This window comes from Salmo salar, chromosome ssa14, assembly GCF_905237065.1.
Source record: "Salmo salar chromosome ssa14, Ssal_v3.1, whole genome shotgun sequence".
In the NCBI taxonomy this organism is placed as follows: Eukaryota; Metazoa; Chordata; class Actinopteri; order Salmoniformes; family Salmonidae; genus Salmo; species Salmo salar.
The window spans coordinates 14,751,269-15,014,688 of NC_059455.1; the positions used below are offsets into that span (position 1 = coordinate 14,751,269).

Consider the following 263,420-nt stretch of genomic DNA (forward strand, 5'->3'; position numbering starts at 1 on the left):
TCCGTTGCCCTTCGGGTCCTTCATCCAGGCACCTTCCTTCCGGCCGTAGGTATTATGGGTCACTGGGTCAGAGATAGTGGCCAGAGTGTCTTTGCACAGGCCTGTTAGTAAACATACAGAGATAAAAACAACATATGTACTTTCCTCAAGTATTTAAAGATCGAACAAACACTATTTTCAACCAGAAAAGAGTATCAAATTAAAATGTGACTTTGGAAAATCAAATACCCCATCAACCAAAGGTATTTTTTTACCAGGGACTTTAGGGGTCGCCGAGGGAACCTCTGAGTGGCCCTCTGTCCAGCTGATGTGATGCTTGGGTCTGGGCGCACTAGTCACCTTGCTGGTCGGAGTTGTGGTGCTGTTGACATTTTGCAGTGCAGTGGTTGGAGATGTGGTCAAAACAGACAAGGTTTCAAGTTTTCTAGTGGTCGCTGGTTGAGTGGTGGTTGTGGTAGTCGCTGGTTGAGTGGTGGTTGTGGTAGTCGCTGGTTGAGTGGTAGTCGCTGGTTGAGTGGTGGTTGTGGTAGTCGGTGGTTGAGTGGTGGTTGTGGTAGTCGCTGGTTGAGTGGTGGTTGTGGTAGTCGCTGGTTGAATGGTGGTTGTGGTGGTCGCAACCGTTGTGTTAGTGTTTGTTTGAATGGTGGTGGTGGTCGGGATGGAAACAGTGGTCGATGGTGTCCCGGTAGCTCCAGGGACAGATGTAATGGGATTCCTTTGGGGACTAGGGGCTGTTTTGGGGGTGTCAGTGGCCTGGTCTTCTGGGTTCTCCTTCCTGTCTTGGGATGCAGGTGTTGGGGGGCCTGCCACAGGTCTGGGCTGGGTGGGTCTCAGTAGCTGGTCATCGATGAGCAGGTCTATGGAACCATCACCGCTCAGGGCTTCCTCTGCTGCTGGTGGTGAATGAGCAGCACAAAGGGTTAAGAAGCATCTACACCAATATACTCAATAAGCCTCTCCAATGTCCTATTAAAAACCCAGAACAAAACATGTCTATAGGCATAGCCCCAATGTAGAGACCCCCCCCCAAACAAAGAAGCCTTCAACACCAAAATCAATGGGAAGATTTGCTGCATGTTCTGAACTAGATGGACTACTGCTATGTTAGTTATTCTAGTATTATGTCCAGTATATACATTTACTTACTGAGCTCTTCAGCGGCCCCATCGTCCACTGTGTTGGCCTTGTAGAAGGTCACCCCTCTGATGACCATGCCGTTGGGCCCCACCTTGCCTTTCAGGGGCCACTGGGGCTCCTCCCTGTCCTCTGGCTGGCTCCTCTTCAGCATGGGCCTGGTGGCCCCCTGGCCCTTGGCCCCCACATAGCGCTCCTCGTACTTCTTCTTTAGGAGGATCCAATCACAAAGGACCAAATCACGTGTTATCGTAAAGCTTTTAGTGAGACAACTGTACTATACATGTTGAACTGTAACTACACAATCAATTCTTAGCAACCATTTGTTTGTTGCATGGCAGTAAAGGTTTCTGTTTCTGATTCTTCATTGTAATACTAGGCTACAGAACCAAATGCTATGGTTTTGATCGCATTGGTTTTGTGAAAATGAATGCAGTCGAGGTTCAAAGTAAGACAATCATTTTAAGTCATTGTTTTCTGGGCTGTCTGGAAACTGTTGTAGTCAAGAACCCAAACTAGTTTGGATCTCGCCACTGTATTAAAGACGCTGCCAGGCTACTGGCTAACTTAATCCCTCGCCATCGTTTCCACTCTAAATCTGGAGTGACTGACAGCCTTGGTTACCTCTGTGTTAGCATAGTGTGTGTGTGCGCGTTACCTCTGTGTTAGTATAGGCTGCAGCCGTATCCTTCTGCAGGGACGGCTCCAGCTCAGTTAGACGTTTTCTCTTTTCCATCCTCTGCTGTGCTCTTCTCTCCTTCTCTCTCTCATTCTCCTCACTAGAGCGGCTCCTCACACTCACTTTCTCCTTCTCCGTGTGGTTACGAGAAAAGGTCTGGACACCGACAGAGGCAAAGCAAAAGGGTGTGAAACCAGTACCACAACCACAGACTTTAGGTTATATAAGCTATGACTGTGAAATGCGTATGAGTGTCAGTAGACAAACCTTTTCTATATTGTCAACCCTGTTGAGAAGTTTAGTTGTAACTGAGTGTAACTTTAACAGATCCATCCCGTAAAACGCTCCCTCCAGTAACTCCATTATTGTTGAGAGCTGTAAAAGCAAGATCACAGTAGTCAGAATCATCACAGTACATCTTTCCATGTTATTTTAGTTGTAAAGTCTTACTGTCATGTATGCTGTATTCAATAACTGCTTATGATGTGGACATTTCCATCAGATCAAGTGCAGTTTGAGGAAATATTCCCACTGGAAAGGGGACATGGGGTAACTCCTTGTTTGATAAAGATAATACACAGACGGGGGTTGTTTTAATAAGAAGGAACCAGTGTGGTGTTGTTTCCCCTCAGAGAGATGCAGGCGCTTGTGTATTACCTTGATGTCATCTTTCCCCGCCTCCTGCAGCTTCTTGAACCTGTAATCTCCCTCGCAGGGATTCAGAGCAGAGGGCGGGGCTATACATGCACACTTTTTACAATTGGGCCCCGAAGTCACAGTCTCCACAGTGTAAAAGTCTTCAGCCTTTGCTGCACCCTCCTCTATCCGCCTGCAGGCACTTCTGCTCAGGGGTCTGACAATACATTTACAGCGACAGTCAGAGCCTTCCGACAGCGTTTTCACTTTGTCATAATCCCCCAGCAGCTACGATGGAGAAGAGATGGGTAGAGCATGGGTAGTCCACCAATGAAGGAGCACAGCATTACACAATTCACACAGACACATGCATTGGTGCAATTACTTATAGGATATAAGTAACTATTTAAATGGATTACTTATATGGAACAACACAGCATATTCATGAGAATGCATACATTTAGTCCTACATAGGAAAAACGACCATCTCATCTCAGATACCAAATACTCTATGCACATTGCACATTGAAAATGGTTTAATGACTAAGAATCAACTAATGTAGAAAAAAATACAGTTTTTTTTTAACCACTTACAAAGTAACTACCAAGCAGACCGGGAACATTCGCAGGACATTAGCTAACATTCCGATAAAGTTCCAGTTAGGATTTTATCTAACATTAGGATGAAAACATCCCAAAAACATTCAAATTATGTTTTTGATAACAAAATGTTTTTTTCCTTCCCAGAATTTAAAAAAAAACGAAATTTCTTTGGAATGTTGTGCACAACATCTGTAACAACCACCGCAGAACATTCCCCTAAGGTTCTTATTAGGTTTCCAGGTAATGTATTAACAAAATGGGTTCTGGGAATGTTCTTGCAACATCAGGCAAATTATTTATACAAACATTGTATAATCATCAGCACAACTGGACTATTTTTGTGTTATAAGTTTTGGGGCAACCTAATGAATGTTCTGGGAACGTTCACAGAACCAATTTTGGTTTGCTGGGTAAAACAACCACCTTCAATTTATCGCATTGAAGATGATTTATGGTTCATAGCAAAACGCCAATACTGACTATAATGGCAATGCTCTGTGTGCTTGTGTAATTACGCATGACAAGTGCTCAACATAATTGTTAAACTTTTCCCAGGCCATTAGTCATAGACGATGAAGTATCAATTATTAATATTCTCTACTCAAAAGTTATGAATTAAAACGCTTGAGAAAATGCCATTTTCTTCCTCACCCCTGTGATTAACTGTCGCGCCTGGCTTTGTATAGGTAGGCTATGCGTAAAACTAGCCTGTCAATCCGAACAAATCCAGAGCGAGGTCGTAAATACCTGAGTTAAAACGTTCTCCTGGTTGTCCATCTCATCATCCAGAAGTGGTCCCTCGGTCTGTTCTAGTTGCTCTTTAATTCCATCATGAACATCTGTCAAAGAGTTCTCCATCTCATCGATGGATGCGACTGGTGCCCAAGTGAGGGCGATGGCGCACCACAACAGGAGCAATAGCTGCATCCTAGACATCATCATCTAAATTACCTGGTGCCCAATTGAGACGTTGCCAATCAAAAATGTATGCCTTTGAATCGATCTGCAGCGAATTCTAAAAGAAATCAACTAGTTTGAAATATCCACATTTTCTAAGAAAATGTCCATGGTTAAAGAAAATGTCAGTGACCTTTCAATAGAAATGAATCCGAAATTAATTTTGAATCCTCTCAGGTGAAAAGCATTGTGTTGCCTTCGCTGTAAGTGATAGGTATGATCCCTGTTGATAGTTGGAGGTGAATGAACATAGTTGGTTATGCATAGGTGGGAAGGACTTGACCATATTGGATACAGGGTGGAGTCTGTCCCACAGATTGGATGTGAAACAATAATGTTACAAGGGATGTTCTTTCTTTTAAATTTTATACCCACGTCTAAATTGTAGCCTAAATGCCTCTTTTGGTCCATTGGGAAATGTTTGAGTGAATTCATTTAAATTCCTGGCTAGTAGGCTATTATTATAGGTGATTTTATTTTATGGACCGCAAACTAACTCATCACATACGTTGCTGCCTAGTCACTTTAGCCCTACATTTGTTTTTGTCATTTAGCAGACTCTCTTATCCAGCGCGACTTACAGGAGCAGTTAGGGTTAAGTGCCTTGGTCAAAGGCACATAATCAGATGTTTAACCTAGTCGGCTTGCAGATTCAAACCTGCGACCTTTGTTACTGGCCCAACGCTCTTAACCGCTAGGCTACCTGCCGCCCTACCTATATGAACATATCTCCCGAAATGTCCTCATGCCCCTGCACACTGACTCGGTTTAGCCAAGTTATCATTACTCATTGTGTATCTATTCCTCCTATTATTATTTGTTTATTATTTTAATATTTTTCTCTCTGCATTGTTGGAAAGTAAGCCTTTCACTGTTAGTCTACACATGTTGTTTATGAAGCATGTGACGTATAACATTTTATTCGATTTTGATTTGAAATCATAAAAGCTCATAAATCTGACCTACTTTGAGAATAAGCTATTTGTGTTAGAAATAAAGGGAAAATGTGTGAGGGTAAGCCTTACCCGACGGCGAACCTTACGCGATAGCGCCATCTAGGGGATCATTTCTGTCAGCATAGTTTTATGTGATGGAAATGATTCTACCAACATTCCAGCAATGTGGGAATTAAGATAAATTAGTATTATTCTTCATATATTCTTTAGTGAATAGCCATAATACAGGGTGTATTTCATAACAATCCCAATATTGTATGTTTTACTTGCAACAGACTTTTGATTCTCTTGTTTTGGGTTAATGAACTCTTGTTTCTCAAATTATATTATGTCAGGGGCCAGAAACAGTCATGTATTTTCATGTCATTTCATCTCACCTTTGCTCCAACTAAGACACTTTATTCTGTGTTCTAGTTCTAAAAGTGTATCTTAAAACTAGAATAGAACAGCCTGGTCTAGCCATAACATATAGTAGTAAACAAAAATCCGGGACACTCAAATTAGTATGGTATGTTACGTTTGGTATGGTTAGATAAGACATAGGGTTACTTAAAGCAAAAGCCAACATATAATGCAAACGTCTAGCAACCCAAAGGTTGTGTGTTTGAATCTCATCACGGACCATTTTTGCTAATTAGCAACTTTGCAACTAGTTAGTACTTTTATAGCTACTTTGCAACTACTTAGCATGTTAGCTAACCCTTCCCCTAACCCTAGCCCTAACCTTAACCCTTTAACCTACCTCCTAACCCTAACATCACTGAGCCTCTCACATTGAACAACCGTCTTTCCTGTAGTTTTTTCTCTTGCCAACGTAGTTGTGCGCACACTAAACAATGTGGCACAGACAGGGGTCACACACTACAAGATTCTTCATTTGATCGTGAGGATTCTCAATACCACGCAGTCTCGCGAAAACAATGATGTGATGACGTGATTCGATTGGTAACGTAGCTAGAACGAGCTGTGGCTCAAAGCAGCCTCAAACGTTTTCAGTCAGACATTCACGCTTGCCATACAGAGTTGAAATATCTAGCCAATACATTTTTGATTGAATAACATTGCTTGTGAACTTCAGAGCTGTATTGATTTGACACTTTGGCTATGGTTAAAAAGTACACTTGCATATTAGTAGTAGTCATCGCTCTTGCTCGATGGTCTACACATTCTGGGTGATGCAATACAACGTCATCATCTTTGGCTTCTTCTCTGGCGAGCTCTCATTGGCTACTGCTGATCACCGTTCTCAACTTGTTGTTGCACATCTCACACTACAAGAGCATTGCACATTTTCTGCAGATAAAATCAAACATTTTAAAATATTGGAACGTCTGGGATGGCTCAAAGACGGGATCGATAGCCTTCAGATTGTGTCTCTACGGCCACGCGCCCGAGTAGGCAATGACATTGGGGATTTTGTCTCCAATCTCAAAAACTTGTCTGGGACAGCTAAATCGGGGCCAAAGTCGTGTAGTGTACGCCCGGCTTAACCCTAACCTTAACCCTAACCTTAAACCCTAACCTTAAACCCTAACCCAACTCCTAGCCAAGCTAACGTTAGCCACAACAAATTGAAATTCGTAACATACTGTATCATATGTATTGCAAATTCGTAATGTATTATACGAATTGTAATTCGTAACATATCATACGAATTACATTTTGCAACATATCATACGAAATGGAGGATTGACATCCACAAACGAATACATGCCATACCAACCGTAACATATCATACTAATATGAGTGTCCTGGATTTTCATTTACTATGCTACGGCTAGCCAGGTTGTCCAGGTTGAATACAAAGATTCAACAGTATGTGCACTTAAAAACATATAAAACTACTCTCTCAAACTACTCAAACCACTTACAATGACCTCATCACCCTCTGAAAATGGCGCCAACAGACACGGTCACCCTGTTTCTAGCTCCTAACCAACTTTGCAGTATGCCGTTTTTGGGGGGGGTGTTATTTCTTACATTATTTGTTCCGAACGTTTCTTATATTATTACCTACAGCCGGAAATAACTTTTGGATATTAGAATGCCGGTCACACACCAGAAATTCAAGCAGAAATTTGACTTACCTGATCTGGATCCTTTGTTTGAACTTCCTGAGGCAGCTCTAGTCATCCCAGGTTCTGCGCCAAAAAAACTGTCACCAGAGAAGAGGTCGAAGGAGTGGGGCCCTAGTCAGACTCAGGCATACCATCCACCGTTTATTACTCGCTAATGTTCAGTCCCTGGACAATAAAGTAGACAAGCTCAGGGCAAGGATCTCCTTCCAGAGAGACATCAGGGACTGCACCATATGTTTTATGGAATCATGGATCTCTCCGGATATATTGTTCTCTGTCCATCGCGTAGACAGGAAGACAGAACTGTCCAGAAAAAAGAAAGGTGGATTGTGTGGTGATTGTGGTAATGTACAGGAACTCAAGTCCATTTGATCTCCCAATCTGGAATACCTCACCATCAAATGTCGACCGCATTACCTCCCAAGATAATTTTTTCGGTCATCATTATATTCCCCTCCAAGCTGACACCGCAACAGCTCTCAAGGAACTACACTGGACTGTGCGCAAACTGGAAACCGCATATCCTGAGGCCGCATTTATTGAAGCTGTGGAATTTAGTAAAGGAAATCGGAGAAAAACGCTATAGAAATTCTATGTTGGTCAGACTAAATTCAATGTTGGTCAGACTAATTGTAATCAATGCTTCAAGATTGTTTTGATCACACGGACTGGGAAATGTTTTGGGTCGCCTCTGAGAATAGCATTGACGTATACACTGACTCGGTGACGGGGTTCATCAGGAAGTGCATAGAGGATGTTGTTCCCATTGTGATGATTAGAACTTATCCAAACCTAGGTAGCATTCACGCGCAAAACTGGTCTTCACGGATCCACCTGTACCCAAATACCGAAGACCCGATCTGGGACCTGAGCGGGTCCGGATCCAGAATTCTAAATAATGTCATGGGTCGGGGTCGGATCTGATATGATTATCACGGGTCTCGGGTATGTGTAATTGTAACTGACTTGTCCGGAAGGACCCACTGTCACGTCCTGACCATAGTAAGATGTTATTTTCTGTGGTAGAGTAGGTCAGGGCGTGACAGGCGGTGTTTTGTGTTTTTCTATGTTTTCTATTTCTATGTTCTTAGGTTCTAGTTTTTGTATTTCTATGTTGGTTTGTTTGGGATGATCTCCAATTGGAGACAGCTGGTCCTCGTTGTCTCTAATTGGATATCATACTTAAGTAGGGGTTTTTCTTCCTGGGTTTTGTGGGTGATTATTTTTGAGTAGTGTTTGTTTCTCCTCTGCGTCACGGTTTGTTGTTTTGTCTATTTCAGTTATTTGATGTATTGCATAGTTTCCCCAGTATAAATAAAATGTGGAACTACACACACGCTGCACCTTGGTCCTCTCCTTATGACAACTGTCACACCCACATTTTTTCACATTTTGTTACATTACAGACTTATTCTAAAATGGATTACATAAAAACTATTCCTCATCAATCTAATCACAATACCCCATAATGACAAATCGAAAAGTTTTTTTTAATATTTGCAAATTTATATAAAACCCCCCGGAAATATCACGTTTACAGAACTATTCAGACCCTTTATTCAATACTTTGTTGAAGCACCTTTCCTGACTAGTCTCCCAGTCACTGCCGCTGAAAAACATCCCCACAGCATGATGCTACCACCACCATGCTTCACCGTAGGGATGGTGCCAGGTTTCCTCCAGATGTGACGCTTGGCCTTCAGGCATTGTACATTTGTACATTTTGTTGAATATGTCTGTTACCCAAAATAAGTGAAATTCAATATATCTTGAAAACTTGATTGTTGACATGCAAAACATTTTGGGACTATATCAACACTGGCCTAATGAAGCAAATACCAAAAGGTCGTTTTTAGGTAGAGTTTTCCATTTATAATGTTTACATAATTTAAATGTATTCTAGCCATTGAACACTGGTCACTTTAATAATCTTGACATATTGTCTCACCCACGTTATATGTCTGTATTAACTGTATTATACTGATGTCTCATCCTATATAACTACTGCACACACCTTTTTTAATTTTTTTGAGGCATTTTTACCCCCTTTTTCACCCCAATTTCATGATTTCGATCTTGTCTCATCGTTGCGACTCTACCTAAAAACGATCTTTTGGTTTTTGTTTCATTAGGCCAGTGTTGATATAGTCCCAACAGGCTCGAGAGAGGCGAAAATTGAGTCATGCGTCCTCAGAAACATGACCCGCCAGCCGCACATGTTAAAACCCACTCGCTTAACCCGTTGCACCAATGTGTCGGAGAAAACACCGTTCAACTGACAGGCACCCAGCCCGCCACAAGGTGTCGCTAGAGCGCATTGAGCCAAGTAAATTTCTGTACGAGACCAATAAACTTTGATTTGATTTGAAGTATAGTTCTCGTGGTTGAGTAATACCTGATTGATAATTCCCCGTGCTATGGAATGTGCATATGTCAGTGTTTATTTAACTGTGAGAGGTGCAGATCCGTGTTGCTTGGCACCCCTCATTCAAAGCTATTAGAACAACAGTCTATTGTGTAGGTACAGAGCCCTCCAGCAGTATGTGGCAGCTCGGGAGGCTGACGTTGTTGCTTTGACACACACCTACAACTATGCCACAGCCGCTAGAGGTCCTCTTTAATGGGTACCTGTGTGTGAGTGAAATCACAGATCCTTTTTGTTTCAAAGGTACCTGTAATATTATGGAGACGTGCCAGGGAGTGCAGATACTGATCTGAGGGATACTATTTTCTTTTATCATTGGGGTTGGGGAACTTTGAAGAAAAGTAGGAAATGAACTGTGTATAAGTCAGCATAGGAGGTTAGAGTTGTTTGTCGGGTATAACGTCTTATTGATTTACCTCTTTCCTTTTAGAAGTAATAAAAAAGTAATGTCATGGGAAGATTTTTTTAGAGATTTTGAATCTGATAACAGACACAGATTGGAGAGTTTGTGGTATCTAATAATGGTCAGCCGAACACATGTCCAAAGATTTGTTTTAGGACTGTTTTAAATTTGATACAGTTCCCTTTCCTCCCTCAACAACTTTGAACATTATAGATTACTTTTAAGTAATATATTCTGCATGGTATTCCATATGATGTGTTCAGTGAACCTCACGTATAGTGAATTCCTAAAAGAGGGATTCTGACAGGAACGTTTTTTTGGGTGAAACGTCTGAACATGCCTCTCCAGTCAAACCTCTATATTTACGGTAACACAAGAACAAGCTTGCATTATTCTAGGTGGTATACTATTGTCTGGTTGGAGTTCACGTGGGATGGTGCAACCATGGGAAAGATATTCAGCAGATTAGCTAAAGGGGAAATCTCCTGCAATCTGTACCTTAAAGAGACCTCATCAAAGCCCTCCATAAATATTACATTGGCCTCTATGTAATACCTTCTGTGGGGGAGTATTAAATAATTCACATACAGTGATAACCTTAACTAATACAAAACATACAAATAAGTCCCCCTTGTCTTCTCTTGTGTTTTCAACTCCCTCTTCTTACATCGCTCCATATGGAACAGCTTATACACATTGATGGAAACATGGAGAGATTTGGCCAGAAAACCAAGTGAAACATAGCTGCAGGCTTTATTTCCAGTTGTTGGGGCTGGGTTTGATTTCCATAAGACTTATTTAGTAGAATATACAATTTTCATAGATTTTTCGGCTTTAAGTGGAACAGTTGTCAATCAAAGTCCGTAACCATGTTTCCTGAGGAAGACAAAGGCAACATTCTTCTAGAACTGAGAGAATGAATGCGAGTTTAAGTTTGTGTAATCAATTAAATAATGTAAACAGTATAATATATATTTGAGACAAAATAAACTTCATGGCGTATTCATTCAAACATGCTTTCTCACAGCATGGGAATAATAATATTTTGCCTTCGCTGTCTAACTCTAACCACTTTTGACTGGCATTAGAAAAGTTGGTCTTGTACAGTATATCCTATGCATTGTTCACTCATTGCCAGAAACATTGTGTCTGTGTTTATAGGATTTGTAAGACATTATTTTCTTGAAAAGACCAGGACAAAGAGGATATGCTCTCCAGGAAACGTAATGTTGCTTGCATAACCCCGGCTCTCTGACATTATAAGTGAAATATTTCTCTGTAGGATTCCCCAGAATCTCTAAGTAGCTCGAAGAACCAATCATACACGTCTGTCGCCCGGCCTCTGGTCATTCTCGAGCATGCCAAAGGTCCTCACACTCTTGCGAGTGGAGGAATGTGGTGAGATATCTCACTCATATCAGAGAACCAAGGTTACGCAAGTAACCTTACGTTCTCTTTCAATTATTTGTTTCTATATCTCACTGTGGGTTATGGGTAACTCCCATATCGCGCATGCTCTCTGAAGCCAGGTGGTCTCGCATATCAACCCTCAGAGGCCCCAATGAAGGTGCAGTGACATCTAACCGGTAGAACACAATATAAGTGGGGATGCCGAACAAGCCGCGTCGCAAATCTCCTGTAAGGAGATGCCCTTGAACAGTGCCCAAGATGTAGCCATACCTCTGGTGGAGTGAGCCCTCAGGCCCTCGTCAACGGCTGTAACCCCTTGCTATTATAGGCCAATATAAGAGCTTCCACAATACAATGTGACAACCGTTGACGAGAGAGGGGCCTCCCCGGATGATGCTGGGCCAATTGTGCGCCGCCCTATGAGACTCCCAATCACGGCCGGTTGTGATACAGCCTGGAATCGAACCATGGTCTGCATTGACGCCTCTAGCACTGACCACACGCCTTAGACCAAAGCGGCACTCGGGAGCCAAATTGATAGACATGGCAAACAATGCACACATTGAAGTTATAAACAATGAATACCCACAAAATGGCGGGACAGAGCGCATTCTGGAGAGAGACGTGCCTTGTGCATCTGAGCCACAATCCCCATATTCTTGGACCGTGGCATCCCTGCAGCCTCCTCAATTATTAGTCCACTGAGACAGGTGCAAAAAACCCTGAAAAAACATTAAATCTAATTTTATTTGTTACATGCGCTGAATACAACAGGTACCATGAAATGCTTACTTACAAGCCTTTAATCAACACTGCAGTTTTAAGAAAATAGAGTTAAGAAAATGTTTACTAAATAAACAAAAGTAAAAAAATGTAAAAGTAACACTATAAAACAACAATAATGAGGCAATATACAGGGGCTACCGGTACAGGTTAGTCGATGTAATTTGTACATGTATGTAGATGTAAATTGACTATGCATAGATAATAAACAGCGATTAGCAGCAGTGTAAAAACAAAGGGGATAGTACAAATAGTTTGGGTGGCCATTTGATTAATTGTTCAGCAGTCTTATGGCTTGGGGGTAGAAGCTGTTAAGGAACCTTTCGGACCTAGACCTGGTGCTCTGGTACCGTTTGCCGTGCGGTAGCAGAGAGAACAGTCTATGACTTGGGTCTGGAGTCTTTGACAATTTTTGGGGGCCTTCCTCTGACACCGCCTAGTATATAGTTCCTGGATGGCAGGAAGCATGGCCCTCTGTAGCGCCTTACGGTTGAATGCCGAGCAGTTGCCATACCAGGCTGTGATGCAACCAGTCAGGATCCTCTCGATGGTGCAGCTGTAGAACGTTTTGAGGATCTGGGGACACATGCCAAATCTTTTCAGTCTCCTGAGGGGGAAAAGACATTGTAGTGCCCACTTCACAACTTTCTTGGTGTGTTTGGACCATGATAGTTTGTTGGTGATGTGGACACCAAGGAACTTGAAACTCTCGACCTGCTCCACTACAGCTCCGTTGATGTGAATGGGGGCGTGTTCGGCCCTCCTTTTCCTGTAGTCCACAATCATCTCCTTTGTCTTCCTCGTGTTGAGGGAGAGGTTGTTGTCCTGGCAGTGACCTCCTCCCTATAGGCTGTCTCATCGTTGTCGGTGATCAGGCCTACCACCGCTGTGTAGTAAGTAAACTTAACGATGATGTTGGAGTCGTGCTTGGCCACGCAGTCGTGGGTGAACAGGGAGAACAGGAGGGGCCTAAGTACGCACCCCTGAGGGGCCCCCGTGTTGAGGATCAGCGTGGCAGATGTGTTGTTGCCTACCCTTTCAGGTGTCTGGTGTGCCTTAAAAAATGTAATCTATTTGTGAGTGCTTGACAAAAAAAATTATGTTTCAATACAGACCCCTTTTGTCATACAATATTCCAGACCTTATGAAAGTTGCACAGTATACCCTTAATCTTGTAATAAATCAAATCAAGTCCTCCATAACTTGACATTTCTGCCATCCATTGTGACATTGTTGAGGAGAAAGGAGCAATCAACCTTCCAATTAATGGCAATGCATTTCTATAAATGCTATGGTTACACAGTTTCTTCTTATAACAGTCTGCAATATCAACATTTCCAAGCAAACAAAAACAGGGAAAAAGGAGAATCTGTAGACATGCTGAGATAAAATAACATACTCTTTGCCAGAATTCAGCCAGCCTTCACAAGATCATAACATAGGTAAATACAGTATGTCCCCTTTTGTGTTTTACAACTCCAGCAGAGGAATTACATTTCTGAGTGTGGCATATAGTATGTTCTATGGATGGTCTTAAACTGACGTAATGTATGTCTGTGATTATATGAACATGAATGGGCATTAAAACATATCTGTATCCATTCATCATCATCAATAGTGTCTCCCAGGTCTTGCTCATATTTTTGTTTGACATGTTTTGTGTCATGGGGAAAAGCCTCTATCAACCCTTGATACAGTTTGGAAATCAAGTTTTGAGGTTTGTCAAACTGCCTTAAAATTGTTTCAATCTTTGAAACTTCTGGCTTGTCCAGTGTGTCACACCCTGATCTGTTTCACCTGTCTTTGTGCTTGTCTCCACCCCATTATCCCCTGTGTATTTATACCTGCGTTTTCGGTTTGTCTGTTGCCAGTTCGTCTTGTCCCGTTTTGTCCTACCAGCGTGTTCCCGTGTTTCCTGTGCGCTAGTTTCTGTTTTCCTAGTCTTCCCAGTTCTGACCTTTCTGCCTGTCCTAACCCTGATCCTGCCTGCCGTCCTGTACCTGCTTCTGATTTGGATTACGACTATTTGCCTGCGTTGACTTACCTTTTGCTTGCCCCTTGTTCAATAATTAACTCTGAGACTCGTACTATCCTTCTCCTGTGTCTGCATCTGGGTCTTAGTCTGAGCCTTCATACAGTGTTTGTTGCACAGAGAGAATAAAGTGTTGCATCTGAAAAAGTTATACTCAGCAGTCACAGACAGGTCTTCCCTGGCTGTCTGGCCCTGCTGAGACCTCTGTCACCATCTGATCCTGCTAAGACATGATGACCATAGTGTTGTGTACTGACTGTGCACCATGACAGTGAAGGCTGTAGAGCTGTTTATACCGTGTCATTGAGAAGTAGGGAATTACCTAGGGAAATTGACAGATCAATAACGTTACAATGCTATACTGACTCCAATAAAAACTCACATTGCACTGTAAAAAAACCCGTTAAAATATCGGTCTTCAATTGTTTGGCAGCTGTTTTCATCATTTGATTCAGGTCTAGTGTGATTGAGGCAGAAATAATAGCTAAAGTTAGTGAGCTAGCTAACGTTAGCCAACTTTTGGCTAGCAGTAATGGTAGCTACATCAACTGGCGAAAACTAGCCAAGTTAATTTACTTCTGTTGAAACGGGACAAAACATAGGATACAAAACATTTCCATACACACATCTGTTAGATACTTTTATCTGACAGATACTGTAGCTAGAACTGAACTGACTGTGGTAGCTATTTGCTAGCTAAGGTTAGCTAGCTGGTTCATTCACTTCAGATGGAACTTCAGTCGAGAGGGGATGAAACATTTGCTAACGTTACATGTCAGTTACACTACTAGCTCGGCACTTGGGATAAATACTTTTTTTTTGCTAAGTCAAACAGCAGTTACCTTGCCAGCTACATCAGTCAAATAAAGTGTAGCCAGTTTCTGCTCTGCTTGCTTTTACAACTCGGAGAAAAGGCAGACACACAGACAACACACAGACAATAGTTGCCTCTGTTCACACGCTCTGTGGTGTCCACTTGGTTTGGTCCTAAATCCAGCCGGCTGAAACCGCCTAACAGCCTACCCGACCGCTCTGAGGCGTCCACATTGTCCTAAAGCACACAGTTGTCCCTTTTTGTATCAGAGTGCAATGATAAAAGTGGGGGGGACAGAAATGTAATTTCTGGATGTGGGAGGGTCATGTCCCTCCCATCCCCAGTGAAAGTTGCACCCCTGCAAGTAGCTATCACAAAGAAACATTGTCAGCAATTCAAGGTAATTTATGTGCGCAATGCAGAGTTGTGGGGTCCACACTCCGTTTATTGCATTCCCCTCGTGAACTGGGGAACTGCTGCATATACCCTGACTCTGTTTGCAAGAGAAGTGTCATACTTTCCCTAGTTAAAAGAATTTCATGTTAGCAGGCAATATTAACTAAATATGCAGGTTTAAAAAGATATACTTGTGTATTGATTTTAAGAAAGGCATTGATGTTTATGGTTGGAGCAACGTGCACCTAAGCGATTATATGCAACGCAGGACAGGCTAGATAAACTAGTAATATCATCAACCATGTGTAGTTAACTAGTGATTATGATTGATTGATTGTTTTTTATAAGATAAGTTTAATGCTAGCTAGCAACTTACCTTGGCTTCTTACTGCGTTCGCGTAACCTCGTGGAGTGCAATGTAAAGCAGGTGGTTAGAGCGTTGGACTAGTTAACCGTAAGGTTGCAAGATTGAATCCCTGAGCTGACAAGGTAAAAATCTGTCGTTCTGCCCCTGAACAAGGTAGTTAACCCACCGTTCCTAGGCCGTCATTGAAAATAAGAATGTGTTCTTAACTGACTTGCCTAGTTAAATAAAGGTTAAAAAAAAATTACCCCAAAAATATACATTTCTAAGAAATTCGGCCAAATCGGCATCCAAAAATACCGATTTCCGATTGTTATGAAAACTTGAAATCGGCCTTAATTAATCGGCCATTCCGATTAATCGGTCGACCTCTAGTTTCAACTGTTCTGCCTACGGCTAGGGAACCCTGACCTGTTCACCGGACATGCTACCTTGTCCCGGACCTGCTGTTTTCGACTCTCTCTCTCTCTCTCTCTCTACCGCACCTGCTGTCTCGAACTCTGAATGCTCGGCTATGAAAAGCCAACTGACATTTACTCCTGAGGTACTGACCTGTTGCAACCTTTACAACCACTGTGATTATTATTTGACCCTGCTGATCATTTATGAACATTTGAACATCTTGAAGAACAATCTGGCCTTAAATGGCCATGTACTCTTATCCCCACCCGGAACAGCCAGAAGAGGACTGGCCACCCCTCAGAGCCTGTTTCCTCTCTACGTTTCTTCCTAGGTTCCTGCCTTTCTTGGGAGTTTTTCCTAGCCACCGTGCTTCTACATCTGCATTGCTTGCTGTCTGGGGTTCTAGGCTGGGTTTCTGTATAGCACTTTGTGACATCTGCTGATGTAAAAAGGGCTTTATAAATACCTTTGATTGAGATCACCTTTATCTGACGATTGAGGTGATGTCGTGTACACAGACGTTGGGCAAACACCCCAACGCTGGAAGTCTTTCATCCTCATTAGGCCGAGAGGTACTAATGAGACGGTGGACGCCATCAACCCCAGCATTCAGAGGCACGTCTTGAACGAATGGAACAGAAAAGTATTCATAGGCTGTGCCTTGAAAAGTAAACCTGCTGGCAGGATGCTTATGTGAAAAGAAGCATCCTGCAGATTGACTGAGGTATCGCCTCAACGAATAGAGCGAGACAGCATTGAACGTAAACATACGGAACGTGAACTTCTTCAGAAAGCTGTCGAGGACACGTAGGTCCGGAATGGGGCAAACCCATCCCACTTTTTGGGGAAGCAGGATGTACCAAGAGTAGAAAACGAGGTGGCTCTCTGCCGCTGGTATCGCCCCGATAGCCCCTTTGCTTAATAGAAAGGAGATTTCCTGCTCTAGCATGCCTAGTGCCTAGTCGCCAATTGCTACTGATTTCAGAACAAACTGCAGTCTGTACTAAAGATTGACACGGGAGTGAAAATTCCTTCCTGTCTCGTCTTGTCCTGTAATTTATTACCCTGTATAGACCTGATCCTGCAACAGTTCTATAACCGTGGAACTTTCGTGACCCTTCCCGATAAAAATCACTCCCATCCCGTGCTCATTTCTGAACGAAGAAATATAGGCTGTTGTGTTTGTTTAGGGGTATTGCAATATGCGACTGTGATATGTGTTTGTCTTACCTATTTTAGTTAAATGCATTGACTGAAGGCCTAAATTGCTCTAGATAAGAGTGTATTCTAAATTACCTAAATGTATATTGATTAAGGCTGAAGGATGAGGACAGAGACCCCAGCAGGATGGCCTGCACATAACACCACCGGCATAAATCTGTAGCCTATACAGTGAGGGAAAAAAGTATTTGATCCCCTGCTGATTTTGTACGTTTGCCCACTGACAAAGAAATGATCAGTCTATAAATTTAATGGTAGGTTTATTTGAACAGTGAGAGACAGAATAACAACAACAAAAATCCAGAAAAACACATGTCAAAAATGTTATAAATTGATTTGCATTTTAATGAGGAAATAAGTATTTGACCCCCTCTCAATCAGAAAGATTTCTGGCTCTCAGGTGTCTTTTATACAGGTAACGAGCTGAGATTAAGAGCACACTCTTAAAGGGAGTGCTCCTAATCTCATCTTGTTACCTGTATAAAAGACACCTGTCCACAGAAGCAATCAATCAATCAGATTCCAAACTCTCCACCGTGGCCAAGACCAAAGAGCTCTCCAAGGATGTCAGGGACAAGATCGTAGACCTACACAAGGCTGGAATGGGCTACAAGCCCACCGCCAAACAGCTTGGTGAGAAGGTGACAACAGTTGGTGCGATTATTCGCAAATGGAAGAAACACAAAAGAACTGTCAATCACCCTCGGCCTGGGGCTCCATGCAAGATCTCACCTCGTGGAGTTGCAATGATCATGAGAACGGTGAGGAAACAGCCCAAAACTACACGGGAGGATCTTGTCAATGATCTCAAGGCAGCTGGGACCATAGTCACCAAGAAAACAATTGGTAACACACTACGCCGTGAAGGACTGAAATCCTGATGATTCAGAGGACAACTGGGTGAAAGTGTTGTGGTCAGATGAGACCAAAATGGAGCTCTTGGCATCAACTCAACTCGCCGTGTTTAGAGGAGGAGGAATGCTGCCTATGACCCCAAGAACACCATCCCCACCATCAAACATGGAGGTGGAAACATTATGCTTTGGGGGCGTTTTTCTGCTAAGGGGACAGGACAACTTCACCGCATCAAAGGGACGATGGACGGGGCCATGTACAGTCAAATCTTGGGTGAGAACCTCTTTCCCTCAGCCAGGGCATTGAAAATGGGTCGTGGATGGGTATTCCAGCATGACAATGGCCAATGCAACAAAGGAGTGTCTCAAGAAGAAGCATATTAAGGTCCTGGAGTGGCCTAGCCAGTCTCCAGACCTTAATCCCATAGAAAATCTGTGGAGGGAGCTGAAGGTTCGAGTTGCCAAACGTCAGCCTCGAAACCTTAATGACTTGGAGAAGATCTGCAAAGAGGAGTGGGACAAAATCCCTCCTGAGATGTGTGCAAACCTGGTGGCCAACTACAAGAAACGTCTGACCTCTGTGATTGCCTACAAGGGCGTTGCCACCAAGTACTAAGTCATGTTTTGCAGAGGGGTCAAATACTTATTTCCCTCATTAAAATGCAAATAATTTTATAACATTTATGACATGCGTCTTTCTGGATTATTTTTTTTGTTATTCTGTTCAAATAAACCTAGCATTACAATTATAGACTGATCATTTCTTTGTCAGTGGGCAAACATACAAAATCAGCAGGGGATCAAATACTTTTTTCCCTCATGTAGCTGAGCACTGCGCACATATAAACATTTACAGCACACTAACATTTACAACATGAACATAAAAAGCTACATAATAACCTGAGTGGCAGTACTGCGTAAGTCAATCTATTTTTATTTCACTCTTCACTTCAGATGTCACGGGTTTAGTTAGATACGCGAACAATTGGGCTTGACGGTAAAGTAAGTAGAACAGCTATGACGCTTCAGGCCGCTTGTCCCGCTCTCCAGTTGGTAGTGTCTTTGATTAAACCGCTACATTTTTTACAAGCCATGTACTACTGGAACGAGGCATGAGAGTGGAATGAGGCATTTTATTTTGAATTGATTTTTTAAAAAGAAACTATATTAGGCCTAGCCTACACAGTTGTTGTTTTTATGAAATGCTCCACACATGACATATTATCGCCCCAGAAACTCAGTTCCTAACTATTCCTGTAATGCCCGTTTCTGTAGACTGTTGATCCTGTCCCGTCCTGTCCCAAACTTGACTGTAGAGCATCATTCTCATTCCTGACAGAATCCTGCGGGGTCCGCAAGACCAGCAGGAGTCCTGTTCCCGTGTCAACCTCTAGTCTGTATCCCTTCGTAACTGTGGACCAGACCCAGGGCTGGACTGTGCATGCCCGCCAATTCCCTGCTCTGGTGGCAAGTAACCCACAGGTTGGTAGACTCTCGCTCACCAGTGGTGCCAGAGCTCCTTCTGGTGGCGATGGAGCGAGTCTCCTTTTCACTGCATTGCTCTGCGAAGGACCGTTTTCCCCACCGTCGGCCCCTCTTTGGGCTTCTGAACTGTGGTGTTGATGCCCACTGCATTGCTGGGGGCTTCCCGTGGAAAGCCTTGGTGCCAGCAAATTGGCCTCTTCCTACCACAAAGCTGTGGCTTGTGGAGGGGTAGGCCAGGTAGCCACAATTCCTGGGTCTACGTAGCAGGCAGAAGTTGAAGGCTTCCCTTTCCTTCTTTCAATTATTATGCATCTCTAGCATCAAATTGGCCTGGTATGACAGCAGTAGGGACATAACTTTCAACACACAGACCTTTTGGTAGATGGATGTGAAGAAATGGTCAGTCTTACCAGGGAGGAAGTGCCTGTTAGTGACGGAACTGGGGTTGAGGTGGTTAGCCAGTGACGGCTTGACCACCGGTGGCTTGCTGAGGCCCAGCTCCTCAATGTCCTTGACATTCATGCTTGCAATAAGTCTGATGTTGCCGGTCAAGGGTTTGTCCCAATTGCGCTTGGCTTCCACCATGAAAGCTGGGATAGCTGGGCAGAGATGCATGCCTGGGAGAGGGGAGTTTCCTTCTGTCCTACCAGTCCCTCTCTGGGTTCAGGCCACTCAATGCTGAGTGTGGTCGCTGCCCGTTTGAAGACATCACTGGCCAAATATCTGTCATCCTCTACCGATACCCCGCTAAGGGCAGAAGAGGGCCTAGAGGTAACGACTTGCGCTTCCTTGTCCTCTTCCTCCTCCGCTGATGACGAGGTCCCTTTCCCCCTCCTCCGGGGCCAAGCCCTGGAAAAGTGGGTGAAGGTCCTTGGGATAGCCATCCATGTCGTCGACCCATGAGGGCTTGGTCTGTGAGGTAGTCTCCCCGCTCGAAGGCAGTGTGTGAGACGAACCACATTGGGCTGCTCTGTGCACTCTCCGATGGATGGTGTTAGCAGCAAAATCCTTACAATGGATGCATGACCGGGGGTCGTTGAATGCTGCTTCCATGTGTTCGAGACTCAGGCAGACGACACACAGTGGGTGTGTGTCCTTTCCTGATATGGTTGCCCTGTATGGACATGGATGTACTGGGGCCGGAGCCTTGCTAAGTACCTCTAGCACTGAGCTAGCAGACTCCATGGCTCCAAATAACAGCTAATCTGAGAACAAAGTGAAAAGCCACAATACCCTCACATACCCCTCAATTCGAGCACTGGTTTTAAGCCCTTCACTCACTGACACTAAGATATTTGAGGAGTGCATAGTGACTGACGGAATTGGTTGACAAAATCTATGGATACTAGACTATAATTTAGTGTGTCAAACAGGTAGACTGACCTCTTATTTCTTGAATAGGAAGAAATAGGCTCCAACACAAAGCCCTCTTGTTGTGAATAGCCCAAAGTCCTATTAAAATGAAGACTGTTTAAATGAATTAGGACTTCTCAAATTAGCCAACTTTCAGCACCCATGCACTGTCCATCTCTGCGGCTGCTGCTTCATATTAATGTAAAGTTATGTAAATTACTCAAATATGTCTTATTGTGAGGTCAATAACTCTGATAAATAGATTCATTAAGGGCAACTAAACATATGTTTTTTATTAAAATAAATTATAGCAGTAGCAAGCTTACCTCCGGTCCTCCTTCTCATCTCCGCGCGCTCTCCCTCTCAAACTGAACAGGACATCAGTCCCCTCCATGATGTTTAAAAAAAAAATGATTTAACCTTTATTTAACTAGGCAAGTCAGTTAAGAACAAATTCTTATTTCAAATGACGGCCTACCCCGGCCAAACCTGGACGACGCTGGGCCAGTTGTGCGCCGCCCAGGGGCGGAAATCCCGGGGGGGACGGGGGAGACACGACCCCCCCATCCTGGGAAAAATATGATTTGTCCCCCCCAATATATCACTGAAACATAACTATGTAATTTAAATAATATTAATAATACGCAATAACAGCAATTGTGCTGATTATAGACACTTAATAGCGCGTTTTTAAGTTTCAAAAGATTGCGACCCCCCCCCACCCTTTGCCTCACAATGGTTTGATCCACTGCCAGTTCCTTAGTTGGCAAGGCAACAGAGGGGTCGTGTCTACTGTCTGAAAGGCACTCAATGAACGTAACTGACGTAAGGTTAATCCAGTCAATCGCGCACACACACTAGCTGAATATGCAGAGCTAGCGCGCAAATATTAACTATTAAGCTAGCTAGTACGTATTCCATTTATGTGGCGTCGTCAAAGATGGAATCTTTGCTATCGTCAATTTATTCCAAGATCAGCATGCAGATGATGTAAGTTAGTGCTTCAAAGTCCCTGTGATAAGGTTAGTGATAAACTGAAGTCCAAACTGAACAGAACTACACTCTCTTCTACCATTGTCTTAAATATATTTAATGGTCTCGTTGCAAAAGCTAAATTGTCGCAAGGGAACTTTTATTTATTTATTTTATTTCACCTTTATTTAACCCGGGTAGCAAAGATTATAGCAAACACCACTGAAACTGAATTGGTGCTCGCTAGCTTTGCAAATTCAGCTATTGTTGGAAGCCAGCCAATATGAAACAAACTATTAAAATTACAAAAGGTTGCAGCATATGTTGTGTAAATGGTGAACTCATACAGCTGTCAACTCTTGACATTTTAATCCGTTTCACATTTGCTAGCTACCTTTTAGATCGAAGCCCAAATAGAATGATAGAAGATGATAGAAGCCCATCTCCTACTGTAAATAACCTACACACTGTGTGTGTGTGTGTAGCCAGCCAGGTAGAAAAATGGCAGAAAAATAAAAGACGGACATCAGAGTATTTTTCAATACACCAAAACGCATAGTAAGAACCCTAGTAGCCTGATATCTCAAAGACTAGTTGATAAAATTTTCATAAGAAAGAAATGAAATTCTAATGGAAATGTTTCACAATGATGTCATTAGGCAGAGCAGGCAACAGATGGCACACAGACAGCAGAGTTGGGGACAGATATGCAGGGACAGACTGGCAGAGACAGGGAGTCTCAGGTAAGTTTGTTGAGTCTTTGTTTGGCAACATTATGAAAGGTTCTACCATTTTTTCACTTGTAAAATAGGAACATAATTGGAAAATGCCATGGATACCCCCACTCTCAACTTAAACTGGTGACTGAACTAAGATTTGTTAAAGGCAATGGTATTGCGGTTGTGATTAGTTGTGTTGTTTTGGGTACCGGTAGTTAGGAGTATGGCAAACACCTTATTTCTTTGGTTCCTCAATATACATTTACCATATTACAATGTAGGCTGTGTTACAGCACTACTTTTGGTGTCCCCCTCAGGAATTGCTCTTGAGAAAATGTCATGTAATTGTCCCCTCCAAAGTTGATATCAGATTTTCGCCCCTGGCGCCGCCCAATGGGACTCCCAATCACGACCGGATGTGAAACAGTCTGGATGTAGGCTACGCGTGTCCATGCCCATCATGAAACGAGAGATGAGAACCTCTGTGAATACCCGTAAACTTCGTATTTAGAAGTTATTTTCCTGTAACAATTGCTTGTTTCCCATTTGTTAAACCCAAATCCTTCTGTAGGCTACCCTTACCCTAGGCCTACTATAATGAAGGCTGGTTTAACAGCAATGCTTTTTTTTTATCCTGCCGATTTTATGACCTCATTACATTTTATATTCATTTATTGTTGTTGTTGGGAAAAAAACAAACAGATTGCTTGTTTTTCGTTCAATTTTATTCAAACCAAACTTAGAATAAGTCACACTGTCCTGGTTATATGGTGAAAACGTCCATGATGTACATGCAATTCAACTTCTGGAGAAGTGTAAATGCGTTCTGTATGATGGTTCCAATATGTATACAAAACATTATATTTAGGAGCACTCTAAAGGTGAGTGGACATTCTCCCTTTTTCTTTAAATTGGATCTTTGTTCAGCTACTGTGAAAAGTTTGGATGTGCTTAAAACCCTCCATAGTCTGCGTTGTTTTAATACCCTATTATATGCCCGCAGGGAGTAATTATTGTGCCTGTAAGTGTATTTAGACATAGGCTATTTACAACAAGTTGTTGTTTTGTTTCAAATTCTATTTGAATTATTTGCTTTCTTTTTAGGCCTTTCAATAATGAATTGTATTTTTCTAATTGACAACGTTTGGCATGTCCATGCTCAGCCATAATGTCATTTACAGTAGGCCTAGCCCCTATATCAGCGCAAATGCTATGTATATATTTCAACATTGAAGCCATGCAATTACTTAGAACAATGTGGACTGCAAACAGGTTCAAGTTAAGATATTTAGCAAAGATGGGATGGGTCTAGATTTTGTTATTTCATCTCTGTAAGCGCTTAAACAAACTATAATGGACTAACATTGGAATTGGAGTTGATTCAAATGCAATACATAAAAGACAGTAAACACACAACTTGAAGCAACCACATATTTAGCCATGGAGAACGTTCTGATTGGCCAGTGAGGGGCCAAGCCTGACACACCCACAATTGGTTTATTCATCAAAACCCAGCCCTTTTGTGCCACCAGCACTGCACCGATAATTTTTGGTTGTGAAAATAGCAAAAATATTTGTTACACACCCCCAAACCCATAGCGCTACCTACCGCCAGCGCGTAGATTTACCATTGTGTTAGGTTTGTTAAGCAATTACAAATGACATGACCCTCCCCTGGACTACATTTTAAAAATACTAAAACCTCTCCCTGACTGAAATTGAAATATCATGACCCTCCCCCATTTTCCTCCGGGTAACAATTGTGTAAATTTCGGTCACTCCCTTATGCATAAGGGGACATGAGATGTGAGTTCAACTACCCTACTACCTCCCCATTCTGTGTTACATCATAACACCATAGGTCTTCCCCCTTTTTATACTATCAATAGTTGTTTCTCTACACCCTATAAATATAGGCAAATCGATGTGAAAATGTTCTCTCTTGTTTATGGTTCCAAAACACTCTCTCTTGTTTATGGTCCCAACTCTCTCTCTCTCTCTCTGGCTCTTTCACGCACAGACACAGACACACAGGAGAACTATCCCACTACCCCTGGTGGAGGTAGTCACTATTGAAAGAGCCAGAAGTGGGTTTTAGATTTAGGGTACAAGGTTCTGCAAGTCTACAACGTCAATCAAAGCCAGCTTGACCAACCCCCTTTTCCCTTCGGGCCAGCAGGTTGTAAAGCCATTAAAGAAAGCATCAAGGATTTTCTTCCCAATAGACCTCTTAGTGCGAGCCTCCCTTTCAAGCTGTGGTTAAGGTTGGGGGGGCGAGGTCTCCTTGTTCCTAAATGAACCATGTACTGTTTTTGGAGCGCAAGATTCGGTATTATTCTTATTCACAGCGCTGTCTTCCTATTCGGAACTTTTGAGAGAGCATCCACCAGCAACATTAAGGTAAATCGCATACTTTTCATTCAAAAATTGTTTAAAAAAAAATCTTATCCATAAAGCCGTGCGCTTCAAACATCCTTGTTCTCAACGCAAATGTCTACTCTTGTATGCCGGTATTTGTGTGAAAGCGTTCAAATGGCAAGAGATTACGCTGTTTTCTAGACTAGCCTACTAACCCATGCTTGCCTGCAACAATTTCAATTCATTCGGTACTGTAGGCTATTAGTGAAGTCTAGGTTTTGCGCCTTCTTTTCCGCTATCCGTTTCATGCCGAACTCCTTTTGTAGACTACGCTTTAAGATCAAAGCCCCAGCTGGAGTCTTTATTTCTGCCTGCCTGGCATTTCCGAAGCTGTTGAAGTAGCTGCACATTTATTAGAGAGCTTCGTGGTCCACTGGACTAAAACTAATGAGGGGCAGGGGCGGAAGACGAGGAAGGATACGGTACTGGATTGTACTTGAGTTCAAACTGAAGGGAGGTCATCTGGAGACGTTTGACATGGGATATTACAAGAGGATCCTATGGGCTAACATAGTAGCCGCGGCTAGTTTACCTCAAACCAACATCAAGGGAACTATGTTATAACACAGCTTCTGGAAGAAAAAAGAAAAAAGTTACGGGAACATTTTACAGACATGCTTCAAACCCGTCTACCTACGTGAAAACAGCGTTTTTGAACGATATGGTTTTCCATTTCCAAGGGTTCGTGTCCATTATTGATGTATGAGCAACAACTCAGGCTCTTGAATCATCCACATGGCATCCACCTGACCGGTGCTCGGTGGCGGCAGCAGCTGACCCGCTTAACTCCAGTAACATTGTAATACAACTGTCCCATGCACAATTATCCCCCCTCTCCCACCGGACGCCGTTCGCCGCCGCCGCCTCCCAAAGTATACTCATTTGTACTTCCCGGGAGGTCCATTGTTTGAGAACCTGGTGCATTAAAACGTGAAAAAGTAAATAGTCTATTTAGATTCCTAGATATCCAGAGGGCATTCAGAAAAACATATGGGGCTTGCGCATTCTTGTTTGGACAAGCATCTAGTCCCCCTAGTTGAGTTACAGAACTGTCAAGTCTTTTAGGATTTTTGCTCATGTTTGTGATTTTAGCATTACCAGTTCTTGTATTCAAATTTGTGGTGATGTAAAATGAGCGTGTTGTGAAATCTATATGGCTGTCATATAGACTATAGGCCAGCAAAACATGCAAACACAAGTCTTCCCAAAATTATAAAACACAAATTATAGGCAACCTAAAAATACCTAAAAAAAATGGCTGCAAATCATTCAAAATGTGCAGATGAATATAGGTTCTATAACCACAGTTTCTACTCTTGAGAACTACTGAGTGTGAAACATTAATCATTGGGAAGAAATCCTAGGCCCTAGAACAGTGTGGCCAGCCATGGCAGTGTCTGTGTGCTGTTAATGCACTCTAATGGTCAGGTTTAGAGGGCTACGATTAACCTGAAGTCTAGACAACAGGAGTCGGCTTCAGTTACTCACAGACAGTCACTGGCCCTTTCATCTAGCACTCGTTTTAGCAGCCCTCAATCCTCCCTCTGTCTCCATTCCCCCTCCCTCCTTCCATCTCTCCCCTCCTCCTCCCTCCAGTCTCTCATCCACCTCTCTAACTCATCAAGAGCACAGTAATGCTCTTAAAAGTCTTGGCCTGTCTCTACCTCTGTAAAGAAAAGATATTCATAGCCAACCACCAGCTCTGTTTTGAATTTTAGGCTCTTTCTTTCTCTCTCTCTCTCTCCTTCCCCCTCTCTCTCCCTCCTAAATGGATTACAGGTTTTGGTTAGGTTTCTGCTTTCCTTTAAGTCACAGAAGTAAACTGTATTACCCCTGCATCTTTCACCACTTGGAATACACTCTGAAAGTCTATAGGTTTTAAGGCATACCCCAGGAGGTAGCAGCAGCCTTTTTGGACTCTGCTTCAGCCAGTGTATCCAAACACGTGTTAACAGGTTCGTCCGGTGGAAAGTGTACCATAGCACCATAAGTGGTCGCAATGTGTTCACTGAATGGTTTAGGGAAACACTCCCCAGTGGGTGCTTATTCATGCAGGGAGGACACACTTCAGGAGGAAGCATAGCAAAGTCAATCATGTTACCGCGTTGCTTGCTGCCCTTACTCTTACATACAGACAGAACACTCACAATGGGAATCTTGTGCGAATGCCACCTAAAGTGATTTTCGGTCTTTTCGTTTTCCGTACCCGCTCGGGTTTAATGGAACAGTCCAGCCAGCTGCTGCTGCCAATTGCAGTCTGCACAGCAACCCTACTGTTAGAGCTACAGGGCTGTTCCCAATACGTATAGGAAACAACACAACTGTCCCTTATGCCTTCCTTATGGAGAGAGAGAAGAAGAGACAAAACAGTTCTGGACAACCTAAACTACATCGAGGCGGACATGCACACGCAACAAGCACCCACGCGCGCACACACACACAGGTGCATACTGTACATACAGTGTAATACACATGTAAAATACTCTGTCTCTGCCAGGACAGTAGTGACGGGAGGGAGGAGGTCCAGCGGCAGAGCCGGCACAGCCAGAGGCACCAGAGCCGGGGGCAGCAGCCCGACGAGGTGGCCCAGTGGTGGGGAGAGTGGAGCAGCTGGTCCACCTGCTCCAGGACCTGTGGAGGAGGGGTGCGCTCTCAGGAACGACACTGTCTGCAGCAGAGGTAAAGATACACCATCACTGACCTGACGAAGATCCAGTCTTGGATTGAAACGTTGCCTAACAAAAAGGTATGTGCTGGAGCAATCGTGTGTGTGCGGGCCGTGCATTATTTCTACAACCAGTTTTTCCTGGTCAGGAAATAAAGGCAAAACTTGGGAACCTAACTAACCATCACTTCTCTGAAGCTGCCACTGCCTGCTATAGTTTTTAGGGAGCAGCGAGCCAACCCAATGCTAGAATTAACTAGGCCAGTGGGACCAAGGAGTCAGGCTGCTAATCATTATGGCTACTCAAATTGGTTAAAAAAAAAGGTTTGAAAAGTTAGCTTGCCAACTCATTAATGTTGTTTGTGGAATACTCTCCTGGAGGAAAATTAGACCCAACACTTACATTTGTTTTTGGGTTATAACACACTGTATGAGATTTCTGTAAGAGTGACAATATTTCCCACAACAGTTCTACCATACTCCAAACGCTCATTCAGGAAGCCTAGAAATTGAGGTTCAACCATCACAGAGTCAACCAATCAAGACTTATAAAACGCTTCCTGTTTCCTGCTGTCACAAACTGTTATGACACGCTTTACACCATTACACTTATGACAGCCTAATGTAGGCATTACAACACACACTTACTTCCAAGTGTTCCGGAAATGTCTCCCAGCAGTGGTCTGACCAGGACTGACAGGCTGCAGTGCTGCTAACACACAAACACACACACACAGACACACACACACAGTTTGACCCTGAACTGAACCCACTTCTCATACTGGGGGGGTGTCAGTCCTCATCAGCGGGTTTGACTCCAGAGTTCATTTAAACGGCTGGTAATTGGGGGCTCAATGACCTCCGGTCTGGAGTGTCCACGTTCAAACCTGCCTGACGGCCCCTGCTGTTGGTGTGTGTGTGACATAACATGCACTATAACATATAACATGTATATGTGTTTTGTTTGGGGAGTAATCAAGCAATCATGCTGATGGATTGGTTTGAGAACTGCGTTTGTTCACTGGAAGGTGGATTGGGGTTTTCATTAACTTGACAGTTATGTGGATTAACAGTTTCTAGGGAGACAAATACAAAATGTCATATTTCCATATGGCTTAGATTGTAGTGTAGGTTTTGACCCCGCCGGTTTTCCTTTGAGAGAATAGGAGGTCGAGAGAGAGAGAGAGAGAGAGAGAGAGAGAGAGAAAGAGAGGGAACGAAAGAAAGAGACAGAGAGAGCGTGAAAAAGAGATGTTTCCCCGCCTGACAAATAACCTCCGGGGCACCCTCTTGCGGCCCGAGGAATGTCCTGTGGAATGAACATCAATCCCGGCGGTCAACGGTTCCACATGACACGGGCCAGTCTGGCCGGAGTAACAGCCATATTTATAAAAGGGCTTTTAGTCAGGCGCTGGGCCATTTAGGGGGAGATTCCTCCCCAGATAAGCACCAGGGTTTGACTTTGAGCTGTTCCACCTGGCGCCCATTAACACTCCCCCTGTGTGGTGTGGGGGTTTGGGGAGGGTGAGGGGGTGGGGGAGAGAGAGAGAGAGAGAGAGAGAGAAAGAGGCAGATGTGAGTAAAGAGAGAGAGAGGGGAAAGGAGAGAGAGAGAGGGTGGGGGTGGGCGGGTGAATAAAGACAAAGAGAGAGACAGGGAGAGAGAGAGGGGAAGAGAACAAGGGAACGAAAGAGGGGAGATGGAAAGGGTGTGTTAGAGAGAGAATGAGAGAGAGGGAGAGAAGAGGAGACCCACATCTGGAGGGGAGGAGTGGAAGGAGTGTTGGGGAAAGCTCTGAAAAAGCCTGGGAACGTTCAACATCTGGAGTCTAGGTGGGGCTCAGACTGTGAGAGCTAGATGTGTCTATCTCATGTTAGAAAAGTAGGCTAAACATGAAGGGCTGACTCCTTAAAGCGATCACCACAGTGGAGATACCAGAGTAACTCCCCTTTTTTCTTCCATGTACCTAATGTATAACCTGAGCTTATCGGGAACGTTTGAGGCCACTTCCACTTTACAAATCTTACGGAGTACACTGTAAGACCCTTAACAAGGTTCAAATTGCGGTATCTTTATTGTAATATCACATTGTGTCTGCTCATGCCAGATAAGTATGTGTAAAACCCTTTCTCTCCAGACTCACTGCCACACAGAACATCAACAGCTCCTTCTGTGTCGGATCTCCGAAGCAGTATCAGCTATGTCCACTTCAGGTATGCTTTTACACCAGCACCATGCATTGGATTTTCTCCTCTCATTTTGGGAGTATCAACTGAGTCTCAACAACACTTGTTGCTAGGCATCTATTAGCGTATGCACCATTGCCCTACCAATTTCTAATGGATTACGTTTACATTAATTCAGCACCCCTTTAAAGGGGCAATCTGCAGTTGCATACTCTTTGGACTTTATATATACTAATTGATTCTTGAAGAATATACAGGTAGCTTATAACTTCCAGATGAGCTAAGTATAACTGTCGTACCCTATCGGAACCCAAAATATATGCTTGTTTTACTCCAATGTTTGGAAACATTATATATGTAAACAAACCCTCTATAGCCTCCAAATATGCTCAAAACTGTCATTTTGATATCTTGGATGGTCAGTCCTTGCATCAATAGCTCAGTCTACTGTATGCATTTAAGATTGTTTACATTTCTCCAGGCCCATCCCTCAGCTTTTTACCAAAACAGAGGCAGGGTGGCCCGTTGTTATTGTTTTCAACTGCGGACTGCCCTGTTAAAGGGGAATATGAGCTTTAGACTGAAGATGTTTCAGTGTCACGTTCCAAAAAACATGCCTTGCCTACACTACTCCCGTTTGTTTCTGAGACTTGGTTTACTCTTGTCTCATCCTGCTGTTCTCGTCTTTCTCCCCAGCCCTGCGTCAGTACCAGTGTTAGCTTTAAGCAGCAGCAGTGCTCCCAGTTCAACGCCAAAGCCTTCGGCAGGAGACACTATGAGTGGGTGCCCCTCTATCCAGGTAAGCAATGCATTAGTCATAGATGGTTTTCGTCCTCTAAAATGCTATTTTGCTAGGTCCCAATTATTTCTCCTTCCTATAGAAGTGTGCGGTTGTTCACCTTTACTGATTCAAAAAGGAAATGACTGGTATAAGAAATTTGGTGAAGACTCCCACTAGCTCATGCCTCCACCAATCCTATGCTTTTAGATTTGTGGGAAGTAATGAACATGTGCATACTTCAGGAGAAAGAAGCTATTACTGGGACGCACCTTCTATTTCTCCCTCTCTCCTTCTTCCTTTCTCTCTCAAGCTTTTGCCTAGTTGCATTTGTTTGATGTTCATTTTTTTCCCTCATGATTGCTCCTTCATTTCTCTTTGTCTTTCATTCTTTTATGTCTGCCTCGCTTGACTCTTGCCTGCCAGAATCAGGAAACGAGTACCTTTCCATAGAACGTCTTGCATCATGCTTTAAGGCCCCAGTCCAAGGCTTATGTCATCTTTAAACTCAGACTATTATGTCTCGGTTTCTAGGTAAATGACATATAGGCATGACAAATAAAAACATTCTCATTCATATCTAATCGCATTTGGGTGAATTTCCAAATCCTTTTCTAATCAAATCTCCGTTCTAGACAATAACCTCAGGGACTGGCTTTTGTAGCTAGCGTTTAAACAGCCTTAACGAACATAAGAGTATCTGAACATTTCTTTAAGTTGTTCTCTTGTCACTTCCTGTCCCAGATGACTACATCAGTATCTCCAACAAGCCGTGTGACCTTCAGTGCACCAGCACCACAGGGGAGAGGCAGCTGCTGGTCCCGGCCCACGACGGAACCTACTGCCGGGACGGCATCTACCAGGGCGTCTGCATCGAGGGCCAGTGTCAGGTGCGCCACAGGGATCGGTATTAGGACCATAATTTTTTCCCCCGTGATCAACCGCTTGAGTCTCTTTTGGTTCAAAGCATCTGCCAAGCAATGTCAATCAATGCCCTTTGGACCTATGGTCTGTAATGAGTTGTTGCCAGGAGATTTTTTAAACCTGATTAGCCACTTGAGTCTCGTTTAGTTCAAAGCATCTGCCAAACAATATACCTAGTTTTTCCTGGTCAGGTCACAGGGTTAGGAAAAAGGATCCCAAACTCATGAGGACTTTCTTCTCTTCTCTCCCCTGGCTGCCCTGTACTACAGACGGTGGGTTGTGACGGGAAGCTTTACTCCAGTAAAACGGTAGATACGTGCGGCGTGTGCGGCGGGAATGGCAGCTCCTGCTACAGAGTGTCTGGATCTCACCGGAAAGGGAGCACACAGTTAGGTATATCTTAAGTAGTATCAAGAGGTTATACAGCATATCCTACTTTTTTTTTAAGTGCCCTTCTAAACATCTATAAAATCAAAAAGTCCTAACCTCCATGTCACAGTGTGCCTGGAAATAAAGGCACAACTAAAGTGGGTGATCTTGTTTTTTTCCCTTTGGATCAGGTTATGTGTTTATCACCAACATTCCTGTTGGTGCCACCGACATCCAGATCATTGAGAGACGGAAAACCGAGAATATACTGGGTAAGATTCAGAACATGTTGTATTGAATTTTATTGGGATACAGTAACTAGAAATTGTGAAACTTAACAAGCAGAACAACCGTCATAGTTACCAGAATGAAGAAATATGAGCTGTTGTTGATTTCCGTGCGATTACCATAGGCCCTATCCAATCAAAACTTGTGTCTGGGTTCGTGGAATAAATCTAAAACAAAATTCATTTAGCGAGAAAGTTGTTACAGCTGTTGTCCATAAGATCTTATTGCTTTCCTCCAGCCCTATCCGATGAAGCAGGACACTTCTTTTTCAATGGGAACACAGTTATCGACAATCCCCGTAACTTCCGTGTTGCTGGCACAGTCTTCAAGTACAGGAGACCTGCTAACCTCTTATCAGATGGATTTGAGTACATCATCGCCCAAGGACCCACTGACCAGGGGCTAAACGTCATGGTAGGTATTTAGGTATGTACTGTCTGTAGGTAACTAGGGCATGTTTCCCAGTGATTCCTAAAAATAGACAATTGACATGTTGGCTTTGTTGTAATGTGATTGAAAGGCCTCTTACCCTTTTATACAAGTACTACAACCTGAACGGAAAGATGCCCCACATCACATATGAGTACACCGTACCTCGCACCCCAGAAGCCCGCACAACAACCCCAGTAGCCTCACCTCCAGAGGAGGTCCAGATACGAGCACTGTCCGTTGTTGAACCAGCGGTCCCAGAACCATGGCCCCCGGTGGCCCCAGATACAATAGCCAACGCCACTGAACTCTCCTTGAATGATAATGAGATTGAGGCCAGCGAGGATTATGGGAAGCTGGGAAACCACAGTGGTGTCCTGGTCCCGGACGAGCCCCCAGATGTAGACCATGACCTGGATCATGACCATGAAGGTCTTGTGTGGGAACTACAGGCTCCTCTCAACCTCAGTCAACCTCCAGCCATGCTGGTGTTCAGACCAGCCAGTGAGATCTACCACAACAACCTGGAGAATAAGCTAGGAGACCAGGGACATCCTGCACCTGCTAACTACAGTGAGTCTGAGTAGGAAGTTGATATCTGGGCTGTGTATCCACTGGACTATTTTACAGAGAGTTTTAACTTTCAAATGTACATACATTGTTGTATCTGTAACGAACAAGGACATTGGCCTGTAGTCTGTCACTTTTAGTTGGGAAGGTTTTTCGAAGTATATTATTGCGGGATATCAGCAAACAGTTTTGATGCCCTTTTGTAGTGGGAATGTTCTATAGAATTTTTAATGAGATTTGAAATAATTTCTATGAATTTTACAATATTTTACAAGGGACAGACTCCAACTTGATCGATGGTGACTCTCCCGGTCCCAACGGCACCCACCGACCATCCAAGCCCCTCCACAGGAGCCTGTTCCTGGACCTGGTCTCTGAGCCAGGAGGCTTCAGACAACCCTGCCAGGATGGCTCCAACCTCTGCCCTCTCCTGGAACTCAACACCAGCTCCTCACTGGACAACAGCCTGGCCCAGCTGGATATCTACCCAGGCAGCCTCAACCTCCACGAGGCCACGGCTGAGGACAGCGCCCCCTATGGACTCCTTTTCGAACCAGAGCCCAACGGGACAGAGAGTTCCAACCTCGTCAACCTCCACCAGGTAGAGCCGGTACAGGCCCCCGACACAGAGAGGTGAGCTGCCTTAGTGGAGGGGTGGGGGGAGACTTTGGGGGTTGGGCGTGAGGAGGGTCTGCCGCATTATATGTGCTTTAGTTTGTTGTTATTTATTGTCCCTTTGCATTTTTATATTGAATTACCATGATGTGCTTTTCCCCCAACGGTACCTAGCTTTATATTAAGTAGATACATTGCTAGGTTCAATTTGGTTCAATTCAGACGTTCAATCACCTTTCTCCCTCTCCCTCGATCTCTTCCTCCCATTCTCCGGTTTTGTCCTTCTTCCTCCCTCTCTCTCCCCATGCGTTCCAGCAGCAATGAGTTTGAGGTGGGATTGCTCGACCGTGACATCAGCCTTGCTGACATGTACAGATGGAAGGTATCTGCGTATGCACCCTGCAGCTCAACATGTACCACAGGTGCAGCTACCAGCCACACCACACACACACAGTGTACACAGACACACAGACACACACACACACACACACATTGTACACACACTTTATACACATATTCTCACACACGTTACACAAACATAGCCACCCACCAGTACTGGCAAATCACTTAGTGTCTCTTCTCTCCACGTTGATCATACCTCTCACTAAATATACTTCAGTCTCATTAACCAACTTAACGTAAAGGATACGTGTTCACTGGGATATTTTGTTTAACCCCGACTGTTCAACAGCTGTGTGAGTTTCGGTATTATATTGGTCATGGTAGTCTACGTTTCCTTGCCAGGTATCAGCACGTCCTACGCCCTGTGTGTCCGGTATGACGGCTCTGAGGTGGATGAGACTTACTGTGACGCCGTGACCAGACCAGAACCCACACATGAGTTCTGCACCGGGAAGGAGTGTCCACCCAGGTTGGATAACCCATACGCTCAGTTTCACTGCAACATCAGATTGGGCTCCTCCTAGACCCGTAAATAGTATTCTGAATTGTATTCCGTTGGCTAGGACCTGATGGTTTCAGAATAATGACTGGGTTTGTAGCTCCTTTGAAGCGATATGCCTGTTGGCATTCAGTCTGCCATTCCCTTCACACAAATAATAACTGTTCTCCAGTACAATTGTGACCGACTGGAGTTTGAACCTGGTTGCCCTGCATGCCATAAGATTGCGTTAGCCAGCGGAGCTAAAGCCGTATACTAACCGTTATACTTGGGCTGACTGGGTCTTCACCCTAGGTGGGAGACCAGTCGGTGGAGTGAGTGTTCGAGGACGTGCGGCGAGGGCTTCCAGTTCCGCACGGTGCGCTGCTGGAAGATGATGGCTCCAGGCTTCGACAGCTCTGTGTATGACGAGCTGTGTGTGGCTGCAGAGCTGCAGAAACCAATGGTGCGCAAGGCCTGCAAGAGCAAAGGCTGTGGCCCACAGTGGGAAGTCTCTGACTGGTCTGAGGTGTGTGTTTTTAAAAAATGGTGTATCTGTCAAGGAATCTTTAAGATAGAAGTGGATCTTCAAGTATGTGTTCTGGGTAACAGTAGTAACCATGTGAAGTTGTAAAATGTTAGCTATCATACTTCATCGCTGGATCACGGGAGGTAGCCTAGTGGTTAGAGCGTTGGGCCAGTAACCGAAAGGTTGCTAGATCGAATCCCCGAGCTGACGAGGTAAAAATCTGTCGTTCTGCCCCCGAACAAGGCAGTTAACCCACTGTTCCTAGGCCGTCATTGTAAGTAAGAATTTGTTCTTAACTGACTTGCCTAGTTAAAAAAAAACAATAAAAACCACTCGAGTGAAGGATTATAATAGTGAGTGCTCTCTGAGCACTGATGGAGGGCAACGTGGTCGTTTCTCTCTTCCAGTGTTCCGCTCGGTGTGGGGGACGGGGTTTGAGGAGTCGGGAGGTGCGCTGCTCCATGGAGACGCGCCTGTGTAACGAATCCTCGCGGCCACTCAGTGAGAAGGAGTGTGAGGGACCACCCTGCGACCGCAGGTGGACTGTTTCGGACTGGGGCCCTGTGAGTTAACCACCCTCAGCTGCACCAAAGGTCTTAGCCTAGGCACAGCTAACGCCCAGGGGTTTTCCCCAGGCGTGTTCACGTGGTCAGGAAGAACCTCCTATACAGGTTCATCAACTACTCTCAGATCGTCATGTTCTTAGGCCTTAGCAGCAATATGGGCTGAAAAAAAAGAATCTTGATATTGTATTTTGATAATATATCATTGATAGGAAATCAACACAGCTCCTCTTGATCTTGAATACGCTCTCCCTCCTTGTCCCTTTGTTTCCCTCCCTCTATTTTCCCTGTCATCACGTATTGTCTCTCTCATACATCTTCTTACTCTTCCTTACTGTCCCTCCCTCACTCTCTCTCTCTCTCTCTCTCTCTCTCTCTCTTCCCCTTCCTCCCCACCCCTGGCTGTCTGTGTACTCTCTAAGTGTTCAGGGGCCTGTGGCGAGGGCAGGATGACGCGCTACGTGGCGTGCAAGAACAGCAACGGCAACGTGATCTCTGACGGCCAGTGCGACCTGGACCTCAAGCCCCTGGCCGTGTACCCCTGTGGGGACAAGAACTGCCCCGCGCACTGGGTGGAACAGGAGTGGGAACAGGTGAGTGTGCTGTAGCTTTACGGAGAAGAAAGACTCGCCTAGCAGGGCGGTCACAACAGCCTCTCAGTACAAGTCAGATCTTTTATTTGAGAGTTCACTGAGTTCAGCTTCAGTCGTTTCTATTTTCATTTCCATTTCATTCAATACGCTTAACAAACATTGCCGTAGCGGCGTTAAACAAACATTGTCATGGTAATAACGCAACAAACAAGTCCAGGCCTTACAGCAAGGACAAAACTTCATTAAATAAAAAAGGCCATGAAAAAAATGCATGAGGGACTACCGATGACTGGTTTTGGGCGTAACAGTCTTCCTTTCTTACCTGCATGTACCGCTGTTTGAAATGCATGATCCACAAAGGAAGTACATGTAAGATGACACAGAAGTCTCTGGCTGTGGCTGTGACAATCTTCCTCTCCTCCCTCCCTGTGTGCCACCAGTGTAACACCACCTGTGGGCGGGGGGTGAAAACGCGGCAGGTGGTGTGTTCAGGCCTGGAGGACGGCGTGTTCAAGGAGTTCCACGGGCAGATGTGTGACTCCGCCCTCAAACCCGAGGAGAGCTCCGCCTGCTTCGAGAGGCCCTGCTCCAAGTGGTTCACCACTTCCTGGTCTCAGGTACATGTCGTTAGAGCAATCCAACCGCTGTCACTGTTACTCACTTACTTAGGACCATCAGTGACTCCTCTCCATCGCACTCTGTCGAGGGCAGTCTCCTCTAGCTCATTCCACTGTTATTTAGACCATTCTATCAGTATTTAAGTCATAGTTTAGTAGTAGATGGGAAAGAATAACTGCAGGGTTTGTTTTGATGCTCTCACTCTCTCCCTTCTCAAACACAATACAAAATGTGGACGCTTGTCACTTTTTGTTCCTGTGTGTGAGTAATGTCATTGCTTTTCTTCTCCTCCCATCACAGTGCAGTAAGACATGTGGCAGCGGGGTGCACGTTCGGGAGGTGAAGTGCTACCAGGGGGAGGAGCTAGGCCACAGCTGTGATTCCGCCCTCAAACCTGAGGCCGGGCAGACGTGTGAGGTGCAGGCCTGTCCCACAGAGGCCCCAGGTAGGAAGAACGCTGTCTGTCTGCTTAACTGTCTGTCTGTCAAAATGGCCACTGTAATATTGTCCCCCCCCTCTTCTCCCCCAGTTGAAGAGGTGTGTCAGGACAAGGCTACGGCCAACTGTGCCCTGGTGCTGAAGGTGAAGCTGTGTACACACTGGTACTACAGGAAGGCCTGCTGCCAGTCCTGTAAGAGCAAGGCCCCGTAAGGGCCAGGGGCCACAGGCCAGGGGCCCGCACTCACAATGGCCCCCCACAGAATGTGAAGACAGTCCCCATACAGGACACCTTGCACTGTGCCCTGGACTCTTTTCCTTTAGATTGTAGACTTGTCCTATAGCCTGGTTCCAGAAGTTATATGGCCTGTAGCCAACTCTGACTTGTTTTCATGCCAAAGCTACGGGTAACTGCCAAAATAATGGAAACGCCAACGTAAAGTGTCTTAATAGGGCCTTAGGCCACCACGAGCCACCAGAACAGCTTCCATGCACCTTGGCATAGATTCTACAAGTGTCTGGAACTCTATCAGAGGGATGCGACACCATTCTTCCATGAGAAATTCCATAATTTGGTGTTTTGTTGATGGTGGTGGAAAACGCTGTCTCGGGCGGCGCTCCAGAATCTCCCATAAGTGTTCAATTGGGTTGAGTTCTGGTGACTGAGACGGCCACGGCGTATGCTTTACATCGTTTTCATGCTCATCAAACCATTTAGTGACCACTCGTGCCCTGTGGATGGAGGCAATGTCATCCACTCCCATCTGGGTAGAAATTATTCACCATAGGTTGAAGGTGATCACCATAGGTTGGCGTTTACCTTGCCCTCTAAGGGGTTGAGTGGACATAAACCATGCCAGGAAAATGCACCCCACACCATAACAGAGCCACCAGAACCCTCATTTACTCAAGTGTTTCCATTATTTTGGCAGTTACCTGTACACGTTTGGAATGATAAGAAAGGAACGTTGCAGAGAGGGGTTCCCTAAAGCACATACAGATGAGACCAGGCTAGAATTGTCCCCCAATCTCTCCTTCCTCCCTAACCATTACCAGAACCTCATGCCTATCCTCACCCCTAACCCAAGACCTTCCACCCCCTCCACCTCTCTACCCCCTTTTCCCCCAAGCCCAAAACCCTGGGAGCCAGACCAACTCCCACCAAAGGTGCTATAAAACCCTGGGTGTCGGGCGCAAACCGCTCAGTAACCGCTCAGTAACACTACAACCCCCCCCCCCAAAGGCAGCTCCTGTTACGTGACTGTATATCGCGCTGGATCCACAGCTCCACGGTCAGGAGAGACCAACCGGTCCGACCGTCCAACCGTGGCTCGACCACTCAGTGCACGGTCTCTCCACCTCTTCTGCTGTAATTGTTCTAAATGTGTACTGTATGTCTCCAGCTGTTTTAGGAAGACCGAAAAATAAAAGCCAAGCTGTTTTGGAAGTTCCACGGTTGTTTTCTTGTTGTTGAGTTTACACCGCTTTACCAGGCTACTATAGTACATTCCCTCGGACTTTTCCACAACACATATAGCGCCATAGTAAGAGAACCTAATGGTTAGAGGTAATACAATAAACGTTGGTGGCCACAGAAGAACTACGGAATCTGGAAAGACGTTCATGATATAATGGCTTCAGATGATCGCATCGTTCAGGCTTTCAAGCACAGACGGAAATGTTAAGGCTTTACAACTTAGACAACCCTGTCCTTTTTTTTCTTGACCGTCGTGTTGAGTTGGAGATGACGGGAAACAATTAAAAAAATAAAAAAATAAAGTAATGACCACTCGTTTTGGCAAGTACACGGGATTAGTGTTTCATGATGTCATGCGTAATCTGAGCGCAGTTCAACCCCACTTTGAGGACGTTGTTAGCACGTGGGGGGCAAGAGTTTAGCAATGGCCTGCTTTTGTCCATTCAGTGTGAAGTTAACCCCTTCACTTCCTCTTTTTTTTTTTTTTATGCCGCCACCTGAATTTCATCATTTGATTTGAAAAGAGGTACTACTCGCATGGCTAAAGTCTCTCCCCTCGCTCTATTACTACCATCGTCATTGAAACTCACTCAACAGTTTCGGTATAGCACTTGGATCCAGCACCCGCTGTATGACCGGGAGTTTCTGTCTGTTCTTTTTCTGTTCAATTAGTCTGTATTTAAATTGTCTTGAATTATCTCGGTAGGTTACCGAGAGTGAATTTGTCTGTAGGCAAAAATTAGAAGAAGATAGACATAATGATAAAGTAGGGCCTATTACATTTTTGTCATTTAGCAGACACTCTTATCCAGAGCGACTTACAGCAGTGAATGCATACATTTCTTTTTTCCCGTACCGGTCCCCCATGGGAATCAAACCCACAACCCTGGCATTGCAAACACCATGCTCTACCAACTGAGCCACACTGGACTATTACAGAACAGTTCTTTCTGAATCGTGCCTTATCGTATGTCAGAGGTATGTCATTTGCAGTAGTCTTGTTTTGCATTTCGTAATGGTTTGGTGACACCTTATATGCTGTATGTATGGTAAATCAACAATTTTCACTGCATTTTGTACATGAGAAATACTACCAATTGTCTGTTGTATTTCTGTGATACAGTCTCCCTTTGATAGCTGTTTTTTAGATGCATCCACACGTTCTACTCATTATCTTGATATCTGCCTTCATGGAGGGAGCCCTGTCGTTCCCCAATGGCTCTGTGGTCCCCCCTGTACACAGTCTTAGCCAGCAGCGCCTCCTACAGGCCAAGGGCCAATCTCACAGGTCAGAGGGGATCAGCCCAGGGGCCTGGTCAGAGGGGATGGAAAAATTGGGTTATTATTTTACCGTCAATGGACGGGGGAGAAAGGTGACTCTAGTCCTCATAACACTAGGGTTATCATATGCAGCCAATCATCAGTTTGGAAAATATAGTTCAACCTCGGATAAAGTGGAGGTAAACCACGTAGTAAGCTAGTGTATGGCAGTGTGCAGTTGATAGTTACATAGCAATTACTGTTGTGTTACTGGTCATGGAAGATTTGTCTAAGAATAAGTACATAATGTTGATAGCTTGTTCATCTTGGTTGAAAGGGTCGATTTCAATTTGCTTGCTTTGCATGCTTTGTCTTTCTTAGCCTCTCACTCGTACTCTCGCCATTCTTTATGGTCATAGGTCAAGTGTTTAGGATTGGGCATGACTCCTGTTTGAGACTGCCCAGGTCACCGCTCCACTCCTCACCTTTTCCCCACAGTTACTATGGAGGCTGTTGGGAATTCCAGGGTTTCCTGTTACAGGCCTGGGAGATGGGAGGACTAGTTGCATTGGGGCACAACAACGTCAACCAGCGGAGGCTCCTCAGAGGAGGACGGTGAGGACCATGCTACTCAGTGAATTTCATACCAATAAAAATAGTGACAAATTTAAAAAGTTATCCTTTTTAGATAAAACTATAATGAATTTATTAATGTCACCAAATAACTGATTATTTGGTGACACCCTCTAGGGTAGAATCCAGTGGTGGTCAGTGTCGTTTAAGATGAGGGAGCACGATTTATTTTTAATGAGCATGGCCTTATTTCTACTACACCATATTGGATGACTGTCATTCATATTCCATTCACCCAGTTCAATGTAACAGTGATAGGTTTAGGCTACTACATGATACAACATTTTTTCCTATACCCATCATGAGGTTGCTACAACCTAGCCTATGAATACAAGTTTATAACGTACAGTGAGGGAAAAAAGTATTTGATCCCCTGCTGATTTTGTACATTTGCCCACTGACAAAGAAATAATCAGTCTATAATTTTAATGGTAGGTTTATTTGAACAGTGAGAGACAGAATAACAACAAAAAAAATCCAGAAAAACGCATGTCAAAAATGTTATAAAATGATTTGCATTTTAATGAGGGAAATAAGTATTTGACAACCTCTGCAAAACATGACTTAGTACTTGGTGGCAAAACCCTTGTTGGCAATCACAGAGGTCAGACGTTTCTTGTAGTTGGCCACCAGGTTTGCACACATCTCAGGAGGGATTTTGTCCCACTCCTCTTTGCAGATCTTCTCCAAGTCATTAAGGTTTCGAGGCTGACGTTTGGCAACTCGAACCTTCAGCTCCCTCCACAGATTTTCTATGGGATTAAGGTCTGGAGACTGGCTAGGCCACTCCAGGACCTTAATGTGCTTCTTCTTGAGCCACACCTTTGTTGCCTTGGCCGTGTGTTTTGGGTCATTGTCATGCTGGAATACCCATCCACGACCCATTTTCAATGCCCTGGCTGAGGGAAGGAGGTTCTCACCCAAGATTTGACGGTACATGGCCCCGTCCATCGTCCCTTTGATGCGGTGAAGTTGTCCTGTCCCTTTATCAGAAAAACACCCCCAAAGCATAATGTTTCCACCTCCATGTTTGACGGTGGGGATGGTGTTCTTGGGGTCATAGGCAGCATTCCTCCTCCTCCAAACACGGCGAGTTGAGTTGATGTCAAGAGCTCCATTTTGGTCTCATCTGACCACAACACTTTCACCCAGTTGTCCTCTGAATCATTCAGATGTTCATTGGCAAACTTCAGACGGGCATGTATATGTGCTTTCTTGAGCAGGGGGACCTTGCGGGCGCTGCAGGATTTCAGTCCTTCACAGTGTAGTGTGTTACCAATTGTTTTCTTGGTGACTATGGTCCCAGCTGCCTTGAGATCATTGACAAGATCCTCCCGTGTAGTTCTGGGCTGATTCCTCGCCGTTCTCATGATCATTGCAACTCCACGAGGTGAGATCTTGCATGGAGCCCCAGGCCGAGGGAGATTGACAGTTCTTTTGTGTTTCTTCCATTTGTGAATAATCGCACCAACTGTTGTCACCTTCTCACCAAGCTGCTTGGCGATGGTCTTGTAGCCCATTCCAGCCTTGTGTAGGTCTACAATCTTGTCCCTGACATCCTTGGAGAGCTCTTTGGTCTTGGCCATGGTGGAGAGTTTGGAATATGATTGATTGCTTCTGTGGACAGGTGTCTTTTATACAGGTAACAAGTTGAGATTAGGAGCACTCCCTTTAAGAGTCTTTCTTTCTGATTGAGAGGGGGTCAAATACTTATTTCCCTCATTAAAATGCAAATAATTTCATAACATTTTTGACATGCGTTTTTCTGGATTTTTTTGTTGTTATTCTGTCTCTCACTGTTCAAATAAACCTACCATTAAAATTATAGACTGATCATTTCTTTGTCAGTGGGCAAACGGACAAAATCAGCAGGGGATCAAATACTTTTTTCCCTCACTGTAGGTGCACACAGGTCGAGAGACAAATTTGAGGTGACTCATGGACAGACAGTGACATTCAATGCCGCCTTGCACACTCTTGCTTACATCTAGCTGATATAAGGTGTAATCATTAGTCCAACAGTTGCAAACTAGAGTTTCTATTGGACAAATTCAAGTATGTTTATCCCGGTTTTGTTATGTTTGCTTCCGTTTAAGAAACCTTTTTCAACAAAATCGGCAGAATGAATACGCACAGTTCAATTTCATAGAAGCCACGTTGTATTCCTTCTCGCATCCTTGCGCTCTCCTCCTCTCACCTCTTCCCTTTGCTTGTGGACTTCAATGCACAACACATCAGCTGTATGTGACCAGGCAAAAAATCATTCCAAGCCAAACCGCTACACACAGCCTACATCGTTGTCACCATATTAGCTAAAGCTAAAGTAACATCATAGTCAACATAGTTAATAGAAGTAAACCCGCTACAATCATGCAGTAACGTTACAGTAGTAAGCAGTTACACCGGTGGGCCCCGGGGGCAATAATTGAGTGATACCAAAATCTTACCTCGACTTGGAAGAGTTCTAGTGTTGTGTTGGAAAGTCACATCCAGCTAGCTAACATAGCATCCCTGTCTGAGCAGGGTATTTCACTAGGCTAAACTAGTTAGCTGCATTTGCTAGTTAAGAAAGTGAAACTGAAAGTGAAAAAACTGACACTCTCTCTCTCTCTCTCCATTTGTCTCTTGTTTGTCCTTCATTTTTGAAGAAATACATTTGTTAAAAACTGTTCTACTCACCACAATTTACCACAATTTATACACTGCAGTGCTAGCTAGCTGTAGCTTATGCTTTCGTAAGAACCATGAGCCTCCTAGGTTTTGTATTAAAGTCAACGTATCCAGAGGAGGACGGAAGCTAGCTGTCATCAGGCTACACCATGGTGCTACCCTACAGAGTGCTGTTGAGGCTACTGTAGACCTTCTTTGCAAAAGAGTGTGTTTTAATCAGTTATTTGGTGATGTGATTATATTTAGTATCGTTTTATCTTTTAAGGATACATTTTATTATGTTTTACCATTTCAATTTTTATGAAATTCATTGAGGAGGATGGACCTTCCCTTCCTCCTCTGAGGAGCCTCCACTTGAGCACCATGGTGTAGCTGGAGGACAGCTATTTTCCATTCTATTCTTGACTTCAATGCAAAACCTAGGAGGCTCATGGTTCTCACCCCGGTCCATATACTTACACAGTATTTATGTATGACTTCCGGAGGACGTCCCCCAACCTATCAGAGCACTTGGAGTACGAACTAACATCTTGTCCATCCAAAGGATCAGCGAATGAATCTAGTACTGAAAGCAGAAGCTACAGATAGCTAGCACTGCAGTGCATAAAGTGTGGTGGGTAGTTCACTCGGAGAGAAAGACAATTCAACAGTTGAGAGCGTGTAGATGCGAGAAGGAATTATACGAGAATGAACAAAGAGTTGATGCTGTATGTGGCTGCTATGAAAGTGAACTGTGTGTGCGGGTGATCAGGGATGTATTTTCTACTGCACCGCCTGGTACGGCAACTGCACAAGCCCGCAACCGCAGGGCTTTCCAGAGGGTGGTGCGGTCTGCCCAACGTAACACCGGGGGCACACTGCCAGCCCTCCAGGACACCTACAGCACCCGATGTCACAGGAAGGCCTATAAGATCATCAAGGACATCAACCAACGGAGCCACGGTCTGTTCAACCCGCTATCATCCAGAAGGCGAGGTCAGTACAGGTGCATCAAACCTGTGACCAAGAGACTGAAAAACATCTTCTGTCTCAAGGCCATCACTAGCCAGCTACCACCCGGTTACTCAACTCTGCCCTATATACAGTAACTTTTTCCACACTTTGTAACTCTACAGTCTTATTCTACAATGGATTAAATAGTTTTTCCCCCTCATCAATCTACAGTACACACAATACCCCATAATTACAAATCAAAAACTGTTTTTTTGAAATATTTGCAAACATATTAAAAATAAAAACGGAAATATCACATTTACAGAAGTATTCAGACCCTTTACTCAGTACTTTGTTGAAGCATGTTTGGCAGCGATTACAGCCTCGAGTCGTCTTGGGTATGACGCTACAAGCTTGGCACACCTGTATTTGAGGAGTTTCTCACATTCTTCTCTGCAGATCCTCTCAAACTCTGTCAGGTTGGACAGCTATTTTCCGGTCTCTTCAAAGATGTTCGATCAGGTTCAAGTCCAGGCTCTGGCTGGGCCACTCAAGGACATTCAGAGACTTGACCCGAAGCCATTCCTGTGTTGTCTTGGCTGTGTGCTTAGGGTCGCTGTCCTATTGGAAGGAGAACCTCTGCCCCAGCCTGAGGTCCTGAGCGCTCTGGAGCAGGTTTTCATCAAGTATCTCTCTGTACTTTGCTCCGTTCATCTTTCCCTCGATCCTGGCTAGTCTCCCAGTCCCTGCCGCTGAAAAACATCCCCACAGCATGATGCTGCCACCACCATGCTTCACCATAGGGATGGTGCCAGGTTTCCTCCAGACGTGACGCTTGGCATTCAGGCCAAAGAGTTCAATCTTGGTTTCATCAGACAGCAGAATCTTGTTTCTCATGGTCTGAGAGTCTTTAGGTGCCTTTTGGCAAACTCCAAGCGTGCTGTCATGTTCCTTTTACTGAGGAGTGGCTTCCGTCTGGTCACTCTAGCATAAAGGCCTGATTTGTGGAGTGCTGCAGAGATGGTTCTGGAATGTTCTCCCATCTCTGCAGAGAAACTCTTGGGGACCTTTAAATATGTAGAAATGTTTTGGTACCCTTCCCCAGATCTGTGCCACGACACAATCCTGTCTCGGAGCTCTATGAACAATTCCTTTGACCTCATTGCTTGGTTTTTGCTCTGATATGCACTGTCAACTGTGGGACCTTAAATAATAGGTGTGTGCTTTTCCAAATCATGTCCAATCAATTGAATTTACCACAGGTGGACTCCAAGTTGTAGAAACATCTCAAGGATGATCAATGGAAACAGGATGCACCTGAGCTCAATTTCGAGTCTCCTAGCAAAGGGTCTGAATACTTATGTAAATAAGGTATTTCTGTTTAAAAAAAATATATACATTTACAAACATTTCTAAAAACCTGTTTTCGTTTTGTCATTATGGGATATTGTGTGTAGATTGTTTAGGATTCTTTTTTTTAATCCATTTTAAAATAAGGCTGTAACGTAACAAAATATGGAAACCGGGAAGGGGTCTGAATACTTTCCAAATGCACTGTAGTTTTAAATTTAGGCCAAAAAATGAATGTCTTTGTCGTGTTGTCTTGCAGTATTACTTACCAGCCTTGTTGCAAACAGAATGGATGATTTGAAGTGGATTTTTTAAATACAGGCTTCCTTCTTTTCACTTTGTCACACAGGCCAGTAATGAGTGAATGCAACATTCTTGATCCTCTGTATTTTCAAATATTGTGGTGGCAGCATCATTCTATGGGTATGCTTGTCACTGGGAGGGACTAGGAAGTTTGTCAGGATCAAAATAAATATGAAAAGAGCAAAGCCCAGCTTAAAAGTTAGATTAAACCTGGCCTGTCTTCTGAATACCTAACCCTGGGGATACAGCTTTATTTTTTCAGCAGTACAATTACACACATTTTAATGCCTAAGACACACCATAATGGCAAAAGGTGTTAAGTGATACTGAATGGTCCAGTGTCAGTCCTTAAGAGATATGCAATCAATATTAATTTGGAACAATTCCCCCCAAAATTATTTCACTTTGAAAATGTGGAGTAGGTATGTCATTTTTATTGTTTCTTTTTCTCTTTTCAGGTGTTCTCTACCTGTGTCTTGTCAGTGTTCGGGATTCCCATGATATCTCTCTGTCTTCAATTGATCCTAAAGAACAGGACTAGGGACAGTTATTATACTGTAATAAGCGTTCTTGACATAAGTTTATAAATTGGAAAAATTGTAAAATCTACTGCGGTCTTTGAACCAGGTTTCTCTTGAAATTTGTACTAATAAAAAAAAAGTAGATTACATTTCAATAAATAAAGGTTTTACTGTGTCTAACACAACCTAGAGGGCTAACTGGGAGCTAGTGTACAGGCTACTCAGTCAGTAAAACTATTGTTTTTCTTCACCTCAACACAGACATGAAGACAGACACAGAATAGGTCAGGCTGCAGACTGTTTATATACCGTTCAGTACCATGACAACACTATGTAGACTAGACACACTAAAAGCTAGACGCATGCTGACCAACAAAATGAGGCATCAGATTCACAAGGAGAGATGCATCACATTTAGAGAGGGTCATAGATACAGTGAGGGAAAAAAGTATTTGATCCCCTGCTGATTTTGTACGTTTGCCCACTGACAAAGAAATGATCAGTCTATAATTGTAATGGTAGGTTTATTTGAACAGTGAGAGACAGAATAACAACAAAAAAATCCAGAAAAACGCATGTCAAAAATGTTATAAAATGATTTGCATTTTAATGAGGGAAATAAGTATTTGACCCCTCTGCAAAACATGACTTAGTACTTGGTGGCAAAACCCTTGTTGGCAATCACAGAGGTCAGATGTTTCTTGTAGTTGGCCACCAGGTTTGCACACATCTCAGGAGGGATTTTGTCCCACTCCTCTTTGCAGATCTTCTCCAAGTCATTAAGGTTTCGAGGCTGACGTTTGGAAACTCAAACCTTCAGCTCCCTCCACAGATTTTCTATGGGATTAAGGTCTGGAGACTGGCTAGTATCACTGTGACTCCAGGACCTTAATGTGCTTCTTCTTGAGCCACTCCTTTGTTGCCTTGGCTGTGTGTTTTGTGTCATTGTCATGCTGGAATACCCCTCCACGACCCATTTTCAATGCCCTGGCTGAGGTAAGGAGGTTCTCACCCAAGATTTGACAGTACAAGGCCCCGTCCATCATCCCTTTGATGCGGTGAAGTTGTCCTGTCCCCTTAGCAGAAAAACACCCCCAAAGCATAATGTTTCCACCTCCATGTTTGACGGTGGGGATGGTGTTCTTGGGGTCATAGGCAGCATTCCTCCTCCTCCAAACACGGCGAGTTGAGTTGATGCCAAAGAGCTCCACTTTGGTCTCATCTGACCACAACACTTTCACCCAGTTGTCCTCTGAATCGTTCAGATGTTCATTGGCAAACTTCATACGGGCATGTATATGTGCTTTCTTGAGCAGGGGGACCTTGCGGGCGCTGCAGGATTTCAGTCCTTCACGGCGTAGTGTGTTACCAATTGTTTTCTTGGTGACTATGGTCCCAGCTGCCTTGAGATCATTGACAAGATCCTCCCGTGTAGTTCTGGGCTGATTTCTCACCGTTCTCATGATCATTGCAACTTCACGAGGTGAGATCTTGCATGGAGCCCCAGGCCGAGGGAGATTGACAGTTCTTTGGTGTTTCTTCCATTTGTGAATAATCGCACCAACTGTTGTCACCTTCTCACCAAGCTGCTTGGCGATGGTCTTGTAGCCCATTCCAGCCTTGTGTAGGTCTACAATCTTGTCCCTGACATCCTTGGAGAGCTCTTTGGTCTTGGCCATGGTGGAGAGTTTGGAATCTGATTGATTGCTTCTGTGGACAGGTGTCTTTTATACAGGTAACAAGCTGAGATTAGGAGCACTCCCTTTAAGAGTGTGCTACTGATCTCAGCTCGTTACCTGTATAAAAGACACCTAAAAGACACCAGAAATCTTTCTGATTGAGAGGGGGTCAAATACTTATTGCCCTCATTAAAAAGCAAATCAATTTATAACATTTTTGACATGCATTTTTCTGGATTTTTTTGTTGTTATTCTGTCTCTCACTGTCTCACTTTCTCCCATTAAAATCATAGACTGATCATTTCTTTTGTCAGTGGGCAAACGTACAAAATCAGCAGGGGATCAAATACTTTTTCCCCTCACCGTAGAAGATCAACTCTACAAGGTTTCAGTCACAGTGATACGTTTCTAGTTAGGGATCTAAACTCCAGTAAAAGGCATGGAAGCACACGACAATGGATCAGCACTTGACACATTTCATAGTACAGTACATTTTGATAGTCTTTAAAAGGATCACCAGTGACAGGTTAGCAGCTAAGGCGACAAGATGAACGTTTATCTACCTAGGAGGTAATCTGGTTTCAAAACAGTCGGTCTTCCATCCCTTAGAATACATCACTTTGTCTTTAATACTTCATCTTTAAGTGCGATAACGTTAGCTCATATCTACTGTAACATATACCTTGACAACACTAAGTCAGGTGTCAAATGAGGCTGTGAACTACAATTTCCCAATGCCCTCCACAACAAACTGCAAGTGCTGGTGTTCACATGTTCACTAGGCATTAGCCTGCTGTGTACTTGAGATCCCAGTAGGGTTAGTCCAGAGGGTGTACATGAGGTCCAAAACAAGACAACAAAGACCACACTATGAATGTGAAATAAAACAATGCCGGACTACAAGAGGTCATGAGATCATGGGGCGAGTCTCCACCCTCAGGAAGTGAGATCATAGGGCGGCTCTCCGCCCACAGGAATTGAGGTGTTGTTACATGTCGTGGAGGACTTCCAGCACCGTGGAGATGGACCAGGCCTGGGATTCGCAGCTGAAGGGGCAATTCTGTCCGTTTTCATTGGTCAGCTCTGGCAGACCCTTCCAACTAGACCTGGGGGGTTAGAAGAGACATGGATGGGTGTTCAAATAGTGTGCGTAAATGTGTGTGTGTGTGACTGTGTGCATTTACCTCTCCAGGTGGACATAATGCTGAGAGAGAATGCTCTTCACCAGGTACACTGTCTGGTCATAGGTCTCCTTCCCAAGCTTCTTGGCAAAATAGAGCTTTGCTCGAAGGAAGTACCCAATTGGCCACAGCCACTCCTAAAAAACAAACACGTCATTAAAGCCAACAGATCAATTCAATACAACTTTATTTATCCGCTCAGGAGCATTGCCATAAGAAGGTGAACAAGAACTCCTCATTTAAGGTGTGGTACAACTCCAATCCTGAGTGAGGCACACTTACCGGTCCTTGGTGGTAGTTGAAGCCTCTGGCCACGTTGTAGTTATCGTTGTCCAGGGCGTTGTCATAGACACCACAGTACACCATATCACTGGGGGAGAAATAAACGTGATGTCAGTAGTATACAAGCCAAGAAAATATATATAGAAAATGAATCAGTAAATGAAGAGGAGCCAGGAGCTTTTCCTGACAATATGACCTGAATAGGAAAAACTTGGCCCTACTAATAATGACTAATAGCTGTAGGTATCTTACTCTGGATCCAAGGTCTTCATTCCCAGAGGTCCTAGCAGCTTCTTCTCAGCGATCTCCAGGGCCTTCCAGGCTCTCTCCACCGTGAACAATTCAGGAGCCTCAGGGACAAAATAGAGAAAATACTCAACTCCTTAATACCTCGCAAACTCCACCCCAGTTCTTTAGATTTATATACACCCAAGGGGTAGTCAAGAAAACAATGATTTATATATACACTAGATAAATTACAGGGGGCGCTGTATTGAAGCCACTGCGCCGCCATCTTGGCACTCCCCCACCATTGTAAAAAAACTTATTGGAAGCTATGGAAATGCATTTATTCATGTCTACATTTGTTTTGCCATGTTTATTCTACGCCAAATAAAAATGTGATTCACATAAAATATAAATTGAAATATTTTATCATTTTTGAGTATCACTTCATTTTTTCAAGCATGGTGGTGGCTGCATTATGTTATTGGTATGCTTGACATTGGCAAGGACTAGGGAGTTTTTTTTAGGATAAAACTAAACGGAATAGAGCTAAGCTACCCGCACTGCATGGTCGAAGTGGGAGAAGAAGAGAAGCTCACTCCTAGTCTGTCAAAACTTCCAAACGGTCTAAACCAGGTATTCCCAAACTTGGGTACAATGTCGTCGGGATGCGGCAAAAAAAAAATGTGATTCATATTTTAAAATGATATATATTTCATTTTCAAACCGTCCATTTATATTTTCCAACCTTGCTATACATTTGGGTGAGGTTTTTTTCTTTCTCGCCTGAATAACCTCGTTTCACTGGCAAAAATAAAATGAAACCATCTAGTGTTCAGCGAAATAACAACACAATGTCAAATACAGGTAGCCTAGTCAAATAATTAACATCCAATCACATTAACCGTTACTCTCTCGCGGGAATTCCACTAACGGTCCGTATGTAGCCAAACAGTAAGGCCGCATCCATAGAGACACATACCAGCTCTAACTGCTAGTACTGCTACTACCAGCAGTACTACACCTGCACCTGTCGACGACCCAAGTTGTTCTGCTTCCACGAGCACATCCAATGCTAGCGTCAGTAATTCTACATTTGTTGTTATCCCAGCTAGCATGGACACTGACAGTTGTGAATCTGATGCAGCCGAAGAGCTACTGCCCCCTTACCCGGGAAAGCACCGAACAACAGACAGGGACGTTGGACCATCGAAGAGGTGCAGATATGATGAGAACTACATTGATTTGAGGTTCACTTATATTGGGAGTAGTGCCTTTCCTCAGCCACAGTGTGTTATATGTGCAAAAGTACTATTTCACAAATCAATGAAACCTTCACTCTTGCGCAGACATTTAGAAACAAAACATGCCAATTTGAAAAATAAGCCACAGGAGTTTTTTGAGCGAGAATTAAGATGACTTTCGAGTAGTAAGACATGTATAAAAGTAACAGATACCATTAATAACAAGGGGCTAGAAGCGTCTTATATGGTGAGCTACCAAGCTACCAAGTGAGCTACCAGGCAAGCCTGTCCTAGCCACTATTGTGGAGGACTTAATTCTTCCTGCTGCCACGGATATGGCTGGGACAATGCTGGGGGGAAAGGCCAAAAAAACTATGCAGACAATGACTTCATCAAACAACAAGACGATGCATAAGTGACATGTCAGGAGATGTTTTGAAACAGGAGATGTTTTGAAACAATTACTGCTTAACATACAAGCCAGTGAATTCTATGCGTTACAGCTGGATGAGTCAACAGACGTGGTCGGCCTGGCACAGCTCCTGGTATATGTCCGTTACGGTTATGGGGGGTCAATTAAGGAAGACATCCTCTTCTGCAAACCACTGGAAACCAGGACAACAGCAGAGGATATTTTTTTAATACTGGACAGCTTTGTGACATCAAATGGACTTTGGTGGTCAAGATGTGTTCATATCTGTACTGATGGCGCAAAAGCCATGAAAGGGAGACATAGTGGAGTGGTAACGCGTGTGCAAGCAGTTGCTCCCGACACCACTTGGGTACACTGCAGCATCCACCGAGAGGCTCTTGCTGCCAAGGGAATGCCTGACAGGTTGAAAGACGTTTTGGACACAACAGTGAAAATGGGTAACTTTGTTAAAGAAAGGCCCCTGAACTCTTGTGTATTTTCTGCATTATGTAATGAGATGGGCAGCAACCATGTAACGCTTTTACAACATACAGAAGTGTGCTGGTTATCTGTTTTTTCTTGCCTGAATGATCAGAATCTAGGATTACAGGGACTCTCCACAACTATATTCAATGTGCGGGACAAAATTGAGGCTATGTGTCACGGGTGTCGTTGGGTAGAGATGACCAAAACGCAGCAGGAATGTGGATGCTCATCTTGAATATTTATTAAACACAGAGAGCACGGAAAAAATAACAAAACGAAGAACGACAAAAGACAGTTTAACAGGCTATACTCACAACAGCAGTGCTAAAGACAACTACCCACAAAATCCCCAGGTGAAAACAAGCATCTAATATATGACTCCCAATCAGGAACAACGACGTACAGCTGTTCCTGATCGGGAGCCACACAAACCACACAGAAATAGACAGGCTAGAAAACCAACACTAGAACATATACTCAAACCCCAGACTACATAAACCAAACACCCCTTTAATAACACACACAACCCCAACCATACAAAACAAATACCCTTCTGCCACGTCCTGACCAAATTATAATACAATTACTCCCTCTGCTGGTCAGGACGTGACACTATGATTAACCTGTTTAGGATAGGGGGCAGTATTGACACGGCTGGATAAAAAACGTACCCGATTTAATCTGGTTACCACTCCTACCCAGTAACTACAATATGCATATACTTATTACATATGGATAGAAAACACCCTAAAGTTTCTAAAACTGTTTGAATGGTGTCTGTGAGTATAACAGAACTCATTTGGCAGGCAAAAACCTGACAAGTTTTCAGGCAGGAAGTGGCCTGTCTGACAAGGTGTCGTTCTTCTTGTCTCTGTTTATTGAAGAGTGAGGATCTTAGCTGTCCCGTGACACTTCCTACGGCTGCCATAGGGTCTCAGAAGGCGGCAAAAAGCTGAATCGTGGCTTTGCAGGCTCTGGCTGAAACAAAGTAGCGCGTTTGGGTAGTGGCTGGTTACAGTACTGTGAGACTCAGGCGCGTGTCCGCGTTGACCGAAAGCTTTGTTTACTTTCCTCAGTTTAGCTAAATGGACATTCCCGGTCGGAATATTATCGCTTTTTTACGAGAAAAATTGCATAAAAATGGATTTTAAACAGCGGTTGACATGCCTCGAAGTACGGTAATGGAATATTTAGATTTTTTTTGTCACGAATTGCGCCATGCGCACGACCCTGATTTACCATTTCAGATAGTGTCTGGGACGCTTACGAACAAAACGCCGCTATTCGGATATAACGATGGATTATTTTGGACCAAACCAACATTTGTTATTGAAGTAGCAGTCCTGGGAGTGCATTCTGACGAAGACAACAAAAGGTAATCAAACTTTTATAATAGTAAATATGATTATGGTGAGTGCTAAACTTGCCGGGTGTCTAAATAGCTAGCCCGTGATGCCTGGGCTATGTACTTAGAATATTGCAAAATGTGCTTTCACCAAAAAGCTATTTTAAAATCGGACATATCGAGTGCATAGAGGAGGTCTGTATCTATAATTCTTAAAATAATTGTTATGCTTTTTGTGAACGTTTATCGTGAGTAATTTAGTAAAATGTTAGCGAATTCCTCCGGAAGTTTGCGGGGGTATGCTAGTTCTGAACGTCACATGCTAATGTAAAAAGCTGGTTTTTGATATAAATATGAACTTGATTGAACAAAACATGCATGTATTGTATAACATAATGTCCTAGGGTTGTCATCTGATGAAGATCATCAAAGGTTAGTACTGCATTTAGCTGTCTTCTGGGTTTATGTGACATTATATGCTAGCTTGAAAAATGGGTGTCTGATTATTTCTGGCTTGGTACTCTGCTGACATAATCTAATGTTTTGCTTTCGTTGTAAAGCCTTTTTGAAATCGGACAGTGTGGTTAGATTAACGAGAGTCTTGTCTTTAAATAGCTGTAAAATAGTCATATGTTTGAGAAATTGAAGTAATAGGATTTTTAAGGTTTTGAAAATCGCGCCACAGGCTTCAAGTGGCTGTTACGTAGGTATAAGAGCTCTTTGTCACTTCCCACGAGCCGGGTTGTGACAAAAACTCACACTCATTCTTATGTTTAATTAATGTATCATATAGTGTGTGTGTGTGTGTGTGTGGCAGGCTTACAATGATGGCAAAAAACTACATTTAAGAGTGCGCTGACCCTGGTGCTAGAGGGGGTACACAGCTGTAAGTTGAATGTTCGAAGGTGTATGGGACTATAAAAAGTTTGGGAACCACTGCTGTAGATCATTGCAAGAAAAGGGCTAAGGACCAGTCTTGGGGTCAATTCCATTTCAATCAGTCGATTCTGGAAGTAAACTGAAATTCCAATGACAAAAAAACAGGAAACCGGGCATGAGCTGATGCCACTCTGATAGCAACTCACCACCACCATGGCGATGCAAAAGTTGGGCCTGAGCTGGTAGTCACACCAGGGACTGGAGGCTCCGTGGCTGTCCTTGTAAATGCCTCTCTTGTGGACCAGGTCGGGGTGCTTCTCGTCGGGGTCATTCTCGTCGTGGGACACATAGAAGTTCTTCTCAAAGTTGACCTGGATCTTATGGTTCCAATCCTCATAGGACACCTTCAACTCCTTACCTGCCAGGGGAAACAATCATAGAATAACAATGTTTTCATAATGTCTAATTAAAGAAAGGGAAGTCGGGTACGCGTGTGTGTGTGCTTGTGCCCAGGCAGCACTCACCGTCCCTGTGTATTTTCATGGAGCTGTGTGGGAACAGGCCCTTCTTATGGAGCTCCACCAGCCAGCGCACCACAGACTTACTGAGGCCCACCATCTCCACCGCTGACCCATCTCTGGAGACACACAACCAGGGACATGAGTCAAATCAGATCAAATGAAACATGAATTCATTGTACATTTACAATAGCTTAATATTTGAAGAATACTACGTTTGCCTCACAGTTTGGTTTACATTGTGTTTTATTGTATTGTTTTGTATTCTATTCTATTATATTGGTGGTCTATGATGACAAAGGTCTTACCTGGGTGTGGCGGGCATGCCCTTGTTGCGAGCTTTGTCACTCTCTCCCATTTTGTCCATCCACGTTCCGCAGTTGAAACGGTTGCCGCCGTACACAAAGCCAGTATAACGATTCACTTTGGCCACGACATTGAAGCCTGGGAGCAAGGAGAATAATAATATACCATGTTTGCTGAAATAAGACACCAGGACAATGTTCACCATAAGAAAAAACATAACAACCAACTAGAGCTACTTTAGGGAATAACCGGGGCCCAGAAGGTAACGTAACCAGGAAAAACTCCTGGTCCTACTTATTAACTCAAAGTGTGACGGCAAGCGGAGGTGACCGTGGCAGACTCACCCTCGTCCTTCATGTGCATGTCGATATTTGGTCCGGCGTTGCGCTCTCTGAAGTCGATACCCTGCATGTGACGTGTCATGGCCTCATGGATGACATCACAAAGGGGCTGTGTGAAGGAGAACTGAAACACACGAGGATGACGTTAGACTGTACCCCTGCTTGATGTCCTGTAGGTATTTGTGTGGACATGTGTGGATTTATGCACAATGTGTGTGGGTAATATGTGCGCATGTGAGAGTGTGTGAGAGAGAGAGAGATGGGAGAGTGTGTAAGTGAATGTATTTATTAGGGATCCCCATTAGCTCTCCCTCTTCCTGGGGTCAAAACACATTAAGGCACTTACATTACACATAAAACAAAAGATAAAACAGTACATCATATAACATTATTACACCACTACATATCTACAATACAAAACGTATAATACCACCATACAACAATATTACAATGTACGTGTGTGTGTGTAGATTGTGCTTATGCATATGTGTGTGGGTGTATATACTGTATGTGTACATGTGGGAGAGTGTGTGAGAGAGAAAGATGAAGCGTGTGTGTCTGGGTGTGCATTTATGTGTTAATGTATGTGTGTGTGTGTGTGTGAGTCTAGGTGTGTGTGGGTGTTTACATGTGTGTGTCTACGTGTGTGAGTGTGGGTGTCTACATGTGTGTGTGAGGGTGTCTACATGTGTGAGTAGGTGTCTACATGTGTGTGTATATATGTGTGTGTGTGGGTGTGTACATGTGTGTGTGTGGGTGTCTACCTGTGCGTGTGTGTGTGGGTGTCTACATGTGTGTGGGTGTCTACACGTGTGTGTGTGGGTGTCTACACGTGTGTGTGTGTGTGTGTGTGTGGGTGTCTACACGTGTGTGTGGGTGTCGGCATGTGTGTGTGTGTGGGTGTCTACATTTGTGTGTGGGTGGGTGTCTACATGTGTGTGGGTGTCGGCATGTGTGTGTGGGTGTCTGCATGTGTGTGTGTGGGTGGGTGTCTACATGTGTGTGTGTGGGTGGGTGTCTACATGTGTGAGTAGGTGTCTACATGTGTGTGTCTATATATGTGTGTGTGTGGGTGTGTACATGTCTGTGTGTGTGGGTGTCTACATGTGCGTGTGTGTGTGGGTGCCTACATGTGGGTGTGTACGTGTGTGTGTGGGTGTCTACACGTGTGTGTGGGTGTCTACACGTGTGTGTGGGTGTCTACACGTGTGTGTGTGTGGGTGTCTACACGTGTGTGTGGGTGTCGGCATGTGTGTGTGTGTGGGTGTCTACATTTGTGTGTGGGTGGGTGTCTACATGTGTGTGGGTGTCGGCATGTGTGTGTGGGTGTCGGCATGTGTGTGTGTGGGTGTCTGCATGTGTGTGTGTGTGGGTGGGTGTCTACATGTGTGTGGGTGTCTACACGTGTGTGTCTACATGTGTGAGTGTGGGTGTCTACGTGTGTGTGTGTGGGTGTCTACGTGTGTGTGTGTGGGGGTGTCTACGTGTGTGTGTGTGGGGGTGTCTACGTGTGTGTGTGGGGGTGTCTACGTGTGTGTGTGTGTGTGGGTGTCTACACGTGTGTGTGTGTGTGGGTGTCTACACGTGTGTGTGTGTGTGGGTGTCTACACGTGTGTGTGTGTGGGTGTCTACACGTGTGTGTGTGTGTGGGTGTCTAAACGTGTGTGTGTGTGTGGGTGTCTACACGTGTGTGTGTGTGTGTGTGGGTGTCTACAGTGTGTGTGTGTGTGTGTGTCTACGTGTGTGTGTGTGTGTGTGGGTGTCTACGTGTGTGTGGGTGTCTACGTGTGTGTGTGTGTGTGTCTACACGTGTGTGTGGGTGTCTACACGTGTGTGTGGGTGTCTACACGTGTGTGTGTGTGGGTGTCTACACGTGTGTGTGTGGGTGTCTACGTGTGTGTGTGTGGGTGTCTACACGTGTGTGTGGGTGTCTACACGTGTGTGTGGGTGTCTACACGTGTGTGTGGGTGTCTACGTGTGTGTGGGTGTCTACACGTGTGTGGGTGTCTACACGTGTGTGGGTGTGGGTGGGTGTCTACACGTGTGTGGGTGTGGGTGGGTGTCTACACGTGTGTGGGTGTCTACATGTGTGAGTGGGTGTCTACACGTGCGAGTGGGTGTCTACACATGTGTGTCGGTGTCTACACGTGTGTCGGTGTCTAAATGTGTGTGTCGGTGTCTACACGTGTGTGTCGGTGTCTAAATGTGTGTGTGTGTCTACATGTGTGTGTGTGGGTGTCTACATGTGTGAGTGTGGGGGTGTCTACATGTGTGAGTGTGGGGGTGTCTACATGTGTGAGTGGGTGTCTACATGTGTGAGTGTGGGTGTCTACATGTGTGAGTGTGGGTGTCTACATGTGTGTGTGTGTGTGTGGGTGTCTACACGTGTGTGTGTGGGTGTCTACACGTGTGTGTGTGGGTGTCTACATGTGTGTGTGTGTGGGTGTCTACACGTGTGTGTGTGTGGACATGTGTGTGTGTGTGGGTGTCTACACGTGTGTGTGTGTGTGTGTGTGGGTGTCTACACGTGTGTGTGTGTGTGTGTGGGTGTCTACACGTGTGTGTGTGTGGGTGTCTACACGTGTGTGTGTGTGGGTGTCTACGTGTGTGTGTGTGTGTGTGGGTGTCTACGTGTGTGTGTGTGTGTGTGTGTGTGTGTGTGTGTGTGTGTGGGTGTCTACGTGTGTGTGGGTGTCTACGTGTGTGTGTGTGTGTCTACACGTGTGTGTGGGTGTCTACATGTGTGTGTGGGTGTCTACACGTGTGTGTGTGTGGGTGTCTACGTGTGTGTGTGTGGGTGTCTACACGTGTGTGTGGGTGTCTACACGTGTGTGTGGGTGTCTACACGTGTGTGTGGGTGTCTAAACGTGTGTGTGGGTGTCTACGTGTGTGTGGGTGTCTACGTGTGTGTGGGTGTCTACACGTGTGTGGGTGTCTACACGTGTGTGGGTGTGGGTGGGTGTCTACACGTGTGTGGGTGTCTACATGTGTGTGTGTGTGTGTGTGTGTGTGGGGGGGGTGGGTGTCTACACGTGTGTGTGTGGGTGTCTACATGTGTGAGTGGGTGTCTACACGTGCGAGTGGGTGTCTACACATGTGTGTCGGTGTCTACACGTGTGTCGGTGTCTAAATGTGTGTGTGAGTGGGTGTCTACATGTGTGTGTGTGGGGGTGTCTACATGTGTTTGTCTACATGTGTGTGGGTGTCTACATGTGTGTGTGTGTTGGGTGTCTACATGTGTGTGTGTCTGGGTGTCTACATGTGTGTGTGTCTGGGTGTCTACATGTGTGTGTGTCTGGGTGTCTACACGTGTGTGTGTCTGGGTGTCTACACGTGTGTGTGTCTGGGTGTCTACACATGTGTGTGTGTGTGGGTGTCTACATGTGCGAGTGGGTGTCTACACATGCGAGTGGGTGTCTACACGTGTGTGTCGGTGTCTACACGTGTGTGTCGGTGTCTAAATGTGTGTGTGTGTCTACATGTGTGTGTGTGGGTGTCTACATGTGTGAGTGTGGGGGTGTCTACATGTGTGAGTGTGGGGGTGTCTACATGTGTGAGTGGGTGTCTACATGTGTGAGTGTGGGTGTCTACATGTGTGAGTGTGGGTGTCTACATGTGTGAGTGGGTGTCTACACGTGTGTGTGTATGTATACATGTGTACATATGGGCGTGTGAGAGAGAGAGAGATTAAGAAAATGTGTGTGTACTGTATGTGCATTGCTGTGACCTACCGGAGTGCCAGGGGCGTGGGGCTCGGAGTCGTCATGGGGGTACATCCTGACCACGGGGGAGTGGAGGATGGCAGTGCCCTCGGGCACCAGGGTACAGTAGTCTTGGATGCACTGCAGCCACCACCACACTGCGTCACGGCAGTTGTAGCGAGCACCGATGCCCTCGCCCAACAGGTTGGGGATAAGACCGTGTCTCAGGGTGCCTGCAAACGCCAGGATGATGTTTCTGTTCATGAAAATAAACATTGAATTAACATATACAATTGTATGAAATGATACCTAAGAAGTTCCATTTGGATACTAGTGCAGTACAGGGCACAGTCACCTAGCCTCCAGGTGACGACCAGTGACCAGCATGAGTCCACGCAGAGCGATAAAGGTGTCACGGCCCCAGCAGCGGAAGATTCCAGAGGAGAAGTGAGGCAGACCTGTGAAACAGGACGGTAGAGATGAATAAAGGAAGCAGATGTTCGAACACAGCTGAAATTCAAACACCAATTCTCAAATGGTACAGAGATACAAATAGGACTTTATCAGCTGATAGCCACTGAACTGGTCATGAACTGAAGCTTAAAGCGTCGTTTCAGTAAAATACCAAGCGGCAATGATAGGTTGTTTTGATGATTACCAGGAGACTTCTAAACACCAGTTATTTGGCTACTCAATGTAGTCCAGCATGATGATTATTATAATTCGTTTCCAGAATATCAACAGAAAAATATGATGAGTTATTTGGGTGGCGCCCCACCAGTTTACAGTAGTAGAATAGACGAATAGACACGAGTTGTTGCTAGGCAGACCTGCGGCCAGGGAGACGCAGCACTGCTCCTTCTTGCCGGTGTCCTTGTTGAGGCGGTAGGGGACGCCGGGTAGCGCCAGCGACAAGGGGGGCAGAGCCGGGAAACTGCCAACACCACACATCTGGACCGAGCCCAGAGCCAGCAGTTTGACAAAGGTGGAGCCGTTCTGGACAAAACTGAACAAGAGAGAAACACAGAGAAAAACATGGTTTTACATGAAAACTATTGTGCAGAAAAACACATAAGTTGCAAAAAGAATGTAAATAAGGTTTTCGGCACATCCTTAAAGGTGCAGGGCCTTTTTAACACGAAATACTACATCTAATTTAAGTATCTTCCAATTGTTCTATTGCATCATTTTCTGACTGTATGTTGAGTGTGTGGATAACATTTATAGGGTTGTTTCTGTGGGGACATACCTGGACATCTGGTTGAAGGTGGTGTCCAGGGCCGTGGTGTAGGCTCCCACTAGGATGGCGTCAAAGTAGCAGGGGATGAGGTAGCGAGGGATGTGCTTCAGATAGTGGAACATCCCTTTGAGCCACTTCCCCACCTGGAAACATGTCGGACAACACATGCTATATGGAAAACACCAACCTTGAAAATGACGACCATGGAAAATGGTAACAGTGAGTGAATCCTCATCTTACTGCTGTTAGATTTAAAACTCAGGTCTTGGACCTTAGATGGGCAGAGTTGTAGGATGGATTTCCTTCTATTTGGCATCATTATTGTCAAGTTCATCAGACCGTCTTGGCAGTATACCTTGTCATAACGAATCAAGAGGGATTCATTAGGTTTGAATTACTGTCACTCAAACCGTGCTCACCTCTCCTAGAGCGCCACCACGGGACACCAGCCTGTTGCTGACGTAGTCAATCATCCAGTCCCCCTGTCTCAGGTTGTCACACACCGGGTGGCCCAGGTCGTTCTTGGGACGAATGTCCGCCATCACTGACATCAAACCTGTATCAAAACAATGAATCAGATTTTTAATGTCTATGTCAAGTTTCATTCAACAATATTCTCATGTGTACAGATGCTCGTACGCACAGATCTAGGTTCAGCTTACCAACCCAAATCCTAACCTTAACCATGGGGGGTGGAAAGATATCTGACCCATTATCAGTGGTTAGGGGCAACTTCCACAATGTGCGCTGACCAGGGTTGGGATCAATTCACTTTCAAAATCAGTCAATTCAGGAAGTAGACCGCAAAATTCTCATTTCGATTTCAATTTACACTGAATTGACTGAATTAAAATGGGAATTGACCCCAACCCTGGTGCTGACTGGACCCCCCCTCTGTATGTACTGTACCTTGCAGGCCACCGTACTTGAAGCTAGTCCAGGAGGGGATGTTGTAGCAGCCTCCTCCTTCCTCCTGCTCCTCAGAGTCACAGCGGAACAGCAGCATGTTCATGTCGGCCAGGGTCAGCTTGGACATGATCCTGCATGGGGATAGAGGACAGGGTCAGTTTGGACATGATCCTGCATGGGGATAGAGGACAGGGTCAGCTTGGACATGATCCTGCATGGGGATAGAGGACAGGGTCAGCTTGGACATGATCCTGCATGGGGATAGAGGACAGGGTCAGCTTGGACATGATCCTGCATGGGGATAGAGGACAGGGTCAGCTTGGACATGATCCTGCATGTGGATAGAGGACAGGGTCAGCTTGGACATGATCCTGCATGGGGATAGAGGACAGGGTCAGCTTGGACATGATCCTGCATGGGGATAGAGGACAGGGTCAGCTTGGACATGATCCTGCATGGGGATAGAGGACAGGGTCAGCTTGGACATGATCCTGCATGGGGATAGAGGACAGGGTCAGCTTGGACATGATCCTGCATGGGGATAGAGGACAGGGTCAGCTTGGACATGATCCTGCATGGGGATAGAGGACAGGGTCAGCTTGGACATGATCCTGCATGGGGATAGAGGACAGGGTCAGCTTGGACATGATCCTGCATGGGGATAGAGGACAGGGTCAGCTTGGACATGATCCTGCATGGGGATAGAGGACAGGGTCAGCTTGGACATGATCCTGCATGGGGATAGAGGACAGGGTCAGCTTGGACATGATCCTGCATGGGGATAGAGGACAGGGTCAGCTTGGACATGATCCTGCATGGGGATAGAGGACAGGGTCAGCTTGGACATGATCCTGCATGGGGATAGAGGACAGGGTCAGCTTGGACATGATCCTGCATGGGGATAGAGGACAGGGTCAGCTTGGACATGATCCTGCATGGGGATAGAGGACAGGGTCAGCTTGGACATGATCCTGCATGGGGATAGAGGACAGGGTCAGTTTGGACATGATCCTGCATGGGGATAGAGGACAGGGTCAGCTTGGACATGATCCTGCATGGGGATAGAGGACAGGGTCAGCTTGGACATGATCCTGCATGGGGATAGAGGACAGGGTCAGCTTGGACATGATCCTGCATGGGGATAGAGGACAGGGTCAGCTTGGACATGATCCTGCATGGGGATAGAGGACAGGGTCAGCTTGGACATGATCCTGCATGGGGATAGAGGACAGGGTCAGCTTGGACATGATCCTGCATGGGGATAGAGGACAGGGTCAGCTTGGACATGATCCTGCATGGGGATAGAGGACAGGGTCAGCTTGGACATGATCCTGCATGGGGATAGAGGACAGGGTCAGCTTGGACATGATCCTGCATGGGGATAGAGGACAGGGTCACGTAACATTACAACACACATTCACCTTAATGGGCACAGCTGGAGACTACAGACTCCCACTGAGCAGTGTGTTGATCAGTGTGTTGATCAATTCCTCACTATACAAATATATGACCATCATTAAAAAAACATACAGATGTAGGATTTTAATTTGAGCAAGTTTGCTACAGCAGGAAAATAATCCTGCAGCAGCAGGACATGTCAATTATTATGCGGATTATAATTAATGGACATTTTTGGTACGGGTTGACACATTTTTCGTGAGGGAAAATCAAGTCTGAAATTTCAAAGTGGAAATTACAAACTTCAGAAGCCTTTTTAAACTTCAAATACAATACAGGTTTTTAATTCCCTGCATTGCAGGAAAGTTCCCCTGCAACAGGATGATCAAATTAAGATACAACATCTGTACTATACATTTTCAGCACTTTTCCAATAGACATGGTGTGCGTGCAAAATGGTGTGTTTGCAAAGCAGCTGTGTGTGTGTGTGTGTGTGTGTGTGTGTGTGTGTGTGTGTGTGTGTAGCGGTACATTTGTGTGCATGTGTGTGTGTGTGTGTGTGTGGGTGCGTGTGTGTGCAAGCGTGTCTTTGTGCGATGTATACTCACTGTGCCAGGGGTGTCTCCAGTATGGTTGGTGTGTGCTGGTCGGGCAGACTGCCAAGCTTGTACTTTGGGCTGAATTGGATCAGGTGATGTCTGATGACTCCCACCAGCTCTTGGGCCCTGGGATCCAGACTCACCCTGATGAGGGAAACACAGACACATCTCAGAGGGAAACATATTGCCTGGTCCCAGATCTGTTTGTGCCATATGCCTGACATGAACATAGAAGTTGTCAAGACAGCATAAACAGATCTGGGACCAGGCTAGGAGACATACAGTCTGCAATGCTGAAGAGATTTCTCGGCCAAAAGGTTTCTTCCTTCAAGACGGATTTGAACCAGCGATTTTACAGTCCAACACTCTACCAACTGAGCTATCGAATGGGTGAAGAGTTAACAGTATTACCTGTGAGCTGTGAGTAGACAATATGAGGCCAAACTGGCCAAAGAACATCCCCACCCCTCACTAACATTTGTGTGTGTTTTACAGCAGACTTTCAAATTCTATTCAATGTGTGGGTATATTGGGCTGCTCATCATGACCTCTAACCTGAAGGCGATGACGCTGCCGGGGGTGAGGCGTTCGAAGACGATCTCCTGGACAAACTCACTGCTGCCCTTAGATGTCACGCCTGCATGTTTCACAACGCCACTGTCCTTCAGCTGGGGTGACAGGGGACACAAAAGACCATTGTTGAATCAAGTTTCAATACCACACAAAACAGTATCAAGGTCCACAATGGGGTATTGAGAGGAGAGTTGAGGACAATTCTGAATTGGCTTTTGCTGGTCTATATCAATTATGTATGTAAACACTGGATTGCTGATGCTAAGTATTGACCAGTGAGACGCTTTGAAGTCACCGGTTGGCGTTATTGGCACTCCCCAGAAGAAGCAGAACTCCATAAGAGTGAATGGAATTCTACAGCATTGAAATCAAATGTTTTAAGGACAAAATTACATGTATTTAAGTATTTTGTTGTTGTAGTAGTGGGGACAGTAAAATTAGAACTTGTACTTTTTATATACAAAAAAATTATGCTTTAAGGAAAATGTTTGTATATATATATATCTTTTCATTTGACATGTTAATGTTTAGCTAACATAATTTAATACAAAAATATGCATTAAGGCATCTGTAATAGAATAAACATGGCAAAAACAAAATGTAGACGTAAATAAAGATGGGGGCAGCAGGTAACCTAGTGGTTAGAGTGTTGGGCCAGTAATCGAAAGGATGCTGGATCGAATCCCCGAGCTGACAAGGTAAAAATCTGTCGTTCTGCCCCTGAACAAGGCAGTTAACCCACTGTTCCCCGGTAGGCTGTCATTGTAAATAAGAATTAGTTCTTAACTGACTTGTCTAGTTAAAATTTTAAAAAACTATTTCTATAGCTCCCAAAATCACTTTTTTTTTTACAACGGAGGAGTAGCAAGATGGTGGTGATTTTTTGTCTTCAAAAAAGCAGCACCTGTTAGTCATATAGTGTAAATCGTTGCAAAAACATGCCATTAATCATTACCAAATGTTTTACTTTAACTAAAAAGCAAAAAGTACATTTAGAGAAGCAGATAACACTGAGTAAATAGCTATGGAAACTAAATGGCATTCAATAGAAACTCACAAACAAGCCAGACAGAATACAGACACAATACCAGCTTGTGAAACGTAACCGGATGCCGCTGAAGCAGCTTGTTTTTCAAGACCCAGTCTGAGAATGGATTTGTTTTGTTTGAGAGGAAAGACTTTACATCTCAAGCCCATTGTGACAGGGGGCCTAAACAACTGTAATTACCCACGTTCCCCGGCGTCACCTTACCTGGATGTGCTCCTTAATCTCCACAGTGTACTCCGGCATGCCGTTAATGTACTTCTCACATTTCTTGTAGGTGCCGGCTTGCCTGTCGATGACACGCGCCTCAAGAACCACCTCATCAATTTTACCTGAAGACGGAGAGAGATTAAGTTGATTGTGTTAAAATAGTAGGTCCTGCATCCAGGTCAGTAGTGTTCTCAAGTCATCTCCTGTGCCTCTCTTGCCATTTGTTCCAACAATACTGGTTAGGAACTGATCCCTGACCAAGATGTCTGCCATTATCAGCACATTCTAAAGTTACGAAGATGAATGACATAGGCCACTCTAGTATTATTGTATTTCTATGGATGGTCGTGTCCTGTTTATGGTAACAGTGAAGCATCATACCAGGGATGAACATGGGTGGAACCTCCTTCCTATACTGGTGGTGTTTGGGATTGTGGAAGGCAGTGCGACACACGGCGACCACAGACTGGTGTGTGCTGGGACAGTGACGTGTCACCGCCACAACGTCCTCGTCCACCTGGTCCACGTACACCTAGGAAGGGAACAGAGGAAATAACAAGCACTGTTACACATAACTCTTATCATGCAAATACATGTATACATTCACCAAGGTTATTATAGAAAAAGGAAACTAAAAATAATCATGAAAAGACTATTTAGTAAACCGAAATAAAATAACAAACGTGTCTTTTGGGAGGCATTTCTATTTTGTTTTTATATTATTTAGTTTCAGTGTTGGGGACAAAAAGTAACCTGTGTGTGGGAGGCTAACAGCCATTTATGTGTTGGATAGTTTCTGTTTTTGGGGATGTCACTTCAAGCTACTGTGGGGCAGTAATACATAAGGTGATGAGTTATGTGATTGGTTAGATTAGGTTTAAAGTAGGGCTGTGACGGTCGTGGCATTTTGGATGATGGTAATTGGCCAGCCAAATGACCGAGCTCAATGTAAATACCGTTCGAATAGCAAAAAAGACAGACATTTTATCCTCTCCTTCACTCCTGACTGCATGTGCTGCCATAGAAATATAATGAATAGAACGAGCATCCCCATTTTCATTTTATTTAACTAGGCAAGTCAGTTAAGAACAAATTATTATTTATAATGACGGCCTACCCCGGCCAAACCCTAACGACGCTGGGCCAATTGTGCGCCGCCCTATGGGACTACCAATCCCGGTCGGTTGTGATATAGCCTGGAATTGAACCAGGGTCTGTAGTGACGCCTCGAGCACTGAGATTCAGTGCCTTAGACTGCTGAGCCACTCGGGAGCCTGATACATTCAAGTCAATGAAGGCATAATGGGTGGACTGGTGGCCATTGCGAGTGTACCCATAGTAGCAAAGTCTTGCATCGCGCTCATCTCAATGGGTGCGTTTCTCTGCTCAGACGTTGCGGACACCTGACCGATCTTACAACACCCAGACGGGTGTTTTACGTACCTTTTAACCACATCATGGTCACGTTACCCTGCTCAGACATTGCATGCATCAACCAATGGTTGCGTGCCATGTCATTGACCGTGCAGTCGGACACCAGACTGCTATAACATAAAGTGGTTAACTGATACGTAAAATACTTATTTGGGAGTTGTAAGATCTGGCATGCATTAGAAATGTCTGAGCAGAGGAACACGACTGACATGTTATAGCAATTTTGTTCCCGACTGCACAGTCGATGACGTGGCACAAAACCATTTACTGATGCATGCACCGACTAAGCAGGGGAACGCGATCAACATCTGCGGTGCCATTCATGACAATGTCATCTCGCTGAGTCACCACACTAGATTCAGAAGCCTGACAACCCAATTAGAGAAAAAAAAAGCTAGAAACCCCCATTCGATTTTTGTTTGCTAATTATTTAATTTCAGTTTACTAACTCGTTTTTTCATGATTAGTTTTCATTTCAGTTTTCGTTTACTCCTCCACACACCCACCTGGTTAAAGCCCTTGGAGGCCAGATCCTGGTGCATTTTGTTGAGGGCCAGCTTGCCGGCGATAATACCCGTCTTCAGGTTGACCTCACCGGGGGACGAGGCCTTGGCGTCAGGGTTCCACTTGGGGTAGAAACGCTCCTCCTTCACCACTGAGATCTACAGGCAGACACGCAGAGGAGATGGTTACTAAACAGCTTAGTCATTCATTCTCCATGGCTATTTACTGTACAATACTACTATAGTACCTACTATCATTCTAAACTTTCCTTTGGCTTTATACTTAAAGGGAAACTTCACCATTTTTCATCTCCAGCACCACCCCAACATCAACATTATGTGAAAATGGTGCGTTTCTATGTTTTGTAGTAAAAAAAGATAGAGGAAGGTAAGTGTTTCCAACAACATCATCGGTGTGCATTGTGTGATTTTGACCAATTGTGAGTAAGGTATTGCTTAATAATTGTCTACTAATTGGTTAACGATGTCATTGTCAACACTTTCTCTATTTTTTTACTGCAAAATATAGAAACACACCATTTTCACATACTGGAGATGATGAATATGAAGATGACATTTTTCGAAATGACCCTTTAAAGTGATTTGAGATATATATGGTGATGCTATAGTGGTGTATATGCAATTAACATATGCAAATATCAAGACAAAAGTCATTATACTCTCATGACAGAGAAAAGGTGTGAGTGTGTATGTGTGTTTGCGTGTGTCTGTGTGTTACCTGGTGGGGGACCATCTCATCATATCCCCTGGTGCTGCCAGAGCAACAGCAGGCCATTGAGACGATGGCAGAGCTGGGGAGCGAGTCGTATGCAGAGCGGAGCTGGAACATAGACAACAACGAACGGAATTGACACAACCAGGTTTGTGGAGCTCTCCTTTTTTTTTCTTTTACTGGGGGGGGGGCAATGTTCCCGTTTTAGTGAACAGGGAGACAGCTCCCCCTGTCTCACTGGAGTTTCATATAGCACTGGATTTGAACCCAAAGTTCATACTGAAATCAACCAGGTTCTGAACAGTGTGAAGCCCCTATATCGTTTAACAATATGTTTCAATGTACATACTAGCATATCACTTAGAATGCACGGCCAGTATATTTGCTTCATTCTAGGTAGTATGCTAGCTAGTCTGCATACTGAAACATTGCCTAGATATGTTTTACAGCAATGAACTAGCAATGGCCACTATAATGCTGTGCTGTACCCGAATAGTGAAATTCATGAATAGGCTACCTAAATAGGGCACTAAAGAATAAGGTACCTGGATGGGGCACTCGTTGTCGTGGGTGACATCCAGGAACATGGCGTGGGCGATGCTGGGCACCAAGGGCCGGAGGCTGGGCTGGACAAAGGCTCCGACGGGCTCCCCTCCGTACCTGTACACCAGCCTGCCCTCCTCGTGACTGTCCCCTGCACTCATTGCCTCTGGAGGGACCAGGTAGAGGGAAAGAGAGGTGAAGAAGGGATGTACAGTTATCCCACTGTATTACTTTGTCGTCTTTTCAAACACATACGATGCCAACATGCAGGACTCGAGAATGCCCGTTTATGCCATTTTTCCTTCAAAGATGCAGTGATGCATTAACCTGGTCTCAGATCTGTTTGTGGTGTCTCACAAACTCCTATGGTCATTCATGACAACGACCAAAGGAGTTGGCAAGGCTGACCAAACCAGATCTGGGACCAGACTAGCGGTGTGTAGTCCTACCTCTGATGAGTGAGGTAATGCCTAGCTTATTTACAAAGACATTGTCCAGGTCCTCGCTGCCCGTGAACAGCTCAGCCACCACATACAGACTGGGCATCGCCACACGAGCCACGTCCAACATGTACTACATGTCCACATCCACAGGCCAGTCAACAAGGGGTTAAATCACAGAGAGAGGGTGGAAAGAGGGGAAGGAGGGGGTATAGGGTTAGATTGAGGGAGGGAGGGAGGGAGAGAAAGGATGGATGAGGGATAAGGAAGACGAAGTAGAAATGCAGGGCGGCGGCAAAGCTAAACAGGAGAGGAGGTTAGTATGGAGGAGTGATGGATGGGGGAGGAGTCAAAGTGCAAAAGAAAACATGCCAAAACCCAAAACAGAGACCAAACAAAGAGACAGAAAATGAGAAGAGGACCGACAAAGGGTTGAGGAAAACAACCAATTATAAAGGTCAAAAGGTCAATGAGGTGTTTAGACCAGGAAGTAAACGACAGGTGATATGTTTAATGCAAAAATGTTAATCAGACAGAGCAATAGTATGTGAAGTATCAGGAATGATGAATGAAGGGTTGTAAATGGGAGTAAGAGATGTAGTGAGAGAGACATGCAGAAAGAGACAAAAACAGAGATTTAGTGTCATGCCAAAGCAAAACATGTTTGGTAACACTTTATTTTACAGTCCTAATATGGTACTTGGCGTTTACTCAAAAATGATGTGGTAACCAACGATACTTTCTGGTACTTACATTGAAGAAACGGGTAACAGATTATACAAAAATGTAATTATGACGTGGTTTAAATACACATTTTCAATGTTAGTCAGTAAACACCAGATATGTCAAATAAAGTGTAACCTAGGGTTTAACCCCCACCACTCCAGTGCTTTGTCTACTACATGTTAACATCCGGGTACCTCTGACAAGACTGGTTATCCCCAGGCGGTTAACAAACACATTATCAATGAGCTCGCTGCCTGTAAAGAGCTCCGCGATCACATACAGGTTGGGCCTGACCGCCCTGGCTGCTGCCAGCATGTGCTACGGAAGGAGAGTGGTTTCAGTAATGACATTGTTTCGTCCCTTTACAGCAAATGATCACTAACTTTATTCATACATCAAGTGTATCAATTGTTACCTTGGAGGATACTTACATGCAGTAACGCTGTGTTTCATAGAGAGGGGTATGGTATGGGCTACACGGATTGTAATAACAAACTAAAATGGCTCAGACTGAATGGAATGTACCTCAGCCACGTGCAGGGGGGTGGAGTGACAGTTGTCCAGGCGGACTCCCGCGAAGTGCTTGGCTGTGATCTCTGTGTACTTCTGCATGTGGGCCCACAGGTAGGGGCAGTCGTCGGGCTTGTCGCCATAGCGAAGCTTGACGCTGTCGCCCCAGCAGATCAGCTCTCTCCTGATGTACACGTTGGAGCCTGGAAAGACGAAGAGGCATTCGTTTCTTGACGTTCTCAGGGACTGGGTCTTTAGTAACACTGGGAATGATATTTACATAACACTGGCTCCCCCTTGTGGAATGATTAGGTTACCACTGGAATGGCATTGCTATTTCCAGCTTTAAAAAAAAAAGTATTTAAACTTTATTAAACTAGGCAAGTCAGTTAATAACAAATTCTTATTTACAATGATGGCCTACCCAGGCCAAACCCTAATCACGCTGGGCCAATTGTGAGCCGACTCTATGGGACTCCCAATCACGGCCGGTTGTGATACAGCCCAGGATCGAACCAGGGTCTGTATCGACGCCTCTAGGAACTGAGATGCAGTGCCTTAGACCGCTGCGCCACTTGGGAGCCTCCCCGAGTGACTCTCTGAAGTCTAAACTAAGCATTCTATATCACTTAGGCTACACATGGTAAGATAGCAGTTGAGAGTGACTGGATCATGCATCTCCAGACTGTTTGGGTGCCAATGACCCATAGAGACACACTGATCTTTGCCCTGATGAAATAAGTGAGTGTAAGGTATTATCATCTTCCTTAGCTGAAAGCACATATTGTAAGTTGATCTGGATAAGAGCATCTTTTTAAATGATTATAATGTCAAAACAAATTTACTAAGCACCAACATCCTCAGAGCTGGGGCACAGTGGATAAGTCAGTCAAAGACTGCCAGAAGTGGAGATACTTTTGTTGCTGCCCTAAGTGCCAGTCGCGTACAATTTGTGAGAAGTGAATGAATGTCAAATAAAAAGTGCAAACCAGGCTCAGCAAAGTTTCTAAGAGGGTCGTCTCCCATCACCCAGCCGTTGTGAGCCAGGAAGTGACAGGCCTTGTCTGGCTGGTCCATCATCTTCAGGTCATCCTCCAGGCTCGTCTCCTCGAACGGAAAGGTAAAGTATCTGTCAACACACACACACATTTATTGACTTGGAACCATAATGAAACGTGAAAACAATGGATTGTATTTGCATGTGCATTACTGCTTCGGCCCTGAGGAGGGAACTCCTGTTGAAATAAGTTTAGCATGATAAAGTTAATCTGCCTCTTCAACATTACAGTCATAATACTGTCGACCTTGTTTCTAAAGCAGTTTTTTATATTAATGTGAGTGAAATAAACTAGGTCATGAAACATTTTAACATCTACATACAGTCAGCACACAGCCTACCTCAGTGGCATTCAAACTTTTTCAGCGAGGACCCCATATTTTCAGCCAGAATTTGGCTATATATATATATATATATATATATATATTTATATTTTTTTTAACAACCCCACTGCAGTTCCCCCGACCCGACCACTGGCCTACCTGGGAACAATAGGGTCTTTCCTGGTGACGGGGCCCAGTTTGGGTCCATGGTCAGCAAGGCGCTCATAAACTACATTTCCCACAATGCAGTTAGTGGCCTGAGTAGGAAAAACGAAGCAGAACAAAGAATTGTAAAATGGATGGACTACATTATCCAGACATGCATATGGAGCATACCAAAGCTACTGATGTGTGGGGGGGGGGGGTACCTACCTTCTCCTGGTGGTGTATCATCTGCTGGTACTGTTCTTTATTGATCTCCTCAAGTCTCCCCCACAGCCTGTTACAGGCCTCCAGAATGGCTTGTGTACTGTGGCTGGACAGGGAAAGGATTGACATGTGCAGAATGAGACTTGGTTTAAGATTTGGGGGTTGATTCAGAATCCACTCAATGAACTGATGTAAAGTCAGGATCATCAACGTTGTCAATCCAAGTAACTAGAGTCTGAGGTGTCAAACATAAGGCCCGCAGTCCGGATCCGGCCCGCGAGCCTAATCAACGCGGTGGTTTGAGTAAAACCCTTTTTCGTTGTTTTTTTTCTCTTTCTTTTGAAATGACTAAAACTAAATGGAAACTGAGTAGACATGATAATGGACCTACATTTATACAGTCTCTTCACTCTGTCCAGCTTGTTAACAATCACCCTAATAAAAGCTAGACAGTCAAGGAGCACTGAAAATTCAAAAAACTATAGCTACAGGACTGTTTTCTGCACATTTTGACAGCAAGGAAATATTTGAAAAACATTGTGCGGCCCTCCGTACCTCGTTGAAGACTAAATGTGTCCCATGGGGCAAAATAGGTTTGACACTGCTGAACTAGACAGCACACACACTTATAAAGTACCAAACACACATCAGGGTTGGGGTCAATTGCAAACTGAAGCATTGAGGAAATTGGAATTTCAATGTACTTACCTGTGAGGCACAAAGGTCTCCAGGGCAGAGTCCATGTCCACTTCGTTTCCGAAGCGTCTGAACTTGGGGTCTTGAATGATCTTCAGTCCCTGTTTACCCCCGGTCTTCTTCTGGTCTGGATTCTCTCCTGATTACAACCACATAATACCACAATCCATTCAATTAATGAATCAATACCAACACACATCATTTCTCTGATTGACAAGGGTGGTGGATTTGGTAGCATGTACTGTAGCTGCCAAAATTCATCTTCAAATAAAAATTGGATGATGATAAATTCAACAACAAAAAAATCCCATTGACGTGCTTTTCTTTTTTATTGACTCCTTTTGTTTCACATCAGACATGGACAAACTCTCATTGAGGTGGAGGTAGGTGCCTGTTTGACTGTGACTTGGATCTACTTCTCGTGCGAATCCATACACGGTCACTGTTTGGACAGGTGGAGTTCATGAGAAGGGGAGACGGATACTCTTTCGCACAACCCTCTGGCATTAGGGGTTTATAACACAGAGGTGTATTCATTAGTGCACGCCGGAAAACTTTTTGCAACGAAAGCGAGAGTTTCTTATTGGACAAGTCCCTCCCTGTTTCGGCCTCTTTGCTTCTGTTTGGTTCTTTCCGAATACACCCTAGTTATTATAATGAACAGCAGATGTCATGAACAGAAAGACAGAACAGTACAGTAGAGCGCTCAGTTGAATGCTCTCACCATCTACGAGCAGGTCCCTGAACTCCTCCACAGCGCTTTCGATTCTGACCTGGAAGAACTCCCACAGCTTGATCTTGGGGAAGACCTGCCCCCACAGAACATCGCGGATTGCCTGAGAGAGAGAAAAATATGCAGAAACGGTTCAAGGTTCAGCTCTTCACAAACGGAGCTCACAATTTCATCAAGACAAACCTAATAAGGTGATATGTGTAAGGCCCTGAGTTTTTCCTGACCACATCATGGCATGACCAGGAAAAACTCTGGACCCAGAGGGTTACAAAATTCCATAAACTTTCCTTAAGTTCCCGGTTTGAGGATTTTCAGAAAAAATTGAATTTTAGGAAGGTTTCTGGGAATGTTGCAACCCTAGCTGTGAAAGTGACCTTTAGACACTCACATTCAGGTGCCCCTCATTCTGGACCTGGGCGGGAAGGCCGTTAGCAGCGTACTTGGCATCAGCCATGTTGCAGGTCATGTGCCATATGGCCCGGTCCAGGACCCAGGCTGGCCTCAGGTGGGGGGAGTTGACCAGGTTGTAGCCACACTCAGGGTACTCCTTGATCCATGGGCTGTTGGCGGCTGCACATGGAAGGGGACAATGCAAGAGTTACCACACAGACATCCTAAATGTTATGGAGGACATTGAGGCCTTTTGCCAAGGAATATTACAGTGGTTAATACAGAGGTCAATGAAGGTTAATGGACTCTCCCTAAGCAGACACTCCCTGATGATGTAAAAGCTAACCTTCTGTCAGTGGTAGGATAATCGTTGGGCATATGACTAAAATGGCCGTTGTACAGTGTACAGTGAGTCTACACACCCCTTGCACAGTCTTCACATTTTGCTGCCTTAAAATTAAATATATATTTTTTAATTATTTAACCTTTATTTAAGTAGGCAAGTCAGTTAAGAACAAATTCTTATTTACAATGACGGCCAAATGTGCGCTGCCCTATGGGACTCCCAATCACAACCAGATGTGATTCAGCCTGGATTCGAACCAGGAACTGTAGTGCACTGAGATACAGTGCCTTAGACTGCTGCGGGACTCGGGAGCCCCAAAAAAGGGGATTCATTTCATTTTTTTCCTACAAATGTACACAACCTACTCCACATTTTCAAAGTGTAAAAAAGTATAGAAATGTTTCCAAATTAATTAAAAAAAATGTAAAATTGTCTTGATTGCGTATGTCTTCACACCCCAGAGTTAATACTTGTTCGAAGCACCTTTGGAGGCCATTACAGCTGTGAATAATATTGAATAAGATTCGAGCCAGGGTTGTGAGTACGAAAAGCATTCTAACCATAGTGTGTGCCTGCTTATGATATGAGCACATATGACAGAAAAGGGGAAATCTAACAAAGGTAACTATTACTTATTTCGTAATGTTACATTAAGTAACAGCAGAGCACACCCATTGGTTCACCATGAGCTGCACTGATCACAGAGCAGACCAGTAGCCAGCCCAGGTTGGGTGTCAGCTAGCACATGGCCTTTAAGCTGCCATGGAGATAAGGTTTCTCTGACCATCCAACCTTTTACAATACTGGGCCTGGGCCAGAGAATTCAGTTTTCAAGCCTTTATGCTCTCCAAGCCTTATCTAGGTTTTTTTTTTAAGCAGGCTAACTACACTGCACTATAATAAATGACCCTCATTAGATAAACTTGCAAACCAAAAAGGGTAAGTAACTGCACTAAACAGGAACAAGTAGACAATAGAAAAACAACTCAACTACCTCCATACAAGCACTGCACTCAAGAACTGAGGACAAAATAAACCAATTCTGAACCAATGGCAATGAGTCCCTTTGACGCAGGTTCTATTCAAAACACATCTAATCAATTAGAGAATTAGTCAATGATTTCATTCTCCCTTTTTAGTTTAGCATGCTAGTCACAAAGACTCCACATAGTGTCTGCCTGAACTGCTATGCAACAGCTTGACTTCAGAGCTGCACACAGTGGCTAGGTTGAAGTTCATCCATAACTAAGTTGTGCAGAATTATCTAGGGAGGGTATTTTTAACATGGCACTCATCTTTAAAGCTCGCACTAGATCCTAGGACAATTTTTTTGCGACTGTGGCCTTTCAATAGTGGCCTTTCCATAGTCTATATTCAGTCAGAGGCATGCAGTATGCACACACCCATTGTGATATTAGGAGTTCTGCTATGGCAACTTAGTCAACACATGACACTATACAGATAACACCCCTCCCCCCAAATAATCATTCTCCTACATTCCCTAGAGTGGGAGTTTATAAATGTTGTACATGTAGAGGGTTCTTAGGGGTGACTACTAAACTATGAATTGTGAGACCTGTCTGGCTCGCTGACAAACCCTGGTTATTTTTCCCTGAACTAACTGCTCTTTACATATGGCCACATTGTAACAGACTGCTGTAATCTACTGGGCAGCTAGTCGTTCAACCAAGGAGAGGGAGACGCACACCCATGTTCACGCCCCATCCCACCACCACACACACACACACACACACACACACACACGTCCATGCTCTCCCGCAAACACACACGTAAAGCCCCTCCCCCGACACACCTGTGTGATTGTAGACCACATCAGTGATACAGATCATGTTCCACTCTTTCTTCAGTTTCTGCACCAGCTCTCCCACATCTGTCCAGGTGTAGTTCTTTCCCGGTGGCGAAAACTCTGGGTTCAGGCTTAGTTGGTCAGCTAGGGAGTAGCAGGACCGAGATTTACCGAGCGTCTGCAGAGGCGTAAAGTGGATCATGTTGTAGCCTGGGAAACAAACAATGTAATAAATGAGTACTATAAGAAATAACATGTTATAAGATATTATAAGACATATTCGAAGAAATTAGCTGAATGTTCTTTATTCACATACATGCTTAGTTTCATACAAACGACACAGGGAATACTGTCTATCACACGGCATCATTTATGTTACTTCTGTCACTTACTAGATGTATGCATTTCGTAACCCGCCAGCAAGTTGATGATTAACCTAGCCCTCTTTCAAGAATGGGATATTGCAGAATGACAAGGTGAAATGTAGTGTAAACATTGGCTTGGGACCTTGAACTACACTGCTGTCCATACGTGACCTAAGAAATTAGACTAACCCTGTTCATTGTGATTACATGGGATTCAAAATTCCAGGTGAGACAATGCACTAAAATAGTATTCTTCGCTCTTGATCCTGGAAGACCGCCGTGTGTGCAGGCATTACACACCTGACCCACCTAATTTAGTTGATGACTAGTTGATCAATTGAATCGGGTATTAAAGTCTGGGGTTGGAACAATTAAAGACCTACACAGACTAGCCTTCAAAAGGACACTACAGGTAAAGGCAGGCTTGCATAAGGATGGACCCCTGTCCCCTGCTCTCTCACCGGACTCCTTAGCCACCCTCAGTCTGTCTGGCCAGTCATCCAGGTGTCCGAGGCATTTGGACAAGTAGGTCTGGATGGTGATACAATCCAGATGGACGTGGTGGTTGTCAGCTCCGGCACGCAGCACTGGGTCCACCACCACGTAGCCACCGCCTGACTTCTCCTCGCAGCTGGGGGGGTGAAAACATGTTGAATATTTAGTTAAAACATGAAGCTCCAACGAGTTGCCTAGTGATGTCCTGTCTCGTATAGAAATGGAATGTGAATACTACATGTAGTCTGTATCACAATAGTGTCTCACCCGTGACCAAAGTTGTATTGGTACGATCCAGCGATCTGTAGGTCTAGGGTGCAGAACTTGTCAGAGTCGTCCTCTCTTCCCGTGGGGTTGTGCCAGTCCAGGGCCCGGAAGGTGTGACGGTCAAAGTGTTCCCCTGGGGCGGGGTAGTTAGTCTGCACATGCACATGTTTCCCCTGGAGAGTAGGGCCCAGACGGAACTGGAGCTCAAAGCCTTAGAAGAAACATATGGTACAAACAAGGCCTGAGGATACAATACATCTATATGATACATTCCTCTGCTTAAATCGCTCCAGTATTTAGCTTCATCTGTGGAAACCACCCCTTAAAGTCTAGTTGCCACCAGGCCTGTTTTGAAACCCAGACCATAACACTCCAACCCTGTTGCCACTGTTAAGGGGATAGAAGCATGTCTTTAGTAGTTACACGATGCCTGCTAGCGAGAATTCAACGGTAGCCTACCATGTTGCAACTCTTTACGAACGGGTTAGACTATTAGTTAACAGATAGATATAGGAATAACAAATTAGTGCGTTTACATGCACACTAGTCATTTTATATTAAACTGATTATGGCAGTAGGCCGAGTATGGCATTAGTCATGTAAACACCTTACTCTGCTTATCTTAAATCGGTGTAAGGGCATAACCGACGTAAACATACGCTGATTAAAACACATGGTTTTCTGAGCAAACTTTCAAATTATTAGGACATGTCAACACCTTAAATCAGATTACATTAAAATCAGATCCAACAACAATATCAAGGGCCTAGAAATCCGTGGCTTAAAAACAAAGGTGTCATTGTACACTGATGATTCATGTTTTCTTTTAAAATCACAATTAGAATCCCTCCACAGCCTTATAGAGGATCTAGATACTTTTCGAACCTCTCTGGATTACAACCAAATTATGATAAGTTTACTTACTATATTACGTATTGGATCACATTAAGTCTTTAGTCAATATCCCAGTATACCTATTTGCTTATGGGCTTGCTTACACCTAATGGCTTGTTTTGTAAATTATATGAGCAAAATATATGCCATTTTATTTGGAAGGGCAAGCCAGACAAAATAAAACGGGCCTATTTATAATCAACATAACTTTAGAGGGCAGAAATGATTAAATATTAAAGCATTAAACATCTCACTTTAAGGCTTCAGTCAAACAAAAAGTTATACTTGGCCTTTTTCCCTTTATTCAGATTACAACCTCTCACTTTCAGTTATTTGAAAAGGAAACAATCTTCAAAATATCGCTATTTTTAAAATAAGCCATATAAAGTTGGTTGCAATTTCAGTTGAATCAATCAGAAAAAGACAGAATACCATATTACAACAAATTATATGATTAAACTCAAATATACTAATTGATGAAAAAAACTATATTTTGGGAATAAAAAATAAAAAAGGTATGATCTTTGTAAATTATATCATAAATAGGACTGGTGGAGTGATATCACATATGCAGCTAATAAAAATATATGGAAATGTTTGCTTTACTCAGAATTACAACCAACTAATTGCAGTATTTCCACAAAAATGGAAGAGGCAAGTGGAAGGGGGAGAAAGTAAGGAACTTGTCTGTCCGACCTGCATTAAAGACCAAAACTGGCTAAAGAAAATTGTGATTAATAAAAAAAGTATAGAAGTTCCATTTAAGGACCAAAAATTGACAGCTGTGCCACAAACTCAGCAAAAAAACGTCCTCTCACTGTCAACTGTGTTTATGTTTCAGCAAACTTAACATGTGTAAATATTTGTATGAACATAACAAGATTCAACAACTGAGACATAAACTGAACAAGTTCCACAGACATGTGACTAACAGAAATTTATAACGTGTCCCTGAACAAAGGGGAGGTCAAAATCAAAAGTAACAGTCAGTATCTGGTGTGGCCACCAGCTGCATTAAGTACTGCAGTGCATCTCCTCCTCATGGACTGCACCAGATTTGCCAGTTCTTGCTGTGAGATGTTACCCCACTCTTCCACCAAGGCACCTGCAAGTTCCCGGACATTACTGGGGGGAATGGCCCTAGTCCTCACCCTCCGATCCAACAGGTCCCAGACATGCTCAATGGGATTGAGATCCGGGCTCTTGGCTGGCCATGGCAGAACACTGACACTCCTGTCTTGCAGGAAATCACGCACAGAACGAGCAATATGGCTGGTGGCATTGTCATGCTGGAGGGTCATGTCAGGATGAGCCTGCAGGAAGGGTACCACATGAGGGAGGAGGATGTCTTCCCTGTAATGCACAGCATTGAGATTGCCTGCAATGACAACAAGCTCAGTCCGATGATGCTGTGTCACACCGCCCCAGACCATGACGGACCCTCCACCTCGATCCCACTCCAGAGTACAGGCCTCATTCCTTCGATGATAAACGCGAATCTGACCATCATCCCGGGTGAGACAAAACCATGACTTGTCAGTGAAGAGCACTCTTTGCCAGTCCTGTCTGTTTCAGCGAAGGTGGGTTTGTGCCCATAGGCGACGTTGTTGTCGGTGATGTCTGGTGAGGACCTGCCTTAGAACAGGGCTACAAGCCCTCAGTCCAGCCTCCCTCAGCCTATTGCGGACAGTCTGAGAACTGATGGAGGAATTGTGCGTTCCTGGTGTAACTCAGGCAGTTGCTGTTGCCATCCTGTACCTGTCCCGCAGGTGTGATGTTCGGATGTACCGATCCTGTGCAGGTGTTGTTACATGTGGTCTGCCACTGTAAGGACGATCAGCTGTCCGTCCTGTCTCCCTGTAGCGCTATCTTAGGCGTCTCACAGTACGGACATTGCAATTTATTGCCCTGGCCACATCTGCAATCCTCATGCCTCCTTGCAGCATGCCTAAGGCACGTTCACGCAGATGAGCAGGGACCCTGGGCATCTTTCTTTTTGTGTTTTTCAGAGTCAGTAGAAAGGCCTCTTTAGTGTCCTAAGTTTTCATAACTGTGACCTTAATTGCCTACCGTCTGTAAGCTGTTAGTGTCTTAACGACCGTTCCACAGGTGCATGTTCATTCACTGTTTATGGTATATTGAACAAGCAGGGGAAACAGTGTTTAAACCCTTTACAATGAAGATCTGTGAAGTTATTTGGATTTTTACTAATTACCTTTGAAAGACAGGGTCCTGAAAAATGGACGTTTCTGATATTGCTGAGCTTAGATTGCAGTTGGGAAGAGATTTTCGATTCCATGGCACATGGCTTATGAACTGATTCACAAAACAGCTCTGGATTCAAAACTTAAGAGTTTTTCCATTGCAATTATTATATCAAATTCTTGAAACCAATAGAATGTTATATACAGTACCAGTCAAAAGTTTGGACACACCTACTCATTCAAGGTTTTTTAAATAATTTTTACTATTTTCTACATTGTAGAATAATAGTGAAGACATCAAAACTATGAAATAACACATATGGAATTATGTAGAAACAAAAAAGTGTTCAACAAATCAAAATATATTTTATTTTTGAGATTATTCAAAGTAGCCACCTTTTGCCTTGATGACAGCATTGCACACTCTTGGCATTCTCTCAACCAGCTTCATGAGGTAGTCACCTGGAATGCATTTCAATTAACAGCAGTGCCTTGTTAAAGTTAATTTGTGGAATTTCTTTCCTTCTTTATGCGTTTGAGGCAATCAGTTGTGTTGGGACAAGGTAGGGGTAGAACACAGAAGATAGCCCTATTTGGTAAAAGACTAAGTCCATATTATGGCAAGAACAGCTCAAATAAGCAAAGAGAAACCACAGTCCATCATTAATTTAAGACATGAAGGTCAGTCAATCCAGAAAATTTCAAGAAATGTGAAAGTTTCTCTAAGTGCAGTCGCGTGTGTGGTTCCCACCATGAAGCATGGAGGAGGAGGTGTAATGTGTGGGGGTGATTTGCTGGTGACACCGTCAGTGATTTATTTAGAATTCAAGGCACACTTAACCAGCATGTCTACCACAGCATTCTGTAGCAATACACCATCCCATCTGGTTTGCCGTGGGACTATCTTTTTTTTCAACAGGACAATGACCCAACACACCTCCAGTCTGTGTAAGGGTTATTTGACCAAGAAGGAGAGTGATGGAGTGCTGCATCAGATGACTTGGCCTCCACTATCGCCCGACCTTAACCCAATTGAGATGGTTTGGGATGAGAAGGACCACAGAGTGAAGGGAAAAAAACGAAATAAGACTGTTGGAAAAACATTCCAGTTGAAGTTGGTTGAGAGAATGCCAAGAGTGTGCAAAGCTGTCATCAAGGCAAAGGGTGGCTACTTTGAAAAATCTCAAATATAAAAACGTGTTCAACACTTTATTGTTTACTACATGATTCCATATGTGTTATTTCATAGTTTTGATGTCTTCACTATTATTTTACAATGTAGAAAATAGTAAAAAATAAAGAAAAACCTTGAATGAGTAGGTGTGTCTAAACTTTTGACTGGTACTGTATATATTTACTAAAAAAGTATGGGAGATTGGAAATTATGCAGACAATTACATTGACGGAAGACACAATCTCTCTGCAATATTAAAGCTGATCTACCTCCCCCAAAAGTTGAAATAAATAAAACAGGTAGCCTGATTTCAGATGTGTCCATGAAAAAATAATTATTACAAAAACAGTTATTTCTGCAAAGCATGTAAACATTTAAATCAAACTATTACAGAGCATTTGGAAAGTATTCAGACCCCTTCCCCTTTTCCACATTTTGCTACATTACAGCCTTATTCTAAAATGGATTCAATAAAAAATGTTCCTCATCAATCTACACACAATACCCATGATGACAAAGCGAAAACAGGTTTAGAAATGTTTGCAAATCTATTAAAAAGAAAAAACAGAAATAACTTATTTACAGAAGTATTCAGACTCTTTGATAGGAGAGCTCAGCTGCATCCTGTTTCCATTGATCATCCTTGAGATGTTTCTACAACTTGATTGGAGTCCACCTGTGCTAAATTCAATTGAATGGACATGATTTAGAAAGGCACACGCCTGTCTATATAAGGTCCCACAGTTGACAGTGCATGTCAGAGCAAAAACCAAGCCATGAGGTCGAAGGAATTGTCCGTAGAGCTCCAACAGAGGATTGTGTCGAGGCACAGATCAGGGGAAGGGTACCAAAGGAATTCTGCAGCATTGAAGGTCCCCAAGAACACAGTGGCCTCCATCCTTCTTAAATGGAAGAAGTTTGGAACCACCAAGACTCATCCTAGAGCTGGCCGCCCGGCCAAACTGAGAAATCGGGGGAGAAGGGCCTTGGTCAGGGAGATGACAAAGAACCCGATTGTCACTCTGACAGAGCTCCAGAGTTCCTCTATGGAGATGGGAGAACCTTCCAGAAGGCCATCCATCTCTGCAGCACTCTACCAATCCGACCTTTACGGAGCAAAGAACAGAGAGATCCTTGATGAAAACCTGCTCCAGAGTGCTCAGGACCTCAGACTGGAGCGAAGGTTCACCTTCCAACAGGACAATAACCCTAAGCACACAGACAAGACAATGCAGGAGTGGCTTCGGAACAAGTCTCTGAATGTCCTTGAGTGGCCCTGCCAGAGCCCGGACTTGAACCCGATCGAACATCTCTGGAGACCGGAAAATAGCTGTGCAGCGACGCTCCCCATCCAACCTGACAGAGCTTGAGCGTATCTGCAGAGAGGACTGGGAGAAACTCCCCAAATACAGGTGTGCCAAGTTTGTGGCGTCATACCCAAGAAGACTCGAGGCTGTAATCTCTGCCAAATATGCTTCAACAAAGTACTGAGTAAAGGGTCTGAATACTTATGTAAATGTGATATTTCAGTTTTGAATAAATTAGCAAAAACCTCTAAAAACGTGTTTTTGCTTTGTCATTAGGGTGTATTGTGTGTAGATTGATGAGGGAAAAAAACTATGTAATCCATTTTAGAATAAGGCTGTAATGTAACAAAATGTAGAAAAAGTCAAGGGGTCTGAATACTTTTGGAATTCACTGTACATTAATCTGACTATTCACAATAATCATATTATAGTGTGCATGTAACTAAATGAATTCTTTCTGATATCTGAAAATAGGTTCCGCTAATAAGCTCAGCAGCAGCTGCCTTATCAAGTGTGGTTGAGCCTGCACGGTTGCTCAACTGGGAGATTCTGAGTGATACTGGATCTCTACTTGTTCAATCCGGTTTTTGCTGTGCATCTGTAGCTGTGGTTTATGAAAAGAATCGACAATGAAAGAGGTTATTCAAATCCTCTAAACTAGAATCTTTTCTTAAAGAAGCAAACTATGTTGGATATATCTCATAATAGTCCCACATTACCAGATATCACACAGAATTAAAACGACTGAATGGCTGGGACGTGGCTATTTGACACAATGTATAGTGTGAGTGCTATCTAGAAAACGTAGCTGGATTTCGTATAATGGAAATCTTGGGTGAACAAAAGGTGTCTGAATCCATGCAATAATTTGGACTATAATAAACTAAATGACAACTCCCACATCACAACAAAACAACAACAAAAGAACAAAATGTAGAAACAACTGCAACGCAACAAGACTAGGACATGTATACATGTCCGCCTGCACCCACACTCCCCTATCCCCATGTTCTAGCTACAGAAATAGCACACTGGCAAATATTTCTACCAGTATCATATTTAAATACCACTTAAAATACCACGTTATTCTCATTCTCAATAAGTCAATCCCATGGTAGCCTAAGTCATGCATAAACGGGAAATAATGTCCAGGTACCTTGGTCCAGGCGGAAGAGTGTCCTTCCCAGCTGTTCCATGTCTCTGAGGACCAGGACTCTGACTTGTTTCGCCTGGAGGGACATTTTGACTTTCCCTATATAGGACGCCCTTTACTGTACAGGGGATGATGCTTTGGAATTTTAGTTCTCGAGACCCCCTTGTGGGAAAAAAAAAGAGTCATGTGTCACCAGCCATCAGCCCATGTTTCCAAATATATTCATATTGAAATTTGACTCACATCTTTCTCTCTCCTCATAAGCCACATATATTTATGTACATTCAACAACATTTTAATTTCTGTTGTACAGTCTGAGGCCAGTCTATTCCCCAGAATATGCATGGCTACATCACAACCAGTTGAAAATTGAAGCAATTAACTTAAGTTCTATTCCAGCTGTCTAAAAATAGTTACATTTTAGCAGCAGCCTATTACAGTTTGTAACATAATATTGTTGACACATTGTGACAGCTCACATGATGTGGTTGAAATTGGACTAGTGGATCAAGTGCTTAAAGATCAATGCATTTGTAATTTGAAAAGTCACTACAAAGGTGAAGTTCTTAGAAGTGGAGCTGTCATCCTTATCCAAAAGTGGAAAACATGTGCAAACTAAATCAAAACATACAGTGAGGGGAAAAAAGTATTTGATCCCCTGATGATTTTGTACATTTGCCCACTGACAAAGAAATGATCTGTCTATAGTTTTAATGGTAGGTTTATTTGAACAGTGGAGAGACAGCATAACAACAAAAAAATCCAGAAAAACGAATGTCAAAAATGTAATAAAATGATTTGCATTTTAATGAGGGAAACAAGTATTTGACCCCTCTGCAAAACATGACTTGGTGGCAAAACCCTTGTTGGCAATCACAGAGGTCAGATGTTTCTTGTAGTTGGCCACCAGGTTTGCACACATCTCAGGAGGGATTTTGTCCCACTCCTCTTTGCAGATCTTCTCCAAGTCATTAAGGTTTTGAGGCTGACGTTTGGCAACTTGAACCTTCAGCTCCCTCCACAGATTTTCTATGGGATTAAGGTCTGGAGACTGGCTAGGCCACGCCAGGACCTTAATGGGCTTCTTCTTGAGCCACTCCTTTGTTGCCTTGGCCGTGTGTTTTGGGTCATTGTCATGCTGGAATACCCATCCACGACCCATTTTCAATGCCCTGGCTGAGGGAAGGAGGTTCTCACCCAAGATTTGACAGTACATGGCCCCTTCCCTTTGATGCGGTGAAGTTGTCCTGTCCCCTTAGCAGAAAAACACCCCCAAAGCATAATGTTTCCACATTCATGTTTGACGGTGGGGATGGTGTTCTTGGGGTCATAGGCAGCATTCCTCCTCCTTCAAACACGGCGAGTTGGGTTGATGCCAAAGAGCTCCATTTTGGTCTCATCTGACCACAACACTTTCACCCAGTTGTCCTCTGAATCATTCAGATGTTCATTGGCAAACTTCAGACGGGCATGTATATGTGCTTTCTTGAGCAGGGAGACCTTGCGGGCGCTGCAGGACTTCAGCCCTTCACGGCGTAGTGTGTTACCAATTGTTTTCTTGGTGACTATGGTCCCAGCTGCCTTGAGATCATTGACAAGATCCTCCCGTGTAGTTCTGGGCTGATTCTTTACTGTTCTCATGATCATTGCAACTCCACGAGGTGAGATCTTGCATGGAGCCCTAGGCCGAGGGAGATTGACAGTTCTTTTGTGTTTCTTCCATTTGCGAATAATCGCACCAACTGTTGTCACCTTCTCACCAAGCTGCTTGGCGATGGTCTTGTAGCCCATTCCAGCCTTGTGTAGGTCTACAATCTTGTCCCTGACATCCTTGGAGAGCTCTTTGGTCTTGGCCATGGTGGAGAGTTTGGAATCTGATTGATTGATTGCTTCTGTGGACAGGTGTCTTTTATACAGGTAACAAGCTGAGATTAGGAGCACTCCCTTTAAGAGTGTGCTCCTAATATCAGCTCGTTACCTGTATAAAAGACACCTGGGAGCCAGAAATCTTTCTGATTGAGAGGGGGTCAAATACTTATTTCCCTCATTAAAATGCAAATCAATTTATAACATTTTTGACATGCGTTTTTCTTGATTTTTGTTGTTATTCTGTCTCTCCACTGTTCAAATAAACCTACCATTAAAATTATAGACTGATCATTTCTTTGTCAGTGGGCAAACTTACAAAATCAGCAAGGGATCAAATACTTTTTTCCCTCACTGTACAGTACCAGTCAAAGGTTTGGGCACATCTACTCATTCAAGGGGTTTCTTAAAATTGTTTTACTATTTTCTACATTGTAGAATAATAGCGAAGACATCAAACTTATGAAATAACACAGATGGAAGCATGTAGTAACCAAAAAAAAGTGTTCAATAAATCAAAATATATTTTATATTTGAGATTCTTCAAAGTAGCCACCCTTTGCCTTGACGACAGCTTTGCACACTCTTGGCATTCTCTCAACCAGCCTCATGAGGTAGTCACCTGTAATGCATTTCAATTAACAGCTGTGTCTTGTTAAAAGTTAATTTGTGGAATTTCTTTCCTTCTAAATGTGTTTGAGCCAATCAGTTGTGTTGTGACAAGGCAGGGGTGGTATACAGAAGATGGCCCTATTTGGTAAAAGACCAAGTTCATATTATGGCAAGAACAGCTCAAATAACAAAAGAGAAATTACAGTCCATCAGTACTAAGCCAGTCAATCTGGAAAATGTCAAAAACTTTGAAAGTTTCTTCAAGTGCAGTCGCAAAAACCGTCAAGCGCTATGATGAAACTGGCTCTCATGAGGACCACCACAGGAAAGGAAGACCCAGAGTTACCTCTGCTGCAGAGGATAAGTTCATTAGAGTTACCAGCCTAAGAAATTGCAGCGCAAATAAATGCTTCACAGAGTTCCAAGTAACAAACACATCTCAACATTAACTGTTCAGAGGATACTGCGTGAATCAGATCTTCATGGTTGAATTGCTGCAAAGAAACCAGTACTAAAGGACACCAATAATAAGAAGAGACTTGCTTGGGCCAAGAAACACGAGCAATGGACATTAGACGGAAATCTGTCCTTTGGTCTGATGAGTCCAAATTTGAGATTTTTGGTTCCAACCGCCGTGTCTTTGTGAGACGCAGAGTAGGTGAAGGGATGATCTCTGCATGAGTGGTTCCCACCATGAAGCATGAAGGAGGAGGTGTAATGGTGTGGGGGTGCTTTGCTGGTGACACTGTCTGCGATTTATTTAGAATTCAAGGCACACTTAACCAACATGGCTACCACAGCATTCTGCAGCAATACACACCATCAGTCTGTGTAAGGGCTATTTGACCAAGAAAGAGAGTGATGGAGTGCTGTATCAGATGACCTGGCCTCCACAATCACCCGACCTCAACCCAATTGAGATAGTTTGGGATGAGTTGGATTGCAGAGTGAAAGAAAAGCAGCCAACAAGTGCTCAGCATATGTGGGAACTCCTTCAAGATTTTTGGGAAGGAATTCCAGGTGAAGCTGGTTGAGAGAATGCCAAGAGTGTGCAAAGCTGTCATCAAGGCAAAGGGTGGCTACTTTGAAGAATATAAAATATGTTTTGATTTGTTTAATGCTTTCTTGGTTACTACATGATTCCATATGTGTTATTTCATAGTTTTGATGTTGTCACTATTATTCTACAATGTAGAATAGAGTAAAATCAAAGAAAAACCCTTGAATAAGTAGGTGTGTCCAAACTTTTGACTGGTACTGTATTTCCACATCCAGTTTAAATTTGGTCCATATCAACTAAATTCGGAAGACTAAAGTTTTCATCCCTTTTAGTTCACTGCAAGTATCCTAATGGCTTCTCGCATACAACACACACTGTCAACATACTCCTACTTGATTTTGCACAGCGCATGTGTCCATATTTAAAAGAGCAATTCCGGCATTTTTCAACATCATATTCATAACGTCCAGCACCAAACCAGTGTTTACATATGTGAAACCCTCACGTTTCTATGATCTGTGGTTAAAAAAATGAAGGCCCTAAAAAAATTATTTTCTGTGACATTGCAGGGTAGGATTAGAAGTAAAACACTGATTTTCAAAGGGTATTTTCTTGCTCCCTATGTCACTGTGAATCTCAGTGTTAAAAAAAATCACTGTTTAAAAAACAATTATTAACTACTATGTCATCAGGTATAACATTACATTTGTTTATCAAAAAATTTGATCCGCCTTTGTCACATATACTGACACTGGTATTGTGCTGGGGATAATGAAAACGAGGTTGACAAGTGGTGGACTTGCCCTTTAACTCATAACTCATTCTCGATTAGGTCGAGAATTTAGTCAGTTAAAAAGGCCAACAGAACTATTTTAAATGCTCGGTCTACCGTGTGCAGCCTGTCTGTCCCTATATAAGGACCAAGCAGGCAACTTGCATCGTTTGTAAACAATGTATCGTTCTGGGACGAAACAAGCAGTCAACCACAAAACCTGACTCTGCAAGATGCGCACACAGTACACAAACTAGTGTTGAAGCATTATGGTTAGCTCACAAACTGTCAAAAAGCAAACGTTATGCATCTGTTACATTCAACTTAAAATACTCAATCCATCGTGAAGAGTCGCTTGAGTGCCACTTGTAAAGATAGAGTTTACAGGCTTAATTGTACCTAGTTTGAAGAAGAGGTTTGCCTTCGACGGGGAACGTATCAATGTTGCGTGAACCTTTACCCCGACTACCGTACATTTACGAATATAAGAAAGCATTATTATAATTTATTGTAGACAGATGCAGTGCGAGTTCTATCCGTTTGGCAACATTATCTGGGGTTACTACATAGCACAATTCGTCTTAATCACTAAATTTTGCAATGCAAAACACTAACTAAGAAGTGATACACGATAAAACCGTGAACAAAGCTGCGCTGCTTTTACATGAACGGGACATGTGTTACGCAATAGTGCGGTCTATTTAATCATGTAGTAAATATGTACTATTTTCTGCAGCTCTTTTCATACTACAAGATCATTTCCATTTTGACTTAGAGCTGACTTTGCCTGACAGACTGTGTCATCTGATAAAGATATATGTAATCATAGGACAAAATGCTCTTGCCCCACGTTAGCCATACAATAAAACACTAACATCCCATGTTATTGAAGCGTTCCACCTTTCTACTAAACTCATCACTCATCGGTGGGTAGACTAATATATTTTCATCAACTGAATTAACATGAGACTATATGCAAAATATGTGTTTTTATTTATAAAATCAATGCAATCACGTAAATTATATAGTTTTTTAAATGTTTTATTATATAGTGTTATTTACACTGTAATTGAATGATTATGAACTTATGATTATTCAGTGCATTTATTAGCATACATAAATATATCATATGTATTATAAACACTGATAGTGTTATGTATATCAGCTGAGCTAGGTGTTAGGATTGGATAAATACAGATATTTGGAATTTCACGTTTTCCACCACCATAAACATGGAATTTCTCATGGAAGAATGGTGTCACATCCCTCCAATAGGGTTCCAGACACTTGAACAATCTATGTCAAAGTGCATAGAAGCTGTTCTGGCTTGTGGTGGCCCAATGCACTATTAAGACACTTTATGCTGGTGTTTCCCTTATTTTGTCAGTTACCTGTAGATCAGCACACAGTACAATGACCACAATACAAGGAAGGCTTCTCACTTGCACAATGTATCCAGATAACTGGCTAATCCAGTCGATAGTTGATAAAAAGCCCCACAGTATGGTGTTGCTTGGAAGGTAACGATGTAATGAGTGCAAATATAGTCTTCTTCAGGGCATGCTTGTCCGCATGTTCACTGTCAATCATAGGCATTAGCGCCACCGTCAGTGCAGGTGAAGCCTATACAAGCATTCCACATTTCCACTCATAACCATCCCAGCAGCATACCACCCTGCATCCCACTTCTGGCTTGCCCCTGAAGTTATGCAGGGTTGGTCCAGGTCAGTCTCTGGATGACAGACCAGAAGCAGATGGAAGTGGTGTTGGAGGGCCAGTAGGAGGCTCTCTTTCCTCTGGTCAATAATAAATACAAAAAATCCCAAACACCCAGGGCAGTGACTGGGGACATTGCCCTGTGTAGGGTGTTGTCTTTTGGATGGCATGTTAAACAGGTGTCCTGACTCTGTGGTCACTAAAGATCCCATGGCACTTATTGTAAGAGTAGGGGTGTTAACCCCGGTGTCCTGGCTAAATTCTACATTTGGCCCTCTGTAACGATGTGCGCTGAGAGTCGGGAAGCAAGTTCAGGGAGTGAGTGTTTTAATAAATAAACGTAACATAATACAAAACAAGAAAACACTAATGCACAGACATGACACAGAAACAATAACACCTGGGGAAGGAACCAAAGGGAGTGACATATACAGTTGAAGTCAGAAGTTTACATACACTTAGGTTGGAGTCATTAAAACTCGTTTTTCAACCACTCCACAAATTTCTTGTTAACAAACTATAGTTTTGACAAGTCGGTTAGGACATCTACTCTGTGCATGACATAAGTCATTTTTCCAACACTTGTTTACAAACAGATTATTTCACTTATAATTCACTGTATCACAGTTCCAGTGGGTCAGAATTTTACATACACTAACTTGACTGTGCCTTAAACAGCTTGGAAAATTCCAGAAAATAATGTCATGGCTTTAGAAGCTTCTGATAGGCTAATTGACATCATTTGAGTCTGTGGATGTCTTTCAAGGCCTACCTTCAAACTCAGTGCCTCTTTGCTTGACATCATGGGAAAAATCAAAAGAAATCAGCCAAGACCTCAGAAAAAAAATTGTAGGCCTCCACAAGTCTGGTTCATCCTTGGGGGCAATTTCCAAACGCCTGAAAGTACCACACTCATCTGTACAAACAATAGTACACAAGTAAACACCATGGGACCACGCAGCCACCATACCGCTCAGGAAGGAGATGTGTTCTGTCTCCTAAAGATGAAAGTACTTTGGTGCAAAAAGTGCAAATCAGTCCCAGAACAACAGCAAAGGACCTTGTGAAGATGCTGGAGGAAACAGGTACAAAGGTATCTATAGCCACAGTAAAACATCGACATAATCTGAAAGGCCGCTCAGCAAGGAAGAAGAGACTGCTCCAAAACCACCATAAAAAAGCCAGGCTACAGTTTGCAACTGCACATGGGGACAAAGATAGTACTTTTTGGAGAAATGTCCTCTGGTCTGATGAGACAAAAATAGAACTGTTTGGCCATAATGATCATTGTTAAGTTTGAAGGAAAAAGTGGGAACCTTGCAAGCCGAAGAACACCATCCCAACCATGAAGCACGGGGGTGGCAGCATCATGTTGTGGGGGTGTTTTGCTTCAGGAGGGACTGGTGCAATTCACAAAATAGATGGCATCATGAGGTAGGAAAGTTGTGGATATATTGAAGCAACATCAAGACATCAGTTAGGATGTTAAAGCTTGGTCACAAATGGGTCTTCTAAATGGACAATGGCATACTTCTAAAGTTGTGGCAAAATGGCTTAAGGACAACAAAGTCAAGGTATTGGAGTGGCCATCACAAAGCCCTGACCTCAATTCTATAGAAGATTTGTGGGCAGAACTGAAAAAGCGTGTGTGAGCAAGGAGGCCTACAAATCTGACTCAGTTACACTAGCGCTGTCAGGAGGAATGGGCCAAAATTCACCCAACTTATTATGGGATGCTTGTGGAAGGCTACCCGAAACATTTGACCCAAGTTAAACAATTAAAAGGCAATGCTACAAAATATTAATTGAGTGCATGTGAACTTCTGACCCACTGTGAATGTGATGAAAGAAATAAAAGCTGAAATAATTATTATTCTGACATTTCACATTCTTAAAATGAAGTGGTGATCCTAACTGACCTAAGACAGGGAATTTATACTAGGATTAAATGTCAGGAATTGTGAATAACTGAGTTTAAATGTATTTGGCTAAGGTGTATGTAAACTTCCAAGTTCAACTGTATAGGGAAGGTAATCAGGGTAGTGATGGAGACCAGGTGAGTTTTACCAGGGAGAGGAATGAACCAAGGGGCGCGTAACGTTGGTGACTGGTGTGCACCATAACAAGCAGCCTGGTGACCTAGAGGCCGGAGAGGGAGCACACGTGACAGTACCCCCTTCCCAACGTGGTCGGCTCCAGCAGCAGGTCGCCAACCAAAGTGACGATCCCGTGGATCAGGAGCAAACCGGTCACCCCTGCTGATGCGTGGGAACCAAACTGGGTGAGGCAGGGGAGCCTGTCGATCCGGCTGACGCATGAAAGCCCGACGAACCGGCGGAGGCAGGGGAGCCTGGCGATCTGTCTGCGGCATGAGAGCCTGCCGGACCCAACATCATTCCCACCAAAAAAATCCATATAAAAAAAAAAATTAAAAAAAAAAACTCCCTGATGCTTCCCTTAGGTGAGGCATCATTCTGTAACGATGAGAGTCAGGAAGCAAGTTCAGAGAGTGAGTGTTTAAATAAATGTAACATAATACAAACCAAGAACACACGAACAACGCACAGACATGACACAGAAACAATGACACCTGGGGAAGGAACTAAAGGGAGTGACAGATATAGGGAAGGTAATCAGGGAAGTGATGGAGTCCAGGTGAGTTTGATGATGCACAGGTGCGCCATAACGAGCAGCCTGGTGACCTAGAGGCCGGAGAGGGAGAGGGATCACACGTGACACCCTCATACCCTCATGGGCACTTAATCATCCCCAGCTTTCAATTGGTTCATTCCTCTCCCTGGTAACTATTCCCAAGGTCATTCCTGTAAATTACAATGTGTTCTCAGTCAACTTACCAGGTTGAATAAATAAAATAAAATAACATCATCAGTGTCTAGACTAATAGATTTTCATAAGTGAACATATCATTATAAATACAGCACACTAGACTATAGGCAAAATATGTGTTTTTATTTAAAAAATCTATGCAAAATAGTAAGAATTAATCTTGTTAAAATATATAGTGTTATATACACTGGAATTGTATGATCATGATCATGATTCAGTGCATTGATTAGCATACAGAAATGGGTTATATGTATTATATCAGCTGAGCGAAGTGTTGTGATTGGATAAATACAGATATTTCAATACTGAATGTAAAGTGTAAAATGTAAAATGTTTTAAAGCCAGTATAGGCTTTGACACTTTGGTAGACATCATATTGTGGTGTGTGAAACAGGCTACCAGTCTTTTACATGAACATCTTCCAATGCTTCTTGTCCAAACTGAATGATGAACGTGTATGGTGTAAGATAGGCAGATATGTGCTATGTATGTTATAGGCAATTGGGCTTTGACATTTCGGTGATAAGACAGATCGCAGTGGGGTGTAGACTGTACTATACTGACTCTGTTTTACAAATCTTTCATTGAGAGTATTTTAACTTTTTGTATTGTTTGTTGGTTTGGCAATGCCACTGTCAGCCAGAGAAATATGCTGAGAAGGATTATCACCACAGCAAGCAAGGTACTTGGAGTCAAACAGACAGGCCTGGATGAGCCCTCCACAAGGCTCACAAAATAATTTTAGACCCAAGCCACCCCCTGTACCCGAACTTTGAACTACTCCCCTCTGGGCGCAGGTATAGGGCACCCCTCAGCAGGAAAAACAGAACTAGACAATAATTTGTGCCAGGTGTGATATCCCTCCTAAATAGCTTGTGCTAATGTTCCTATCAACTCAGTAAGGCCATCAGGCTAGTCTATTATTTGTATTTTATTTTTAAAATGTTTTATTGGTATGTAACTGTTATGAAAGTTGTATTGTCAATTTTGTTTTGTATTTAAATGCCACTTTAAATGTGTACATGACACTGCAACAACATTTCTCCATGGGGACAATAAAGTCAGTAAGTAAGTGTGTACCAGTTGTCTACATGAATATCTTCCTGTGCTTCTTGGACAGGCTGCTGGGTGAGGTCAGAGCTTCCGGGTGAAGGGTCTGGTTCCTGTTTCTCCTGATCACCAGGGAGACTCGCACCACCAGGAGCACACAGGAAATCACCAAGAGCACAACTGGAAGTGACAGAAGACACAGAGTGAATTATTATACATCATGTACATGTACACTGAGTATACCAGGTGCCGTTGACTTTGCACTTGGGAATAGATCTCTAGTCTGAGAGATGACGACTACTCACCCATGAAGATAGCGTTAGCGCTTGGTGCTGCAGGGTCGTAGTGCTTGGTCACGTTTCCAACCAGAGCAATGATCACCACAGGGTAAATAGTCAGGATGTACCTCACATGTTGATACAGCAGGAAGTTCTCAATACCAAACCTACAATGAAAACACATTACCATTACATTGAGAGTATGTGGCTGTGTGCTGAGAGGTCCAATTTACTTTAGCAACATCTAGATAATGAACAAATGAAAGAGATGCCTAAAGTAAGTGAGATTGGATCATATGCCCAAAACTGTAATAAAAAAGGATGAGCCTGATTCTCGTAAGAGAGAACGTTTGTGAAACTGAGCTTACCATCCAATCACCTCCACTAGTAGGATGCAGAGAGACACGGTGGCTGCAGTGCTCTTTGCCACTCCAGAGAGGTCCAGCACCAGAGTGAAGTTGATCAAAGTGGCGATGGTTGTCCACGTGGTGTACAGCGCAATGCCATTTTGCACCTAAGAGATAAGAAAACGATACCTGTAGTATGACTGTAGAATTGTGGGATTCCTCATAAGAGGGCAAATAGCGTAACTGAAAGTGGATTACCTAAAATAACTAGGGCAACTACAGCACAGTAGAATGACTGTAAAGTAAAATGCACTAGGATGGCCAGGCTCCAGATCTGAATGTGCTTTAGCCGACTCCTCTCAATATACATTTTGCCATTCAATTAAATGGCGTGCATGAATCCTATGAAAAACAATACTCTGATTGGAGTTGGCTAAAGCACATCTGGGACCAGGCTACAATCGTGATGTTGGCGTGAGATTATCGAACAACTAACTCGATTAACCCTCAAATTAAACTCACCAGCAACTGAATGCACCAGAGGTCCCTGGGGTGGTTCTGGCTGAGCCAGGCTCCGTAAATACTCAGCCCATAACAGGAGAAGAAGACCATGGAGTAGTTGGTGACAGCAATGGTCGCCATTACAATCAGTGCAGCAGTCACCTGCCTGTCAGGAACAGTAAAAAAAAAAGACCACTCTATTTGATCGACAAGTTGCCTGTGTTTTGAGCTGACAATCTACATGCCTGGTAATTATCATAGCATGGTGGACACCCAGAGCAATATGTAGTAACAACATTGTAAAGCAAAGGAGTTAAATGAAAGGGGGAAATGCTAGGCCTATGTGGTTCAACTTGTCTCAATGTTCTATACGGACTGGCAGAGGCCCACAGTGTGGGCAGTGTTGTACGGTTACAGTAAGTGGAGAGATGCTGCAATTTTGCATCCACCCATTCACTTAAATCAGGCTAGTCAGGAAACAGAAACAGTACATGATTCACCCATGGCTGATAATGACATTGGATCTCATTGGTTTAGGTGTTAAAAGACTGTTACGCACTCTTGATCCCATAGGAGCAGCCAGGTCATGTTGAGGGCCATGTTAACTATCCAGGACAGGTAGAAACCGTACAGTAGCACAGAGAGTGTCCAGCTCCTGAGGAATAGAAGAAGAAAAAAAGTTGGTGTCAGAAGAACACACATTCTACTGTAGCTACCAACATCAAAACCATTCTGTTTCAATACCTGCATAATAATACAATGTTTTCTAATACATTTCTAATAAATGAGTTACTGCATTTCATTGTCTACATGTTGACACTACAGTAGGATGGTGGCCTAAAATATGGAATAGAATAGATTACAATACAATACAATAGAATAGTAGGCAGATGGATGGCTGCATGGTTGGATTATCTCATATAGGCAGGCCAATAGTTTTGTGTCAGTACCCTCTGTAGATCAAGGAGATGATATACATGATCATGAGGGTCAGCCAGGTGTAGATAAGCCCCCAGATGGAGAAGGTCCACCCAGCCGGAGTTATGTCAGTCTCATACTTCCTGGAGATGTTCCCTGTACTCCAATGGAATGGTCCTACGAAAGAAAGTGTAGCAAAACAAGTAACAGATGCGAAACTACAGTAGAAGTTTTTGTGTCAGTAAGTTATGTTTTCTGAAGCACAGGACTTCCTCCTTAAGTTTATGTCATGCTGGGGGGACTTCTGCTTTTACATTTGTGCCTCTACTTCCAATGTAATAGCTTAATATTAAAATATTAACAGAATAATGACATTGTTATCATTGCCCAACATTTTTTGTTTCTTGCCCAAACATTTACTAGAAGAAGCCATCACATAGTTAGTTGCAGCATATGATAGCACTTTATTACACATTGAGTTCAAAGTTACATGATAAACTCACTCACCCTTTCCAGCTCCTGCCATGGCATTTATTGCCAAAGCAGAAATGTAGATCAGCACAGACAGTGTAATGACCACAATACGAGGAAGGCTTCTGTCCTCCATTGTACTTTGCTCACTTCAACAGCTCAAATGTAGGCCTGTCTAGATAACTGGCTGTCCAGTCGATAGTTGACTGTGGAAGTCCTCAGAGTGTTCTGTAACAAATCTAATGAGTGGAAAAATGCTTGTCAGCGTTATCACTGTTAATCATCGGCATTACTAGCACCACCTGCTGTGCAATGCAAAATATTTCAACTAAAATGGTTATCAGTTATTCTCACAGTCTAATGATACATCTAAAAACTATTTGTAATAGAGGAAAATATTTTTTGGTAGAAATGTGAGTTAGCAAATCAAACTACAAATTGATGTTATGGCATTGTAACGGGCTGAGGTGGGTGCGTGTTCATCACTATCTGGCCAAGTTGCAAAGTCAGAAGCCCCGACTACCCGATCAATCACACGCAATTCGGGGCGTTCCTGCATGTGGGCATTACTGCATCTGCAGGAACCCCCCCCTCGAGCATCCCATTGGTTCCTGCATGAATGCCCTGTATGATCTGTTAGGCAGCCGGCCACGACAGTAACCTCCCAGCCCCTCGGTAACCCTGCTGTCAGCAATGCATCTCTCCAGGCCACCCCGGCTTCCCGAGAACCCTGCTTTACCTCCTCCAGAATGCTTCGCTGGAGAGTCAGGAACCTGTCGGTTGTTTCTCTCCCAGTGCTCTCTCATCTTCGAGATGCAGCCCTCGTCCTTCCCCTCGGACCGCTTGAAGATAGCATATCTCATAGCGCTAACGTCCGCGAGGGCTCTCGCCTGGGCTATGGCGGGGTGGGAACAACAATCTGCCGTTTGTTTCAGCCTGGAGGAGTTTGTGACTGATGTAAAAAAGGTTTCGATGGCTGACCGGAGTGCCTGGAACCCGGAATCCCTGTATGACACATTCCTTCATGGATTATCGGAGGTGGTTAAGGACGGGAGCTGCCTACCAATCTCGACTACGGGAACATAGGAGGTCTATTCTGGTCCCAATCGCTTGCCCAAGGATCCCACCTTGCCTCGGCAGAGCTAGGTTGTCTCCAGCCGAACGCTTACGCAGACCTAACACCCAGAGTTGTCTGTATATTGCGGAACTGCCGGTCATTATGTGTCTATCTGTCCATTCAAAGACCACGCTTATCAGTATGTACGAGTACTCTGGTGGGCCATATGGATCATTTTTACTCGCACCCCTCTTTATGCCATCCTGCTGTGGGGCGACCAGTCGAAATCTCTCCGGGTTCTCATTGACTTTGGGGCCGACGAGAGTTTCATGGACGCCACCCTGGTGTCTAAGCTGGGCATCCCCACTCAGCCCCTCTCCATTCCTATGGACGTTAGAGCACTGGATGGGCGGTCTATAGGCAGGGTCACCCACAATACTACTCCTATCCACCTGTGTGTGTCCGGGAACCACAGTAAGTCTATACAGTTTATGCTCATCAAGTCTCCTCAGGTTCTTGTGGTATTGGGGTTTTCTTGGCTCCAGCGCCACAATCCCCTTATCAACTGGACTGCTGGTACTATCATGGGCTGGAGCCCGTTCTGCCACGGCCATTGCCAGAAGTCAGCGCAGCCTGCCCCGGGACGTCTTCCTGTGGGCTCGGAAGAAGCCTCAGACCTTTCCGCCGTTACCGCGGAATACCAGGACCTCCGGGAAGTTTGCAGCACAGGCACAGGCCACTTCACTCCCTCCGCATCGACCCTATGACCGAGGGATCGACCTTCTCCCGGGCACTACACCACCCCGGGGACGGCTGTATTCACTGTCGGGTCCGTAGACCAAGGCTATGGAGACATCGAGGACTCCCTGGCTGCAGTGGGTATATGTCCTTCAGTCTCCCCCACCAGCGCAGGGTTCTTCTTTGTGGAGAAGGACAAAATCGAGTGACGAGTGGAAGACAGCCTTCAACACTGCTAGCGGACACTATGAATACCTGGTGATGCCATTCGGTCTGACCAATGCTCCTGCTGTGTTCCAGGCCTTGGTTAATGACGTTCTCCAGAACATGTTGAACCGGGTCGAGTTTGTCTACCTTGACGACATCCTCGTCTTTCCCCGCTCGGCTCAAGAACACATGAGCCACGCCCGACAGGTCCACCAGCATCTCCTGGAGAACCAGCTTTTTGTCAAATCCGAAAAATGCAAATTCCATCACTCCACCATCTCCTTCCTTGGATACATCATCGCTGCTGGGAATGTGGAGATGGATCCCGGAAAGGTGAGAGCGGTGGTGGATTGGCCCCAACCCACGTCCAGAGTGCAGCTGCAACGCTACCTAGGATTTGCCCATTTCTATCACTGTTTTATCTGGGGTTACAGCACCCTGGCTTCCCCAGTCAGCACTCACCTCTCCCAAGGTCCCGTTGGCCTGGCCCACAGCTGCTGACTGGGCTTTCCTGGACCTTAAGCACCGCTTCACCACAGCTTCCATATTGATCCATCTGGACCTGTCCCGTCAGTTTGTGATGGAGGTAGATGCGTTGGATGTCGGAGTGGGGGCTGTCCTGTCCCAGCATTCTGCCCTGGACCTTATTAAGCTGCATCCCTGCGCCTTCTTCTCCGATCGTCTTAACGCCACTGAGAGGAATTATGATGTGGGGAATCGCTAATTATTTATTTATTCAACCTGGTAAGAAGGCATTGGTGTAGTAGAGACACTGGTTAGAAGGGGCTGAACTTCCATTCATAGTGTGGACGGACCACAAGAACCTGGAATATCTCCGCACCGCCAAGTGTCTCAACTCCAGGCAAGCTCGATGGGCCCTGTTGTTCACCCGGTTCAACTTCACCATCTCCTACCGCCCGGGGTCTAAGAACGTTAAGCCGGATGAGCTTTCACGCCACTATAGCCCCGTATCTACACCCTCATACCCAGAGACCATCCTACCCACCTCGTGCCTGGCGGCAACCCTCGACTGGGGAATAGAGAACCAGGTCCGTGAGGTGCAGGGAGGCAGCTAACCCGATGTTTGTCCCAGATTCTACCTGCTCCCCGGTTCTGGAATGGGCTCATTCCTCCGTGCTTGCCTGCCACCCTGGCTCCCGACGGACCCTGGCCTTTGTGCGACAACATGTTTGGTGGCCCACCATGGTCCCTGACATCTCCGTGTTCGCCGCCTGCACTGTCTGTCCTCAGAACAAGACGTCTCGGCAAGCTCTGGCTGGCCTCCTTCAACCTTTTCCTGTCCCTCACCTTCCCTGGTCACATATATCCCTGGACTTTGTCACTGGTCTCCCTTTGTCTGATGGCAACACCACTGTCGTCACTGTGGTGGACAGGTTTTCCAAAGCCACCCATTTCATTCTCCTCCCCAAGCTACCTTCTGCCAAGGAGACAGCCCAGCTCATGGTGCAGCACGTGTTCAGGATCCATGGACTTCTGGTGGACATGGTCTCTGACCGTGGTCCTCAGTTCTCGTCTCGGTTCTTGAAGGCATTCTGCACCCTCATAGGGTCTTCGGCCAGCCTGTCCCCCGGGTTTCATCCTCAATCCAACGGCCAGTCGGAGCGTGCCAATAAGGACCTGGAGACGACTCTTCGGTGCCTCGTCTTGGCCAATTCCACCACCTGGAGCCAGCAACTCATGTGGGTGGAGTATGCCCGGAACACCCTTCCCTGCTCGGCAACTGGGCTCTCGCCTTTCGAGTGCTCCGTGGGTAATCAGCCCCCGCTCTTCCCGGAGGAAGAGGTCAACATACCCTCGGACCAGATGTTCGTCCGTCGCTGTCTGCATACCAGGAAGAGAGCTCGGTCCACTCTTCTCAAGAATCAAATCAAATCAAATGTATTTATATAGCCCTTCTTACATCAGCTGATACCTCAAAGTGCTGTACAGAAACCCAGCCTAAAACCCCAAACAGCAAGCAATGCAGGTGTAGAAGCACGGTGGCTAGGAAAAACTCCCTAGAAAGGCCAAAACCTAGGAAGAAACCTAGAGAGGAACCAGGCTATGAGGGGTGGCCAGTCCTCTTCTGGCTGTGCCGGGTGGAGATTATAACAGAACATGGACAAGATGTTCAAATGTTCAGAAATGACCAGCCTGGTCAAATAATAATAATCACAGTAGTTGTCGAGTGTGCAACAGGTCAGCACCTCAGGAGTAAACGTCAGTTGGCTTTTCATAGCCGATCATTGAGAGTATCTCTACCGCTCCTGCTGTCTCTAGAGAGTTGAAAACAGCAGGTTCCAGACAGGTAGCACGTCATGTGAACAGGTCAGGGTTCCATAGTCGCAGGCAGAACAGTTGAAACTGGAGCAGCAGCACGGCCAGGTGGACTGGGGACAGCAAGGAGTCATCATGCCAGGTAGTCCTGAGGCATGGTCCTAGGGCTCAGGTCCTCCGAGAGAGAGAAAGAAAGAAAGAAAGAGAGAAAGAGAGAATTAGAGAGATACTTAAATTCACACAGGACACCAGATAAGACAGGAGAAATACTCCAGATATAACAAACTGACCCTAGCCCCCTGACACATAAACTACTGCAGCATAAATACTGGAGGTTGAGACAGGAGGGGTCAGGAGACACTGTGGCCCCATCTGATGATACCCCCGGACAGGGCCAAACAGGCAGGATATAACCCCACCCACTTTGCCAAAGCACAGACCCCACACCACTAGAGGGATATCTTCAAACACCAACTTACCATCCTGAGACAAGGCCGAGTTTAGCCCACAAAGATCTCTGCCACGGCACAACCCAAGGGGGGGGGTGCCGGCGCCAACCCAGACAGGAAGACCATGTCAGTGACTCAACCCACTCAAGTGACGCACCCCTCCTAGGGACGGCATGGAAGAGCACCAGTAAGCCAATGACTCAGCCCCTGTAATAGGGTTAGAGGCAGAGAATCCCAGTGGAGAGGGGAACCGGCCAGGCAGAGACAGCAAGGGCGGTTCGTTGTTCCAGTGCCTTTCCGTTCACCTTCACACTCCTGGGCCAGACTACACTCAATCAATAAAGACTTAAAGGTTGAGACCAAGTCTGCGTCTCTCACATGGGTAGGCAAACCATTCCATAAAAATGGAGCTCTATAGGAGAAAGCCCTGCCTCCAGCTGTTTGCTTAGAAATTCTAGGGACAATTACGAGGCCTGCGTCTTGTGACCGTAGCGTACGTGTAGGTATGAATGGCAGGACCACATTGGAAAGATAGGTAGGAGCAAGCCCATGTAATGCTTTGTAGATTAGCAGTAAAACCTTGAAATCAGCCCATGTTTTAACAGGAAGCCAGTGTAGGGAGGCTAGCACTGGAGTAATATGATAATTTTTTTGGGTTCTAGTCAGGATTCTAGCAGCCGTTTTTAGCACTAACTGAAGTTTATTTAGTGCTTTATCCAGGTAGCCGGAAAGTAGAGCATTGCAGTAGTCTAACCTAGAAGTGACAAAAGCATGGATTAATTTTTCTGCATCATTTTTGGACAGAAGATTTCTGATTTTTGCAATGTTACGTAGATGGAAAAAAGCTGTCCTTGAAACAGTTTTGATATGTTCGTCAAAAGAGAGATCAGGGTCCAGAGTAACGCCGAGGTCCTTCACAGTTTTATTTGAGACGACTGTACAACCATCAAGATTAATTGTCAGTTTCAACAGAAGATCTCTTTGTTTCTTGGGACCTAGAACAAGCATCTCTGTTTTGTCCGAGTTTAAAAGTAGAACGTTTGCAGCCATCCACTTCCTTATGTCTGAAACACAGGCTTCCAGCGAGGGCAATTTTGGGGCTTCACCATGTTTCATCGAAATGTACAGCTGTGTGTCATCCGCATAGCAGTGAAAGTTAAAATTATGTTTTCAAATGACATCCTCAAAAGGTAAAATGTATAGTGAAAACAATAGTGGTCCTAAAACGGAACAATTTACAGTTGATTTGTCAGAGGACAAACCATCCACAGAGACAAACTGATATCTTTCCGACAGATAAGATCTAAACCAGGCCAGAACTTGTCTGTGTAGACCAATTTGGGTTTCCAATCTCTCCAAAAGAATGTGGTGATCGATGGTATCAAAAGCAGCAGTAAGGTCTAGGAGCACGAGGACAGATGCAGAGCCTCGGTCTGACGCCATTAAAAGGTCATTTACCACCTTCACAAGTGCAGTCTCAGTGCTATGATGGGGTCTAAAACCAGACTGAAGCATTTCGTATAAATTGTTTGTCTTCAGGAAGGCAGTGACAGCTTTTTCATTTTTTTTGAGAGGAATGGGAGATTCTATATAGGCCGATAGTTTTTTATATTTTCTGGGTCAAGGTTTGTCTTTTCAAGAGAGGCTTTATTACTGCCACTTTTAGTGAGTTTGGTACACATCTGGTGGATAGAGAGACGTTTATTATGTTCAACATAGGAGGGCCAAGTACAGGAAGCAGCTCTTTCAGTAGTTTAGTTGGAATAGGGTCCAGTATGCAGCTTGAAGGTTTAGAGGCCATGATTATTTTCATCATTGTGTCAAGAGATATAGTACTAAAACACTTGAGTGTCTCCATTGACCCTAGGTCCTGGCAGAGTTGTGCAGACTCAGGACAACTGAGCTTTGGAGGAATACGCAGATTTAAAGAGGAGTCCATGATTTGCTTTCTAATGATCTTTTCCTCAAAGAAGTTCATGAATTTAGTAGTGTAAGTGAGTGGTTGCGTGCATAAATGTGATAATGAGGGGTGTTCAAAGGCGCCAACGCAAACATGTCACAAACATGCCACAAACATGCCACAAACAAAATCTGTGTTTGTATGGAGAGAGTCTCCTTAATGAATGGGGAAGAGGTGCATTTATCCCGGGACACCCGAACCCAGGTGTGTCCCATTTCGCTGCAACCCTCCCGGCTCCGCCCACCGACATCCTATTAAGGAAAACAAGAGCAAAGTGAAAGAATTCAGACAGAGTGGGAGGGTCGTCACAATTTCCAACAACCAATGAGCAACTCTGCTGTAAATCCAGCGCATAACTTGAACATTGAGATTGCAGAAAAGCCAGTCTCTTTGGCAATGACAAGGAGTGGCAAGTGGAATGTTAGCTAAAGAGACCGGTACTCAGACTATGTAAGCCGTACCTCTTCCCATACAAGGCAAGCCCACATTGGAGGAAGAACCGCCCAGGGCATGAGCTTTAAAAAGCCTTGCTCAGGTAATAAAACGCATACTATCCTTTTCGCAAGCAGTAAAGTATGCTGGAGGTGAGTACATGGTCCGAGAGATGTCCTTTAAACTGTCGTTTGTCATTTCCCATACTGTTTTCCATTGGTTTGAAATTACCACATGCTTTATTGGGATTACTTAAAGCTTACTGCTAGAATACTATTTTTCATTGGTTTGCTCAATGCTTTGTCTGTTAACTTTCACCGTTTTAGCATGTGGCATATTCAAGAGCCTAACTGAGAAATACACTATATAAACAAAAGTATGCGGACACCCCTACAAATTAGTGGATTCAGCTTTTTCAGCCACACCTGTTGCTGACAGGAGAACGGTACCTGCCCCAATACATAGTGCCAACTGTAGAGTTTGGTGAAGGTGGAATAATGGTCTGGGGCTGTTTTTCATGGTTCGGGCTAGGCCTCTTAGTCCCAGTGAAGGGAAATCTTAATGCTACAGCCTACAATGACATTCTAGACGATTCTGTGTTTCCAACTTTGTGGCAACAGTTTGGGGAAGGCCATTTCCTGTTTCAGCATGGCAATGCACCCATGCACAAAGGGAGGTCCATACACAAATGTTTTGTTGAGATTGGTGTGGAAGAACTTGACTGGCTTGCACAGAGCCCTGACCTCAACCCCATCAAACACCTTTAGGGTGAATTGGAACATTGACTGTGAGTCGGGCCTAATTTCCCAACATCAGTGCCAGACCTCACTAATGCTGTTTCTGAATGGACGCAAGTCCCCGCAGCAATGTTCTAAAATCTAGTGGAAAGCCTTCCCAGAAGAATGCAGGCTATTATAGCAGCCAAGGGGGACCAACTCCATATTAATGCCCATGATTTTGGATTAAGATGTTCGACGAGCAGGTGTCCACATACTTTTGGTCATGTAGTGTATCTGCAAGTGCTACATTTGTAGGTGGTAATAATGGTTATTGATGAACATATGCTTGCCTTCAAGGGTGTGTATTGGAGGGTTTTATTTGTATTTTGTCTTTTTTAGATGGGTAGGAGACTAGGGACCATCCTGCTGTTAGTTCAGACTCTTTGTTTGACATCAGTTGATGCCTACCCCGATGGAAAAGTGACTGAATCCTGTGGGAGTATGATGCCAATACATGGTCATGCCCCCAATACCAGCCACTCTCCCTACACTCTGGCTGTCAATGTCACTACATTCAGTTCTGGAGATTACATCCAAGGTAATGATGACAGTTGGTAATACAAGAGAGGAATATATTCAGCAATTCTTCAAGACAATGTGAATAGAAAGCTTCTTAATTGTTAACTCCAATGTATTTTGGAGTGTAACCTTCATCAGGGTATTTCCAAACAGAAGTAAAGGGGTTTGTCAATACATTTCACATCGTCTGTTTTTCTAGAGCTCCTGTGTACAATAATCTGAGTAGAAACATACTAGGATCAAAAGAGGATGTGGGAAAATCCAGCAGACTAGACATCCACCCCTTTTATCAGCATTTTATTCAATTGGCATTGAAAGAATTGTTCTGGGTCCAACACAAGCACACTCCTACACTGTCATGTAATGTCCCTAGTTACCATATCTGGAACGACATACTTTGAGGGATTCCTGCTTGAGGCTCGGAATGCATCCAATCCAGACTCTGATGCTGTTGGCTCCTTCATCCTGACCAATCCTAAAACCACACAACTGTTGAAATGTGGCCACACTGCGGTAGGCCTACTGACCTTTATGCAAATGTGTTTATTTTAATTTGGCTTGGAATGAATCCTTCACAATGACCTCAGGTTACGCATGGCCTCAATACTCTACATTTCTTGCTTTTTATTATAGTGATTTGTTTTGCTTTTTAGGGTTCAGCTGTCAGTCACACAAGTGATGCCAGACAGACAAAAGTCGTGGTAATCTGGAACGCTCCCCAAAACTCACCCGACGCTGTCGAATTTCTGTGAGTGTTTAGAGTTCATCTGCTTTCCCTGTCTCACACATGCATTTCCATTACATACTATGGTCATTTACAATCTACAGCAAATTATATCCTGAGTGTACAGTTAACAATGAATTTGTGTGTTTCTGAATTAAGTGTGACAGTAGTAGCTCATTTCAAGACTTTCTGGGTGAAAATCCCTGGTCCTGTTGTGTCTCAGAGTGGGGTAACTCCCATCCCACCTAAACCCACCACACCTTCCACTACCATAATGACTTCAACTCCCTCTGTGTTGCCCAGACCAGTAAGTCATACTTAGTCATACAGTGCATCCAGAACGTATTCATACCCCTTGACGATCTACATTTTATTACGTTACAGCCTTATTCTAAAATTGATTATAGTTTTTTCCTCATCACTGTACACACAGTACCCCATAATGACAAAGCAAATACAGGTTAAGACATTTTAGAAAATGTAGTTTAAAAAAACAAATGAAATATCCCATTTACATAAGTGTTCAGACGCTTTACCCAGTACCTTGTTGACGCACCAGTGACTATAGCCTCAAGTCTTCTTGGGTATGATGCTACAAGCTTGGCACACCTGTATTTGGGGAGTTTGTCCCATTCTTCTCTGTATTTCACCCTCAAGCTCTGTCAGGTTGGCTGGGGAGCATCACTTCACAGCTTTTTTCAGGTCTCTCCAGAGATCTTAGATCTGGTTCAAGTCCAGGCTCTGGCTGAGGACATTCAGAGACTTGTCCCGAAGCCACGCCTGCGTTGTCTTGGCTATGTGCTTAGGGTCATTGTCCTGTTGGAAGGCAACCCTTCGCCCCCAGTCTGGGTTCCTGAGCGCTCTGGAGCAGGTTTTCATCAAGGATTTCTCTGTGCTTTGGTCCCTTCATCTTTCCCTTAACCTGACTAATCTCCCAGTCCCTGCCACGGAGAAACATTCCCACACCATGATGCTGCCACCACCATGCTTCACTGGTGTGTGTGTGTGTGGGGGTGCAAGGTTTCCTCCAGATGTGACGCTTGGCATTCAGGCCAAAGAGTTCAATCTTGGTTTTTCATCAGACCAGAATCTTGTTTCTCATGGTCTTAGTCCTTTAGGTGCCATTTGGCAAACTCCAAGCGGGCTGTCAGAAATGTTTTGGTACTCAGATCTGCGCCTCGACAAAATCCTGTCTTGGAGCTCTACGGATAATTCCTTAGATTTCATGGCTTGGATTGCACTGTCAATATGTGGGACCTTATATAGACAGGGGTGCCTTTTTTAAAATGTACTACAGTTGGATTCCAATCAAGTTATAGAAACTTGGGACACATGAGATATATATGAATCGGACGATATTAGCCAAAAAGGCCAACATCGGTATCGACCCAATGTCTAGTTTCACGCCGATATCAAAGCTGACGTGCATACCTATATGACGCCACGTAAAATTTTGCCCTACACGTGCAACACAGCATTCCTAACCTAAACAATGTCTGCTGTGTGGATCAAGCAGTCATTTGAAAGAGACAATTTCAGCAAGACAACTCAATTGCGAACTCCATTAATGCCAAGATAATGGAATTCATTGCCCTTCACAATGAACCGTTTTGTGGGTGATGTTGGCTTTCACAACTAGTCAAGCACCGGTACACTAACGTTGCCAAGTGCGCTATTGTTCAGATGTTGCCCTACTGGAGTGACACAGTAATAGCGTCACTGCTATTAGTTTCACGACATACTATGGAACACCGTTTGGGTCTTTGCGTGTCAAAAAAATATACATGTCAAATAACACTTTGATGCGTTAAATACGTTTTTAATTTGACATGTCAAATAACAGTTCTATTATAAAATGTTGTCTGGAATTTGCACATGCAAGCCAAGCGCCACCACTGCTATCAGTAGCACTGTCAAAGCTGTACAAAAGTCTGCAAACACTGGCCACGAATGATGTGTTTACAATAGTGTTGGTTAGAACGCATTATTAGTACCTAGCTAGCACCAATACAGCCTGAAAACAATGACCAATAGAAACTGCAGTCATTTTCACTATTCTTAGCAATGATTTAGGAGTCCTTGTGACTAAGTATTAGCTAGGTAGCCACTTGTTCGCCTATTGAAATTGAACTTCAGTTCATGAAAATAAATAGCTAGCCAGCTACTTAACCCTGTTGCCCAAAGCTAACATTAGCAGCAAGCTAGCTTAATCTGGCTAGTGAGGCTTGACCTGACCGGGTTATGTGTTGTGAAGCTAGCCACAATAGTGGAATTTGCAGTTTGCTTCAAAATAAAAGTACCTATTTGAAAGTGGATTCATGCCACATTTAGACTAGACAAGGTTGGAATGTGAAGCAATGCAATGGGGTATCGGTCTACTCGGTGACACCCACAGAACACAACTGAAGAGTTTACACAAATATTAGCGTTGTAGCTCTTGTCTTGTGACTGTCACCTCCCCAGTCAGCCTATTGTGTGTACTGACATTCATATTGCACTGTACAGCTTTGTAGCTAACTATATAGAATGCTTAAAAGGCCGCTGAATTTTAAATATCGGTATCTTTTTTTTTTGGCAATGAATATATCGGGTATCAGCCAAAAGTGTCTCAAGGATGATCAATGGAAACAGGATGCACCTGAGCTCAATTTCAAGTCTCATAGCAAAGGGTCTGAATAATTATGTAACTGTCACTTTTTCTTAAACCTTTTTTCATTTTGTCCTTATGGGATACCATGTGTAGATTGAGGACATTTTTTTGTATTTAATCCATTTTATAATAAGGCTGTTCTCAATACTTTCCGAAAGCACTGTATAATGGACTATAAACAGTGTACATTACTATGTTTTGGTACAGAAACCCCCCATTCATGCGCTGTCTCTCTCACTGTCTTTCTTGATGCCTCCTATCTCAGTTCAGCTCAGTGGGTTGTGGCCAACAGAAGTCCTGCCTGTTGGACCCAGTGGGATGTGACCCAGAAAAAGATCCATCGTGCTTCTTCCTGTCGTTCGCCCCCAAGGGTCAGACTGTGGTGTTTGAGCTCAGTGGGCCCTCAGACGGCTACATTGCCTTCGCCCTCTCCCATGACACATGGATGGTAAGTTAGCATTGGTTGATAACTTGCTTGGTAAGTTACTGTAGCATTTCTCTGTAACGGTATGCTTTTCCTTCCCTCATTCTGTTGATAGGGGGATGATGACATGTACCTATGTGTGAGGGATGACGGCTTGGTGGATGTGAGCGCAGCTTATGTCGAAGGAAGGTCCTACCCAAAGGAGGCCTCTGAGGTGAAACCCCACAGTATTTGACTTGAATTGTCTCTTCTATAGACCTACCTGTTGGGGTTCAATATTTTACAGATGTTCCATCCAGAGAATAAATCACTTTTGTCCCGAGTAACCCGGTATTTCCCGCCAAAACCGGACCAGTCAATCCAAAGCATTATAATTAGGCCTATATCTGGCTTTGATTAGCACTTTGCTCGAACTTTCAAGCCTGACGCTACCTGAGCCCTACATTAAAAACATGTCATGAGACCAAGCCAAAAAAAGACCAAATGATTGTGCCATTATCCAATACATACATGAAATATAATGGGGCCTATTTGTATGTTTAGTAGCCTGATGCATATATACCTTTCATAAAAATTCCCCTGATAATATCCTACCCTCTTTCTCTATTGCTTCATTCTTTAATTGCTTTCAATAGTTAAATTATATACCTTTTGATGTCCTCATCTTCAATATTCTAATGACATCCTTGAATAATATAGGACTAGAGTTTGATGCAGAAGGTGTTCAATTCTCTTCACGAAGATTGAATGGATATGGGTTTCAATAGAACACTTGCGCAGCTGCGCCAGAGCGCTTTAATTAGGTCAGGTGGAAATGTCAGATGTCAACTCATTAAAAGGAGGAAATCGCCACCGCCCGACCTCATTGCTTTCTCTTCCCCCAACTGTCTAATTCAGCCGTTCTGTGCGTCCACGAATCAACGTAAGTCCACCGACTCTGTTACCTTTCATCTGAACTATCATCTCAGAGGAATTAGTCGGGCAACTGGTCGGATGTGTCCGGTCCTTTACCTGGACCTCCACTGATCTAACACGACCATTGGTACCAGGCATGGTCTTGGTGATATGGCCCACCGGCTGGGAGGCTCGAGACAGTTCAGGGTCCATTATCGTTACTACTTGGACAGTGTCCAGGCTGGCTGTTTCTCTCCGCCATTTCCCTCTGTGCAGTAGGCTTGGTAGGTCACGCAGAATGAATCGGGCCAAGATCTGGCTCTGCCGCCACCAGCGTCTGCCAATGAGGTTGGTATCAGCATACATGGCTTGAGGAAGTGAGTCGTCTCGGAGCAGATTCCGTGTGACCGGATCTGGGTCAGCGACGTCGGCGGCGAGATATCCCAAGGGTTTGGAGTTCAGTATCCCTTCCACCTCTAGCACCTGTCTTTGGTTCAGTCCGGCTCGAAGGACCATTGTAAGATTATTGGAATCTGTGGGTAGCTGGACAGGCAGGATCACTGACCATAGTGAAGGTGCTCAGGTGGTTAAAGGAATTCCTGCCTCAACCTCCTCCATTCCTGTCACCTGACCCGTGACCACCTGTTCACCTTCACTATTGTCAGTCATCCTACCTGTCCATCTACCCACAAAGATTCCAATCTTACATTTAGAATTAAAAAAAAATAAGGTGACCCCCCCCCACCAAGATGGAGATGGGTAAATCAGACATTCCTTCGTTCTTCATATTACTGTAGCATAGACTATGCTGCCGCAAATGTAAACCTGTCACAAGAAAAAAAAAAGTTACCATCATGAGATGATAGGTCAGAATGCATTGTGAACTGCGCCCCATACTGAGATGGGCTGTCTGTCCCCACCCTGAGTTGATTGATCATGCAGAGGCCGTAGAGAAGCTAGATTTAGACATTGCATATAATTTAACGGTTCCATTTCACGCCATGCTGTTCACATAAATCATTTATTTACCAGTTTCTTGCAGTTATTTATCCTGGGAAAAGGGATTGGTTTTGGGCGATAAATTCCGGTTACCCTGTTCCCGTCATTCAACCCTACTACCTGGCCTCTAGTTGAGCCAGGTTTATGTGTAGCACTGTAACTATTGTATGGCTGACTTGGCGACAAGCTAGAATTTCTTGAATGCTTGAAAATTAAACCTTCCTCAGTCAGCATCAACTCATCAATATGAGTCATAATAATCAAACATGACTATGACTTATTAGATCAGGCATATTATAATCATTTATTTAAACGGAGTATGGACATGCCATTTCCTTTTCCTATAGAATGTTCTTACAGACGTGGCCTGGAGATTGGCGGATGGAGTCATTCAGTGTCGGTTTCGTCGACAAGTTCTTGTCCCACAGGACCCAACCCGGTTTAGTCTGGACGCACCGTATTACCTGTTCATGGCATACGGTGAAGCTGAATATGGTGAGTTGCAATATGATATACGATCATGGTATGGTTTTGTACCTGTCCAATATAACAAGAGTAACCAACAACCAAAAAAAAAGGGCAGAATGCAAAAATCATATTGATCAGATTTGAGCATACAGGTAAAGATTGGACCTGTGATATAGTTTTTATTGTAGTTGTGTGCTGATTTGAAATCGCAAACCTCTTAAGCCCTGTTTCCACTGGCACTTAAAATTAGGGCCAAATTCAAGCTGTTCAAATGGAATTCTCATTCGAGCTGGTTCGGGGGAAACCCGGGCCAGCACAGCCCATTTTTCACAACTGGTACTAGCTCAATTAGAGTTCGGGCTAGTGACACCTTTACTATGCAACCACCAGCTGCTCACTGCTGGATGCTGACACAACAAAGTACTTAAGTAAAAAAAAAAATGTTTTACTTTAGATTGGATCTGTGATATAGTTTTTATTGTAGTAGTGTTGGGGTACTGGAAAGGTCTTCCCCACATTTTAATAGCTATCTAATTACTGTACAAGAATGGGCTGTATTGCAAATTGTTTCCTTTATTACATCCATTAGCAGATTGTCTTTTGCATACAGCTACATCTTTTACAGTACATCACAAAATATAAAGGCAACTTCAGATCCGGTTCTTTAGGATCTAAGCTCCCTGACTTTACTCTAGTTATCGCGTAGTTCACAAAAATGTCATGTGGGTGTTATCTGTCGACTGAGGTCAAGGAGTTTGTTTTATGAGGTTGGCTTGTGTTATTGCCCTCAGGGTAAAGTCTCATAACAAACATTTATTTCACATTATTGTTTAATGACACCCAAGCTTCCGCAACTGGCTACCATGACAGTAAATGTCAAATCAATCCTGTGGTATAAAATATGTTGCGATTGAGACGTTCTATCATTTTAGGTGCATTGTGAAATAAGAAAATACTTTTCCACTTAATGACGACTTTATGACGGAAATGATAAGAAGTGACAATATAGATGAAAGGTTTTGCGGTTGAGGGTTGAGAAGCAAAGTGTTTAATGCTGGCTCTGAAATGACTTGCTGTCACACAACAGCATGCATCCATTTAACTGTAGGCCATATTTCTATAGCTGGAGTCTTCCTGTTTATATCCCACTGAGCACATGTCAATTCCTCATCTTTTCCACATTGGTTTAACTTAATTTCATTGTTTCCATGTCATTTCAATCTTGATTCAACCTTTGTGTTCCCAGTGGAATGTCACTTTCACTGGCACATCCGTTGTATGTCACTCATGGTGACATACTACCTTTATGAGAAGCCTATAGCTACTGTAAGTGACTTGCTGCTAACTTGTCTCTCTCTCAAACCATTGTTTTGAGGCGAGGTGCAAAGGCATGACCGCCAACCCCTCATATCCTCACAGCAGTCGGTCATCAACGGCCCAGCAGAGATTCTCAATGGCTCTCGATCACCACTTCTCATGAAATTTCACAGTGAGTAGACTGGAGACTGAAAATGATAGGCAAACAAATGTAGAATTCTGTAACTACATAAAACCAACATTCAGTTCTATGCGCAATACCATGTCAATATGCCATGTCAGACAGGTCCACAATTTGATACATACAGTATTTCATGACTTGATTTATGAATGATTTTAGCTCCTCAAAGTTTTGGTCTGATTCCCATCTGTAATACCCGTTATCTCTTTTGTAATATCAGGCATTCTGATGTTAATTGCCTGGATGTTGGCTGGGAGCACAGGTACTTTCCTAGCCAGCTACTTCAAGCCTGATTGGCCAGAGAGAACACTGTTTGGTCAGAAAATTTGGTTCCAGGTATGTAAAAGAAGCAAAGTATTTACATTGCTGTCACTGCTTAAAGGTGATAAGCATCAACGTGTTCTGTGTTTGTCCAGGTACATCGAGGGTTGATGATCTTAACAGTGCTGCTTACCTGTGTGGCCTTCACTCTTCCCTTCATCTACAGAGGAGGTTGGAGTAAGGTAAGCATTAGCACACACAAAATCCCTCTTATTCTTCCTCATGCTTGTGATGTTATACACTGCCTTAACCTTGTTTAGCCAGCAGAGGGCATTGCATCTTGTTGTCAGATGAGGAGTTTTCTATTTTGAGTGCCTGACTATAATGTAACTGTCATGGACCGATTCAACCATTTCTCTTAGAAATGTTTATGCAGCAGGGCTTTGTTTATGCTACTGACTGAATACTGTAATGCATGTTACCTTAAACAGAGGCTTCAGAAGAAAAGTTGTTCAAATCAAATTTATTTGTCACATGCTTTGTCAACAACCGGTGTAGACTAACAGTGAAATGCTTACTTACGGGTCCTTTTCCAACAATGCAGAGGTAAAGATAAAATGGAAATAGTGACATGAGTAGGGTTGTAAAATTTCCATGGGATGTTAAACATGGGAATTTTTCTAAAATTCATCAAAGTTAGGTTATAACAGTGAACCTTATTTGTGGGATAACAAGGCAATTCTAGGTCTTGTGGCATATTTTAGTTAAACTATCCCCAATGGAATTGCAACCCTCGGCATGCACAGTGCATTCTTCCATCACATGTACAGCTGATTCTCATGATCTTGCACACTGAGATGCAATTGAGCCCACACTACTACACTGTCTGAGCCAAGGACTACATGCTTTCTGGTAAGTTTTGATTACAATACTGGGTGGGGTGAATATATTTTATGACATGCATGAGTTTTTAAATAGTAGCCTACAGCAGTGTTTAAATCCTTTTTAACTTGTTAACAATTTCTTCTAGTTAGTTTTTGCTACCATGTGGAATTTAGCTTGCTTGAGCCTGCTAACTGAGGAGTTTATCCACCTGTTTCCGTACAGGTTTCATTTTAAAACATTTCTTACAAGGGAGTTGAATCTAACTGCTTAACTATCTGTACATTGAATTGTGTTTTAACACTTTTTTTTTTTTTTTCTAATCTTTCCAGGAGAATGCCATTGGCAGTATTTGAGGTGTGGAGACATTGCACTGCAGCTAATGTAGAAGGAAAAGCTGTGTACACTTGCAAATACTGTGCCAAATCATATGTGAAGAATGCAACAAAGGTGCAGAAACATCTGGCCAAGTGCTTGAAGTTCCCTCAGCACTCACAACAAGCAACCTCTGACAAAAGTCTCTATTCGAGGTGAAAATGATGAATCGGACACCTTATCGATAGCAACAGCTCATGGTCATCCTGGAATCAGAAGTTTTTGACTTGATGGAGGAACATAGTCAGAGAAATGCTGATGAATGTCTTGCTCGAGCTGTGTATGCAACTGGTTCACCTCTGCTCACAGGCAATGTGTATTGGAAGAGATTTCTGAATGTTCTTTGCCCAGCATACACCCCTCCAACCAGACATGCTTTATCTAATCATTTGTTGGATGCAGAGTTCAAGTGAAGGTCAAGCAAATCATCAAGAAAGCAGACTGTATTGCAATCATCTCTGATGGGTGGTTGAATGTTTGTGGGCAAGGAATAATTAACATCTCAACCAGTATTCTACAAGAGCACAGACACCGGTCTCTACATTGCAGATGAGCTGAAGGCAGTCATCAATGACCTTGGACCACAGAAGGTATTTGCACTGGTGACAGACAATGCTGTGAACATGAAGGCTGCTTGGTCTAAAGTGGAGTCCTACCCTCACAGCACACCCATTGGATGTGCTGCTCATGCATTGAATCTGCTCCTCAAGGACATCATGGCACTGAAAACAATGGATACACTCTACAAGAGAGCCAAGGAAATGGTTAGGTATGTGAAGGGTCAAGTTATAGCAGCAATCTTTCTCACCAAGCAAAGTGAGAAGAATAAGGGCACCACATTGAAGCTGCCCAGCAACACCCGTTGGGGTGGTGTTGTCATCATGTTTGACAGTCTCCTGGCGGGGAAGGAGTCTCCAAGAAATGGCCATATTAGTCTGCCAATATCGGTAGCACCGTCAAGAGGATCCTCCTGGATGATGTATTTTGGGAGAGAGTGGTAAGCAGCCTGTAGCCATTGCATGGATTGAGGGAGACAATGCCATCCTGTCTGATATTCACTCTGCTTGCAGATGTAAGAGAAATCTGTACTGCCCTGCCCACTTCACTGTTGCTCCAAGCAGAGAACTGCAGTTCTGAAATGCATCAAAAAGACTTCTGCCTGAAGCTCATACATGCTGCAGCGTACATATTGTACCCCAAGTATGCGGCAAGAGCATCCTGTCTGGTGCAGAGATCAAGAAGGCCTATGGTGTCATCGCTGCTGTGTCTCGCCACCTTGGCCTGGATGAGGGCAAGGTTCTTGCCAGTCTGGCGAAGTACACTTCCAAGCAAGGGCTTTGGGTTGGAGATGCAATATGGCAGTTGTGCCAACATCTCATCAGCCACCTGGTGGAAGGGACTTTGTGGCTTTGAGGCTCTTTCCCCTGTGGCCTCCAAATTCCAACATCAGCCGCCTCAGAGGGCAACTGGTCCTTGTTTGGGAACAATGACCAATACAAGGGTTGAACAATTCGTGGCCATCTGGGCAAATTTGAGTGTCTTTGAGCCTGACAACGAGCCATACTCAAGTTTGGAAAGTGATAGTGAAGATGAGGCCTCAGTCTGATGTTCAAGAGGTGGACATTGAGGTCCAGGGAGAAGACATGGAAGCCTGAGAGGAAGACAACCAAAACTTTAGTTTCTAAACTATCATTTTACAGATAAATGTTTGGGAGATGTGAGGGATCATTCAATATTCCCTTTTGTTCAGTGAAATCATCCCATGTGAAGAGTCAACTCATTTAATTGAAGTTCAATTCATAACTAAATTGTTTTATTTCTATTGAAAGGATTTAATCATTTGCAAGTGTCTACTTATAAGGTAAAAGGTTTCTGTCACCATATGATATGGTAGATATATCCATTGCAAAAAACATCTACATTTAAATAGTATTAATATCAATTTGCATATTTCCACGAAGGTTTCCACCTCTGAATATTCCCCAAAATGTGCATCCCTAGACACAAGGAATAAATACAGTGAAGAACAATAACGAGTAAAAAATAACATGGCTCTATACAGGGAGTACCAGTACTGAGTCGCTGTGCAGGTTTACGAGAATTGAGGTAGCTATGTACAGATGGGTAGGAGTAAAGTGACTAGGCAACAGGACAGATGATACAGTAGCAGGGAGAGTGAGTGTGTGTGCTGGGGTGTAAGTATGTGTGTGCAAAAAGTGTCAATGTAGGTAGTCCGGGTAAAAAAAAAAAAAAAGTTTGATTGCGTGGAGGGCTTTAGTGTTTAATACAGAGCATTTGTCTTTCTGGTGTCATCTCCAGCGTGCTGGGGCCCATCCCTACCTGGGATGTACTGTACTAACCCTGGCTCTCCTTCAGCCTATCATGGCCACTCTCAGACCTCCCCCTGACTCCTCCAGGTAAAGCCCTATCCACAGCCCAATTGACCACCAACCATCTCACAGGGCTATACTCAAGTACTCTATACAGCAATGGAAGATTCTAATGCTGGAAATGCTTTGCTAAACTGCTCGTAAACATTATTACGTAGACCTCATACAAAACGGTTTAATACACACTTGTTGATATTGAATTTAAAATATGTACATAAATGATTTGTTAACCTATTCCATGATCAAAATGTTTAACATTAAGTGCTACCATTACCCATACAAGTAATGGATGGATTGTATATTGACTCTGGTGCCTTTGTTTTCTCTATCCATTCCATGGCTGTGATGTAAGTGTTATTCTATTATTAGCCTGTATTCTTAGCACTGATTAGCTGTTCTTTCTTTGCAGGAGGTGGGTGTTTAATTGGCTGCATTGGGGAGCTGGGACTGTTGCTGAGATTATGGCTGGTTAGTCAACCTTCTGGAAATTCTTCTGTTCTCTTAGTACATATTTGATACTCAAGCTAAATAACTTAATGCATACAAAGTCCTAATTGTCTGATTGAATGTCACTGTTATTGAGTAGCTAGCTGAGGATCACTTCCCATCAGAGTAAATCCTGTTTAGGGCCAGGAGTTTTTCCTGATCATGTGACTTTACCAGGAAAAGCTCTGGGTCCTTTCTATAACTAGTGGTGCATTCAAGGGCTGTCGGAGTATCAGAAATACAAAGTTTTTTACTTGAACAACCCAAGTAATTTCAAGATTTGCTTTTACCTGAGTGGCCGAGTTTCATTTCACCACTGACCTCACCTTTTCAATCGAAAGATGACGACAAATCAGTTTTTCAAACTTATCCATGTGGATAATGAAGGTAGTTTGACAGTATTGTCAAGCTAGCTTACTGTATTATTAGCAACGTTAGCTATCTTTTTTAGCTAATTGTTCCGACTTCAAAAGCCCTTGAACACAATCATATCGGACCTTATTGGGAGGTTTCCCACTTCTGACGAGCATGTGAATGCAGCATTGGGCCCAGAGTTTTTCCTGGTCATGTCACATGGTCAGGGAAAAATCTTATCCCTTATGTGATACTCACTTCCTGTTGTGATGCAGTTGCGGCAATGTTTTTGGGGACGGGCCAGCAATCTGTGCTCCTGCCTCACTCCTGGCGCCTGGGGGTTCTGGCTGGGTTCCTGGCATGGGTCGTCCTCTTGAGGGTGCTACTTGGGCTCCATAAAAAAGGCTACATTAAAACAGGTAAGTAATCGGCCTGTTGATCACCATTAGTTGTGACGTCAGTGAGAAGTTGAATCTTTCATCGGACTTTGATGTGCAAATGCATTACTTCCATTCTTGCTATATGGCAACTTATTGAATTCTTCAAATGAGCAGTTATTCAATCATATGATTAGGTGTGTGTATATCTAGTTTTAAGACAATGCACACATCCTCCCATTTATTTCAACCTACTTAACAGGTTATGCAATGTATTCAGACCCCTTGACTTTTCCCATATTTTTTTCCCCCCTCAATCTAATCACAATACCCCATAATGACAAAGTAGAAACAGATTATTGTTTTGTTTGTGTATATATTAGGAAATATCACAATATTGAGACCCTTTGCTATGAGACTTGAAATTGAGCTCAGCTGCATCTGGTTTCCATTGATCATCCTTGAGATGTTTCTACAACTTGATTGGAGTCCAACTGTGGTAAATTCAATTGATTGGACATGATTTGGAAAGGCACACCTGTCTATAAGGTCCCACAGTTGACAGTGCATGTCAAAGCAAAAACCAAGCCATGAGGTCGAAGGAATTGTCCCTAGAGCTCCAAGAGGATTGTGTCATGGCACAGATCAGGGTAAGGGTACCAAACAATGTCTGCAGCATTGAAGGTCCCCAAGAACATAATGGTCTCCTTAAGTGGAAGAAGTTTGGAACCACCAAGACTCTTCCTAGAGCTGGCAGCCCAGCCAAACTGAGCAATCAGGGGAGAAGGGCCTTGGTCAGGGAGGTGACCAAGAACCCAATGGTCACTCTGACAGAGCTTCAGGGTTCCTCTGTGGAGATGGGAGAACCTTCCAGAAGGACAACCATCTCTGCAGAATTCCACCAATCAGGCCTTTATGGTAAAGTGCCATACAGAACCCACTCCTCAGTAAAAGGCACATGACGGGGGATAGGGTCTAGTTTACTTTGGGCACGTCAGTCAGGTGGAAATTCAGGAAACTGCCTGTTACTAAGGTCCAGAAGCCAGGATATGCATATAGAGAACACTTTGAAGTTTCTAAAACTGTTAAAATAATGTCAGACTGTAACAGAATTGATATGGCAGGCGAAAAACCAATCAGAATTGTTTTGAGGTCCCAGGCTCTAAAATGGAAAGCTATTGTTCCTATGTAATTCCGGCTCCCAGTTTGCAATTCCTATGGCTTCCACTAGATGTCAACAGTCTTCGTTCAAGGTTTCAGGCTTGTTTCTTGAAAAACGAGCAAGAATTTAGTTTTAGTGAAGAGAGCACCGGAACAATATCAGTCTTTCGGCTAATTACTAATTTTACTTACCTATTGAACATATTACTTTTGTATGACATATTGTTTATTTACATTTTAGGGTACCTGAGGATTAAATGGAAATGTCGTTAGACTTGTTTGGATGAAGTTTAGCAGTAGCTTTTTGGACTCTGTTGAACGACTTTGGATTACTGAAATCGATGGTGCCAACTAAACTGACTTTTTGGATATAAAGGATTTTATCTAACAAAACAACCATTCATGTTGTAGCTGGGACACTTGGGATTGCAAACAGGAAGATTTTCAAAAGTAAGTGATTTATTTAATCCCTTTGTGACGTCTGTGCTGGTTGAAAAATGTTGATGTGGGGCGCCATCCTCCGACAATCGCATGGTATGCTTTCTCTGTAAAGCCTTCTGTAAATCAGTCAACGCAGTTAGATTAACAAGAATTTAAGCTTTTAAGTGTTATAAGATACAAGTATGTTTAATATTACGATTATTTGAATTGTGCTCCCTCCAATTTCATCGGATGTTGTCGACAGGTGTCCCGCTGGCGGGATGCCTATCCCTAAGATTGAACTTTTTGGCCTGAATGCCAAGCATGTCTGGAAGGCCTTGGTCAGGGAGGTGACGAGAAGGAGGAAACCTGGCACCATCCCTACGGTGAAGCGTGGTGGCAGCATCATGCTGTGGGGATGTTTTTCAGGGACTGGGCAACTAGTCAGGACTGAGGGAAAGATGAATGGAGCAAAGTCCAGAGATCCTTGATGAGAACCTGCTCAGGACCTCTGACTGGGGCGACGCTTCACCTTCCAACAGGGCAGCGACCCTAAGCACACAGCCAAGACAACACAGGAGCGGCTTTGGCCCAACCAGACCCCGGACTTGAACCTGGTCAAACATCTCTGGAGAGGGCTGAAAATGGCTGTGCAGCGACACTCTCCATCCAACCTGACAGAGCTTGAGTATGTGCAAAGAAATGGGGGAAACTCCCCAAATACAAATGTGCCAAGCTTGTGTCATACCCAAGAAGACTCGAGGTTGTAATCGCTGCCAAGGTGCTTCAACAAAGTACTGAGTAAAGGGTCTGAAAACACATGTACTCTAAATATGATATTTCAGTTTTTTATACTGTATACATTTGGAATGTGTAAACTTGTTTTTGATTTGTCATTATGGGGTTGTGTGTAGATTTGAGGGGGAAAACTATTTTATCAATTTTATAATAAGGCTGTAATATAATGTGGGAAGTCAAGGGGTCTGAATACTTTCCGACTGCCCTGTGTATGTGTTAATAGCCCATATGCTATTTTAGAAGTTATATTCCTTAAAGGTAAATCCTTTTTCCTGTTTCAGGATTTTGTGACTTTGTTTCCAAAGCGAGTGACATTGATGATCAGCAGAGGATTCTTGCTGATGACTCAGAGGTCAGCACTTGGGTAAGGCCATAAGCACAGATTCTAAGGGTTCTCTGAAGCTTTTAAGTAATTTGAAGTGTAAAGGCCAGTAAGAATTCAGCTTTGAAGCCAGAGGTGGACATGTTTTTATGAAGTCAGCTTTGTCTGATTAGGCCCTGTAGAAGCTATTTGATTGTTCTGGAGTAAATGCATGGGATTTACTAGCAACTGCTGGTCCAAAGTAATCTTGGCACCCAGAACCAGATCAACTGCTGGTTTTTAGCTACTCATTTGATATTAAGGCTGTCATGACAGATTGGTGCAAAATGCCAGTTTGTATTTGTCTGAGATCATATGTGGATAATATTGTGCATTTGGCAATTGAATGTTTTGTTTTTTTCCACAGGATGCATGGTTCAAAATCGTTGCCCTTCTTGCCTTTGTTATTGGGAATAGCGGGTTCCTGATCAGCTTCATTTACACCATCCGTGGATTGTGATGAATCTGTGAGAAGGGCCATTCCATGGTACATGACAACTCACTGGCTGTTAGAATGGTGGAGGATCCTGACTCTTATTCAGATTCAGGCCACAGGCAGATCAAAACACTGAACCAGATCTAAAGCTATAGATGGAGTGATAGGAGATATATATAAATAAATACTGGATAGATTATCCATTTCACACATCAAGTATTTCTGCACTATTGATTTTGCACTAATGTTCTTATCCCAACTTCTCAGGGAAATGCAGTTGAACACTCAGCAGCCAGTTTATTAGGTATACCATCCCGTTCACGAAAATAGATCGCTTCTACAGTGAGTCACGTGGCTGTGGCTTAGTATATACTGTAAAGCAAGCAGACAGGCATCGAGCACAGGAGGCTGCTGAGGGGAGGACGGCTCATAGTAATGGCCTGAACCGAGCGAATGGAATCAAACACATGGAAGCCATGTGTTTGTATTTGATACCGTTCCACTAATGCCATTACCACGAACCCGTCCTCCCCAATTAACACCAACCTCCTGTGGCATCGAGGCATTCAGTTACTGTTCGATTGACCATTCGAATAGGCAAAACGAGTGACCTAAGCGAATTTGAGAGTGTTATGATTGTCAGTGCCAGGCGCACTGGTACCAGTATCTCAGAAATGGCCGCCCTCCTGGGCTGTTCACACACGTCTAGGGTTTACCAAGAATGGGGCGACAAACATCCAGTCAGTGGCAGTCCTGTAGGTGGAAACGGCTCGACATAAGCGGGCTAAGGAGAATGGCAAGAATCGTGCAAGCTAACAGGTGGGCCACAGACATAACGGCGCAGTACAACAATGGTGTGCAGAATGGCATCTCGGGAACGCGAAACTCGTCGATCCTTGTCATGGATGGGCTATTACAGCAGACCACCACACCGCTCCTATCAGCTAAAAACAAGACGCTTCATTGGGCACGTGATCACCAACACTGGACAACTGAGGAATGGAACAACATCACCTGGTCCGACGAATCCCGGTTCCTGTTGACTCATGCTGATGTCAGGATTTGGCGTAAGCAACATGAGTCCATGGCCCCATCCTGCCTAGTGTCATCGGTACAGTCTGGTGTAGTGGTGTGGGGAATGTTTTCCTGGCATACCTTAGGTCCCTTGATATCAATTGAACGCCACAGCATATATGAACATTGTTGCTGACTGAACCCAGTAGAGGATCTTTGGGATGAGACTGAACGGGGTGTTGGCAGCACGACTGTACCGCCATCCAATATGCATTAACTCTGATGCCTTCACCTCAGCATGGACCAACATCCCTGTGGAACGTTTCCCGACACCTTGTAGAATCCATGCCAAGTATTCGGGCTGTTTTGGAGGCAAAGGGGGATCTGACCCGGTACTAGATGGGTGTACCTAAACTGTCCGCTGAGTGTATATTGAAATGCATTATCTCAATACAGCCTTGTCCCATATGAGTTCATGTTTATTACATTTGTGAAGTGTTGCTGAATATATATGTAAGGGAGAATGCACAATCTCAATGAATAATTACAAATTCTCTTTGTTTGAATTATGTGCGGGTCAGTTATGTTTCTGAAACAGAAGTTATCCTGTAGTATAATATCAGTAAATAAATACATTTGGAAAGTTAACTATCCCTTCCTGTGACTGTACATTTTATTGGACACTGACAGGCACACACATTTCTAGGTAACAGGAGGAAACAGACTATTGTCCTTAATGTCAATCCAACTTTATTTTGGTGCAGCATTTTCAATTGAGAATAACAAATTCTACATGAAACAACATAACACTTAAAATAATAAAGAATGCCATTTAAAGTTTTCCGCTCTGAGTATTGTCCTAGTCTAGCAAGTAATACTAGACCAACTGCAACCCAATATCACATTGTGAAGGATTTTTTGAAGTAATAATTGAAAAGGCATCTCAAAATGGGAATGACGGGTCAAGCTTCGAAGATCCTATAAGTGGCTATCATTAAACACTTTGAATTAAGTTAATTATGCAGGTAGTCATAATATACATTTACCAGCGATCGGTTTTGTTTTTTTTGGAAGTCTACAGCTTTAATGCCACATTTCTCATATAGCATTTTAATTTAAAGTCTGTTTAGAAGAAAATACAATACAAAAATGCAATAAATATATTTTTTGTATAACCAACACAGTACTTAAAAAAAATGTAAATCTTAACCGGACAATATAACGTACTCATCACATTCAAAAAGCATCTGGTAGTCCATCTATGTTCGTTTTAAAATGTGGCATCTCTTACAATTTCATTTACATATTTTTGTTTCACAACTTTTAAAGCTACAGTACCGGTAAATATATATTCAAGCTGTGTCAATAGCAGAACTGGAAAACATCTAGAAAATTTCAGGACATTGGCATCTGTAGTATGGAACGGTATTATTCTGGTTTGATGTTCTTCACTCTTGTTCATGGTTGACACACAGTCCTGCCTCCCATCTCTGAGCCATGGCATTCTTTTTCCTTGGTCCTGGGGATAGTGATTCTGGGAACTGGGGGAAAGAGTTTCACCTGTAAAACTGCATCCAGTTTCAAGGTGAAAATGGATGATTAAAATGGTTAATGGCAAAATGTTATCGGAAAATGTAATGAACAGACTTGAACATGAGCACATGCAATGTTATGTAGTGAGGCATTCAGATGACAAAGAAGCATTTTTCTAGCCTGGTCATGTTTGGCAATTTGACATGACAATGCACAGCACAGGGGAATTGACAAAGCGCACACATTTTCAGGTGACTAGGCTAGCATCTGTTCTTTACACATTCTGTTCATCTTAATTATTATTGGAGGAGATGGGAAACATACCCTATGGTCACATGACAGGGTGGAGCGGTCCAGCTTTCGAGTCCTTGATGGTGATGAAGGGGAAGATACACATTTCAGTGGCACTTCTGAAAAAGAGAAACAATTAATACTCATATTCATATGCTTAGAGACCTATATCATACATTTGGACTAATTGGGAATGAGAAGCTCAGGGTATGCTATAAGTCTAAGGCAGGTAAGATGAAAAGATCAGCTGTTGAGTCAGAAAAATACCACTAATGATACAATGAAAACAACTCTTTTCCATAATGACCACGTGTAACAGTGTTCCTTCCATCCCTCTCCTCGCCCCTACCTGGGCTCGAACCAGGGACCCTAGGCACACATCGACAACAGTCAAACTCGGAGCATTGTTATATATCGCTCCATAAAAGCAGTGGCCCTTACAGAGCAAGGGAAACAACTTCAAGGTCTCAGCGAGTGACGTCACCGAATGAAACGCTATTAGTGCGCACCCTGCTAACTAGCTAGACATTTCACACCGGTTACACTCAACCCCCTTGTGACCTTTTCCGCAGCAACCAGTGATCCTGGTCAACAGCATCAATGGAACCGTTTTGCTTCCGTCCCTCTCCTCGCCCATACCTGGGCTTGAACCAGGGACCCTCTGCACACAAGTCACCCTCAAAGCACCTTCCCATCGCTCCACAAACGCTGCGGCCCTTGCAGAGCAAGGGAAACAACTACTTCAAGGTCTCCGAGCGAGTGACGTTTCCGAATGAAACGCTATTAGTGCGCACCCGGCTAACTAGTTAGCCATTTCACAAAGGTTACACATCATCGTTAATCAACACATACCTGCTTTATCAAAGCTCAGGTTATCAAGGAGGTTGGGGGACACCAGGACGGTGTCGTACTTCTCCCTGGTCTGCATCTGGCTCTTCTGCCTCCTCCACTCCTCTTCCCTCTGCTTCACCATCTTAATCTCCTGGTCCACCAGGGACATGGAGCTCCGCGAGCGCAGCTTGAAGAAGGGGTTGTTGACAAATGTGCTCTCCTGGGTCTCCTGGCAGGAGGCCGAGCTCAGGCAGAACTCGGAGGCACTCCGGATAATCAGGTTGGACGTCTCCAAAATGATGACATTGGCTGACGTCTCCAAGGGCCACTCACTGTACCTGCTGGGCCCCGGACATAGCAAGGATCCCCGGGTGCGGTGCCTCGGGCTGGTGGGGTAGGAGTCCGGATCCAGGATGATAACATTTTGGGCGGTCATCTCATGATAGGTTGCACCCCTTGGTGTGGGCGATGGGGAGGTGGATATGGAGACGGTTGGGGTCTTTGCGTTGGGAGACCTCAAAGGCCTGCATCCGGGATCACTAGACTCAAACATCTTCCGTTTCTCTTCCACCTCATGGCAAAGACCTTTGCCATACTTGCCGGGGTAGAGAGTAGTTGGTCGGGTTTTGGAATGTGCAGATGATTCTCCAGCTTGACCCTGTTTGGCAATCTCTCTCTCACGCCTGAAGTTCTCCTCACGCTCTATGGTCTGTCGTATCTCTCTTTCGACAGGGTTGTCTGAGTCCTCGTAAAGGGACCTGTAGCTGAAGTCATCCAGACCTGAGTCTTCTGAACATGGGCTGAACTGAGTGTGTTGAAAGTCACCAAGGGCAAGGCTGTCAATTTCGGGGTCCCTCCTGGGTCGGTCAATGTTCCTGACAGGTGTGTACATGGCGCTGTGACCTCCCTGGCACATCCCCTGCTGTCTGACAGTGGGCTGGTGGACCTGGACCTCTCCTTGGGTCTGCTCCTCCATTTGGCGCCACTGCTTCCGAGCCCCCTGGAAGTCCACATGCTCTGTACTAATGTTCTTGCTCTTCATTTCTTGTATCACACAGTAGTCTTGAGGAACCTTCTTGTCGGGGTCAGAGTTTGCAGAAGAGCTTGCAGATGTAGAACGACTCACTTTGCGAGTCCTGCCTTGGCTGACCTCTTCTTCATCCTCTGGAATTTTGGATAAGCCCTGGAACTTGCCAGAGGACATAACTTGGTCTTGGATCTCACATTCTGTTGGGCAATCAGGTTGTTCAAGAATGTGAGTACTATCTCCAGTTTCACCCTTGGCCCCCTTCTCTGCCTCTCCTGCGGCTCTGTCCTCCTCGAGGGCCTCTTGAGCATTTCCATCACAACCTTCCTCCTTGTTGACTGTAGAGGCAAAAGTGGACCTCCACTGGTCGTCAGCCTCGCTATCTGATGACAAGATGGCCATTTCTACCTGGAGACAGTCACTCAGGTCATCTCGGTCAAGGTCGTGACAGGACCCTGTTGAGACGTCTGAGGAGACCTCCTCTCGGATGCGCTGCTCCAAGATGGACTCTTGTGTCACCGTCACTTCTGATGGAGAAGAGTTGCCCAGGTGACCTTGTGCAAGCAGGTCTTCCACCTTACAAATGGGTTCACTACCAAATATACTTGAGGAGTTGAGTAACTCTGTTAGACTGAAGTCATTTTGCCCTGTCTCAAAGTTGTGAGTCTCCTCCTCTCTGTTCACCTCACCACTTTCATCATCTTCGTCTGGTTCATCCTCTGACGGTTTTATGTTCTCTTTTGTTCCTCTGTATTCTGCGAAAGGTTCTCGGTCACATTCTTCCTCGCTTTCGCTAAGCAGGCGTCTCTGGTCCTCTGTTTCCCCAGAATCCATTTTATAGTCTGTTAGGTTCGCCAACTCTGAAAGCTGGCTGGTCTCCATGGCTATGGCCCCAGAGTGGGATTCTTGTTCTTTTTCTTTCTCTTGTGGAGTGTCGCAAGCACTGCAGCCCTCAATCACTTCATTCCCCTTTATCGTCTTCACTCCAGCTGTGGCTCTCTATGGAAGCCAAATAAAAGATTATCAGAGGAGAACAAGAGGGACACACAACATGACTTGTATGAATACATTAACTAACCTTTCTTGGTATGAGGTATTTCTATCAGTTTTCTTCCTTCAATGGCTCTTTTTGATGTGTGGTGGTGAGTGGAATTCTTTACATATTACATCTCAAATTAAGAATGTTTTAAATTATTATTTTTTTAACCTTTATTTAACTAAAGAATAAGAACCCCTATACCAGCCAGTACCCTCGGTTCGGTGTAAAAGTGTAAGAATTTAATTCCTAAAACGCTATATATCAATTTTCAGAAATGTTGGTAAATTAACCTTTTTTTGTTTAAAGAACTTATTAAATAGATTGTTTTTCCCCATCTATCATGACACGGGGTTGTTAAATGACAGACATGAATTTGTTTGAAACCTATGAGTAGATGGTTTCATTTCAGAGAGACAAACGATCACATTTTGTTGCAAAACACGATATATCCACCTCACTCTCAGAGAAAAGTGTCACTGCAAGGTTTTACACTATGTGGTGGAATCATTATAATCAAAAGGAGAGACTTTTAGATTTCTTCAAAACAATCAACTGGAGGTGATCACTGCAAACTCAATGAGCTGGTTCAAGCCACAGCATTTTATAGCGAAGTCCACCCTACTTCAGTCTACATGACAAACAACAGATGTATGGAATGGGTCACAAGGTTAAGATTTGTATGAAAGATATTTAAAAGTCACAGCAGACAGTATCTGCTGTAAAAACAGTTCTCATTGTGTAGAGACCAGGGTCTGGTCCCCTAACTCCATACTGGAGCCATCGCCCCCTGATACCCCAGTACAGAAACATTAACTCATGCTCTGGAATGCAGTATCACCCAAAGACATCGTAAATCTTCTAGAGGCCCATCCTCAGTAGAACACACACAGATGAGCATTCTAACAACCCCTTATTCTGTTGCATAAAACAACCATTTGATGCAATAACAGCATTATAACAATCTTGTAATTTCTACCATAACCTGTTGGGGATATGGGGCAGTATTTGCACGGCCGGATAAAAAATGTACCCGATTTAATCTGGTTACTACTCCTGCCCAGTAACTAGAATATGCATATAATTGTTTGATTTGGATAGAAAACACCCTAAAGTTTCTAAAACTGTTTGAATGGTGTCTGTGAGTATAACAGAACTCATTTGGCAGGCCAAAATCTGAGAGGATTCTATATGGGAAGTGGCCTGTCTGACAAGTTGTTGTTCATCTTGGCTCTTTTTATTGAAGACTGAGGATCTTTGCTATAACTTGACACTTCCTACGGCTCCCATAGGCTCTCAGAGCCCGGGAAAAAGCTGAATGATATCGAGGCAGCCTCTGGCTGAAACACATTATCGCTTTTGGCAAGTGGCCGATCAGAGTACTATGGGCTTAGGCGCGTGCCCGAGTCGACCCCATGCTTTATTTTCTTTCGTCTGTTTACCTAAATGTAGATTCCCGGTCGGAATATTATCGCTTTTTTATGAGAAAAATTGCATAAAAATTGATTTTAAACAGCGGTTGACATGCTTCGAAGTACGGTAATGGAATATAAAAAAAAAATTGGTCACGAAATGCGCCATGCTCGTCACCCTTCTTTACCCTTTCGGATAGTGTCTTGAACGCACGAACAAAACGCCGCTATTTGGATATAACGATGGATTATTTGGGACCAAACCAACATTTGTTATTGAAGTAGAAGTCCTGGGAGTGCATTCTGACGAAGAACACCAAAGGTAATAACATTTTTCTTATAGTAAATCTGACTTTGGTGAGTGCTAAACTTGCTGGGTGTCTAAATAGCTAGCCCTGTGATGCTGGGTTATCTACTTAGAATACTGCAAAATGTGCTTTCACCGAAAAGCTATTTTAAAATCGGACATATCGAGTGCATAGAGGAGTTCTGTGTCTATAATTCTTAAAATAATTGTTATGCTTTTTGTGAACGTTTATCGTGAGTAATTTAGTAAATTCACCGGAAGTTGGCGGGGGGGTATGCTAGTTCTGAACGTCACATGCTAATGTAAAAAGCTGGTTTTTGATATAAATATGAACTTGATTGAACAAAACATGCATGTATTGTATAACATAATGTCCTTGGTGTGTCATCTGATGAAGATCATCAAAGGTTAGTGCTGCATTTAGCTGTCTTCTGGGTTTTTGTGACATTATATGCTAGCTTGAAAAATGGGTGTCTGATTATTTCTGGCTGGGTACTCTGCTGACATAATCTAATGTTTTGCTTTCGTTGTAAAGCCTTTTTGAAATCGGACAGTGTGGTTAGATTAACGAGAGTCTTGTCTTTAAAATGGTGTAAAATAGTCATATGTTTGAGAAATTGAAGTAATAGCATTTCTAAGGTATTTGAATAACGCGCCACAGGATTCCACTGGCTGTTACGTAGGTGGGACGATTTCGTCCCGCCGGCCCTAGAGAAGATAACTGTCAAATGTGACTCGTTCCAGGAAACTAGGCATATGTCGCAAGTCAAGACTTCACAGGAGGCATTTGAACGTTTATTTAAATGTTTTTATCAAAATGTGTTTTTTTTGGGGCAGAAATGCCTTCTGGAACATTTTAACTTTCATGTGCCTAAATTACAAAGTTGTATGTCATCTGTAAATATGAATAAAGTTGTTAAATTAGGAGCCTAGTTGGTTTAGCCACAGAGAAAGACAGGAACCTTCCCGCTAGCCATGATTGGCAGAGATAATGAATGAGCGGGACATGCTGAGAGATGAGTTTCGGATTGGTCTGCCGTGTAGCATCTTCTGTCTATAAAATGAGCTGCTCGTTATGTGTAATCCTTTCTACTGCAGTTTTCTTTCGAAAGTTATAACGTTAGCCATGGAGAACTGCGAATGTGCGCTCAATAACATTGCTGTCCTGAATTTATCAGGCGCTATCGACAAAGGTCAGTGGGAAAAAGTTATGATGGACTACTTTCAGGAGGACGATTGTTATGGCATTGCACACGGTCAGTGTGAACCAGAGTGACTTGACACAACGAGCCAAGCAAGCTGTATAAACAAAACAAATGACACAGGACGTCTTATTTAATGAAGGTGGTTGCAGTCTGCCGTGAAGCGTTCATCCATGTATACGGGTAAGGGTCTAGCTACAGTTTCAGATATTATACGTTTCTAATTTTGTCTAAGTTGTTTTCATTGCAAGTTAAAGCTCACTATTAGCTAGCTATGTAACGTTAGGTGGCTGGCTCTCTAGCTAACATTATGTGTATCTGTGTAGTAATATCTCAGAAAGCCAATTACATTACTACTTATAGCCTAATGTTAGCTATTAGCTAGCTATAACAATCGGTTTGTATTGCTAGTACTCTATGGGTTGGGTTTATAGTTCATTGTTTTGCTAGGTAGCTACATGTCTAAACAAAAGACTCCACTTCACCAGATGATTACATGACCCATCAAGTTAGCCAGTTGTGTCTGGCGGTGACTAAGGCCATCTATTGTATAATAATGCTAAAATATTTGTATCTGGAATTTGTCTTTCAGCTTCAGTAGAACACGCCTGACACTCCTCCACCAGTCATACAAGGAGAATGGTCTAATGCATCCCATCAAAAAGAGTTTGCCCAAGCAAGCACAGGTTACACCTGAAGCATGAGGACTTGCAGCGAGATGTGAACTTCAACAACTATGCAGAGGATAATGCAATATTATTTCCAGAACACCACCCAGGACACAAACACTTTGGTGGAAAGCTGCTGCCATCCCATGTGACAAAAGCAGCGGTGTGGCGTCTCTACAAGGAATCGATGACAACACTTGGTATGTAAAGCATAAACAACATATTTCATTATTTAGTTGACCTCCAACATGATTGGCACTACTTTTATTGATCTCACATTATTTGTGTATTTTTCCAGAGGTACGTATACACGGGCTGTCTTCCTTCAGGAATCTGTGGAGAAAATTGCTGCTCCACATCTCAAGCACTAATCCCAGGACAGGGATTGTGAAAGACAGCACCGTGACAGGGGTCAACGTCCCACAGCTGGTTGGACTGGAGGATGGTAAGGTGCTGGTGGAAAGCTATGGCTGGCAACAACACCTGACTCTGCACTGCAGGCCGCTGCCACAGATCAAGCAGTACCAGCACTTCAGGTGAATATCATTTTCGCTGCATTGTATGAGGTTATTCTTGTTATCTAAACTTGAATTGGTGTTATGCAAGGTTGTAATGTCTTCTCAATTTGTTTTGTTATTTTCTGTTTTACAGCTTCGATGCTCTGGAGCCTGGTGTTGTCGCCAAGGAGCGTTCGGACTCAGTCGGGACCAGGTTTTAGCTGCTGTGCAATGCTGACATCCTTCCTCCCATAGATGGTCTGCCTGTACAAGCACCACCTGGACTGGACACAGCTTGACAAACATATTTTTGAAACAGGCTCTCCAAATATAGATTCCCTTGTTCATGTGTGGTTTGGACAGACCAGTTCATCACTGAGGGCGAGTTCCCAGTCATCAACACTATCTGCAGTGCCTCTATTCACATGACTCTCTCCTAACACACACGCCATACCTTGCTCCTACTATTTATTTTGTTATCCTGCTGCTCAGCCACTTTACCCCTGATTGTATGTATATAACTACCCCGTCTATCACCAGTATCACTGATATCGTTATTGATATTGTTCTTTTACATACTGCATATTATTTTGTTCTGTCTCTACTGGCACGGACACTTATTTTTTTCTTTATATTGAAACTATCTATATATGCTAATATGCAAATAACCATTTCGCTGCACCGTTTACACCTTCTGTAGACACCTATCCACTTAGGAAGATCTGTCTCTGGGTTATAGAATTTCTTTCACATGACCCATGAATTTAGACAAGTGTGTCTGGGTAAGCGTCATCTAATATTTATAAAATATTTTTATCTGGATACTTTCTGTTTACCTGGAATTTGTACTTTGTACTACTACTTTTACCACTTTTAGTTTTAATCTTTACTACATTACTCACTGTTTAGCCCATGACCTCACATGTGAATCCTTAAAGAGATGGATGGGGCTGGTTTAAGAGGGTGTGAACAATGCTGAATGGGTGTAGACAAAGAGCACGCCAGTAGGTGTACCAAAACATTCAAGGGCGATTTTCTCAAAAGTGGGGTTATAAGTTTATCAACTTTCAAAGCAGAATTACTTTACCGTTGTTCCTCAAAAATGCTGTGTGTGATATACCATTTTGTAGCTCTATGTCTCTGCTTTTAACCAATATAAAAAACACAATTTCAAATGTTGCTACTTAAGCCCGAATCAAGGTGGTCGGTCACAAATGTGACAAATAATTGACGTTTTTATTTAAAAACAAACTGTACAGCTGATACATTTGAGACATAAATATTATGAGATCTGGGTTCTGGTCAAAAGTAGTGCACTATATTTGGAATAGGGTGCCATTTGGGAGGATCCCTAACTTCTAACCAAACATGAGGCTAGATTTATGTGTTGAATTTACGTTAAATATACAGTATATGAATATTTCATTCCAGCTAAACAATGTGTGTGTGTATATATATATATACTGCTCAAAAAAATAAAGGGAACACTTAAACAATACATCCTAGATCTGAATGAAAGAAATAATCTTATTAAATACTTTTTTCTTTACATAGTTGAATGTGCTGACAACAAAATCACACAAAAATAATCAATGGAAATCCAATTTATCAACCCATGGAGGTCTGGATTTGGAGTCACACTCAAAATTAAAGTGGAAAACCACATTACAGGCTGATCCAACTTTGATGTAATGTCCTTAAAACAAGTCAAAATGAGGCTCAGTAGTGTGTGTGGCCTCCACGTGCCTGTATGACCTCCCTACAATGTCTGGGCATGCTCCTGATGAGGTGGCGGATGGTCTCCTGAGGGATCTCCTCCCAGACCTGGACTAAAGCATCCGCCAACTCCTGGACAGTCTGTGGTGCAACTTGGCGTTGGTGGATGGAGCGAGACATGATGTCCCAGATGTGCTCAATTGGATTCAGGTCTGGGGAACGGGCAGGCCAGTCCATAGCATCAATGCCTTCCTCTTGCAGGAACTGCTGACACACTCCAGCCACATGAGGTCTAGCATTGTCTTGCATTAGGAGGAACCCAGGGCCAACCGCACCAGCATATGGTCTCACAAGGGGTCTGAGGATCTCATCTCGGTACCTAATGGCAGTCAGGCTACCTCTGGTGAGCACATGGAGGGCTGTGCGGCCCCCCAAAGAAATGCCACCCCACACCATGACTGACCCACCGCCAAACCGGTCATGCTGGAGGATGTTGCAGGCAGCAGAACATTCTCCACGGCGTCTCCAGACTCTGTCACGTCTGTCACATGTGCTCAGTGTGAACCTGCTTTCATCTGTGAAGAGCACAGGGCGCCAGTGGCGAATTTGCCAATCTTGGTGTTCTCTGGCAAATGCCAAACGTCCTGCACGGTGTTGGGCTGTAAGCACAACCCCAACCTGTGGACGTCGGGCTCTCATACCACCCTCATGGAGTCTGTTTCTGACCGTTTGAGCAGACACATGCACATTTGTGGCCTGCTGGAGGTCATTTTGCAGGGCTCTGGCAGTGCTCCTCCTGTTCCTCCTTGCACAAAGGTGGAGGTAGCGGTCCTGCTGCTGGGTTGTTGCCCTCCTACGGCCTCCTCCACGTCTCCTGATGTACTGGCCTGTCTCCTGGTAGCGCCTCCGTGCTCTGGACACTACGCTGACAGACACAGCAAACCTTCTTGCCACAGCTCGCATTGATGTGCCATCCTGGATGAGCTGCACTACCTGAGCCACTTGTGTGGGTTGTAGACTCCGTCTCATGCTATCACTAGAGTGAAAGCACCGCCAGCATTCAAAAGTGACCAAAACATCAGCCAGGAAGCATAGGAACTGAGAAGTGGTCTGTGCTTACCACCTGCAGAACCACTCCTTTATTGGGGGTGACTTGCTAATTGCCTATAATTTCCACCTGTTGTCTATTCCATTTGCACAACAGCATGTGAAATTTATTGTCAATCAGTGTTGCTTCCTAAGTGGACAGTTTGATTTCACAGAATTGTTATTGACTTGGAGTTACATTGTGTTGTTTAAGTGTTCCCTTTATTTTTTTGAGCAGTATATATATATATATATATATATATATATATATATATATATAGCGTTTTGCTACAAAACCAATTGTAATGCACATCGAAAAGCTATGAATAAAAAAACTAGGGACACCCACTGGGCACAAACGTCAATTCAACGTCTATTCCATGTTGGTTCAACATAATTTCATCAACATTACGTGGAAACAACATTGATTCAACCAGTGGGTAGTAATATTTTGCACACACATAAAGGTACCTATAAACATACACTTCTGATTGGTGGATATAGCGTTTTGGATGTAAACTCTTCAAAGATCATTTCTCCTTATAGGTAGTATAACACCTACAATTCGTAATTGGTTAACAGGTTAAGACTTTGGTTCTCTGTGATATGACACACCAGAGTTTCACCATACCACTTTCATTTCATCAAAGCATCGTCTTCACGCTGGTGCTCACCGAGGGTGGGAGGAAATCTTTTGATAGCATAAGTCATGATGAGACATGCTGCAAACTGAGCATGGCATCGCTCTAAGTGGGTTAGAATTAGCATGATTTCCTTAGTTTCCCAGCCAAGCATGTGATTCTGCAGGGATAACATGTGGATGTCAAAGAATATGCTGCTGTCTTTAGATTGACATTTGGATGAGGTTTTCATGCAAAACATGCATGCTATGAAATATGGTAACCAGACCATTTTCTGTGACCCTTAATTTCAGTTTACATGTGATTGAAACTGACTTCTTGATGAGGGGATGTAAAGCACATACACACAATTCAGCCTACACAGAAAACCCCCACACGATAGTCCTAACCAACATACAGTACATATTCCTAAGACGACATGTACTGCACAGTGAATACACCCACACACCAATACTGCCAATTCACACCATTGAAGTTGGCATAGGCTACTATCCACCAGTTGACAGCAATTATTTTTCAAGTCAAGCTGCGTAGCGTGTATATTGCCTAAGTTATGTGAAAGCTTGGAGACCACATATATGCAAAGATTCAACTGTGGCTTTATCTGGAGAGAAAAAAATACGTACAATTAAAGCGTTGTGTGTGTGTGTGCGTGTTTGTTTGCGGACATGTGGACCTGTGTACTGTGACTGTAATGGTGTTTGGCAGATAAACCCATCTGAAAGAACAAATTGGATGCATTATGTATGGTCTAAATACCTCGCCCCCACCATTTCGGGTTGTGTTCCCCATAGCGTTTGAACATTGGGTCCTGGTACTGCAGAACAGGGAATCAGTACATTCGAGCCCTCGGGGCATCCAGCCCAGCCTCAATCCACAACCCTGTACTAAGACCTGGATTCAACCTGTAACAGTCATTTATCCATAATGCGCTATCAATCTTATAGCCGATCGTTGGAGTGGTTACTTTGCCTGTACAGTTTCCAGTGGGAAGCTCTCAACTTGCCGTAGTTTTGCTTCTCCAATCTTCAGTGCACCATCATACAGTACATGCTGTTCCTCCCTAATTTCTGTCAAGCACATCTACTGGTGTCTCTGACTGCTTTATGGTTGGAGATCAAGTCCACTTGATGTGAATCTCATATTCATGAGCCAACATACTGTATATAAATATAGCTTTGGAACGGTTGCCTAGAAACTTGCTGATATGAACATCCAAGCCCTCCTGGGGACAGATTGTACATAATAAGAGATGCTTTTTTGTATCTTTCATCCTCTGGGTCAAATGACATGTACATATGGTAGTGTTAAATGTTCAGCTCTCTGCCATAACCGTAATGCCTTGATTTCACAGATGGACCAGATTTATCTGGAAAGATATAGCAGGGATGGGTGTTGAAAAGTAGCATAGCCTAAACTATACACACACCATCAATAAATGTACATTTGACTGAATAGCCATTAATAATTATGAATGTTGTACAGTATGGCCGAAAAAATGCAACGAGGAGGAAATCATGGTTATTTTGGTGTTTTGCAGTCGGTCAAATTACAACAGGCCTAGGGCTGGCAACAGTCATGTATCTTTGTGTGTCTATGTCATGTGTACTGTTATATCATGACCACAAGGCCCATGGTATGAACCTGTAGGCTACACATTGCAACAGATAGGAAAATGGAGTCTTCTCTCTGCACAGCCTTTGATTATCTGCAGACACAACAAAGATGACATCAACAGGTTACAGCAAGATGACATCCCCCAGTTATCCTGTTATGTGGGGGGTTGAAAATACAACTAAAAGATGACTTGATTGTTGAGTATAAATAGATCCCCCCCCAACATCCTCTCACTTAAGCCATACTCTGAATGACCTGTTTACAATTTTCCTAGGATACTCAACCAACGGGAAAAAGAACCATCATTTGCAGTGATAGGATGTGAAAGAAAATATCTTTATCATAATGAATGCTTTTCTGATAATACACGTGTAAAATAACTTAATGTAAAGTTACTATTTTCTTCTTCATAAAGGCAAACCACCTGTCATATGGCTGAGTACCAAGAATAGTTAGGATGTCAGCTCCAAAAGTCACACTGCGCAAACTACAGACATTTCAACCATTCTGCAACGGGAATGTAAATAGATAGTAAATGCAGGCAAATTCCCAGAATCGTGAAAGATAAAATCTCACGTTGCATACCCTAGCCGAGCAAAATCCATGCGGTTTATGTACTCATCCAACCCTTGCGCATGCTGCCAATAAAAAAAAGCTGTCCGTGGCGAAAAGATGCAGCATATGGATAGCATAAAATATCTGGTACCTACCAGCAGTCTCCAACAGAGCAACCAGAAGGATATCATCTCCAATTTACCCAGGCGCCTACATATTATTTGAACTACACTGACAAGTGGAGAACTCAACCATGCGGCCACCCGTCGCGAGTAATTCAGGTTTGATTTGGAGAGTGAACATATTTGCGTTTCTGTGGGTGTGTGTGGTGGGTCTCGGTTGGAATTATCGATCTGCATGGCAAACTTGTCTGAAGTTAACTAGAGCAGACGCGATAAGTATTGGCATAAACGCCACTGAAATGCATTGAATCACACGCGACCCCGGCTCTTCTCTCATAGCATCCTCCCCAGTCCCCATTCACATAGATACGTTGGGTGCGCATGCATCGACTTCTGCAGCGTCTAGCTATCGCCCCCAGGCTCCATCTCTTTCAGGGACCAGCTATTGAGTGTTTGATTTTGCCCACGCACTTTTTGAAACGCTGTCGATTTTCATGACCAAGGTCACTGTTGCTCTCTGAATCATTAGTTCACTGATTGATTATTTATTGTGGTCCTTCGTCTTCTACCTTTAGCTGACAACATGTTATACATTATCTACACTCTTTCTCTGAAATGTGAGAGAGACCCATCTCTGTCTGGTTTTGTCCATACATTTCGTTCCTCTGACCATGTCTCGGGCTGTCTGGATTGTAGTATTAATATGATGTAGCTACAAGTGGAGAATTAGAACATCTGTAAACCTTTCCAGGAGAAATCCGTGTCAGCTGTTTCAAAGATAAACCAGAGCTGAGGGGCACCAGTGAAGCCTTGGGTGATGACATGTATTTAAGACACAGCCATTCAAATCTGGGTACATTATGGATTTTTAAGTAAGGTGGATTCTCTTCTGTGCCCAATGTTTGGGATCAATTGTTCACTTTGTGATAAACGAGGCATTAAAGGTGTTAATGAATTAAAATAAGAAGATAACCCCCAAAGCCACCATATCTACCACATACATACAGAAGTTAACCCCCAAAACCACCATATCTACCACATACATACAGAAGATAACCCCCCAAACCACCATATCTATCACATACATACAGAAGATAACCCCCCAAACCACCATATCTATCACATACATTCAAATACAAAAACTCTATACAACACACAGTTAGTTCTATTTGCCCAAATTGGTTCAAATGATATACCCCTTATATATCCCTATCTTTTGTAATGTGAATGGCCATAAACTTGGACCTTGGACCTAAACTTGGGTTCCAGGTGGCATTCCAGCTGTGCAAAATACCTGAAACTGTATGTCAGAGTAGCTTTCAAAAGCTCTTCCTCAACATCACAACAACTTGGCTCAGCCCTCCATCCAGAAATAAAACCTATGAAACGAATAAATAATAATTAAAAAATAAACTCCTCACAGTCTTAAACCAGTGGTACACTTGACAACCTCTCCAGTGTGTGCAGGAAAGCGCAGTGCTGCTGTGACTGTTTGTACAGTTTAATCCACCCTCTTGTATTTTCTCCTAAACTCAGCTGGCTCACTGGAGCAGAGCTTTGTTTCTATCCACTTCACCCACACACTGAAGCTACACGATCAGAATCTACCAAATATCAATGACGCAAGTTATTTATGTTTAAGCATAGCTCTCTCCCTCTCTTTCTCTCTCATTTGGTCTCTTTGTATCTTTCATTTTTCTCTCTTTCCCTATTTCTCTTTGTCTCTATCAATCTTTATCACTCTTTTTGCCTTTCAGAACACTGCGGCAGCAGTATTTACTCAATACTCTGAACGGTTAATAATTTCTACAAAACTGTGCAAAGTGCAAAGCAATTTAATGAACTTCCTACTTTGGTCACTGTCTCTAAAGTGCCTGTAATGATTCTCAGCCTGATGCTGAATAACTAGGTCATGACCAAACGTCATAGATACAAAGTGAGTGTTGTGCTGCTGCTCACTTACCTCTCCGGGTGTTTCCACGGTGATCCGGGTTTGGGCTGGTCCAGTGGTGGAGTGATGAAGTGGAGTGTGCATGTCTGTATATGTCTGACACACACACACACACACACACACACACACACACACACACACACACACACACACACACGCCACAGCGGCAGGCAGCGACACAAATCACAAATCGGGTACGTGGGAATCAGCCAATCACAAGACAGCAGTTTTGGTGACAGTTGTTACACACACACACACACACATACTATTTGATGTGGTGTTACAGGCATGTCACCAACAGCTGGGATGAATACAAAGACTTCCCCACACAGCCTCCTACACAGCTAGCTGTTAGCTACTCCCCCACACAGCCTCCTACACAGCTAGCTGAGCTACTGCTGTCAGGGATTTTGAATGGTAGAAGAGTCACAAAATGTCCTGAATATGGATTTTCTCTAGCGTCACATTTTATCTTTCCTATATAAGGTCAGTGAAGATAAATATATTGCTCAGTAAGAGACAGTGGGGTACTAATAGCCATTCTAGATTTCTGTACAGTATTTTAAAATGGATATTGACATATATACGAGGAGCGTCATCCCTTATGCTTAAAGTTAATGTCACATAACCACATCCTATTTAAATCAAAGCCTATATCAAGGGACTCAAGAAAAGCTCAGTTTCATTGCCTTTGTAGTATAACAACAGTAAAACACCCAGTTGTCTGACAATTTGCTTTTTAATTATTTTGTTAGCATTGATTATTACAGTTTCAATGGCATATTACATTGAGGCACTCCAGAAAGGTTTATTAGCATATCAAAAGTGCTGACGAGTAGCCGACAGCAGCATAAAAGGCTAGAGAGTACAGTAAACATCAGAGGCACTTATATCTTCAGGAACCTTTAACATTTAAGATCATAGATTCATTTCAAAAGTCTACTTTCCGGCTGGTTTCTTTCTCTCTAAATGACATCATTGGTATATATTCAGCTGTGTAAAGAAACGTTATGAGTAAACATATGTCTTACAGTATTAGCCACATCCTTATATTGTAAATATATTGAGAATTATCCAAATACAAGGCTCTGGTTTTAGCTATTGATGGCATCTCAGAAGCATTTTACGGTTAGTTGAATGTTTTGTGCAAAGTTGGTTTTCTTCTTCTCTTGTTATGGAACTTGTGGGGTTGCTGAGTCTTGCATGGTGTATTTTTACACAAACTGTTCAGGTTTCTCCATACTTGTACTTGAAGCTGTGGGGAATGTAAAAGAAAATTAAACACATTTACCATATCACCTCATATCACATCAGTTAGGACTACTTCAGATTAGTTGCGCTATGTTTATATTAATGTGACTCCTGAAAATAACCTCATGACAAAAGTATGGGACAGGGTTGTGTTCAGTACGACAGAACGGTGTGCAACGTTGAATTCAACGGAAATGGTAGAAGAGCCCAGTTAAAAACAGGTTGTGATTATGGTGGCCCAGAGGGCAGTTACCATATGGTGGGGCATATTGACCACACGGTCACGCAATGTAGTAAACGTTGAAGAGAATTGAATGCACCCCAGCTCTTTCTGTGAAGTTTGGTAATACCCACCTTCCCATAGCCTACTCACCAAGCAGACACAGTTGTTAGGAAAAAGACTGTCTGAACCAACCACACGACTAGTGAGCTAAGATTGGTGAAGGTCCTCAGTTGTGTCAAAAGCCTATTAGTTCGGGAGACATCCGTGTCTAATGATCTGATTGATGTCTGGACCGTAAAAGACCATTAAGGTCACGACCGTCCACTGTCTGTCTGTGTGCTCAGAACGATTATGACAGAGGTTGTTAGCACTGTCTGTCACATGGGGTGTGTTGTTGGACACATGGTTGTGTGTGTGTGTGTGTGTGTGTGTGGTGTCGGTGTGATGACATGCATTAATGATAAATAAAGCAAACATTGAACAAATACACAAAAATAGTTCAGTAGCACACACACACACACACACACACACACACACACACACACACACACACACACACACACACACACACACACACACACACACACACACACACACACCCATGCACTCACACAATCAAACAGATCATTGTTACACAAGAGGAGTAAGCCAGCTAATAATGAATAAATTATTGTTTAAGTTACGGGGCAAGCAATCATGCATACTACAGTAAGTATACAGAGGACAGTCATGGCATACCAACATTGTAATGTAGAAAAGAGATTCTAGAAAACACACATACAAATAATTAATATTAAATTAGTACAAAACAATTATTTAGTCAGAGCGTAATTTGATTTGCAATATACATTCACACTAGTGATTTACAATATGTCAGTAAAAAAGTCAATTTTATCTTTGTTCCCCAAAAGGAATAAACATAAAAAATATCAAATCATATTTTACATATTATACAAGCAGTCAAGAACCCTTTGGCATCACGTAGGAAACTTAAGGCTACTTGCGTAACCCCGGTTCTCTGATATTATGAGTGAGCTATATCACGCGGGATTCACCGGAATCTCATTAGCTCTAAGAACCAATCAAACACGTCTGTCGGAGAGAAACTGTTCAAATTATGAATGGATGCCCAACGAGCTGCATCGCAAATCTCCTGTAAGGAGATGCCCTTGAACAGCACCCAAAAAGTAGCCATACCTCTGGTTAGAGGTCCAAAAAGTTGGACCCATTCCGAAGTGGACCTGGGGCTTTCCCACCCAGACCCGCTATGCATAAATGCATTTAAAAAATATAGAGACACGTTCCAAATGGACCCGAGGAAAACTAGACCTGTTCCATATAGACATGGTCGGATCCAGACCCGGTTCGAGAGAGGGAAGCAGCAGCAAAAGTTATTTTTTAAGCTACTTTATTAACCGGAGCTGATAAAGCGGAAGAGGAGGGAGAGAGGTGGGCCGTACTGTGAGTGAGTGACATGGGGAGCAGGGAGGGAGAGATGAGGGACAGCAACCAACCAAGCCGACTCGTGTTATAGTAGACTAATAGCTGCCGTAGCTAGGTTATTTATCATCAAACATTATTACATGGTACCTGTCTTAGACTGTATCAAACCGGGAGAAGCTAGTGAAGCTAGCTAACGTTAGCTAGCTAGGCTATCTGAGTGCATGCACTTTCTCATCCTACTGTTAAAAATAATAACTCCATTCAGAATATTAAGTAGCAGTCTGTTGGCTCTTGGTCGTTGTAGCCTATCCTTCTCATTTAACTTTTAATTCAGTCATTTTAATTACATCTTCCATTTATTAGAGATCTCCTAACTTTTGCCACACATGGAGCGAGGCTCTATGACTGTAGCCTATTGCCGCTTTGATGACTTATGATTGGCCAACATCAAGCTACGTGCGCTACGCTCCACTCTGGTGAAAAGCAGGAGCAGCAGCATAAACAACATCAACTTTTCTTTCTCTCTCTACTGCAACAGTCACATTTGGATCTGTATGGGCCCTTCCGGACAAGTCAGTTAAAATTACACATACTCGAGACCAGCGACGATCATATCAGTTCTGACCCAGACCCGTGATATTATTTAGAATTCTGGATCTCTACCTCTGGTGGAATGAGACCTCAGGCCCTCCAGAGGCTGTAACCCTTTGCTCTTATAGGCCAATGTAATAGCTTCCACAATCCAATATGATAACCGTTGATGAGAGAGGGGTCTCCCCTCGCAGGGAGGCCCCCTTCATTAAATGCCTTCTGCTCCAGCCTTTCCAACCTAATGTGTGTTTGTGTGTATATCGGAGGGGTTGTGTTAATGCAGGCTGGTCAAGTTGAGCCACAAGGCTCTCTCCCCCACCACTGCAAGGCTCATGGCCACAGCCTTGAATGGCGCCCCTGGAATCAGACAGCGATGCCCCACTAAGGGCGGAAGAGGGCCTAGAGCTAACGGCCGCAAGGCTCTACAGAGGGTGATACGCTCAGCCGAATGCACAATTGGGTGCTCACTGCCTGCTCTCCAAGACACCTACAACACCAGGTGTTGCAGGAAGGCCAAGAAGATCATCAAGGACATCAGCCACCCGAGCCAAGGCCTGTTCTCCCCTCTTCCATCACTCAGATGCGGGCAGTATAGGAGTATCATGGCAAAAACTGTCAGATTGGCTAATAGCTTCTACCCCAAGACTATCAGGCTGCTGAATAACTATTAGGCAGCCCCCCCCCCCACGCTGCTTGCGATTATATCTGCGATCCTGTGCATGTGACTAATAAACCATCTAATCTGCAAGGGCACATGATTGGGGATCGTCGACCATTGCTTGGCTCCATGGCTAATCTTAGAACAAAGTGAAACATAACTAGCGTTCGCCACGTGGGCTAATAGACTAGCTAGTTAGCACAGTGCTAACCGGAGAAACGAATCCTTTAACAATATGAACGTAGCTAGCATTTTCCTTGTGGGTTAGTAGCCTAGCTAGTTAGCACAATGTTAGCCAAAGGAAGCTATGTTGGTCTTGCAATGAACAAAAGTGTGGCTCTCGACCGATAACCAGTGAAAGCTAGGATGGTCGGTCTAGTCAACGCGGCACGGTAGTGGGCTGAGCTAAACGAGAGAGCGAGCTAGTAATTGTACCCTTCCAGGTAGAAAAACCAGTAGGTAGAAAAACCAGTCGGTAGGATAGCTAGCCTTGCAGCGAGCTAGCCAGGGTAGCTAAGCCTTGCAGGAGACAAATGACAGGAGACAAAGGGAAGAAAAAGCAGAAAAGCTAATTCCTACCCGGAAAAGTCACCCAACACAGAAGACGAAAGCTGAAAAACCTGCGCTTGGGGGCGTAACATCACAGCACACCTACGAACAGTTGAACAGGAAAACAAAGTGGTGCTAAGGAGAGCTTAGAGTAGTACTCTACATGAGGAAGAGAGGTGAGAATTACCAGAGGGCAGGCAAGTAGGTCTTTAGTATGAGGGGAGGGGCTCACCTCATTTGACACTCGACCTGTCTGTCTCCGACAGACGTTTGTAATTGGTTCTTCAAGCTTATGAGATTCTGGTTAATCCTTCATGTGAGATATTGAAACAAATAATTAAAAGAGAACCAAAGATACAGTACAACTGCCTCTCAGACATCAGAGGGAGGCAGAATGCCTCTCAGCCACTAGAGAAAGGCAGAGTTTGATTTCAATCATTAAAACAAGCTCTCGTATGGATACACAACATCACTATGTATTTATGCAGTGATAAATTGTGATTAGAATGAGAGTTTCAGGTCAGTCTGTGTTGCAATGACTACGACAAAGAGAAACTGATGCAGCAAGAAGCCAAGTAACCAGCACACAGTTCAACACACTAGCCAATGAAAGACCTCAAAAGTGCTGTCAGTCAAAGCATATAAAGTGAACTTTGTTAGTTACAGTAGTGTCAGCAATTGTAGGTTGGTTACATGAGCGTGCAGCAGGGCGTTGTTCTCTTTTTAATCTTTTTAATCTTTCTGATACCTGGGGCAGAGTGCTTCTCTGTCCCGTCCTCGTCGGACTGTCCGTCTGAATACAGGTAGTGTGACTCTTTGGGCTGTTGACCAGGATAGACCAAATTCCTTGATGCTGTGTACGGTGATGCATTGTTTGAGTTAAAATTAGCTGTGGGCTCTCCCATGTATTTGATTAAGTTCTGTTGAGGTTGACAGTGATGGTATCCCCGGTTGTTATAGCCATCCGCGGTGTAGGTGTTAAACTGAGGGTTACTCTCGTCCACCCCATCCTCGTCGCCAATGACGACAAGCTCGGCCTGGATGGATCCTTCATAGCCAAGGCCACGTCCACTGTCATCCTCCGCGGTCTGGTAGCCCATAAAGATGGCGGTGACAGGCTTGGACGTGTCCATGGTGTTCAGGATACTGAAGTGCGAGTCTTCCTGGTAGATCGGGGACGGCCTCTGGTCCATTTCAACTGATGAGTCGTAAAACATTCCGCCTCGCTGGCTCTCTCTAGGGTTATGGTAGGAGTCGTCGGTGAGGAATCCTTTCTCAACACCGTAGGAGAAAGGATTCTGGTTATACCCGTTGTTTGGCTGGTAGTACTCCTCATCCTGCCTGCCAATGAAAGAATGGACTGGAATGTGAGGGGAGGAGGAAAGACTCTCCAGCTCTGAGTTGTGGACTCCATCAATATAGTGGAGCTCCTTCCTGGAGAGGACATCACGCTTATACGACTCTTGCTGATACCCGTTCCCATTGGTTTCGTAGATGACTTTAGCATGACTCTGTTGGGGTCTGTTGGGGACTGAGGCCCTCCTGCTGCAGGTATTGGAGAATGCAGGCACAGATTCCTGGTGGCCCCGGTGGTCTTTTGGGAAAGCACCGCTTTGAGGCATCTTCTGCACTGTACCCTTTCGGAGCTGCTCCGCCACCTCCATAGGGCTGACCTCCTGGTGGCCCCGAGAGCCACGGGGGGTGGAGAATGTAGGTACTGACTCGTGGTGGCCCCAAGATCTACTGGTGGTGGAGAATGCAGGCAATGTTGGCTTCTGGTGGCTATGTGGGCCACAGTTGGTGGAGAATGCAGACACTGATTCCTGATGGCCTTGGTGGCCCAGTGGGCCGCTTTGAGACTTCTTCTGCTCTGTAGCTGCTCTGAGCAGAACCTCCACCTCCATAGGGCTGAGCTCGTCCACTCTGTTAGAACCATCCCCCAGCTGAGACTCGTCAGATCGCAGGGCATAGACAGACTTGCGGCCGTCGTCATAGACTTTAACCCCTCTCCGCTGGAGCACCTGGGGGGTGACGGTGGATGTGGACAGGACCCGGGTCTCCCCGGTACGGAGATCCTTCTGGACATTGATCTCCATGGCAAACATGGCTGGAGGAGGAGAGAGGGAGGAGAGACAGTGTGGAAGAGGAAGGGAGAGAGAGAGATGGGTTGAAGTTATATAAAAATAGGTTTGTCAGATCTACAGTACATGCTATTGTTGTAATAAATGTTACTAGGAACTTTCTTACTTTGTTTGGGTGTGTCCTTATTAGATTCAAAGGACTGCTTCTTTGAGATTGGAGGTTTGTAGGACTTTGGGGCATCTGGAGTAGCTGGGTTGATATGGATTGGCTCTGGAAAATGATTATGTGTATAATGTAATATGTTTTATCAAATACAGTCATGACCCGAAACTATTGGCACCCTTGATAAAGATGAACAAAAAATACTCTATAAAATAAATAATACAAATACTGAGCTATATTGTATGCTCAACAAAATGGGAAAATCATATTATGCTATACTAGTACAATTGCTCAGAGAAATATATATTTTCTTATTCTCAAAAAGATAGGGGTCAAAATTATTGGCACCCCTGTTTTCAATATTCTGGCACCCTCCCCTTGCAAGAATAATGGCATTGAGCCTTTTTCTGAAATATTTTAGATTGGAGAACAGATTGGGATGGAGCTTAGAACAGTCCTCCATACATAATCTTTCCAGATCCTTGATATCCTTTGTGTGCTCTTATGGACTGCCCTCTTCAATTCAAACCAAAAGCTTTCAAAGGGGTTAAAATCCGGATACTGAGATGGCTATTTCAAAATGTTGATTATGTGGTCAATTAACCATTTAATTGTGGAATTTGATGTGTGCTTGGGGTTATTGTCTTGCTGGAAGATCCACCTGCGGCCAAGTTTCAGTCTCCTGCCAAAGGCAACCAGGTTTTTAACTAAAATATCCTGGTACTGGGTAAAGTTCATGATGCCGTTGACCTTAACAAGAGCCGCAGGACCAGTGAAAGCAAAATAGCCCCATAAAATCAAAGATCCACCACCATATTTTACACTAGTTATGGGGTTATTTTCTGCTTATCACATCCTTCTTTCGATGCCAAACCCACCACTGGTGTGCGTGGCCAAAGTGCTCTATTTTCATGTCATCTGACCATAGCACCAGTTCCAATCCTAGTGCCAATGCCGTTTAAAAAACTTCAGACATTTATATTTGTTAGATGACATGAAAATAGAGCTCTTTGGCCATGCACACCATTGGGAACCTGTAGGACATAGTCATGACCTTAGGGGCGAAGGTCATATCAGGACGCAATGTCACCTTAGAGTCGACAGCTGCGAACTGAGTACAGGAACGGTGTATGGATAAGGCATGGAGATTCCCAACGTGTTTAGCTGAGGCCAAAGCCACTAGCATGGAGGTTTTGTAGGAGAGGATCTTCAGATCCACAGACTCCAGTGGCTCAAAAGGGGGCATAACACAGAACATCCAAAACCAAAGCTAAATCCCAAGTGGGCACAATAGGTTATGAAACCTACCTGAGACGGCTCACACCGTTTAGGAACCGCACCACCAGGGCACAAGCCACAGACCCCAAATCTCTGGCCGGGGGACCCAAACCTGCCTGTGCACCTGAGATAATTGATCCCTGCGCAACGGGAGTTGCCACAGGACCTCGCCCAATATGCGGACGATCTCTGCGAACCAAGGATGCTTGGGCCAAAGGGAAGCTGCAAAAATCTATGACAAGCCCTCCAGGCGCACCCTCCCCAACGTGGGACAAATCAGCTCCATGGGGGGAAATGCATAAAGGAGTTTCCGAGGCCTCATCGAGAAAAACAGACGACAATTAGCATTCTCGCAATGCGCAAAGATCTATGTTGGCCCTGCCGAGCATTTCCTATATGTGGCCTGTTACAGAATCTGAGGCATTTGAAGCTGGTTCCTACTTCAAAGTAGGGCCATTAAAAAAAGGTTTTTTTGAACAATTACAAACTTGTACGGGACCTGTAAATATTAATAAAAATGTTAAATGATCAGCCTAGTTGAGCCAAGGAGAAAGCACTGAGCTATACAGGGAGAAAGACAGGATGCTTCCTGGCTATTCATGATTGGCTGAGATAATGGAGTGGTTGGACATGCTGAGAGATGAGCCCTGATTGGTTTGTCTTGTCACAGGCTTCTGTCTATAACATAATGGGCTCTTCCGTGGTCAGTATATAGCTAATATTTGCTATCGCCGATTTTTTGAAAGATTCAGTATAGCTATGGACAACTGCAAAAGTGTTGCTGCAGCTCTCAAAAACATTGATGCCCTGAATTTAGCTGGGTTTAAGTAGATAAACCTCTTTCTGGAGGACAATGCCATGCTGACTCACATGATTTTGCATGCATGGGTGGGGTGGGGCTAAGGCTTAAGAGGGTGTGAATGTTGCTGAATGGGGTAAACAAGGAAGAACTCTCTAAGTGTGAAAATCTCATCAAAATCTTTCACAGGATATTTGCTCCTACTTGTCTTTTAAGTGGGACAACGGGTTTTTAAATTAAAGCAGCATAACTTTCCCATGTTTCCTCCAACTACAGTGTACGATATACCATTTTGAAGCTTGCTTCTGGAGAAGGTAGGATATTTTCTCCCTCAAAGCGGGCACTGAGATCTCGGGAACAGTCGACCTGATAATACCGCAGAAGCGCAGGACACACACAACAAATTATAGCTCGTACCCCAACATCACATGCCAATGGTCAGAGCAGACAGTGCGCATCCCGTGAAGTGCTATCTGAAGGGGCGAGACTGGGAGACAACGGTTATTTTTCAATTTCCGCCACTCTTGACAACCGTGTGTCTGAACATGGAGAAGAGACACTTTCAATTGAACTTACATGAGGGAGACACAACACTTTCGACACCCACGAACCCTGTAGAGCCTAGGGTTGAAAAAACTGTGTTTTTCTGTGCCACGGTTTGCTTAAAGCACGGCCCACTCTGGGTACAAGGGCTCTAGCGATCAGTGACGTACCCCAATTGGCAGTGTCACTTGGGGATACTGTTGTCACAACAAGCTTCACTCGGTTTAGGAAGTAAGATGTGTTCTGGTAACCGGCTGGCACCCAGTGCTGGACCACACGCATTAAAAATAGACCCAGGGAAAAATCTGTTATCATTCAGGTTACCCTACTAACCAATCATAGGTACTGGCGACTAAGCGTATTGTAACCTAGTCGGGGATGGGACAGACAGCTCTGAAAAACTGACCCATTCTGTGGTAACAGACAGGGGTGATTCGTAATTGAATATAATTCCCAGGAATGAAAAGTGTTGAGCTGGAGACAGACAGCTCATTTAGGGGTGAATATAAACCACAGAGACAGTGTGTGGGATAATAGTATGGTTGTGTTCAACCCTGCTCGTTCCATCAACTCCGCTACCAACAACCAATCGCCTATAGAGCCCATAACCTGTATCACTAGATTGGGGCGGCAGCGTAGCCTAGTGGTTAGAGCGTTGGACTAGTAACCGAAAGGTTGCAAGGTTGAATCCCCAAGCTGACAAGGTACTAATCTCTCATTCTGCCCCTGAACAAGGCAGTTAACCCACTGTTCCTAGGCTGTTATTGAAAATAAGAATTTGTTCTTAACTGACTTGCCTAGTTAAATAAAGGTAAAATAAATAAAAAAAATACTTCATAGGGTCTAGTGAGCTACAGGCAGGAATCAGAATTGAAGCCAAGTAATGAGACACATATGGGGGAGGGGTGCCCCTTTGTGGACAGAGAGTGAATTGCCCAACTTATTACTCTTACCCTGGGGGGATTAATATGCCCCTTGAACCCTGTGAACACCATGGAACACAGGGTAACAGTGGGGGCATTAATCATGGACAAGCTTCCAAGATATACGTTGTGCTTCAGTGAGACTGTATAGCCTGCATTAAGCCCGGCCCCCTTACGGGCACAGGGGGCTCCGGCAATGGCTGATGTATTACCCTGTTTGGCTGCTACCAAATGTGGGGGCACTGTTGTCATAGCAATATTTTTGTGGAAGGGCACACTGGTTGCTCAGACCCTCTGTCTGGGGGTTTACCCGAACCAAGTGCTTGGGGGCTGCTTCCTCCTCGGAGGTGCACGCAAACCCTGCTTCCTCCACTCCCTCCAACTCCAGGAATTGGAAATAGGAGCTGCCATAATGCCGGGGGAAAGCTAATAAGTTTCATTAGCTGGAAGTTATGCATGCTAGCTGATGTTAGCAGGGAGGCAGAAATCGCAAATAGTAGCTAGCTCGCCTCTATGAGTGACGCACAGTTCAGATGCCACCTTTTTTGGTGAGTCGAACTGAGTAGAAATTAAGAGCGGGCTGGCAGGGTTAAGAGCTTTGCTTGACATACCGATTGGTTTCAAACAACTGCTCTCAACACTGCAGCGGACTTCCTCGTTTGTTTTGTGTTGAATTCAGGCATAACAGAGACCTCTCACAGAAGTCCTCCACTTGTGACTCTGAGGCCATGATTGTGCTTCCGTTGTAGATGTGGTAGAGATGAAATCTTTATTTGCAAGAAATTAACATATATTAACATGCTGACATTTCTCCTGACAGTGGAATAACTATTCTGGCGCGCTGCATTAAACAGAGGCATGCTTTATCCGCTCCGTGCCGAAAGAGCGGCAGAGGCTGCTAAAATTCAGACGAGGCGCACTTTATTGTTTCTGACGGCACTTTATCCCCGCTCTTCCAAAGAGAAAGTGACTTATTTTTTCAAACTTGGTGTGGCGATAGAGCGCTGTTCAAACTAGGGTTTATCTAACATGGCTAGCACACTATGCAGCGCTTGTTTTCAGTATAGCTAGCCTGGTCTTGAAAGTCTACATAGGACCTGATCATCAAGGTAGGACCAGACCCTTCATCGACAAGTCTGGGAAGATAGTCAAGCGGTGCTCGACCAAGTCAGACACAGGCGGTGGGGGTAGCCTCCCGTCTTTGAGTAGCCTCCTGTAATCGGCGAAACTGTGCACAGGATCCTGGTTGAGCGCAGGAAACTACCGCATACACCACGCCCAGGCAGACAAGACATTTGCTCTGACCAAAGACCCAATCCATCTCCGTGTCCCACAACTCAAACTCACCTGAGGTATCGGAGACATACAAGACAACAAACATGAGTATCTTTTTATTCATTGGGCATGGTCACGAACCCAAACCCGGCTCGTTAGCCTTCATTGTTTGCATTAACCATTTTACTCATTGCTACAGCCAGGCCACGCAATCCGAATAATAACTAATTGGTTTGTGGTTAGGAAACTAGGAGAACAAATACAAACTCCAGCACACAACGTCCAGGAGGTGAGCACGCTCTACCACAAAGGGACAGTTTAGTTGCCGCAAAGTTTTAGCGTGAATCATTCCTGCTCACATTGAGGGGAAGTGCGTAAAAATTGAAGGAATGAATCCGAGCCACAGGGTTATCACCTGTGGAAGGAGAGGCTTCCAGTGAGGCGCGGATTTCATTGGCCTTGTTAGGCGTGATTGTAGTTCTTCAATCGAAGTCGCGAGAGTATGACTCCCCATAATTGTGTTGTACCGAGTGTACTGTCTAAAAGAGAACAGTGGTGCCATAATTTGGATTCCTATCTTTAAAAAAAGTATTCCTTGTTAAACAAAAGCTCGTTCTCTGAGCAATTGTATTAATATAGAAATATTAAATAAATGTAGCTCAGTATTTCGAGGCCTAAGGTTCTATCTGACATTTTTGTCAAAAATGACTTAGTCACATATAATTGATCTTTAGATGGTTCTTCATAAGTTAGATTTATTTTTTAAAGCACATTTTAAATTAAAATAATACTTTATTTCCTTTATTTATATCCCCAGAGTCAGATTAACTCGTGGATACCATTTTTATACCTCTGTGTCCAGTATGAAGGAAGTTGACCCATTGCTGAATTGGAGGGTAGAGTGTCTATTCTTCATCAGATTAAAGAAGATTAACAGCTGATTGACTCTTTGCTAGAGTCTGCCAAAAACGTGGTGAACGAAGCCACTTGCCCATGGCTTGTCACCGCGGCCTCGGGAAGAGCCTGCAGCTGTGAGACATACTTTGATCCCGCTAGAAGAGCCCTGGCCATTACCGGGAGCTATACTCAAGCACCCGGTCTGCTCCATTCCCTCTGCTCTGCCTCAGAAGCCATGGATCACTATACAGAAACCAAAAAATCCTGTCAGGAAAACGCCAAAGCAAAGTGATGCTTTGGAACTGGGAAACAGATACCGGGTATTGGAAGAGTCGGAGGTCTCTGCCGCTGGCCCCAAAGGAACAAACAACTCTGCCCGGAAGCAAGTGGACCCCCGCCATCTAAACAATTTACAACGAAACAGCCCTACAACTAGCCACAAACAACTTTCTAGGAGGAAGATAACTCAAGATGTTATCTTAAAATAAAAAAATTCACCAAGCAGCAATCCCACTGTCCTTATTGTGGGCTCATCTATGATCCATATTGTTTCTATGAAAGCAGAGACCATCTGTTACCCAGGTGCCTGGATCCGGGACATTGACTGTATGTTACCGCTACTCATTAGTGAACACCCTACTGCCACAGCTATCACTGTCCATGTAGGGTCAAATTATATTAAACTACAGCAATCTGAGAAATTTAAAAAGGACTTTAAATCACTGATTCATACTCTACTTCAATCAGGTAAACAATTCATTATTTCAGGTTCATTCCCGTCTACATGCTCTACGGATAATAATTTCAATCGTATACGCCAGCTACACATCTGGCTTAAATGTTATTGTTGTTCAATAAGCATACAATATATGGAATATTTTACAGCTTTCCTACATCAACCAAATGTATTTCTCCGGGATGGATTACATCTAAATAGGTATGGTACAAGCACCCCTCACATGAAGACTTCAAACAGCCGAAGCTAAGTAACATTAACATGATGCCTTCTAATTGCAGTCGTTGTACTTATAATATACAGGAGAACGATCGCCTTACGGCGAGGATAGCTGTGCTGCAAGCTCAGCTTCAGACGCAATCGTTAGGCAAGGGTAATTTCAGTGTAGGAAAGGATGAAACAGCGTCTGTGCCACCAGTAAGTACAGATAGTAACGTTAGTATAAACCCCCTCGCACGGTCCCCGCAGCCGGACAACTTTCTCATGGCTTCTGGAGGGAAACGCAGTAGGAATGCTCAACCGGTGTCGCTTATTCAGCCGACAGAAACTTTCAACCGGTTCTCCCCATTAAGCGAGTCGGAGTCGGAGGCCGAAACTTCTCTGGTCTCTGCTCCTCCCGTTATGGGGTCTGAGACGCCGAAGCCTCTCACCATTAGCTCTGACAAATTGAAAACCCTAGTCATTGGCGACTCCATTACCCGCAGTATTAGACTAAAAACTAATCATCCAGCGATCATACACTGTTTACCAGGGGGCAGGGCTACCGACGTTAAGGCTAATCTAAAGACGGTGCTGGCTAAAGCTAAAACTGGCGAGTGTAGAGAGTATAGAGATATTGTTATCCACGTCGGCACCAACGATGTTAGGATGAAACAGTCAGAGGTCACCAAGCGCAACATAGCTTCAGCGTGTAAATCAGCTAGAAAGATGTGTCGGCATCGATTAATTGTCTCTGGCCCCCTCCCAGTTAGGGGGAGTGATGAGCTCTACAGCAGTCTCACAACTTAATCGCTGGTTGAAAACTGTTTTATGCCCCTCCCAAAAGATAGAATTTGTAGATAATTGGCCCTCTTTCTGGAACTCACCCACAAACAGGACCAAGCCTGGCCTGTTGAGGAGTGACGGACTCCATCCTAGCTGGAGGGGTGCTCTCATCTTATCTATGAACATAGACAGGGCTCTAACTCCTCTAGCTCCACAATGAAATAGGGTGCAGGCCAGGCAGCAGGCTGTTAGCCAGCCTGCCAGCTTAGTGGAGTCTACCACTAGCACAGTCAGTGTAGTCAGCTCAGCTATCCCCATTGAGACCGTGTCTGTGCCTCGATCTAGGTTGGGCAAAATTAAAGATGGCGGTGTTCGCTTTAGCAATCTCACTAGTATAAAGACCTCCTCCATTCCTGACATTATTGAAAGAGATTGTGATACCTCACATCTCAAAATAGGACTACTTAATGTTAGATCCCTCACTTCAAAGGCAGTTATAGTCAATGAACTAATCACTGATCATAATCTTGATGTGATTGGCCTGACTGAAACATGGCTTAAGCCTGATGAATTTACTGTGTTAAATGAGGCCTCACCCCCTGGTTACACTAGTGACCATATCCCCCGCGCATCCCGCAAAGGCGGAGGTGTTGCTAACATTTATGATAGCAAATTAAAATTTACCCCCAAAAAACAACAACGACGTTTTCGTCTTTTGAGCTTCTAGTCATGAAATCTATGCAGCCTACTCAATCACTTTTTATAGCTACTGTTTACAGGCCTCCTGGGCCATATGCAGCGTTCCTCACTGAGTTCCCTGAATTCCTATCGGACCTTGTAGTCATCGCAGATAATATTCAAATTTTTGGTGACTTTAATATTCACATGGAAAAGTCCACAGACCCACTCCAAAAGGCTTTCGGAGCCATCATCGACTCAGTGGGCTTTGTCCAACATGTCTCTGGACCTACTCACTGCCACAGTCATACTCTGGACCTAGTTTTGTCCCATGGAATAAATGTTGTGGATCTTAATGTTTTTCCTCATAATCCTGGACTATCCGACCACCATTTTATTACGTTCGCAATCGCAACAAATAATCTGCTCAGACCCCAACCAAGAAGCATTAAAAGTCGTGCTATAAATTCTCAGACAACCCAAAGATTCCTTGATGCCCTTCCAGACTCCCTCTGCCTACCCAAGGACGTCAGAGGACAAAAATCAGTTAACCACCTAACCGAGGAACTCAATTTAACCTTGCGCAATACCCTAGATGCAGTTGCACCCCTAAAAACTAAAAACATTTGTCATAAGAAACTAGCTCCCTGGTATACAGAAAATACACGAGCTCTGAAGCAAGCTTCCAGAAAATTGGAACGGAAATGGCGCCACACCAAACTGGAAGTCTTCTGACTAGCTTGGAAAGACAGTACCGTGCAGTATCGAAGAGCCCTCACTGCTGCTCGATCATCCTATTTTTCCAACTTAATTGAGGAAAATAAGAACAATCCAAAATTTATTTTTGATACTGTCGCAAAGTCAACTAAAAAGCAGCATTCCCCAGGAGAGGATGGCTCTCACTTCAGCAGTGATGAATTCATGAACTTCTTTAAGGAAAAGATCATGATCATTAGAAAGCAAATTACGGACTCCTCTTTAAATCTGCGTATTCCTCCATAGCTCCGTTGTCCTGAGTCTGCACAACCCTGCCAGGACCTAGGATCAAGGGAGACACTAAAGTGTTTTAGTACTATATCTCTTGACACAATGATGAAAATAATCATGGCCTCTAAACCTTCAAGCTGCATACTGGACCCTATTCCAACTAAACTACTGAAAGAGCTGCTTTCTGTGCTTGGCCCTCCTATGTTGAACATAATAAACGGCTCTCTATCCACCGGATGTGTACCAAACTCACTAAAAGTGGCAGTAATAAAGCCTCTCTTGAAAAAGCCAAATCTTGGCCCAGAAATTATAACAAACTATTGGCCTATATCGAATCTTCCATTCCTCTCAAATATTTTAGAAAAAGCTGTTGCGCAGCAACTCACTGCCTTCCTGAAGACAAACAATGTGCACGAAACGCTTCAGTCTGGTTTTAGACCCCATCATAGCACTGAGACTGCACTTGTGAAGGTGGTAAATGACCTTTTAATGACGTCAGACCAAGGTTCTGCGACTGTCCTCGTGCTCCTAGATCTTAGTGCTGCTTTTGATACCATCGATCACCACATTCTTTTGGAGAGATTGGAAACCCAAATTGGTCTACATGGACAAGTTCTGGCCTGGTTTAGGTCTTATCTGTCGGAAAGATATCAGTTTGTCTCTGTGAATGGTTTGTCCTCTGACAAATCAACTGTAAATTTCGGTGTTCCTCAAGGTTCCGTTTTAGGACCACTATTGTTTTCACTATATATTTTACCTCTTGGGGATGTCATTCGAAAACATACTGTTAAATTTCACTGCTATGCGGATGACACACAGCTGTACATTTCAATGAAACATGGTGAAGCCCCAAAATTGCCCTCGCTAGAAGCCTGTGTCTCAGACATAAGGAAGTGGATGGCTGCAAACTTTCTACTCTTAAACTCGGACAAAACAGAGATGCTTGTTCTAGGTCCCAAGAAACAAAGAGATCTTCTGTTGAATCTGACAATTAATCTTGATGGTTGTACAGTCGTCTCAAATAAAACTGTGAAGGACCTCGGCGTTACTCTGGACCCCGATCTCTCTTTTGAAGAACATATCAAGACTATTTCAAGGACAGCTTTTTTCCATCTACGTAACATTGCAAAAATCAGAAACTTTCTGTCCAAAAATGACGCAGAAAAATTAATCCATGCCTTTGTTACTTCTAGGTTGGACTACTGCAATGCTCTACTTTCCGGCTACCCGGATAAAGCACTAAATAAACTTCAGTTAGTGCTAAATACGGCTGCTAGAATCCTGACTAGAACCAAAAAATGTGATCATATTACTCCAGTGCTAGCCTCCCTACACTGGCTTCCTGTTAAGGCAAGGGCTGATTTCAAGGTTTTACTGCTAACCTACAAAGCATTACATGGGCTTGCTCCTACCTATCTTTCCAATGTGGTCCTGCCGTACATACCTACATGTACGCTACGGTCACAAGACGCGGGCCTCCTAATTGTTCCTAGAATTTCTAAGCAAACAGCTGGAGGCAGGGCTTTCTCCTATAGAGCTCAATTTTTATGGAATAGTCTGCCTACCCATGTGAGAGACGCAGACTCAGTCTCAACCTTTAAGTCTTTACTGAAGACATATCTCTTCAGTAGGTCCTATGATTAAGTGTAGTCTGGCCCAGGGGTGTGAAGGTGAACGGAAAGGCTGGAGCAACGAACCGCCCTTGCTGTCTATGCCTGGCCGGTTTCCCCTCTTTCCACTGGGATTCTCTGCCTCTACCCCTATTACGGGGGCTGAGTCACTGGCTTACTGGTGTTCTTCCATGCCGTCCCTGGGAGGGGTGCGTCACTTGAGTGGGTTGAGTCACTGACGTGGTCTTCCTGTCTGGGTTGGCGCCCCCCCTTGGGCTGTGCCGTGGCGGAGATCTTTGTGGGCTATACTCGGTCTTGTCCCGGGATGGTATGTTGGTGGTTGGAGATATCCCTCCAGTGGTGTGGAGGCTGTGCTTTGGCAAAGTGGGTGGGGTTATATCCTACCTGTTTGGCCCTGTCCGGGGGTTTCATCGGATGGGGCCACAGTGTCTCCTGACCCCTCCTGTCTCAGCCTCCAGTATTTATGCTGCAGTAGTTTATGTGTCGGGGGGCTAGGGTCAGTCTGTCACATCTGGAGTATTTCTCTTGTCTTTTCTGGTGTCCTGTGTGAATTTAAATATGCTTTCTCTAATTCTCTCTTTCTCTTTCTTTCTTTCTCTCGGAGGACCTGAGCCCTAGGACCATGCCTCAGGACTACCTGGCTTGATGACTCCTTGCTGTCCCCAGTTCACCTGGCCATGCTGCTGCTCCAGTTCCAACTGTTCTGCCTGCAGCTATGGAACCCTGACCTGTTCACCGGACGTGCTACCTGTCCCAGACCTGTTGTCCCAGACCTGCTGGAACCCTGACCTATTCACCGGACGTGCTACCTGTCCCAGACCTGCTGTTTTACATTCTCTAGAGACAGCAGGAGCGGTAGAGATACTCTCAAAGATCGGCTATGAAAAAGCCAACTGACACTTACTCTTGTGTTACTGACTTGTTGCACCCTCGACAACTACTATGATTATTATTATTTGACAATGCTGGTCATTTATGAACATTTGAACATCTAGGCCATGTGCTGTTATAATCTCCACCCGGCACAGCCAGAAGAGGACTGGCCACCCCTCATAGCCTGGTTCCTCTCTAGGTTTCTTCCTATGTTTTGGCCTTTCTAGGGAGTTTTTCCTAGCCACCGTGCTTCTACACCTGCATTGCTTGCTGTTTGGGGTTTTAGGCTGGGTTTCTGTACAGCACTTTGTGATATCAGCTGATGTAAGAAGGGCTATATAAATAAATTTGATTTGATTTGATTCTCTCCTCAAACCTGGCTCTCACTATAGTCTCATACAGAGCATGTGAGAATATATAGCCATGGGGGTTGATACTCGGAATTGGTCGATTCCACATCAGACAATACTCATTGCTCCCCTCCCAGCTTTAAATAGCACTACAGGTGCTGATAACGTGGATTAAACTTTTGATGGACTTTATGTTATTGTTACACGATTGTCAAGGTACTGTGTTGCCACTTCCTCACACAGGCAGAGGGCTATTGTTAGATGTAATCTTGTCTCCATCCAATTTAGGCCCGTCAGTAGCTACACGAGGAAGCCTCGCTCATCTAATATTACCTTGAATGCTCCATCTGATATGAGCTCTCAAAATAGTGGCCTTGGAATTATTCATTTGAATGCTAGAAGCTTGATCCAAAAGTTTGATTTTATTGAAATACTGGTCTCACAGGCTGACATATTGATTATATCTGAATCCTGGCTCTGTGTCTCTGTTCCAAACTCAGATGTTCTGTTAGCTGAGTACAATATCTACAGAGCAGACAGACGTGGAGGTATTTCCATATATGTTAAATGCAACCTAGATGTCACTGCGTCAATTGTTTGAGTTAATGTCTAATTATGCAAACTCTGAATTATGGATTATCGGAGATCTCAATCTGGACTGGCTGATGCCAGCATCGCTTAAATTAAAAGAAATTTGTAACGAACTAAATCTTACTCAACTAATAACTATACCTACCCATCCTAATCCAAAAGACCCGAAAAAAATCTACATTAATAGACCTTATCTTAACAAATACTCCTCACCAATATATAGCTAGTGGGTTATTTGCAAATTACATCAGTGACCACTGCCCTATTGCATGTTCAGGCTAAAAAACCCTGACCCCCGTATAATTCTAAAGATAAACTATAAACACTACTCAGAGCAAGCCTTTATCCATGACCTTTATTACTCAGAGCTTTTATCCACAAACTGCATAATGGACCCAGTTTTCGCGTTCTCTTTCTTTTCATAAATTTTTACCTCCATGGCTGTTAAACACGCCCTGTTAAAGCGACTTAGGGTAAAAAAAATTAACTAATCCTTGGTTCTCCTCTGATTTGAAAAACCTTTTCCAGCAAAAGAATCAAGCATGGGCCTTGGCGAGGAAAACTGGTGAAACAGCTGATTGGCTGCTTTTTAGGCAATTGAGAAATAAATGGACTGGAGGAATAAAAAAAGGCAATCTAGGTGTTATGACAGAGTCTGCTGGTGATCCCTCTAAATTCTGGAAAACCGTTAAGCCCTGTGCGGCCTCCGTCCCGTATTACATTATGTTAGAGGAGTATATCGTAAAAGTAGCCACATAGCCATTTTCCGACCAACCACATGCATCACAAATAACCAAAAAACAGCTAAATGCAGCACTAACCTTTGACAATCTTCATCAGATGACACACCTAGGACATCATGTTACACAATACATGCATTCTTTTGTTCGATAAAGTTCATATTTATATATAAAAACAGCATTTTACATCGGTGCGTAACGTTGACTAACTATTTTCCCTCAAATGCATCCGATGAAACAGAGCTACAATTTACTAAATTACTATTCGAAAACATTTTTAAAATGTAATATTGTCATTCTAAGATTTATAGATGAATATCTCTTGAAAGCACCTGTAATGCCAGATTTAAAATTAACTTTACTGGGTAATCATACTTTGCGATGAAAGGGGATGCGATACTCTGAAAAATAGGCTAACATTACAGGTCAGCGCCATCTTGGAACAATCGCATATCACATCTAGTCTTGTATACTATTGTCAATAATCCCTTACCTTTGGTTGTCTTCATCAGAAAGCACTTCCAGGAATCCCAGGTCCACAACAAATGTATTTTCGTTCGAAAAAAATACTCCTTTATGTTCCAAGAGCTTGTTCTTGTTAGCGCGTCTGAAGGCTGCTCCAAAACTTCCGTCGGCCACGGGACAGCCATTTCGAGAAAATTCATTTTTTTCCCATTTAGGTTCGTTCAAACATGTCAAACGTTGTTTAATAACATAAATCTTCAGGGCGTTTTTCAACAAGAGAGCCAATAAGATTCGAGGGGGACGATTGCATTGTGTTTCAAAACATTTCGAAAGGGGAGGGTAACCAGGGGCATCGGCGTCATAATGGTGATGGCCCTCTCCGTGTGACCACGTTCCACTGCGTCTCATTCATTCAGTTTTCACAGTAGGAGTCTCAAATCACTTTGTAAAGACTGGGGACATCTAGTGGAAGCAATAGGAAGTGCTCAATGAACCATAGCTCACGGTGTGATTAATAGGCAATGTGATGAAGTTGAGTTCGCAATTCAGAATTCCACTTCCTGTTTCGATCTGTCTCGGGGTTTTGACTGCCATATGAGTTCTGTTATACTCACAGACACCATTCAAACAGTTTTAGAAACGTTAGGGTGTTTTCTATCCACAAGTATTAATTATATGCATATCCTAGCTTCTGAGTTTGAGTAGGAGGCCGTTTAAAATGGGCACACATTTTTTTCAAAAATCGCTTTAGCGCCCCCTATCCTAGGGGAACGCCAAGAACCTGTTGGGGCTAGGGGGCAGTATTGAGAATTTTGAAAAAAATATGTGCCCATTTTTAACCTGTTGGGGATAGGGGGCAGTATTTGCACGGCCGGATAAAATCTGGTTATTACTACTGCCCACCCTAAAGTTTCTATAACAGAACTCATATGGCAGGCAAAAACCTGAGAAGATTCCTTACAGGAAGTGCCGTCTCTGACCATTTCTTGGGCTTCTACACTCTCTTTATTGAAAACTGAGGATCTCTGCTGTAACATGACACTTCCTACGGCTCCCATAGGCTCTCAGAAGGCGGCAAACCGGTGAATGATGTCTTTGGAGCCCCCTGGCTGAAAAACATTAGCGCATTTGGATAGTGGTCGATCAGAGAACCATGAGACTGAGGCGCGTGCACGAGGCGACACCATGTTTTTATTTTTTCGTCTTTGAACTGAAACAAGGTTTCCCGGTCGGAAAATTATCGCTTTTTTACGTGAAAAATCGCATAAAAATTCATTTTAAACAGCGGTTGACATGCTTCGAAGTACGGTAATGGAATATTTAGAATTTTTTGTCACGAAACGCATCGGGCGCGTCACCCTTTGTCACCCTTCGGATAGTGTCTTGAACGCACGAACAAAACAGAGGATATTTGAACATAACTATGGATTATTTTGAACCAAACCAACATTTGTTATTGAAGTAGAAGTCCTGGCAGTGCATTCTGACGAAGAACAGCAAAGGTAATACAATTTTTCTAATAGTAAATCTGAGTTTGGTGAGGGCCAAACTTGGTGGGGTTCAAAATAGCTAGCCATGATGGCTGGGCTATCTACTCAGAATATTGCAAAATGTGCTTTTGCCGAAAAGCTATTTTAAAATCGGACATAGCGATTGCATAAAGGAGTTCAGTATCTATAATTTTTAAAATAATTGTTATGTTTTTTGTGAACGTTTATCGTGAGTAATTTAGTAAATTCACCGGAAGTGTTCGGTGGGAATGCTAGTTCTGAACGTCACATGCTAATGTAAAAAGCTGTTTTTTGACATAAATATGAACTTATGAAGATCATCAAAGGTTAGTGCTGCATTTAGCTGTGGTTTGGGTTTATGTGACATTATATGCTAGCTTGAAAATGGGTGTCTGATTATTTCTGGCTGGGTACTCTGCTGACATAATCTAATGTTTTGCTTTCGTTGTAAAGCCTTTTTTGAAATCGGACAGTGTGGTTAGATTAACGAGAGTCTTGTCTTTAAAATGGTGTAAAATAGTCCAGAAGACAGCAAAAACCCAGAAGACAGCTAAATGTAGCACTAACCTTTGATGATCTTCATCAGATGACACACCTAGGACATTATGTTATACAATACATGCATGTTTTGTTCAATCAAGTTCATATTTATATAAAAAAACAGCTTTTTACATTAGCATGTGACGTTCAGAACTAGCATACCCCCCGCAAACTTCCGGGGAATTTGCTAACAATTTACTAAATTACTCACGATAAACGTTCACAAAAAGCATAACAATTATTTTAAGAATTATAGATACAGAACTCCTCTATGCACTCGATATGTCCGATTTTAAAATAGCTTTTTGGTGAAAGCACATTTTGCAATATTCTTAGTACATAGCCCAGCCATCACGGTCTAGCTATTTAGACACCCGGCAAGTTTAGCACTCACCAATATCAGATTTACTATTATAAAAGTTTGATTACCTTTTGTTGTCTTCGTCAGAATGCACTCCCAGGACTGCTACTTCAATAACAAATGTTGGTTTGGTCCAAAATAATCCATCGTTATATCCGAATAGCGGCGTTTTGTTCGTGCGTCCCAGACACTATCCGAAATGGTAAATCAGGGTCGTGCGCATGGCGCAATTCGTGACAAAAAAATCTAAATATTCCATTACCGTACTTCGAAGCATGTCAACCGCTGTTTAAAATCCATTTTTATGCCATTTTTCTCGTAAAAAGCGATAATATTCCGACCGGGAATGTCCATTTAGCTAAACAGAGGAAAGAAAACAAAGCTTTCGGTCGACGCGGGCACGAGCCTGAGTCTCACAGTACTGTAACCAGCCACTACCCAAACGCGCTACATTTTTTCAGCCAGAGCCTGCAAAGCCACGATTCAGCATTTTGCCGCCTTCTGAGAGCCTATGGCAGCCGTAGGAAGTGTCACGGGACAGCTAAGATCCTCACTCTTCAATAAACAGAGACAAGAAGAACGACACCTTGTCAGACAGGCCACTTCCTGCATGAAATCTTCTCAGGTTTTTGCCTGCCATATGAGTTCTGTTATACTCACAGACACCATTCAAACAGTTTTAGAAACTTTAGGGTGTTTTCTATCCAAAGCCAATAAGTATATGCATATTCTAGTTACTGGGCAGGAGTAGTAACCAGATTAAATCGGGTACGTTTTTTATCCAGCCGTGAAAATACTGCCCCCTAGCCATAACAGGTTAAGATATTAGAAGGGTTGTTTTTACAGTTGAAACACATTTTATGATTTTTAATAGGTCCAAAAAGTTGGATGAAAATACACTTGCACTTACGAGCTTAGATGTCTCTCAAATGAATCAGGTGTCTGCATATAAAAACGTAGGGACATGGCTGGATGATAAACTGTCTTTTAAAACGCATGTTGATGAACTTTGTAAACGGCAAAAAAATCAAGCTAGGCTTCCTGTCTAGAAACAGGACATGTTCGTCCTCCACAAATAGAAAGCAAATTGTGCAAACTACTTTTATTTCTGTTATAGATTATGGGATATTATTTATATGCATGCTACGGCATCCACACATAAATCGCAGGATGCTACTTATCATTGCGCACTTAGGTTTATTACGGGTGCTAGCTACAGAACTCACCATTGTGTTTTATATCAAAATGTGGGTTGGACTTCGCTGTCCTTGAGACGAGACCAACATGCTCTCGTGTTTGTCTATAAAGCACTTCTGAATAAACAACCTTCTTATTTATCATCACTTATCAACATTATAATTATAATTCATAAAAACAGGTCTTAAGCATGGATTACACTTGAGGCCCCTGCGATCTTCACGGAGTTGGGTATGGCTGCCATTTTGTGTTACGCTCCTGCATAAGAATAGCCTGCAGACCAAACTTAAACTTGAGACTCTTGTCCCCCTTGCCCATTTTAAACATTTTTTGGAGGATTTTTATTTTTGTATTGCTTGTAACTGCTTTGGGTAATACAAGTTTTTGTGCTATTAAGGGAATAACCTACAGTATGTGTAAATGTAACAATCTCCTGTTGTATTCTTTTGTGTTATGTGTGATCCTTTTGTTTGTCTTGTGTAATTTCTTAATCATTGTACCTAAACTGTATGTGTAAACATGTATACGCATGGCCCAGCTGCAAAAGAGACCTTGGTCTCAGTCTGTGTTCCTTGTTGAAATAAAGGTATATTTGCTGAACCCAGATTGACATTTCAGAGCCATAAGGTTCTATCTGCGATTGCACCCACCTAAAAAACAAATTCACAAATGTCTCAGGATTTTGATACTCTGCACTTTAGGTACCTTTAAGGTGGGGATATGGGTTATGAAAGAAGAATTCACTACAAAACAGTTCTGAGATCTGGGATGTGAAAACATTGATGCTCAATATCTCAAAACTATGCTATGTACAGATAGAGTCCCAAGGTTACAATTTGTATTATCTATTTTGTACAGTCTTTTTTCCTCATCTTTGTCAACGGTGCCAATAATTAAGGTCACGAAAACGTAATCAGCAAGCTAGCAAAAGGACTTACCTTCTTGGAAATTCTCCTTTGCTTCCTATAAGATAACGTAAAACAAGAGACTAAAAGTCACCAACCTCAAATAAAACTTTCAGATACAACAGTGTTAGATATACATCTAAAGTACTCTCATTGTGGCCAAAGCAAAACATCTAAGACAGAAATAGCTCAATGTCAATAAGTACCATACTGTCCAAGTACCTTTATTATCTCCTCAGGTGTTTTCTCGATAGCTTTCAGCCTCTTCAGTATGAAGCCCTCATTTTTCGAAATCATTGTCTCTTCCCTCTCCAGAGCCTCAATCTCTTTCTCAATCCTGCAAGCCCAGACGAAAAGGGTCAAAGGTCATATCACCTCATAGACGAGCGGAGTAGGGGTGAGGAACGAATCAGTGAGCTGACTGTTTTCTCATCTTCTGAAGACTTTCTGTTCTGACTGGAATCTCATCAAAGGTGTAACTTAGCAAACTGATCATGGCTGGCATCAGACATACTTGGGGTCAACGGCCCCGGCATCCCTCCTCTGCCTACCCCATCAAAGCTGTGCCATCCCAGCCAACTGGCACAACCTTGACACTTTGACACCTACAGTCCAAATGACACTATCCCAAAGTTGTACCACCCTAACAGAATGGCACCTACTCTGTGAAATATTAACAAGTGTCCATTGAGTGGAGGGGGGAGTGCAGAATGAGGCTATTTGTAGATGTCCTTCTCTCTTACTAAAGAAACAAAGAAGGCCAAAACACTACATCACTCCTTATGCCACCTTTTAATAATGACAAATGTTTCAATCCTAGGTGGTCTTCGTTAGGTACCTAAAGATCACTCTGCTGCTGTCTTATTACCAGCACCTTAGGGTTTTCAGGGAATGCATTGACTGCCACTTGGTCAAATTGGTAGACATCTAAGGGATTTAGGTCTAACTGGACAGTGGATGGACTGCCCTTCACCACAGACAGTCCAATACATGTTGTCTTCAGTGTGTTGATGCAGTGACTGTCCCTTGAGCATAGAAATCAAATAAATAGAACAGGCATCCCAATTTAAAAGCAACACTTGACTGTAAGCGGTACACATAGCCTTCCCTGTAGCTCAGTTGGTAGAGCATGGTGTTTGCAACGCCAGGGTTGTGGGTTCAATTCCCACGGGGGGCCAGCACAGGAAAGAAAATGTATGAAATATATGCATTCACTACTGTAAGTCGCTCCGGATAAGAGCGTCTGCTAAATGACTAAAATGTAAATGTAAAATGTTTTAAAGAGTAAGATTTATAACACTAACCAGCACATTCACATAACACTGAACCAACTGTTGCTAAAAACATTTCTCAACATAATACGGCCTATGTTCGATCAGGCAGCCATGTTAAACCAGCAATGTAAACATAGATCAGTTTATACATGCACAAATGGAGTATGAGTTGTCTTGGCTTACAGTACCTGTGGATGCTGGTCTGGAGGAGTTTAGTTTGTTGTCGATCTCCCCTCAAAGTCTCTCTCTGCTGTGGGCTTTGGTTGCTCGTTCCATCCATGAGCCACTGCTCCCTCAGAGACTTTTTCTGTTCAAAGCAGAAGAGGAAACATTGTGGCTTAAGTGTCCTGACACATTGTTTTTTACACGCTGATATGTATTTTAGGACTGCTCAACTGCAGTGACTATAAAATATCAAACTGCCAGAAAGCTTTGATGCTTGGAATTCTCACTTTCATTAGATATTGACTTACGAATTCATCCAATGATGTTGAAATGATGTGGTCTGACTATATGACAGTAAGATAAACTATAATTTGATCACGTCATCACATTATCTTACTGTACCTTTAAGTGCTGAAGCTTTAACTTCTCCTTGTCTATTTCCAGCTTTTTATGAACAATGTCTTCTTGGACTTTTCTCTTATCCTGCAGATACAATATAGTTATGAATCTTACTACAGTACTTGAAACAGGTATTGTTCAGAAGTTGATTTGCTGTAAGAGGACCAGACTGATTCCAGGTCAGTTTACCATTATTGCTTGGAGTCGGTCCTTTACCAGTTCTGCCTCTTCCATACTGACCCTGCACCAAATAAATTGAAAAGTGAGGGGAGGAAAGGTAATAGAGAAACTAGATTAAAAACAGCATCCAAAAAGTGATGATTTGGCACGTACAACCCTATATACACTGTATAGAGCTTCACTATGGATTGAGAGGGAAAGTTAAAGGGATTCAGGACAAGCGCCAGTGGTGATTGAAAGAGTGACTTGACAAATTTGACCAGGAACAAAAGGGTTTAAGTTCCACAATGTCACAGACACAGGAGGTTGTACATAAATATAAAATATATAAATACTTCCAAAGTTATTTAAATACCCTAAATAGTATTTGAACCCAGGTCTGGTAGCCTACCTGACCAGACCTGAAACAAGAGTCTGGTCTAGCCACTAACACACTCAACTGTATTTCTGGTCTGAGAGAGCACGGCATTCAAACCCCTCAGATCTTACTCCAGAAATGTTCTGGCCTACAAGGCAAGAGTCTCCAAAATCGCCATATCAATTGGGAGTGGTATAGATATCAATGTAAGCCGAGTCAACTGGTATGATGATACGCACACTTACAAACATCATAAGGTGCAAAAACGCATGGACTTTATGGACTCTCTCACATTCTGTCAGGAGTGCTTCTGTTGTGCTTATGTGTGGTGATAGTGACAGGGATGACCTATGGGCCTGAAAAGGCATGCCAGCACCTCCCTGATCTCCTGACACTTTTTCCCCCTGTCTCTCACCATGCCCCACAGATATTCCAGCCAGGCTATATCCTCAGACAGATAGCCCCCTTAATGGGATGACACAGCAGCAGCCTCCACATCTGCTCTTCACATAGAGGTACAAACATAAAACAGATGTCTTCCAGATACTGTCAAAAAATGTCTGTACATAACTGCTTATTCCTTTCTGATTCTGCTAGTCCTCTAACTGGGAATTCTGAAAAACCTGGGAATTTGCAACCCTAACTACAATATACACTGAGTGTACACAACATTATGAACACCTGCTCTTTCCATGACATAGACTGACCAGGTGAATCCAGGTGAAAGCTATGATCCTTTTTGATGTCACTTGTTAAATCCACTTCAATCAGTGTAGATAAAGTGGAGGAAACAGATTAAAGAAGGATTTTGAAGCCTTGAGACAATTGAGAAATAGAGGGTGAATGGGCAAGACAAAAGATTAAGGTGCCTTTGAACCCCCGTAGTAGGTGTGTCCAGGCATTTTGTCCAGGCATTATGTCCAGACATTGTGTCCAGGCATTGTGTCCAGGCATTGTGTCCAGGCATTGTGTCCAGGCATTGTGTCCAGGCATTGTGTCCAGGCATTGTGTCCAGGCATTGTGTCCAGGCATTGTGTCCAGGCATTGTGTCCAGGCATTGTGTCCAGGCATTGTGTCCAGGCATTGTGTCCAGGCATTGTGTCCAGGCATTGTGTCCAGGCATTGTGTCCAGGCATTGTGTCCAGGCATTGTGTCCAGGCATTGTGTCCAGGCATTGTGTCCAGGCATTGTGTCCAGGCATTGTGTCCAGGCATTGTGTCCAGGCATTGTGTCCAGGCATTGTCAAAATGTTTTAATCTGTGCAGACCCAGATGCACCACATCATACTTCTCAGTCTAGGGCCAGATGAGGATAGAACAGTATTTGGTAAACCCGCTACAATCTAATTCTAGTAAACTAGAATTAGAGAGTCAGACCAAAGTCTTGCAGTTACTAGAATCTAAAACAGCATGAAGTCAGTGGCGGTCGGTGCCGTTTAAGATGAGGGAGAATTCTATTTTTAATGAGCATGGACTTATTTCTATTACAGCATATTGGATGACTGTCATTCATATTCCATTCACCCAGCTCAATGTAGCATCGATAGGTTTAGGCTACTACATGATACTTGAATTTTCCCTTTACCCATCATGAGGTTTTACAACCTAGCCTATGAATGAAAGTTTACAACATAGCTGCACAGGTTGAGAGAATTTTTTGTAATTAAGGTGAATGACATCGACACATTCAATTCCGCCTTGCACACACTTGCCTGCATCTAGCTGATCTAGGGTGTAATTAGTCCAGCAGTTGCAGAAGTGAGTTTCTATTGGACAAACTTATCCCTGCTTCATTCCGTTTGCTTTCATTTAAGAAACGTTTCTCAACACAATCGGCAGAATGAATACACCCCTGATCACAAGCAAACACAGTTCACTTTCATAGTGGCCATATAAAAACACCATGATCACTTTGCTCAATGTATATATAATTCCTTCTAGCTACTATCTATGTGCTCTCCTCCTCTCACCTTTTCCCTTCGTTCCTGTCACCGTTTCCCTTCGCTCGTGGACTTCAGCACACAACTCATCAGCTGTCTGTGACCAGGCAAAAAACCTTTCCAAGCCAAACCTTCATATCATGATCGCTAACTGCTACACACAGCCTACATCCTTGTCACGTCATAGTCAACATAGCTGCTAGAACTAACACATTAGTAAACCCACTACAATCATACAGTACAGTGCACAGTCAGAAAGCAGTTTAGCAGTTACACCGGTGGGCCCCGATGGCAATAAATTAATAAAACCAAAAGCTTACCTTGACTTGGAAGAGTTCCCGTGTTGGATAGCCATAGCCAGCTACCTAACATAGCATCCCTCTCTGTTTGAGCCGGGTGTTTGTGTAGGCTAAACAAGATAGCTGCATTCGCTAGCTAAGTGAAAGTTAAAAAAAATACAACCAAATATAGCTATCTCTCTCTTTCTCTTGCTTCTCCTTAATTTTGAAGAAATTAATTTGTTAAAAACTCATCAACTATTGTCTTTCTCTCTCTTTGAGTCAACTACTCACCACATTTTATACACTGCAGTGCTAGCTGTAGCTTATGCTTTTAGTACTAGATTCCTTCTCTGATCCTTTGATTGGGTGAACAACATTTCAGTTCATGCTGCAAGAGCTCTGATAGGTTGGAGGACGTCCTCCGGAAGTTGTCATAATTACTGTGAAAGTCTATGGAAGGGGGTGAGAACCATGAGCCTCCTAGGTTTTGTAAGTCAATGTACCCAGAGAGGGACGGAAGCTAGCTGTCCTCCGACTACACCATGGTGCTACCCTACAGAGTGCTGCTGAGGCCACTGTAAACCTTCATTGCAAAATAGTGTGTTTTAATAAATTATTTGGTGACGTGAATATTTTTAAAAAACCTTTATTTAACTAGGCAAGTCAGTTAAGAACAAATTCTTATTTTCAATGATAGCCTAGGAACACTGCCTTGTTCAGGAGCAGAACAACAGATTTTTACCTTGTCAGCTCGGGGATTCGATCTTGCAACCTTTCACTTACAAGTCCAACGCTCTAACCACTAGGCTACCTGCCGCCCCAATATATTTAGTATAGTTTTATCTAAAGAGCATAACGTTTTTAATGTTTCACTATTTTTATTTTAATGAAATTCACTGAGGGGTATGGTCCTACCCTTCTTCCTCTGAGGAGCCTCAACTGTATGAAGTCCATATGGAATGGCATTCTGTCAGATCAGAGAATGATTGCGATGAGGAGCTATATCTGTATGTATATCACATCCAATGTCTCCGGTCTCCACCCAACATTACTGAGGCTGGGTGAGGTACGGTGCTACTCAGAAAATACCTTGACAACAAGCCAAAGGGTGGGAAGCACTGTGGTAGAACATGATAAAGATGCTCCCATCATTATGCCCTCACCAACACAATATGCCAGAGGAGCTCCAATTGCCATCTTTCACCACACAACACTCAATGCTTCCCATGAGGAATCTACATACTGTACATAGAGGAATGAGTTGGCTAAACCACGCCTCTTGCATTGCATGCTTGTACGCTGAAGCTCTGTCTAAAAATAGCAGGTCAAAATAGGGAGTGCTGCATTCTTCTGCAAATAATGTGTCTGCCTGTCTCTTCGAAACAGAGCTAAGCAAACAGGTGATATTTGGAAATTAAGTACAGTTCTTGGTCTTCATTTACAAATGTAGAAACATTTGGGCTGCTGATATGGTTGTAGTAGCTACAATACTACAGGTTATTGACAAAAAGCCTTTGTGATTCAATATTGTCATGTGGCATAGGGACAGTTATACCAATGCCGATTACAACACACATCATCATCACACAACTCTGTGCATCAGCTTTCAGCATAAACAATTACATTTAAGAACTGGAAAATCCTTCCCGGGTGAAAACTAAAAGTCAAAATAAAATTTTAATTAAAAAAAGCACAAAATCCTTATTAAAAATGAATGGTGCTTATCAATTCTTGAAGTGGAATTTCAATGAATCTCCTGAATAGACTAAATTGAAATGGTACTCACTGACCCCAACCCTGGTCAGCATTGTGAAGTGTGCGATATATCCTCCCACGTGTGACTAATTAGGCTGGACACCCTTTTGACCCTTAGGTCATCACTTCTGAGAAGTCGAAGAAAATGTGAGACCTAATGAAAGACCTAAGCAACAATGCATTTTTTTTTTACCTGGCCTGATACATCACACTCAGGGCTGACTCCAGGCATAAGCGTCATAAGTGGTCACTTAGGGCCCCAGGGCGATAGGGGCCCCCAACCCATTTTTTCTCTTGTTGTCAGTCACTGACAGTCATTCAATTAGCCATGTCAGCACCCCAACCAAATCTCGTGTAAGGCCCCCAGAAGGCTAGAGTCGGGCCCCGATCACACTTGGTAGCTAAGTACACTATACTGCAATATGCAGACTCTTAATTGCTTTTCTTTCCTTTTCTTTATACTTGGATCCTAAGCACCTGCGCAGAACAATCGAATGTGTTTCAATCTCTCCACATAGTGAAGACTGCAAGCTCTAAACTGTGATGGTCAGTTCCTTCTAAATTGCCTGCCCTAAGCTGATCATTGGTGACTTATCCAGGCAGCAAATCTGCTGTGGCATCTGCTTCCACAACAATAACTGCATGGACACATGGCTTTCAAAATGGCACACGGATGATAGTCAAGCAGTATTCAAAATGTAGCGAACAATTAAATGTGTACCCTTCCTTCATTTTCTTTATGCTATTATTTGATGGGCGTATATTTCTTTCCAGTAGCAAAGAGGGCTGATAAGGGCTCAAGCAAAGCTTAGTCAATAATATAGCCTGAATGCACAAATCATGCACAAACAGTGAAACAGAAGTACTGTATATTCTAGGCCTATTATGGTATTTTTTCCAAAGTCCTCAATTAGAATAGCTTGTGAGTGTGCATTTGTCGCATGCATGAAAAAAAGTGTCCCAAGTAAAAGTACCTATAAAATGACATTAAATCCCCATGGCTTCGCATGCTATGACAGGTTCTGAATGCACCCAACAGATGGTGAAAACTGAAACGGTTTAAGAGAAGCTTTAAGAGATTAATGGAGACCGCGCAGTGCCCCTGTCCAATTGTTTCATATCGTCACGCATAAAAAAAGAGCAATTGAATATAACAGTGAAATTATGTTGAAACCATTCAAAAGTATACCGTACATAGGTTAAAACCTATACAAAGGTATACCGTATTGTGTAGTTAATATAACGTATTGCAATGGGATAAATTAAACTATTCTTCATAATGTCAGGTGTCAATGTGCGCTCGTGGCCAAATTCTACAACATTGCCAAACAAAAAGTAACAGTTTGAGAAAATAGCAAAAACACTCACCGGTTATATAAGTGAACAAAGGCAGGATATGGATTATAAATGCCTTGGTGGCTCAAATTCACTATACTTCTCAAGTGGACAGCGCTCTGTCCCGCACAACGCGACAGTCAGGTACAGTGTGTGGGGATTGACCGGAGCCAGGGTTACGCATGATTGGCAGCTTGTCTTTACACCAATAGCAACAGTGCAAGTGTCATAAGTAACACTTCTCAATGACTGGTGGGCTTAATTGAAACGTCGAGAAAGCCATATGCTATCTCTCTTCATCTCACAGTGAAACAAAGCTCTTTGCATTCTTTGTAGTTTTTTTTTTTAATCAAATTTTGCGCAGCTGTCTTTGCTTTGCTCCCCTTGACCTTGACAGAAGTGAATAGACACCTAGAAAATGAATTATGCGAGAAATGGTGTGGTAACGCCTTTATGCGCAAATATTGATATAATATTAATATAATAACCATCATATGGAAGTAAACTTGGGAGTCGCGCGATGATATGATGTGAATTCCTCCCACTACGACTCAGGAAAGTATGCAGTTTATTAGGTTACAGATTAAATCAATAATGATGATCTTCACAGCGTGGTGAAAGTGCACGGTGATCTTGATGCTTCTTTCCAATAAATATCGGGGCTCTTATTCTGGTGACATGATGATCAATGCTTGACTATCATTTGATAAATACAAATATCCTCGCTCTTATCCTACCCGCACAGCCTACTCACAGTGTACTAGCACTGCCAAGAGAGTAGGCACGATTGCTATTTAATGCAACAGTTTTTGTGACAAAACTATGGCTTGAAAATGCGATGGAAACACATTGAACTTTAGATTTTTATTCGGTACATGAAAAGTTAAGCGAAAAAGTACATTATTGTGAGCACTATGTCATCACACACCGATTTTTATCAGCAACGAGTCCTTTTGGGGTATAGCGAATGACAGACACCTCTAGTGTCCAAAAGCCCGTTTTAGTGTGGGCAGCGTCATTGAGGGCTTCCACCATGCTTCTGACATTTTAAAGTAGTAAACTGGGTCGGGATTCCTATGGGTTGCAGCCTCAATGGCGCTGCCACAGGCGCTATAATGGCACAGATATAAAGATGAGTCCTCTATCTATCTCTGTGGTTTGGTTGAAACACCACTGCTAGTGTGAAAATGCACATTTTCTCTTAATGGGGATTCTAGAATATTGGCATGAAAATCTGTTTCCAATTGAATGGAAACCAAGACATAACGTGACAGACAGTCATGATATTTCTATCGAACAATAGTTTTTACGCACATCCATTCTGTGTGTAAATGTCATACTGCTGTCCAATCCCACACTGTTTTATTTCAGAATTGTTCCGTTTCTGAATCAATTTAATATACTGCTCAAAAAAATAAAGGGAACGCTTAAACAACACATCCTAGATCTGAATGAAAGAAATAATCTTATTAAATACTTTTTTCTTTACATAGTTGAATGTGCTGACAACAAAATCACACAAAAAGAATCAATGGAAATCCAATTGATCAACCCATGGAGGTCTGGATTTGGAGTCACACTCAAAATTAAAGTGGAAAACCACACTACAGGCTGATCCAACTTTGATGTAATGTCCTTAAAACAAGTCAAAATGAGACTCAGTAGTGTGTGTGGCCTCCACGTGCCTGTATGACCTCCCTACAATGCCTGGGCATGCTCCTGATGAGGTGGCGGATGGTCTCCTGAGGGATCTCCTCCCAGACCTGGACTAAAGCATCCGCCAACTCCTGGACAGTCTGTGGTGCAACGTGGCGTTGGTGGATGGAGCGAGACATGATGTCCCAGATGTGCTCAATTGGATTCAGGTCTGGGGAACGGGCGGGCCAGTCCATAGCATCAATGCCTTCCTCTTGCAGGAACTGCTGACACACTCCAGCCACATGAGGTCTAGCATTGTCTTGCATTAGGAGGAACCCAGGGCCAATCGCACCAGCATATGGTCTCACAAGGGGTCTGAGGATCTCATCTCGGTACCTAATGGCAGTCAGGCTACCTCTGGCGAGCACATGGAGGGCTGTGCAGCCCCCCAAAGAAATGCCACCCCACACCATGACTGACCCACCGCCAAACCGGTCATGCTGGAGGATGTTGCAGGCAGCAGAATGTTCTCCACGGCGTCTCCAGACTCTGTCACGTCTGTCACGTGCTCAGTGTGAACCTGCTTTCATCTGTGAAGAGCACAGGGCGCCAGTGGCGAATTTGCCAATCTTGGTGTTCTCTGGCAAATGCCAAACGTCCTGCACGGTGTTGGGCTGTAAGCACAACCCCCACCTGTGGACGTCGGGCCCTCATACCACCCTCATGGAGTCTGTTTCTGACCGTTTGAGCAGACACATGCACATCTGTGGCCTGCTGGAGGTCATTTTGCAGGGCTCTGGCAGTGCTCCTCCTGCTCCTCCTTGCACAAAGGCGGAGGTAGCGGTCCTGCTGCTGGGTTGTTGCCCTCCTACGGCCTCCTCCACGTCTCCTGATGTACTGGCCTGTCTCCTGGTAGCGCCTCCATGCTCTGGACACTACGCTGACAGACACAGCAAACCTTCTTGCCACAGCTCACATTGATGTGCCATCCTGGATGAGCTGCACTACCTGAGCCACTTGTGTGGGTTGTAGACTCCGTCTCATGCCACCACTAGAGTGAAAGCACTGCCAGCATTCAAAAGTGACCAAAACATCAGCCAGGAAGCATAAGAACTGAGAAGTGGTCTGTGGTCCCCACCTGCAGAACCACTCCTTTATTGGGGGTGTCTTGCTAATTGCCTAAAGTTTCCACCTGTTGTCTATTCCATTTGCACAACAGCATGTGAAATGTATTGTCAATCAGTGTTGCTTCCTAAGTGGACAGTTTGATTTCACAGAAGTGTGATTGACTTGGAGTTACATTGTGTTGTTTAAGTGTTCCCTTTATTTTTTTGAGCAGTGTATGTCATTCAAGGGGATGTTTTGGAATTTTTTTAAATTAACCCCTTCCACCCTGGGACAGACATTGTCCAACATAGCACATGCATGTTTACTGCCAAGTCATTAAAGAGGCCACACATAACTGACACTTGCTCTAAGCAGAACCATTATGCATGCATGAGCGGACAGGTGAAGGAGTGTAACTATGGCAACAACACACAACTCTCCAAATAAAGAAAATAAAGTCAAATCACGTTTTATTGGTCACATACAGTTCACGTGTTTAGCAGATGTTATTGCGAGTGTAGCTAAATGCTTGTGCTTCTAGTTCTGACAGTGCAGCAATATCTAACCCATGTCTTTTCTGTGTATGATGTTATAACATTTTTCACTCGTGGCTTCTCTCTGCCTGTTTTCTCCTCGGTGCTCAGTGTATTTATTTTTGTTTGCGAATTTCCAGGAATGCATTTTTGGGCTATGTTGCCAAATTGTTTGAATTATGTGATTCCTTGCTTTGGGTTGGTGGTCTATTTGGTCAGATTAACTGCTGAAGAAATCAATAAATCTTCAATCATTGATTTTTGTATTTTTTTAAACATTGAATGCATTCACTTGTATGGGCGTGTGGAACTTCTTCCTAGCCACTCTTGATCCAACCCATAGATGTTCAATGATATTGTACAGAGTCAATGCAATATCCATGTCTATGTGCTCATCTTTCTCTCATGTCAGTGGAATGTTCAACAGTGAGCTCATAGGTACAGCATATCCCTGCTGGTCAAACAATAACACATCCACAAATCACCTCAGCATAGGACAGCTCACAGAACACACCTAGGTGGGAGACATTCCCACACGGTGTTGCATTTATTTGCGCTCCCATAAAAAAATGTCCACCTTGGGGGCATGGGACATTCTCAGTGCAGACTCTAATGAACATCCCTTAGTTCTCTTGGATTCATGTAACAGTGTTCCTATTCCTCAAAACGATCAAATATCTTGATGATAGTTATACAAGAAAGGTCAAATTGTATGTAGTCATACAGGTCTATGCTTCATAAAGATACACAACATAAACCATAGTTCTCAGACACTATTCAAGAGTGCCCTCAGGGAGTCCGACCTCTTGCAAGACCCTCGCCCTCTTTCTCCTTGTCCCTCCTGCTCTCCTCTCATCCTCTTCCAGTCAATCTCTTTATCTCAATCAACCTTTCCTACATTGTTTCCTCTGTTTCTGCTACTCTCATGGTCTCTTCTGCTTTTCCAGTTCTCTTCTATTTCTCTCCCTCTCTCATCCTCCTCTCTAATTATCTCCGTGTGTCTGACTATCCATCTTTTTCCTCTTATTGCCTCTCTATCTGTTACCTTGCTTGTCTCCTATGACCCGTCTCCTGTCCAGACGGATAGATTTGGTCAGACAATGGCTGGCCAGGGAAGCCTTTGTGGTTCGATCACTTCTCCTCTTCATCAATCTACAGAGGTCCCGCCATAGAAGAAAAGCTAATGAGGTTTTTGAACTGTAGCCATTGTGTAATTATGGATCCACAGATCCACTGATGCTAATATGTTTTCATTTGTGTTGAATATCTGCTGAGAAAGTTTTTGAAATATTTAGAAAAATTATTTTATTCATAGCTTGACCTGTTCAAAGCAGTCAAAATTGGCTGAACATTGAGGCCCACAATTTCTAGACGCGTGGCTCTTCTAGCTTTTATGTCTCAATGATATCTTAGAACTCTGACCATAAATCCTTGTGTGATACTGACCATATGAGAGAGGTATGTGTCAGGTCAGTGGGAAACAACCACATGGTGTGGTCATTCCTATAAAAACACCAAGCATCCAGAAGCTGGTATTTTTCTAGACTGTTACTAACTTTGCAGTCAAGGACAGTTGCATAAGAACTGTGACACCCACCCACTGTACTGTTGATGAAAATGCAGCAACATTTTGGACTCAAAGAAAAAGAGTTGTCTGACAAAACACTTGGGAATATTACGTCGAACCAGAAAAATATGATTTGTAAACTCCCTGTTTACATGCAAAATTAGGTCATCCCGCAATCAAAAGTATGATGCGATTACATGGCTAGGAGCAGAAGTAAATCAAAATGGGAACATTATGAAATCACACAAATCATATGAAAATGCAAGAGTAAAATGTTGAGTTAATAGCCAGATTCTACAATCTGTACACTCTTAGAAAAAAAGCTTCCAAAGGGGTTCTTCGGCTGTCCCCATAGGAGAAGCCTTTTTGGTTCCAGGTAGAACCCTTTTTGGTTCCAAGTAGAACTATTTTGGGTTCCATGTAAAACCCACTGTAGAAAGGGTTTTACATGTCAGATTTAAATACAGAATGATACAAATTGCCCTGAAACCACATTGCAGACACAGGTCCTTGTGACTTCTGAGAGTTGTTTCATTACAACTCTGTATTGTCACAAACTTCGTCGTCTGAAGAGGAGAAATCATCGGACCAATATGCAGCGGTTATATTGCTCATCTTCTTTTTATTAGAAGGGAAAAAATACTTATACAAAACAAACGACGAAAAACAGTCCCGTAAGGTGCTCAGACAATACAAGGAAACAACCACCCACAAACATAAGTGAAAACAAACTTAAATATGGTCTCCAATCAGAGTTAACAACAAACAGCTGCCTCTGACTGGAGGTCATTGACAAAACTAACATAGACATAGAAAAACTAGAAAACCACATAGAAATATAAAACATAGAACATGAACCAAAAACCCCAAAACACACTAAACAAACACCCCCTGCCACGCCCTGACCAAACTACAATAACAAACAACCCCTTTTACTGGTCAGGACGTGACAGTACCCCCCCCCAAAGGTGCAGAACCCGGATGCACCGAAACACAAAACCCCCACAGAAATAACCCCAAACTAAAGGGAGGGAAGGGAGGGTGGCCACCATCACCGATGGCTCCCGTGCTACACCCCCCCCTACCCAATCCTCCAACTACGGAGGTGGCTCAGGCTCCGGTTTTAGTCCTCATTCTAACCTGCCCACCCCCCTTGAAGGCTCATGGCTGCAGACCACTGCTGAAGGCTCTGGGCTAAGGTGCGTCGCTGGAGACCTCGGGCTGAGGTGCGTCGCTGGAGACCTCGGGCTGAGGTGCGTCGCTGGAGACTCAGGGCTGAGGAGCGTCGCTGGAGGCTCAGGGCTGAGGAGCGTCGCTGGAGGCTCAGGGCTGAGGAGCGTCGCTGGAGGCTCCGGACTGTGGGCCGTCTCTGCAGGCTCCGGACTGTGGGCCGTCTCTGCAGGCTCCGGACTGTGGGCCGTCTCTGCAGGCTCCGGACTGTGGGCCGTCTGTGACGGCTCCGGACTGTGGGCCGTCTCTGTCGGTTCTGGACTGTAGGACGTCGCCGGAAGCACTGGACGGGGAACTGTCGCCGGAAACTCTAGACGGGGCACTGTCGCCAGACGCTCTGGACGAGGCACTGTCGCCGGAAGCTCTGGACGGTGAACTGTCGCCGGAAGCTCTGGACGGGGAACTGTCGCCGGAAGCTCTGGACGGGGAACTGTCGTCGGAAGCTCTGGACGGGGAACTGTCGCGGGAAGCTCTGGACGGGGACTGCGCACTGAAGGCCTGATGCGTTGGGCTGGCTTTGGAGGCGCCAGACTAGTGACACGCACCACAGGGCTAGTGCGAGGAGCAGGAACAGGACGTACTGGACTGGGCAGGCGCACTGAAGGCCTGCTGCGTGGGGCTGGCTTTGGAGGCGCCAGACTATTTACACGCACCTCAGGGCTAGTGCGAGGAGCAGGAACAGGATACACTGGGTCTTGAATACACACTGGAGGTCTGGAGCACACAGCCTGCACAACCCGTCCTGGTTGGATTGTCACTGTAGCCCTGCACGGGCGGAGTGCTGGCACAGGGCGAACTGGGCTGTGCTGAGGTATGATGGCTGCCGTGCGTAGAGCAGGTGCAGGGTAGCCTGGGCCTGGAGACGCACTGGTGGCCAAATATGCTGTGCCGGCGCACTTCTCCCTGGCTGGATGCCCACTCTAGCACGGCACTTGCGGGGGGCTGGTATCAACCGTACCGGACTGTGCGTGCGGATGGGCGAGACCGTGCGCACTTCCGCATAGCACGTTGCTCTCAATGCCAAACGCTCCCCATAATAAGCACGAGGAGTTGGTTCAGGCCTATTGCCTGACTTACTCCAACTCCCCGTGTGGGGGGCTGCCTCCTCACTTCCTGAAATGGAGGATATAGTTCCTCATACCTCCGACGCTCATCCTTTGCTGCCTCCAGCTCCTCCTTCGGGTGCCGGTACTCCCCTGCCTGCCTCCAGGGTCCCTTTCCATCCAATATTTCTTCCCATGTCCACAACTCTAAATAGCTTTCCTGCTGCTCCTTCCTCCACTGCTTGTTCCTTCTTTGGTGGGTGGTTCTGTCACAAACTTCATCGTCTGAAGAGGAGAAATCATTGGACCAATATGCAGCGGTTATATTGCTCATCTTCTTTTTATTAGAAGAAATACTTATACAAAACAAACGACGAAAAACAGTCCCCTAAGTTGCTCAGACAATACAAGGAAACAACCACCCACAAACATAAATGAAAACAAACACACTTAAATATGGCCTCCAATCAGAGATAACGACAAACAGCTGCCTCTGATTGGAGGTCATTGACAAAACTAACATAGACATAGAAAACTAGAAAACCACATAGAAATATAAAACATAGAACATAAACCAAAAACCCCGAAACACACTAAACAAACACCCCCTGCCACGCCCTGACCAAACTACAATAACAAACAACCCCTTTTACTGGTCAGGACGTGACATGTATAGCCTATGACCTAGCACCTTGTACCTATTACACGTTTTGGCTGCTGTCAGCAAAAACAAACTTCTCACCTACCTGGCTTTCAACATGGTCAAAACATTGAGATATTTTTCAAGTTATATTTTGACATAAGCTCAGTGTACCTCAACACTCAGAGCATGGATACACCAATGATATGTCTACGGGATAGACAGATGAGAACACTCTGCTGCGTTGACTTTTATGTGAAGGTGTAGACTGAAGAATTATTCATGAGAATATGTCCATGATGCCTATATAGATGGCAACGCGAGGCTCTTCGTCTACCCAGATGTAGCGAATTAGCAGTAATTTACCTAATTGTTCTTAGTTTATTCGCTCAGTACAGCCTGATGTACACTCTATATAGCCGACAAGAACTGGATATTGGAACACAATGCACAAAGACAGTTTTTGACATCTTACAACTTCCACTGGAGATCGTGAAGACGCCCTGGAGACCGAAACATCGGTGAGAGGAAATGCCCGGAGGCGGCGTCGAGATCGTAAACAAAGGCGAGGGAAGCGGGGTGGCCTCCGGGCTAGGCAAAGCTAACCCCACATCGGCTTTCATTACCTAGCCTTTTCCTCGCTAACGTCCGGTCTCTGGTGAGCAAAATGGACAAACTACGACTAAGAATCATCTCACAAAAAAGGATTATGGATTGCAGCGTCATGATTTTCACGGAAACGTGGCTAAACAACAGCATACCCAACAACGCTATTGGGCTAGAGGGTCGCGACGTCAACAGGGCTGATCGTACGGCAGAGGACTCTGGTAAGACCAGAGGAGGTGGTCTGTGCATTTATGTAAACAAAGCATGGTGTACAGACAGTAACATAACCGGGAGTCACTGCTCAACCATTCTGGAATGATTAGGTGCAGGCCTTTCTACTTCCATTGTTGTTACTGCAGCCTATATACCTTCGGATGCTAATGCTAAGCTAGCAATGAAAGAACTGCAGGTTGCTATTAGCAAACAGCAAACTGCACATCCTGATGGTGCTTTTATTGTTGCAGGGGATTTTAAGCACTCAAATCTGAAAACTGTTTTTCCCAAATTCCACCAGAATGTCTCCTGCCCCACTAGAGGAGACAATACAGTACACTAGACCACGTGTATACAAACATTCCGGAGGCTTACAAAGCCATTCCCCTCCCCCATCTGGGACAGTCTGATCACCTTTCACTGTTCCTACTCCCCAAGTATTTACCCCTCATTAAACGGGTGAAAACATCAGTGAGGACAGTCAAAGTGTGGCCAGAGGGGTCAGACTCATTACTACAGCACCAGTTTCAACACAGACTGGAGATTGTTTGCCACTCACGCCACGTGCTGGTCCTGATGGCGTCCCCGGTTGTGTGCTCAGAGCATGTGCTGGGCAGCTGGCCGAGGTCTTCACTGACATTTTCAACCTGTAACTGGCTCAGTCGGTTGTCCCCACGTGCTTCAAGACCGCAACCATTGTGCCAGTGCCGAAGCAGTCGACCGCATCGAGCCTGAATGACTTCCAACCTGTTGCACTCACCCCCACGATCATGAAGTGCTTCGAAAGACTGGTTTTGGCCTACCTTAAGTCCTGCTTCCCTCCAACACTGGATCCCCACCAGTTTGCCTACCGACCGAACAGGTCTACAGCGGACGCCATCTCCACAGCTTTACACTCTGCCCTGACCCACCTGGACAAAACCAACACATATGTGAGAATGCTGTTCATAGACTTTAGCTCAGCATTCAATACGGTCATTCCCCCTAGGCTGGTCACCAAACTCCATGACCTAGGGATCAGCCCCTCTCTCTGTAACTGGACTTAGGACTTCCTAACCAACAGACCCCAGTCTGTCAAGTTAGACAACTTCACTTCCTCAACCCTGAACCTGAACACCGGTGTGCCACAGGGCTGCGTGCTGAGCCCCCTCCTGTATTCCCTCTTCACCTACGACTGCGTTCCTGTACACGGTTCCAACACCATCGTCAAGTTAGCCGACAACACCACGGTGGTAGGCCCGATCAGTGACAATGACGAGTCAGCCTACAGGGAGGAGGTCAAGCACCTGGCTGCATGGTGCGCTGACAACAACCTGGGCCTCAATGCAAAGAAAACCAAGGAGCTCATTGTGGATTACAGGAAGTCTAAAAGATGCAGCCACGCTCCAGTTCTCATTGATGGCACTGAGGTGGAGCGTGTGCCCAGCTTCAAATTCCTGGGTGTCTACATCTCCGATGACCTCTACTGGACCCTCAACACCTCAACCCTTGTCAAAAAGGTGCAGCAGCGCCTATACTTTTTGAGGAGGCTGAATAAGGCCTGCCTGTCTCCCAAGATCCTGGTGAACTTTAACCGTTGCACGGTCGAGAGCATTCTGACTAACTGCGCCACAGTGTGGTTTGTCGGATGCTCCGTGGCCGACCGGAAGGCCCTGCAATGGGTGGTGAAAACCGCCCAGCACATCACTGGTGCACAGCTCCCTGCCATCGTAGACCTCCAGCGCAAGCGGTGTCGGTGTAGGGCGTGCGGCATCATCAGGGACCCTTCACATCCATGCCATAAACTGTTTGCCCTCCTACCATCAGGCAGGTTGTACAGATCTCTACGTTCCCGCACTAGCAGGCTCAAGAACAGTTTCTTTCCGGCTACTGTAACCCTGCTGAACTCTGTGACACGGCACTAGCCATATACACCGCTTAGTACTGCCTCTCAGGGACCTTGTTGCACACTCTTTACGGTACTACTGGACTATGACATTGCTTGCAAAGTCTGATTAAGGACATTATTCAGTTGTACATGTACATGTCTACCTCGGTAACCTCATTGCTGCTATCCCTGCATTTCAGTTGCATGCCTCCTTGCACTTTCAATTTGCCTTCAATGCACATTTAGACTTGCCATTTGTACTTGCCATTTGCCTTCATTGCATATTTATACATCCCACTTAATAACATGCATTGTACTTAATTGTTTTACTTGTACATTTTTTGTACTCTTTTATTTGCACTTCTGGTCAGATGCTAATTGCATTTTGTTGTACTGTACTTGTACTTGTTCAATGACAATAAAGTTGAATCTAATCTAATCTAATGATGCAGAATGTCAAGTGGTTAACAGCAGGGTAAAGACAGACTACTAGGAATCCTTAGGAAGTAAAATATCAGAAATGTATATTTAAAAATGTCTATGAATACGGTGGTCTCCATTTCAATTCATTTGTCCAATTCTATCAAATTGCTTGTGTTATACGTTTATGATTATAAACACAGCTGATCGGATGCTGGTGATGCTTTAGGTGCTGTATTATCATATTGACCAGCAGGTGGCAGTATGATACATCTCATCTAACACTGGACATGAACACTGAATCCAATGAGTATGGATGGCAGATCACAACCAGTCTTTCTTTTAAGTGACACCAGAGAGGAAGAGGTGAAACAGAGGCAGAAGATCTCTCAAAAATGTTGTCACCAATCCACTCAGCATGGGTGAATGAATAGAACAGGGATAGTCAACTCCCGTTCTGCAGAGGGCTGAAACAATCCTGTTTACTTCTCTGTTTCTAATAAGGAGCTAATTCAGACCTGGGACGCTAGGCAAATGGACTCGTGGCCAATCAGTGGCATGTAATAAAAAAGAAAAGAAATCAACAGCCTGGACTAGAAAAGAAGGTGCTACCTAAACCATATAGGGTTCTTCAATTGTGTCCATAGGAGAACCCTCTGCAAAATCTGAAGTGGAACCCTTTCACCACTAAAAGGTTCTAAGTAGAACCTTTTTCACCACCAAAGGTTCTACCTGGAACCAAACAGAGTTCTCCTATGGGAACAAACAAATAACCTTTTTTTGTAAAGGTGTACAGCATAACACTCAAATTTTGTGATACCGATTTGAAATGGGACAACAGAATCTATCAGGGGAGACAGATTGTTGGCAGCCTGGTAGTTGCAGCTACATCCTCCCTCTCTGTCTGTGGATCAGCCTGTAAATTCTGACACCTTCTGATGAGAATGTCTCACCCTTGTTGTTGACTGTTCTGGGTTCTGACGAGCTGACATCAAATGGGATTAACCCCTGGGATTACAGCAGTGGGGAGGGGAGGATGGCTCAAACAAATAGATGTATTTGATGTATTTGATACCATTCCACTCATTCCGCTCCAGCCATTACTGCAAGCCCGTCCTCCCCAATTAAGGTGCCACCAACCTCCTGTGGATTACAGCCTCTGGCTACAGGGGGGAGTGGGGTTCATTTGGGATTGCCTGGGGGTTGAATATTAACCACTAGGCAACCACAGACTCAATACAGAGATCGGGCTTATACTGTGTTCTCTGCAGTTGAGAACCTTAATCTGACATCTAATCAACTAAGAACTACTTACTCATGCATATATATGTACTGTATTGAATAGTCATGCACTCTCACTCTCAACTGTCTTTTTTCTCTGCACACTCGCACACAGACATATGCAGGAAGGCAAGCACGCACGTACATGCCTATCCACGCAAACGCACACACAGTGCACACACACATACAAACACACACCCCCACACATACATGCATGCATTACAGCCTTGATATCTGAGTTTCTGGTTGGTCCAGATGTGGGTGTTTGTGTGTGTGCATGTGCTAGCTTGTGCCTGTGCATCCATGCACACACGTGTGTGTGTTCAAAGTACTGTATGTCAGTGCGTGTGTTTGTAAGTGTGTGTGAGCTCTTTGAGTTGACTGCTCCGGCTTGCTGAGCTCACACTGTCTACGTGGCATGGTTGCCATGGTGAATTTCTACATGGGCAATCAAGGATTGCATGTTCTGCAGTGCCCTCCACTGTGTCAAGCAGCTTACTGTGGAGAGAACCACAGAAAGAGAAAATCAGGAGAGGCCTCTGTAAAAAAACAAAACAGCAGTCAGCCTCTTCTCTACAGATGCAGTGTTATTACAAACATCCAAATGTAACACCACAGACTGATTGTCAGCTTTCTGACTCGTTGGACACCAACATGTTAGAATATGTCCAAATAGTGACATTAAACCATTGTTGTTATATGTCGCCTATGCTGACATATAATGTTATATGTCGCCTATGCTGATATATTAGTTACAAGTCTGGACATGTCCATAATGTCGCCTGTATAATTTTATCATTACAAACAGTTGACAAATGTAACATTCATTATCTCTGTCATTATATGTTGTATTTACAATCTCCCCATATCTTATTAAAGTTATTAGTTTGAATCCTGTAGAATATAAGTAAATAGATACAACAGTTACTAATGCATTTATACCTCTGGAACAGGTGGAAATGGTAAATAAAGACAGCTATTAAAATGTTATTGTATTGTTTTATTCGTTTTTGAATTCATTATTACATTTAAGCAATTGCAATTGTCCATTTTCACACTCGTAATTAAACACAAGATACGTGAGAAGCTCAGGTGTGCCCAGTGAGAAAGGGAACAGGTGGGTTTAAAAAAGTGTACATGATTTAAATGAAAACAGATGTCAATATAATGCACAAGAACATTTAAACAACACATATGGTTACCTTTGGTCAGAGTGACTTACAGATCATAGTGATAGGTCAGTAGAATATTGGATGCAACCATTATAGAACAGTGTTATGAATAAAATATATGACAAAAATGATATATACTAGAAAAGGACATTTCCTAAAGAAAATGTCCGTGCTTGCTAGTCTTTAGTATTTATGGTTGTGAAATAGTAGTCGTGGTAGTGGCAGTGACTGCAGTAGAGCTGCTAGTTGTAGTAATGGTAATAATAGGGCTGTCATCATAGCCGTGGGAAGTAGTTTGGTGGCAGCGGTGCTGACATTTTTTTTGCCCACGCTACAGACGGCTATATCAGTCCGCTAATACAGAACTAGTAAAGGCCCAGCGCACGCACTACTTCTGTGAAAAAACAGTTTTTCCCCAAAATATCTATATTTATATTTATATATTTTTTATTCTGTTTTTTCAGGGGGTGCTGCAGCACCCTCAGCACCCCTACTTCCCGTAGCTATGGTTGTCATAGGCTATGGGTTAGTTAAAGAGAGTTATTTTGCAGTGGTTTGTAAGTGAGGAGTTATTATAGTGTGTTATAATGGGCTGGTATAGTAGGCTAGAGGGAGTACTATAGCATTATAAACCATGTAATGTGTTTTAAGCTCTCAAAATGTTTTAGTTTGAACATTCTGTGGAGTGATTTCAGTTTTGAATGTTGAAGCCTGAGTTTATCCATTGAAATTAATAGGGATACAACAAGTTTATACAGATGTCAGATCTTAATTGGTGCAAATTTGCTAAAGCAGGAAAATAATCCTGCAGCAACAAGAAATGTGAATTATAATTAATCCCAAAAAATTTAACCCCCTTTTTCAATCTTGTCTCATGGCTGCAACTCCCCAATGGGCTCAGGAGAGGCGAAGGTGGAGTAATGCGTCCTCCGAAACATGACCCTCCTAACCACGCTCCTTGACACTCACCAGCAAAATCCAGAAGCCAGCCACACCAATGTGTCAAAGGAAAAACTGTTCAACTGATGACCAGGGTCAGCCTGCAGGCACCCGGCCTACCACAAGGAGTCACTAGAGCACAACGAGCCAAGGAAAGCCCCCCGGCCAAACCCTCCTCCAACCCAGACAATTGTGCACCGTCTTATGGGACTCCTGGCCACTGCCAGTTGTGGCACAGCCCAGCAATGAACCCAGGTCTGTAGTAATGCCTCTAGCACTGTGATGCAGTGTGTTAGACCGCTGTGCCACTCGGGAGGCCATTAATAGACATTATTGTAGGGGTTGATACATTTTTATTAGGGCAAATCAAGTCTGAAATTTCAGTGGAAATTAGAAACTTTAGAAGCCTTTTTAAAACACAAATATACTATAAGTTTTAATTTCCTGCTTTGCAGGAAAATTCTCAGCAAGAAAAGAATGATCAAATTAAGATCCAACATCTGTAGTTTATTAAGTATGATTGGTAGCAAAAGCATGTGTTCAAGCAATCTACTGTATGTTGAATCAGTCTGCACATTTCAACATTGGCTTGGTGTATGTAGTACGTTTCAAGGGCGGATCCAATTTTAACATTGACGTTTATTGAGCGTTTATGCAAATGTAAAATTATAATAGTTTAAAAAAGTACAAATAGTATCAACAATCTTTTGACACTCAATTTAAGTTGAGTCAGTCTGTACATATCAACGTTGGTTTGGTGTTTGTAGCTTTCAAGAGCTGTGGCAAATCCCCAAATCTCCCATTATAACCTATGAAGTGTTTATGCATATTTAAAAGTGTTATAGTTAAACAGTATAATGGTATCAATAAGCTGTATACAAGCACACTATTCCGGATTGATCTGCATGTTTTGAAGTATAAATGGCTTTTCTAGCTTAAACTATCAAGTTTCAGGTATGACCCAGATGCAGACAGTGTTGAAGAAACAAAAGTTTATTTCTAATACAGGGGCAGGCAAACGACAGGTTAAAGGCAGGCAGGGGTCAATCATCTAGAGAGGGTGCAAAGGGTCCAGAACGGCAGGCAGTCTCAGGGTCAGGACAGGCAGGGGTCAATAATCCAGTTAGGTGGGGCAAGGTACAGAATGGCTGGCAGGCAGGGTCAGGGCAGGCAGAACGGTCAAAACCGGAAAGGACTAGAAAACAGGTGCAAGAAACAGGCAGGAGCAGGGACACTGGTAGGTTTCACAAACAAAATGAACTGGCAACAGACAAACAGAGAACACAGGTATAAATACACAGGGGATAATGGGGAAGATGGGCGACACCTGGAGGGGGGTGAAGACAAGCACAAAGACAGGTGAAACAGATCAGGGTGTGACAAACAGTTGAAGACTAGTTTTGGTCCAAGATTTTACTATGTTTAGCTATGGCCATTGAAATGGGATTGGGAGTCATGCAAATATGGTGGGAGTGTGAAAGCAAGAGCAACTTTAGAAATCCGACATACTTCTTATTATTCTCTTTCCACTGCCACTGTAGCATCAAAAATGTTTTTATAAGCAACCTGAGGACAGTCAGCCTGCACATTTGAAAATTGTTTGGTAGCTTTTACATGTTTGGCGCTACAGGTGGCAGTGGAAAGAGAATAAGAAATATGTCGGATTTCTAAAGTTGCTCTTGCTTTTAGCAAGCACACTTAAATAGAATTCGTAAACAAAGTGTTGGCAGGGGCCTAAAGGATCACTAACTGACCACTTTATTTACATATCTCAATATTCCCTTCCAAAATCAGTCATCAAACTTATTTTAAGTCAAACTTAAATCTGCATCCCAGAACTTCTGAAACTGGTGATTATCATCATGACTACTTCCGACAGTAGCTGCTGCATTGTCTCTAAACAATGCTGATAAATTGGATTTGAAATATACCGGAAGATCCTCAGATCCTCTCTTACTCCCTTTAAAGATTAGATCCGTTGACATAGATGCTTCACACACCGCGCACATAGCGTTAACTCTTGGCAGGCTCCCTCCACGTCTCAAATTTGTCCACATAGATAATGGTGAAAAAGAAGGGGATCTGAAGTCCATCGTGGTAACTGATTTCCTATACAACAACAGCCTTGTCATTTAGGGGCAGCTTGAAATGGAAGTCATCCTCCCAGGAAGCAGTTGATCATGGTGCTGATGAGGGGCATTACCTCTTCTTTGTCGCCCGCTAGAAGGATCGTCTGCTTGGGTTTCGAGATCTGCTCTCCAAACCTGAGACTGGCTACTTTCTTCACCAGCTCTATTGTTTCCATGGGCATCTCATAAACCGATGGAGACCCAGAGTGCTTCAGTTCACTCTTTTCTTTTACAACTTCAGCCAATCGTTTGGTCTTTGGGTGAGTGACAACGACGTCTTTTCCACTTGCTGATTCCAGCTTCCCCACAATCACTGTTGTGAGTTCTGTCACGTGCTGTGGGCTTCTCAGGTTAGGTGGAATCTTGTAATGCTCATCATTTTTTAACCTTCCCTCATAAAGGTAAATGCTGGCTCCTTCTTGTTTCTTATTGGGAATGGGGGCCAAAAGGAAACGTGTGTGTTTATCCTTTTTGTTAGACTCAGAGAAATAATTTGGTCCATCACCAAGGTCCATCGTAGAAACTCTCTGGTGGTAAGAATGAAACAAATAGATTACATTATGCCGTTCCTGAACACTCACTGCTTTCCTCACTGCTTGAGTTCCAGCACCTATTATTGGCATGAATTGGCATGAAAATATTGCAATTTGCGGCACATAAATATAGAGAGTATTGGCACCCAAAATAAGTGCTGGCACTGCACCTATTTCACTTCAAGCACTGCATACATCATTGACAGTTACAGAGTTTGTACGCTGGAGTTTTAATAAGAGTGGAAACTCCACCATTTCTATAATCTGTGTAATACCGCACAAGCAAAGGACTGTAGTGTGTGGTAGTTAATGATTGAGCAAAGTCATGAAATTCAGCACATTGCACTTTGATTAGGGTTCTCTGGAACACTGATGCTATATCAGCCCAGCCAAGAAACAATCTCTAGCCCCATCGGCACATGTGATCTCAAATGATTTCATAGGTGTGACTTCTTTGACCAACATGGTGGAAATTCCACAGGGCTATCACAGAGGTCAAGGGGAAAACACCAACTGACTGGTCTATAGTTGATAAAGTTGTCTATCAGCCAACATTTATAATCACATGAATCAAACTGCGGTGGGAAGATTCTTGTCACTTAGGGGTCATTAATTATCATGAAGTTAAGTGAATGTGTTAGAAAAAGTAGCTTCCTTCGTTCTGATACAGCCCGGGATCAAACACGGATCTGTAGTGACCTCTATAGCACTGCAATGCAGTGCCTTAGACCGCTGCGCCACTCGGGAGGCCAAGTAAGACCATGTATTCTTTCAGGTCTTCAATGTATTCTTTCAGGGCTCTGCCCTGAACAATAGCCCTGACCGTCATGGGTCAACCTGCCTTTCTTCTGTCAAGGAAAGATGTTTGTGTCACGTCCTGACCAGTAAAAGGGGTTATTTGTTATTGTAGGTTGGTCAGAGCGTGGCAGGGGGTGTTTGTTTAGTGTGTTTCGGGGTTGTTGGTTTATGTTCTGTATTTTCTATTTCTATGTGTTTATCTAGCTTTTCTAATTCTATGTTGTGTTTTTTCAATGACCTCCAATTAGAGGAAGCTGGTTGTCGATGTCGCTAATTGGAGGCCATATTTAAGTGTGTTCATTTTCACTTGTGTTGGTGGGTGGTTGTTCCTTGAATAGTCTGTGCACCTTACGGGACTGTTTTCGTCATTTGTTTTGTTTAAGTGTTTTTCCTTCAATAAAGAAGAAGATGATAAATATACCCGCTGCATTTTGGTCCACTCCCTACGACGACCGTGACAGTTTGTCTACGGTGTATGTACTATTTAGGCACCTGAGCTGAGCCATAAAGGAGACGAGGCATCTACCACCCCACTACCACTATCAGATTAGGGGGTCAATGTAACCTATGTTTTCTGTCCCCCCACTTTGGTTCTGAAATCACCCACTAATTAACTTGTCATTTTTGCAGCCTGCCTGGCTGTACAGTATACCTACAGTCCTCCTCTAATGTATTTGAACGCTATACTTGAGATCAAATAATAATCTTGGCAGGCTTTTTATTTGAGAGAAACAGTGGTTTAATTGATGCTGGTCAGTCAATCGACTGCTCTTCCCTCTGCCAGCCTACTGTAGCTGACTCGACGGTTAACCCGTCAGCTTCTAGTGAATCTTTGTTTTCATTTCAGCAATTTACTATCTGTGATGTGCTAGATGCCTTGCTGAAGATTGATGTAAAAAAAAAATCAGTTCGGGCTGATATGCTGATTTTTGGAAGAAGCTAGCTAGCTAACGAAGAACAACAAAGAATATCTAGTTAACAGAAGAAAAGAAAGAGAAAATCAGGACAGAAGAAAAAGGATATCAAAGTGAAACAGTTATTTAAAGACACAGGAGACAATAATACAAGAAACAACACTTCTGTAGCTTGTCAACTATGTGTCTGTCTATCCCTGTTCTCTCCTCTCTGCACAGGCCATACAAACGCTTCACACCGCGTGGCCGCTGCCACTCTAACCTGGTGGTCCCAGCGCGCACGACCCACGTGGAGTTCCAGGTCTCCGGCAGCCTCTGGAACTGCCGGTCTGCAGCCAACAAGGCTGAGTTCATCTCAGCCTATGCTACCCTCCAGTCCCTAGACTTCCTGGCGCTGACGGAAACATGGATTACCACAGATAACACTGCTACTCCTACTGCTCTCTCTTCGTCTGCCCACGTGTTCTCGCATACCCCTAGAGCATCGAGCCAGCGGGGTGGTGGCACTGGAATCCTCATCTCTCCCAAGTGGACATTCTCTCTTTCTCCCCTGACCCATCTGTCTATCTCCTCATTTGAATTCCATGCTGTCACAGTTACCAGCCCTTTCAAGCTTAACATCCTTATCATTTATCGCCCTCCAGGTTCCCTTGGAGAGTTCATCAATGAGCTTGACGCCTTGATAAGTTCCTTTCCTGAGGATGGCTCACCTCTCACAGTTCTGGGTGACTTTAACCTCCCCACGTCTACCTTTGACTCATTCCTCTCTGCCTCCTTCTTTCCACTCCTCTCCTCTTTTGACCTCACCCTCTCACCTTCCCCCCTACTCACAAGGCAGGCAATACGCTTGACCTCATCTTTACTAGATGCTGTTCTTCCACTAATCTCATTGCAACTCCCCTCCAAATCTCCGACCACTACCTTGTATCCTTTTCCCTCTTGCTCTCATCCAACACTTCTCACTCTGCCCCTACTCGGATGGTATTGCGCCGTCCCAACCTTCGCTCTCTCTCTCCCGCTACTCTCTCCTCTTCCATCCTATCATCTCTTCCCTCTGCTCAAACCTTCTCCAACCTATCTCCTGATTCTGCCTCCTCAACCCTCCTCTCCTCCCTTTCTGCATCCTTTGATTTTCTCTGTCCCCTATCCTCCAGGCCGGCTCGGTCCTCCCCTCCTGCTCCGTGGCTCGACGACTCACTACGAGCTCACAGAACAAGGCTCCGGGCAGCCGAGCGGAAATGGAGGAAAACTCGCCTCCCTGCGGACCTGGCATCCTTTCACTCACTCCTCTCTACATTCTCCTCTTCTGTCTCTGCTGCTAAAGCCACTTTCTACCACTCTAAATTCCAAGCATCTGCCTCTAACCCTAGGAAGCTCTTTGCTACCTTCTCCTCCCTCCTGAATCCTCCTCCCCCTCCCCCCCTCCTCCCTCTCTGCGGATGACTTCGTCAACCATTTTGAAAAGAAGGTTGACGATATCCGATCCTCGTTTGCTAAGTCAAACGACAGCGCTGGTCCTGCTCACACTGCCCTACCCTGTGCTTTGACCTCTTTCTCCCCTCTCTCTCCAGATGAAATCTCGCGTCTTGTGACGGCCGGCCGCCCAACAACCTGCCCACTTGACCCTATCCCCTCCTCTCTTCTCCAGACCATTTCCGGAGACCTTCTCCCCTTCCTCACCTCGCTCATCAACTCATCCTTGACCGCTGGCTACGTCCCTTCCGTCTTCAAGAGAGCGAGAGTTGCACCCCTTCTGAAAAAAACCTACACTCGATCCCTCCGATGTCAACAACTACAGACCAGTATCCCTTCTTTCTTTTCTCTCCAAAACTCTTGAACGTGCCGTCCTTGGCCAGCTCTCCTGCTATCTCTCTCAGAATGACCTACTTGATCCTAATCAGTCAGGTTTCAAGACTGGGCATTCAACTGAGACTGCTCTTCTCTGTGTCACGGAGGCTCTCCGCACTGCTAAAGCTAACTCTCTCTCCTCTGCTCTCATCCTTCTAGACCTATCTGCTGCCTTTGATACTGTGAACCATCAGATCCTCCTCTCCACCCTCTCCGAGTTGGGCATCTCCGGCGCGGCCCACGCTTGGATTGCGTCCTACCTGACAGGTCGCTCCTACCAGAAGGCGTGGCGAGAATCTGTCTCCGCACCATGCGCTCTCACCACTGGTGTCCCCCAGGGCTCTGTTCTAGGCCCTCTCCTATTCTCGCTATACACCAAGTCACTTGGCTCTGTCATATCCTCACATGGTCTCTCCTATCATTGCTATGCAGGCGACACACAATTAATCTTCTCCTTTCCCCCTTCTGATAACCAGGCGGCGAATCGCATCTCTGCATGTCTGTCAGACATATCAGTGTGGATGACGGATCACCAGCTCAAGCTGAACCTCGGCAAGACGGAGCTGCTCTTCCTCCCGGGGAAGGACTGCCCGTTCCATGATCTCGCCATCACGGTTGACAACTCCCTTGTGTCCTCCTCCCAGAGTGCTAAGAACCTTGGCGTGATCCTGGACAACACCCTGTCGTTCTCCACTAACATCAAGGCGGTGACCCGATCCTGTAGGTTCATGCTCTACAACATTCGCAGAGTACGACCCTGCCTCACACAGGAAGCGGCGCAGGTCCTAATCCAGGCACTTGTCCTCTCCCGTCTGGATTACTGCAAGTCGCTGTTGGCTGGGCTCCCTGCCTGTGCCATTAAACCCCTACAACTCATCCAGAACGCCGCAGCCCGTCTGGTGTTCAACCTTCCCAAGTTCTCTCACGTCACCCCGCTCCTCCGCTCTCTCCACTGGCTTCCAGTTGAAGCTCGCATCCGCTACAAGACCATGGTGATTGCCTACGGAGCTGTGAAGGGAACGGCACCTCCATACCTTCAGGCTCTGATCAGGCCCTACACCCAAACAAGGGCACTGCGTTCATCCACCACTGGCCTGCTGGCCCCCCTACCTCTGAGGAAGCACAGTTCCCGCTCAGCCCAGTCAAAACTGTTCGCTGCTCTGGCACCCCAATGGTGGAACAAGCTCCCTCACGACGCCAGGACAGCGGAGTCAATCACCACCTTCCGGAGACACCTGAAACCCCACCTCTTTAAGGAATACCTAGGATAGGATAAAGTAATCCTTCTAACCCCCCCCCTTAAAAGATTTAGATGCACTATTGTAAAGTGGTTGTTCCACTGGATATTATAAGGTGAATGCACCATTTTGTAAGTCGCTCTGGATAAGAGCGTCTGCTAAATGACTTAAATGTAAATGTAAATGTCATTGCCCATTTTACATTTGTAATGTAAATGATATGCTTGATACATTTTTGCTGCAGCTCTCTGCCACCCTGATTGCTGAATCATTAAACCATATTTTTAACCTGATGATTATATCTGGTACTATCCCCAAGGTTAGGAATGCGGCCCATGTAATAATAATAATAATAATCATAAAGGTGGTGACCCTTGTGACCTAAATAACTTTCGACCTATTTCTAAACTTTCTTGCCAAGCTAAAATATTAGAATCCTTGAATAATTCTCAGCTAAGATCTTTCTTATCTTTGAGATGTATTCATGTACATCAGTCGGGTTTTAGACCAGGTCATAGCGCTATCTCTGCTGCATCCCTAGTTATAAATGATGTGGTTAACTGTATAGATAAAAGGTAACATTGTGCTGCTGTCTTCACTGACCTGTCAAAGGTTTTTGATACTGTTGATCACTCGCTGCTAATTCAGAGGCTTTCCTCTATTGGCCTAGACCAGGCTGCATGTAACTGGTTTAAAAATTACTTGACACATAGAACGCAATGTGTATCTACTGATGGTGTTAAATTAGGTTTCCTGGATATTATTAAATGTCCTGTACTTTCTACTGTTTACGTGAGAAATATTGACTTGTCTGTAAAATAAATGCACCTGTACTTGTATGCCGATGATACTGTTGTATATGCTACTGCCCCCACGATTGATAAGGCTCTATCTGAACTACAGTCTGCCTTCATTGTACTACAGAAAAAAACTTTATTGACCAGAAATTAGTATTGGATGCAGGTAAAACTAAGCATAGAGTATGTTGTTCTCTAGAGTGCATAAAAATAACTGATGATTTAAGCATATGTACTTTGGATGGTGTCCATATTGATCGTGTCACTGCTTGCAAATATCTGGGCATCTGGATAGATGAAAAGCTGTATTTTGAAAAGCATATTGATGAGTTAGGTAAGAAGCTGAGAATAAAAATGGGCTTCATCTATAGAAATAGTCCCTGCCTCTCGCTAAAAACTAGAAAGCAGATTATTCAGTCGATGTTCCCATCGGTCCTAGACTATGGCGACGTCATCAATATGAACACAGCAGCCACTTCATTAAAGCCAATAGATGCAGTTTATTATAGCGCACTGCGCTTTATTACGGGCAACAATTTTCGTACTCAGCACTGCACTCTCTACCAGGAAGTTGGTTGGCCCTCTTTGATATCATGTACAGGTTGATATAAAAAAAGTGTTAAATAAATCAAAATATATTTTATGTTTTAGATTCTTCAAAGTAGCCACCCTTTGCCTTGATGACAGCTTTGCACACTCAGTGCATTCTCTCAACCAGCTTCACCTGGAATTCTTTTCCAACAATCTTGAAGGAGTTCCCACATATGCTGAGCACTTGTTGTCTCCTATTCCTTCACTCTGCGGTCCAACTCATCCCAAACCATATCAATTGGTTTGAGGTTGGGTGATTGTGGAGGCCAGGTCATCTGATGCAGCGCTCCGTCACTCTCCTTCTTGGTCAAATAGCCCTTACACAGCCTGGAAATGTGTTGGCTCAATGTCCTGTTGAAAAACAAATGATAGTGCAACTAAGGGCAAACCAGATGGGAAGGCGTATCGCTGCAGAACGTTGTGGTAGCCATGCTGGTTAAGTGTGCCTTGAATTCTAAATAAATCACTGACAGTGTCACCAGCAAAGCACCACCACGCCATCACACATTTCCTCCATGCTTCACGGTGGGAACCACACATGTGGAGATCATCCGTTCACCTACTCTGTGTCTCACAAAGACACAGGGATTGAAACCAAAAATCTAAAATTTGGACTCATCAGACCAAATTACAGATTTCCACTGGTCTAATGTCCATTGCTCGTGTTTCTTGACCCAAGCAAGTCTCTTATTTTTATTGGTGTCCTTTAGTAGTGGTTTCTTTGCAGCAATTTGAAAATTAAGGCCTGATTCACGCAGTCTCCTCTGAACAGTTGATGTTGAAATGTGTCTGTTGCTTGAACTCATTTTTATTTGGTAACCCTAATGAACTTATCCTCTGCAGCAGAGGTAACTCTGGGCTTTCCTTTCCAGTAGCGGTCCTCATGAGAGCCAGATCTACAATGTAGAAAATAGTCAAAGTAAAGAAAAACCCTTGAATGAGTAGTTGTGTCCAAACCTTTGACTGGTACTGTATGTAATCTGTAAAGGAGACCTTGGTCTCAGTATGACTCCCTGATATAATAAAGGTTAGATAAAATAAATACAAATAAATAAACATGAGGTCACAGTACAGAATGTCACTTTTAATTAGATGTTTTTTTAAATGATTGAATTATATTTTTTCTACACCTTTACTCCCCAATTGGTAGTTACAGTCTTGTCCAACGCTGCAACTCCTGTACGGACTCGAGAGAGGTGAAGGTTGAGAGCAATGCGGCCCTGCCAAGCCGCACTGCTTCTTAACACACTGCTCGCTTAACCCGGAAGCCAGCCACAGCAATGTGTCTGAAGAAACAAAGTCCAACTGGCAACCGTGTCAGCATGCATGTGCCTGGCCTGCCCGAGCGCGATGGGACAAGGACATCCTGGCCGGCCAAACCCTCCCCTAACCCGGACGACACATGGGTCTCCCAGTCGTGGCCGGCTTCGACACTACCCGGGATCAAACCCGGATCTGTAGTGACACCTATACTGCCCTACCAAAGGCAGTAACTGCTCATAGCGTGGAACTGAGAAAAAGTACTTTTATTTACCTTGGTTTCACTGTAACTTTATGCAGTTACTGCTAACATGACCCCCATTTTCTCCAAAACACAATACAATAGAGGATGGATACTTGTCCACCTGATTAAGCATATATTTAATGTAGCAAAAATTACATTTGACCAAATGAGCAGTTACTGCCTTTTTGCTTGGAAGGGCAGTATAGCACTGCAACGCAGTACTCGGGAGGCCCCTAATCTGATGGTATTTTAATACATATCTGATTTACCGTTGAAAAATAAAAGCACTTTATGTATGTAGTCCCCCCACTTGAAGAAATCATAAGTATTTGGCCAGAGTCACTATTAAGGTATTCAAAAGTTTATTTTTGATTTTGCCCCATATTCCTTGCATGCAATGACTACATCAAGCTTCACTGTCAATTGCCCACCCAAAAAGTCACGCTATGGGTGAATATTGAATCGTCACAGATTTTTTGTTTGTTTGCAAATGCAACTGGGGCCATATAAAGAATTGTTAGGCTATTGATTTTGAATCCACATGGTGTCCATCTTATGTGACCATAAAAGTCTATATGTGACCGGGCACAGTAATTCATTAGGTTGCAAAAGTTACTGGCCTCTGCTATATTACAGAAGGCCCTTCACCATATAAATAATATTGTGATGTATAATTGCAATGGTAATTTGGAATGTTCAGTCAATACGCATTATAGGAAATGTAGTCATTCTACAGTTTCCAAATTGGCCTACAAATGCCTAGATCATATGTATTGTGACATCGTTGTGTCTCCGGGTTACGAAGATTCCGAAAACACAAAAACTGGGAAAATAAACAAAAATACAAAACACAGTGGAATATAAAGTGGAAAAGAAGCATGTAACAGAACAACACGCTCCTTTTGAGTCTAAAAGGAAGAAAATCGGTGCAAAATCATAGAAGATAGACACAATCTATTTGTATTTGGACACTCTGTAATGCTGCACCCTCCTGAATAGACCACTAGTTTTGCTGTATAACATGGTGGTTGGCTGGGTGGGAAATTAGAGAGGAGAGATTTTCTCATTGAATAGATTTTTCTGGAGTGTCACACCCTGATCTGTTTCACCTGTCTTTGTGATTGTCTCCACCCCCTCCAGGTGTCGCCCATCTTCCCCATTATCCCCTGTGTATTTATACCTGTGTTCTCTGTTTGTCTGTTGCCAGTTCGTCTTGTTTGTCAAGTCAACCAGTGTTTTGTCTCAGGTCCTGCTTTTCCCCAGTCTCTCTTTTTATCGCCCTCCTGGTTTTGACCCTGTCCTGTCTCCGAGCCTGCCTGTCTGACCCCTTTGCTTGCCCCTAACCTTGAGCCTGCCTGCCGTCCTGTACCTTTGTCCCACCTCTGGATTACCAATCTCTGCCTGACCCGACCCTGAGCCTGCCTGCCGCCCTGTACCTTTCCCCCACCACTCTGGTTATCGACCCCTGCCTGACCTGAGCCTGCCTGCCCTGTTGCTGTAATAAACATTGTTACTCCGACACAGTCTGCATCTGGGTCTTACCTTCAATCCTGATATGGAGGATAATTTGGCTGTTGAATAGAAGGCTCGCTCTACGTCAGAGGAGAACACACAAGAGAGATGATGCTACTGTATATGGGTCATTCCAGCAGTGCCTTTTGGAATTTACAAAAAAAAACTTCAGAAAAAACGTTTTCCGATCTCAAGAGGCGTTTCTTATCGTCCAGGTAGTCTCTCCCTGTTTCAGTCTATTTCCTTATGTTTTGTGCCTAATGAATACGACCCCGATCTAGTAGCTACATATTACGACTGCCTCCAAGCGCTGACAGAGATCATATGGGTTGTTCCACGAATATAGTGCATCCCTTTGATATTTGAAGTAGAATTGTGCACCAATATTGAATTGTAAAAGCCTGTTATATTAAAGGAAGTGCCCTTTGATATATACCACGTGGAACATTCAATAAGTCAGATTTTTTTTATGTGAATCAAGACTTGCTAAAGTGACACAAATCCTGTTTTTCCAACTTCTAGGATCTAAGTTTTTACCATTATTATAAAGCCTAGTTACTTTTTTTGCTTTGACGAAGTCATTTCTGAAGATTATTATTTATTTAATGTGATTAATTAACATGTGTCCCTCATTTTAAGGTCAACGCCGTTATGTGAACTGAAATCTCGTTTTAATTATTCCTTCTTAGATAATTTTTTGTAAAGAACCATTGAACATCTAATAGTCAAATGATAGTATAAAGCAGTTGAGCTGGTTCTGCTCTTTTTTGCCATTTTCTGGTATTTTGTGATGGGAAAAGTGACGCTTTCATTCAATTGCCCCTCCCCGTTGTTCACGACAAGCTCCCATTCCCCTTGGCACAAGGGGAGTTATGTCTGATTTAAGATAAACTTAAACCCTCTCACGTCACACCTTTTTCTTTTATAGGCACTTATTTGGCGCTTCCTATAGTAAAAAAAAAAAGTTGTATTTAAAAAAAGTTGCACGGTGTGTTCTAATGAATGCGACCCTGCCTTTTAAGTATGTTATTCTTGTTGTCTCTGGTCTTTGAACCTGAGAGGACCCACCAGTCCAGCAGGTATGCAGCAGACTGATGTGCATTCAAATGAGCTGTCACGTCCTGACCATGGTAAGCTGTTATTTTCTATGGTAGAGTAGGTCAGGGTGTGACAGGGGGGGTTTTCTAGATTCGTTTTTTCTATGTTATGTTCTAGTTTGTATTTCTATGTTGGGCTTTGTTTGAGATGATCTCCAATTAGAGGCAGCTGGTCATCGTTGTCTCTAATTGGAGGTCATATTTAAGTTGGTTTGTCCCACCTGGGTTTGTGGGAGATTGTTTTTGAGTTTATTTATATGTATTGCATAGTTTCACAGTTAAAATAAAATGTGGAACGACACACACGCTGCACTTTGGTCCGCTCCTTCCTACGACAACCGTGACACGAGCATCATAAATGCCTGTTTAGTTACATCAATGTTTCAGTATGACATCTTTTACACTGACAGCCTCCAAAAGGCTGTAAAATTAATTAGTGTGTTCCTGAGATTAAATAAAAGGGACTCTGTGTGTGTGTGACTGATGTTGTATTAATGCCTGGCTGAGCCGTCGGAGAGTACAGAAACACACTGGCCCTCCTGAGACCAGTTTCTCCTCTCAGTGAAATTCCACAGTTACCGAGATTGTGATTCGTGAAAACAACTTCCTGAAAATGCACAATGGAATCCGTGTATGATCTTAATTAATCACATATAAACGTTAAATCAGATCAAAGGGGTCGATTATTGACCTTGATAGTGTTGTACTGATTGTGGAAAGATGAGTTAGATGATTGAAAACATTCATTTAGCTACAAATAGTATATTCCCTGCAGTACAGAGCAATATGCTGTTTGCTGCATAGCCAATTTTCCTCTGTACTATTGGGGATATATTACATACTGCAGTTGTCTTTTAACAACACATTTGTATTACCCATAAAATGTCTCATCTGACACAAACTGTCTCTCTCGCACACGCACACGCACACCTAACCCTTACTCCAGTGAAGCTATTCAGTGTTCTACTCCTGTGCTCCTGGATCTTAATGAATGAAGCAGTGAGTGAGAGCTCAGATCCTGGACCCTCTGTAGAGCAGCAGGCCCTGCCCCGTTCAATCAATCCCCTGTCATCTCCATCCCCTCTGGCCTCGGCTCTCCCTGGGGCTTACACTAATATACCTCCCCCTCAGTGGAACTCCTGCTATGGAGCTTATCCTGTGGAGAACACCTGATGACTGATCGTTGACCACAAATGCTGACCTGGCTGTTGAGTCAGACCATAAGCCATTTGTTTAGTTTTACTCTCTCCCTACTTCCAACCCGGCAATACATTAAGCATGGACCAGAATGAGGTCAGGGTTCGTAGTAACACCTACGTCTATTTATACAGACACTTTGGGGAGTTGTTACTACTTACTCTACTCCCCCCAAACCCAGCATGTTGTGTAGTACAGTATATCTTGTTCACTCACATTCTCTTTCCCATCTTACACTATAGTCTAGCACCCCTGCATTGGATCAGAACTTCACTTTCCCTTCAAACTGTCCCGACGCAGCTTCTCACCACAGATCCCAAGAACAAGCTCTCCACAGGGTAGTGTTTGAATCTCTGCCAGCACAGTCTGACAGCCTTATATAACGCCTTCAGAAAGTATTCAAACCACTTGACTTTTTTTCACATTGTGACGTGTTTTACAGCCTGAATTTACTGGCCTACACACTATACCCCATAATGTCAAAGTGGAATTATGTTTTTAGGAAGTGTCACAAAAAGTTTCAGAATTATTATTCAACTTTTATTCAACTTTTGTTATGGCAACCCTACATAAGTTCTGGAGTAAAAATGTGCTTAATAGGTTACATAATAAGTTGAATGGACTCATTCATGATGTTTGAATGAGTACCTCATCTCTGTACCCCACACATACAATTATCTGTAAGGTCCCTCAGTTGAGCAGTGAATTTCAAACACAGATTCATCCACAAAGACCAGGGAAGTTTTCCAAAGCCTCGCGAAGAAGGGCACCTTTTGGTAGATACAGGCGTCCTTCTTAACTCAGTTGCCGCAGAGGAAGGAAATCGCTCAGGGATTTCACCATGAGGCCAATGGTGACTTTAAAAGTTGCAGAGCTGATTGGCTGTGATAGGGGAAAACTGAGGATGGATCAACAACATTGTACTTATCCCACAATACTAATCTAAATGAAAGAGTGAAAAGAAGGAAGCCTGTACAGAATAGAAATATTCCAAAACATGCATCCTGTTTGCAATAAAGCACTAAAGTAAAACTGCAAAAAATGTGGCAAAGAAATTTACTTTATGTCCTGAACACAAAGTGTTATGTTTGGGGGAAATCCAACACAACACATCACTGAGTATCACTCTACATATGTTCATGCATATGGTGGTGGCTGCATCATGTTATGGGCATGCTTGTTGGCAAGGGCTAGGGAGTTTTTTGGGGGTAAAAAGAAATGGAATAGCGCTAAGCACAGGCAAAATACTGGAGGGAAACCTGGTTCAGTCTGCATTCCAACAGACACTGGGAGACAAATTCACATTTCAGCAGGACAACAACCTAAAACACAAGGCCAAATCTACACTGGAGTTGCTTACGAAGACAACATTGAATGTTCCTGAGTGGCCTAGTTACAGTAGTTACAGTATGGACTTAAATCAAATGATTATCAACCAACTGGAAAATGTTGAATAAGTCAAGGGGTATGAAAACTCTCTGAAGGCACTGTATGTAATGTAGCTTGAGCATGCCCTGTGGGGTGAAATTCACCTGAGGTGTCTGTTTGTGAGGTGCTGTTGAGAGGGCTACTGTAGTCACATTGCATTACTGTAGGCAGAAGGCATTCTATAGCCGTGGAGGCACTTGTGTTAAGTTCCTGTCTGCAGTATAAAATTGAAAGACCGCTGAACCGTACATGAACCCGACAGCGTCACGTCGTCACTGTGGTGTCAATCTCTCGTCAAGCTGTCACTGGTGACTTCCCTCCATGGCGTGGGATTGCCAGGTGATTTCACAGACAATGATGTGTTTGACAATGTGTGATCAAGTTGCACTTGACACCTTCACTGTCATATATTCAATATTCCAATATTATGCTAGGTAGGCTAACACTTTATGTTGCTGTTATACCTGTGTCATCACAGTGTTGTTACATAGTAGTTACATGGTAATGGAGGGGATTTTTTATTATTATTACAAAAGGGGAATAAAGAATGGTCTTACTGCAAACTACAAATCCACAGTAGAGCTTCTGGGCAGCGTGTATCATTGTACTGTACTGAAAATCAAAATGGCTGACATTCTCTGTTCTCAGAGTGGATAACCAGTGGAAACTGAACAGATAACGACTCAGTCACTTCAGCCCACAAAGGGACTAGGAACAATTATTGTAATAGCTACATTAGCGGTAGCTTTTGTAAATGAAGATCAGTTAACGGACGTGCAGATTTTTCCTTAAGCGGTACTTTTATTCTCTTCTTCTCCTTCTCTTCCCATTCACAGGATCTCTCTCTCATGGCCTGACCTACATTCTCTAGACCAACCCTCTTCTTCGTTTTAGAGCGAATAAACCCCCATGAATATCCCAGACAGAATAAGACGTGATAACTCTATAAGAGGGATATGAATAGTTTTCCATTCATTTTTGGGTAGAACTGAAGTCTATGGGGGGAGGTGCTTCAGGGAAATACAAATGCTGTTTATCACAACAATTGCTTGTAACAATTACTGTTTTATTTCACAGATACTGAATATTCAGTAAACAGTAACACAGCATGATATGTATGAAGTTGACATAATGCCATCAAACATTAGATCACCCATAATACTCCCATCTTTCACAAAAGTGATATCATCACTGATTCGTACCACAGAGGTAGGCGTATATCAGTACATCTTACAGTATTATAGCTGTAGAGTAACTGTTTGACCTCTTTAGTAATAAATCATATTACTGAGGACAAAGCTGACAATGCAGAAATAATCTACAGCGCCTGCTTCAGTCTTCAGTTGCAGCTATTCTCTCTCTCTCTCTCTCTCTCTCTCTCTCTCTCTCTCTCTCTCTCTCTCTCTCTCTCTCCCCCAACCAGACAGAGATGAGCTTGATTGATGTGCGGTAGAGTGTGCCACTTCATTACCGACTCAGTCTGAGGCACTAAACAACAGAGGACTGGACTCTGAGGCTGGACTGGCTCAAGGTGTCTGGTGCAATGACTGCCTTCAGTAGATTTGTATTGTGGGTTGAGAGGTGGCAGTGGAAGGATCGTATTCTCAGTCATGTCTGACTGGTGACCTCACCCTGAGACAGGAATAACAGAGAGGAAGAGAAGTGTGATGACGACCAAATAAGGAACCAAGGAGCCATAAAACTCTCCCAAGTATTTCAAAGGAATAAGAAACAAAGGAAGAAGGAAGGATCTGTGTAACCCCGAGCTATGAAAAGCCTGGATGATGCAGTAGTGCATCAAAGTTGCAGCATAATTTAACATCAACAGTAAAATTCTAACAAGGACATGCGTTATTTAAATACAGCTCTAATACCTTATTCACAAAGATAATGTGCTTCATCCCGATATGTTGAATAAAATGTTGACCATTTTGGACTTCCAGGACTCATAAATCTAATTCTGGAGTAGAACGTGCTTTGATTGGACAGTGAAGAGAGATGGATTGAAAGAAATGAAGCGATGGAGTAAGAGAGAGACTGACAGAGAGAAAGAGAGAGAGAGACAGAGATCGTAGCCCTGAGAAGAGAGAGACATTGAAATAAATAAATACAGTAGCAGTCAAAAGTTTGGAAACAATAGTGAAAACATCAAATGATGAAATAACACATATGGAATCATGTAGTAACCAAAAAAGTGTTAAACAAATCAAAATATATATTATTTTTGAGATTGTTCTCTACCTTGGTGACAGCTTTGCAAGCTCTTGGCATTCTCTCAACCAGCTTCATGAGGTAGTCGCCTGGAATGCATTTAAATTAACAGGGGTGCCTTCTTAAAATGTGTGGAATTTCTTTCCTTCTTAATGTGTTTGAGCCAATCAGTTGTGTTGTGACAAGGTAGGGGTGGTATACAGAAGATAGCCCTATTTGATAAAAGACCAAGTCCATATTATGGCAAGAACAGCTCAAATCAACAAAGAGAAATGACAGTCCATCATTACTTTAAGACATGAATGTCAGTCAATCCGGAAAATGTCAAGAACTTTGAAAGTTTCTTCAAGTGCAGTAGCAAAAACCATCATGCGCTATGATAAAACTGTCTCTCATGAGGACCCCCACAGGAAAGGAAGACCCAAAGTTACCTCTGCTGCAGAGGATAAGTTCATTAGAGTTACCAGCCTTGGAAATTGCAGCCCAAATAAATGCCTCACAGAGTTCAAGTAACAGACACATCTCAATATCAACTGTTCAGAGGAGACTGCGTGAATCAGGCCTTCATGGCCGAAATGCTGCAAAGAAACCACTACTAAAGGACACCAATAATAAGAAGAGACTTGCTTGGGCCAAGAAACACGAGCAATGGACATTAGACCAGTGGAAATCTATCCTTTGGTCTGATGAGTCCAAATTTAAGTTTTTTTGTTCTAACCGCCGTGTCTTTGTGAGACGCAGAGTAGGTGAACAGATGATCTCCGCATGTGTGGTTCCCATCGTGAAGCATGGAGGAGGAGGTGTGATGGTGTGGGGGTGCTTTGCTGATGAAACAGTCTTGTCATTTATATAGAATTCAAGGCACACTTAACCAGCATGGCTACCACAACATTATGCAGCGATACGCCATTCCATCTGGTTTGCCCTTAGTGGGACTAACTATCATTTGTTTTTCAACAGGACAATGACCCAACACACCTCCAGGCTGTGTAAGGCCTATTTGACCAAGAAGGAGAGTGATGGAGTGCTGCATCAGATGACCTGGCCTCCACAATCGCCCGACCTCATCCCAATTTAGATGGTTTGGGATGAGTTGGACCGCAGAGTGAAGAAAAAGCAGCCGACAAGTGCTCAGCATATGTGGGAACTCCTTCAAGACTGTTGGAAAAGCATTCCAGGTGAATCTGGTTGAGAGAATGCCAAGAGTGTACAAAGCTGTCATCAAGGCAAAGGCTGGCTACTTTGAAGAATCTAAAATCAAAAAATGTGTTTAACAATTTTTTGTTTAATACATGATTCCATATGTGTTATTTTATAGTTTTAATGTCTTCACTATTATTCTACAATGTAGAAAATAGTAAAAAATAAAGAAAAACCCTGGAATGAGTAGGTCTGTCCAAACTTTTGACTGGTACTATATATACATAGAAAGAGAGAGAGAAAAATAGAGTGAGTGAAGCCCTGCAGTGTCGTATCAACCATTCAGCATTCAAAGGAATGCTACAGACACATTAAAAGCAGTGAATGAAACAACTTCATTTGAGTGGTTTGTCGTATCGATGCCCCTGCCTTTGATCTAGTCATCACTATACATTTTTATGACTTATCTAGGCCTCAATATCCTGCTGTTTATATACCTCCCTAGGCTCCACCATTATACTTCGCAGCGGCTCACCAGAAATGCAGAAATAAAAAACATATCCCCCTCAGAAGGGGTATTGGACTTGGTTTTCATTTTGTTTTTGCACCTCTGGGCCAGAGAGCACATTAGAGCTCTTGGATTATTTGGTTTGCTTTTGGATGGATATGTGTTTGTGTGTGTGTGTCGGGTTTCACAATGCTACACACTCATGCCCATCTTTTGACACAAAGCATTGACTGGTAACGCTGCCTCTCTTCTATCTGGAGAAAAGGGTCTAGAGCTCCCACTCTCTCCTCCCCGGGGTTGCCGTGGTAATGTGGCTGAGACAGCAAACGTGCGGTACTTCTCTCAGAGGCTGCTGGTGACGGCTAAATAGGACCCTAGTTGAGAAAGAAGAAAACACAATGCAGTGGTAGAGTCCTCGCCAATGTTCATGTCCATGTACTGTGTGCGTGCTGCCCGGGACCAAGATTGGGTTTATATGGAGTACATTATTACATTTTGCATTTACATTTGAGTCATTTAGCATGACGCTCTTATCCAGAGCGACTTACAGTGGTTAGTGCACACACTTTCATTTATTGCATTCATGGTCTTTCTTGTTCCTCCAAGATGTCGTCAGGATTCAGTTATTCCACCCGACTGCGTCACATACTGGAGCTGAGGAATCATGTACTGGCCCTGACAGAATTATCTAGTTGAAATTATCCATCTGAAATATGAATATATGATTTAGACTACACCAGTACCCTTTGTGTATTTCATCAGTACTGCAATGAATCATTGAGTCCTCATAACATATTTGAAGTGATACAGGATCAATCAAGACTATTGACATCAATTGAAAATACATGAACTGTTTACAATTGTCTTGTTGCTGTGTCATTTACTATATCGAAGGAAAAAACATGGTACAATACAGACAAGTTGAAGTGTATGTTTATCAAACTGAAGGCCATCCACTCTCACACTGGAAAATCTTTTCAAATGTTCTAATCTCAAATGGCATAATGGTTTCAGGGTTTTAAAAAGGGCAGCTATCACTCTGTCCCTTAGCTCCATAAGAGGGCCTACTATTGCTCTGTCACAGAGTTTCATCACAGGGCCTGCTATCGCTCCAACACAGAACCCCCTCCTTGTCCCTAAGCTCTAGGACAGAGCCCACTACCTGTCCCAGTGCTACATCATGGAGCTCCATGACAGGGCCTATTATCTTTCCTTCATAAGTCCCTTTCTCATTCCATCTTCAGAACTCTAGTCTGTTCCATCAGTTGAGAACGTCTGGTGCATTTATCTGCTAGAAATGGGATCGGTACTGGTACTTCCTGTATATAGCCATGTTATTTTTACTCATTATTCACTGTATATTTATCCCTCATGTCATTATTATATATATATTTTAAATGATCTTAATCTCTGCATTGTTGGAAAAGGACCCATGAGTAAGCGTTTCACTGTTAGTCTACACATGCTGTTTAAAAAGCATGTGACAAATACATTTTGATTTGATTTGATAATGTCCCTGAGACATCTTAAGAGGTACATTGATTTCTGCATCTCTTCTAAAGCGGCAGTGGCCAGGCTCCAACTCATGTGTTACTCCTTGGTTCCCACCGAAGCATCTCAAACGCTAGGCCCTCTTTTTCGCTCTGTCTCTTCTTCTCTCATAGTCTCTCCATCACCGGTCTCTCTCTGTTATCCCTCAGCACATTCCCTTTGGTCTTCGGGGATGCTGTTTAAGCTGGCGAGGAGCAGGAGCTCTCCCTTTCAATTTAGGTCAACTTTCTGCCCTACTTAAGACCTCCCTCTCCCCCATGATAACTAGGTCACTTTCCAACATCACATGCCTGCACACCCATGTGTATCATCCATACAGCAATTCTACTCATTATAAAGACTATAGGATGTTATGGCAGCGAACAATCAGTATAGGTACATTGGGGTCATGGATATGCAGAGGCTTGAGCTTGAGAGGATCACCATTTTCTTCTGGATCGGTATTATATATGTACAGTATGTGCTTCTGTGACACAGTGACATGAAATCTTCTTGGAATTCTGTGACAAGGAAAAAATGACATTGCCTTGTAATTCTAGCGCAAAGAAATTACATTGCATGTGCCTCTGCGACACAAACAGCTAACATCAACAGGTACAGTTGAAGTCGGAAGTTTACATACACTTAGGTTGGAGTCATTAAAACTCGTTTTTCAACCACTCCCCAAATTTCTTGATAACAAACTATAGTTTTGGCAAGTCGGTTAGGACATCTACTTTGCGCGTGACACAAGTATGAATATCATTTTTCCAACAATTGTTTACAGACAGATTATATCACTTAGAAATCACTTAGAAATCACAATTCCAGTGGGTCAGAAGTTTACATACACTAAGTTGACTGTGCCTTTAAACAGCTTGGAAAATTCCAGAAAATGATGTCATGGCTTTAGAAGCTTCTGATAGGCTAATTGACATCATTTGAGTCAATTGGAGGTGTACCTGTGGATGTATTTCTAGGCCTACCTTCAAACTTAGTGCCTCTTTGCTTGACATCATGGGAAAATCTAAAGAAATCAGCCAAGACCTCAGAAAAAAATTGTGGACCTCCACAAGTATGGTTCATCCTTGGGAGCAATTTCCAAACGCCTGAAGGTACCACGTTCATCTGTACAAACAATAGTACGCAAGTATAAACACCGTGGGACAACGCAGCCGTCATACCGCTCAGGAAGGAGACGTGCTCTGTCTCCTAGAGATACTTTGGTGCGAAAAGTGCAAATCAATCCCAGAACAACAGCAAAGGACCTTGTGAAGATGCTGGAGGAAACAGGTACAAAAGTATCTATATCCACAGTAAAATGAGTCCTATATTGACATAAGCTGAAAGGCCACTCAGCAAGGAAGAAGCCACTGCTCCAAAACCACCATAAAAAAGACAGACTACGGTTTGCAACTGCACATGGAGACAAAGATCGTACTTTTTGGAGAAATGTCCTCTGGTCTGATGAAACAATAATAGAACTGTTTGGCCATAATGACCATCGTTATGTTTGGAGGAAAAAGGGGGAAGCTTGCAAGCTGAAGAACACCATCCCAACCGTGAAGCATGGGGGTGGCAGCATCATGTTGTGGGGGTGCTTTGCTGCAGGGGGGACTGGTTCACTTCACAAAATAGATGAAATCATGAGGCAGGAAAATTATGTGGATATATTGAAGCAACATCTCAAGACATCAGTCAGGAAGGTAAAGCGTGGTTGCAAATGGGTCTTCCAAATGGACAATGACCCCAAGCATACTTCCAAAGTTGTGGCAAAATGGCTAAAGGACAACAAAGTCAAGGTATTGGAGTGGCCATCACAAAGCCCTGACCTCAATCCTATAGACAATTTGTGGGCAGAACTGAAAAGGCGTGTGCGAGCAAGGAGGCCTACAAACCTGACTCAGTTACACCAGCTCTGTCAGGAGGAATGGGCCAAAATTCACCCAACTTATTGTGGGAAGCTTGTGGAAGGCTACCCGAAACGTTTGAACCAAGTTAAACAATTTAAAGGCAATGCTACCAAATACTAATTGAGTGTATGTTAACTTCTGACCCACTGGGAATGAGATGAAATAAATGAAAGCTGAAATAAATCATTCTCTCTACTATTATTCTGACATTTCACATTCTTAAAATGAAGTGGTGATCCTAACTGACCTAAGACAGGGAATTTTTATTAGGAATAAATGTCAGGAATTGTGAAAAACTGAGTTTAAATGTATTTGGCTAAGGTGTATGTAAACTTCCGACTTCAACTGTAAGTCTGTGATAATGATATTTTCTGTCCAAAAACGATGCAGAAAAATTAATCCATGCTTTTGTTACTTCTAGGTTAGACTACTGCAAAGCACTAAATAAACTTCAGTTAGTGCTAAATACGGCTGCAAGAATCCTGACTAGAACTAAAACATTTGATCATATTACTCCAGTGCTAGCCTCCCTACACTGGCTTCCTGTTAAGGCAAGGGCTGATTTCAAGGTTTTACTGCTAACCTACAAAGCATTACATGGGCTTGCTCCTACCCATCTTTCCGATTTGGTCCTGCCGTACATACCTACACGTACTCTATGGTCACAAGACGCAGGCCTCCTAATTGTCCCTAGAATTTCTAAGCAAATAGCTGGAGGCAGGCTTTCTCCTATAGAGCTCCATTTTTATGGAATGGTCTGCCTACCCATATGAGAGACGCAGACTCGGTCTCAACCATTAAGTCTTTATTGAAGACTCATCTCTTTAGTAGGTCCTATGATTGAGTGTAGTCTGGCCCATGAGTGTGAAGGTGAACGGAAAGGCACTGTAGCAACGAACCGCCCTTACTGTCTCTGCCTGGCCGGTTCCCCTCTCTCCACTGGGATTCTCTGCCTCTAACCCTATTACAGGGGCTGAGTCACTGGCTTACTGGTGCTCTTCCATGCCGTCCCTAGGAGGGGTGCGTCACTTGAGTCCGTTGAGTCACTGACATGGTCTTCCTGTCTGGGTTGGCGACCCCCCCCCCTCTGCCTTGGCAGAGATCTTTGTGGGCTATACTCGGCCTTGTCTCAGGATGGTAAGTTGGTGGTTGAAGATATCCCTCCAGTGGTGTGGGGGCTGTGCTTTGGCAAAGTGGGTGGGGTTATATCCTGCCTGTTTGGCCCTGTCCGGGGGTATCATCGGATGGGGCCACGGTGTCCCCTGACCCCTCCTGTCTCAGCCTCCAGTATTTATTCTGCAGTAGTTTATGTGTCGGGGGGCTAGGGTCAGTCTGTTATATCTGGAGTATTTCTCCTGTCTTATCCGGTGTCCAGTGTGAATTTAAGTATGCTCTCTCTAAATCTCTCTTTCTCTCTTTCTTTCTTTCTCTCTCTCGGAGGTCCTGAGCCCTAGGACCATGCCTCAGGACTACCTGGCATGATGACTCCTTGTTGTCCCCAGTCCACCTGGCCCTGCTGCTGCTCCAGTTTCAACTGTTCTGCCTGCGGCTATGGAACCCTGACCTGTTCACTGTGATTACTATTATTTGACTATGCTGGTCATTTATGAACATTTGAACATCTTGGCCATGTTCTGTTATAATCTCCATCCGTCACAGCCAGAAGAGGACTGGCCACCCCTCATAGCCTGGTTTCCTAGCCACCATGCTTCTATACCTGCATCGCTTGCTGTTTGGGGTTTTAGGCTGGGTTTCTGTACAGCACTTTAATATATCAGCTGATGTAAGAAGGGCTATAGAAATACATTTGATTTGAATTGACATCACAATATGCCATTGTGACACAGAGACATGACATCACAGTGTGCCTCTGTGCCACAGTGAAATAGCATCACTGCGTGCCTCTGTGACACAGGGAAATGACATCACTATGAGCATACAGTATGTGACACAGATAAAGGACATCACGATCTACCTCTAACCCTACCAAAGAATTACATCAACATATGATTCTGTGACACAGGGAAATGACATATACCATTACATCACAATGTATACATGCAATACAAAGATGACATCACTATGCATCTCTGTGACACAGATGAGACAGAAAAATATATCACCATCAACAAACCCTCCAGTTTGATAATCAAACATTTATTTCAATATTTAGACATAGTCAACTCCATAGAATGGTGAAATACAGAGTGTATTTAGAATGTGAAATACAGAGTATGTCTGGTGGTATCATTATACACAATGATTGGAATTCACCCTCTAAATAGGAGCGACTTCTGACTGAGACTTCTGTTTCGTTAGCCACAAAGCTATCCACCAATCACCACATCTGTTCTGAATGTGCACAGGCCAACGTTACAGATGTATAATAAAGCCAACTGACAGTCCGACCATAGAAATAGAATGACTAGATGATAGTTCTATAAATTCAATTTCTATGCTCTTAACTCTATACAAATACATCCTCAGTCTATTAAACATCAAACATCTTCTTCTGCCAAACATGATTTATTTCTGTAGATATGCTTTCCTACCGACTCTACACTGTAACAACGTTGTCTGCATGGCAAAGTTACAAATATTGTATTTACAGTGATAGAAATAATTACGAGTTAATCAATTGGTTGATTGATTGAGTAGGTATAAATCAAGGTACCAGCCATAACTTTCAAAAGGTGTCATATACAAAAAATAAGCCTTTAGATACAGTACATATCAAAATGACCATGCAGATATGACCACAGTTTAAAGCCATCATGGAAGTATACAGGCAAGTATAAAACTTTTTCCCCTTAAGCTGTCGCCTCCAATATACCCTTCAAGACATAAAAAATATGTATAATATTTATATAATATTAATTCAGTTTCACTGAAAAGAAAAACACAAAGAAAACGTGATTATTGATGGAAATTTTTAACAATATCTTCATATAATACATCCAGTCTTACGGTCATATTATTGTGTACAGACACAAACAAACTGAATACATTCCTTATCTTGGCAATCCAAATGCAACTGACATATCATGACCACTGTAAAAATTATACTGTCGTAGATATCTCAAGTCTCATGTTACTTCATGAGTAGATAGTGTTCTATGCACATAACACTCATGTCAGGGGTCTCAAACTGGCGGCCCATGGGCCACAAACATATTTAATGTGGTCTAACCTTGATTTAACCTGATTGAAGACAAGACAAGAGAACGTGGTCCCCGGCGAAATGGCTTTGAGACCCCTGCTGTATATGTACAGTAAGCTCTTGGCACAGTTTTGTAAAGGTATCAGCGTACTATAATATACGTACTATACACGCCCTACTTACATTTATAGATTGTTGAATGGTTCTACCTTTGTAAACAACAAAATTGATATAAATCATTGATTATTTGTTATTGAACAGTTATCTTGTTCAGTGGCAGCATATCACACACATATGTATCATATGTGATAGTTACAGTGCCACTAACCAGTGGTAGTGAAAGTAATGTTATTTTTTTCACTTATGTACTTTAGATCAAGGCTGTAATAGTTTTGTGTTTTTATGTTCATTTTTATTTCTGTTCATTTTGACATTTTTATTTGAAATTCAGTTTAGTTTCAGTTCGCTTTCCGACCTGATTTGTTAGTTTTGATTTAGTTTTAGTTGTATAAAAATACTTATATTTTGTTTTGATATTATTTAGTGCTGGATTCAATCCGTATCACCAAAGTATCGCCGAAGATCCGCATTAAAATGTAAAGGTAATTTCCGATTGAGCCGACATATGCAACGTTTACAGTGAATGCAGTCTCCGCGCCCGCCGAGAACGTTGCCTTAAATTGTCAATCACGCTATATAGCGGATCTTCAGCGCTATGGATTTAATAGAGCCCTTAGTTTCAGTTTTAGTTTCAGGGACAGACAGCATGCATGGGAGGCTAGGAGCTATTTGTGTTGCATAGTTTTTTTGGGGGTGTTTTTTGGGATGTCGTCTTCTTGCAACTGGGAGGCAGTTATACATAAGGTGACTTTTAAGGTCATAGGTTAGGTTTAAATCCTTAAATAAAATGAATATAAATTATTAAGTCAATCTCAATTTTAAGAAAGGAATAGTTAAAGATATGGAATAGCAAAACATATGGCGATAGGAAACTTTCTCTTGAGTATGTTTACACCAGTCCTTTTTACATTTAGTAGTACTGTACATGTAAGAAGAATCAAATTACCTAGCCTATTTTTTTCCCTGTTAGCTAGTGATAGCTAGTGATAGTGACACTCTGATAGCGCCCACATTTTCAGAAATGCGTCTAATGTGGTATTAAAATGTCTTAAAGGCTGCATTTACACAGGTAGCCCAATTCTGATGTTTGTTTCACAAATTGGCCTTTTGACAAATCAGATCAGCTCTGAAAAATATCTGATGTGAAAAGCCTAATACGTCCACTGTGTCTGCATTGGTACCAGATTTCCTGGTTCCTCCTTGTATGTAAATTATTTGACTGCTATTCTTTCAAAATAATATTTATTTATTTTAAGACACATATTGATGACATAAGTCAATGGTGCCATCTGTCAATGATTTTAAAAGGCGAGATAACGATGATTTAAATGGTTGCACTGTTCACATCTGTCTACACTTGTGTGCCTGACTACCTCTGTGTACCTGACTACCTCCGGATGTGGGCTGAAAGATCTGATCACAATCCAATCACGATGCACAGTCAGAATGTGAACAAGATCAAGAAAGGTCGCATGTTAGAACAAGGTATAAACAGGGCTTCAGTCGTGACTCGTACATGGTACATTATAGCCCAAGGGAGACTAATGTATGATTTAATTTAATCTAACAGTACATCCAAAGTCCACAGCACAGGCTTGGCTGTCACATTGTCCAATCTGGAAAATCAACCGGATAATTAGACCAATTAGTGTGCGCATAGTAATGGATGGGAAGTGAAGCCTCTCCCGAAAGTGGTTTCCATTTTATGGCACTCATCAATAGATACATTTACTTGAAAATGAGTTGAGTGCAAAGTAAGTAGCATTCACAACTTGTACAGCAGTTATATATTTTAGTTGAAAAAAACTAACATTTTAGTGGACTGATAGCAAAAAGGTTACTTTATCAAAATGTGGCTAACAGCAAATACTTATTAGTATACTTCTTTTAAAGGCAACAAAGGACACAAAGACTCAAAGTCCTTCTTGAATTTCCCATCTTTAAGAAATGTTTTTATTCGTTTTTATAAGGCTCCTAGTAAGCAATTATCTTACATAGTTAACCCACTGCCCCTACTAATCAATTATCTTACATACTGTATCCACTGCCCTTTGTTGTCTATTAATATACAGTATTTGCTACTGTATATACCTGTGAGCTAAAACAAAAAAACATGACATACTGTTTTCCAGAAATCCCGGTTGTAAGAATCCCAGCGTCTGGAGGAAATTCACTCACGACTTCTGAAAAACCTGGGAATTTTGGGAGAGTTACTGGAATATTGGAACCCCAGTGATAATGTCTGGTGATTTCTCAAAACATTGCTCTTTTATAAATCACCTGCCAAATCAATGCATATCCTGCTAAAGTTCCAAAAACAACAACTTTGAATAAACACATCTCTGGTAAAATAGACTATCAATAATTAGCAAAAAGCAAATGAGGACATGTGAATATTGTTGGCAGCACAATCAGAGTACTATAAATATGTACAGTACATTGCAAAAAATATAAACATTTATTTTCACAATTGTCAGGGTACTATATGTATGAAAGTTGTATTATGAAAAGCACCTCTAGAGTTGCTATGCATTTACTATGCAGTTGCTATGCAGTGCAACACACTATAACAGTCACATTACACAGGGATATTTATATGCTGAGAAAGAGAACAGGTCGTCAATGGAAAAAGCCTACAAAACATCATGTCTATCAACTTTGGGTGCGTTCGTAAGTTCACTCTGGCTATCTACTCCGATTTCAGAGCACTCTCGTCTGTGTGCCAGAGCGCAGAATAACTGATGAATTTACGAACACTCAACACCCGTTGAATATGGCCAGTATCAGTAAACATTGGCAAAAAAACGTGTAATTAAATTGTTGCCAGCAGCACAGTTACAGTCACCAACGCTCTGGATAACATGAAAACAGCCTAACCAGCTCTACTAGGGTGAGTAAAATAGTCAGAGTGAGGTGTTCTCTCATGTCTGGAAGTAGCTAGCAAGCTAGCTAACTTTAGCCAGTTAGCTTGGGTGCTTGACTGCCGTTGTGAGGTCAGAACGCTCGGATCAACCCCACTCCTCGGCCAGAGCGTCCAGTGTGCGCTCTGAAAGCTCCGAGAGCGAAACACTCTAAATTTACAAACGGAAAATCTGACAACGCTCTGAATTTACGAACGCCCAGAGTGCACTCAGAGCACTCTCTGGCACTTCGGAGAGAATTTACGAACGCACCCTTAATAAACAACTTGCACCGTTTTTTGCCATCAAAGGCTCTTGCAGGGTGATAACAAATAGTATCAAATTCTAAGTTCAAACCACTACAGCCACTATATAAAAAGAGTTAGAAGTTGTGCTTCTCAAATGGATCAAAGTTAATGTAATGAAATGAGGGTTGAAAAGTGTGCGCAAAATTACCTTGTTGCGATTATCCAGCATCTCCTGCATTCTTAAAGGATTATTGTGCGTGCTATAGTTTCATTTTCTCAAAGAACACACACCAATAAAGGTAGTCTGGTCCTATCAAACCAGGTCTAACAGTAAAACAACTGCAAAAAATGAAGTATTATCAGATTATTGAGTAATGGAAAAAACCCTATGTACTGTACAGTGGCCTTCCTGGACCTGAAACACTAAGCTAGCTCTAATGAACTATGACCTTTAGAATGGCATTGGACAATTTATCCAGCCCAGCTAACACCACTGAATCCATGACGGGTTTGATAATATACAGCCGTTTATGAGCTGAATGTTCTCATTGGTCTCATTGTGGGGCCCAGACTAGATCCAGTGTAGAAGGCCACTCATGGGGGGGACAGATAGGACCACCACATGGGCAGTAAGGGGGAATGGTAAGAATAAGTGCTGACTGTGTATCTGTTCACTCCCTATACGCCAGACCCAGGGTGGGGGGCGGTGTGGGGGAGGTCCCTTTGAAATAGTTCCTGGAGTTGTCCGGACTTGGACCTCTATCCGGGAGCAGGATGATTTTGCCCTTCCTCCGCAGGGTGGACTCCCGACTGGAGGCAATGGAAAGGGTCTCGGAGGCGGCCTCGCTGCCCCCTCCACTTAGTCCCTCCACAGGGGTCACACGGATGGTGGTGATGCCCTGGTGGGGGTGGTGGTGGTGGTGATGGTAGTGTGGGTGGTGCACATGGGGATGACCCCCTTCCCCACCGCCACGCTCGCTGCCAGTGTCCGTGCCCGTCTGACTCATCCTCCCGTCGATGGAGCCGTAGCCGTCCTTGAGCGAGTCGCAGCTCTCCGAGTCGCGGTTGAGGTCGTTGAACTCAAAGGACTGGCGGATGCTGCCCCGTTGCTCCTGCGGCTTCCACCTCCAGGAGCCACTGCCGTCCGGAGGCTTGATCACAGGCTTGTTTTCCGGGTGGGCCTCTACCCTCACAATGCCCTGGCCGGGCTCCTGGTCCGTCAGGGCCTTGTAATGGATGGAGCCTGTGCAGCTGACCACGCTACCGTCCTCAGAGCTCTTGGGGCTGCCGTGCTGGAGCAGACCCTGCTGCTTGGACACGGTGATGACCTGCATGATGCGCGGCTGGTTAGTTAGGCTGTTAGTCCTGCAGAGGGCGCCCTCTTTGGCCACCTTCAGCCACTTGGAGCGCACCGAGCCTCCCCCGCCAGGGATCCCACCGCCGACATAGCTATCCTCCCTGTCCTCGTCATCCTCATCCTCCCTGGTGGAGGTGCTGCTGTTGTGCTCCTGGGTCTCCTCGGGGATGTGGACCAGCTGGGAGGAGCCTGGCCGAGACTGGATGGAGACGCGGGCCCCCGCGGCCAGGCCGCTGCTGCCCCCATTGTGGGGGAGGTGGTTGGACAGCGGCACGATGTTAGCTGCCAGCTTCATGTACTGGGCAGGGATGTGGCCCTGAGCTCGGAGCTCCGCCTCCAGGCCCATCGCGGATGGCTCAGAGCTGCACCTCAGCTCCATGGTCCTCTGGGGCGAGGAGGAGGATGTTGAATGATGGCGTCCCACCACCACCCCACTGTCCATCACCTGCAGTGAGAGCTTGCGGTTCTCGTTCTTGCTCTTCCACTGCGACAGCAGCTGCTTGGAGCGCGTGGAGTCCATGGAGGCATGGATGCTGGCGTGGCGGCGCGGGACCCGGTGCTCCTCGGGGAGCGAGCCACCGTGCGACCTGGGTAACGTGCTACTGTTAAAGGTCACCAGGCTGTCCTGTTTACACAGGGTGCTTGACGAGGTGATGCACTCCACGTCAGCACTGGCCCTCTTCAGGTTGTTCAGGGAGCTGGAGTCGCGGCAGGAGTGGACCCGGGTCAGGAGGGTCGCGGGACGGGCGGCGGTGAGGCTGTCGGTGGTGCTGATGCTGTTCAGGCTGTTCATGCTGTTGAGGCTGTTGGGCTGCAGGTGGTGCCCTGCGCTCTGGCTGACGTTGGGCACGGTGTTGCTCCTGGGGGGCTCACGGAGCGGGGGAGGCTGAGGCTGCTGTCTGGACGTGTCCCGAGTAGGCTGGAAGTTACCCACTGCATACAGACCCTGAAGGGAGGACAGACCATGACAGCATTCTTTATAGGTTGAACTACCATCCTGAACTACCTCTACCTACCTATCTATACCTAATATATCTGTATCTACCTATAACTGTCAAAAATTGTCTTAGGCGTCTCTAGACAGACATTAGTACATAATCAAGCATCATTCAGTGAACATATCTAAGACAAAAAGACATAAAAAGCCCAAGCAAGAGCAAAGAGCCATTCGTTCAACATGAGGTCGGCACAATTGTGCCAGTGGATTTGGTATGCCACTGGTCATGTGGCATGTCTTAGTCACTGAGTCAGAGATAATGCAGCAGCAAACTGTATTACTGTCGTGGTAAATTGTCAGTGGCACGATCATAGCCACATCATAGCCTCAAGCACTTCTGATTTAATATTCCTCAATGTGAGGATAGTGTGTGGGTGGGTGTAGGTGGTGTGACATGAATGTTTGTGGGATGTGCATGTCTGTTATTTATACCTGTCCATGATCCAGTACCATGAAAATCCAATATTTTACCGCATATTGCTGAAAAGGATTCGAGCAAATGCACAGTATTGTACAGTATCTTTACCAATCATAATAATGTTATGTATTTCTGATGCTGCACATTAAGCTAATTCAATGCATATTTCATTTTGGTGACATATTCATTACCATATAGCCTAACTATAGCCAACAGTATTTAAATAATGTTGAAACATTGACACCCTCATACAATAGCATGAATCATATTGCTCAAAACTAGTGCATCCTGCTCTGTTCAGCATGCCAGTAATTGGATTTCTGTAACCCCATTTACAAAAGCTCCACAGACTCAACAAACAAGCTAGCAAAACATGCCACTATTCATTACATCCATCAATATACAGACAGACAGTTGCACCTTTTCTTAGAGGCTCCACTCTTAGAAGAAATGGTACCAAAAGGGTTCTTTGGCTGTCCCCATAGGAGAACCTTTAGGTAGAACTCTTTCTATTTCCAGTTAGAACTCTTTTGGGTTCCATGTAGAACCCTCAGTGGAAAGAGCTCTACATGGAACACAAAAGGGTCCTACCTGGAAACAAAAGGCTTCTACCTGGGACCTAAAATAGTTATTCAAAGGTTTCTCCTATGCGAACAGTCGAAGAACTGTTTTAGGTTCTAGATATCACCTTATTTTTCTAAAAGGCTAGAAGGAGATGAGAGGCTACCTATATCATAGGTGTGCTCTAGCATTAGAAAGAATGGCTTCAATGAGATTAATCTTCAGATCAGTGTTCTTCAATCCTGGTCCAGGTGACCCACCGGGTATGCAGGCTTTTGTTCCATCATGATACTAACACACCTAATTCAACTAAATCAATTTGACCTGTTATTTAATTTACAAGGTGAATCAGGTGTGTTTACAACATGGACTGGAACAAAAACTTGCACCTCTTGTCGGTATCCAGGACCAGGACTAAAGAGCCTGGTGTGTCCGAAATGGCACATTATTCCCTATATAGTGCACTTCTTTTGACCAGAAAAAGTAGTGCACTTTATAGGGGATAGGGTTCTATTTCATATGCAGCCTAGATCTACAGTCGTCGAGTGTCACCAGTTAGTGTCCCTGGACCAAGTCCTAGAAGATCAGTGATCAATTAGAGATCTACTAGAGATCTACTAGAGCATCTCACCAGGTAGACGGCGATCCCTCCTCCGATGAGGAAGCCACAGTAGACGTCGATGGCGTGGTTCTTGAACTGGATGATGCGGGTCAGGCCACAGATGATGCCACCCATAATGAAGGTGAAGACCAGCAGGGGCTTCAGCAGCTTGGAGGAGTCCGTCAACGTAGCATTGAAGTACATCTGGAGGAGAGAGGAGACTCAGTGTGCCGTTACTCAGGCATCCATATTAGGAAGTCGCCAACTGACAACTGTGGAAGTTTTGTCGGACAACTCACCATACTTACATTCTAAATAGTAGGCATTTTGGGTATGCGAAAAATAAAAACATTTAAAGTATATGCATTCTTTAAATTCCAGGATGTCATACTCATTTCGGCTAATTATCTAGTAGAATTTTCTGCACACTATAGAGGAAGAGAATCATCTTTTGGCCTCCCGGGTGGCGCAGTGGTCTAAGGCACTGCATCGCAGTGCTAGCTGTGCCACCAGAGATTCTGGGTTCGAGTCCAGGCTCTGTCGCAGCCGGCTGCGATCGGGAGGCCCATGGGGCGGCGCACAATTGGCCCAGCGTTGTCCGGGTTAGGCAGGGTTTGGCCGGCAGGGATATCCTTGTCTCATGGTGCACTAGCGACTCCTGTGGCGGGCCTGGCGCAGTGCACGCTGACCAGGTCGCCAGGTGTACAGTGTTTCCTCCGACACATTGGTGCGGCTGGCTTCCGGGTTGGATGGGCATTGTGTCAAGAAGCAGTGTGGATTGGTTGGGTTGTGTTTCGGAGGACGCATGGCTCTCGACCTTCGCCTCTCCCAAGTCCGTACGGGAGTTGCACCGATGAGACAAGACAGTAGACACTAACAATTGGATACGACGAAATTGTGGAGAAAAAAGGGGGTAAAAAAAAGAAAAAAAAAAGAGAATTGTCTTTTCAGATCCACGTGCTTTTGACAACAACTGAAAATCAGAATATGGGACATGCTCTACAAAAATGAATGAATGGTCGGTAACAAGCGCGATTGCACATTAAATGACGCCTTCACAGTATAGATGTATTATGTAGTATGCTGTTATTTGTTGCATACTGCATTCGATTTTACCAAACAGTATGATCTAAATAGTATGTAGTATGATTACTGCACAGTATGCCATTTTAGTATGTAGTAGGCAAGACATATTTCGGACACAGTTTTGTCTGACAACTGACGAGTTCCTACTATGGATACCATACAGCTAATAATTCAGCTATCGTCTATACAGTTATCTATTTACCATATATCCAGTTGCATTAGGGATTCGACAAATTGTTCTTGTTTGTAGAGAGGCCTGGAATCAATACACACTAAATAGCTTTTAACTGTAAACAGAGGTAGCCCCTTGTCGAAACCTGATTTGCATTACGACTGCGTTCCAATTCAACCATTCCAAGGAAAATGTATGTTTTTGTGGACATTAATTAACAGAGACTGTTCAAACCGAAATACAATAATATGAAAAACATTTGTAGAGTAAGACACATGGTCATCATCCAGTGGATGAGGACCAGTTAGACTCGACTGCTGTGTGGCAGTAGGCTGAGGAGAAGGATGCGTATGTGTGTGCGTCTATGTGTGTGTGTGTGTGCGTGTAGCTGGATTACTTACAGAGACGTAGACAGCAGCGAAGGCGGCCAGAGTGGCATGCTGCGAGGGAAAGGACTTCCTAGAACGACAGGAGAGGGAAACAGTAATTCTTATCTTCCGCTTGAGATACGGTGAGACAGACTGAAGGGAAATCCACCGTGAAGGACGCAACCCGTGATCGATTTGCCACAGCAATGAGTTGGTTTTATTTGCCCCACAAATCACTGACCATATTTTGAGCAGTTTGAGCATAAGCATTCCGAGTTATTGTCACATCCCTAGCCTGAGCTAGCTTGCCACCGAGGAACAAAGTTAACAAACAGCTGTTAATTTACTTTATTAAAAATGACGGCCCATCAGACTTCAGCAGCAGCAGATACCTACTGTGCTATAGCCAGTTTCACACATAAATGATGTAGGCTATGGAATGACTCCCATTCATCTATGGTCCTCCTCCAGACCCACTTGCCTATTAAGGTATTCCATAGCCTACATCATTTATACAATACAAAAACAGCACCCTTAAATTACTTAAAACATATGCTAATCATAAGAAAATCAACTATGTTTAATCTGACAACTGAGGGACCTTCTAACATGGATTCCACAGGGCCTATCTCCACGCAGATGTGCACAGGCCTACTTCCCTTCCTGAGAGGCTGGACAGAACAGAAGACACACTGTACAGATTCTGCATATTGAGTAAACAGAGACTGACAGCCTTGGTAAGAGCTGAAAATGATAGCTGTGAAACGCTCAGTTGCCTGGTCTGTGTGTGGGTTCAGGCAGATCTGCCACACATTCCCTGTTTCGTAAGTGCACCGGGATGAACTGAGTGGGCTGTAGGAACAGCATCTCCGGTTCTCCTTCCCCTCTTCTTATTTCTGTACCGGCAGACCGTAGCTAGGACTGCTACATTGTACACAGTATTTATTAAGTTAAGCCAGCAACTTGGTGGAGAGTGGAGACATTCAAATAAAGAAGATTCACCCATGTTTTAAGTTATATTGTTTTTGTGCTTCTCTGAGCGATGTTCTATCAATTCCCAGGATCATTTCCTGTTTTCATGTGTATCTGAGCTACATGTGTTGCCGTTCAAGCAGGCCGATATAACATTTCAAATGGGTGATTATTTCCTTTCAGTGCCTTTAACAAACTAATGTATCTGAGACTGGGGGTGAGTCACTCCTGAGGTAGAGGCTAGTGTGGGTGTTGTTTAGCAGCGCTTAACATTGCAAATTAGCATTTCGTAACATAACTTTCCAATGTACAGTATATGAACAACAGATAGATGTACAGAAGGCATGTTGTTGGTTTACTGGCGGGAAAAGGTGTTCGCTGTAATAATGTGTGAAACTTCTGTATATACTACATTGGAGAGATATGCTAATGACCATCTGTGGCAGCCCACTATAGATGACGTTGCATGCTACTTGCAGAGAAACAATTTCAGTGCCTGTGTTTACAAACTCCAGGGTGAACTTTCTCCTAGGTTTCCCCTTCAGATCTAGGATAATGTTCCCCTCCACCAGTCCTAATCTTTAATTATGATCTAAATGGCAAACATGATCCTAGATCAGCACTCTGACCTGCCAGCGTTGATGATGGCTGGGTCTGCTCCTCCAGAACAGAAGTCCTCTGTTATGAAGGAGCTGTCGTCACAGGTCAAGTTGAGCGTGGTGTAATTGGGTTTACACACTGTCAGGAAGTATGGGGCGTGGTAGCCCGTCGACAGCTGGATGATGTCAGTGATGAGAGCCGTGAGGCACAGTCCAAATACGTGGACCCCTGGTAGAGCAATAGGGGGGGAAGAAAGTGGGAGAGCAAGGGAGATATTACTCAGCTAATCATCAAAAGACAAGACAAAACACTATGCAGAAAATGTGGGTGTTCACTACACAGCTGGGTCAGTGTTGTGAAGTTAGATACACCATTATGTTTTCAAGACGTCACGATTGAGAAAATACCAAAACTTACCAACAAACCGAACTGCACGCCGTATATACGAGTTGAAATTGCAGCCGGCCGCATTGATATTGGCCTCTGTTTTGACCCCAGTCTTTCTCCTAGATAGACAGCAATATAGGATACCTTCTCCTATCATTATCTAAGAAGAGATTTGACAGAAAGGACAGACAGAGGGAGGGTTTAATTAACATAGACCAGGGTTGGGGTCCATTCTAGTTCAGATTCTGCATGTTGAATAATTGGACCAAATAATTTATTCATAGGATTGCTCCTGAATTGACTAGAATTGATTAGGTAATGACGCCAACACTGACAGATAATGTATTCGTAATCTCAGTTATGAGTTTCCTGTGGATAGCAGCATCTGTTAGTGAAGGGGAGATGGCTAAAGTGAATGCAGGGCTGCTCCACCACCTGAGGCAGCTAAAATAACTACATGCCTGTGAGGCAGCTAAAATAATTACCTGCCTCTGAGGCAGCTACACTAACTGGCTGCCTGAGAGGCAGCTACTCCAGTCTAACACCTCCCAGGGCTCCCAGGGCCATGCTAAGGTAGAGATTGGTTACTACACAGGACCACAGCTGGGACAAACCACAGGACCAGCGTGGGAAACTCCCCACGACAGCTGGCACGTACTATCTCACCTGCGGGGTGAGAAACAAATTACCCTGTTGGGAAACACTGAACATCTGGGTTGAACCATCTAAGCAGCGGGGGGAAATATATATACTCCATGAGAACAGGTGGGAAACACCATACAATGACAGACTGTATGAGAAAGAGGAAAACATCGACATGGAGGAAACTCCAGGGGATAACTTCAATTATGTATGAACACATACAGAATGTGTGATGCTCAGATGCTTGGGAAAATGGTCACAACGGGGGACCAGCGTGTGTGTGTGTGTTTCAGGGGAAAGGGGTGTATCTGAGCTCCTTCAGCTAGGACTTGAAATCTCCCCATTCTTGCTCAATTTTGCATGCTTTCTCAAACAGCTACAACTGCATATGCATTCACACGTCAAGTCTTGAGTCGGGCTCGGAACAACTGTTGAACATCTGAGCTTGTGGTTGTTTGTGGGGGAAGGGTAGGGAGAGTGTGTGTATGTGTCCCACATCTGTTGCTAAGAGGTAATGATGTTAGGAACAGTATAGGATGAATCACAATAATTGTTTCCCAAAAATAAAATGTTGAAAAAAAGAGATCTGAATACTTTCTGAATGCACTGTACATATTTAAAAGAATATTTATATTTGTAAAAAAAATATATATGAGGGATTGGAAAGGATGCAGACAATTACTGTACAATGATTGAAGCCACAATCTATTTGCAATATTAAAGCCCCTACAAAAATTATTCAAAACAAATAATAATAATAGTGAACACATACACACAACACATTTGTGAATGTGTATGTCCGAAACACTGGAAAAGTGTGTTCCATCTCCAAATTGTAAAAGTAGTAGTAGAAAACAGAATCCTAAAGGGGTGAAATTTGTTTTGGCAGAAGAATCACCCATAAAAATGGAATTTCAACAAAGAAGACATTGGACAAAATACACATTTCAAACATAACCAATAAATGATGACACTTGAACCCCTAAAAGCCCAAGGGCAGAACACTTTTAGAAGAGTGAGATACATTCATGCTACACTGGCATGCCCTCTGAATAAATGAATATCCATTGTCAAATTGGTTAAACGTTCTATAACGGTTTACAATTGTCCATTCTAGGAGCACTTACTACAGTATAGCCTATACTGTATAATGTAAAGTGTGCGTTCAGCACAGTAAGATGGAACATGACATTAAATACATAATTGCCTGCATTTACTTTAATGATGAGAGGATCAGCGAGTGGGAACAAATTAAATAAGCAGGATTTATAGTCCATCAATAATCTCCTGCTACAGAATATTGATGTTATAGAATCTATATATATGATATATCTCAAACAAGGGGGATAATATGACGTTAATGACTCAAGGAGGGAGATAGGGAGTTGCATAAACCATCATAGCCCATATTGCTAGAGGTGGACTCATAAGCCATTACACTGAACAGATTTTTGTATGCTTTTGTATTATATGGCCGTCATGTAGTTTTTGTGTATAATACTGTATAGTGACCTATTTCTTAAAAAGAATAACAGTACAAGTCACAGCTTAGTATCTGAACCATATTCATTTGGACTGCAAAGCCAATAACATAGTCCGATAAATATAGCTAAAGTAGAAGATAAATCGACAAACTAAGTGTACATTCCTCTGTGTGTTTCCACCTTGACACCAAGTCATGCAAGCATTAAAAAACACAAGAAAACCCTTCAGTGGAAAGCTGTTTTATAAAAACCATTAATGGTTTTAGCAGGTGAATTTCAGCTATAACAATATTTGGCCTTATAATGGCTATGCTTTATAATAACAAACTGTCATTCTAAGCACCCTAAGCGCCACCTGTTAAATAAAGCATGCAGTAGGCTACTATAGAGCTTCAAAAAAAAACTTCACCACATGACCCGAGAGATTTCTGTCTCAGGTCTGTCTGTTTGTCTATCTGTCTGTCTTGATGTTCAGATAGTGGCCCTAGGTGGGCAACAGTCCAATAGAAGCTGACAGCACCAGCCAAACTGTATGGGTCTGAGAGACAAAGCATGACACTGCAAGAAGCACAACACCACAGGTTGCCTAGGTGATAACGGCCCGAAAGAGAGAAAGAGAATGTGTCGCCGAGCGAGACGCTGTCAGAGGAATTTTTGCTGAGGAGCATAGAGAGAGCGGCAGCAGAGTGATGCTAAGTATTTTATGAATATAACGCGCCAAATGAATGTTCAATTATGACAATTATTAACCAGAAGAATCTGAAGATGTTATGGAACGTGTAGGCCAACACTTTCCATAAAAGGTCCATGGGAAACTGTATCGCAGACACCTTCAGGTCTGTTGTTTTCTCATATTAGCAGTGTCTAATATAGAGAAGAGACTATAGAAAGAACACCATAGATGTTATCTTTATGGAAGAGACTATTACAAAACCAAGACCTTTAGCAAAATGATTGCACTTGAACCCCTACAAGCCCAAAGCCAGAACACTTTTGGAAGAGTGAGATATTAATATTAAAACAATGAAAACCTATTCTTCACAAGACCCTAAAGGTAAATCCACTGTAAAGGGGGAAAAAAACCTAGGGAGTGTACACTTCTGGGTGAGTGAACCCTTAGAAGTGATCCTACAGCCTAGGAGTGAATTCATCTGCATGAGTAAACACATTGTGACATACCATTGGGAGAAAACCCTTCTGACATAGTAAATCTAGGTAAATGAGCATGCAAAGATATGAAAAGGCATACCTTTTTGAAGTGAACCCCAGACAGTGTAAGTAAGCCCTTCGGATTCTCCCTGAACTCTCATTCAGCATGAATAAACCATATGTGACTACTGAAATGTGGATGAACCCTTAGGAGGGAACACACTGAGATTAAGGGCATGCTGGCCGTGAGTAAGCCCTTAGAAATGAAACATGAAGAGTGAATTTAGCTGACAATCTGAATATGGAACCCTAAGCACACACACAGTGAGTAAACCAGGACGGAGTGAGTTTTCCAGCACAGGCCCTAAACCCTAAGAAGTTATCCCCTAAGAATACATTTGGTAGAACACTGACTGTGAGTTCAGCTAACACCGCAATGAAAGTAAATTGAAGAGCACACTGATGCTCCTAGCTCGGTCCCAGATCTGATAGGACTGTCTTTCCAACTCCTATGGTCATTGTTTGGCGTGACTAGGAGTTGGTAAGACACCAAAAACATATCTGGAACCAGGCTATGATGCTACATCCTTCAGGCAACCAATAGGGAGCTAGGGTACGAGGTTTGTGGTTATACTGACCGTAGCTGTAGGTCCAGCGAAGGCCAGGCTGAAGAGCATGAGGAAAGGGATGACTTCCTCAGCGGGCTTGATGTAGGGCATGCTCAGACTGCGGTCATTGCAGCTGTAACCCAACCGCACCGGTTTGAACACGTCGGTCAGCTCCAGGAAATACAGGCTGACCACAGAGGAGGTCATGATCGGGAGCTGGGGGGAGAGAGTGGGGAGGGAGGGAGAGAGGGGGGAATGGTAGGGAAGACAGAGAGAGAGAGAGATGAGGTTGAGAGGAGGATAGAGGAAGACAGAAAGAGAAAGAGAGAGATTAAGCAGAGGAGGGCGATAGACAGATGTTTGAGAAAGAAAGGAGAGAGAGAAATGAGAGACAGAGAGGGAGGAAAAGGTTAAGAAGCTGTCATGATAACATATGGCAAGCAGCAGACAGAAAGCAAACTACTATAAGAGCCCTGTCGGACAAGCCATCCAAAATACAACCCAATATTCTTCAAAATGACATCCTTCTTGAGCACTGAGATATTAGCCTTTTAAACAGCAATGCTCTTCCAGACAGGGCCACAAAGGGGCCACTGTTCCCGTTTAGCATCTTAATTTAGCAAACTAAGAAACATAGAGAATACAATGATGATAAGGGGTTTGATATTAAACACTGTTGTGCTAAGAGTGATTGGATCCCAACAGAATTCCACAGTCTTAAGAGATTTACCGCCTAGCACTTGTTGATAACCATCTGTTACCCAAGCACAGCAACACCGTGTACCACACCGCATTGTGCATACAGAACCAAAACAACAACATGAACTGAACACGGAGAACACAAAACGAGTGGTTTATGGAAAGCACAGCGATTACATAGGGTAGATTTCCCATTAATTCTCCCTTCGTAGTTCACTCCACTTCAGAAAAACCCAAGTGCTCTGTGAGAACTGGGTTTCTACAGAAATCACACAGGCAGTTCCCATATACCTCTTGCAATGGAGATGACAAATTATTACAACAGCAACAGAATGGCATAGCACGCAGTCTGCTGAGGATGCGTAAGGACTATTGATTAAAAAAACATGGAAGCGTAACATTTCAAGGGAAAATACATTTGAAGGGAAATGTTTATCTTTTTGCAGCTGACCAAAGGCATCTATCTTCAGGGGCTGTGATGGCATTTACAGATGTAACACCAGTGAGAGCAACCATTCTCTGTTGGTGGGGGTGGACGTGTTACTGTAGTAGGAGGGACTCTTATTAATACAGGATCGGTGTCCCCCCAGTGGGACGGTTGAGCTAATGTAGGCTAATGTGATTAGCATGAGGTTGTAAGTAACAAGAAATGGACACAGAGCTATGAGGTTGGGGTTTTCTTGACCAACTAGAAGACTCATGCCCTAGTTACAGACTAAGCTACCACCAGGGCCCAGATTTAAGGTCACATAGTCATGCAAAGGTTACATAGTAAGGAAAAACTCCACTCCCCTATCGCTCATGTGAGTTTCTCCAGCTTCAAGCATTGAATGAACTCTAATTCAAGTAATTTACACTTCTTCAAAAATGAAGGATTCTAGCTTTTATATCTTAAATATTTGTTATTGCGCTCCTACATTTCTTTGCATGCCCCTACATTTTTCAACTTAGGCGCACTCATGCTCCTTATAAAAACGTTCACCGTAGAGCCCTGGCTACTATTACTAATCCAACCAAAACCACAATTTCTTCCTACGATTTATGCTCATAATAATAACCGGACATGACAATGACGCCAAAATAATCCGATACTCATCGACAGTGGATTTAGAAAGCAAAGTACCTGTTTCAGATGACGTGGTCCTGTGAAAAAGTTAAGTTAGGAGTCAGCTGTTTTATTTACAGCAAGATTATAGTGGTAGGCAGTCAACTTGATATTTCACAAAGCGGATTCTAGAAAATAAGAAAAGCCAGAATAACTTTCTAGTAAACACTTCACAGTGTCCTACAGCTGCTTTACCTTAAAGCTGCACACATAACAAGCATTATTACTATCGCAGAGGGACACGCAGATACATTTTTCGCAGTCTACCCTTTTCCTCCAGCCCTTGAAGGTCTGAAACGAACTGTCAAAAAATGTATCCTAGTTGGTAACTCTCCTACCTGGAACGGGCCATACCAACTCACTTCTACAGAGGTGACATTATCTTTCTGACATACATCACAGTATTTACACTCCTAATAATAGCATAGAAACATACGTCCATACAATCCCTAAGCCCGAAACAATACAGAGGCCGTACATTTACATACTCAACAGAGAGAAATGAAACCCCTGCTCCAAAATGTGGCACCTCCACACTACGCAATGTGAATGGGCACCCAATGCGGCACGTTTCCTCCCCCTAGGACCGGAAGCACACATCGGACATGGGGGAAACAATGTCACAATTAACATCTCTAAAGTGTTGCTGCAAGTTCACGTTTCGAGTTTCAATTGATAATTCCATTGGTAAACAGGCCATGATGATTGAAAGGGGTCTAAGTCCCCAAATCCCACTTGATGTCTGAGGATGAGTTGAGGTGACTGGGAATGCAGCAGTCTCTTGGATGGGTTCACAATATGATTCATGATACCCAGCCTCCCACTCTCCTGTTCAGACAACCACTACCAAAGTGATCTACAATAGGGAACATTCCTTAGAACATTTCTTCCTGTCAACATTCTAATGTGGTATTCAGTGAATACTTGCTTTAGCTCCTGTTATTTTTCTATCACTCTATATACAGTAATTGTTGTATGATTTCACAAAATTGCTGCATGTAAAAAAATATATATATGTGGCCTTCCGAGTGGCACAGCGATTTAAGGCACTGAATTTCAGTCCTAGAGGGGTCTCTAGAGATCCGGGTTCGATCCCGGGCTGTGTTGCGACCGGGAGACCCATGAGGAGGTGCACAATTGGCCCAGTGTCGTCCGGGTTAGGGGAGGGTTTGGCCGGCCCGGGATGTTCTTGTCCCATTGCGCTCTAGCGACTCCTTGTGGCGGGCCGGGCGCATGCACGCTGACTTCGGTCACCAGCTGTACGGTGTTTCCTCCGACACATTGGTGCGGCTGGGTTCTGGGTTAAGCGAGCAGTGTGTCAATAAGCGAGCAGTGTGTCAGTGTGGCTTGGCGGGGTTGTGTTTCGGAGGACGCATGGATCTCGATCTTTGTCTCTCCCGAGTCCATACGGGAGTTGCAGCGATGGGACAAGATTGTAACTACAAACTGGGGAGAAAAAGGGGTAAAAAAAATACAATAGAAAATGTATATACATATCTAAAGTGAGTAATTTATTACTATTAATGATAGCTAAATGCGGACCATGTAAACTAAGAACTGTGAAACGTTTCTTAAACCATCTGCTTGTGTGTGAGACGTTATTGACATGACAGTATAACCAAACAAACACAGAAGCAAGGTGAATGAAGCTGCACATTTCCTCAAACACAACAATGGCAACTTATATTAGTTCAATTACTTTGCAATGTACTAAATATTGGGGTAACGCTGCAGAATAATATGTAGCTTAACGTTAGTAATAAATAGGTAGAGTAGATGGACGCAAGGCAAGCCGCGTCGTCACAGGACCATTGAAGCAACTGAGTCCCTTCCATAACATGAACGATGATGGAGAGATATAGAGTAGGCCTATAAGCCACAGTGCCACAATTTCTACCGTATTGTTCATCACAATCCAATCCATCCACATGCATTAATTTCCGAAGCATCTTACATTTGCCTAAAAACTATGGGTATAAAGCTAATCGCAAACAAACACCTTAGGAGCTGTGCTGCCTGGTTGCCCACCATCCTGATAGCACTTTGCAACCTCATGCTCGTTTAATAAGAGCTTACCATGCAAGTCTGTTCCTGCATCTGTTCCGATTACGGCGATCCAGGTTCTGTGTAGGCTCTCTGTTCGTTATGATGCCACCAGTTAACTGACTAATTGAGCTCCATAAAGAACTTGACTAAATGATGATCTGCACGATTATCTTGCCTGTCCTTAAGCTATTGTAAAGGAACATCAATGTAAATCGGCTGAAGGAGGGGCAGTGGGTTGTTCTCCACCCAAGGGCAAATTTTAAAAATGCAGTGTCACATTGAATATTTATGTTAGAATAATGCAGTTTCCCCGGTTGAGCGACCAATGGTTTATCAGCCACATTTTTCTTTCCTTACCGTAGCTCTGAATAAATAGTCACCATACCTTTTACCAACATATTATACATCAATTGAGTTTGTGGATTCCACTTTTCATGTTTCCACTTTTCATAATGATTTTTTTTTCCTGTGGTAGCGATATAACTTTTTGTTTTTGATTGGATATTCTCTTCTATTCAATCCCATGGTAGAGCAGGCTGGGCCACCAGGGCAGTGATTTAAGTCTCATGGTATGACACTTTTATATTACAATGATCACTCATACTCTCTCTCTCTCTCTCTCTTACCCAGGGCAATCCTTCTTGTTGATGTCACACATAGACAAGAGTTAGCCTTTCTTCATATCCTGTTGAGGTTCTTTATGCTTACTCAAGCATAGTAAACACAGTCAACATCAGCTAAAGAGAAATGAACAGAGGAAGAAATAGAGGCTGGAGCAGAGAACTCTCCATGGTGCTAAAATGAGATACTGTGTACCACCATGTGGTTCTCCATTTTCATTACTCTTATTTTATTTTTTCCTCACCTTTCCACTGACTTTTTACTGATATCAGACATGTTGGGCATTTATGGGGATGGAGAAGGCAACCCAAATTTGGCCAAAACCAGCATTGCCATCCACTACAGTCACTGCTTCCAAGAATGGTATGGAATAGAATAGAATGGAATTAACTATTGAACTAACCTAACGTAGCAGGCATAAAAGACACGCATGAAACTAGATCCCCTACATCCCTCAAACTCAACTCTGGACCTCGAAGCCAGTTCCACTGCATTTTTTCATTGTCCCCCTCTAATCGGGGACTGATTTAGACCTGGGACACCAGGCGTGTGCAATTAATGATCAGGAAGAACAGAAAACCAGCTGGCCCTGGACCTCGTGGGGTAAGATTTTAATACCCCTGCCCTAAATACTGGTCTTGACCAGAAGAAAAAATAACTGTTGGGGGAGGTTCTCTTGTGCACTGTTCAATGAATCCAGTAAATGTGGAGGAGTTAAGATGGAGTGTCGCTTTGTTATCTTCCAAAAGCGGAAGTCTCGTCACAGGCTCTCTTTCCATTTCCCCTGAAAACCGGACCATCCAGTTGTTCGGGACTCGGCAGAGGCTACTATTGAACTAAAGCCAGCTCTGTTATGAGTTGGACCGTTAAAGGTCCAATACAGACGTTTTTATCTCAATATCAAATCTTTTCTGGGTAACAATTAAGTACCTTACTGCGATTGCTTTCAATCAAAATGGTCAATAAGAAACAAAAATAGCTTCTTAGTAAAGAGCAATTTATCAATCAAAAATGTTGCTAGGACTATCTGGGAGTGGTCTGAGTGGGGAGGGAAAAACTGAAAACTAGCTGTTATTGGCAGAGAGGTTTGGAACTTCCTTTCTTATAGGTCTATTATTAACATAATATAAATATTATTTACCACCAGGTGATGTCACCAGGCAGGCCAAAACTCCACCCAACCAAAACAGGCTGACATTTCAGGCGGTCTTTTTAAACAGCTCTAATTCCAACATCAGTGCTTAAAGGCACTGGGCCTTTAAGCCTGCACGGCCCACATATTCTCCAATCCAGACATTCACTGAGTAGACCAAACATTACGAAGACCTTCTTAATATGGAGTTGTGGCCAGTTAAACAGTCAGAGCCACATCCAACTCACAAGTTAGCAGGACATTTATGTTGTTCATTCTCAACTTATATCCATGTAGGACATATATTTCCAATAGTGACTAAAACCAAAGAAGTCAGTGTTGACTTCCATCTTCTTGACGGACAAAGTGAAGAGAACCTCTGCATCTCAACGACATGTTTGCATTACAACTCTCCTGCCTGTACTTTAGAAGCCCCGTGAGAAAGCTGGTTCAACTTAATATGGGGATCTAGCCCTCTCCAATGTGTACATCCACGAACCAGGCCATATAGCCTACTATAGGGGGAAAATGTGACCAAAGGAGTCCATCCTCACCTCTTCTATCACCGTCTGGTTTGGGTCTGCGTCTACCCGCTGCAAGGGCAAACTGCAGTGCATCGTCCGGTCTGCGGAGGTCACCGGTTGTCACCTGCCTCCCATCAAGGACCTGCACGCCTCCAGGACAAGTAAGCGTGCAGATAAGATCATCGCCGACGCTGCCCACACCGGACACCCCATCTCTCAAAGACTCATGACCAAAACCGCCCGCCACCTGAACAGTTTCTTCCCCCATGCCGTGGCCCTCATCAACCGGCCATCAGGCTCATAGGGATTAAGTGACTTTGCATTGGGCTGATTACTGCACCCTGTCATCAATGACCTCGAATACCAATCTGCACTCTATTGCAATGGCCCAACACTGTATACTGTATTCGCCACGGCAACATCCCTCCCTCTGCTTATACAGATATTTCCCATCTGTAAATCGTATATTCCCACTGTAATCAGCCTATAATACACTCTAGAGTTCTATGTTTTATGGTTAGTGTTCTGATATTGTATATTCTGTATGATGTCTATGTGGATTCTGATTCTGAAATCCATTATTTCAAAGACCAACCTGATGTTCTTTTCAGGTAATCATCTATAGTTAATCATCAGTTGATCTATAATGAATGGAAAACATGGCCTACATATTTGGTGGAGCGTCATTAAACCCACTGTGATGCTGTCATGGAGAACTCCCAAATTCAGCAGATGCCATTACTACCTTTCTATGGATTAGGCCTCTAATCACACGGAATGCAAATGAATGAATCAAGCCTTGGCTACATGAATATTTGACATAGGTGTAACAGGCTGTTTAAAACAGTAGGCCTGCGTAAACTAGCATGGCATATTAACATCTTAATATTCATGATTTCCAGTTTCATCATTCATCATTCATGATCCCTGCGTGGGAGAAAACAAACAAGGCTAAACATGTTTAATTCTTCGAGTCATTTTTGCATAGTCCAACTAGTTTTTATGAACATTCTCTAAATGATGTGGGTGTTGAGTTATATGAGCAATGAAGCAGATATGAAACAAGAGTGATGTGACTATTCAGATGAGAGTGAAATTATGTATTATTTATCATGTTCAACACTTCAGTTGATTGGCTACTGTATGAATATGTTATATGACACATGACAGAAAGACATGAAGATAGCTCCCACCGCCAGCTCATTAACCTTGAATAAGTAGTTTTAGGGCAGCCTCATCATTCATCCTAGCCTTCAACGACGTGACTGCCATACCAATACACAGTGCCGTGACTGCCACACATTCTGCGCGGCTACCTGTAGGCAATGTGGTGTTGTGCATAAAATATGATGATACAGCTGTATTTCGTTACATTTCCGCTGTCAGTCACCGCATATTCATTCAAAACACATTGTTTCTCTAGGCTACTCCAGAGCCAGCGGTTCAATGCGCATTGGAGCTGTCGCGGAATGGTAAAACTCACCTACCTCAACGAAATAGAAACAAGGCAGCAAGGTAACGCTGTCTTTGGTCACCTTTCCTTTTAATCTCTCTTTAGCAGACATGATGAACCTCCTGTCTCTCCTTTGAGAGGCCGGAGACAGAGAGTTGTATTTAATTCCGCCCGTAATTTTGGCAATGTAAGAGATTACGCTTCTGTAGCTGGTGGTTTCAGCTTCATCGCCAAGTGTCGCGCTTGTGTTGAATGAACGGCTCCACTGCAGCCAGTCAGTCACTCGCGCACCAAATCACTATCGAAGCAAACCGCAAAACCGAATGGTAAAATAAAAATGTTGTGCGTATTTAGATATCTAGTGGGAAAAACATGATCCAAATATTGCATTGTATTCCTTGAGAGTATTGAGTATTTCGCAGGTGACAACAACGACGTGCAACGAGAAGGAAAATGCAAAAAGATCGATGCAAGTGACGTCAGAACAAGTGTGCTAAAAACCTATTTTTCACACGGGTGGCACGCATGGGAGTACGCGCACACCCGATTGTAGACCCTCTAGTTCTGCACTCATTGTTCATTTTCATGTAAACATCCGTCATTGAACGCAAAATACATGTAATCATTGCCGAGGGGAATTGAGGCAGAATAGCATATATAGGCCACTGGTAATAGATAGATCACCTAAGCCTTTTATGTATATTTTGCTATAGTAGCCTAAGGGTCTTGAACAGAGAGATTCAGGCAGACAGACAGATAGAGAACAGACACATACAAATACCCACCTCTAACTTCATTGCTGTACAACACAAAAACATCCTCAACTTTCCTCTGTGTTTCCTTTTATGCAGAATGCTTTCCAATCCAGTCACTTTAGCTGGTTTTCGCTTGTTTGTTATTCCACACAAGATCTTTGGGTGAGAGATTCCTGACATCTTCCATTTCTTATGCCAATTTAGTGAATACTGGGGCAGTTAGCTGAACTGTGCCACCACGCATGGGATTTAAACCCTCAGCGCCAGCTTTGTTAACTCCTTCATATGGTCAGTAAATTGTAATACTTTTCTTACCATTTTATTTTTTGTTTCAATTTGTTATTTTGTGGTGGTTGTGGTGACAGTTGTATGATGGTATTGTTGTAAGTGTAATTTCAGCTTTATTCAGGAAGACACTCCAAGTAAATGTTTGTTTTCCTCATCCTTCAATGTAAACACCAGACATTCTAATGTTATTACAGTTATTACAACAGATTTATGCAAGCGAAAAGGGCAACAACCCAACAAACAACCAAATTTGAACTCTTTCTTCAATGACTTTAGATATCAGATTCAAAACTGATTAACCAAGGCCTTAGTCTTAACATTTTTTGGGATGGGATGTGTTTCACCTCAGGTGTCCACAATTCAGAGCTGGTAACTTCCACCATCTAGTGTTAGAGCTTGAATATTACAATAAAAGGGAAGGTTGCCTCCCAATTGTTTTGAACAGCCTCCTTTCCTCACTACCTTAGTAACGTCCCTCGATGACCAATTATTTGAAACGACCTGATAAATATTGCCCTGAGACGTGAGTTGACCAGGAAAAACTCTTGATCCTTATCCTTACAAATACTCCCGAGCACCCTGAGTTTTTCATGATCAAGTCACATGGTCAGGAGAAATCCAGGGGCCCTAACTAAAAGTTATATTATAAAGATAAATTGCAGTCATAGTAAATAGTGTTATTAAATGGTATTGGAACATTGCCAATGGTGTGCTGTTAAACATGCAAGGTCCTTAACACCTACACACTCACAGCTCAGAATAACCACCGCAGCCAGGCTGGCAGGCAGGCAGATGCATGCCTTCTCAACTCCCTTTGTTAAATGGGAGGTCAAATTGGTGTTAATGGTATGCTACTCCATGAACACGCATGACAAGGCACTTCATTAGCTTTTTAGATTAGAAATCATTAATTTCTCACTTTATTGTAAGATTAGCATTTTGAGATAGTGATATCTTCAATATAATTTGTATCCATTGTAGTCCTTCTCTTTTTCAAATCAAATCAAACTTTATTTGCCACATGCGCCGAATACAACAAGTGTAGACTTTACAGTGAAATGTTTACTACAAGCCCAACAGTGCAGTTCAAGAAGAAGAAAATATTTACCAAGTAGACAAAAATAAAAAGTAATAATAAAAGTAACACAATAAGAATAACAATAACGAGGCTATATACAGGGGGCACCGGTACCGAGTCAGTGTGCAGGGGTACAGGCTAGTTGAGGTAATCTGTACATGTAGGTGGGGGCGAAGAGACTATGCATAGGGAACAAACAAACAGCGAGTAGCAGCAGTGTACAAGAAGGGGGGTGTAAATGTAAATTGTCCTGTGGCGATTTTTATGAATTGTTCAGCAGTCTAATGGCTTGGGGGTAGAAGCTGTTGAGGAGCCTTTTGGTAGCAGAGAAAACAGTCTATAACTTGGGTGACTGGAGTCTCTGACAATTTTATGGGCTTTCCTCTGACACTGCCTATTATATAGGTCCTGGATGGCAGGAAGCTTGGCCCCAGTGATGTACTGGGCCGTTTGTACTACCCTCTGTAGCGCCTTACGGTCAGATGCTGAGCAATTGCCATACCAGGTGGTGATACAACCGGTCAGAATGCTCTCGATGATGCAGCTGTAGAACCTTTTGAGGATCTGGGGGCCCATGCCAAATCTTTTCAGTCTCCTGAGGGGGAAAGGTTTTTGTCGTGCCCTCTTCACGACTGTCTTGGTATGTTTGGACCATGATAGTTTGTTGGTGATGTGGACACCAAGGAACTTGAAACTCTCGACCCACTCCACTACAGCCCTGTCGATGTTAACACCTTTTCCTGTAGTCCACGATCAGCTAATTTGTCTTGCTCACATTGAGGGAGAGGTTGGTATCCTGGCACCACACTGCCAGTTCTCTGACCTCCTCCCTATAGGCCGTCTCATCGTTGTTGGTGATCAAACCTACCACTGTTGTGTCGTCAGCAAACTTAAGGATGGTGTTGGAGTCATGTTTGGCCACGCAGTCGTGGGTGAACAGGGAATAGAGGAGGTGACTAACTACACACCCCTGAGGGGCCCCAGTGTTAAGGATCAGCGTGGCAGATGTGTTGTTGCCTACTCTTACCACCTGGGGGCGGCCCGTCAGGAAGTCCAGGATCCAGTTGCAGGGGGAGGTGTTTAGTCCCAGAGTCCTTAGCTTAGTGATGAGCTTCGTGGGCACTATGTTATGCGGAGCGGCATAGGGGAACCCAAGAGCAGACTTATTCGAGGAAACAGAGATGAATGAACCAAGGTATTTATTGTAACACAGGGAGATATGGAGTGCAGATCCGGGGAAGCTTGGATGAGTTGTAGGAAACCGATGTGGAGTCTGAGGTCCAGAGAGGAATCCAAGGGAGTGGTGGTGTGGTGAGTCCAGAACAGGGTAGCAGGGTGGTGAGATATGGAACAGGAGACAGAAGCCAAAGTCAGGGCGGCAAAACTGCAGTGAGAGGATAACCTCTTCGGGCTAGGGGGCATTATTTTCACGTCCAGATGAAAAGCGTGCCCAAAGTAACTGCCTGTTACTCAGGCCCAGAAGCTAGGTTTGGTAGATTTGGATAGAAAACACTCCAAAGTTTCTAAAACTGTTAAAATAATGTCTGTGAGTATAACAGAACTTATTTGGCAGGCGAAACCCCGAGGACAAACCATCCAGGAAAAAAATAATTGAGGTTACTGTGTTTTCAATTCGTTTTCTATGGGAAACTATATTTATGAGGCACCTGGTTGCAGTTCCTATGGCTTCCACTAGATGTCAACAGTCTTTAGAAATTGTTTGCTGTTTTTCTTTTGAGAAATGAAGTACGGCTGTTCATTGTGAGTGTCAAGCCAAGTGGACACTATTGTTTGTTGCGCTAAACCTGGAGCTCGCTCCACGTAGATTTTATCCGCTATTGAACACAGTATATTCCGTCTTAAATTTTATGGATTATTTACGTTTTAGGATACCTAAGGTTGGATTAGGAAAGTTGTTTGAAATGTTTGGACCAAGTTACAGGTATCTTATTAGATCATTTGTAGTCATGTTGGGCGAGTTGGAACCGGTGTATTTCTGAATCAAACGCGCCAAATAAATTGACATTTTGTCGATATAAAGAAGGAATTTATCGAACAAAAGGACCATTTGTGATGTTTCTGGGACATTTTGTAGTGCCAACAGAAGATCTTCAACGGTAAGGCATGAATTATATCGTTATTTCTGACTTTTGTGTCGCACCTCCCTGGTTGAAATATGTTTGTCATGCATTTGTACGATGGGGCGCTGTCCTCAGATAATCGCATTGTTTGCTTTCACCATAAAGCCTTTTTGAAATCTGACATGGAGGCTGGATTAACAAGGAGTTAAGCTTTATTTTGATGTATTGCACTTGTGATTTCATGAAAGTTAAATATTTATAGTAATTTAATTTGAATTTGGCGCTCTGCAATTTCACCGGATGTTGTCGAGGGGTTCCGCTAGGGGAACGTCTAGCCGTAACAGGATAAACAGCGTCAAGCAGGGAAACAGGTACAGCAGGGTAACAGGATCTAGAATAATAATAATAACTAAAAGCATAAACTGACTGAGCAGAGATTATGATCTGGCCGAGTGGAAGTGGCAGAACTGAGTATTTGTAGAAGTCTTGATAATGGAATGAGTTGCAGCTGGTAGGGATCTGCTCTGACTCCAGCACACCTTTCTCCAACCACACAATCACACACAAACAGAAAGGGAGGGGGAGAGAGCGAGAGAGAGAGTGTACTCGGGTCAAGCAGACACCAGATGACCACTAGGGGGTGTGGCAGGAGCAGATATGACACACTATGGTGTTGAACGCAAAGCTGTAGTTGATGAACAGCATTCTCACATACAGTGGGGAGAACAAGTATTTCATACACTGCCAATTTGCAGGTTTTCCTACTTACAAAGCATGTAGAGGTCTGTAATTTTTTTCCTTTAGTCCAGGGGAGAAGGGGCAGAGTGGAGTGTGATTGAGATTGCGTCATCTGTGGAACTGTTGGGGCGGAATGCGAATTGGAGTGGGTCTAGGGTGTCCGGGAGGATGCTGTTGATGTGAGCCATGACCAGCCTTTCAAAGCACTTCATGGCTACCGACGTGAGTGCCACAGGGCGGTAATCATTTAGGCAGTTAACCTTCGCTTCCTTGGGCACAGGGACTATGGTGGTCTTCTTGAATCATGTAGGTATTACAGACTCAGTCAGGGAGAGGATAAAAATGTCAGTGAAGACACTTGACAGTTGGTCCGCGAATGCTTTGAGTACACGTTCTAGTAATCCGTCTGGCCCAGCGGCTTTGTGAATGTTGACCTGTTTAAAGGTTTTGTTCACATCGGCTATCGAGAGCGTTATCACACAGTCATCCAGAACAGCTGGTGCTCTCGTGCATGCCTCAGTGTTGCTTGCCTCGAAGCGAGCATAAAGGGCATTTAGCTCGTCTGGCAGGCTCGCATCACTGGGCAGCTTGCGTCTGGGTTTCCCTTTGTAGTTCATAATAGTTTTCAAGCCCTGCCACATCCGACAAGTATCAGAGCCGGTGTAGTAGGATTCAATCTTAATCCTGTATTGACGCTTTGCTTGTTTGATGGTTCGTCTGAGGGCATAGCGGGATTTCTTATAAGCGTCCGGATTAGTGTCGCGCTCCTCGAAAGCGGCAGCTCTAGCCTTTTGCTCGATGCGGATGTTGCCTGTAATCCATGGCTTCTGGTTGGGATATGTATGTACAGTCACTGTGGGGACAACATCATCGATGCACTTACTGATGAAGCCGATGACTGAGGTGGTGTACTCCTCATTGCCATTGCATGAATCCCGGAACATATTCCAGTCTGTGCTAGCAAAACAGTCCTGTAGTGTAGCATCCGCGTTGTCTGACCACTTCCGTATTGAGCAAGTCACTGGTACTTCCTGCTTTAGATTTTGCTTGTAAGCAGGAATCAGGAGGATAGAATTGTGGTCAGATTTGCCAAACGGAGGACGGGGGAAAACTTTGTATGCATCTCTGTGTTGGAGTAAAGGTGGTGTAGGATTTTTTCCCCCTGGTTGCACATGTGACATGCTGTTAAAAATTTGGTACAACTGATTTAAGTTTGCCTGCATTAAAGTCCCCGGCCACTAGAAGCGCCGCTTCTGGGTGAGCATTTTTGTCTTTGCTTATGGCCTTACAGAGTTGGTTGAGAGCGGTCTTAGTGCCATCTTCGCTTTGTGGTGATAAATAGATGGCTACGAATAATACAGATAAGAACTCTCTTGGTAGATAGTATGGTCGACAGCTTATTATAAGGTACTCTACCTCAAGCGAGCAATACCTCGAGACTTCTTTAATTTTAGACATCACGCACCAGCTGTTCACCATGATGAATAGAGGATCCTACTGTATGTGTTGATCAACATACTGATCAATGGAATTCGCGCAAAACTGAAAGCGCGAACCACCGCATTTAACCATGAAAAGAGGTCTGGGAATATGGCTGAATAGAAACACTGTAGTTATTCCCTCCGCAAGGCAATCAAACAAGCAAAATGCCGGTACAGTGACAAAGTGAAGTCGCAATTCAACGGCTCAGACACGAGATGTATGTGGCAGGGTCTCCAGGAAATCACGGACTACAAAAAGAAAACCAGCCACGTCACGGACACTGATGTCACGCTTACAGATAAACTAAACACATTCTTTGCCCGCTTTGAGGATAATACAGTGCCACCGTCGCGGCCGCTAACAGGGACTGTGCCCTCCGTCTCCGTCTCCGTGGCCGACGTGAGTAAAACATTTAAACGTGTTAACCCTCGCAAGGCTGCTGGCCCAGACGGCATCCCTAGCCGCATCCTCAGAGCATGCGCAGACCAGCTGGCTGGTGTGTTTACAGACATATTCAATCATTTTTACATTTTAGTCATTTTGCAGAGGCTCTTATCCAGAGCAACTTACAGTAGTGAATGCATACATTTCATAAGAAAAATGTCTCTGTACTGGTCCCCCGTGGGAATCGAACCCACAACCCTGGCGCTGCAAACACCATGCTCTACCAACTGAGCCACACAGGACCAATCGCTACCTGTCCCAGTCTGTTGCCCCCACATGCTTCAAGATAGCTACCATTGTTCCTGTACCCAAGAAGGCAAAGATAACTATACTAAATAACTACCGCCCCGTAGCACTCACTTCTGTCATCTTGAAGTGCTTTGATAGACTAGTCAAGGATCATATCACCTCCACCTTACCGGCCACCCTAGACCCACTTCAGTTTGCATTTTTTCCCCCCACCTTTATTTAACCAGGTAGGCAAGTTGAGAACAAGTTCTCATTTACAATTGCAACCTGGCCAAGATAAAGCAAAGCAGTTCGACACATACAACAACACAGAGTTACACATGGAGTAAAACAAACACACAGTCAATAATACAGTAGAAAAATAAGTCTATATACAATGTGAGCAAATGAGGTGAGATAAGGGAGGTAAAGGCAAAAAAGGCCATGGTGGCAAAGTAAATACAATATAGCAAGTAAAACACTGGAATGGTAGATTTGTAGTGGAAGAAAGTGCAAAGTAGAAATAGAAATAATGGGGTGCAAAGGAACAAAATAAATAAATAAATAAATACAGTAGGGGAAGAGGTAGTTGTTTGGGCTAAATTATAGATGGGCTATGTACAGGCGCAGTGATTTGTGAGCTGCTCTGACAGCTGGTGCTTAAAGCTAGTGAGGGAGATAAGTGTTTACAGTTTCAGAGATTTTTGCAGTTCGTTCCAGTCATTGGCAGCAGAGAACTGGAAGAAGAGACGGCCAAAGGAGGGATTGGCTTTGGGGGTGACCAGAGAGATATACCTGCTGGAGTGCGTGCTACAGGTGGGTGCTGCTATGGTGACCAGTGAGCTGAGATAAGGGGGGACTTTACCTAGCAGGGTCTTGTAGATGACCTGGAGCCAGTGGGTTTGGCGACGAGTATGAAGCGAGGGCCAACCAACGAGAGCGTACAGGTCGCAGTGGTGGGTATTATATGGGGCTTTGGTGACAAAACGGATGGCACTGTGATAGACTGCATCCAGTTTATTGAGTAGGGTATTGGAGGCTATTTTGTAAATGACATCGCCGAAGTCGAGGATCGGTAGGATGGTCAGTTTTACGAGGGTATGTTTGGCAGCATGAGTGAAGGATGCTTTGTTGCGAAATAGGAAGCCAATTCTAGATTTAACTTTGGTTTGGAGATGTTTGATGTGAGTCTGGAAGGAGACCTTACAGTCTAACCAGACACCTAGGTATTTGTAGTTGTCCACATATTCTAAGTCAGAACCATCCAGAGTAGTGATGCTGGACGGGCGGGCAGGTGCGGGCAGCGATCGGTTGAAGAGCATGCATTTAGTTTTACTTGTATTTAAGAGCAGTTGGAGGCCACGGAAGGAGAGTTGTATGGCATTGAAGCTCGTCTGGAGGGTTATTAACACAGTGTCCAAAGATGGGCCAGAAGTATACAGAATGGTGTCGTCTGCGTAGAGGTATGTATCATTGATGTATACAGAGAAAAGAGTTGGCCCAAGAATTGAACCCTGTGGCACCCCCATAGAGACTACCAGAGGCCCGGACAACAGGCCATCCGATTTGACACATTGAACTCTATCAGAGAAGTAGTTGGTGAACCAGGCGAGGCAATCATTTGAGAAACCAAGGCTATTGAGTCTGTCGATGAGGATATGGTGATTGACAGAGTCGAAAGCCTTGGCCAGGTCAATGAATACGGCAGCGCAGTATTGTTTCTTATCGATGGTGGTTACGATATCATTTAGGACCTTGAGCGTGGCTGAGGTGCACCCATGACCAGCTCTGAAACCCGATTGCATAGCAGAGAAGGTGAGGTGGGATTCGAAATGTAATCTGTTTGTTGACTTGGCTTTCGAAGACCTTAGAAAGGCAGGGTAGGATAGATATAGGTCTGTAGCAGTTTGGGTCAAGAGTGTCCCCTCCTTTGAAGAGGGATGACAGCAGCTGCTTTCCAATCTTTTGGAATCTCAGATGACACGAAAGAGAGGTTGAACAGGCTAGTAATAGGGGTTGCAACAACTTCGGCAGATAATTTTAGAAAGAATGGGTCCAGATTGTCTAGCCCGGCTGATTTGTAGGGGTCCAGATTTTGCAGCTCTTTCAGAACATCAGCTGACTGGATTTGGGAGAAGGAGAAATGGGGAAGGCTTGGGCGTGTAGCTGTGGGGGGTGCAGTGCTGTTGACCGCGGTAGGGGTAGCCAGGTGGAAAGCATGGCGAGCCGTAGAAAAATGCTTATTGAAATTCTCAATTATAGTGGATTTATCGGAGGTGACAGAGTTTCCTATCCTCAGTGCATTGGGCAGCTGGGAGGAGGTGTTCTTATTCTCCATGGACTTTACAGTGTCACAGAACTTTTTTGAGTTTGTGTTGCAGGAAGCAAATTTCTGCTTGAAAAAGCTACATTTACATTTACATTTACGTCATTTAGCAGACACTCTTATCCAGAGTGACTTACAAATTGGCCTTGGCTTTTCTAACTGCCTGTGTGTATTGGTTTCTAACTTCCCTGAAAAGTTGCATATCACGGGGGCTGTTCGATGCTAATGCAGAACGCCACAGGATGTTTTTGTGTTGGTTAAGGGCAGTCAGGTCTGGAGAGAACCAAGGGCTATATCTGTTCCTGGTTCTAAATTTCTTGAATGGGGCATGCTTATTTAATTTTTTTTAAATAACCAGGCATCCTCTACTGACGGGATGAGGTCAATATCCTTCCAGGATACCCGAGCCAGTTCGATTAGAAAGGCTTGCTCGCTGAAATGTTTCAGGGAGCGTTTGACAGTGATGAGTGGAGGTCGTTTGACCACTGACCCGTTACGGATGCAGGCAATGAGGCAGTGATCGCTGAGATCTTGGTTGAAAACAGCAGAGGTGTATTTAGAGGGCAACTTGGTTAGGATGATATCTATGAGGGTGCCCGTGTTTACGGCTTTGGAGTGGTACCTGGTAGGTTCATTGATCATTTGTGAGATTGAGGGCATCAAGCTTAGATTGTAGGATGGCTGGGGTGTTAAGCATGTCCCAGTTTAGGTCACCTAGCAGCACGAGTTCTGAAGATAGATGGGGGCAATCAGTTCACATATGGTGTCCAGAGCACAGCTGGGGGCAGAGGGTGGTCTATAGCAGGCGGCAATGGTGAGAGACTTGTTTTTAGAGAGATGGATTTTTAAAAGTAGAAGTTCAAATTGTTTGGGTACAGACCAGGATAGTAGGACAGAACTCTGCAGGCTATCTCTACAGTGGATTGCAACACTGCCCCCCTTGGCCGTTCTATCTTGGCTGAAAATGTTGTAGTTAGGGATGTAGATTTCAGAGTTTTTGGTGGACTTCCTAAGCCAGGATTCAGACACGGCTAGGACATCCGGGTTGGCAGAGTGTGCTAAAGCAGTGAATAAAAGAAACTTGGGGAGAAGGCTTCTAATGTTAACATGCATGAAACCAAGGCTATAACGGTTACAGAAGCCATCAAATGAGAGCGCCTGGGGAATAGGAGTGGAGCTAGGCACTGCAGGGCCTGGATTCACCTCTACATCACCAAAGGAACAGAGGAGGAGTAGGATAAGGATACGGCTAAAAGCTATGAGAAGTGGTCGTCTATGACGTCCAGAATAGAGAGTAAAAGGAGCAGGTTTCTGGGGGCGATAAAATAGCTTCAAGGTTTAATGTACAGACAAAGGTATGGTAGGATGTGAATACAGTGGAGGTAAACCTAGGCATTGAGTGATGATGAGAGAGATATTGTCTCTAGAAACATCATTGAAACCAGAAGATGTGTGTGGGTGGTGGAACAGAAAGGTTGGATAAGGTATAATGAGCAGGGCTAGAGGCTCTACAGTGAAATAAGCCAATAAACACTAACCAGAACAGCAATGGACAAGGCATATTGACATTAAGGAGAGGCATGCTTAGCAGAGGGATCATAAGTATCCCGTGAGATTCAGACAGCTAGCCGGGCCATAGGTGTAGCTGGCAGAAGATGGAGGGAGGTCTATTTTTAGCCACCTCGTGCGTTTCCGCCTGTAGATTAGTGGGGTTCCGTGTGGTAGGGGGGACCAGTCCAATTGTCAAAATAGTTATAGTGGCCCAAGAAAATTGTCCGATAGACCTATTCAGATAGCAGCCGATAAGACGGCTAACGATTAGCGGGCCGCAGATGGGCGTTCAGGTTACGTCGCGACGGAGGGCCAGTTGGATAACTCCCTCGGGCAGATAACGTCGGTAGTCCAGTCATGTAGTCCAGTCGTGAAGGCCCGATGGGGCTCCACATCGGCAGTAAAATGGGTCAGGATAGGTGATTGTAGCCCAGGAGTGACTGATGGAACTCTTCAGCTGGATAGCTCCGGAATAATTGAAGTTAGCTCCGGGACCGACGTTAGCCAATAGTCACTCGGCTAGCAGCTAGCTAGCTGCAAGATCCAGGTGTAAATGTCCAGAGCCTGCAGTAGAAATCCAGGGATATGGAGAGAAAATAGGTCCGGTATGCTCTGGTCTGAGTCGCGCTGTACAAAACTGGCGATAGCTTTTCGAGCTAAGGGATAGCTGATGACTGCCAACCGTGGCTAGCTGAACTCCAACGTTAGCCAGTGAACTGGCCAACCTCTGGCTAACCGCTGGCTAGCTTCTGTTGTGGATTTCAGATTTGAGGTAAATAATATATATATATATTTTTAATTGGTGAGGCGGGTTGCAGGAGAGTGTTTTGAGGTTGAGTTTTCAGAAGAAGAAAAAAATATAAAAAGATATGCGAAGAAAATATGTAAATATATATATACATGGGACACGACAAGACAAAGGACAAAGACGTCTGACTGCTACGCCATCTTGAAACATGAGAACAACAGTATACCGCTTCACAGGTCCACAGACGATGCAATCGCATTCACACTGCACACTGCCCTATCCCATCTGGACAAGAGGAATACCTATGTAAGAATGCTTTTCCTTGACTACAGCTCAGCATTCAGCACCATAGTACCCTCCAAGCTCATCATCAAGCTGGAGGCCCTGGGTCTCAACCCCACCCTGTCCTGGACTTTCTGACGGGCCGTCCCCAGGTGGTGAAGGTAGGAAACAACATCTCCACTTCTCTGACCCTCAACACTGGTGCCCCACAAGGGTGCATGTTCAGCCCCCTCCTGTACTTCCTGTTCACCCACGACTGTGTGGCCATGCATGCCTCCAACTCAATCATTAAGTTTGCAAACGACACAACAGTAGTGGGCTTGATTACCAACAACAACAAGACAGTCTACAGGGAGGAGGTGAGGGAACTGGGAGTGTAGTGCCAGGAAAACAACGCTCTCACTCAACATCAACAAAACAAAGGAGATGATCGTGGACTTCAGGAAAGAGCAGAGAGAGCACCCCCCTATCCAGATCGAAGGGACAGTAGTGGATAAGGTAGAAATGTTTAAGTTCCTTGGCGTACACATCACAGACAAACTGAAATGGTCCACCCACACAGATAGTGTGGTGAAGAAGGAGCAACAGTGCCTCTTCAACCTCAGGAGGCTGAAGAAATTTGGCTTGTCACCCAAAACCCTGACAAACTTTTACAGATGCACAATCGAGAGCATCCTGTCGTGCTGTATCACAGCCTGGTACGGAAACTGCACCGCCCTCAACCGCAAGGCTCTCCAGATGGTGGTGCGGTCTGCACAATGCATCACCGGGGCAAACTACCTGCCCTCCATGACAGCTACAGCACCCAATGTCACAGGAAGGCCAAAAAGATCATTAAGGACAACAACCACCCGAGCCACTGCCTGTTCTCACAGTTACCATCCAGAAGGCGAGGTCAGTACAGGTGCATCAATCCTGGGACCGAGAGACTGAAAAATGGCTTCTATCTCAAGGCCATCAGACTGCTAAACAGCAATCACTAACTCAGAGAGGCTGCTGCCTACATTGAGACCAAATCACTGGTCACTTTAATAAATGGATCACTATTCACTTTAAACAATGCCACTTTAAATAATGCTACTTTAATTATGTTTAATAATGTCATCAGGCTTTCACGCCTCAACCAGATCGTCAGGCTCCCATGCCTCAGCCGGTTTGCCAGGCTCCCACGCCTCTGCCGGTTCGTCTGGCTTCTACGCCCTAGCCGGCTTGTCCAGCGCCCATGCCTCGGCCGTCCCGTCAGTCTCACCCAGGTGGGACGTCGGGTGGCGCCCCTAGAGGGGGGAGAAATACTGTCACGCCTGCTCCCGTTCTCCCTCTCTGGCGCTCGTGGGTATCATTACGCCATGCTGCCTATCATTACGCATACCTGTCCCCTTCGTAACGCGCACCTGCGCCTCAGTGGACCCACCTGAACTCCATCATTATTTGATTGCCTCGCCTTTATCTGTCTGTTTCCTCTGTTCCATCCCTGTGTCAGTTATTTTGTCCGCTGTCCAGATACTGTTCCTGTCCTGATTCATGTCCGTTATTTATTAAATGTTCTCCCTGTACCTGCTTCCTGTCTCCAGCGTCGATAATCACACAGATAGACATGCAAATGGAGGAGGTGTTGCTATGCATGTCCATAGTCATATTTCTGTTAGGCTGAGAGAGGGTCTCATGTCAGATTATATGGAAGTAATATGGCTACAGGTTCATCTGCCTCACCTAAAGCTTATTCTCGTAAGAAGTTGCTATAGACCACTGAGTGCTAAAAGTCAGTATTTGGACTATATGTGTGAAATGCTCGATAATGTATGTGATATAAACAGAGAGGTATATTTTTTTGGGTGACCTAAGTATTGCCTGGTTGTCATCAAGCTGCCCACTCAAAAAGAAGCTTCAAGCTGTAACCAGTGCCTGCAATCTGGTTTAAGTCATAAGTCAACCTACCACGGTATTTACAAACAGAAAAGGAACTTAACTTCCCTGGGCTAGTCAACAGCCAGTGGAATGACGTGGCGCGAAATACAAATACCTAAAAAATGCTATAACTTACATTTCTCAAACATATGACTATTTTACACCATTTTAAAGACAAGACTCTCGTTAATCTAACCACATTGTCCGATTTCAAAAAGGCTTTACAGCGAAAGCAAAACATTAGATTATGTCAGGAGAGTACCCTGCCAGAAATAATCACACAGCCATTTTCAAAGCAAGCATATATGTCACAAAAACCAAAACCACAGCTAAATGTAGCACTAACCTTTGATGATCTTCATCAGATGACACTCCTAGGACATTATGTTATACAATACATGCATGTTTTGTTCAATCAAGTTCATATTTATATCAAAAACCATCTTTTTACATTAGCATGTGATGTTCAGAACTAGCATACCCACCGCAAACTTCCGGTGAATTTACTAAATTACTCATGATTAACGTTCACAAAATACATAACAATTATTTTAAGAATTATAGATACAGAACTCCTTTATGCAATCGCGGTGTCAGATTTTAAAATAGCTTTTCGGCGAAAGCACATTTTGCATTATTCTGAGTACATAGCCCGGCCATCACGGCTAGCTAATTTGACACCCACCAAGTTTGGCCCTCACCAAACTGAGATTTACTATAAGAAAAATTGGATTACCTTTGCTGTTCTTCGTCAGAATGCACTCCCAGGACTTCTACTTCAACAACAAATGTTGTTTTGGTTCCAAATAATCCATAGTTATATCCAAATAGCTCTGTTTTGTTCGTGCGTTCAAGTCACTATCCGAAGGGGGACGCGCGAGCACATTTCGTGACAAAGAAATTCAAAATATTCCATTACCGTACTTCGAAGCATGTCAAACGCTGTTTAAAATCAATTTTTATGCTATTTTTCTTGTAAAATAGCGATAATATTCCAACCGGTCGACGTTGTATTCATTCAAACGCTGAAAGAAAAGAATGGAGAATTCTCATGAACGCGCATCTCCAGTGTCACTGTTCCCAGCCTGACCACTCACAAAATCTCCTGCTGTTCTTCGCCCAGAGACAGGAGACACATCATTCCACTTTCTGGCGCCTTCTGAGAGCCAATGGAAGCCTTAGAAAATGTCACGTTACAGCAGAGATGCTGTATTTTTGATAGAGATGCAACAGAAGGATAACAAATTGTCAGACAGGGCACTTCCTGCCATATGAGTTCTGTTATACTCACAGACACCATTCAAACAGTTTTAGAAACTTTAGAGTGTTTTCTATCCAAATCTACTAATTATATGCATATTCTCGTTTCTGGGCAATAGTAGTAACCAGTTTAAATCGGGTAAATTTTTTTATAGCAAATACTGCCCCCTAGCCCCAACAGGTTAATTCAGTTGATTGTGGTGTACCGCAGGGCAGCCAACAAGGACCATTATTGTTTTCTGTTTTCACAAATGACCTTCCACTTACCTTGAATAAAGCCTGTGTGTCTATGTACGCTGACGACTCAACAGTATACACGTTGGCTGCAACAGTAAAATAAATAAATAAGACACAAAATAGAGCTCCGGTCTGTTTTATAATGGATAACTAGTAATAGGCTGATGCTAAATATCTCAAAAACTAAAAGCATAATTTTGGAGACAAATCACTCGCTCAACGCTAAACCTCGTTTAGAGCTATTATTGAATAATGTGGCTATAGAGCAAGTTGAGGAGACTAAACTGTTATGTATGAAAGCAAGCTGTCATGGTCAAAACGTATAGACGTATAGGTTGCTAAAATGACGTATAAGTTGCTAAAATGGAAGAGGTCTGTCCATGATAGGGCGTTGCTCTGCCTTCTTGATATCTCAGTCGACCAGACAGGTCCTGCAGGCCCAAGTTTTGTTGCACCTGGACTACTGCCCAGCTGTGTGTGGTCATGTGTGGCAAAGAAGGACATACTGTAGGTAAATTGCTGTTGGTCCAGACAGGGGCGAAAATCTGATATCAACTTTGGAGGGGACAATTACATGAAATTTTCTCAAGAGCAATTCCTGAGGGGGACGCCAAAAGTAGTGCTGTAACACATAGCCTACATTGTAATATGGTAAATGTATATTGAGGAACCAAAGAAATAAGGTGTTTGCCGTACTCCTAACTACCGGTACCCAAAACGACACAACTAATCACAACAGCAATACCATTGCCTTTAACAAATCTTAGTTCAGTCACCAGTTTAAGTTGAGAGTGGGGGTATCCATGGCATTTTCCAATTATGTTCCTATTTTACAAGTCAAAAAAATTTAGAACCTTTCATAATGTTGCCAAACAAAGACTCAACAAACTTACATGAGACTCCCTGTCTCTGCCAGTCTGTCCCTGCATATCTGTCCCCAACTCTGCTGTCTGTGTGCCATCTGTTGCCTGCTCTGCCTAATGACATCATTGTGAAACATTTCCATTAGAATTTCATTTCTTTCTTATGAACATTTTATCAACTAGTCTTTGAGATATTTGGCTACTAGGGTTCTTACTTTGCGTTTTGGTGTACTGAAAAATACTCTGATGTCTGTCTTTTATTTTTCTGCCATTTTTCTACCTGGCTGGCTGGCTACACACACACACAGTGTGTAGGTTATTTACAGTAGGAGATGGGCTTCTATCATCTTATCTTTTATCATTCTATTTGGGCTTCGATCTAAAAGGTAGCTAGCAAATGTGAAACGGATTAAAATGACAAGAGTTGACAGCTGTATGAGTTCACCATTTACACAACATATGCTGCAACCTTTTGTAATTTTAATAGTTTCTTTCATATTGGCTGGCTTCCAACAATAGCTGAATTTGCAAAGCTAGCGAGCACCAATTCCGTTTCAGTGGTGTTTGCTATAATCTTTGCTACCCGGGTTAAATAAAGGTGAAATAAAATAAATAAATAAAAGTTCCCTTGCGACAATTTAGCTTTTGCAACGAGACCATTAAATATATTTAAGACAATGGTAGGAGAGAGTGTAGTTCTGTTCAGTTTGGACTTCAGTTTATCGCTAACCTTATCACATGGACTTTGAAGCACTAATTTACATCATCTGCATGCTGATCTTGGAATAAATTGACGATAGCAAAGATTCCATCTTTGACGAGGCCACATAAATGGAATAGGTACTAGCTAGCTTAATAGTTAATATTTGCGCGCTAGCTCTGCATATTCAGCTAGTGTGTGTGCGCGATTGACTGGATTAACCTCACGTCAGGTACGTTCATTGAGTGCCTTTCAGACAGTGGATACGACCCCTCTGTTACCTTGCCAACTAAGGAACTGGCAGTGGATCAAACCATTGTGAGGCAAAGGGTGGGGGGGTCGCAATCTTTTGTGGACACGCAATCATAATCAGCACAATTGCTTTCATTGCGTATTATTAATATTATTTAAATTACATAGTTATGTTTCAGTGATATATTGGGAGGGACAAATCATATTTTTCCCAGGATGGGGGGGTCGTGTCCCCCCCGGGATTTCCGCACCTGGGTCCAGAACAAAGCAGCACGTATCGCACTTAGATGTACATGGAGTGAAAGTGTCAGTATGTCAGTCTCTCCTGGATCAAAGTTGAGGAGAGATTGATTGCTTCACTATTGGTCTTTGTGCAAAGCATTGATGCGTTGAAGGTACCGAACTATCGGTTCAAACAGTTGGCACACAGTTCAGACACTCATCGGTAAACAACACAAGACATGCAACCAGAGGTCTCTTCACAGTCCCCAGGTCCAGAACAGACTAACAGTGGCTGGGAAACGCACAGTATTAAATAGAGTGTAACGGCTGTCGTGAGAGAGAGTAGACCAAGGTGCAGCGGAGTTAGTGTTCATCATTGAATATTTAATAGCAGAAAGAACACTATACAAAAATAAGAAAACCGACAGCCAAACAGTCCTGTCAGGTGCAAAACACTAACAGAAACAATTACCCACAAAACCCAAAGGAAAAACATGCTCCTTATGTTTGACTCCCAATCAGCAACAACGAACTTCAGCTGTGCCTGATTGGGAGACACGGCCCAAAACAAAGAAATACAAAAAACCTAGAAAACGAACATAGAACGCCCACCCAATGTAACACCCTGGCCTAACCAAAATAAAGAACAAAAAACCCCTCTCTATGGTTAGAGTACCCCCCCCAAGGTGCGGACTCCGGCCGCAAAACCTGACACTGAAGGGGAGGGTCCGGGTGGGCCTTCTTACGGCGGTGGCTCAGGTGCGGGACGTGGCCTCTGCTTCACCCTCGGCGTTGCCCTCTTAGGTGGCGCACCTGGCAGCGCCGAAGGTCTGGTGGGCGACCCTGACTACGCCCGGCTGGCGGCGATGGCTGCGCCCGGCTGGCGGGCGACCCTGGTTGTGCCCAGCTGGCGGGCGGTGATGGTTGCGCCCAGCTGGCAGGCGACCCTGCTTGCGCCGGGCTGGCGCGCGGTGATGACTGCGCCCGGCTGGCGGGCGGCGATGGCTACGCCCGGCTGGCGGGCGACCCTGGTTGCGCCCGGCTGGCGGGCGACCCTGGCTGCGCCCGGCTGGCGGGCGACCCTGGTTGCGCCCGGCTGGCTGGCATCCCTGGCTGCGCCCGGCTGGCGGCGTCCCTGGCGGCTCCGGCGGCACTGACCCAGGATTCACCAGGCTGAGGAGACATGTAAGAGGCCTGGCCCTAGGTGCAGGCACAGGACTCACCGGGCTGGCGGGCGGCTCTGACTGCTCCGGACAGGCGGGCTGCTCTGGCGGCTCCGGACAGGCGGGCGGCTCTGGCGGCTCCGGACAGGCGGGCGGCTCGGGCGGCTCCCGACAGGCGGGCGGCTCTGGCGGCTCCGGACAGGCGGGCGGCTCTGGCGGCTCCGGACTGGCGGGCGGCTCTGGCGGCTCCGGACTGGCGGGCGGCTCTGGCGGCCCCTGACTGGCGGGCGGCTCTGACGGCCCCGGACTGGCGGGCGGCTCTGATGGCTCCGGACTGGCGGGCGGCTCTGACGGCTCCGGACTGGCGGGCAGCTCTGGCCGCTCCGGACTGGCGGGCAGCTCTGGCGGCTCTGGAGTGGCGAGACCCACTGGAGGCCTAGTCCTAGGAGGTGGCACAGGCTTAACCAGGATGGGGAGACCCACTGGAGGCCTAGTCCTGGGAGGTGGCACAGGACGGACCAGGCTGGAGAGATCCACTGGAGGCCTGGTCCGAGGAGGAGGCACAGGATAAACCGGGCTGTGGGGGAGCACTGGAATTCTAGCCTTTACGCTCTTTACCCATACTCCAGGCTGACTGCCCACTTTGGCCCGGCGCGGGCGGAGAGCAGGCATTGGGCGAACTGGACCCTCCCAGCGCCCTGGAGACACAGTGCGCAGAGCCGGTGCAGGATACCCTGGCCCGAAAAGGCGCACTGGAGACCAGACGCGCTGAGCTGGCACAACCCGTCCTGGCTCAATGCCTGCACTCACATGGCACTTGCGGGGGGCTGGCCTATAGCGCACCGGGCTATGAACGCATACTGGGGACACCATGCGCTTTACCGCATAACACGGTGTCTGACCAGTACTGCGCTGCCTCCTGTAAGCACGGGGAGTTGGCTCAGGTCTACCGCCTGACTCCGCCAATCTCCCCGTGTGCCCTCCCCCCCAAAAAATTTGGGGCTGCCTCCCGTGTCCGTTGCGCTCCCTCTCTTTGTACCAGCGCCTCTCAGCTCTCGACTCTTCTATTTCCCATTGTGGGCGGCGATAATCCCCCGCTTGAGCCCATGGTCCTTTCCCATCCAGGATTTCCTCCCAAGTCCACGACTCCAGATAGCTTTTCTCCTGGTTCTTAACCTTGCTCTGCTCCTTACTCCACTGCTTGGTCTTCTTGTGGTGGGTAATTCTGTAACGGCTGTCGTGAGAGAGAGTAGACCAAGGTGCAGTGGAGTTAGTGTTCATCATTGAATATTTAATAGCAGAAAGAACACTATACAAAAATAAGAAAACCGACAGCCAAACAGTCCTGTCAGGTGCAAAACACTAACAGAAACAATTACCCACAAAACCCAAAGGAAAAACATGCTCCTTATGTTTGACTCCCAATCAGCAACAACGAACTTCAGCTGTGCCTGATTGGGAGCCACACACGGCACAAAACAAAGAAATACAAAACCTAGAAAACGAACATAGAATGCCCACCCAATGTAACACCCTGGCCTAACCAAAATAAAGAACAAAAAACCCCTCTCTATGGCCAGGGCGTTACATAGAGCCATGACTACATGGAACTCTCTGCCACCCCAGGTAACTCAAGCTAGCAATAAAACCAGTTTCAAGCCGATAAAAAAAACACCTTGCTGCACAAAGGGGACTGTGAAGAGACAGCCTTTTTATATATTATATTGTAATTTGCAATGTACTATGTATTTAACCTAGATATTGTGTGTATGTACTGATATGTAGGCTATGTGTGACGTTTTAAATGTATGTATTTTAGTCCTTGACTAATAATGTTCTATACTATGTATTATGTCATGTTTCATGTGGACCCCAGGAAGAGCAGCTGATGCTTTTGCAGCAGCTAATGGGGATTGTAATTAATACCAAAAAACAATGGAGAGGTCTATTTTCATTTATATTATGTACAGTTCTAAAGTTTGGGTTGAAAAGGTCAATACGGCTGCACATATTGGCTTCTTATGTTTTGGTTAGTGGGAAGTGGCTGCTCCTGATAAGGTCACTGTCCACCATCCTTTTTTGCTGAACTTTGGAATTGTGATTCAGTTGCGGTCTGCTTCAATGGTGCCGAATTGGCGATTGGCGCTGTTACACCTTGTTTACTTTACCACTGACCTTTTACGTTGTGACAATAAGTTTACCACAGGAGTGTCGCTCAGTGGGCAAAGCTTGAGACCCCCGAAATAGAGGACATATCAGCAGTAGGGAAGTGTCTGAAAATCCAATTTCACCACTGAGACCTTGTCAGTTGGTGTGTACACTGCAAGTCTACCCACACAATTTACAAGGAGGGATTGTGTAGTTCCCTTGGGTTTAGCTAACTCTAGGTCTATGTGAAGATGAAGAATAAGACTGTCGTGTCCTTTGGGTCCTTTGAGGAATAAACAATGCTTCCTCCAGTTAAAGACACAGCTAAACCCTAAACCAGTCCTATAGTTTCCAAGCTGCAATGTACCTTTATATCAACACAACCATATTGTTCTGTGAAGGCTTCCTAGTTCCATTATTCATTATTTAGTGCGATGGGTTTCTCAGGAAGCGAATGGAGGAGAATGTTTTCCTTGTTGTCTCTTCTTATTATTGTACAGATTTGTTAAAGAAATTATTCACAGAGTGTGTTCTCTGTCCCTGCAATGTCTCCAAACCTTGTCTGTGCCACCACTCAAGCCTTAGTCACTATACAGCAATAAAACAATGCAAATTAAATCATTATCCCACCAAGAGTGTCCATAGAGAACACATACAGTAACTGAACCAAGATGGCTGTTTAGTTTTGCTTGCTGACTGAGCTACCCTGCTTTATTTTAGGCATTGTGACAAATCCAGTCTCAACTCCACATGCCCTATTTGGATTCCAAGTCTCAACATCTCATACTCAGATTTAGGCTACCGTGTCTCATTGCAAAGGGTCTAGCGGGATTGTATGCATTTCTTTGTCTATTGCTGTTGTGCCGACCTGAGAACAATTGATTTAGTACATATATTCAGGTGTCCGGCAGTGGACCTTTACTGAAAAGGTGACATTGATCTGATGTTGTGAAATATGACTTGTTGACTGGATATAATCTCAGTTAAGACATAACTAAAATCTAGGGTAATTTGGTCTGATGCTTTATGTAGTCTACCCATGAGAGACTAGAATGGATTATTTTTTTAATCAGTTAATCTCTAGTGTGACATTCAGTAACAGCGAGGTCATCATCGTGTCAGGACTAGGACACAAACATTTTCTTGTTCATCATATTCCACTAGAGGGCACACAGGCATGCCACAATATTGTTAAAGTGATGGAACTAAAACCAACCATGATTAATATTTGTTATCAAGAGCCAAATGTTCTTAGTTACATTTCCACAGTATAAAATGTTACTGAATACACTGGAATCTCCCTTCTAGTCAATCTGCTTGATTGTCAAGGTGATCTGAAAATGAGTGGTGTCAGCTTTTCTTGGTGAATATTGGACAGTAGTAAATGATAGTAAAACAAGGCACTTCATCAGTCTTGTTGTTACTATAGCCCACAGTATTTCATTCCTCGTGTACTGTGCATTCAATTCATTCACAGTTAAAGCATCCCTATCCACTGAACCATGTGTCTGTGCTGTTGCATCTAAGGGAGACCAGCAAAAGCCAAGATAGTTATGTCATCACAAGAAGCTTGTGATGTAGACAATGAGGGGCAATACATAATAGTATCAACATCTGATTTTTGTCATCCATAATCTGATGACTCATCATCTTAATCTGTCTTAATCTACTGTACTTCAGATCGCCTCTCTTCTGCTTAGAAAGTGAGCCTTGTTTATTACGTGAAAAAAATATATATATAAAAAAATTCCAGAGTTGCCACCCGAACAATACCTAATTTCCTTTGAAATAATAATGAGATTGCTGAATAAATGATGGAGCATTCAGCTTGTTTAGCTGAGCCGCAACTTTTAGAAAGAGGGATTGTGACAAGTCACAGCACATCTTAGGTTGGACTAGGAGCTGCAGTCTCATTAGATCACCATCAGAAACCCTCTCTACATAAATTAAGTGGTTAGTAGGGGAACACTGTTAAAGATGATGATCAACAAGATTTATGAAGACAGTGAGGACAGTGGCAGTAACAATGTAAACAAGAAGAAGAAGAAGAAGAAGAAGACAGACAGACATAAACACAATATTGGATATACTACGTATGTCTATTGGCCTTTAGATGGGCAAGTCCATGTTCCCCACCAATAACAAACTGTGGTCTCTTTATGTTCCGAGTCAGAATAAAGCCTATTGCTAATTCACTTCTTACACAAAGTGAGGAATCAAACATAAATTATGTGTCAAATCTCACTGGGCAAACGTTCTCTTATTGTTCTACAGCCATCCATTAGTGTTGGATTTGCATGGATTTAAGCACTATTACAATTATTTTCATATAATCTTCACGGAGCTCTGTCTCTAATGATTTTCTGTCCAAGGATAAAGAGAAGGATTTAGGTTATTCGGGAGAAGGAACTAAAGTCACATTTACTAAGTCTTACCATTATGTTCTGGCTATTTTCAGAGTGAAATCTTTCTCTTTTCAAGATACACAGTTTATTAGGTACACCCATTTAGCACCGTGTCGGACCCCCCTTTGCCTCCAGAACAGCTCTTCGGGGCATGGACACGTTGCTCAATTGATATCAAGGGACCTAATGTGTGCCACCAGCCTGTATCATTGACACCAGGCAGGATGGGGCCACGGACTCATGTTGCTTACGCCAAATCCTGACGGTGCCATCAGGATGACGCAACAGGAACCGGGATTCGTCAGACCAGGTGATGTTTTTCCATTCCTCAGTTGTCCAGTGTTGGTGAGCCACTGGAGCCGCTTCTTCTTGTTTTTAGCTGATAGGAGTGGAACCCGATGTGGTCGTCTGCTGCAATAGCCCATCCGTGACAAGGATCAACGAGTTGTGCATTCCGAGATGCCGTTCTGCGACCACTGTTGTACTGCGCCGTTATTTGCCCGTTTGTGACCTGCCTGTTAGCTTGCACTATTATTGCCATTCTCCTTCGTCCTCTTATCAACTAGCTGTTTTTACCAACAGGTCTGCAGCTGACTGGATGTTTCTTGTTTGTTGCACCATTCTCGGTAAACCCTAGACACTGTCATGCGTGAAAAGCCCCAGAGGCCGGCCGTTTCTGAGATACTGGAATCGGCGCGCCTGGCACCGACGATCATATCACGCTCAAAGTCACCGAGTCTATATATCTGTTTTTAACCGCATGCTTGATCTTGAGGTAGCCTCCTGTCAGAACAAATCATAATGAACTCCAGACTGGAGTGAGAGAATTCTCAATATTGTGTCCGTATAATGTCCCACGATCCATGTGTATATTCACAATAACTCACAAATAAAACCCTGATCTGTGAATATCTGAAACTATTTCACAAATAAAACCGTGATCTGTGAATATATTAAAATGTTTCACAAATGAAACCATGATCCATATATACAGTGACTTCAGAAAGTATTGACTTATTCCACATTTTGTTGTTACAGCCTTACTTCAAAATGGATTAAATCTTTTTTTTCTCACCAATCTACACACAATGCCCCATAACGACAAGGTGAAAATGTGTTTTAAGACATTTTTGCTCATTTATTGAAAATTAAATACAGAAATATCTTATTTACATAAGTATTCACACCCTCAGTCAATACTTTGTAGAAGCACCTTTGGTGGCAGTTACAGCTTTGAGTTGTCTTGTGTGTGTCTGTATCAGCTTTGCACATCTGGATTTGGGGATTTTCTACCATTCTTGCTTACAGATTTTCTCAACTCTGTTAAATTAAAGGGTGAACAGAAATCTTCAAGTCTTTCCACAGATTTTCAGCGGGATTCAAGTCTGGGCTTTGGCTGGGCCTCTCAAGGACTTTCACATTCTTGTTCTGAAGCCATTCCAGCATTGCTTTGGCTGTATGCTTGGGGTCATTGTCCTCTTGGAACATACATTTTCGCCTCAGTCTAAGGTCGTTTGGACTCTGAAGTAGATTCTCATCAATGTCTGCCAGGTTGGATGGGGAGCGTCGATGCACAGCTATTTTCAGGTCTCTCCAGAGATGTTCGATTGGGTTCAAGTCCGGGCTCTAGCTGGGCCACTCAAGGACATTCAGAGACTTGTCCCGAAGCCACTCCTGCGTTGTCTTGTCTGTGTGCTTAGGGTCATTGTCTTGTATGAAGATGAACCTTCGCCCCAGTCTGAGGTCCTGAGCGCTCTGGAGCAGGTTTTCATCAAGGATCTCGCTGTACTTTGCTCCGTTAATCTTTCTCTTGATTCTGACTAGTCTCCCAGTCCCTGCTGCTGAAAAACATCCCCACAGCATGATGCCTCCACCACCATCCTTCACAGTAGGCATAGTGCTAGGTTTCCTCCAGGCGTGAAGCTTGGCATTCAGGCCAAAGAATTCAATCTTGGTTTTATTAGACCAGAGCATCTTGTTTCTCATTGTCTGAGAGACTTTAAGTGCCTTTTGGCAAACTCCAAGTGGGCTGTCATGGGCCTTTAACTTAGGAATGGCTTCTGTCTGGCCCCTCTACCGTAAAGGCCTGATTGGTGGAGTGCTGCAGAGATGGTTATCCTTCTGGAAGGTTCTCCCATCTGCACAGAGGAACTCTGGAGCTCTGTCAGAGTGACCATCGGGGTCTTGGTCACCTCCCTGACCAAGGCCCTTCTCCACCAATTTTTCAGTTTGGCCAGGTGGCCAGCTCTAGGAAGAGTCTTGTTGTTGTTGTTGTTTTGCTCTGACATGCACTGTCAACTGTTGGTCCTTATATAGACAGGTGTGTGCCTTTCCAAATCATGATCAACCAATTGAATTTACCTCAGATGGACTCCAATCAAGTTGTAGAATCATCTCAAGGATGATCAATGGAAACAGGATGCACCTGAGCTAAATTTTGAGTCTCATAGCAAAGGGTCTGAATACTTATGTAAATAAGCTATTTCTGTCTTAGTTTTTTTATAAATTTGCAAAAATGTATAAAAACCTGTTTTTGCTTTGTCATTATGGGGTATTGTGTGTAGATTGATGAGCATTTAAAAAAAATATTGAATCAATTTTAGAATAAGGCTGCAACGTAACAAAATGTGGGAAAAGTGAAGGGGTCTGAATACTTTCGGAATGCACTGTAAAATAGACGCTATCCACACGCACACTTTGATGAGCAAATGCACATTGCAAATTTTAGGAATTTCTTAAAATTGGCTCACAAATCATTCACATTCGTTCAAAATGTGGTTTTGTTTGTGAGCTACTGTATGTTAAATATATTTATAGATCATGCATTTATTTGTGACTTATGGTTAATATATACAGTACCAGTCCAAAGTTTTGAAACTCTTACTCATTCAAGGGTCTTTATTTTTTACTATTTCTACATTGTAGAATAATAGTGAAGACATCAAAACTATGAAATAACACATATGGAATCATGTAGTCACCGAAACGAGTGTTAACAAATCAAAATATATTTTATATTTGAGATTCTTCAAAATAGCCACCCTTTGCCTTGATGACAGCTTTGCATACTCTTGGCATTCTCTCAACCAGAGGTAGTCACCTGTAATGCATTTCAATTAACAGGTGTGCTTTGTTAATAGTTAATTTGTGGAATTTCTTTCCTTCTTAATGCGTTTGAGCCAATCATTTGTGTTGTGACAAGGTAGGGGTGGTATATAGAAGATAGCTCTATTTGGTAAAAGACAAAGTCCATATTATGGCAAGAACAGCTCAAATAAACAAATACAAACGACAGTCCATCATTACTTTAAGACATGAAAAACAAAAAAACAAAAGCAGGGCATGCACGAATTAGCTTTTAGGAGGACACAACGAGAGGTTAAGTTCCGTTAACCTGTCTGGGCTAGGGGGCAGTATTTTCACGGCCGGATGAAAAATGTACCCAATTTCAACAGGTTACTACTCTAGCCCAGAAACTAGAATATGCATATTATTAGTAGACTTGGATAGAAAACACTCTGAAGTTTCTGAAACTGTTTGAATGGTGTCTGTAAGTATAACAGAACTCATATGGCAGGCAAAAACCAGAGAAAAATACAAGCAGGAAATTAAAATCTTGTGCCTGTACTTTTTTCAAGTCATTGCCAATGGAACACACAGTGACTAAGGATTTATTTTGCACTTCCTAAGGCTTACACTAGATGTCAACAGTCTTTAGAAAGTTGTTTGAGGCGTCTATGATGAACAGAGACCGAATGAGAAGGCTGGGAAGTTGGTAACCCAGGGAATGACATCACTTCATTGGCGCCTTCATGTGAGAAGGGACCTGTGTTCCAAAACGTTTTTCAAGACACAGGAACCGTCCGGTTGAAATATTACTGAATCTTTACGTTCTGAAGGCCCTAAAGATTGATGCTATACAACGTTTGACATGTTTGAACGATCGTAAATAGATTTTCATTTACTTTTTGTTGTCACATTTTCTGCGCAATTCCTACATTCGGAGTAGCTGAACTGAACGCGCGAACAACAAGGAGCTATTTGGACATAAATTATGAACTTTATCGAACAAAACCACATTTGTTGTGGACCTGGGATTCCTGGAAGTACCTTCTGATGAAGATTATTAATGGTAATTAAATATTTCTAATGCTATTTATGCATTTAGATGACTCCAAAATGGCGGCTATCTGTATTGCGTAGTGTATTTTTCTCAGCACAGTACTCAGATTATTGCAAAGTGTGCTTTCCCAGTAAAGTTATTTTGAAATCTGTCAATGTGGTTGCATTCAGGAGATGTTAATCTATAATTCTTTGCATAACAGTTTAATATTTTATCAACGTTTATGACGAGTATTTTTGTAAATTGTAATACTGATTCACCGGCAGTTTTGGGGGAAATACATTTTCTGAACGTCACGCGCCAATGTAAAATGCTGTTTTTGGATATAAATATGAACTTGATAGAAAAAAAATGCATGTATTGTCTAACATAATGTCCTAGGAGTGTCATCTGATGAAGATTGTCAAAGGTTAGTGCATAATTTTAGCTGGTTTTCTGCTTTTGGTGACGCCTGTCCTTGCATTGAAAATGGCTGTGTGTAATTTTTTGTCTATGTACTGTCCTAACATAATCTAACTTTATGCTTTCACCGTAAAGCCTTTTTGAAATCGGATGACGTGGTTGGATTAAGGAGATGTTTATCTTTCAAATGGTGTAAAATAGTTGATTTTTTTGAGAAATTGAAATTATTAGATTTTTGCTATTTTGTTAAGCAATCCCGTTACCGGGATGAGAACGGGAAGGGGGTCCCCTGTCTGGGATAGGGGGCAGTATTTTCACGGCCGGATAAAAAAACGGACCCGATTTAAACTGGTTACTACTCTTGCCCAGAAACGAGAATATGCATATAGAAAAATTGGATTACCTTTGCTGTTCTTCGTCAGAATGCACTCCCAGGACTTCTACTTCAACAACAAATGTTGTTTTGGTTCCAAATAATCCATAGTTATATCCAAATACCGCCGTTTTTTTCATGTGTTCAGGTAACTATCCGAAGGGTGACGCGCGAGCGCATTTCGTGACAAAAAAATATTCAAAATATTCCATTACCGTACTTAGAAGTATGTCAAACGCTGTTTAAAATCAATTTTTATGCTATTTTTCTCGTAAAATAGCGATAATATTCCAACCGGGCAACGTTGTATTCATTCAAAGGCTGAAAGAAAAAAATTGAGAAGTCTCGTGACCGCGCATCTCCAGTCTCACTGTCTCCAGGCTGACCACTCACAAACAGAGCTGCTGTACTTTGCCCAGAGACAGCAGACACCCCATTTCACTTTCTGGCGGCTTTAGAGAGCCAATGGAAGCCTTAGAAAGTGTCACGTTACAGCACAGATGCTGTAATGTTGATAGAGATGCAGAAGGACAACAAATTGTCAGACAGGGCACTTTCTGTATGGAATCTTCTCAGGTTTTGGCCTGCCATATGAGTTCTGTTATACTCACAGACACTATTCAAACAGTTTTAGAAACTTTAGAGTGTTTTCCATCCAAATCTACTAATTATATGCATATTCTAGTTTCTGGGCAGAAGTAGTAACCAGATTAAATTGGGTACGTTTTTTATCCGGCCATGAAAATACTGCCCCCTATCCCAAAGAAGTTAATCACTTAAAATCACATTATTACACATCAATGATTTTATTCCTTGCTTGGACTAACTCATTCTTAACTCTTTTGTCTAACTGTGCAGTGTGTTGTCTTAAAATGTTTTGTCTTCCCAGTCAAATCCTGGCCTGCCCTGGTCAAGCCTCTGAACACCTCAACTCATGCCTCATGCCCTCATTCAATCACTGCTGTGATCCCTTTCCAACACTGTGTAAGTAGCCCTCTCATTCCCATTCCCATTCCCCATAATATTGTACTTTAAATGTCTTTATTAAATGCTTTAGGTTAAAATAATTAGTCTTTGACGATTTTTGAAACACACTTTGTCGTCTCCGTGCGTTCTGCGCCTATACCGTGGGTCTCCCATCCTCCTCAATTTTTCTAGTCACAAGCCTCCACTGGTATATATATATGTCACACACTGATCTGTTTCACCTGCCTTTGTGCTTGTCTCCACCCCCCTACATGTGTCACCCATCTTCCCCATTATCCCCAGTGTATTTATACCTGTGTTCTCTGTTTGTCTGTCACCAGTTTGTTTTGTTTCGCCAAGCCTACCAGCGGTTTTCCCATGCGCCTGTCTTTCTCTAGTTCCTGTTTTCTAGTTTTCCCAGTTTTGACCATTCTGCCTGCCCTGACCCTGAGCCTGCCTGCCGTTCTGTACCTTTCGGACTCTGCTCTGGATCACTGACCTCTGCCTGCCCTTGACCTGTGACTTTGCCTGCCCCCTGTTGTAGTAATAAACTTCTGTTACATCGAAACTTTTGGCATCTGGGTCTTCTCCTGAGCCTTGAGAATATATACATATACGGATCATGATTTTATTTGAAAAACATTTGAACACATTCACAGATCATGGTTTCATTTGAGAAACATTTTAATGTATTCACAGATCATGGTTTTATTTGTGAAATATTTGTATATATTCACAGATCATGATTTTATTTGTGAGTTATGGTGAATATTCATATGGATTGTGGGACATTATACAGATAAAGCATTGAGACTTTTCTCACTCCATGCGAGATGACCAGGCGTGTGTTTGTGCAAAGAACATTGTCCATATGATTTGTTTTTGCTGCCAGGATGACCTGAAATGCACAGCTTAGAAGATCAAAAAACATCACCAACTTCTTGGTCCA

At 43.7% G+C, this 263,420-nt stretch overlaps 8 protein-coding genes across 20 annotated transcripts in view; 2 read left to right on the forward strand and 6 right to left on the reverse strand.

The window, feature by feature from the left end:
- Positions 1-4,260, reverse strand: part of LOC106568907 (olfactomedin-like protein 2B) — a 5,506-nt gene extending 1,246 nt beyond the window's left edge. Inside the window, exons 1-7 of one of the 3 annotated variants that reach the window (XM_014139708.2) lie at positions 3,800-4,260; positions 2,471-2,737; positions 2,081-2,188; positions 1,793-1,969; positions 1,147-1,339; positions 255-893; positions 1-101 (exon numbers count right to left, since the gene is read on the reverse strand). The exon at positions 1-101 is cut by the window's left edge and continues 76 nt beyond it. In XM_014139708.2, the coding sequence (XP_013995183.1) occupies positions 1-101; positions 255-893; positions 1,147-1,339; positions 1,793-1,969; positions 2,081-2,188; positions 2,471-2,737; positions 3,800-3,994 (1,680 nt within the window). In that variant the 5' untranslated portion in view covers positions 3,995-4,260. Of the gene's footprint in view, positions 102-254; positions 894-1,146; positions 1,343-1,792; positions 1,970-2,080; positions 2,189-2,470; positions 2,738-3,799 lie in introns of all 3 variants that reach the window. The other 2 variants (XM_014139707.2, XM_014139706.2) reach the window with 2 other exon arrangements.
- A 20,470-nt stretch (positions 4,261-24,730) lies between these two features.
- Positions 24,731-38,990, forward strand: si:ch211-267e7.3 (ADAMTS-like protein 2). 4 transcript variants are annotated; one of them, XM_014139704.2, is made up of 18 exons: positions 24,731-25,076; positions 27,592-27,773; positions 29,897-29,972; positions 30,642-30,744; positions 31,468-31,613; positions 31,917-32,040; positions 32,208-32,288; positions 32,543-32,718; positions 32,847-33,306; positions 33,585-33,936; positions 34,234-34,340; positions 34,663-34,789; positions 35,114-35,327; positions 35,735-35,890; positions 36,313-36,483; positions 36,924-37,100; positions 37,402-37,546; positions 37,631-38,990. In XM_014139704.2, exons 1-18 carry the CDS (start codon positions 24,978-24,980, stop codon positions 37,750-37,752), a joined length of 3,018 nt encoding a protein of 1,005 aa, XP_013995179.1. In that variant the 5' UTR covers positions 24,731-24,977; the 3' UTR covers positions 37,753-38,990. The 4 variants fall into 4 exon arrangements, with proteins under 4 accessions (XP_013995179.1, XP_013995180.1, XP_013995177.1 ...); XM_014139702.2 differs by having other exon boundaries at positions 24,733-25,076; positions 33,579-33,936; XM_014139703.2 differs by having other exon boundaries at positions 24,734-25,076; positions 33,579-33,936; positions 34,237-34,340.
- A 9,863-nt stretch (positions 38,991-48,853) lies between these two features.
- On the reverse strand, positions 48,854-88,458 carry LOC106568905 (glycogen debranching enzyme). Of its 3 annotated transcripts, none has more exons than XM_014139701.2 (34): positions 88,378-88,458; positions 83,732-83,890; positions 76,997-77,207; positions 76,696-76,865; positions 75,876-76,079; positions 73,715-73,896; positions 73,318-73,429; positions 72,606-72,732; positions 71,901-72,003; positions 71,688-71,785; positions 71,138-71,277; positions 70,164-70,351; positions 68,922-69,045; positions 68,475-68,638; positions 67,936-68,037; positions 67,200-67,355; positions 65,641-65,791; positions 65,257-65,381; positions 63,987-64,099; positions 63,441-63,575; positions 61,435-61,565; positions 60,945-61,081; positions 60,535-60,668; positions 60,116-60,291; positions 59,641-59,743; positions 59,316-59,541; positions 55,588-55,708; positions 55,246-55,381; positions 54,944-55,056; positions 54,626-54,837; positions 50,081-50,178; positions 49,829-49,916; positions 49,550-49,683; positions 48,854-49,471 (listed from the first exon to the last, which is right to left on the reverse strand). In XM_014139701.2, the coding sequence occupies exons 2-34, from the start codon at positions 83,814-83,816 to the stop codon at positions 49,354-49,356; spliced, it is 4,617 nt and encodes a 1,538-aa protein (XP_013995176.2). In that variant the 5' UTR covers positions 83,817-83,890; positions 88,378-88,458; the 3' UTR covers positions 48,854-49,353. The 3 variants fall into 3 exon arrangements, with proteins under 3 accessions (XP_013995176.2, XP_013995172.2, XP_013995173.2); XM_014139697.2 differs by lacking the exon at positions 68,922-69,045 and adding an exon at positions 69,833-69,956; XM_014139698.2 differs by lacking the exons at positions 68,922-69,045; positions 88,378-88,458 and adding exons at positions 69,833-69,956; positions 88,296-88,314.
- Positions 88,459-91,604: 3,146 nt separating this feature from the next.
- Positions 91,605-96,341, reverse strand: LOC106569017 (uncharacterized). Of its 2 annotated transcripts, XM_014139948.2 has the most exons (8): positions 96,143-96,341; positions 95,668-95,812; positions 95,277-95,372; positions 94,739-94,883; positions 94,238-94,383; positions 93,897-94,036; positions 93,622-93,771; positions 91,605-92,516 (listed from the first exon to the last, which is right to left on the reverse strand). In XM_014139948.2, the coding sequence occupies exons 1-7, from the start codon at positions 96,240-96,242 to the stop codon at positions 93,629-93,631; spliced, it is 915 nt and encodes a 304-aa protein (XP_013995423.1). In that variant the 5' UTR covers positions 96,243-96,341; the 3' UTR covers positions 91,605-92,516; positions 93,622-93,628. The 2 variants fall into 2 exon arrangements, with proteins under 2 accessions (XP_013995423.1, XP_013995422.1); XM_014139947.2 differs by lacking the exon at positions 91,605-92,516 and having other exon boundaries at positions 92,646-93,771.
- A 6,920-nt stretch (positions 96,342-103,261) lies between these two features.
- Positions 103,262-122,144, forward strand: frrs1a (ferric-chelate reductase 1a). The gene is made up of 16 exons (XM_014139696.2): positions 103,262-103,378; positions 104,345-104,543; positions 104,898-105,037; positions 105,178-105,272; positions 105,408-105,555; positions 108,164-108,346; positions 108,438-108,536; positions 110,563-110,710; positions 112,059-112,172; positions 112,402-112,517; positions 112,598-112,684; positions 116,019-116,116; positions 116,499-116,557; positions 117,205-117,348; positions 119,967-120,049; positions 120,414-122,144. Exons 1-16 carry the CDS (start codon positions 103,370-103,372, stop codon positions 120,504-120,506), a joined length of 1,815 nt encoding a protein of 604 aa, XP_013995171.1. The 5' UTR covers positions 103,262-103,369; the 3' UTR covers positions 120,507-122,144.
- Positions 122,145-122,229: 85 nt separating this feature from the next.
- Positions 122,230-138,126, reverse strand: LOC106568901 (uncharacterized). 3 transcript variants are annotated; one of them, XM_014139694.2, is made up of 4 exons: positions 138,001-138,126; positions 124,173-126,177; positions 123,354-123,439; positions 122,230-123,037 (listed from the first exon to the last, which is right to left on the reverse strand). In XM_014139694.2, exons 1-4 carry the CDS (start codon positions 138,070-138,072, stop codon positions 122,945-122,947), a joined length of 2,256 nt encoding a protein of 751 aa, XP_013995169.1. In that variant the 5' UTR covers positions 138,073-138,126; the 3' UTR covers positions 122,230-122,944. The 3 variants fall into 3 exon arrangements, with proteins under 3 accessions (XP_013995169.1, XP_013995167.1, XP_013995168.1); XM_014139692.2 differs by lacking the exon at positions 138,001-138,126 and adding an exon at positions 136,071-136,448; XM_014139693.2 differs by lacking the exon at positions 138,001-138,126 and adding an exon at positions 136,071-136,448 and having other exon boundaries at positions 122,230-123,064.
- Positions 138,127-138,708: 582 nt separating this feature from the next.
- On the reverse strand, positions 138,709-171,088 carry palmda (palmdelphin a). 2 transcript variants are annotated; one of them, XR_001320417.2, is made up of 10 exons: positions 170,931-171,088; positions 165,239-165,290; positions 165,053-165,133; positions 164,674-164,792; positions 163,434-163,548; positions 163,245-163,269; positions 144,951-145,055; positions 143,452-144,810; positions 142,936-143,013; positions 138,709-139,243 (listed from the first exon to the last, which is right to left on the reverse strand). XR_001320417.2 is itself a non-coding variant. In XM_014139695.2 (9 exons), the coding sequence occupies exons 2-9, from the start codon at positions 165,281-165,283 to the stop codon at positions 139,203-139,205; spliced, it is 1,890 nt and encodes a 629-aa protein (XP_013995170.1). In that variant the 5' UTR covers positions 165,284-165,290; positions 170,931-171,084; the 3' UTR covers positions 138,709-139,202. The 2 variants fall into 2 exon arrangements, 1 of the variants encoding a protein (XP_013995170.1); XM_014139695.2 differs by lacking the exon at positions 142,936-143,013 and having other exon boundaries at positions 170,931-171,084.
- A 39,089-nt stretch (positions 171,089-210,177) lies between these two features.
- On the reverse strand, positions 210,178-233,990 carry LOC106568900 (phospholipid phosphatase-related protein type 4). Of its 2 annotated transcripts, none has more exons than XM_014139690.2 (7): positions 233,486-233,990; positions 225,902-226,087; positions 222,019-222,148; positions 221,631-221,829; positions 220,063-220,120; positions 218,434-218,607; positions 210,178-216,772 (listed from the first exon to the last, which is right to left on the reverse strand). In XM_014139690.2, exons 1-7 carry the CDS (start codon positions 233,561-233,563, stop codon positions 215,141-215,143), a joined length of 2,457 nt encoding a protein of 818 aa, XP_013995165.2. In that variant the 5' UTR covers positions 233,564-233,990; the 3' UTR covers positions 210,178-215,140. The 2 variants fall into 2 exon arrangements, with proteins under 2 accessions (XP_013995165.2, XP_013995166.2); XM_014139691.2 differs by lacking the exon at positions 233,486-233,990 and adding an exon at positions 232,029-232,587.
- Between the last annotated feature and the right edge of the window lie 29,430 nt (positions 233,991-263,420).

Coding starts and splice junctions, on each gene's coding strand:
- si:ch211-267e7.3 (XM_014139702.2), top strand. CDS start 24,978: ATGTACTGTTTTTGGAGCGCAAGATTCGGTATTATTCTTATTCACAGC. Junction 34,341..34,662: donor CAGCTCAACATGTACCACAG/GTGCAGCTACCA, acceptor TTTCCTTGCCAG/GTATCAGCACGTCCTACGCC. Junction 37,101..37,401: donor TCACCACTTCCTGGTCTCAG/GTACATGTCGTT, acceptor CTCCCATCACAG/TGCAGTAAGACATGTGGCAG.
- LOC106569017 (XM_014139948.2), bottom strand. CDS start 96,242: ATGGAGGACAGAAGCCTTCCTCGTATTGTGGTCATTACACTGTCTGTG. Junction 95,373..95,667: donor ATCTCCTTGATCTACAGAGG/GTACTGACACAA, acceptor TCTATTCCTCAG/GAGCTGGACACTCTCTGTGC. Junction 93,772..93,896: donor CGCTAACGCTATCTTCATGG/GTGAGTAGTCGT, acceptor TGTCACTTCCAG/TTGTGCTCTTGGTGATTTCC.
- palmda (XM_014139695.2), bottom strand. CDS start 165,283: ATGGAAGAGGCAGAACTGGTAAAGGACCGACTCCAAGCAATAATG. Junction 163,270..163,433: donor CACCTGAGGAGATAATAAAG/GTACTTGGACAG, acceptor GTTATCTTATAG/GAAGCAAAGGAGAATTTCCA. Junction 139,244..143,451: donor AGAGAAGCACTCTGCCCCAG/GTATCAGAAAGA, acceptor CATTCCCCACAG/CTTCAAGTACAAGTATGGAG.
- LOC106568900 (XM_014139690.2), bottom strand. CDS start 233,563: ATGTCTGCTAAAGAGAGATTAAAAGGAAAGGTGACCAAAGACAGCGTT. Junction 221,830..222,018: donor GCGTGCAGTTCGGTTTGTTG/GTAAGTTTTGGT, acceptor TTGCTCTACCAG/GGGTCCACGTATTTGGACTG. Junction 220,121..221,630: donor GCCATCATCAACGCTGGCAG/GTCAGAGTGCTG, acceptor CTGTCGTTCTAG/GAAGTCCTTTCCCTCGCAGC.
- LOC106568905 (XM_014139701.2), bottom strand. CDS start 83,816: ATGTCCCTCCAGGCGAAACAAGTCAGAGTCCTGGTCCTCAGAGACATG. Junction 69,046..70,163: donor CCCCCCTGCACGTGGCTGAG/GTACATTCCATT, acceptor GTGGACATGTAG/TACATGTTGGACGTGGCTCG. Junction 59,542..59,640: donor GGTCGTCACCTGGAGGCTAG/GTGACTGTGCCC, acceptor TTTCATGAACAG/AAACATCATCCTGGCGTTTG.
- frrs1a (XM_014139696.2), top strand. Junction 104,544..104,897: donor TTCTGGAGATTACATCCAAG/GTAATGATGACA, acceptor TAATGTCCCTAG/TTACCATATCTGGAACGACA. Junction 116,558..117,204: donor TGTTGCTGAGATTATGGCTG/GTTAGTCAACCT, acceptor GTTGTGATGCAG/TTGCGGCAATGTTTTTGGGG.
- LOC106568901 (XM_014139692.2), bottom strand. CDS start 136,274: ATGCAGATCGATAATTCCAACCGAGACCCACCACACACACCCACAGAA. Junction 126,178..136,070: donor TGCTCTGTTGGAGACTGCTG/GTAGGTACCAGA, acceptor TGGCTTCCATAG/AGAGCCACAGCTGGAGTGAA. Junction 123,038..123,353: donor CCCTGTCATGTGACCATAGG/GTATGTTTCCCA, acceptor TCTTTCCCCCAG/TTCCCAGAATCACTATCCCC.